Raw genomic sequence first — 288,358 nt, 5'->3', positions numbered from 1 at the left:
CTCTTTTGATTTCTTCTATGACCCATTGTTCATTCAGGAGCATGTTGTTCAATCTCCATGTGTTTGCGTATGCTCTAGGGATTCCTGAATTGCTAATTTCCAACTTCATTCCTTTATGGTCTGAGAAGCTGCATGGTATTATTCTAATTCTTTTGAATTTGCTGAGACTTGCTTTATGGCCTAGTATGTGGTCAATCCTAGAGAAGGTTCCATGTACTGCTGAGAAGAATGTAAAATCTTTAGCTGTAGGATGGAAAGTTCTGTATATATCTGTTAGATCCATTTGGGCTATAGTGTCGTTTAAATCTACTGTATCCTTGTTGATCTTCTGTCCTATTGATCTGTCTATTTCTGAGAGTGGAGTATTGAAGTCCCCCAGTACTATTGTACTGGGGTCTAAGTCTCCCTTTAAGTCCGTTAACAAATCTTTTAGATAAACCGGTGCCCTGTAGTTAGGTGCATATACATTGATAATTGTTATATCTTCCTGTTGAATTGATCCCTTAATCATTATGTAGTGTCCCTCTTTGTCTCTCTTAACGGTTTTTGTGGTAAAGTTTATGTTGTCTGAAATTAAGATGGCTACGCCCGCTCTTTTTTCATTTCTGTTGGCATGGTATATCTTTTTCCAGCCTTTCACTTTCAGTCTGTATGGATCTTTGTTGGAAAGATGTGTTTCTTGTAAGCAGCAAATAGATGGGTTTTGTTCCTTAACCCAATCAGCCAATCGGTGTCTTTTAACTGGACAGTTCAGGCCATTCACGTTCAATGTGACTAATGATAAGTGGTAACTTTGCCCTGCCATTTGCCAAAGATAAGTTCTAATATATGCTTTGAATTCCCTGTGATCTTTTGCTGTGAGCTTTCCTTCCTTGGTTTCCTTCCTTTACCTTCTTTCATATTGATGACCGTGTTTCTTTGTTTCTGTGTGTAACACATCTTTAAGCATCTTTTGCAGGGCTGGACGAGTGGCAACAAATTCTTTCAATTTCTGTTTGCTATGAAAAGTCTTTATTTCACCTTCATTCACAAATGATAGCTTTGCAGGATATAATATTCTGGGCTGGCAGTTTTTCTCTCTTAGTACCTGGGCTATATCTCGCCATTCCCTCCTGGCTTGTAGAGTTTCTGATGAGAAGTCAGCTGTGAGTCTGATTGGAGATCCTCTGAGAGTAATCTGACGTTTCTCTCTTGCACATTTTAGGATCTTTTCTTTATGTTTCACTGTGGAGAGTTTAATTACAACGTGTCGTGGTGAGGGTCTCTTTTGGTCGTGTTTATTAGGGGTTCTGTGAGCTTCCTGTACTAGGATTTCTCTGTCCTTCTCCAAACCTGGGAAATTTTCTGCTAATATCTCACTAAAAAGGCCTTCTAATCCTTTCTCCCTCTCCATGCCTTCAGGAACTCCTAGAACCCAAATGTTGGGTTTTTTAATAGTATCCTGAAGATTCCCGACAATATGTTTTAGATTCCTAATTTCCTCTTCTTTTCTTTGGTCTGACTGTATCCTTTCCTGTTCTCTGTCTTCTAAGTCCGATATTCTCTCTTCTGCTTCACCCATTCTGTTTGTAAGGCTCTCTATTGTGTCTTTCATTTGATCTATTGAATTCTTCACTTCAGTCACTATCCCAGTTTCCTGTTGTACTAGTTGTTTCGTTTCATTTTGATTCCTCCTTAATATTTCATTTTCACGAGAGATTTTCTATCTTGTCCATTAAGGATTTCTGTAGTTCAAGAATTTGTTTTTGAGAACTTCTTAATGTTCTTATCAATTTTTTGAGATCTGCTTCTTGCATTTCTTCTATATCATCATCCTCATAATCTTGAATTGGGGTGTCTTTTTCATTTGAGGGCTTCATGGTGACTTCCTTGTTTTTATTACCTTGGTTTTTGCGTTTGTTATTTGGCATATTGGAGATATTTGGTTTCTTCACTGTGGTGCTTTTTCTTGTTATACTATGACTCTAGATTAAGTGGACTATCTGTTTTTGATGGAGCCTTAGGGCTTGAGATGGGTGTGGCCTGAGAGCTCTGTTTGGTGTGCCAAAGGTGGCACTCCCAGGTTAGGCGTCGTAAACCTCTCTCTCTCTCTCTCTCTTTCTTTTTTTTTTTTTTTTTGATTCAAAAGGGAAGTTATTCTGCACAGCTGAACGAAGTTGGAGGTAGTTAGCAGGCAAATGATATACCCACAGGAGCCAGAGATCAGAAGCTCTTTCCCAAGGACCACACAGGGAATCTGTTCGGCCCTCAGAGTGGGCTCAAATTCTCCTTCAGTCTCCCACTGGGTTGCCAAAGTTACGGAATTGTGGCGTCTCTGGAGAGTGCTCACGTGAATTCCGTGAGTTCTCTCCCCCACCGTCTCTTTTTTCACAGTCTCAGTTCAGTAGCACCACAAATTTACTAGGTCCTAATCTCCTGTTAATTTGCCCCGCCCAGAGTCAGGTTTTTGTGCTAGGCTCAGGGCCGGTGCAGACCTGAGGTCGCTCTGCTTATGACGTATGTCCAAGATGGCGCCTGCTCTTTGTCTTGCTCGCCCTTGAGAGGTGAGCGGAGAGAGAGAAACCCGTGTTCGTACCAGTCACCTTTTTTTTTTTTTCCTCTCTCTCCCTTCCAGTTAGCCTGGTGAAGTTCCCCCCGCCCAGGGGTCATTCCCTCTAGTCTCCTCTCTCCGCTTGCCTGCCGGTGTCTCGGGCTATTGAGGTTCGGCTCACCTCGCGTTCCAGCGCTGGTGTGTTGAGTCTGCCGCTGGTGTCCCGAACTGTGGGCTCCCATGCTCTCCACGCAGGTCCCCTCCCCTTCCAGCGCTGATGTGTGGACTCGGAGCCCTGGACGTCCCAAGTATCCCCACTGTTGTCTGTGTGGCACGCACTCCCCTCCGAGCACTGGCGCACACCCTGCCGATCTTGAACATTTTTTCATGTGTCTGTTGGCCATTTGGATTTCCTCTTTTGAAAAATGTCTATTGAGGTCCTTGGCCCATCTCTTAAGTGGGTTGTTGGTTTTGATGTTGTGGAGTTTCTTGATCTCTTTGTAGATTCTGGTTATCAACCCTTTATCAGTTGCATAGTTTGCAAATATTTTTTCCCATTCTGTCGGTTGCCTCTTCATTTTCTTGTTTCTTTTGAAGTACAGGAACTTCTCAATTTGATGCAATCCCAATAGTTGATTTTGGCTTTGACTGCCTGTGCCTCCCGGGTCTTTTCCAGAAACTCTTTGCCTGTGCCAATATCTTGAAGGGTTTCTCCAATGTTCTCTAGTAACTTGATGGTGTCAGGTCGTAGATTTAGGTCTTTAATCCATGTTGAGTGGATTTTTGTGTAAGGTGAAAGGTAGGGGTCTTGCTTCATGATTCTGCACGTGGAAATCCAGATTTCCCGGCACCATTTATTGAATAGACTGTCCTTACTCCAGGAATTGGTTTTAGATTCTTGATCAAATATAAGTTGGCTGTAGATGTTTGGGTTGATTTCTGGTGTTTCAATTCTGTTCCATTGGTCTATCCATCTATTTCTGTACCAGTACCATGCTATTTTGATTACAACTGGCCTGTAGTATGTCCTGAAATCTGGTATTGTGATGCCTCCGGCTTTGTTTTTGTTGTACAAGATTGCTTTAGCTATTTGAGGTCTCCTGTGTCTCCATATGAATTTCAGCATCATTTTTTCCAGATCTGAGAAGAAGGTCTTCAGTATCTTGATTGGGATTGCATTGAATCTGTAAATTGCTTTTGGGAGAATGGACATTTTGATGATATTGATTCTTCCAAACCATGAGCATGGAAGATTTTTCCATTTGTTGGTATCCTCTTCTATTTCTTTCTTTAAGGTTTTGTAATTTTCATCATAGAGATCTTTAACGTCCTTGGTTAAATTTATTCCAAGGTATTTGATTGTTTTTGAATGGGATTGATCTTAGAAGTTCTTCCTCAGCCGTGGCATTGGCTGTGTATACAAAGGCTGTTGATTTTTTGTGCACTGATTTTATACCCTGCTACTTTGCCAAAATCTTCTATGATTTCCAATAATCTCTTAGTAGAGTTCTTTGGGTCCCCTAAATAAAGAATCATATCATCTGCAAAGAGGGATAGTTTGACTTCTTCCTTCCCAATTTGTATCCCTTTAATTTCTTTTTCTTGCCTAATAGCTCTGGCTAGAACTTCCAGAACTATATTGAATAGCAGTGGTGAGAGTGGGCATCCCTGTCTGGTACCAGATCTCAGTGGAAATGCTTCCAACTTTTCCCCATTCAATAGGATGTTGGCTGTGGGTTTTTCATAGATTGCTTTGATTGTATTGAGTATTGTTCCTTCCATACCCAGTTTTCTTAGAGTTTTCATCATGAAAGGATGTTGTATTTTATCAGATGCTTTCTCTGCGTCTATTGAGATAATCATATGGTTTTTCTTCTGCAGTCTGTTAATGTGGTATAGCACATTGATTGTTTTGCGCACATTAAACCATCCCTGCATACCAGGGATAAATTCCACTTGGTCTGGATGGATGATCTTTCTGATGTGTTGTTGCATTCTACTGGCCAGAATTTTATTGAGGATTTTTGCGTCTATGTTCATCAGGGATATTGGTCTGTAATTCTCTTTCAATGCTGCATCTTTTTCCGGCTTAGGAATTAAGGTGATGCTAGCTTCATAGAAAGAATTTGGGAGGATTCCCTCTTTTTCGATTGTTCTGAATAGTTTGAGAAGACTTGGAGTCAGTTCTTCTTTAAATGTCTGGTAGAATTCAGCAGTGAATCCATCTGGTCCTGGGCTTTTCTTTGTTGGGAGGGCCTTTATTACGGTTTCAATTTCTGTCTCAGTTATGGGTCTGTTTAGGTTTTCTATGTCTTCCTGGTTCAATTTAGGTAGGTTGCATGTGTCCAGGAATCGATCCATTTCTGATAGGTTTCCTTGTTTGCTGGCATACAAGTCCTTGTAGTAATTTCTGAGGATTCTTTTTATTTCTGTTGTTTCTGCTGTTACATTTCCTTTTTCATCTCTGATTTTATTGATTTGGGTCTTTTCTCTTCTTTTTTTAGTTAGTTGGGCCAATGGGATGTCAGTTTTGTTTATTTTTTCAAAAAACCAGCTCCTCGTTTGGCTGATTTTTGTAATGTTTTTTTGGATTCAATCCTGTTGATTTCTTCTCTGATTTTAATTATTTCTCTTCTCCTACTAGATTTGGGTCTGGTTTGCCGTAGATTTTCTAGATCCTTGAGGTGAATTGAAAGCTCATCTATTTGGTGCCTTTCCAATTTCTTGATGTAGGCACCTATTGATATAAACCTTCCTCTTAACACTGCTTTTGCTGCATCCCATAAGTTTTGGTATGTTGTGCTGTTATCCTCATTTACTTCCAGAAAGTTTTTGATTTCTCTTTTGATTTCTTCTATGACCCATTGTTCATTCAGGAGCATGTTGTTCAATCTCCATGTGTTTGCGTATGCTCTAGGGATTCCTGAATTGCTAATTTCCAACTTCATTCCTTTATGGTCTGAGAAGCTGCATGGTATGATTCTGATTCTTTTGAATTTGCTGAGACTTGCTTTATGGCCTAGTATGTGGTCAATCCTAGAGAAGGTTCCATATACTGCTGAGAAGAATGTAAATGCTTTCTGTGTAGGATGAAAAGTTCTGTAGATATCTGTTAGATCCATTTGGGCTATAGTGTCATTTAAATCTACTGTCTCCTTGTTGATCTTCTGTCCTGTTGATCTGTCTATTTCTGAGTGTGGAGTATTGAAGTCCCCCTGTACTATTGTATTGGGGTCTAAGTCTCCCTTTAAGCCCCTAACAAATCTTTTAAATAAACCGGTGCCCTAAATTTCAAATAAATAAATATTTTTTAAAAATGGGTTACAATTGTGAACTGAAATTGATCACCTGGACTAGTGAGATGGCATTGGTACATGCCACCTTAATGGGATTGAATTGGAATCCCCAGGCACATTCCTAACTCTACCTCTTGGGGCAAGTCAGCTTAAGCTTATCCCAAATTGTACATCTTCTCCCTCTCTTATTCCCACTCTTATATTTAACAAAGATCACTTTTCAGTTAAATTTAAACACCTAAAAATAACTGTGTGTTAATTACAGAGTTCAACAAATAGTATTAAGTAGAACAATATAATACTAAAAAGGATAAAATATTAAGTTGTACATCAACAGTCAGGAAAAGGGCTGATCAAGTCATTGTTTCTCATAGTGTGTCCATTTCACTTCAACAGGTTTCCTCATAATGAGAGATCTAAGAGTCAAAGGGATCACATAAACAAGACTAGTGTCTGCTAATATTAACTGATAGAATTAAAAAGGGAGAGAACGATCCAACATGGGAAGCGGGATACACAGCAGGCTCATAGAATGGCAGATGTCCTAAACAGCACTCTGGCCTCAGAATCAGCCCTTAAGGCATTCGGATCTGGCTGAAGAGCCCATGAGAGTATTTCAGGCATGGAAAGCCAAGACACTCTGGGGAAAAAAAAAAAAAAAAACACCTAGATGAAAGATCTCTGCGAGTGAGATACCAGTGGAAAGAATGGGCCATCAAAGAAGGAGGTACCATTCTCTGAAGGGAGGAGAGAACTTCCACTTTGACTATGACCTTGTCTAAAGAAGATCAGAGTTGGCGAACTCAAGAGGCTTCCATAGCCTTGGCAACTCATAAAAAGAGCCTAGGGTGATTACTGATGCCATAAACAAGAGTGTCAATTTGTTAAGTCAACAACAGGAGTCACTGTGCACTTACTCCTCATGTAGGATATCTGTCCTTAATGTGTTTTTCAATGTGAATTAATGCTATAACTATTACTGAAACAGTATTTTTCACTTTTTGTTTCTGTGTGGGTGTAAACTGTTGAAATCTCTACTTAATATATACTAAATTGATCTCCTGTATATAAAGAGGATTGAAAATGAATCTTGATGTGAATGGAAGGGGAGAGGGAGTGGGAGATGGGAGGGCTGCGGGTGTGAGGGAAGTTATGGGGGGGGGGGGGAGCCATTGTAATTCATAAGCTGTACTTTGGAAATTTATATTTATTAAATAAAAGTGAAATATAAATAAATAAAAAATGGGTTACAGATGGGTGACTGGGTGACTCAGTGGTTGGAATATCTTTCAACCAAGGATGTGGAACAATCCAAATAAACACTTCCATCCAAATCATCACAAGATGATATAAATGAACCCAAATATAACATTAATCACAATCAATGTAAATGGATTTGATTATTTCCTTGAAGACAAATATCAGATTGGTTTAAAAATAAAATACAATTTTAAGTTATTTGCAAGGAACACATCTAAAACTTAACACATGAAAATTTAATGTGAAATGTAGGAAAATTTGCATCAAGAAAATATTAATAAAAAACTGGTAAAATTTTATGAGTATCAGACAAATTAGACCTAAAAGAAAAAGGATCATTAGACATAAAGAGGAGCATATAGTTCACCAAGAAGTTATAACAATTTCACATGTGTATGCACTTAACACAGATTCACAGAGAAATGGACAAAACTACGTTAATAATGGGAGATTCTAACATATACCATCCATAAGATTCATCAAGCAACAATAACAAAAAATTATTAAAAATTTCAGGATTGGGATTGTAGCACACGGGCTAAGCCTCGTCTTGGGATGCCCATATCCCATACTGGAGTGCAGGTTCAAGCTCTGATTACTCCAATTCTGATGCAGTTCCCTGCTAACATGCTGGGGATGGATGCAGCAGATGATGGTTCCAGTTCTTGGGTTCCTGCCATTCAGAGTGGAGACCCAGATGGAGTTCCTGGATCCTGACTTCAGCCTGGCCCAATCCTGGCTATTGTGGCCATTTTTGGGAGTGAACCAGCAATCTGAATCCCTCCGTCTCTCCCTTTCAAACAAATGAGTTTTTAAAATAAATTTGAACAAAATCTAAAATGTATCTATGAAACAATGAACCTAACAACTTTAGAATAAGCATTCTTTCCAAACATACTTTATGAAAATTCACTATATCAGGTCATGAAATAGATCTCAGCAAATTTCAGAGAATCCATATCTCAAGTTCTACATTGTCTGACCAAAAAATGGTTAAATCAATCATCAGCATCTAAAATAACTATCAAAGAAAATTATATACTTGAAAACTCAAAAACACACTTCTAAGTTACTCCCAAACAATGGCATAAAAATTAGGCCAAACACAGAAATGAAAGCTAACAAAAATACCAACAAATCAAGCAGCTGGAGATGGATTTACAGCTCTTACAACTTAAATATGTACAATCCTAAAAATCTAAAGGAAGGGCCGGCGCCGCGGCTCACTAGGCTAATCCTCCGCCTAGCGGCGCCGGCATACCGGGTTCTAGTCCCGGTCGGGGCGCCGGATTCTGTCCCGGTTGCCCCTCTTCCAGGCCAGCCCTCTGCTGTGGCCCGGGAGTGCAGTGGAGGATGGCCCAGGTGCTTGGGCCCTGCACCCCATGGGAGACCAGGAAAAGCACCTGGCTCCTGGCTCCTGCCATCGGATCAGCGCGGTGCGCCGGTCGCATCGCGCTGGCCGCGGCGGCCATTGGAGGGTGAACCAACGGCAAAGAAAGACCTTTCTCTCTGTCTCTCTCTCTCTCTCACTGTCCACTCTGCCTGTCAAAAAAAAAAAAAAATCTAAAGGAAAAAATATTTACAGCCTTAAATACCATTAACAAGAAATAAGAAAAGTTGAAAATTAATGTGTTAAGCATCTATTTTAAGAAATTGGAAAAAGAACCAGAATAAACATAAAGATTGAGAAGGAAAATAAAGATAAATAAAACAGAAAGCAAAGTTACAATAGAAAGAAACAACAAAACTAAGCGTTGGTTCTTTGCAAAAACTAATAAAATTGATATACCTCTGGCAAAAGTGAATGAGAAAAATAGAAACAGGGCACAAGTAATATTAGGAATAAAAAAGGGATACAACTATAGATGTAGCAAATATTACAAAGTTAATAAGAGAAAGTTATGAAATCCTTTTGATTAAATGAACATATTTCTAGAAAAGTATAAAGTACCAAAAACAGACTCAAAGATTTAGAAAATCTCTAATGCCTATCAATTATTAAAGAAACTATAACATTCTACAATAACTAAGTAATAGCCACAATTGCTGCTACTAATCCAGATATAATACTTTGCTACAGCAGATTAACACACCTGGGATATGGTATGCAGCCATTTAATTGGCAAATGCATTATTCTCTATCCTTAATTAGGAAAATCAGAAGTACCCATTTACATAGGTTAGGTAACAGTACACATTTGCTATCTATGAGTGGAGCTCAAAACAGCAGCAGGTCCAGGCTGTGGAAAAAAGCCTCAACTGGTAGAACCTTTGTTATTGAGGGTTTTTTTTTTTTTTAAGTTTTATTTTTATATTTAGAAGGCAGAGACAGAGAGGCAGAGGCAGAGAGAGAAAGGTCTTCTATCTACTGGTTCACTCCCCAAATGGCCACAACAGCAGGAGCAGGGCTCAATCCAAAGCCAGGATCCAGGAGCTTCTTCCGGGTCTCCCACACAGGTACAGGGGCCCAAGCACATAGGCCATCTTCCACTGCTTTCCCAGGCCAAGGCAGAGAGCTGGATCAGAAGCAGAGCAGCCAAGTCTTGAACTGGTGCCCACATGGGATGCCAGCACTGAAGGCAGTGGTTTTACCTGCTATGCCACAGCACCGGCCCCATGTTGTTGAGGGTTTATGATATGAAAAGACACTATGGGGCCGGCACTGTGGCATAGCAGGTAAGGCCACCACATGCAGTGCCGGCATCCCATATGGGCGCCAATTTGAGTCCTGGCTGCTCCACTTCCTATCCAGCTCTCTGCTGTGGCCTGAGAAAGCAGTGAAAGATGACCTTGGGTCCCTGCACCTTCGTGGGAGACCTGGAAGAAGCTCCTGGATCCTGGCTTCAGATCAGCGCAGATCAGGCCATTGCAGCCTATTGGAGAGAGAACCAGTGGATGGAAGACTCTCTCTCTCTCTCTCTGCCTCTCCTTCTCTCTCTGTAACTCTGACTTTCTAGTAAAATAAATAAATCTTTAAAAAAAAAAAAGATACTATACGGATTTTACAGAAAGAAGCAATAGGAGAATAAAATATAATTTAGTGCCATTTGTTTCTAAAATAAGGCCATATCATCTTCAGCAAAGAACTACACACCACTCAAAAAGCATCTCATGGATACTATTGAGCCCTGGTAGAGACTGACTACACAGGACATCAAGTTACCCTATGGGAAGAGATGGCCATCATGATCAGAGTTCTATACAATCCACAAAATCATACGGCTAGACTGGGCAGTTTCTCGTCATAAGATCCAGGATTGGAAAAAGCAGGGAAAGTGCACATGAGCAAACTGTATGACCCTGAAGCCCATATCAACCACTTCTCTCCAAATACCTGACCACATGGAGGATCTCTAATGAACAGCTGGAAGAAAACCAGTTCATAAATGAGTCAGTTCAGTATAACACTGTCCCCCTAGAATGGACTGCTGCCCTACAACAATCCTGCTCAGAGATGGCCTCAAAGGGCAACAAAAAGGAGAAATCCTCCCAGTGCACAAAGCTCCAGGCAATGTGTGTAGTTATGTGGAAAAGAAGTGGCCTGCATTGGAAGATAATAAGGATTAATACTGTGAAGAACAGCTTGGCTGATTGGTCAATGGTCTGTAAGAAAGAAGACTGAATTTTAGGCATGGAAGCCAAATCAATCTAGAAAAAAAAAAAGAAGACGACCTAAATGAAAGATCTCTGTGAGTGAGATCCCAGTGGAAAGAACGGGCCATCAAAGAAGGAGGTACCTTTCTCTGAAGGGAGGAGAGAACTTCCACTTTGACTATGACTCTGTTGGAATAAGATCGAAGTCCGCGAACTCAAAAGGCTTCCATAGCCTTGGCAACTCATGACTAGAGCCTAGGGAGATTACTGACGCCATAAACAAGAGTGTCAATTTGTTAAGTCAACAACAGGAGTCACTGTGTACTTACGCCTCATGTGGGATCTGTCCTTAATGTGTTGTCCAATGTGAAGTAATGATATAACTAGTACTGAAACAGTATTTTACACTTTGTATTTCTGTGTGGGTGCAAACTGATGAAATCTTTACTTAATATATACTAAATCAATCTTCTGTATATAAAGATATTTGAAAATGAATCTTGATGTGAATGGAATGGGAGAGGGAGCAGGAGATGGGAAGGGTGCAAGTGGGAGGGAAATTATGGGGGGGGGGGAGCCATTGTAATCCATAAACTATACTTTGGAAATTTATATTTACTAAATTAAAAAAAAAAAAGAAAAAGAAAAATAGTTCATCCACCATTAAAAAAAAAAAAAAAGGAGAAGAAGGAAGACTGAAATACCAGGCACAAGAAAGTCTGGAATAAAGCCCTGCCTATATATGGACCCATGGAACTGGCCACAAAATATGAATATTTTTACATCACATGTTAAGATTCACAAAAAAGTACCTCACAGTGAAAACACTCAAGAACAAGGAAGGCCAGCGCCGCGGCTCACTAGGCTTATCCTCTGCCTGCCGCACCAGCACACTGGGTTCTAGTCCCGGTTGGGGTGCCGGATTCTGTCCCGGTTGCCCCTATTCCAGGACAGCTCTCTGCTGTGGCCCGGGTGTGCAGTGGAGGATGGCCCAAGTGCTTGGGCCCTGCACCCGCATGGGAAACCAGGAGAAGCACCTGGCTCCTGCCTTCGAATCAGCGCAATGCACCGGCCGCAGCGGCCATTGGAGAATGAACCAATGGCAAAGGAAGACCTTTCTCTCTGTTTCTCTCTCTCACTGTCCACTCTGCCTGTCAAAAAAGAACCAAGGAGACAGAGCAACACAGTCAGTTGACAGGACCCAGGCTCTTTGGACACACCAGTACTAGCAAAGTATACGTTCAAGTAACTATTGTGGCAGGGATAGGGACAATCAAAGGATCCAACTACATGAGTTCTCAACAAAGTTGATCTAGATATGATTATTGCTGAGTGTCCAATCTTGCAAGCAGGAGAAATCAACCCTGAGTAATCCTAGAAACCTTTTGCCAGGCATTGAGATGCTGATCACAAAGTCATCAATTAGCCTTTCAAAGTAAGCCTATCTTCCCCAGTCTCTCCTACTAGCTTATGTCTGTAGCTCATAGGTATATGCATGTTCAAATGTTACCAATTAATTACAAATTGGTTTTGCCAATTGTGTAGGAATTCCTGTTTTGTGTCCTCTCCCATACTTATTATACTTTTTTGTTTCTTAATAAAGAGATACAATCTAAAATCTTTTTTTTGTTTCTTAAGAAGAGATACACTCTAAAATCTTCTCAATGAAACAGATGTTTCTAACACCTTGAAAAGCCTTTTAAAGCTATCAAACAACCTGAGCAAGTGGCTCTATGGATTCAGCTGGAATTTACTGAAGTCTTACTCTATACCAGGTGCTAGACTGGTACAACAGATTTAAAGGGCAAAAACAAGGGACTTTCTCACGAAGTTTACAGTAGTGGAGATAGGTAAGATATTAAAAGTACACAATAATCATATAGATAAAATTATGATAACCGTTGTGAAGGAAACACAGTGGAACTATAAGAACACATAGGATGAGATCCAAGCATCAAGGAAACTATAGAAGGTGCTCCTGAGAGAGTCACATTTAACTAGGATGATAAAAAGAAGACAGGAGCACTGCAGGTAAAAGTAGGAGTGTGTGTGAAAATCCTCCCAGGAAGAGAGAAGCATGGCAACACAAGGAAGGAAAGAGCAATAGATTGACAGGAGTCAGAACACAAAGTTCTTATAGGCCACATAGGATTTTGGAAAGCCTGGGGGCCAGTCCTGAGAAGCAGTAGGTTAATCCTCTGCCTGCAGTGCCGGCATCCCATATGGGTGCCAGTTCTAGTTCCTGCCACTCCTCTTCTGACCCAGCTCTCTGCTGTGGCCTGGGAAAGCAATAGAGGATGGCCCAGGTGCTAGGTTCCCTGCACCCGTGTGGGAGACCCAGGAGAAACTACAGGCTCCTGGCTTCGGATCAGTGCAGCTCCAGCCATTGTGGCTCTTTGGGGGAGTGAACCAGCGGATGGAAGACCTTTTTCTCTGTCTCTCCCTCTCACTGTCTGTAACTCTACCTCTCAAATAGTCTTTAAAAAAAAAAAAAAAAAGCCTGGGAAGCTGTTAGATGATTTTAAATAACAGAGTGGCATGCTCAGCTTCCCTTTAACAACACAGGCTGCAGCAGAAGATGGCCCAAGTACTTAGGCCCCTACCATCTATGTGGGAGACTGTATGTAGCTCCTGGCTCCTGGCTCCTGGCTTTGACCTAGCTCAGCCCTAGCCATTGCAGCTATCTGGGGAGTGAACTAGTGGATGAAGATGTGCTTCTCTCTCATTCTCTCTATAACTCGTTCAAATAAAACAAATAAATCTTTAAAAAAAACACATTTGAGCTGTTGGATTAAAAAGGAATATGTTTAAAAATATATTTAATCTATTTCTATTTTTAATGTGGCTACTAGAAAATTTAAATTATATAGGGGCTCATATTTCTATTGGGCAGGGCTATTCGGAGAAATAGCTAAACCATGGTTACCATTGGTAACTTTATCTTCATTAAATAATGATGGATTGAAAATGTTCATTGCTAAAATGGAGAGAGGGAAATAAAGATGTTACTCAGGCTGAAAAGTCATATAAATGAAGTAATTTATTAATTGAATGCAATGGGAAGAACTGAAATCTCTAGTCTACTAATTTTACCTCTTTTCCAATACCAAGAAGTTACTAGTTAGGCAGGAGATGGTAGGAATGGAAGGGACTTTTGAGTGTCCTGGCAATGAGGAGATAAGAAAAAGAGAAATCAGTGATATTAAGGTGAAACTTAGATAGTTATAGTCTTTAGATTAGAAATGAGTAATGATTTGCATGAGATTTAAGGCAGGTCTATGTAAAAGATTATACACCATTCTGCCCCAGGCACCAAATCTATACCTGAAATCCTTAAAATGACTTTGTGTTTATATGAGCTTGGATTTACATGAAAACCCTTTTGAAATGTACAAACTTAGGGCTGGCATTGTGGCAAAGTGGGAAAAACTCCACCTGCAATACTGTGATCCCATATGGGAGCTGGTTCATGCCCCTGCTGCTCTACTTCTGATCCAGCTCCCTGCTAAATGGCTTGGGAGCTCAGAAGATGGTCCAAGTTCTTGGGCCTCCACTACCCACACGGAAGACTAGAAGATGCTCATGGTTCCTGGGTTCAGCCTGGCTCAGACCCAGTTGTGTGGCCATCTGGGGAGTGAACCCGCAGATGAAAGATACCTCCCTCTCTCTCTCCCCCGCCTCCCTTTCAAATAAATAAATAAATAATTCTTTTAAAATGTACAAACTCATATCAGGGAGAAAAAAAATCAAGTCCTACTATTGATAAGTCTCTCAAATATGTCTTTACTTCCCCTACATGCATCGATTTATTTCCTCAGCTCACCTACACTGAAGCCTAAAAAATATACAGAAATTTGGAAATTTTCATCAGACTGGGAAATAAAATACGACATAGAGTTACAGGTGGTACTCTCAGTGGCATCAGGCAAGCAAACTCTGAGGAACACAGAGCCACATGGGACCTCCACTCAACTCCTGGTTATGCATGGAGGCATACCAAAAAAGAAAGCAGACAGACAGTATTCCTATATCATCAATTCTATCAGTCTCAATTGTAAACTGAAAACTTTATTGTCACAAATAAGCATTTTTAACTTTTTACTTATGGGGAGTTTTTTGGTTTTTTTCCACATATGTCTATTAAGAATGTAAATTAAAATGCAGTAGCAATAAAATCCAGTCATATTTTAGATAATAAAATGTAAATAAGATAATCCCCTTCCAAATTCTCAAATCCTAAGGATTACCCCCACTGAGCCCATCAAACAATCCTAACTGGTCCAAACACCTACTCCTGGGTGCTATACCTCCGTTTATGCAGATACCAGAAAACAAAATGCTTCTTTGGAAATTTCTTCACCATGAATGTTGAAGAAACTAAAAAGCGTTTTTCATTCTGTAGGGGTTGAGAGTGTGCAAAGAATATGATATGAAAATTAATTCCAAGTTTGTGAAAGATAAATAGGAAATACCAACTATGGCCATTTTTAATATGAATCACTAGTTCAACACCAGACACAGAACAGTTGTACCTCTAACAGATTTTAGACCACTTATGATTTGTGCATTCTACTTCATATTCCTCAATTACAGATCCTCTACCTGTGTCATTTCCTAAGCCTCTGACTTCTCTGCTGTTATCTCCCTGAACATTGGTAGTCACTTCACTATTTACTCATGTCTGAGTGGGAAAAGGAGAATGAAAAAAAGATTTATATCAATCAATTTCACTTCTTACCAACACTGATAAAATATCAGAAAGGGGAAAAGCAAGGTGTCTGTATTATCTGGGCCTTTTGCTTAAACATATTGGAACATCAAAATGGGAAAATGTATGCTCATGTTTCACCAAGTCTGCTTAAAATTCCACTGTTCTTAAATATCAAAAATTCCTCCCTTAGTCATGAATCTGCCCCTGAAACTCTTTCCACCTCAAACTCTCAGCCCCTCCAAAACCACATTACAGACCTTTGTACCACTTTCATTGAGTCATTTTCCTGACAACAGACTTTGGTTTGATGCCCTCTCTATTGATTGTCCCAGTTGACATGGGTTACACAGCATTTTTTGAAAGCCTTTATTTAATAAATATAAATTTCATAGGAACAAATTTTTGGAATATAGCAGTTCTTCCCCCTATACCCTCCCTCACACCCTTAAACCATCCCACCTCCTACTCCCTCTCCCATTTCATTCTTCATTAAGATTTATTTTTAATTTTTATATACAGAAGATAAACTCTATACTAAGAAAAGATTTCAGGCTGGTGCCACAGCTCAATAGGCTAATCCTCCGCCTGCGGCAGCGGCACACCAGGTTCTAGTCCTGGTCGGGGCACCGGATTCTGTCCTGGTTGCTCCTCTTCCAGTCCAGCTCTCTACTGTGGCCCAGGAAGGCAGTGGAGGATGGCCCAAGTGCTTGGGCCCTGCACCCACATGGGAGACCAGGAGAAGCACCTGGCTCCTGGCTTCAGAGCAGCCTTAGCGGCCACTTGGGGGGTGAACCAACAGAAAAAGGAAGACCTTTCTCTCTGTCTCTCTCTCTCACTGTCTAACTCTGCCTGTCAAAAAAAAAGATTTCAACAATTTGCACCCAGACACACAAAGTATAAAGTACTGTTTGAAGAAATGTTTTACCATTAAATCTCACAGTAAAATTCATTAAGGGACAGAGGTCCTACATGTGGAACAAGTGCACAGTGACTCTTGTTGTGATTAAACAATTGACACTCTTATGTATGACATTGTAGAGCATTTCTTGAGTCATTTCATGGAAGCTCCTGGCTTTTCCCTTATCAATCATTAGTGAACAAACTCCCAACCCAATCTTCTCCCATGATGTTGGGAATCAATCTGGAGTTTTTAGAACCAAAATGGATGAAAGCAAATAATCTTCACCCCATAAGATAAGTACAAGTGTAATGAAAGCTTCCCCAATTAAACCAAACCATTAGTTCTATAGTAGAACCAATGTGACAGCTTACAGCAGCCTCAAGGAAAGCCTGACTCCAAAGAAACTAATCTCTGTCAAGTACACTAATCTATCCTACTTTAGTCACCATTACAACTTGTGAGATAGGTATTCTCTCCAATTAAGATATAAGTGAACTGAGGCTGAGATTTTAGGTGACAGAGCAAAGGTTCTAATCAAGGTCTAGAAAGCCAAAACCCAATAAACCATAGACCAGTCATTTTTCAAATGGTGCCCCTCTTAAAAGCCACTTCTATAAAGATGCCGCTATAGAGAGAATGAAAGGTTCTGGAAGGAATGGGAAATGGGGGTGGTAAATGAGGCCCACCAAGCAAGGTTGTAGGACCACCTTAATTAAAGCACCTTCATTTTTATCTTTTTTAGGCATTGTGCTTCCATAGGTTTAATTGGGAGGAGGTGGGGCAGGGGAGGGGAGTTTGAATGTATCTTTAAATATATCTATAGCCATATATGCACATACATACATATATATAATTGATATAGTCAGTGGCTCTCAAACTTACATGATCACAAGATCATCCAGGTGTCTTTAAAAAGAAAATAAAAAGACTGGAAGCCAGCACCGTGGCACAGCAGGTTAAGCCGCTACCACCTGCAATGCATCCCATATGGGCACTGGTTCAAATCCTGGCTGTTCCAATTCCTATCCATATCTCTGATAATGTGCCTGGAAAAGCAGTAGAAGGTGATCCAAGTGCTTTGGCGCCTGCTACCTACCTATGTGGTAGATCCGAATCAGGGCCCTGGCTCCTAGTTTCAGCCTGGCTCAGTCATGGCTGTTGTGGCCATTTTTGGGAATAAACCAGAAGACAGAAGATATTTCTTCCTCTCTCTGTCACTCTTTAAAATAAACAAATAAGTCTTTAAAAAAAAAAAAAGATAGATTGAATATGTATGTGTGTGAGAGAGAGAGAGAGAGATCTTCCATTCATTAGTTCACTCCTGGTTACAACAGCTAGGTTTGTGCTAGGCCAAAGCCAGGGCTCCAGAACTATATCAGGATATCCCTTGTGGCTGGCAGGTTCCCAAGTATTCGGGTCATAATTTGCTGCCTCTGGTGCATTAGCAGAGAGCTGGATCTGAAGTGGAGCAGCAAGGACTCAAATAGGCACTCCTATATATAGCATGCAGGTGTCCTGAGCTGTGGTTTAACCCACTGCACCACAGCACCCATCCCTGGGAGTCTTTTTTAAAATACTTACATATTTACTTGATATGCAGGGAGAGAGAATCCCCATCTGCCTATTCACTCTCCCAAATGTCAGCAGCAGCAGGCACTAAGCCAAACAGAAGCCAGGAGCCAGGAATTCAGTCCAGGTCTCCTACATGGGTGGCAGAATCACAATTACTTGAACCACCACTGCCTCCCAAGGTCTGCATTAAGCAGAAATTTGGAGTCAAAAGCAAGAGCTGGATATCAAATCTGTGTACTCTTCTAAGATACTCTCACTAGGCCAAATGCCTGCCCTTGGGAAGTCTTTTAAACAGCCTGTTGCCTAGCCACACCTGAGACTAATTACATCAGCATTTCTGAGGACCCAGGTCCAAGACCCAGCTATCAGTGATTTTTAAAGCTCCCAGATGATGTCAATGTGTACTGAACTTTCAGAACCTGTGCTCCAGATTAAGCATGCTAAAGACTGAGTCTTCCAAAACACCTTTAATTTCATAAACGATTTGGCTGGCGCCACAGCTCACTTGGCTAATCCTCCTCCTGCGGCGCCAGCACCCCGGGTTCTAGTCCCTGTTGCTCCTCTTCCAGTCCAGCTCTCTGCTATTGCCTGGGAAGGCAGTGGAGGATGGCTCAAGTGCTTGGGCCCTGCACCTGCATAGGAGACCAGGAGGAAGCACCTGGCTTCTGGCTTCGAATTGGCACAGTGCACCAGCTGTAGTGGCCATTTGGGGGGTAAACCATCAGAAGGAAGACCTTTCTCTCTCTCTCTCTCTCTCTCTCTCTCTCTCTCTCTCTCACCGTCTAACTCTGCCTGTCAAAAAAAGAAGAGATAATCTGGCCGCTCTCACTGTTTCCTCCCTGTACTAAGTTTCCTTCTATGCTTGTCTTCTTCCTGAATTTATCTAGTGCCTGTCATCAGCTTCTCTCAAGACACTTGGTTCTCTCCAGCTGTTGATTTCAAATCTGTTGTCTCTGTATGCCTCAGAGAGTGGAATGGATTTTAGGATAGGAGAACAAATGTAAGATGTCAGGTCACTGGGAATGTTCTATAACCTTCCTATAGTCTTAGTTTCCTTTAATTTTCCTTTTGTGTTTACCTTGTTTTATTCAAGATGCATTATTCAACGGAATAATCATATCCTTAAGCTGTGTTACGGCTTAGCAAAGAGAAAAAGTGACCTGGTTCTTTTGGAAAGGACAATGGCCTTTGTGTTCACAAGACTTCATGTCTGTCAGCCCTGGTGGGAAGCAAGACATAGGAGCACAGAACACTCCTTTTGTATTTGTGTTTACTTTTTTATTTTTGGAAGTTTATTTTTGGAAGCCCTCTTTGTATGGGGCCACTTGATCATTCCCAATTTCCAGACCCAAATTCATTTTCAACACCAGTTGAATGCATCAAACCTCACCCTACCAAACCAGATGAGATATATTACAGAACAACTGGATTGTCTATTCAAGAAGTCCACATCACATGTTCACACACACACACACACAGAGCAGAGGTGAGGAAAAATCAGTATAAGATAAAAGTGACTTAAGAGACAAAGCCACCAATAAAATGCATTGTCCTTGATAGGATTCTGAATAATCTTGGAACAACTGGAAAATTTGAATTTATACTAAATATTAGGCAACATTAAGGAATTATAATGAGTGATAATAGTATTGTGTCTATGTAGGAAATTTTTTAAGAGAAATACATATGGGTGATATAACACTAGCAAGTATTAATAATAATAATAATCAAGCAGGAGTAAGCATTTGGCACAGTGGTTAAAGCTGCTGCTTGGAACATCCATGTCACATTTGAGTGCCTGGAATTGAGTCCAGGCTCCACTCTCAACTCCAATTTCCTACTAAAGTGCACCCTGGTGGTGGGGTAGGGAGGCCCCACAGGTGATGGCTCAAGTACTTAGGAGACCTAGACTGGGTTTCCACTTCATGGTTTTGACCTGGCACAGCCTTAGCTGTTGAAAACAGCTGGGGAGTGAACCAGTAAATGGGAGACATTCTCTCTCTCTTTTTAAAAAAAAGGGATTTTTAATTAATAGTGCCAAATGTTGACAAATGTTAAACCCAGATAATATGCAGATTGATGTTCATTATTCTATCCTCATTACTTTGGAATTGTTCATGGTAAAAAATAATTTTAATATCTCAAAATAGGTTAAAAATAGGTATAGTTAGAAAGTACTACTCATCCCATAATGAAGATTTCCATGGCAAAGTATTGAGGAAATGTGAAACCAGAGTGTGCTTACAAGGTACATAAGACAGCCAAAGGAAAAGTGTCCACAACCTTAGGCTCACACACAGTCCTCTCAGCCTGTGTGAGGAGATAAAATTGTCCTAGGGTACAAGGGTGTGGCTTCACACCAAATAAGGAATCATGACACCACCCTAGCTCTGTTAGCTATAAGACTTCTTTCTTTCTGTATTTTTTGGAAACCACCACAGTTCACATTTGTTATTTAACCTCATATAATATATGTTTGGAGATTTCCTGGTATACAAATGTTCTTTGTACATGTAGGTAATACAGGTGTTAATTCCAACCACAGATGATGTTATTTACAATTTCCTACACACATGTGCTTTGTGTTTTGTCTTTCCCTGACGATAAAGGATTTGCTGACTCTCATCTAATCATCTTTGCGCCTGAGACTATACATTTTCCAAACAGGATAAGCCAGGAGTTCCTTCTTGAGCTAACAGACATGTGTGAAGATCAAGTCCATAATCCTTTTCTCTCTAAGCACTCTACTAGCTCAGTCTCAGAGAACTAACCCAAACTCCCACACCTGGCAGACCAGCAGGCCTGACTCACAAAATATCTGTGTCTGATACTGACTTAAGAACAGAGAAAACTGTGATTTGTAAAGCACCTTTTGGTTTCCCAACTTGTTATTGTCAAATAACCCCAAGGAAAGCAAAGGTTATCAATTTAAGAAAGGACATGATCAAAGTGCTAAAAAGCTTAAAATCCATAAATAAGAAAGTAGTGAACATTTTTAAGACAGTGGAAGGTCAAAATCAAAACACTGAGTACTGTTTCAGCCTACAAGTCTATTAGAATGGATGGGAGAGTGGTGAGGGGGTTTGGGGGGGGGGGGGGGATCCAGCATCTAATGGAGTCAGGACCACTTGATTAATATTAGCCAGAACAAGACTTAATGAAATGGGTTTGAGAGTCACTAAATAATAAAATGTTGGACTCCTGTTATATTTACTTTTTCAACAGGAAAAAAACCCTTCCATATGAAATTTTTCTTCTATTAAAATTATCCAAACAAGGCAGGCCTCTGAAGTGCCAATGCTTGACAGAAGCATTTAACGCAAGTCATGAGGGCAAGCCTAAGTAATCAGGCATTGCCATGCCTGCACTCAGTGAGATCACTTAAAAGTCAAGGCTAACCTGTCAGGCAGTACAGTGAAGTGTTCCCCTAAAGAGTTGGTGACACCTGGTAAGAACAGCCAAATGAAGCAATTTCCAAAGTAAAAAACAAACAAGCCAAGCTGAGGCAAAGTTCACAAACAAGTGATCTGTGGGCTGCTTCAGGTCGGATATATTTTGTTTGGCCTACACAGTGTTTTTCCAAACAGCAAGTAAATTGCTGGCACTAAAAGGTCAAGATATATATATAAAAAAAAAAACCACCTAGATTTCTATGTGTTTTTTTTGTTTGGAAAAATCAGAAGATCTGGGAACAGCCCAAAGAGAAGAAGCTACCCTGCCATCAGGCCACTGTAGTTCCTCTCCAATAGTGTTATACTAATCCTAGGATCCTGAGTTGCTCATTAATGTTCCCATAATGACCTACATAAGCATTTGTAGCTGCCAAAGAAGAGAAAAGACCATTGCTTCTCTGCCCTTTGGCTGACATCAAATGAAGAAAACAAAAGACCAGGGGCATAGAAATCAGAGAGCCCAAAGAGTTATCTTTCTTCAACATTTAGCTGCAAGCTTTGGGTCTTAAAGCCAGAAAGCTAGATAAGATGTACAGGACCTGTCAGAACTCAAGCATATGGGAAAAATCAAGATGGCAGCACCACAGAACACAAGGCTGAGATGAGACTAAACCTGAAGTAGCCCTGACAGTGATGTTATACCTTATGTCAGCAGCAGTAACTGCTAACCAGGCAAATGATAACTTAAGGTGAAGCAGGTGATGGATCACACCTGGGACCTAAGAAGCACTTTAATGCAGGTCCTAGCAGAGGAAATGGAATGGGGATTTTAGGGACAGACCTAAATAAAAAAGAATTTGATATTACTTCCAAAATTGGAAAACACCTATTCTATGACCCAATAATAGAGCTCTTAGAGTATATACTCCAAAGAAACTCTTACCCATGTACAAAAAGAGACATGGTCAAGAATAAAAGTAGCTATCACTATACTCAACAGAAAGAACCCAGAAAAATCTTGATTTACCATCAACAGGATAGTGGATGAATAAACTCTAATATTAACACAATGGATTATTACATAAAAGTCAAATGATTGAATGCTGTGAGACAAAACAGATGATTTTGAGAAAGATACTGAATTTTAGAAAACACAGAAAAGATTGTAAGAAGTACTATGCCCTATTTTTTAGTTAAAATAACATAGAAACAGAAAGTATCCATTCAGAAATAATAAAAACATATACAAATAAAATCAAGGGAATGAGAAAAAAGACTCAGAATGATGATTAGTTCAGATGGGGTAGGCAGGGAGAAAAGTTAGTAAGTGGGCCGGCGCCACGGCTCATTTGGCTAATCCTCTGCCTGCGGCGCCGGCACTCCAGGTTCTAGTCCCGGTTTGGGTACCAGATTCTGTCCTGGTTGCCCCTCTTCCAGTCCAGCTCTCTGCTGTGGCCCAGGAAGGCAGTGGAGGATGGCCCAAATGCTTGGGCCCTACACCTGTGTGGGAAACCAGGAGAAAGCACCCATTTGGGGGGTGAACCAACTGAAGTAAGACCTTTCTCTCTGTTTTTCTCTCTCTTACTGTCTAACTCTGCCTATCAAAAAAAAAAAAAAAAAAAAAAAACCTTGATAAGCATAAAGGTATATTACTGTCCAAATCCCAGCTTTAGTTTTGTGTGTTATGGTTTGGGGTGCTTATTATTTTATTAAAATTTTAAATTAAAAAGTAAAAATGCTGAAAATGCTCTTTGGAATGTACTTAGCTATGAATTGTGGGGTCTTAATCTAATGTAAGAGATATCGGGAATAATAGCATGTTGAGTGCCTTAGAATTATTTTTGTTTGAGATTATCCTTCTTTTTCAAAGACCTGGCACACAGGTTGATTGTTGTCCAGTACTTCCATATTGTTCTGTACCGTTATCCAACACCTACGAAATAATAGCTAGATTACAGCAGGTATTCCCTATATTCCCTTTGAGTCCTAGACACCTGTGCTTCTATAATTCAAAATTCCACGCTACAGACATCTTAAAACAGTGATTTTTCACTCCTCAAGGATACTACAAAGGTGCTCATTTAGGAAGGGAGAAATGGGGGTAATAAGAGAGAATGGGTCCAAATCTAGTCCTCTTCAACCAGAGAAGCTCCCTTCTGTTTTTTATAAACTGAGATTTCTCTTAAGATTTCATTGATCGAAAGGGTTCCATTGCTTAAGGTAAACAACAGCAAGAAAAGAGCACTTAAAAGCTACTTTTCTATAATAATTTCCCATTAGTAGGACAAGTGTTCAGTCTACATGGAAGGGTTTATGAAAAGGATTCCCTTGTGTCAGGGAGATCCTTCAAGCCATTCAAAATATGGCTATATTTCATTTACTTTTGATGACTGATATATTCTCAAACAATTATGTCAATGGAATACCTTAAAATGAAATAAAATCTTTAAAAAGCAGGGGCCTAAAATAAAGTGGTTCTGAATTTTTTTAATAAAAAGCCCTTCTTACTTTTAATGAATTTCAATATTTTGAATATAGTTCCTATAAAACAAAACACAGTTTTAATGTGGGGCCCAGGAAGAGTACATCTTCAAAATAACTGAAGCTAAAAATGTTAAGTTGAAAAAATTTCACACAAAGTATTTTTAAATTGTTTTAATGCAGTGTTTCTTGTGACAGAGACACTCACTATTCAGCAAACACCTATGTACTCTTCCTCGTTTTCCAGCCTCCTTCCACTGGGGGTGGATGGTGTTTATGACTACTTCTGGCCAGCGGGCTATGAGATGAAGTGATACTATCACTTCCAGGACAAGAATTACAGGCCCTCTAGCTTCCTCTGCCTGCCAGGGCAGTCAGGAAGGTGGGTGCTTTGATGGAAACAAGAAGGAAGCTGCCTGCATCTCTGGGTCGCGGTATGAAGAGTGGTATCCTGGAAAATTGTCCAAGCAGCACAGGAATTTGCATGAAAGAAAAATAAATCTTTATTGTGCTAAACCACTGAGATTTCAAGGTTAATTTCCTACCTCAAATTAGCCTAGTAAATCATCTACAAGATCTCCTCTAGCATGGGTTCCCTTGCTTCCCCATGTAAATAAATTGAGGATGCTGTATACTAGTGCTCAGCAAAAAAAACTTCTGTAAAAGATCACAAAGCAAATACTTCAGGACTCAGAGGTCCTTTGTCTCTGACATAACCACTCAACTTTGCCGACATAGCACAAAAGCAGACATAGACAGACAATGTGAAAAGAAATGAGCATGACAATCATTATTTTATTTATTTTTTTACAAAAGTAGATAGCAAACCAGATCTAGCCCAAAAACCATATTTTTTCCAAGCCCTACTACAGATATTTAATTCTTTCTTTTATGATCTCTGGATACATAGCCTAGAGTAGTACAGACTAAGGAGCCAATAACAGTTATATATTTGCAGAGTGGTCTTATGTAAAAGGGAGCAAACCTGATTTCTGCTTCCTCATTCAGTTAATAAATAGTAATAGAAATACTAAGCATTGTACTATGGAAACAGTTCGAAACATATAAAATCCTTGCCTTTATAGAGTTTATTCCCTGAGTATAAGGGAAGAAAAAGAAAACTTTCAAATAATTATACTAGGTTAGTGTACAGAGCAAAAAGCAAGGGCTCTATCCTGGTACAGGCCTCTCAGAAAACTTAAAGTCTGTGCTGCAACCTAAAGGATGAACAAGAATTAGCCAAGTAACACAGGGAATCAGAAAGTGGGGATTCCAGGAACAGAAAAATAAATGTATAGAAACAAGGAGGCAAGTAAGATCATTGTACATTCGATAAACTGGAAAAGATCTGCATGACATACAAGGGCTCAAGACTAGAGAAGGAGATGGGACAAAGATCATAGGAGAAATTTTGAGGGCAACTCTAAAGAATTTGAACTTGGGCCCAGCATTGTGTTATAGGAGGTGAAGCCACTGCCTGTGAAGCCAGTATCCCATATGGGTGCCAGTTCAAGTCCCAGCTTCTCTACTTCCTGCCCAGCTCCCTTCTAATGGCCTGGGAAAATCAGTGAAAGATGGCCCAAGTGCTTGGGCCCCTGCCATCCATGTGGGAAACCCAGATGAAGCTCCCAGCTCCTGGCTTGGGCCTGGTGCAGCCCTGGGCATTGTGGCCATCTGGAGACTGAACAAGCAGATGGAAGATATCTATCTATATCTGTTTGTGTGCACTTGTATGTGTGTGTCTGTTTCTCCCTCTCTCTGTTATTCTTTCAAAAATATAAATAAATCTTTAAAAATAAAAGAATTTGAACTTTATCCTAAAGGCAAAAGAATGCCAAATAGGGGAATGGTAAGATGAGATGTTTCAGAAGGTTCACTATGGAGGTGCAGAGGCTGAAAGTAAGGAGACCTGTTACAAGATTGCTGTGATTCTGATAGGAGAGTTATCACCTGTGCTAAGTATGGATGGGAACTAGAATAAGAAGACTTAAGTATCCCAATAAAAGAAAGACTGGAGTTGTTGGTATAGGGCTAACCCTTTTACTGTATATGACCACAGAGCCATAAAACTAGACTAAAACAGGCAACTATGGTAAGGCATTGGCAAGGAGGCAGTGCAAGACTGCAATCTCTGAGAGAACAAAAGCTCGAAGGTGATCCAGTTGTCCAGCTCTTGGCCTCAGGACAACTTCCTAACCACAATCAAGTTGGTTGGGTCTAAGCAGAGCACAGCAGTTTCACTGAGCTGAGAAGGCAGAGCTGAAATATGCAAGGCAAGACATCAGAAAAGTGCTACACAATCTGAGGTCCCCTGAAAGTCCATTGTGTAGGATAAGGGTGTCTTCTATAGGGTTGAAAAAGGAAAGGTATTGGTGGAAGATACTGGCATTCTGGCATAGCCACGGAAGAAAAAAGCAATTCCATTACTGCCTCATTAATCCCATGGGCACCCAGGAGAGATTAGAAAGTCCTTACCTGAGGAATAAGGACCATACCCTAGAGCATGAAGGGGTGATATCATCCCCAAAGGGGTAACAATTATTTAATTATTTCTTGGTGGAGAAGGGTGGAGTAAAAAGAATCTTAGCTATTACAATGCTTTGTAGCCCTCATAGTGCATAAACAGATACACAGATGCTCTTCAACTTATGATGAGGTTACATCTCAATAAACTGATCATAAATTAAAATTAAGCTAAATCTGCATTTAATACAGGTAACCTACCAAGCATTATAGTTTTTATTATTTTTTTGTAGCAATACAACACTGTAAATTACTGGTTGTTTACTTTGAGATTGAGCGATTGCCTGGGAGCTTCATCTTGCTGCCTCTACCCTGTGCCATGACAGAGCACAATGCTATATATTACTCGCCCATGAAAAGATTAAAATTTAAACTATGAGGTGTGCATTGTAGCACAATGGTTAAGATACTACTTGAGATGCTTGCATCCCTTACTGCTATGCCAGGGTTTGAGTTACTGCTCCATTTCCAACCCAGCTTCCTGCTAATGTACACCCTGGGAGATAGCAGGTGATGGCTCCAATATACTTAAATCACTGTCGCTGATGTGGGAGGTCCAGATGGAGCTCCAGGCTCCTGGTTTCAGCCAGGCCCAGGCCAGCTGTTGCTGGAATTTGGAGAGGAGATGGGATCTCTCCCTCCTCCCCTCTCCTTCTCCCTCTCCCCCCTCCTTCGTCTTCTTCTTCTCCCCCCTCTCTCTCCTCTCTCCCCTTCCCTCCCTCTCCCTCTCCCCCCTCTCTACTCCCTCTCCCACTCTTCTTGCTCTCTTTACCCCCTCGCCCCATTCCTCTCTTTCACTAACTCCCCCACTCTTCTCTCCCTCTCCTCCCTCTTCCCCCTCCTCTCTCTCCTCTCCCTCTCCCTCTCACCCCCTTCCTTTCCTCCCTCTACTCCCTCCCTCTCCCTTTCCCTCTCCCTCTCCATCTCCATTGCCCTTTCCAAAAATAAAATAAATTTAAAGAATTTTAAGTGGAATAAAACTAGAAGAGTCAGAAAGATGTTACTATGGGAGAAAGGGACAAAGAGATACAGCACTGATGTCTTCCAAGATGAAGGAAGAGGACAATTAAATAAGGAACGTGGGAACCTGTTAAAATCTCTAAAGAGCAATGAAATGAACTCTTTGAATCCTCCAGAAAAGAGCAGCTCTACTAGTACCTTGATGTTAGCCCAATGAAACCTATGCCAGTCTTAACAAATCAACCCACAGCACTGTAAAATAAATTGTGTTTAAGCCACTAATCTTGTGATAATTTTAATAACTGCCATAGAAAATTAATATAATGATCTAGAACTGTGTCATTTAATATAGTAGCCACTTTCTGCATGTGATTATTTAGCTTAATTAAGCTGAAATAAATTCAGTTTCTTAGTTGCAATAGCCAATTAAGTTAGCTATTTCCAGGGCTCAGTAGCTACCTGTCACTAATGGCCACAATACCAGATAGGGCAAAGGAACACTTCCACCAGTGCTGAAATTTCTATTCCACAGCAGTGATCACTTCAGTCCCTCTCCTCGGTTATGCTTTAGGACCTGTTACTTTGTGCAAGGCTATTTTTATAGCTATAATCCTCCTTTCCTTTCTGAGATCAAAAGTAAAAACTGCAGGTTGCCAGGAGAAAATAAATACAATGCCACAGAGATAACTAAATCAAATGGGTTCTAGGCCTATAATAAGACAGAGATGCCATTCTGATTTTACTGAGTCAAGTTGTGCTCTTTGTGGAAGGCATTCATACTGAACTTAAAGGCTTTTTACTTCAGCTTACTCCTACCTTTGTGTCTATTCCATACGATAATAGTTTTACAAAACAGGAAATGTGAACAGCAAGATCATTACTATAAAATCTGCAAAACTGTAAAAGAATATAAATAATGACTATTGAACTAAAAATTCAGAATCATTTCCTCCTCTTTATCTTTTCTGGGTTTTATTCATAGTGCTAATACAATGAAACCTAAGGAGCTAAAGCAGCTCATGTCAACGAATAAGGTCATGTTACTCAAAATTATACTACTGCTTGTGAATCATAACTTCCCATTTGAACATTAAGCTGTCATCTTAAATGTATGGCTTCAGATGTCTTAAAAATTGGTCTTCACTCATGTAGACAGACTGTCACATTCGACCTGACTTGGAATTAATGAAATTCTTTTGTTGAAAGTCTCCCTCCAACTTAGCCCCATCTCACCTGGACTCTCCACTGTGATACCTTCTATTCACTCACCCGTGAACTTCAAGAGCTGAGCCCACTAGTCTCCAGTCACATGCAGGTCATGCTGATGCTTTTCCTTCCCAAAGCTAACAAAATGTTCAGTCAGTCACGTCAGTTGGAGACGAGAAAAATAACAGGCAGCACAAAAGATAACAGACACCAGCTAGAAAGCATAGCTACCTTAAAATAACAGACCCATTGGCTCAAAACTAGAGACTTAAGAAAAATTCCACAGGTCAAGAAAGCATAAAATTCCACAGGTCAAGAATAAACAGTAAGTCCAGAAAAAAAGAAAAGGCAGGCAGCAAAGATCATGAATCAAAGCAGAATCCAGGCAACAAGGGCTGGATCACCAACTGTCAGTAAGGCTTTAACAGCTCAGCCCTTTACCTCATCCCAGGGATAAGAACCAACCCTCAGACTCAAGGGCAATAGGCTAACCTAGCAGAGGCCCCCAGCGGAATCAGAAATGACACAGGGGAGAGGAAGGCCCAGTGACCTTCACACACTGGTCACATTAGCATTACATCTATCATGAAAGAGAATACAGAAACCTCATTAACAAAGATAAAAGTTATAAGAGATGGGAAAATGTATTTCAGAATGAGAAATGGGGAAGAAAGGTGGTAAATGTATGACAATATTATTAAGTTCTGAGTAAAATAATGGTAATAATTATGAAACATGCCCGTGGGATTCTTTAGGAAGAGGAACAGAGTGATTGGGATGAAGTTAGGGGAGGTGAGTAGTAGGCAATCAAAAAGGAGAGGAAAGACAGGGAAAGGGCCTATTGGCAGACCTGGGCAGGCTAGCTCCAAGCCAGTGAGTCAAATGTGAACTCTCAACTACCGTAGCTTCTGGAAATAAATTCTAGCATCCACTGGTCTAAGGGTAGGAACAAATCCATGAACAGATACCACTGGCTGGGGCCTGCACTGTGGCATAGCAGGTTAACGCCCTGGCCTGAAGTGCAGGCATCCCATATGGGCGCCGGTTCTAGTCCAGGCTGCTCCTCTTCTGATCCAGCTCTCTGCTATGGCCTGGGAAAGCAGTAGAAGATGGCCCAAGTCCTTGGGCCCCTGCACTCGGGTGGGACACCCAGAAACAGGTCCCGGCTCCTGGCTTCAGACTGGCACAGCTCCAGCAGTTGCAGCCATCTGGGGAGTGAATCAGCAGATGGAAGACCTCTGTCTCTACCTCTCTCTGTAACTCTTTCAAATAAATAAAGGGACAAATATCATATGTTCTCCCTGATCGGCGACTACTAACTAAACACCAAGGGGGAAACTTGTTGAAATGAAATGGACACTATGAGAAACAGTGACTTGATCAGCTCTTGTCCTGACGGTTGATGTACAATGTAATACTTTATCCATTTTAGTATTTTTTTTTGTTCTAGTACCATTGGTTGAACTCTGTAATTAACACACAATTATTCTTAGGTGTTTAAATTTTAACTGAAAAGTGATCCCTGTTAGGAATTTGGAAAACATTATGCTGAGTGTAATAAGCCAGTCCCAAAGGGACAAATACCACTTGTTCTCCTTGATAGGTGACAACTAACTGAGCACCAAAAAGGAAACCTGTTAAAGTGAAATGAACACTAGGAGAAACGGTAACTTGATCAGCCCTCACCCTGACTGTTGATGAGCAACTTGATATGTTATCCCTCTTAGTATTTTTTTTGTTTGTTCTACTTAATACCTTTGGTTGAATACTGTAATCTATACACAATTCTTCTTAAGTGCTGAAACTTAACTGAAAAGTGATCGCTGTTAAATATAAGAGTGGAATAAGAGAGGGAAGAAATATGCAATTCAGGACATGCTCAAGCTGACTTACTTCAAACGGTAGAGTTAGAAACATACCAGGGGATTCCAATTCAATCCCATCAAGGTGGCATGTACCAATGCCATCTCACTAGTCCCAGTGATCAATTATGTTCACAATTGATCATAATGGTAGGACTAAGAAACAAAGGGATCACATAAACAAAAATAGTGTCTGCAAATACTAGCTGATAGAATAACAAAGGGAGAGAATGATCCAACATGGGAAGTGAGATACACAGCAGACCCATAGAATGGCAGATGTCCTAAACAGCACTCTGGCCTCAGAATCAGCCCTTAAGGCATGCGGATCTGGCTGAAAAGCCCATGAGAGTATTTCAGGCATGGAAAGCCAAGACACTCTGGGGGAAAAAAAAAGAAACAAAAAAAACCTAAATGAAAGATCTCCGCGAGTGAGATCCCAGTGGAAAGAATGGGTCATCAAAGAAGGAGGTACCTTTCTCTGAAGGGAGGAGAGAACTTCCACTTTGACCACGGCCTTGTCTAAATATGATCAGAGTTGGTGAACTCAGGGGGCTTCCATAGCCTTGGCAGCTCATGACAAGAGCCTAGGGTGATTACTGATGCCATAAACAAGAGTGTCAATTTGTTAAGTCAACAACAGGAGTCACTGTGCACTTACTCCTCATGTAGGATCTTTGTCCTTAGTGTGCTGTACATTGAGATTTAATGCTATAACTAGTACTCAAACAGTATTTTTCACTTTATGTTTCTGTGTGGGAGCAAACTGTTGAAATCTTTACTTAATGTACACTAAACTTATCTTCTGTATATAAAGAGAAACGAAAATGAATCTTGATGTGAATGGAAGGGGAGAGGGAGTGGGAAAGGGGAGGGTTGCGGGTGGGAGGGATGTTATGGGGGGGAAGCCATTGTAATCCATAAGCTGTACTTTGGAAATTTATATTCATTAAATAAAAGTTTGAAAGCAAAAAATAAATAAATAAAATAAATAAATAATAAAAAAAAGAATTAATGCAGAATTTAGACTCCTTTGCCCTTAGAAAATTTCCCATCTTTTTGCTGATACCTCAAAGCAACCATTGCATGGACAGAGTCTTGAACCATCTTCCTTAAGAAGGATCTTTATTCCCACTCAATCACAGGCACATTCTGTGTATACTAAACAGGCAGTTGCCAGATGCTAGGGTTTCAAGCAAGATTTTTAAAAGGAAAGTCCATGCTTTCAAGGACAACAGGAAGAATAAAGAAAATAAATGATTAAAAGATGACAAATTAAATAGAATCTATTAGAAGGATATGCTTGGGCAATTGACAGAAAAGAAAAAAAAAACATTCAGAGAAGTCATAGAAATAAGCATAAACAGTATAGCTCGTCTGCTTTTCCGTATTTACCCTTCTTTATCAAGTCTTTAAAGCTTAAATTCCTCAAGGCTCAGTCTGAAAGAAGCCCTCTGCTTTTCTTACTCTATATTCTCTCCCTAGATAATTTCATCAATGTCCTTGAATTCAAACACTATTTACAATGCTGTCACTCAAATATGTATATTCATTTCAGACCTCAACTACTTGACATCTCCAATTGTATGTTTCACAGGTACTTTGAATTCAAGATTTCTTAAACTGAATGTCTAACTTCACGACTAAGAACAGCTGCACTATCCACTCAGTAGTCACCTTCCAGTGCATACAGCACTTGTTCTTTAGAGATTTACTCAATCAGTATTTCCTTAAAGAACTATTCCTGATACCCTGCACTAATTCAAAATCTCCAGGAACACACTTCATAGCATTACCCTTAATTAAATGAGAACAAGTATTTTTTTTTTCACAATTCAAAAGTGAAAGTTTAATGGGCACTAAAGTTTGATTCAATCGAAGAGACAGAAATTTCAATACAAGAAGTCTGAAATGTTTTTCTAGAAACCCATGTCATGATTTATTTATTTATTTTTTGTTGTTGTTACTGTGATCGTCTTTTTTTTTCTTTTTATTATTTAATAAATGTGAATTTACAAAGTGCAGCTTTTGTATTGTTGCGGCTTTCCCCCCTCCAACCTCCCTCCCTCCCATGGCCCTCCCCTCTCCCACTCTCTCTCCCATCCCGCCCTTCATTCAGTTTCATTTTCAATTACCTTCATATACAGAAGATCAACTTGGTATATACTAAGCAAGGATTTCAACAGGCTGCCCTCACACAATCACACAAGGTATTGAGAACAAATATTTATTAAGTAGCTATTATTGAACCAAACACTATTGTAGGTGACAAGAGATTCACCATCAGGAAGATAAACCAGATCTTTGCTCCTTTGGAACTACATTCTTGTCACGAGGAATGGCAGACAGGAAGAAAATAAGAAAAAAAAAGATCATTTCATACAAGAATAGGTAATATAAGGACAATATAGTAGGTGCTAGAAGGTGGCTGGGTAAGCAACAGGCCAAAGGGGAACGTTCAGAAGGGGAAACTGCTTCATGACTGCTTTTCCTGAACAGGGGCTTTGTCTTACTATTATATTCCAAGTAGCAAGGACATTAATGGGTGTCCCATGAATATTTACAGAAGGAAGATGCTGCTTCTAAATAGGACTAGTTTCCAGTATGCCAAAGAACCATCTCAGTACTGTCACATTTTTATATTACAAATTACATAATCTACATTTTTAAAATAACTGTTGAATAGATTAATAAATAAAAACCTACTAACATAGGTCCTCAGGAATATGAAAGACCCTCAGTGGATCAGAATCCTCTTACACAACATAAGCCTCCAGGTCTTTGATTCTTGTTTTCTTAACCACACTACAAACACGCTATAAAGTACCCACACAAGTGGCTGATAACCTCTTTGTATATCAAAGTACTCTTGGTAAATAAACAGTACATGCTTATACAAGACAGATAGATTTTAATCTTATTAGACAGGAATAAGGAAAATAAATAATCTATATACCAAAATTCCTGTTTGAAAATTCTAATAGTTAGTGTTCCATTAGAAGTCAGCTTGGAACAACTTGCTTTTCTCACAGGTTTTATGGCTTTACTCAAAGAGTAAGTAAATACTGCTTTCCAGGTACAAATATTTCTTAAAATGTAAAACACTATATTAACTATATATTTTCTCATTAATTTAATCATTTATTCGCTCACTAAGCATGTTCTGAGCACATATTATTTCCCAGGCATCATGTAAGATACTGTGTACAGGATTTTACAACCTCAAGAAACCAAACTGAAATGCAGAGTGATAGTGTTTAGCAAGTGGGCATGCTGCTTAGAAAGATGACTGTGCATCTACCAAATTCACATGACAAGAGATTTTATTATCATATTTGGCCCCTAAAATACATGATTGAGTCTCATTATTCATAGTAGTTACATTCCATGAAGTTGCCACAAACACTAAATTAGAGAATACTGAGTTATGGCTCCTAGGGTAATATACAGTTAGGTTCCTACAGACCTGTGGTCACAATATTTTTATCATCTTACCAAGACATAACCTTGTTTGATATGTGCTACTATTATAGACACCATTTTAACATCTGTTGATTCATTACCATTGCACTCACAGCCAACAGGCCTGTAACTCAAGCCTAAAATAAAGCTTATCTAAAACACATACTTTCTGGGGCTGGCCTTATGGCGTGGTGACTTTAAGCCACTGCCTAAATGCCAGCACCCCATATGAGTGCCAGTTCATGTCACAGCTGCTTCACTTTTTATAAAATTAATTTATTTATTTGAAAAGCAGAGTTACAGAGAGAGGAAAGACAGAGAAAGGTCTTCCATCTGCTGATTCACTCCCCAAATGGCCGCAATGGCCGAATCAGGGCCAATCTGAAGCCAGGAGCCTAGATCCTCTTCCAGGTCTCCCATGTGGCTGCCAGGGGCCCAAGGACTTGGGCCATCTTCTACTGCTTTTCCAGGCCACAGCAGAGAGCTGGATTGGAAGTGGAGCAGCCAGGACTCAAACAAGCGCCCATATGGGATGCCAGCACTGCAGGCGATGGCTTTACCCACTGTGCCACAGCACCAGCCTTTGCTCCACTGCTCATCCAGCTCCCTGCTAATATGCCTGGGAAAGCAGTGGACGATAGCCCAAGTACTTGGGCTCCTGCCACCTTGTGGGAGAACTTAAAGAATCTCTTGGATCCTGGCTTCGACCCGGCCCAGTCCCTGCTGCTGTGACCATTTCTCCCTCTTTCTCTCTCTCTCTATAACTCTGTGTTTTAGATAAATCTTTAAAACACATACATTCTTCACAAAGCACATCACAATCTTCTTGCACTTAGGAGCACTAGACGGCACTTCAGCACTTCACTTGGGGACCATTTCAAACAGCAAAATCATCCAAGTAAGGCACGAAAAATGCAAAAAAAAAATGTCACTAAATGGCAAAAATGATACTTGCTTATAACATGAGAGAAATGGAGAAGAGGAGATGGATGAAGAGGTGGAAAAAAAATACAATTCCTGGTTTTGAAACATGACTCTACCACTTATAAGCTATGTAGTCTTCAGAAAGTTAAATAACGGTTCCATGCTTCAGTTTACCCATCTCCAAAACCATTACCTACCTCATGACTTTGTCATGAAGATTTAAAGACTTCTTACATATAAAGTGCTTAGGACATTACCTGGGACATAATAGGTACTATTTTAAGTGTCAGCTATCAGAAAAACAAAACCAAAACAAAGGGTATTATCTTAAATTTTCTGTGAAAATACGATACATACACAATGGATACTGAATAGCTATAGTTTTCATTCACCTTTCCCCTCTTCCTTCCTTCCTTACTGCCTCTTTTCTTCCTCATCTTCACTGCTTCCTTCTGTCCCATGTCTCAGACCCCCTGGAGACTCAGACAAGGTGTTATTAGATCCCCCTCTCTCAAAGAATTTGCTCCGGAGGAAATTTGCTATCATTGTAGAATTAACATGACATTTCCCTCAAGTAAAGACTTGACAGCTTCTGGAATGAACACCCTTTCCTGCTGTAATCCTGCTGGCTGCTGCCAAAGATAAAGGGACCATATGCATACAGAAGGGGCCTTCTCAATAGCTCTATGACTCTGAGTAACTGCCTCTTGTCAAGCCACCAAGGAAATATATGGTCTCCATATTGCTAACACAACTTTAGTTTTTGATAGGTCACCAAAGAAGGGAGGCTTGAACAAAGTGACAGAAAGACCGGGGGCCAGATAAGAAACTGATAATGACAAAGCTGGAGCTTTCTCAAAGCAAACCTCCCATGAGCATATCCAAGTTGAGAAATATGAAGAGAATGTCAGGGCCAAAGCCAGTGAGTATAAGGGATGAGATACAATGGTTGTTGCACAAACAATAGCTTTTTCAGTTGGGGATAGAGAAGAAATTGGGAGCAGAGACCCTGAAGCAAGCCCAGAGTGGCAGGGCTTTGGCTGGGTGCATGAAAACCACTTCCTGCCCAAGTCTCCAAAGAACATACTCACAAGGCTGAGGGTATGTTATTCAAAGCATCTTCCCAGCAAAATGTGTGTGGCACACTTTGGGGCTGAGGGAGGCTTGCCTCAGATCTCTGTGGAGCTTCTTCATCTTTCTGATCAGGACAAGAAGTCCTCCCTCATGGCTTTCATAGTAGCAGCTTCCAGCTGAACTTCTAAATTAATCCAAAAAATGCTTAGAAAATGTACTGACTTCATTGAAAATATTTGTATTTTAAAAATGTCTAATACTTATCAGCCTTAATGCATCTAGTCACTGCAAATTACATTTGATAGTGACATTGGCCATCACCAGATTCGTCTCCAGTTGAAGTTACAATCATGCTCCCTTTAAAGGACATATACCTCAGGCATCAGTTAGACACTTCTTAGAATTTACTTCATTTTATTTTTTCCCAAATCCCTGGGAGACTTATGTCCCCCATTCTACAGTTAAGGAAACTGTGGAAAGTAATTTGTCAAAATTCCTATGGAAAGTAAGCAGCTGAGCAAAAATTCAAACCCAAATCAGTATGTCTTTAACACTTATATTCTTTCCACTACTTTGTATATAACCAAGGTATTGTATTGTCTGCATTCAATAGAATATCAACTTGAAATGGTTATGCTTTCCCCAATTCCTGCTGCAAGCTGTGTTACACTGAATCACATTTTACTGTCCTTTAATAACATCTGGGAGATTCCACAACTTTCTAATCACTTTGTTTTTAAAATACTCTCATTATAGCCAGCGCCACAGCTCACTAGGCTAATCCTCCACCTGCAGCACCGGCACCCGGTACTAGTCCCGGTAGGGGCGCCGGATTCTGTCCTGGTTGCTCCTCTTCCAGTCCAGCTCTCTGCTGTGCCCCTGGAAGGCAGTGGAGGATGGCCCAACTGCTTGGACCCTGCACCTGCATGGGAGACCAGGAGGAAGCACCTGGCTCCTAGCTTTGGTTCGGCGCAGGATGCCGGTTATAGCAGCCATTTGGGGGGGGAGGGGGAACCAATGGAAGGAAGACCTTTCTCTAAAAAAATGAAAGTATAAAAAATAAAATACTCTCATTGCAGTATTTAAGACTCTAACCTATTTATTTAGTATTAAAGAGGTAGAGAGAGAGAGAGACATTCCCCTGTTCATTCACTCTTCAAATGTTCACAACAGCCCCCAGCCAGGGCTAAAGCTGGGAGCTGGAAACTCAATTCACATCTCCCACATGGTTGGTAAGAAACCAATTACTTGAGCCATCACTACTGCCTCCGATATCTGCATTAGCAAGAAGCTGAAATCAGGAACCAGAAATGGGTATAGACCCAAGTACTCCAAAATGGGTCACAGGTGTGTTAATCAGCATCTTAACTACTAGGCTAAAACTCACCCCTTCGAATCTATTTTAAACTCAACATTAGAATATAAATACGGTTCAGAGCTCATCTTCCTTTCTCTGAGGCCAGACAAGCTTCAGGTCAGAGCTTGGAAGGAGGAATGGGAAGATCCTGCCCTTCTCTCCCGATTCTTCCATAAGAGAGAGGTGCTCTGTGTCTGATGTACCTCCTTCCTTCTCCATCTTCTGGTTCTTAAGTCTACCCGTGCACTACAGCACAGAGGTGGCAGAGGTTGGTCTATGAGACTGGCTGCCTAGGAGTGGTCGGGGCTCTTCTGGTTTCTCACTCTACTAGTTCTGGTTCTCTCTGATACATGGTGGTATTTCCTAATTTGGTGGTTTCTACCCATGTGATTTACCTGGAGAGATGTTCTGCTTCCCTCTAGCTCCAGGACTGAACTCCATTTGTTGTCTCTGCCACTGATTCATGCCCTGAACTCTCTCACCAGATGGGTCATCTGGTAGCTACATGCCATCTGATCAGTCCCCAAACCCAGGCTCTACATTCTACATTCTATTCAGTATCTGCAGCACCATGGGAACCAGGGAAATTCTTTAGGTGTCTTCATCTTAGCTTGCCCTTGAGTCCCTTCCCTGTCAGCTTTGGCAGACTCTCACAGCCAGGCAAGAAGCAAGAGCCAATCTCCAGGCTTAAATATGCCCCTACACATCAGGGACCCATGTCAATTTCTCTCCTTCCCTCAGCACATTTAGTTCCACCTCATGCTAATGACAGCACAAAGCAGAGATTCTCCTGTCTCACCTTACCTAACATCTACCCAGGAGCAAGAAACCAGTCTTTTATAGACACTCTTGTCTATAGCCTACTTTCTGAGAGCTTTCAAGTCCCCGTGAGAAAGGGAGGAAAGGAGGAAAATTCCTCCTCCTTTCTACTTTACATGTTTTATTAATAGGGAAGGGATTGGGGAGGCCTCTAGTCATAGTTTAGAGTAGAAATAACAATTTGGCAACCTTTAGTAACCTTTGGGAGAGGTATCTGACACCAGTTCTTTGCAGCTCCCTTTGGAATAAGTGCATTCCATAGTTCTTTGTTCTCATCTTGTACCCTGATCTATAATTCAAAGGCAAATAGGAAAAGTCTCACTCACTACATTTGCAACATGAATTCTGTACAATTGTCTCATAAGTCTAGTACCTCAGTGAAAACTCACAACCTATAGAAAGCTCACCCTTTGTTACAAGCTACAGTTTTATTCAGAATAGTCCTATTACACACTGACACACAAGGTACATCTTGCTTGTACTTCTACTGGAAGCTTGCCACAGACTACTCCCTTGTCTCAAGCTTATCCTAGGTAGATTCCTGTCTTTACCCATGCCATGCCCAATGATACAATGCTCTCTTTCTCAATCACATCCCATCCTGTCTTTAAGATTCAGTCAACATGCACTCCCCAGAGACAACTCCAACTATAGAGACCTTCCCATTCTTCAAAACTGTGCCATTTATTAATAGCATTGCTATCTTTTTATATATTTCATTATTTTTTACTTATTTAAGATGACATACAGTAATTGTACATACTTATGGGATGCTTCAACACATGTATACAATGTATAATAAAATCAGGATAATTGGCATACATATCACCTCAGATATACTCATGGTATATAATGTATATACCCATGGTATATAGTATATACGGTAGCTCAAAAACTTCATGGAAGAATAGAATTAAAAGATAAATTCAGGGGGAGGCACTTGGTTTAGTGGTTAAAACGTTGCTTGGGAAGCCTACATCCCATCTGGAGTGCCTGGTTGGAATTGAGGCTCCTCTGTCTATGATTCAGTTTCCTGAGAATACACACTCTTGAGAGGCAGCGAAAATGGTTCAAGTACTTGGGTCACTGCCACCCATGTACATGACCTAGACTGAGTTCTTGGTTCCTGGATTTCGTTGGCTCAATTCTGGCTATCATGCAGTTAAGGAGTGAACTAGTGGATGGTAAATGGAAAAATCTCTCTCTCTCTCTCTCTCTCTCTCTCTCTCTCTCTCTTTCTCCCCTCACTGCTTTTCAAATACAATAAAATAATTAAAAATTTTTAAAGTGTATGTATTTTGCTACAAAGAAATTTTGAAATCCACCTGCGGTTTTATAATAACATATATTTTATAGATTTTCTATTTGAGGACCTCTCATATAATTTATTTTGCTGGTAACATTCAACATCCTCTCTACTACCGATTTTTAAATATTCAATTAATTATTATTATACATAGTTATCCCACTATGCTATAAATATTACAGGTTATTTATCCTGCCCAGCTAAACTCTGTACCCAATAACTATTCTCTTTCTATCCCTCCCTCCCTCACAGCCTTCTCAGGCTCAGGTAACAACTATTCTATTCTCTACTTCTATTTTCTACTTCTTTGAGATCAACTTGTTAGCTATCAACTATAAGTGATAATATGTAACTTTTGACTTTCTGTGCCTGACATTTCATTTAAGATAATGTCTTCCAGTTCCATCTATGTTGCTGCAATTGAGAAAGTTTAAATTTTTATGGCTGAGTAACATTCTATTAAGTGTAAAAGTGTGACATTTCAATACATGTGCACAGGGACTGGCACTGTGGCATAGTGGGTAAAGCCACCACCTGCAGTGCTAGCATCCCACTTAAGAGATTAACTCAACAAGAGGAAGCAACAATTGTAAATATGTATATACCCAAATCTGGAACACACAATTATATAAAACTAATATTATTAAACATAAAAGGAGACACAAAAACATCAACTAAGAAACACTGGGGGCCAGGTCTGTGGCGTAGCAGATAAAGGCACCACTTGCAGTACCTGCATCCCATATGGGAGCTGGTTCAAGTCCCAGATACTCCACTTCTGATCCAGCTCTCTGATATGGCTAGAAAAGCAGTAGAAGATGGCCCAAGTCATTTAGCCCCTGCACCAATGTGGGAGACCCAGAAGAAACTCCAGTCTCCTGGCTTCAGGTTGGCCCAGCTCTGTTCACTCGGCTATTTGAGGAGTGAACCAGAGGATGGAAGACACCTCTCTCTCTCTCTCTCTTTCTCTCTCTCTGACTCTGCCTTTCTGTAACTCTGCCTTTCAAATAAATAAATAAATAAATATTTTTTAAAAATACATGTATACAATGTGTACTGATAAGATCATGGCAATTGACACAAACATCACCTCAAATTTATAAAAGAGTACTTCAAAAATTTCATGGAAAAATAGAATTAAAAGTGGTAGGCACATTTTGTGTGTGTGTGTGTGTATAATCACATCTGTATTCATTCATATATCAAAGGACACTGATGTTGATTCCATATCTTGGCTATAGTAAATAGTGCTGCCATATGCACATGCAAATGTAAACTGATTTCTGTTTCTTTGAATATATACCCAGTAGTGGAATTGCTGGATCATACAGTTCTATTTCAAGGTTTTCTGAGGAACCTCCATACTATTTTTCACAAGTGTTTTATTAATTTACATTTCTACCAACACTGTATGAGAGTTCCTCTTCATCCACATCCTCATCAGCATTTCTTATTTTTTGACTTTTTAGCTTTATTTATTTTTGTATGTATTTATTTGAAAGGCAGACTGACAGAGAGGGAGGGCCAGAGAGAAAGAGATTTCTTCTACCTAATGGTTCACTTCTCAAGTTGCTACAACAGCCAGGGCTGAGCATACAAATTTTCAATTTTTGCTTTTGTTGCCTGTGCTTTGGGGGGTCATATTTGCCCAGATCAATCAATGTTCATCAAGGCTCTCCCTGTATTTTCTTATAGTCGTTGCTTAGCTTCATATCTTATATTTAAGCCTTTGATGGTCCATTTTGAGTAAAAATTTTTATATAGTGAGAGAAAAGAATCTATGTTCTCCTGCATGTGGATACACAGTTTTCCCAGCACCATTTATTAAAGTGATTTTCCTGGATTGTATTAAGATGGTGGAGTAAGGCAGGCGCTTGCTGCTCAAGTCTAAGAGAAGATAGTTTTAAAAAAGTGGAAAGAGTGATGTCTCAGGGTGAAGTTAGGGAGAAAACAGCAGAGGAAACTCTACATAAATGGAGGAACACAGTGGACTTACGTGGAGGGTGAACTTACAATCCTAGCAGCTGAGAGCCTCCACAACAGCATTGGAGAGTGAGGTGAGACCAGACTGAAGCAGCCCAAGCCACTAGCAAAAAAGCTACAGGAAGAGCCTAGAGGGAATCAGGATTGGAACCCCATGGGGGATAGTGCACCTGCCAAACTAGAGGAGAAAAAACAAAGCGAGGTACATTTCCTCTCTCTCAGATCACCCTGCAAAGGTATCCTGTAACAAGCTGACAGAGAGCAGGTGCCATTTTGGACATATGTAACAGCTGTGCCAGCTCATGTCCACACCCAGCAATTAGCCAAGCAGAGACTCCTGAGTCTGGTGGGGAGAACAGGCAGGGGGCTGGATGCTTGGAACTGTGGGAGGCTTGTGTGCCAGAACTGTGAAGACACTGAGGCTGCGTAGGAAGACTCGGGGTGTGGCTGGGACATTGGGCAGTCACTGCGGCAGGCTCCACATGATCAGGGCTTCCTGGTTACCTGGTGAGGGACATTGCTGGGGAATCTGAGCTTACAATGAGAACACAAATACCACAGATTCTCTAAGTAACTCAGAAAGGTTAAAAATGAAATGAAGGGCCAAGGCTCTAACAGGAAATAGCAAGCAAAAAGAAAACAAAGTTCATATACTAATATGAGATGAGTTTGAATGCAAAGTAAAATACATATACATTAAATGAAAAAGATAGATAATGTGGACAGAGATTCCAAGATGGCAGATTAGGGAACAACATACTGTGCTAGGCTAGAGATAAACAGTTAAAAAAAAAAAAAAGTGTAGGAAGTGAACTCTCAGCAGAGAATTGGAGAGAAAACCACATTGGAAATCCTACAAGAAGAAGAGGAATGCCGTGGGCCTGTGTGGAGGGTGCAGATGCGCAGCACAAACATAAACATGATGCACAACTGCAGTAGCCGAGAGTTGGAGTGGGCGGCAACTTGGAGACAGTGGTGAGACTCGACTGGAGCAAACCATGGTGATATAGCCAGAGGGAGAATGTGGTGTGAGTCTGGACTGGAGCCCTGGGGCTAGTGTTTGCTTGCAGTTGCCCACAGACCCAGTGGAAGTAGAGGAGGCATGTTTATCTCACACCAACTTCTCCACAACAGTGCCTGCTGCCTGGCTGAGAAAGGGCGGGAGCCATTTTGGGTTTGTAGGGGAGCTGCAGAAGACTTTGTGCACATACACAATAACTGGCTGAGACAGGACACCATCTTCTTAGCAGTACTGGCAGCTGTGGTGGGGAGAGAGAAACATTTGGCCAGTGGCTCTTGTGTACTTGTGTAATCCAGAGATTCTAGCAAAGGGAACAATCCACAGTACCCACTAACTGAGTCTAGCTGAGAAGTGGCTGGACAAGTATGCAGGACGGTGAGGCACCTGCAGCCTCCAAGGATCAAGATACCTAGGTGGAGCTGTCTTGGGGAACATTTGCCTCTCTGTTGACTGGATAGGCTGACAGGGCAGAGAGAAACTTCTGCAACCAGTGACTGTGGGAGCCTTGTGTGCTGAAACTGTGGTGCTGAAACTTGTGTGCTGAATTTGGTAGTTACATGAGAAAGTGCTGGGTGTAGCTGGGATGCTGGGCAATTACTGGGTGGTGCAGTTCCACATACCCCGAGCTCCTTGGTTGCCTACAGCAGGTCACTACAGTGGGAACTGTGCTCACAATGAAGACTGTGCAGATCATTTGTGTGGTTCATACACTGGGGGCTAACACTCAGACATTGAAAACTAAAATACCCACCTTGGGTGTTACCCTGGATACTTGCCCCACCCTTGAGCACTGACCAGAGCTCCCTGGCCACATCCACCACACATCTCCTGGTATTCCCCAAAAGTGCAGACATTCCACTAAGCTACAGAAGAATAGGTCAAAGATAAAAGCCATCAGAGGAAAAAAAACAAAAATCAACTCCACAAATGCCTGAAGACAAATGAAATTAAAGGACCAAGAATAAGGAAGACATCATGACCCTCCACAAAGGAACACAACAACATTTCAATATTAGAATGTGAAGAAAAGAGATTGAGGAAATGCCAGAAATGGAATTCAAATAAAAGATCATAGGATTACTCAAAAGCAATTAGAAGCCAATCCACAAACTAAAGAAAACTATACATGACATGAATAAAAATTTTTCCCATGAAACTGAGATTTTATAGAGAAATCAAAATGAAATACTAGAAATGAAGAATTCAATAGATCAAATAAAAATGCAGTGGAAAGCTTTAACAGCAGACTTGGCAAGGCAGAGGAAAGAATATCTAAACTAGAAGACAAATCTTTGGAAATCTTACATTAAAAAAAAAAAAGAAGGAAATAGAAAACTTAAGATGGTGTTGGAGATTTATGGGATACTATCAAGCAACCCAACATACATGTCTTAGGAATTCCTAAAGGTGTGGAAAGAGAGAACAGACTAGGAGGCCTATTTAGTCAAATAATTAGAAAAAGCTTCCCCAATTTGGAGAAAACAATATATTTAAGAAATGGACAAAGGACTTGAACAGGCATTTTTCAAGAGAAGAAATTCAAATGGCCAACAGACACTTGAGAAAATTCTCAGGATCACTAGATGTTAGGGAAATGCAAATCAAAACCATGGTGCAGGGCCAGTGCTGTGGCTTACTTGGTTAATCCTCTGCCTGTGGCACCGGCGGCATCCCATATGGGTGCCAGGTTCTAGTCCAGGATGCTCCTTTTCCAGTCCAGCTCTCTGCTGTGGCCCGGAAGAGCAGTGGAGGATGGCCCAGGTGCTTGGGCCCCTGCACCGCATGGGAGACCAGGAAGAAGCACCTGGCTCCTGGCTCTGGATCGGCGCAGCGCTGGCTGTAGCAGCCATTTGGGCAGTGAACCAACGGAAGGAAGACCTTTCTCTCTGCTTCTCTCTCTCACTGTCTATAACTCTGTCAAATAAAAATAAATAAATAAATAATAAAAACCATGGTGCAGTTTCACCTCACTCCATTTAGAATGGCTCTCATACAAAAATCAATAAACAAATGCTGGCAAGGAAGTAGGGAGAAAGGTACCCTGGTCCACTGTTGATGGGAATGTAAACTGGTGCAGCCACTGTATAAGACAGTATGGAGATATCTCAGAAATCTGAATATAGACCTACCATATGATCCAACCAGCCCACTCCTGGGAATTTATCCAAAACAAAAGAAATCAGCATCTGAAAGTTACCTGTACCCCCATGTTCACTGCAGCACAATTCACAATAGCAAAGATATGGAATCAACCCAAATGCTCACCAACTGTTGACTGGATAAAGAAATTATGGTATATATACACTATGAAGTACTACTCAGCTGTTAAAAAAAATACATAATCCTGGGGCCAACGCTGTGGCATAGCGGGTAAAACTGCCACCTGCAGTGTGGCATCCCATAAGGGTGCCAGTTCAAGTCCCAGCTGCTCCACTTCTGATCCAGCTCTCTGCTATGGCCTGGGAAAGCAGAAGATGGCCCAAGTCCTTGGGCCCCTGTACCCGCATGGGAAGACCCAGAGGAAGCTCCTGGCTCCTGGCTTCAGATCGGCACAGCTCCAGCCATTGCAGCCAACTGGGGAGTGAACCAGCAGATGGAAGACCTCTCTCTCTCTCTCTCTCTCTCTCTCTCTCTCTGCCTCTCCTTCTCTGTGTGTAACTCTGACTTTCAAATAAATAAATAAATCTTTTAAAAAAGAGAGAGACACAGAGAGAGAAAATTCCCATCTTCTGTAACAAGATGGAAAATAACAACTGGAAATTATTATACTCAGTGAAATAAGCCAGTCCCAAAAAGACATATATCATATATTTTCCCTGATCTGAGGTAACTAATAGAATGCCTAAAATGTAATGTATAGGAATTAAATAGACACTTTGAGATTCAATGATTGTTTACAGTCCTTGTCTCTTCCATTGAGGTACAGGTTTGTTGTTGTTTTTTGTCTCCATACTATTTGTTAAACTCTTGTACTTAGTTTAGGGTTAACTATATGATCATTAAATAAACTGTAAATAGACTTCTATAAAAATTAAGAATGGGAATTGACAGGGAAGAGGAGGAAGAGTTGGAGCATGGGCAGAAGAGAGGGTAGGAGGGGAAGTGTCACTATGTTCCTAAACATGAAATACATGAAACTTGTATAACTTAAATAAAATTTTCAAAAATAAAATAAGTAAAAAAAATGTTTTGTAATGTTAAAAGACACAATCCAAAATGCAAATTGTAATGAATATGTAAGTACCAAATATTACAGCATCAATAACAATACAGAAAAATGTGCAAGAAACACAACTCTTAAACCAGGTAATAAATTCTCCACAACAGAAAACTAATCCTTTCCTCTCCATACCTGACAGAACAAGCAAATACAATATATGTTTGAATATAGAAAACCTAAGTAAAATAATGTATTTCCAAGCAATATACACTGAAAATAGAAAGTACACCTTCTTTCCAAACACCCATGGAACATTACAAAGCTATTTAGGAACAAAGGAAACTACAGCAAATTCCAAAAAGAAGAATCAATATAGGCATATATGCTCATAATGCAATAAAACTCAAAATAAAAAACTAGAAAATAAAAAAAATCTACCCTGAGGATATTTTTAAATTCTATGAACTTTCGCATCAAAGAGAAAATCAAAACTGAAACTGCAGGATCTGAAAATAATGATCAAGAAAAAAATGAGACATGTATATCATTATCTCAGGGATACAGCTAAAATATTAATGAGAAAAGAATGAAAGAGATGATTTAAACACCCAATAAAATAGAAGAAAAGAAAGGGAAGACCAAAGAAATAAGTTAACAAAACTAAAAATTATAATGAATTAATTAGACAAACAGAATATGGGAGAATTAATAAGCAAACCGGAGGGATGTCTCATGGGTTAAGATGAAGGGAGGAAAAGAAAAGACTTACCCCACCAATACTTTTTATTTAAGAAGAAAGAAAACACAAACAAGACACAATGATGAAGAAAATCACAGAAACAGAAGAAATTAAAAGAATCCTAAAATACCAATTTCCTCAATGCAATTTGAGTAAATTTATGAACAAAGATGAAATGAGTTATTTTCTATGAAATCTCACCTTGGATGAAATAACAACTGTAACATACCAATGTCCATGGAAAAAATAGGACACATTATCAAATATTTGCTCCTAACAATATAGTTCAACACACATTTGGTTTCACAAGAGGAACCCTGACAAATCTTTAAGAAACAGATAACCCTAATGGCATTCAAAGTGTGTAAGGCATAGAAAAAAAGAAAAATTATATTGAAGACATAAATCCTTCAGAAAAATAACACAGAAGGCTGTATTCCAAATTCACTTATGAACATTGATGAAAAAATCCTGAATAGGGGCCGGCGCTGTGGTGCAGTGGGTTAACGCCCTGGCCTGAAGCGCTGGCATTCCATATGAGTGCCGGTTCGATACCTGGCTGCTCCACTTCCCATGCAGCTCTCTGCTATGGCCTGGGAAAGCAGTAGAAAATGGCCCAAGTCCTTGGGTCCCTGTACCCGCATGGGAGACCAGGAAGAAGCTCCTGGCTCCTGGCTTCGGATCAGCACAGCTCTGGCCATTGAGGCCATCCGGGGAGTGAACCAGTGGATGGAAGACCTCTCTCTCTCTGCCTCTTCTCTCTCTGTGTAACTCTGACTTTCAAATAAATAAATAAATCTTTAAAAAAATTTTAAGAAAAGAAAAAATCCTGAATAAAAATTTGCAAACAGAATCCAAGATCACATTAAAGAATAATATGCAGCCGGCGCCGCAGCTCAATAGGCTAATCCTCCGCCTAGTGGCGCCGGCACACAGGGTTCTAGTCCCGGTCGGGGCGCCGGATTCTGTCCTGGTTGCCCCTCTTCCAGACCAGCTCTCTGCTGTGGCCAGGGAGTACAGTGGAGGATGGCCCAAGTGCTTGGGCCCTGCACCCGTATAGGAGACCAGGAGAAGCACCTGGCTCCTGGCTTCGGATCAGCGCGGTGCACCAGCCGCAGCGTGCTGGCTGCGGCAGCCATTGGAGGGTGAACCAACAGCAAAGGAAGACCTTTCTTTCTGTCTCTCTCTCTCTCACTGTCCACTCTGCCTGTAAAAAAAAAAAAAAAAAAAAAAAAAGTGTTTTTAATTTAAAAAAAAGAATAATATGCCATTATCAAGTTGTATCTATTCCCAAAATAAGAGATTCTATAACAGCCTATTAATATAATTTTCCACATTAATTATAAAAGGAAAATTAACATCTCCATAGATTTTGAAAAGGTTTTGAACAAAAGAGAAAGACAAGAAAGTAATAAAATTGCTTTTTTTAATTTATTTATTTATTTATTTATTTATTTGACAGATAGAGTTAGACAGTGAGAGAGACAGAGAGAAAGGTCTTCCTTCCGTTGGTTCACCCCCCAAATGGCCGCCACGGCTTTTTGAGGTTACTCAGCCAAAAATTTCTCCAAGGTACAAAGCAAGTTTGTCAAGTTACAGAGCAATCTCTAATGACAGGGATCTCTTTCTAACTACACAAAAGGTAAAGTCCCTTTAACTCCAGTGTCCAGTCACAACTGAACCAAATTAGCAGAAGAACTATCATCCCGCACCATTATACAAAGATTGCTACCAAATGCCAAAGACATCTCCAAATTCCAAACCAAATTCAGACCTAGTTTCTTCTAACTGTAAAAACATCTTAGGCCAGTGATGCATGGCCAACAGTTAGAAACTGTCCCTAAGGCTAACAGGCACTCAGGCAGCTGCAGGAAGGCTCAGCAGGGCGCCTGCTAACTGGGGCCCTGTGTGCCACAAGCAAGACATCCACTTGGGACTAGAACCCCTTCATGGCTGCCTAGAAATTCCCAAAACTGATTGAAGGCATTTCTACAGACCACCAAAATGATCTGTTTACCTGACGTGCAAGAAGCCAATTAATGACAACCAAGACGTAGAAGACAGTAGGAGTTTATTCACCATACAAAGAACGAGGAGTCAGGCAGCTACCACTCAGCTTCCAGACTTCTCATTGCATAAAGATAAATGGATTGTTCCATTTCATGACAAAATAATTCTACTTCATCTCAAAAGCCAGCATATCATGTTTCATGGAAAAACTATTAACATGCCTATTAAAGCCACGTCAAAGAAATATACATCTACTATGACCATCGTTACTTGTCTTGAAGGTCTTAGATAACATAACTAGGCAATAAAAATAGGTATAAAACTTAAAGAATATGATAAAATTATCATTATTTGCAGACAATATGATTGTTTAACAGTAACACACAAGAGAATCAACTGAAACACTAGAAATAAGAAAAATATTCAGTAAAGCAGATGAACACAAAAATAGTACAAAATACAAAAAATTAAGACTTTTTGAGTCTTCATATACACAAACAACATTCATATGAGATATTAAGAGAAAGGAGCTTGCATTTACCACAACAACCAAAATATTAAGAGAGCTAAAAATGTATAACAAAAAATATATATAAGCTATATGAAGCAAACTTAAGCACTATTGGCGGACACACAGGAATTGAAGTTTTCCAGGTGAAGCATGTCTTGGGTAAGAAAATCCATCATGTTTAAAATGCCCTTTCTCCCTAAGTAATTCTATAAATTTAACATAATCATACACAATTAACATAGTTTGAAGCTAGACACATTAATTTCATTCTGAAATTCACAGGAAAAATAAAAATAGCCAGGAATATCCTATAAACAAAGACAAAAGCACAGAGAATAGCAGTGCAAGATATTTTAATAATCTACTTCTGAATATACTGAAGGAAAAAACAAATTAAACTCAGTATCCCCTAATATAACCCATTTACAACACAGATCACTATGATACCAGATGTGTGGGGTGTGACCCCAGGCGCAAAGCAAGCAATCAATTCTGTAGTATGGACACCAGCTAGATGTCTTTGAATCTAATTAAGTTCTAACATTAAGTACTAGGAGATAGTGTCAGATCTCACAGGTTGAGGGCTCAGTCCCCAAAGCTGCTCCCTTCCACTTTAGTTGCTAGTCACAAGCCCAGGTTGTTTTACCTATGTTCTGACCTACCCACTAAAAATCAGTGTTCCCACAAGCCCCTCCTTGAGCTCAACTAACTTGCTTGAGCAGCTCACAGGGATCAAGGAAACAAATATTACTTACATTTTCTGGTTTTTCTTAAAGGGTATCATAAAAAAACAGATGAAGAGATGCTTAGGGTGAGCTATGATGGCAGGGGCACAGTGCCTCTGTGTCCTCTGGGCACACCACTCTTCAAGCACCTGCCAGTGTTCAGCTGCCCAGAAGCTCTCTGAACCGTGTCCTTTGGGTTTTTATGAAGACTTCAATGCATAGTTATTGAAGCATGGACAACCATGTAGAAATGTTACTGGACAAAAGCGTATTATCTAATGTTGACAGACTACATGGGGAACCCAGTAAGGCCTGTCTGTTCAGATTCTTCAGCATTCCTTCTCAAGGGCACGGGGAAGGATTGCTTCTCTTATGGGAGTTTTACGATCTATTTTCAGACAAGGATGGTCAGAGAATTTCTTCATGGCCAGCTCAGAGAGAAGGAAGAAGGGTTTTTATGATCTGCCTTCAAGAAGGTTGTAAGCTGGGAACCATGGATGAAACTAACAGAATATCATACTATGTAAAGCTATAATATTTTAAATGGTAAGCTACTGGTTCATAAATAGACAAACAGTTCAATGAAACAGAATAGAAGGTCCAGAAATACACCCAAATACAATTATAAATTCCAACTGTGACAAATGAATTTGAATCTCACAAAGTAAACTGTTTAGTGATATAAAAGCAAAAAAAAAAAAAAAAGTACCTGATAGCACAAAAGAAAAAAAAATAAGTTGGATTTTGTCTCACACCCCACACTAAAATAAATCCCAGACAAGGCAAACATGTAAACATAAAAGCCAATAAAGATAACTAAGAAAATATTTACACCAGCTAACTTATGAATTAAGAATTCTCACAAATCAATAAGAAAAAAGACCAATAATGCATTTAGACAGAGACAAAGATATAAACAGTTCAAAGAAAATATAAATGACTCTGTAATTAACACACAATTTTTTTTTATTCTTAGGTGTTTAAATTTAACTGAAAAATGATCCCTGTTAGGAATTTGGAAAACATTATGCTGAGTGAAATAAGCCAATCACAAAGGTACAAATACCACATGTTCTCCCTGATAGGTGACAACTAACTGAGCACCAAAAAGGAAAACTGTTAAAGTGAAATGAACACTATGAGAAATGGTGACTATATCAGCCCTTGCCCTGATTGTTGATCAATTTAATATGTTATCCCTCTTAGTATTTTTTTGTTTGTTCTACTTAATACTTTTGATTGAATACTGTAATCAATACACAATTCTTCTTAAGTGCTGAAACTTAACTGAAAAGTGATCATTGTTAAATATAAGAGTGGGAATTAGAGAGGGAAGAGATGTGCAACTCAGGACATGCTCAAGCTGACTTACCTCAAATGGTAGAGTTAGAAACATACCAGGGGATTCCAATTCAATCCCATCAAGGTGGCATGTACCAATGCCATCTCACTAGTCCCAGTGATCAATTTCTGTTCACAGTTGATCATAATGATAGGACTAAGAAACAAAGGGAGCACATAAACAAGAATAGTGTCTGCAAATACTAGCTGATAGAATAAAAAAGGGAGAGAATGATCCAACATGGGAAGTGAGCTACACAGCAGACCCATAGAATGGCAGATGTCCTAAACAGCACTCTGGCCTCAGAATCAGCCCTTAAGGCATGCGGATCTGGCTGAAAAGCCCATGAGAGTATTTCAGGCATGGAAAGCCAAGACACTCTGGGGAAAAAAAAAAAGAAACAAAAAAAACCTAAATGAAAGATCTCCGCGAGTGAGATCCCAGTGGAAAGAATGGGTCATCAAAGAAGGAGGTACCTTTCTCTGAAGGGAGGAGAGAACTTCCACTTTGACCATGGCCTTGTCTAAATATGATCAGAGTCGGTGAACTCAGGGGGCTTCCATAGCCTTGGCAGCTCATGACAAGAGCCTAGGGTGATTACTGAGGCCATAAACAAGAGTGTCAATTTGTTAAGTCAACAACAGGAGTCACTGTGCACTTACTCTTCATGTAGGATCTTTGTCCTTAGTGTGCTGTACATTGAGATTTAATGCTATAACTAGTACTCAAACAGTATTTTTCACTTTATGTTTCTGTGTGGGAGCAAACTGTTGAAATCTTTACTTAATGTATGCTCAACTGATCTTCTGTATATAAAGAGAAACGAAAATGAATCTTGATGTGAATGGAAGGGGAGAGGGAGTGGGAAAGGAGAGGGTTGCGGGTGGGAGGGATGTTATGGGGGGGAAGCCATTGTAATCCATAAGCTGTACTTTGTAAATTTATATTCATTAAATAAAAGTTTAAAAAAAATAAATTAAATGACACATGGCAAAAAAAAAGAAAATATAAATGACTCAAACTTAGGAAATGTTGTTCAACTTCATGTATGATAAAAATGTAAACTAAGACATTTCCTTCTAAGAGATTGTTAGACATTAAGTTTTGATATACATTGTGGTGGCCAGGGATACAGGGAAATAGACACATTTACAAATCACTGCTGAAAGTGTACAATTTCTATGGGAAAGCACTCCACAAACATGCATGTATTCTTTTTTTAAGATTTATTTATTTATTTGAAAGGCAGAGTTACAGAGAGCAGAGGCAGACAGAGAGAGAAGTCTTCCATCCACTGGTTCACTCCCCAATTGGGCAAGCAGCCAGAGCTGCACTGCTCCAAAGCCAGGAGGCAGAAGCTTCTTCCCAGTCTCCCACACAGGTGCAGGGACCCAAGGACTTGGGTCATCTTCTACTGCTTTCTCGGGCCATAGCAGAGAGCTGGATTGGAGGTGAAGCAGCCAGGACTCGAATCAGCACCCACACGGGATTCCACTACTTCAGGCGGCAGCTTTACTCACTATACCACAGTGCTGGCCCTGCCTGTATTTTTTTTTAATTTTCTTCTAGAAGTTACCTCACAAATATATTCACACAAAATTATCTACGTACAAGGATTTCATTGTTATATTGTTTGTAACAGCAAAATTTTGGAAAAGCCGAAATGTCTATGGATAATAGACTGATTAAGTAAATCATGGTACATCCTTAAGTTAGAGCATAAGACTCACAAAAACTAAATAAATAAATAATGAAGTGGCTTTCTACATACAAATATCAAACAACTTCCAAGATATAATGTTAGGAAAACAAAATGCAGAACAAAATGTATAATAGTAAGCTACTGTTTTAACTAAAAAGAAAAAAGAATAGTTTATCTCTTGAAGAATACACAGAATATTATTAGCAGTGGTTTTCTCTATGGAGGGTAACCAGTGGCTTAGAACAAAGAAGGAAGAAAGGGAAACCGACATTTAACTACATGTGCCTCCCCCACCATCACCTTTCTGAGTTGTATTCTACTTGCACAGATTACCCCAAAACTATTAAAAACTTTTTAAAGCCTTTTATATGATATCTTTTATCTGTCTCATATATTCTCAGATTCTCAACAAATATTCACTTAGTGTTGATAAGGGTACTTCAGAGAGTTCACAAAATTAAAATATAAGTTATTTTGGTGCAAAAACATTCTAAATACATCAATGTTTGTTCAGGATATGTATTTTATGTGAATTTTTTGAAGGAAGGCCTGTCATATTCTAAAGAGAGTATCACATCTGTGGGTATTCTGGCTTTATAGTAAGGACAAGCAAGGTAAGTTGAGCCTTTAAGGATATCAGTGTTTCCATTTGCAATGATTATGATCATTAGGAAAAAAAACAGACAACTCTTTTTTGTTTAAAGTCTTTTTTTTTTTATTGCTAATGACTAGATTTATTTATTTATTTTTTACCACTGTGTAGTATTCCATGGTTTACATGTCCCATAATTTATTTTTTTTAAACTTTTATTTAATGAATATAAATTTACAAAGTACAGCTTATGGATTACAATGGCTTCCCCCCCATAACATCCCTCCCACCCGCAACCCTCTCCTTTCCCACTCCCTCTCCCCTTCCATTCACATCAAGATTCATTTTTGATTCTCTTTATATACAGAAGATAAGTTTAGTGTACATTAAGTAAAGATTTCAACAGTTTGCTCCCACACAGAAACATAAAGTGAAAAATACTGTTTGAGTACTAGTTATAGCATTAAATCTCAATGTACAGCACACTAAGGACAAAGATCCTACATGAAGAGTAAGTGCACAGTGACTCCTGTTGTTGACTTAACAAATTGACACTCTTGTTTATGGCCTCAGTAATCACCCTAGGCTCTTGTCATGAGCTGCCAAGGCTATGGAAGCCCCCTGAGTTCACCGACTCTGATCATATTTAGACAAGGCCATGGTCAAAGTGGAAGTTCTCTCCTCCCTTCAGAGAAAGGTACCTCCTTCTTTGATGACCCATTCTTTCCACTGGGATCTCACTCGCGGAGATCTGTCATTTAGGTTTTTTTTTTTTTTTTTCCCCAGAGTGTCTTGGCTTTCCATGCCTGAAATGTGATTGGAATTAAGTCATAGAACAAATGACAGCCTCTTTTTATCCTTTTCAACGTTGGATCATCACCATATTTAACCCACATTTATCTACCTTATTGGCAATCCAACCCAAGCTATGGTCTTGTACAACTAGCACACCAAGGAGAACATTTTTGATGAGAGAGAACACAGACACCCAAGCAGCATATTCAATCACCAACAAATGCACATGTCTAGTCAGACAGTTAACACATTTGAAATAAAAGTAGATACTCGTGAATAAGAATAGAGCCAGTTAAATACCAAAGTCACAGTAACCAAGAATCCACAAATTAATTTAATACCAAATCTTTTGACTTTGTATTCTTAACACTGAATACTAAGGTGCCAGCATTGTGGTGTAGTGGGTAAATGCTCTGCCTGTGACACCAACATCCCACATAGGCACCTCATGTCCAGCTGCCCCACTTTCAATGCAGCTCCCTGTTCATGGACTAGGAAAAGCAGCAAAATTTGGGTCAATTGGTTGGGCCCCTGTTACCTACACAGAAGACCTAACTGAAGCTTTTGGCTCCTGATTTCTCTCTGGCCCAACCCTAGCCATTGTGACCATCTGTGAAGTGAACGAGTGAGTGGAAGATATTCTCTCTCTTTCTCTCTCTCCATCAATTAAATAAATATTTTTTAAAAACCTGAATATTGAATATAGGCTTATTTGGGAACATCCAACATAGGAGCATTTTTTGCTTCTTGTACATTTTTCATACATGTTAGCATAGTTGCTTTTATTTTAAGTCACTAAGCTTTAATCAAATAAATTGAAAGACATATGTTTCTTGAAAATTCCTATTTTCCTTTTAGCTCTCATCAACAATTTTTTGGTTTGCTACATCTACATACTCCATTGCTTCTGAGGAGATGGTTACTTCCGTTCTGCAATACTCTCATGGGCATTTCAGCCGGATCCGCATGCCTTAAGGGCTGATTCTGAGGCCAGAGTGCTGTTTAGGACATCTGCCATTCTATGGGTCTGCTGTGTAGCTCACTTCCCATGTTGGATCATTCTCTCCCTTTTTTATTCTGTCAGCTAGTATTTGCAGACACTATTCTTGTTTATGTGATCCCTTTGGTTCTTAGTCCTATCATTATGATCAACTGTGAACAGAAATTGATCACTGGGACTAGTGAGATGGCATTGGTACATGCCACCTTGATGGGATTGAATTGGAATCCCCTGGTATGTTTCTAACTCTACCATTTGAGGTAAGTCAGCTTGAGCATGTCCCAAATTGCACATCTCTTTTAAATCATCTTTTCTTAAGCAAATCTGTTACCAAACATCAAAAGGTTTTTATACCCTTTATACCCAAAGATAAACTGTTTTTCAAAGGCACTTCTTATTATACTGAAAACAAAACTAACATAAGATTCCCGAAATTTTATAAGATGCAGCTGAATCAAAGTATGAAGGGAATTTCTCCTTCAAACATAAGGAAGAAAAATTTTGTTCATATTTTGTTTAAACCTCTTTCCCCTTTAGAGCCACTATGCCAAGTTTCAACCTGCAAATATGTGCCTGTAATGGAGGTGCTGACAGACCTTTATCTGAAGAGGTGGGAATGTCATACAATCATTGCTAGCCAGGTGTGTTACATACTTTTCATGATTTTTAGGTATCCAAAGCATTTCTTAAGGAAATGTATACTCTTACAGACACTAATTCATGATAATTTACTCATGAAGTCTTCCGGATTAGAGACCATCAAAGTATTCTATTCAGCCATGTAGATCTCACATTAATGAGATATAAATGGCTGTATTTATTAAATAAACCCACAAAAGTGTGTTAAGCACAATAACATTAAGGAAAGGGCAAAACATTCAGGAAATACATGCATTTCAAGTCCTTTGTTTCTCAGAGTCCCTCCCTCTTCAACCTTCTCTGTTTCCAACTGGTTCTTCCAATGGGAGGAATCTCTAATATCAGATTTGTGTATTTTTTTTTCAGTGTTGAAAAATTCAAGATACCTTGACAATGGTTGATATATTGTGTTACTCACAAAAACACGTCCTCTGTGATCAATTTTATTGTGCCCAGACAAAACAAGCACCTTTTAGAAATAAGACTGAGCTTTTATACAATATTCTCCCCTGTTCCACCTCCACCCTTTCTAAAGGATAGAAAGTCTTATCAGAGGGTTTTGTTGGTAAGTTGTTTGGTCAATTGTTTGTTCCTAACCACTTTTTTCCCTCAGCTGCAGTTTTTTATTGGGATTGTACATCAATTTAATATTTAAGCCACTTCCTAACTAATCAGGCAATGTAGTACTCATATTACGGTTATCTGATCAGATCATTATTCCCCATCTACATCCCTCAAAATGTGTTCCATCTTGCTCTAAAAACAAGTCAAGTCCTCTGGACAAAGACAGCCCACAGGCCCCTGCTACATGCACACCTCATCTCCACCACTCCTTCCTTTGGCTTCAGCCCCTCTGGCCTCCTTGCTGAAGTGCAGCATTCTCACTTCAGTATCTTGCACTAGACTTTCTGTTCAGATCTCCTACCTTAAGAGAATACAGCACCTTCCAGTCTTTGTTCAAAATTCACTTCTTCTTTTTCTTCCTCCTTTGCTTTATCTGCATTGAACATGTCACCTCCAAACATACTACAGGTTGAGCATCCCTACTGTGCAAATCTGACACTCAAAATGCTTCAAAACAAAAACCTTTTGACTTCCAACAAGTAGGAAGTTCTACACAAGGAAACTTTGTCTCAAGCACAAAATTATTGAATACCTTATCTAAAATTACCTTTAAGGGGACTGGCGCAGCGGGTTAACTCCCTGGCCTGAAGCGCAGGCATCCTATATGGGTGCCGGTTCGAGACCCGGCTGCTCCACTTCCTGTCCAGCTCTCTGCTATGGCCTGGAAAAGCAGTAGAAGATGGCCCAAGTCCTTGGGCCCCTGCACCCGTGTGGGAGACCCCGAAGAGGCTCCTGGCTCCTGGCTTTGGATCGGTGCAGTTCTGGCCTTTGTGGCCAATTGGGGAATGAACCATCAGACAGAAGATCTCTCTCTCTCTCGCTCTCGCTCTCGCTCTCGCTCTGCCTCTCCTCTCTGTGTAACTCTGACTTTCAAGTAAAATAAATAAATCTTTTTTAAAAAATTACCTTTAAGGTCAGTGTATTAGGTATATATGAAGCACAAATGATTTCATGTTTTGACTTGAGCCGCATCTCCAAAATGCCTCACTGTGTTTATGCAAATATTGCAAAATCTGGAGAATAAAAAAAACCCTCAAACTTCAAAACACTTTCGGTCCCAAGAATTTGAAATAATGGATAGTCAACCTGTGTGAAATTACCTACCTTACCTGTGTAGCTCACCATCTCTATTTGCAGTCTAGAATGGAAACTCCATGAAGGCAAGCTGGGAATTTTTTCCATGTGTTTTGTTCACTGCTGCATTTCCCAGTACCTGGTATTGTGTCAGACACTTAGTAGGTGCCAGAGCTGTTGCAAAGAGTCCAGCTAACGGTACACTACCCAAACCCAGAGGATAACATTCACATGGTATTGGAGAGGTTTGATGATGCAGCCCCATCAAGGTGCAAGTATTTGTTAATGACCTACTTTGCAATCTGTAATATAGCAACTTTCACAAATGGCCTAAAAAGCTTGAGCTGCTTTATTTTTAATTCCTTTTCACTTCCATGGTTTCATTTTTACTACATTGTAAGCTGGTATCAGACAGTGCATAGAGCTTAATTATCTGATTCAATTAAAGCAGAAACCCTCATCTATTTCAGCTAACTCTGTAAGAATCCTCTAATCTATAAGATCAGATGGGATCTATTTTCCTGCCAGTCTCCCAAATTCTATTAATGAACTATCACTTAAGCTAAACACTTTTCTTAGATGTCACAAATATTAAGTATTTTCCTCAAATTCACATAAATGTGAAAATAGTTCTTCAAAGAGATTCTATAGGCAGATTGTTGGATAATTAATAATTAACTGGAAAGAATCTAAAATACCAAGCTTTCATATGCTGCATGAATACAAACCAAGGGAAAATCAGAAAGATTTTTTTTCTTTCTTGTCCAATCTCTTGGAAACGAGTTGCAAGCTCTTTGTATTATTCAGTCATTTCAAACACTAAAATTACTTGAAGACTATCCTTTTAAATTCAATGCACTACAACAAACCTCAAATTGATAGGTTCCTTGTTGCAGCTGCCAAATCTTAGCAAGGCCATTTGTTTTTCTTTTGTTTTGTATAATTCACATGGATTTGACAATACAATGGTTGGTAGTGTAGTAAAGCTACATATCCTGAGAGAGGATATGCTTCTTGGCAAGTTAACAGTTGAATAGGATTACAAATGTCAGTTTACACTACAGTTCTTACAATTTACAGTGGAACATTAGAAATATTGAAAGAGGAGAGTTATGGCCTCTTCCTTAGACATGCTTACACATGCATTTCATTCATATACACACAGTTTTTTTGGAATGCATTCTAAACCTTGTGTTTTTCTATATTCCTAATGATTCCAGTCAACACACAGTGAAACGCAGGAATTCAGAATAGTATTTGTAGACCATGGTATCACGGTTGACAAAAAGATTTAAGATGTCAACCACATGGCAAAAAGCAGCACTAAAATAAGCTAAGTTTTTTTTATCACTGTTTTTATTTTGAGAACTCTGTAGGTTCACATGGAGTTATAAGAATACAGAGAGAAGCCAGGTATTCTCTCCCCAGTCTCTCCCAATGTAACATATTACACAGCCACAGTATCAGAACCAGGATAGCACCATCGAACATTTCCACCACCACAAGGATCTCTCTTGCTGTTCTTTTACAGTTACGTGACCACTCCTCCCATCTTTCACCGACCCATTCCTTAAATCTTGGCAACCACTAATCTATCCCCCATTTCTACAATTTCAAGAATTTTAAAGAAATGGAATCATACAATATATGATCTTTTAGGACTGGCTTTTTTATTTATTTTTTTTATTTATTTATTTTTGACAGGCAGAGTTAGACAGTGAGAGAGACAGAGAGAAAAGTCTTCCTTTTTCCGTTGGTTCACCCCCCAGTGGCCGCTGCGGCCGGCGCACCGCACTGATCGGAAGCCAGGAGCCAGGTGCTTCTCCTGGTCTCCCGTGCGGGTGCAGGGCCCAAGGACTTGGGCCATCCTCCACTGCACTCCCGGGCCACAGCAGAGAGCTAGACAGAAAGAGGAGCGAACGGGACAGAATCCAGCGCCCCAACTGGGACTGGAACCCGGAGTGCCAGCGCCGCAGGCGGAGGATTAGCCTATTGAGCCCGCGGTGCCAGCCCTTAGGTCTGGCTTTTTAAGCCTCATCAGAATTCCCCAGAGATGCATCCAGGTCATCACCTCTGTCAATAATAATTGACTATTGCTCCTTTATAATAATGCTTTAAAATAATGCTCCTTTATAATGCCAAGTAGTATTCTATAGGATGAATATTCCATGGTTTATTTAGCTACTCACCATTGAAGAATGTCTGTGTTGTTTTTAGTTTTTGACTATTACAAATAAAGCTTCTATGAACACCAGTGTATGAGTGTAAGTCTTTATGTACTGGAGAAATCCACAAGAATATAGTTGCTGGGTTTCATGGTAGTTGCATGCTTAGTTGTGTGTATGTGTGTGTGTGTGTGTGTGTTTAACAAACTGCCAAATTCTTTTTCTAGAGTAGCTCTACCATTTTACATTTCCACCAATAGTGGATGAGTGATCTGGAGCCTCCACATCCTTCCCAGCATTTAGTGTTGTCACAATTTTTATATTAGTCATGGTCACAGGTGTGCTGATTTCCCAACTGTGTTATTTTCTTCAGTAAAATGTCTCTTCTCAACTTTTGCCGAAGTTGTAACTGGATTATTTGCTTCCTAATTGTTTAAGAATGTATGTATTCTAGATACTAGTTGCTTTGTTAAATATTTTATCTCAATCTGTATCTCATCTTTCCATCTTCTTAACAGTCTCCCAATGAAAAAAGTTCTGAATTTTTATTTAGTCCAATTTATCACTTTTTTCTTTCATGGATCATGCCCTGTTGTCATGTCTAAGAACTCTTTGCCCAGCTTTGGATGCTGAAGATTATCTCCTTTGTTCCTTTGGGGTTTTTTCTAAAAGTTTTCCATTTTACATTTATGATTCATTGTAAGTTACTTCTCATATAAAGTATGAGACTTAAGCCAAGGCTCATAATTTTGCTGACTGTATCCAATGTTCCAGCACTAGTTTTTGGAAAAAGTCATCTGGTGGGACAGCCTCATTACTACTGGAGAATGATGACAGTCCTGACTCTCCTTTAGGTCTTCTCTAACAATATATCAGCAGGGAGGGGGAGAAGTGCATTGTTTCCCAATAAACTACAAATTTAAACTCCTTAAATTGTCTCTACTGATACCCCAGAAGGGATGTGGTAGAGCTGAGAGAAGGTTCATGACTGGCTCATAGGTGTGAAAATCCTGGCAGGAATATTGGGAAACTCATCACAGCCTCATTAGGGTAGAAGTCTAGGGCACCTGCTCAGTCTTGGTTAGCTTAGGCACTTTTTCTCTGGTGCTTGGAGGAGAGTGGTTACTTCTAAAAGTTTTCTGTACAGGATGATATTGTGGTATAGCAAATTGAGCCATAGCCTGCAATGCCAGCATCTCAAGTGGGCATTGCTTTGAGTCCCAGCTGCCCCACTTCCAATCTGGCTCCCTGCTGATGTGCCTAAGGAAGCAACAGAAGATGGCCCCGTTGCTTGGGCCCCTGCTAACCACATGAGATACCTGGATGAAGCTCCTGGCTTTGGCCAGGATCAGCCCTGGTTGTTACAGCCACCTGGAGTTGGAGCAGATGGAAGAGCTCTCTCTATGTCTCTCCTCTCTATATAACTCTGACTTTTAAAATAAATGGAAAAAGCAAGAAAGCAAGAGAGAAAGAGAAAGGAAGGAAGGGAGGAAGGGAGGGAAGGAGGGAGAGAGAGAGGGAGGGAGGGAGGGAGGGAGGAAGGAAGGAAGGAAGGAATCTCTTGGCCTTAATAGAAACTGATGCGTAACCATAGACCATCAAAAAAATTTAATTAAGTAAAAAATAATAATAAAATTTTCTGTCTTTCTATAATATTCATTTTCCTGTTCCTTTGGCCAGAATGACCAAGCTTTTCATGGGGCTTCTTCTTGTATTTATTTTTGTCTGCACTCATTGGCCTTTCCAAGTTGCCAGCTTCTTCAGTCCCAAGTATGAGACACACAAGACAAAAAGAAAACCCAGGGAACTCACTAACATGTCATTCCTCATGTACCAAGATCCCCAGCTGGTCTGCCTCCTTCTTTCCCATCTTCCAGGTATTTGTTTTGTATGTATAATGTCAAGGGGTTTTAGTTGTACTTAGTGAGATGAATAATGGAAATTGTACATACTCTGCCTAGAAATGGAAACACTGTGGCATGCTAATTTTTAACAACACCCTACATAAATTTTCACAAAGAAAACATGAACATCAATACTTCCTTCCTGACTGCTTCAGTTTCTATGAACCCTTTTATGAACTAGCTGAATCACAGTGAGTTACTCTTTCTTCATACATGCAGAAGCACACCCCTCACCTTTCTGTAATGTTTTATATTCATCCAATTGTATCATAATTGATCCTGTAAGTAAAGCCAATTAAAGATGAGGACAACGTCAGATTCATGTTTAGATTTTCAACATTTAAATCTCTACTAGTAGTAATACCCTGCATGGAGAAAATAGTGGGCATTCAATAAGTATTTATTGACTGAATAAGTGAGCAAATGAATACTTATTTAGCACTTATGCATATGCTCTGGATTTTGATAAGAATTTGTTTAATCGAACAAAATTGTTTCAGCATCTGTCAGTCTAATCAGTCCAAAACTATTTTTACCATGGGGAAAACAGAAGCTAATAAAATACACCTAAAATGAAATTCTTGCAAAATAATATTTTCCCAATTAATCAACTGGCAACTGTTTATTTAAAATTATATGCCCAGAACTGTCCATGGTACAAAATAACTTCTGTTCTCAGAAGTCTAAAACATCGAGATTAAATGGTATGTAATACTTAGAAAATAAATAACTGGTACTGAAACAGAAATGTAAGGAGAACATGAGTGATCCGAATAAATCAGAAGACTTCATCAAAGAGGCTGGACTTCAGTTACACTTTGAAAGTCAGTTAAAATTTAGTTGGCAGGGCCAGCTCTGAGGCGTAGTAGGTAAAGCCACCCCCTGCTGTGCCAGCATCCCATATAGGCACTGGTTCAAGTCCCAGCTGCTCCACTTCCGACCATATGGGATTCCGACACTTCAGGACAGCGCGTTTAACCTGCTGTGCCACAGCGCTGGCCCCATGAACTTCATGACACTTTATAAATAGTTGTCAAGCATGCATTTTTCTCATATAACCCATTTAATATCACTAATAAAACACAGAGGAGGAATACGAAGTGACTTGAAACTAGGTCTGCCAACATTCACCCTGTGCAATGTACATACCAATCTCCCTGTGCAGTGTTCAAGTGACTGGGCTATTCGGGGGGAGAAGGGGGGAACCTGACAATGTTAAGAAAGATGGATTTAAAAGGAGAGAATAGAAAGGTAACAGCTAATATGGTAATGGAAGGAGAAAATCTGAAAAATAATTCAGGGAAAAAATACAGATGATAGAGGGAGAAGCAAGAGAGCCTAAGAAAAAGCTAAGGTTTTTCTTACAGACATTGAGGAAAACACTGACACCTCTCAGGGGAACTGGAAAACTTAAGTGATACCGAAAGCTACAGTTTGCTTTTGAACACTTAAATTTCAGGAACTGTAGGTTTGTAGAAATGCAGAACAAAAGACAGACAAAAAGTCAAAGAGCAGAGAATGTTGTGCAATGAAGCTGCTATGCAATGAGCCCTAACTTCTCTGACGTCTAAACATCAAGAACTGCATTTGGAGTCCCACCTGCGCATCCCAACCCAAATGTCTCCAGGAGCCCTGCAGTAGACTGCAAGATACTTTCCGACTTGCCAGCATACTCCCCATTTTCTGGTTTTGGTTTTTGGTTTTTGTTTTCAGCCTCCATGATTCCCACAATGGGGTCTAGACTGACGGTCAATCACAGTACCATTCCTCACCCCACACTCCACACCAGTCTATAGAGATGTAATGACCCACAGAAGGCCAAACAGAATCTTAACTGTTACTGATATAAGGTATACTAACCATACTTTTGATTTTCTATATTCCCAATGAATTGGTATCTGGGGCCTAATTGGCCAGGAGAGACTCTCCCTCCCAGTGTTAGCTAATACCTATAACAGGACGTGTGCCTTTCATATACAAACAAGCCAATCCAAAGCCCTTGCAGCCCTAGTCACTTCCCATATCAAACCCCCACATGCCAAACCCACATTGTTTTCCTGCCATAACCACGGAGGAACAGATACCAGAAAAATTCGAACAGCCTCCACATACCCATAGGCCACTAAAATTATTTAAACTAACTAATCCTAAACCTGCTTGCCCTGCCTCATCCTTTCCTTTTCTGCAAAAAATAAAATAAAATAAAAAATATATAAGGCATTGCCTGGGACCTCCTCTTCACTTGCTCTTAACCCCGACTGACCATTGTGCTTCCTATATACGGCATGCTGCCCCTCTTCTTGGAAACTGTAACAATTTTTTCGATGGCAATTATCTCCTGATCTGTTGGGCTCACCATATATGAATAGTAACAAAACTATATCTTAAAATATGGATGTTGCAAAGAAAAGTTGTTTCCACTGGAATTGCTCAAATGTGAACCTGGAACATGCCGACAGCCTGTCTTCCAAACGAAATCAAGCAAGACAAGCTGAACCAAAAGACACAGAAATAACAGGGAAAGAGGCCCATATTCAGTCATTTGAAATCAGGATCAAACCATGCCTATATAACCTGTCCTTTTATGAATGTTAAAATTTTTTGGTTTTTTTAATTTGTATTTATTTATTTTCAATTTATTTGAAAGGCAGAGAGAAACAGAGAGATACATATAGAAGTAGAGAGACATTTCCATCCACTGGTTTACTCCCCAAATGCTCACAACAGTAGAGGCTGACGCAAGCTGCATCCAGAACCTGAAACTAAGTCCAGGCAGGGCCATGTGGGTGGCAGGGCCCCAAACACTTGGGCCATCAACACTGCCTCCCAAGGTGCACATTAGCAGGAAGTTGGACTTTGAAGCAGAACCAAGACTCAAACCCACACTCTCTCATGGAATGAGGTGTCCCAGGTGGTATCTTAACCATTCCTCAAATGTTCACACTTCTCTTTGGGTTTAATCTCATGTTAGTTAACTTTTATTTGTAACCAATGTTCTGATTCAACATCACCAAATTCATCATCCTCCCCAAAATCTTCTCTAACTTAGGATTCCTCTCTTCCATTAGTGAAACCATAACATCCCTATCATTCAGGCTCAAAGATATAAAAATCACCTATTCACTTCTCCACATGTACAATCAGTCACGGAATCTCATCATTCTCTTCTCCTGATGTCTCTTTTCTTCTGTTCCTATGAATAACAATGTTACAACTTCAATTCAAGTCTTCTCTCTCTCTCCCTTAGCAATAGTATCATATGCAATCTATCTTGATTGTCACCTTGTCTAGAAAATCCTTTATCAGCTATGGCCAAACCAATCCCTTAATCTGCTTTTTCATTCCTCTGTTCCTTGCCTTGTCATCTCCCTTCTGGCTTTCCTCATCCTCATCCCATTGTCTGGCAATCATGTCCATTCAATTCAAGTAAGATCTTTCCCAGGATGCTTTTCCCATCTGGCTCTCTACTCCCCCAGGTTGTGTTAAATGTCCTCGTCCGTGGTTTCCTAGCACCTTCTGCTTCTCTCTTTCAAAATACTCCACAATCTGAATCTAAATTACTCAGAGGGGCCGTGACACAGTAGGTTAATCTTTCACCTGTGGTGCCGGCATCCCATTTTGGGTTCTAGTCCCTGCCACTCTTCTGATCCAGCTCTCTACTGTGGCCTGGGAAGGCAGTGGAAGATGGCCCAAGTCCTTGGGCCCCTGCACCAGCATGGGAGACCAGGAGGAAGCATATGGTTCCTGGCTTCAGATCAGTGCAGCTCCAACCATTGCGGTCATTTGGGGAGTGAACCAAGGGAGGGAAGACCTTTCTTTCTGTCTCTCCCTCTGTAGCTCTACCTCTCAAATAAATAAATAAAATCTTTAAAAATAAATAAAATAAATTCTTCAGAGTATGTCACTAAATTTAAAGGGAAAGATCACTGTCAAACGGATGATCTACCCAGTATATACTAGGAACTCAATAAATGATTATGAGCTTCTAATGTGAAATGTTTCCTTCATTCTTGTAATCCCATCATTCAGCATTTGTGTGGTACACAGTAGAATCTAAATTGATACTGGCTCAGTGAAGAGCTCCTCGTGTCCAGTCTGCCTGCACTTCTACACACCAAATCACCATTTCAGATTAATCTGGGCTCACAATCTATTTATGGCTAATGCTTCCAATAATATTTTCATTTGCACTGTTGAATGTCTTCGCCTTTCCTCCTCATCTTCTTTCCTATTCCTCAAAATTTTTCTGCACTTCTTCCAGAGTGTAAAATCCCACTGTCCAACATTCACATAATTATGACTAACATCTCACTAAAACTAAGGTTACCTGATTTCATATGTATCCTCTACATTACTGGGCAACCCTTAAATTCACCTTCGGTTTACTCCTATCAAATTCCCCACAGCAGCTGCTACACAATTCTTCCACTCTCCTTAAGCCCCAAATTCCACCCCTACTCCTGCTCATACTCCACAAAAGCCCTCCTCTTCTACTTAACCAAGGAGATAATTGGATGCCCATGGGATGCTCTGTAGTTCATCATCATTTTAAAACTTTTCTATCCCTTTTCTATACAGTCCTTCTCAGCACCTCTCCCAGTGAAAGAGCTGCCAATCCTCCTTTCTAAGGCCAAATTCTCTATCAATACTATTCCAATTTTTTTTTGTTTTTTCTCTCTCTCCTTTGTACCATAAGAATTATTGAATTTCCTGAGTCCAGTAAGTTATGAACATTTCATTCTTATCTAATATTTGTTAGATATCTTCAGTCGAGCAAGTGCAATTGTTAGCAGCTTATATAGATCATTATATTTAATCCTGATAGTAACTTTTGTTCTTGATATTTTATTTCCTAATTTATAGATTAGAAAATTGAGGCCTAATATAACTTGGAAATTGCTCAAGGGCACAGAGTTTTTCCTTCTTTATACCCTACAACTTAATCAAAGAATAACCAAATTCTTTTAATTCTTCTCCCCTATCTCCTTCCTCTTTTCCTCTGTTTCAACAGCTTTAGTAGCCTAATGTATCCCCAGGGCCCACAGCTTGGCACAGTCTCCATGGCTTTCAAGAGGAATTTTGTCTTAACAAGGACAAGATCAGACCCAGAAAGCAAGAGCATACAACAGTATCAGCTGAAACTACTTCCCCATTAGAAAGACCAAGGCTGACACCAGGTCAGCTGAGGAAGCAAACATTTCTTCCATTGACAAGTGTTTAATTGGACATTTTGAGAATCTAATGTCATGTATGCAGATGCAAATGCTTGAAGAGCTGTTTACAGAGTAGTTTGTGCCAAATAAGATCCAATGCCAAGGCGGCACACAGCGTTCTATTCTTCTGCTGGATTCAGCTTCTAAAGACATTTCAGACTTCTTTGAGCTCTGTAAATTTCCACATCCAAAGACTCATCTGTGCTTTCAAAGCAGAGCCCTTCTTCCCTCCAAAGTAGATAACAATCCTTCTCCTGCCAATATTTACTACTGCCTCTCCTGATTCAGAACAGGCTTTGTAGAAATGACGCTTGGAGAGGTAATTACTCCCACCTCTAGAAAGTTGGGGTTGAAATTTTAGTAGTTTTTGGAAAACCAACAAAACGTAAACACCAGATTCCAATTCCAGGAATTGGTTGTTAGGAGAGTTAATTATTTTAAGAATGGTTTCTAATAGATCCATCTTAACAGGCCAGCTGTACAGAAGCAGTTTTTGATTGGAAGTGTTAGGTAGGAAGTCATATATGAGCTTATGTGTGTGTAACAGGCCTAAAGAGAAGATGTCTATGTCCGGCATATGCATCTGCATCTCAAAGTCATCCTGTATCCCAGTATCTGCATCCTGCCCTGTCCCCTTCTACCCGATAACATGCCAGGTGGGGGGTCCCCACCCCTTCTGCCTGACAGTCTTCCACAATCTCCCAGATGCAGCCCAGTATCTGCATTTCAAATACCCTGCTCCAGATCCGGATTCTCCAGGGGGTCTTACTCACCCTTCCTCTAAACTCAGGACTGTGGGGAGCAACTCGGACTAGACTAAGTTACTGGAATTAAGACTTATTCTATGCATCTGCTCTCCCACAATATGGCGCTGGGAGAGGAGCAAACAGCTTCTACGCAGCTGCCTCCAGTTCAACCAATAAGCAGCAGGACCTGCTCCTGATTACAGGAGAGCAGCGTACTCAGCGTGTGGGTAGCAGAGTTGGGATTGGTGGAAAAGGACTATAAAGGAGGAGAGAGACAACATGCACCAGGAACATCTATCTGAAGGAACACCTGTGCAGCCCCCGAGAGAGCCAGCCGGGGTGTGCCGCTCCCCCACGGAAGTGGGGAAAGTGGCAGGGGGAACTGCCCTTCCACAGAGGTGGAAGGGACGGTAGCCAACCCGGGAAGAACCAGCAGCAAACCCGGGAAGGGCCGAGCAGACAAAAGAACAGCGCAGGGTCCTGTGTCGTTCCTCCACGAAGAGGGGGAGCGACACAGGACGGCTCCAGCTAGGCTTCCTCCTGTCTGATACCTTCAGGGGAAAACTCAGATAGGAGCTTCTTAATATCTACATCCACAAAATCCTTTGTTTCAGGAGGAGATGTGTGAAGACAAAGACCCATCTCCTCAAAAACCCCCGGCCTCAACCAGACTATGCGCTCAGCCCTCTACCTCTATACTGAGCCACCCGCCTGCCTGCCTGCCCAGGTGTAATCTCTCCACTCAACCATGTAACCTCGCTCCTCCCCCAGTCCCAGCGACTGCGCACTCTCTCTCAGGTCCTGTCTGGAGAGGTGCCCATCCATTCTTATGGATGTCCCTTCCCTAATAAACTTTGCTATTTTACTTTTCCACTACTCTCTGTCTCACGCCTGAATTCTTTCTTGTGCAAAGACAAGAACACCACCATTCTCCGGTAACAGGAGGATAAAAAGGATATACTACATACGGACATTGAGGAGTCCATGTATCTTTAAGAATTAGATCACTAATACTGTGCCTTGAAAAACACAACACAGGAAAAGATGCAATTATCACAAATTGTTACAATACTTTTATTCTGTCCTCCTATTGTCATACAGCTTCTTTTAAAATTTTTTTACTTATTTTTATTTATTTGAAAGGCAGAAAGTGAGGAATCTTTCACCTACTCTTTTACTCTCCAAATGCCCACAACAGTCAAGGCTGGGCCATATTATACAAATAACTCTTAAAATTCAACAATAAGAAAACAAATAGTCTTACCTTATTAAAAAGATGTATCAAACATCAGCAGATACCTCACCAAAGAATACATATAGATAACAAGTGAGAAAGATGCTCCATATCATATGTCACCAGGGAAATGCAAAAGAAAACAACAGTGAAACACCACCACATACCTATTAGGATGAGCAAAATCCAGAACACTGCTAACATTAAATACTGGCAAGGATATGGAGCAACAGAAACTCTCAAGCACAGCTCAGCGGAATGCAAAATGGTACAGCCTACTCGGAATACAATGTAGCAGGTTCTTTAAAAACATACTCTTAACATACAATCCAGCAACCAGATGCCTTGGTATTTTCCCAAAGGAATTGAAAACTTATGCCCACACAGAAATCTGCACATAGGTGCTCAGCAGAATAACTTCAAAATCTGGAAGGAATCAAGACAATCTTCAAAAGTGAATGGATAAATAAATTGTGGTATTTTCAGACAATGGAATATTACTTAGCATTGAAAAGAAATGAGCTACTAAGCCAAGAAAAGACATGGAGGAAACTGAAATACATATAACTAAGTGAAAGGAGTTCATCTAAAAAGCAAACATACTATATATGATTCCAGTATTAAGACATTCTGGAAGGGAAAAAATTATGGGAAGAGTTAAAAAAAAAATGAGGTTCACAGGGAGGTATGAATAGGCAGCGAATGGAGGATTTTTAAGGGAGTCCAAACACATAGAGTACAATATTAAGTGAAATCTAATGTACACTATGGACTATAGGTGATTATGATGGGTCATTGTAGGTTCACCAACTACAAGAAATGTACTACTTAGTGGAAGGTGATGAATATAAAGGAAGATTTGCAAGTAAATTGCAGGAAATATCCTGTACCTTCCTCTCAATTTTGCTGTAAACCTAAAACTGCTCTTAAAGTCTTTAAAAAAAATCTTCTACTTGTTTTACATTCAATAATCTTAATTTTTAATCCACTATCTCCACTGTATTAAGATCATAAGAAAAATATCAGCATTTATTAATGCATTCATTCATTTATTCATATTTCAAGCATTTGATTGATTGCCTATTATGTTCAGAGTAATTGCCATGGTTTCAGATATAAAGAAATAAAGAAGATGTCATAGTTGGCCTTAGGAAGCTAGCAAATGAGGAAGACAAATGACTATCATACAAAAGGAAATTAATTCTTAAGTTCTGATAATAAAGTTATGATAAAGTACTATAGGTTTATCTTTAAAGAGAATAAGGAACAATTAAGACAGATTTTGGCTTTGAAGCTTCTAAGATAAACCTATTTTCATAGTTATATAGCAGGAGGGCTATTTTCAGTTACAGGACAATCATGAATAAAGGTATGAACATCTAGGACATGTATCAGAAATAATAAGGAGTCTGCTGGTATATTATAAAAGACTGGAGACGCACACAAACACACATACACGCACATACGTAAACCCAGACCCATTTCAGACCTACTGATTCAGACCCTATAGGGAGCTGGGCGGAACCTAGGAATCAGTACTGTATAAATCTTCCTATGTGAGAATGTCAGATGTCCTGAACGGCAATCTGGCCTCAGAATCAGCCCTTAAGGCATGCGGATCTGGCTGAAAAGCCCATGAGAGTATTTCAGGCATGGAAAGCCAAAACACTCTGGCAAAAAAAAAAAAACCTACATGAAAGATCTCCGCGAGTGAGATCCCAGTGAAAAGAACGGGTCATCAAAAAAGGAGGTACCTTTCTCTGAAGGGAGGAGAGAACTTCCACTTTGACTACGACCTTCTCTAAATATGATCAGAATTGGTGAACAAGACTTTCATAGCCTTGGTGACTCATGACAAGAGCCTAGGGTGATTACTGATGCCATAAACAAGAGTGTCAATTTGTTAAGTCAACAACAGGAGTCACTGTGCACTTACTCCTCATGTAGGATCTCTGTCCTTAATGTGCTGTACATTGTGATTTAATGCTATAACTAGTACTCAAACAGTATTTTTCACTGTGTGTTTCTATGTGGGTGCAAACTGTTGAAATCTTTACTTAATGTATGCTAAACTGATCTTCTGTATATAAAGAGAATTGAAAATGAATCTTGATGTGAATGGAAGGGGGGAGGGAGAGGGAAAGGGGAGGGTTGCCGGTGGGAGGGAAGTTATGGAGGGGGGAAGCCATTGTAATCCATAAGCTGTACTTTGGAAATTTATATTCATCAAATAAAAGTTAAAAAATATCTTCCTATGTGATCTGTTATGCATTCATGAGTTTAGAATGCATGGATTGATACATTAGGTGTCAGGGGATGAATTGTGTTCCCCAAAATTCATATATTGAGGCCCTATCCCCAAATATCTTAGGATGTGACTTTTGGAACAGGGATTTTAAAGAGATAATAAGGGCAAAATAAGGCCATTAGAATGAGCCATGATATAATCTGACAGATGTCAACACAGGAAAAGGAAATTTAGACACACAAAGAGAAACCAGGAATGAGTGTGTACAGAGAAAATACAACAATACAAGGTCACAGCAAGAAGTTGATAAACTGCAGACCAAAGAGACAGGCCTCAGGAGAAACCAAACCTCCTGACACCTGGATCTTGTGTTTCTAGCCTCCAGAACTGAGGAGATAAATTTCTGTTGTTTATCCCATTCTACTGTATTTTGTTATGGTAGCTAGCCAACTAATGTAGCAAATGCATACACCAAGAATGCCCCTAGAAATACACTATAACATCAGCTCTCTCAGAACCTTTCATATTAGGAGTTTAGACTATTTTCCACAGATAATTCTTAAAATTTAGGTCTTTTGAAAAGATAAGTAACATAGCTCAGCTTAACATGATCCAACTCTTGAGTCAGTGTAGAGGATGAACTGGTTTAAGAGATTCTGCCTGGCCGGCGCCGCGGCTCAATAGGCTAATCCTCCGCCTGCAGCGCTGGCACACCGGGTTCTAGTCCTGGTCAGGGCGCCGGTTTCTGTCCCGGTTGCCCCTCTTCCAAGCCAGCTCTCTGCTGTGGCCAGGGAATGCAGTGGAGGATGGACCGAGTCCTTGGGCCCTGAACCCCATGGGAGACCAGAAGAAGCACCTGGCTCCTGCCATCGGATCAGCATGGTGCGCGGGCCGCAGCACACCGGCCGCAGCGGCCATTGGAGGGTGAACCAATGGCAAAGGAAGACCTTTCTTTCTGTCTCTCTCTCTCTCTCTCACTGCCCACTCTGCCTGTCAAAAAAAAAAAAAGATAGAGAGAGAGAGATTCTGCCTGACTACAGCAAATGAAAACAAGAGGTAGGTCTAGGGCAATGACAGAAAGGAAGGAGGGAAAATAACAGGCAGATACAACAAACAGGATGTGGTGGGATCAATTGTAGAGGATAAGGAAAAGTGCAGAGTTAAGGATAATCTCCCAGAGTCGGAGCCAGTTCTGTAACCCCACATTTAAAACACATCACATTACCTACTATCTCATAGACTGAGATGTCATTAGCCAAAACAGAAAACACAGAAGTATTTGGGAATGAAACTAGTAGAGTGAAAACTAGAGAACAGAAATCATAAGGAAATGAAATGTAGAGGGATTATCTTACAAGTACAGATCATATACTGAAAGCTATGGAGAAAAGAAAGTATTGCCTGTACTTCCAATGCCAGCCCCAACATACAAAGAGCTTGCAAGTCATCACTCCTATCCTCACAACAAGTAAAATGGAACAAACCGAAAATCAAAAACTTCCCTTTGACTCATCAAAGAACTGAGGTCACAAAGCAAACCACTACCCTAAAATCTAGAGAGAGGCGAATCCAGAGTCACAGCACAGCTGCTCATCTAGAACCGCAAGGACAATGGCAATTTTGACAAAACAATGGAGACTGAGTATAAACTACTGTAAGAGTGAGAAATTCCTGGAACCACAGTTTCAGTTGGGCCTGTTTTTATAATTTTGGGTACTTACAAGACAACTACAAAAAGAGGGGCAAGTACAAAGAGAAACTAAAGTATTAATGAATAATAATTGTGATTAATATTGACCCAGCACTCACCATGTGGCAGACTTGTCCTAAATCTTTATATGTTTACCCTTTACAGCAAAACTATAAGGCAGTGTATTTGTTTTCTATTGCAACTGTAAGAAATTACCACAAACTCTGTGTGTTAAACAGTACCAGTTTATTATCTTACAATTCCATAGGTCAGAAGTTCGACATTGGATCCAGGTCAAAGCAAGGTTCAGCAGAGCTACATCCCTTCCTCAAGACTATGGGAGAAGATCTGTTTCCTTGCCTTTCCCAGTGTCTAGTGGCCACTAACATTCCTTGGCTCACGGCCCACTTCCTCCACCTTCAAAACCAGCACCTCTGTGACTATTCTTCCATAGTCACATTTCCCTGCTTTTCCTCCCCTTCTGCATCTCCCACTTTTTAAGAACCTTTGTTCTGAACCCATCAAGACAACCTAGCATATCCTCCCTATTTTAAAGTCAAAAGAAAACAATATAACTCCATCTTCAAACTTAATTCCACAATGCCAGGTAACCTAACATATCAGTTTCCAGGAATTAAGCCATGGGCACCACTGGGGTTGGAGAACAGGTATTACTAGGCCTATCACAGTTATAATTATTATCCAAACTTCATAGATCAAGGAACTGAGGCATAGAGATGATATGCAATTTCCTGAAGTCACACAGGTGGTGGTGGCAGAACTCAGATTGAACACAGAACACTGGCTCTCAAGTTCATGCTATAAGTACTATACTAGAGAAAACATGTGTCGCTCCCCCTCTTCATGGAGGAACGACACTGAACCCTGCCTAGGCTTCCTATCCAAGTCACGGCCCCATTATGTCGCTCCCCCTCTTCGTGGAGGAACGACACAGGACCCTGCGCTGTTCTTTTGTCTGCTCGGCCCTCCCCGGGTTTGCTGCTGGTTCTTCCCGGGTTGGCTACTGTCCCTTCCACCTCCGTGGAAGGGCGGTTCCCCCTGGCCACTTTCCCCACTTCCGCGGGGGAGCGGCACACCGCCGGCCGGCTCTCTCGGGGGCTGCACAGGTGTTCCTTCAGATAGATGTTCCCTTAGATGTTCCTGGTGCATGTTGTCTCTCTCCTCCTTTATAGTCCTCTTCCGCCAATCCCAACTCTGCTACCCACACGCCGAGTACGCTGCTCTCCTCCAATCAGGAGCAGGTCCTGCTGCTTATTGGTTGAACTGGAGGCAGCTGCGTAGAAGCTGTTTGCTCCTCTCCCAGCGCCATATTGTGGGAGAGCAGATGCATAGAATAAGTCTTAATTCCAGTAACTTAGTCTAGTCCGAGTTGCTCCCCACAGATCCCCCTTTCTTTTTATTTTTGGCGTTGATACGCGCCTGTCTTCGGTGCCCCGTGGCACACACTCTGCTCTGCTTGCTAGAGTTGCCCACAGGTGCTTATAAGCCCTACCAATCAGGCAAACCGAATCCAGGTCCTCTCTTCACCATGTTGTGAGGAGGTTTTTAGGCGCTGATGCGTGCCTGTGTTCGGTGCCCTGCAGCGCATGCTCTGCTCTGCTAGAACTGCCTGCAGGTGCTTACAAGCCCTAGCAATCAGGCAAACCAAATCCAAGCCTTCTCATTGCCGTATTGTGGGGAGACTTATTGGTGTTGATTCATGCCTATCTTCGGTGATCTGCAGCTCATACTCTGGTTGAGCTGCCTGCTGGTGCTTATCGCCTTACTAATCAGGCAGACCGAATCCAAGCCTTCTCATTGCGGTATTGTGGGGAGGCCTTATTGATGTTAATTCGTGCCTGTCTTCAGTGACCTGCGGTGCATAAGCTGCTAGCCGCCCGCAGGTGCTCACCACCTCCTTAATCAGGCAGACCGAATCCAAGCTCTCTCATTGCCATGTTGAGGGGAGGCCTTATTTTTCTCTATTTCTCTATCTCCGGGCATTCCTATCTCTCCCATTTTACTTCTACCTGCCAGCATTCCTATTTCTCTCATTTTACTTCTAAATTTCTGTTTCTCTTATCCCTGCGGCTTCCCGGCGCCCGCCCCGAGGCTGCTTCTCGGCGGCTTCCCGGCTCTGAGCCGCTTCAGCCCGCGCTTCTCTCATCTGCGCGGCTTCCCGGCGCCCGCCCTGCTGCGGGCTCCCGGCTCTGCGCGGCTCGGCTTCGCACGCACACTCCGCGGTCTCCACGCCCTTCGCGCCCGCACCACGGCCTCGCGCCAGCCCCGCGTTCCCTATCTATTCACGCCCCGTGCTCTCTCTGCACGCAGCGGCTTCCGCGAATCACACAGCGTAGCTCACGTTTCCGCCGCCGGCATTCAGTCCAAGTTCCCCGGACTAACCTGGCGAATTCCAACCTGGCGGCCCACGTCTCTGCCTCTGGTTCCAGATTTTCGCCTTTTGCTCCCTGGGCTGACTTGAAGAATTCCAAGCTGGCTTACGTCTCCGCCTCGGCCTGCACTCGCGGCTTCATCCTCCCTAACATTTTTCTCTACCCGGTATGTTTCCCTAAGTTTTCTTCCAACAATATTCCTCCCTCATTTCTCCTGGCCTCTCCCCACAGTCCGTATCCAAGTCTAAGTTTCTTATAGGTTTCACTTTCACTTTCAACCTGCAGTCCGTATCTGAGTCTAAGTTTCTTCTTGCTTTCACTTTAAATCCTAACTTCTTTCCCACAGTCCATATCTGAGTCTATGCCTAGGCTTTCGATAGCTTCTTCCGGCACCTTTTCTGTCCGGCTTTTCCCTAGGCTCTTTGCTAGTCTCTCTCTCCAGTATTTTCCACTTCTTCCCGTTTCTTCCCTCCTAAGTTTCCTATCCCTCCTAGGTTTCCGATCCGAGTCACGGCACCATTATGTCGCTCCCCCTCTTTGTGGAGGAACGACACTGAACCCTGCCTAGGCTTCCTATCCAAGTCACGGCCCCATTATGTCGCTCCCCCTCTTCGTGGAGGAACGACACAGGACCCTGCGCTGTTCTTTTGTCTGCTCGGCCCTCCCCGGGTTTGCTGCTGGTTCTTCCCGGGTTGGCTACTGTCCCTTCCACCTCCGTGGAAGGGCGGTTCCCCCTGGCCACTTTCCCCACTTCCGCGGGGGAGCGGCACACCGCCGGCCGGCTCTCTCGGGGGCTGCACAGGTGTTCCTTCAGATAGATGTTCCCTTAGATGTTCCTGGTGCATGTTGTCTCTCTCCTCCTTTATAGTCCTCTTCCGCCAATCCCAACTCTGCTACCCACACGCCGAGTACGCTGCTCTCCTCCAATCAGGAGCAGGTCCTGCTGCTTATTGGTTGAACTGGAGGCAGCTGCGTAGAAGCTGTTTGCTCCTCTCCCAGCGCCATATTGTGGGAGAGCAGATGCATAGAATAAGTCTTAATTCCAGTAACTTAGTCTAGTCCGAGTTGCTCCCAGTTGCTCCCCACAACATGGTCTGCAAGTGGGTGATTAGTTTAAGCAATAAACTCTAAAATTGGGACTGAGTAGGCACTAAAATGGAGTACAGATAGTGCTGAATCTGCTTCTCAAAGAACTTAACTGCCTCCATTCCTTTTCTAGCCTTCCTATGGTCCTCTAGTGTTCTTTAAACTTTAGCTCAGGAAAGCAAATGAAAAGAAAATTCCTGTGAAAAAGCAGCCAGATGTTTTACATAGTAAATTTTGTAATACAATACATAGCATTAATGATTTAAAATACTCAAAGAAATATAGTAAATACAGCTTCAGATTAGCTGTGGAAAACACAGATCCAATATATTTTGATAACAAAAAAATAATCTCAAAATGATCCTCTGGGCACAAAAGGGACAAATTTATATGTATATGCACATGAAAGGTTAATAATACAAGCAGACTGAGAGCATCTTGAAATAAGGAGATATGATTGCTTTATGTTCCATCCAACCTACTACAAAGCTAGCTGAAAACACGGGCTAAAAAAGAGGACTAAGGCACAGGGCCAGTAAGAACAGCAGCAAAAAACTGCAATTCACAGAAGTCTTCATTTAACTTTTTTTTTTTTTTTACAGTCTCATAAATATCACAATGAGAATAAATTTTCTACTAATATACAGAAGTGAAAACAGCAAGATGGCAGAACAGGAGGAAATCCTAGGCTTCAATCCCCACCACATGAAGTCCAACTAGCAACTACCCTCAGATCAGAATACCTTCGTGAAAACCCCTCAGTTTGGGAATGAGACCAAGACACTCTTCAAGGACCACAGACTGGATAAAAAATGCATTAGAAAAGTTAAGAGGACATCATTTTGACTATAACGCCCCACCTCAGATCAGCACAGCAAAACCACAGGGGATTTCCCGAAGTCCATAGTTTCTATAGTGAGATAAGAGAATCAGAGGTGAATGTTCAATTTTTAGAACATTCCAAGACACTTCCCCATTAAGTTCACTCCTGTTTTGTTTCATAGGTAACATTAGTGGTAACAGTGAGGCTAGACCTCTTGTTTCAAGTAGAAACAAAGAATGAAAAGAAAGCTGACAGCAACCAATGTGCAAATCTTGGCAGTAACTTTTTCTGTCAAGGGCAGCATCTAATCAGATGTACCAGCCAATGATATAGCTCACCCACAAAGCTGGTCACTCCCAGAAGTCAACAGTGGGAAATCAGTCTGGCTTGAGTCCCTTGAGATCATCCATGATCAGCTTCTGTGGTCACCCCAAGGCCCTTCCTAATCTGGGAGACCTCCATCTCAGTAGCATGTATGGACTAAACGTGTCTGACCTAGGAATCTAAATAGTGGTCCAGCTCCAGCTTAGTGCATACTCCAACATCCCACCCAGGAATCAGGGCATTTCTATGAAGCACAGGGATTGGAAACGCCCAACCCAGGAGTCCAAACAATAGCTCATCCCAGAGGCAGAGTCTACTCCAAGGCCTAGCCCAGGAAGAAATGCAAGCCTCCATTATGTAATTCTATGTGGCATAGCTTCTGGACACACGTTTCCAAAGCAGTGAGTCCACTTAACCTGAGTCCATCTTGTGGTCTCCCCTTCCCCACCACCAAATGCAGAATCCAAACAATTGTACCAACCAGCCAGGGAATATACCCTGAAACCCTGCCCAATCAGAGTTTATCTCAGTGCACAAACAAAAGATCAAATTTCAGAACCAAGCCAGGAGATTTGCCTGGCAGAGGAGCCTACAGAGTGGCCTGCTCAGCCAATTAGAGAACCCAATAGCAAGTCCTGCCTGCCTGGACTGTTATCAGTCAGCCTGACCAGAAATCAAGGCAAAACTAAGTAGTACAAAATATCTCAAATACACAACCTAAAGTTCCCCCGCAAGGAACTAGAAGGAAGGAACTGGAAGGAAGGAAACAATAAGCAGAAATAAATAAAATAGGGGCCAGCACTGTGGCACAGCTGGTTAAAGCCCTGGCCTGAAGCACAGGCATCCCACATGGGCACCAGTTCTATTCCTGGCTGCTCCTCTTCTGATCCAGCTCTCTGCTATGGTCTAGGATAGCAGTGGAGGACGGCCCAAGTCCTTGGGCCCTTGCACCCGCTTAGGAGACCCAGAAGAAGCTCCTGGCTCCTGGCAGTTGCAGCCATCTGGGGAGTGAACCAGCTGATGGAAGACTTCTTTCTGTTTCTGCCTCTCTCTGTAACTCTGTCTTTCAAATAAATAAAATAAATCTTAAAAAAAAAGAAATAAAATAATAAATAATAAAATAATAGAGACTAGAAAATGAATAGAAAAAAATCAACAAAGATAAAAGTTTTTTTTGAAAGAATAAACAAAACAGACAAATTCCTAGTTAGATTAAGGGAACAAAAGGGGAAAAGAGTTTGAAGGAGGAGACATTACAATTGGTACCATAGAAATGTAAAGGATAGGAGATAACCATGTTAGATTATACATCAACAAATTGGATAACCCAGAAAAAATGTATAAATTGCTAGAAACACATGATTACCAAAACTAAATCATGAAATAAAAGATTTGAGCAGTGCAACAACAAGCAAGGAGATTTATTCGAAATAAAAAATATCCCAACAAAGAAAAGTCCAGGACAAGATGGCTTTGTGGGTAAATGTTATCAAACATTTAAAGAAAAACTAACACTATTCCTTCTCAAATTCATCCAAAAACCAGGATAGTATCCAAAATCATTTTACAAGACCAGAATTACACTGAAAGCAAAGCCAGACAAAGGCATTACAAGAAAAGTAAATTCAGGCCAACATTCCTGATGTACACAGGAACAAAAATATCAACAAAGCACTACCAACCTGAACTCACCAGCACATGAAAGGGATCATTCAATATGATCCAGTGTGATTTCCCTCCAGAATGCAAGGATTGTTCAACATGCACAACCAATAAATCTGATGCATCACAGAAAGGACAAAAACCATGATCATAACAGGCATTTAGTCTAGCAATTAAAAACCACATAAGGAGTACCTGGTTCAATTCTTGATTCTGGCTCTTGACTATAGTTTCTTGCCAATGCAAAACATGAGAGGCAGCAGTGATGGCTCAAATAACTGAGTTCTTCTCACTCACAGAGGAGATCTGGATTACATTCCCGTATCCTGATTTCTACCCCGGCTCACTCCCAGCCCCAGCCATGGCAGGCATTTGGGGAGTGAACTAGTGGATATAAGTGCCTCTCTCTGTTCCCATCTCTCTCTCTTCTTCTACCTCTTTTTTCTGTCTCCAATAAATAATTTTTAAAAATCCATGTGGTTATCTTATTAAATGCTGAAAAAGCATTTGACAAAACTCAATATTCTTTTGTGATTGAAATTCTCAACAGATTAAGTACAAAAGAATGCACCTTAACACAATAAAGGCCATGGATAGTAAGCCCACAACTAACATTTCACTAAACAGTGAAAAGTTAAAAAACTTTTCTTCTACATCAGAATGAAACAAGGATACTCTCTCTTGCCACTTATAATCACACAGCAGTGGAAGTCCTTGACTGAACAATTTGACAAGAGAAAGGGGAAAAAAAGCATCTGAATAGGAAAGAAAGAGCAACTGTCTTTATTTACTAATGACATGACATTATATGGGGGTATTTCAAAAAGTATGTAGAAAAATATAATTAAAAGTTGTTTATTTTGGCACAAAAAGTTTAAATCCATGTATTTTTTTTTCATAATACACATTGTCCATGAATTTTTTTTTACATCTCACATATAAATACATATGACCACTAAAAATCCCACCAAAAAAACCTACTAAACTAATAAATTAATACAGTAAAGTGTAGGACACAAAACCAACACACAAAAAGCAACAGTTTTTCTATATATTTAAAACAAGCTATCTGAAAGAAAAATCAAGAAAAAAATCCAATTTTCAATAGCCAAAAACTAATCCAAAGAGGTAACATGTCTATATAGAGAAAAGTACAAACTTTTCACCAAAGAAACTGAATACACAAATAAATGAAAAGACATGTTGCACTCATGAGTTGAAAGAATTAATATTGTTAAAATGTTTATACTGCCCATAGCAATCACATAATCAATGCAATTCCTAGCAAAATTATAATGCAGGGGGGAGAGCTTTGGGTACAGTGGTTAAGATACCACTTGGGATACTTATATCACATATTGGAGTTCATCAGTCAAGTACCAATTCTGCTTCTTTTTTTTTTTTAGAGTATTTTTTTTTAATATGACAGAGTTAGACAGTGAGAGAGAGAGAGACAGACAGAGAGAAAGGTCTTCCTTCCATTGGTTCACCCCCTAAATGGCCACCACAGCCGGCACTGTGCCGATCAGAAGCCAGGAGCCAGGTGCTTCTTCCTGGTCTCCCATGCGGGTACAGGGGCCCAAGCACTTGGGCCATCCTCCACTGCCCCCACCCCAGGCCACAGCAGGGAGACGGACTGGAAGAGGAGCAACCAGGACTAGAACCCAGCGCCCATATGGGATGCCAGCACTGCAGGTGGAGGATTAACCAAGAGAGCCACGGCACCAGCCCCCCAGTTCTGCTTCTAATACAGCTTCTTGCCAATGCATACCCTGGGAAGGGAGCAGATAGTGCCTCAAGTAATTGGGTCCCTGCCACCCATGTTAGAGACTCATTGAGTTCCTGGCTCCTGGCTTCTGTGTAGTTTAACTCAGGCTTTTGTAGGCATTTGGGGAGTGAACCAGCAGACAGAAGATAGATCTCTCTCTCTCTCTCTCTCTCTCCCTCCCTCCCTCTCTCTCCTTCTCTCTTTCTCAAACAAAAAAAATGGAAATAAATAATTTTAATTATAATTTTTATAGAAGTAGAAAAAACAAAAATCATGTGGAACAAAAAACTCAAATACATAAGACAATCTTGAACAACAACAATAAAAACAAAGCTGTAGGCAAAATACTACCTATTTTCAAACTCTAAATTTTTTTTTTGACAGGCAGAGTGGACAGTGAGAGAGAGACAGAGAGAAAGGTCTTCCTTTTGCCGTTGGTTCACCCTCCAATGGCCGCCGTGGTCGGCAGGCTGTGGCCAGAGCACCGCGCTGATCAGATGGCAGGAGCCAGGTACTTATCCTGGTCTCCCATGGGGTGCAGGGCCCAAGTACTTGCTAACTATTGAATTTAGTTACTAAGGACAGTAATTAAAACAGCATAGGACTGGCATTAAAAATAATCACATCAACCAATGGAACAAAATAGAGAGTCTAGAAATGAATGTCTGCATTTTAGGTCAGTTGATCTTTTTAAACAAGCCTTATTTATGTTTTTAGGAATTCTGTATGTATGTATGTATGTATTTGTAAGGCAGAGTGATAGAAAGGGTGAGAGAGAGAGATCTTCCATTTGCTGGTTTACTCCCCAAATGGCCACAACACCAGGTCTGGGCCAGGCTGAAACCAGACGCCAGGAACTTCATCCTGGTCTCCTAGTTGGTCAGCAGGGTACCAATTACTTGGGCCATCTTCCACTGCCTCCAGTGTACACTAGCAGGATGCCAGATAGGAAGCAGAGCAGCTAGGACTCCAAGTGGCACTCTGATATGGGATGACAGCATTGCAAGTGGTGGATTAACCTGCTGTGCTACACCATCAGCCCTAGGTCAGCTGATTTTTTAAAAAGGCATAAGAATACTTAATAGAATCTCTTCCAGAAAGAAGTTGAGGAAACTGGATATCCACATGCAGAAGAATGAAATTGGATCTTTCTTTCACACCATGTATTAAAATCAATTCAAAATGCATTACAGTCTTAAACATAAGATACTTGAAGGAAACACAGAGGGAAAGCTAAATGAGATAGATCTAAGCAAAGAATTTTTGGATTTACCCCAAAAGCCCAGGCAAAACAAAAACAAAAACAAAACAGAAATAGACAAGTGGATTATACCAAACTAAAATCTTCTACACAAAAAAAGAAACAAGAGAATGAAGAGACGATCTATAGATTGGGGGAAAATATCTGCAAGCCATACATCTGAAAAGGGGTTAATATCCAAAATATATAAGGAATACAAACAACTCAATAGCAAGAGGATAAATAACTCAATTTAAAAATAGACAAAGAGCCGGCACCGCGGCTCACTAGGCTAATCCTCCACCTTGAGGCACCAGCACACCGGGTTCTAGTCCCGGTCGGGGCGCCGGATTCTGTCCCGGTTGCCCCTCTTCCAGGCCAGCTCTCTGCTGTGGCCCGGGAGTGCAGTGGAGGATGGCCCAAGTGCATGGGCCCTGCACCCCATGGGAGACCAGGAGAAGCACCTGGCTCCTGCCATCGGATCAGCGTGGTGCGCCGGCCACAGTGGCCATTGGAGGGTGAACCAATGACAAAGGAAGACCTTTCTTTCTGTCTCTCTCTCTCACTGTCCACTCTGCCTGTCCAAAAAAAAAAAAAAAAAAAAAGACAAAGAACCTGAATAAACATTTCTCAAAAAAAGATACACAAATAGACCACAGATACCTAAATAAAAAATCAGTATCTCTAATCAGTAAGGAAATGTAAATTAAAGCTATAATGATTTATCACTTCACATTTGCCAGAAAAATATTATCAAACAAGAAGAAAAAGGGGTGGGCAATCGGCCTATTGGTGAAGCTGCCACTTGAGATACCCACATCCTATATCAGAATTTCTGGGTTCAAGTCCCAGCTCTGCTTCCAAGTTATATCCCATATTCCTGGTAATGTGCAACCTGGGAAGCAGCAAGTAACAGCTCAGGTAGTTGGGTACTTGCAGCTCATGTGGGAGACCTGGATTGAGTTCCCAGCTCCCAGTTTTAACTTGGCCCAGCCACAGCCATCTCTTTCTACCCCATCCCATCTTTTCCCCTTTCTGCCTTTCAAATGAATAATTAAAGAAAAAAAAAAAAAAGATGAGGGGCTGGTGCTGCGGCATAGCAGGTAAAGCCACCGCCTGTGGTGCCAGCATCCCATATGGGCGCTGGTTTGAGACCTGGCTGCTCCACTTCCAATCCAGCTCTCTGCTATGGCCTGGGAAAGCAGTAGAAAATGGCCAAAGTCCTTGGGCCCTTGCACCAATGCAGGAGACCCGGAAGAAGCTCCTGGCTCCTGGATTCAGATCCGCACAGCTCTGGCCATTGCAGCCATTTGGGGAGTGAACCAGCAGATGGAAGACCTCGAAGACCTCTCTCTCTCTCTGCCTCTCCTTCCCTCTCTGTGTAACTGTGACTTTCAAGTAAAATAAATAAATCTTTTTAAAAAAAAGATGAAAAATAAGTGTTGGTGAGAATGTGAAGAAAAGGATATCCTTATACACTACTGGTAAGGATGTAAATTAGTACAGCCATTATGGAAAACTGTATGGAGGTTCCTAAGAAAACTAAAAATAAAATTGCCATATATCCACAAATCCCACTTTCAGATACATATCCAAATGATTTTAAATCAGTATGTCAAAGAGATACCAGTTCCAGATTTATTCACAATAGCAAAGTGGTAGAAACAACCTAAGTACCCACTGTGGGGAGCAAACCGGACTAGACTGAGTTACTGGAATTAAGACTTATTCTATGCATCTGCTCTCCCACTGTGGGGAGCAAACCGGACTAGACTGAGTTACTGGAATTAAGACTTATTCTATGCATCTGCTCTCCCACTGTGGGGAGCAAACCGGACTAGACTGAGTTACTGGAATTAAGACTTATTCTATGCATCTGCTCTCCCACAATATGGCGCTGGGAGAGAAGTAAACAGCTTCCGCACAGCTGCCTCTCACCAACTTGACAAGCTGCAGGACTTGCTACTGATTGGAGGAGAGCAGCGTACTCGGCGTGTGGGCAGCCGAGTTGGGATTGGCGGAGGACTATAAAGGAGGAGAGAGACGGCATGCACCAGGAACATCTATGGGGAACATCTAGCTGAAGGAACACCTGTGCAGCCCCCGAGAAGAGCCGGCCGGCGATGTGCCGCTCCCCTGCGGAAGTGGGGAATGTGGCCAGGGGGAACTGCCCTTCCACGGAGGTGGAAGGGATAGTAGCCAACCCGGGAAGAACCAGCAGCGAACCCGGGGAGGGCCGAGCAGACGAAAGAACAGCGCAGGGTCTTGTGTCGTTCCCCCACGAAGACGGGGAGCGACATAATGGTGCCGTGACTCGGATATGAAGCCTAGGCAGGACTTAGTGTCGTTCCTCCATGAAGAGGGGGAGCGACATAGTGGTGCCGTGACTCGGATAGGAAACCTAGGACGGATATGAAACTTAGGAGGGAAGAAACGAGAAGAAATGGGAAAATACCGGAGAGAGAGACTAGCAAAGAGCCTAGGTGCCGGAAGAAGCTATTGAAAGCCTAGGCATAGACTTGGATATGGACTGTGGGAAAGAAGTTAGGATTGAAAGTGAAAGTGAAAGCTTTCATAGACTCGGATGCGGACTATGGCGGGGAAGCTAGGAGATTGAAAGCGAAAGTGAAACCTGGAGGAGGCTTGGACTCGGATACGGACTGTGGGGAGAAGCCAGGAGAAATGAGAGGAATATTGTTGGAAGAAAACTTAAGGAAACATACCGGGTAGAGAGAAATGTTAGGGAGGATGAAGCCGCGAGTGCAGGCCGAGGCGGAGATATAAGCCACCTTGGAATTCTTCAAGTCAGCCCGGGGAGCAAGAGGCGAAGATCTGGAACCAGAGGCAGAGACGTGGGCCGCCAGGATTCGCCAGGTTAGTCCGGGGAACTTGGACTGAATGCCGGTGGTGGCGGAAACATTCGCGGAAGCTGCCGCGTGCAGAGAGAGCACGGGGCGTGAATAGATGGGGAACGCCGGGGCTGGCGCGAGGCCGTGGTGCGGGCGCGAAGTGCGTGGAGACCGCGGAGCGTGCGCGCAGAGCCGGGAACCCGCCGGCGGGGCGAGGCGCCGGGAAGCTGCGCAGAGCCGTGAAGCCGCCGCGGGGCGAGGCGCCGGGAAGCCGCGCAAAGCCGGGAAGCTGCGCAGATGAGAGAGGCGCGGGCTGAAGCGGCTCAGCCGGGAAGCCGCCGAGAAGCAGCCTCGGGGTGGGCGCAGCCGGGAAGCCGCGGGGATAAGAATGAGAGCGGGAAGCCGCAGGGATAAGAGAAACAGAAGTTTAGAAGTAAAGTGAGAAAAATAGGAATGCTGGAAGATAGAAGTAAAATGGGAGAAATAGGAATGCCCGGAGATAGAGAAATAGAGAAATAAAAAGGCCTCCCTACAACACTGCAATGTGAGAGCTTGGATTCGGTCTGGCTAATCAAGTGAGGCGATGAGCACCTGCGGGCAGCTAGCAGCTTATGCGCCGCAGGTCACCGAAGACAGGCACGAATTAACATCAGTAAGGCTTCCCCACAATGTAACAATTAGGAGGCTTGGATTCGGTCTGCCTGATTTAAGGCGGTAAGCGCCAGCAAGCAGCTCGACCAGAGTATGAGCTGCAGGTCACCAAAGATAGGCACGAACCAACACTAATAAGTCTCCCCTACAATAAGGCAATGAGAAGGCTTGGATTCGGTTTGCCTGATAGAGCTTGTAAGCCCCTGCGGGCAGAGCAGAGCATGCGCTGCAGGGCACCGAACACAGGCACGCATCAGCGCCTAAAAACCTCCTCACAACATGGCGAAGAGAGGACCCGGATTCGGTTTGCCTGATTGATAGGACTTGTAAGAACCTGTGGCAACTCTAGCAAGCAGAGCACAGTGTGTGCCGCGGGACACCGAAGACAGGCGCGTATCAACGCCAAAAATAAAAAGAAAGGGGGATCTGTGGGGAGCAAACCGGACTAGACTGAGTTACTGGAATTAAGACTTATTCTATGCATCTGCTCTCCCACTGTGGGGAGCAAACCGGACTAGACTGAGTTACTGGAATTAAGACTTATTCTATGCATCTGCTCTCCCACTGTGGGGAGCAAACCGGACTAGACTGAGTTACTGGAATTAAGACTTATTCTATGCATCTGCTCTCCCACAATATGGCGCTGGGAGAGAAGTAAACAGCTTCCGCACAGCTGCCTCTCACCAACTTGACAAGCTGCAGGACTTGCTACTGATTGGAGGAGAGCAGCGTACTCGGCGTGTGGGCAGCCGAGTTGGGATTGGCGGAGGACTATAAAGGAGGAGAGAGACGGCATGCACCAGGAACATCTATGGGGAACATCTAGCTGAAGGAACACCTGTGCAGCCCCCGAGAAGAGCCGGCCGGCGATGTGCCGCTCCCCTGCGGAAGTGGGGAATGTGGCCAGGGGGAACTGCCCTTCCACGGAGGTGGAAGGGATAGTAGCCAACCCGGGAAGAACCAGCAGCGAACCCGGGGAGGGCCGAGCAGACGAAAGAACAGCGCAGGGTCTTGTGTCGTTCCCCCACGAAGACGGGGAGCGACAACCCACAAACAGATGACTAGAAAAAAGAATGTGCTATATATACACAAAGGAATAATATTCAACCTTTAAAGAATAGGAAATTCTGTCATTTGTAACAACATGGGTGAACCTAAAGAATATTATGTTAAGTGAAATAAGCCAGGCATAGGCACAGAAAAGCTAACAATGACATGATCTTTGAAATCTAAAATAGAAGAACTCAGAAGCAAAGAGTAGGACTGTGGTTATTAGAGGCGAGTAAGCAGGGGCAATGGTGAAGGTCAAAGAGCATAAAGTTTCAGCTATACAGGAAGAGTAAGTTTTTTGACATGTCTTATACAACATGGTGACTATATTTACTAATGCTTTTACATTTCAAAGAGAAAATAAATTGCCAATATTCTCACCACAAAAATAAGTAATTTAGATACTGGGTATTCCCTAGCTTAATTTAATAATTCCACAGTTTACACACATAATATCACTGTGTACATCATGACTATAATTATAATTTGTTAATTTACAGTAAAAAGAAAACACACCATATACAAGGAGATTTAAAATTTTATGGAAATGTAATTAAAAGATAAACATAAAAATATAAACTTTCTCAACATAAGCTCCAACAAGTTCAGGACAATTTTTGTACATGATGGCACCGGCAATTTAGTCCTTTTCTTAAAAATGGAGTGTCCTGGAATTTTAACTAGTCAATGCAATTCTTCTTATACTATTAACTGAATTAAAATGGGTGCCTTTAAAGACTCTTTAAGAATAGGAAACAAAAAGAAGTCAGCAGGAGCCAAATCAGGACCATAAAGTGGAAGCTTAGTGATTTCTCTTCGAAACTGCCAAAATTGCCCTTATTTGATGAGGAAGGAACAAGAACATTGTCATGGTAGTAAAACACTGTGTGCTGAAGCTTCCCTAGGGGTTTTTCTGCTAAAGCTTTAATGAATTTTGTCACAACACTCTCATAACAAGCAGATGTTATTATTCTTTGGTCCTCCAGAAAATCAACAAGCAAACTGCCTTGAGCATCCCAAAAAATGTTGGCCATAACCTTTGCTCTTGACCAGTCCACTTTTGCCTTCTTCTACCTCTTGATAGTCACTGCTTTAATTGTGCTTTGCATTCCAGGATGTACAGGTAAAGCCATGTTTCATCTTCTGTTGCAGTTCTTCAAAAAAATGCTTCAAGATTTTCATCCCACTTGTTTAAAATTCCCATTGAAAGCACGGATATTGTCTACAGCTGATCTGGATGCAATAGTTTTGATACTCATTAATCAGAAACTTTGCTCCACCCTAATTTTTCAGTTAGAATTAAGTAAAATACACCAATTTAGATGTCTATGGTGCTGCCTATTGTTTCTGCTGCTAATCATCGGTCTTTCTCAATTATAGTACACACACATTGATTAATAATTCTTTCCACTCAAATTGATATGGATGATCTGTTATGGGCCTTATCCTGAACACCATGTCTTCCCTTTAAACAAGCTATCCATTCATAAACTAATGATTTCTTTGGAAAATTCTCTCCAGAAATTTCATAAAGCATCAATGATTTCACCATTCTTCCACCCATCTTTCACCATAAATTTGATGTTTGAACTTGCTTCAATTTTAGCAGAACTCATGTTGCTCTGATAGGGGCTCTTTGATGTCTTATTTTTCTTATTGCCTCAAACTAATTCCTGTTCAGACAAGTTACAACAAGTTAGTATAAGTTTATTTTGGTGCAGAAAGATTTTGATCCATGAAGATTTTTATCATAATATGCATTTCCACAAACTTTTTGAAGACCCCTCAGATATATCATACAATATATATTCATATATAATATCTGAAATAGCATTTTGTATTAATGTTAAAATGGCATACCACTGAAATGTTTCATATTCCTATTCACTCTTATACATTACATTCTTCAACCTCATTAGTTATATTACTCTAATCTTTTGTATGACCATTTGGCTTTATCTACTTGATCTGTCCTATAAAACAATAGATATAAGTTCTCCTACAAATTGATTTGCTTATATTTTCATATTTCTAATCACTCACTTATATATTTTGAAAACAGGCATTTTTAAAGTTTGACCCACAAAAAGTCACAACTATACCTTCTTCCGTATAGATTTTATATTTCATCAACACAAAATAACCTTGGATCTAGTATAATGACTTCTGATTTGAAATATACTTGGTTTCATGTCAATCCTTATGGGGAACTCAATTCTGGGGTCCAGCTTCAGATCTCCCTCTTAATATTCAATACCAATGTTAGAAAAAAATCACATAAAATAAAATGTATATACAGCTTACTATGGTATGGATGTGTCTAATTTTAGGAAAACCTCATATTTGAAATTTTAGATTTACTGAGGAAATATATCAAATGACTGTTCACTTTAAAAAGGAGTTATTTGCCTCATAGATTTATTCATAAGATTGTTTAGATTGCGAACTCCTTAGTTTCACTGAACTAATTTCCACAGATACTCTCTAAATACAACCCTTCATGAAGATCCCTACTGCGTGTAGCAGAGCTCTTGCTAAGAATCCTTCCTATCTCTGCTTCTCTCCTCAGAGACCTGGGCTCTGTTGGCCTTCAAATATCATCTGCCTTACTTTTATTTTTCCTTTCATGTGACATGATATGGTGGGAATGGAGGAGACACTACAAAGGGCCAAGGACGCAAGGCAAAGCAAAGCTCTGATACAATGGACAGAGTAGAAGACTAAGAGTCAGAAGGCTAGAAGTTCTTGCCAGCCTGGGATGTGACGCAAACTATAGCTACCTTACTATCAGACTTTTAGTTGATAAAAGAAAGGTAATAGTGCCAGACTGCACCTATTTCTGAGGGTTCATGTAATAATCAATTATAAGATGGTTTTTAAGACTTCAAGTTCTGTGCTAATATCTCCATACCAAGGCAACACTGCATCAATCCACGTTTTCTCTGTTTATCAACTATTTGTCTTAGAATTTGTTAAATATTTTGCAAAAAAAAGTTTCTCCTAATCATTACCCTTTTCATGTTTATCTTACTCTCCCTGTTATTTTTCATTTATTCCAAAGTGTGGGGAGCAACTCGGACTAGACTAAGTTACTGGAATTAAGACTTATTCTATGCATCTGCTCTCCCACAATATGGCGCTGGGAGAGGAGGAAACAGCTTCTACGCAGCTGCCTCTTGCCAACTTGAGTGATGACCTCCAGGAGCTGATCCTGCTCCTGATTGGAGGAGAGCAGCGTACTCGGCGTGTGGGCAGCCGAGTTGGGATTGGTGGAAGAGGACTATAAAGGAGGAGCGAGACAACATGCACCAGGAACATCTAAGGGGAACATCTATCTGAAGGAACACCTGTGCAGCCCCCGAGAGAGCCGGCCGGCAGTGTGCCGCTCCCCCGCGGAAGTGGGGAAAGTGGCAGGGGGAACCGCCCTTCCACGGAGGTGGAAGGGACGGTAGCCAACCCGGGAAGAACCAGCAGCAAACCCGGGAAGGGCCGAGCAGACCAAAGAACAGCGCAGGGTCCTGTGTCGTTCCTCCACGAAGAGGGGGAACGACATAATGGTGCCGTGACTCGGATATGAAGCCTAGGCAGGGTTCAGTGTTGCTCCTCCACGAAGACAGGGAGCGACATAATGGTGCCGTGACTCGGATATGAAGCCTAGGCAGGGTTTAGTGTCGTTCCTCCATGAAGAGGGGGAACGACATAATGGTGCCGTGACTCGGATAGGAAACTTAGGAGGGAAGAAACGGGAAGAAGTGGGAAAATACCGGAGAGAGAGACTAGAAGAGCCTAGGGAAAGTCGGACGGAAAATGTGCCAGAAGAAGCTATCGAAAGCCTAGGCATAGACTCGGATATGGACTGTGGGAAAGAAGTTAGGATTGAAAGTGAAAGTGAAAGCTTTCATAGACTCGGATGTGGACTATGGCGGGGAAGCTAGGAGATTGAAAGCGAAAGTGAAACCTGGAGGAGGCTTGGACTCGGATGCGGACTGTGGGGAGTAGCCAGGAGAAATGAGGGAGGAATATTGTTGGAAGAAAACTTAGGGAAACATACCGGGTAGAGAAAAATGTTAGGGAAATTGAAGCCGCGGGGGCAGGCCGAGGCGGAAACGTAAGCCAGCTTGGAATTCTTTAAGTCAGCCCGGGGAGCAAAAGGCGAAAATCTGGAACCAGAGGCAGAGACGTGGGCCACCAGGTTGGAATCCGTCAGATTAGCCCGGGGAGCAAAACACGGGAAGCCAAACCATAAGGCGGAGACGCATAAGCTAGGTTGAATTCGCCAGGTTAGCCCGGGGAACTTAGATTTAATACCGGTGGTGGCGGAAACGTAAGCTACGCTGTGTGACTCGCGGAAGCCGCCACGTGCAGAGAGAGCACGGGGCGTGAATAGATAGGGAACGTGGGGCTAGTGCGAGGCTGTGGTGTGGGCGCGAAGGGGCGCGGAGACCGCAGAGTGCGCGTGCGAAGCCGGGAAGCCGCGCAGATGAGAGAAGCGCGGGCTGAAGCAGCTCAGAGCTGGGAAGCCGCCGAGAAGCAGCCTCGGGGCGGGCGCCAGGAAGCCGCAGGGATAAGAGAAACAGATATTTAGAAGTAAAATGAGAGAAATAGGAATGCTGGCAGATAGAAGTAAAATGGGAGAGATAGGAATGCCCGGAGATAGAGAAATAGAGAAAAATAAGGCCTCCCCTCAACATGGCAATGAGAGAGCTTGGATTCAGTCTGCCTGATTAAGGAGGTGGTGAGCACCTGCGGGCGGCTAGCAGCTTATGCACCGCAGGTCACTGAAGACAGGCACGAATTAACATCAATAAGGCCTCCCCACAATACCGCAATGAGAAGGCTTGGATTCGGTCTGCCTGATTAGCAAGGCGATAAGCACCAGCAGGCAGCTCAACCAGAGTATGAGCTGCAGGTCACCGAAAATAGGCACGAATCAACACCAATAAGTCTCCCCACAATACGGCAATGAGAGGGCTTGGATTCGGTTTGCCTGATAGGGCTTGTAAGCACCTGCAGGCAGTTCTAGCAGAGCAGAGCATGCGCTGCAGGGCACCGAACTCAGGCACGCATCAGCGCCTAAAAACCTCCTCACAACATGGCGAAGAGAGGACCCAGATTCGGTTTGCCTGATTGGTAGGGCTTGTAAGCACCTGTGGGCAACTCTAGCAAGCAGAGCAGAGTGTGTGCCGCGGGGCACCGAAGACAGGCGCGTATCAACGCCAAAAATAAAAAGAAAGGGGGATCTGTGGGGAGCAACTCGGACTAGACTAAGTTACTGGAATTAAGACTTATTCTATGCATCTGCTCTCCCACAATATGGCGCTGGGAGAGGAGGAAACAGCTTCTACGCAGCTGCCTCTTGCCAACTTGAGTGATGACCTCCAGGAGCTGATCCTGCTCCTGATTGGAGGAGAGCAGCGTACTTGGCGTGTGGGCAGCCGAGTTGGGATTGGTGGGAGAGGACTATAAAGGAGGAGCGAGACAACATGCACCAGGAACATCTAAGGGGAACATCTATCTGAAGGAACACCTGTGCAGCCCCCGAGAGAGCCGGCCGGCGGTGTGCCGCTCCCCCGCGGAAGTGGGGAAAGTGGCAGGGGGAACCGCCCTTCCACGGAGGTGGAAGGGACGGTAGCCAACCCGGGAAGAACCAGCAGCAAACCCGGGAAGGGCCGAGCAGACCAAAGAACAGCGCAGGGTCCTGTGTCGTTCCTCCACGAAGAGGGGGAGCGACACAAAGTTTCCCAACACTTTGCAAAACAAAATAAAGCCCTCTGCCCAGCACCCATACCTCTAAACAATCTCCTGTTTGTTTTTTCGTAACAAAATGAGTATGATGAACATTCAAAGCTTGTGATATCCATACCATTAAAGAACTAGTTATTTGGAAGTCAGCTCAAATTTCTTCTTTGTATTCCAAATCAGCCTATACCCGTGTCCTTAGCAATCCTTTGTGTTGCACTCCTATCATTTCCCTATCATTGTTTCTTCGAACTACTCCTGTCTGTTTCTCAACTTCAGTTTCTCTTGGTGCCATATAATAACCCCTCACTGTTTGAGTCTCCAACCTTTTTATATTCACTAAAACTTACATAAGGATCAGAGTTCTAAGAACTCACCTGAAAAACTGATGTATCAGTCATTATCCAAGTTAAGTGAGGGTTTTCAATTCTAATTGACTTATTAAATTGATGTGTCTTTTTAGACTGAGGACCTGTCATAATGTTTGGCAGAGTCTCAACAATGAGACATCTTAGCACAGCTAACATCAAGGCAAGATCCCGGGGATCCCCAGCTGCTATTTCAGCTACCTCTACTTACTGTCTTCTCCCCAAACCTCTTCCACATCATATTCTCATCATCCTCATTAGTGGCATCTTCATTCGGCCAGTTAAGTAATTCCAGAACCTCAAAAGTATTTTCAACCTATTTCTCATAGCCAACTTGTCATTAAATCCTGCCGTATTTTCTAAAACCTCTCAAATGCATCCTGGTTGAGAGCCCTGTCCTGTCTCATCTGGACTACAGCAACAGCATCCTCATTTTCTGCTGCCCTTCTGGCTCTACCCTCTCCAACTCCTCCAAAACATTATTGCTTGAGCTGTTTTCTAAGGGAAATCCAATCATACGGCTGCTCTGCTTAAAATTCAGCTTCCAAACACTAAACATGATTCTCTCTGCTGTGATAAAGCTGAAATAACATGGCACTCAAGGACCTTCACCGTCTGGCTCCTGCCTCACCAGATATCTCACCACGGCCTCAGTGAACCTGTTCCTCCTCCCTGGGAATGCCAGAGTCATACTCACCTGCTTTCCCTCACCCTTGCAGTTATCTCTGTTTGGAATTCTCTTCTCTTTCCTCTTAGCCTTTAGGTATCAAAACACAACTCAGAATTCACCTGTTCTTCCTCAACTCTCACTGGGAGAGCGAGAGGCCACTACTTCTATATCACCTGCGGCACAGTTCTTTGTGGTGGGGACTCTCCTACTTAACTGCTGTCTCTCATTCATCTTTATCTGGCACATGGTACATGCCACTCAATAAGTGGTCATTGAAATTAATGTTTTCTGAATAAAACAATAATTTTAAAAAAATTCCAGAGACCTAGAAGTCCTCCTATTTCAGTGCATTAAAGACATGGGCCCAGGAACACAGAAAGGACTAATAATCTAACTGCAGCAAACCAATGAATGGGTGGTTTGTTTTTAAAAGCTAAGTGGTTTAGGGAGGGTAGAGGGGAGAAGAAAGTACATTTTAAAGCTCTAGCTCCAGGGCAAGTAATAAAAATTGTTGCTTTAATGTTTTTTTCATAATATTCCAGCAATGGGAAGGTCTATTCCATCAAACCAGCCTTCAGGGCAGAAAGTTTCAGCCTCTTGAGCTAAATCAAACTGGCATCAGCTCTCAGTTTTTCAGGCAACCACAATTGGTCTCTGCATTCTGTGAGGCTAAACCTGCCTGACAATTATTTTTTGGGCCCCTCTTTTCCTCTTTTGCTCCTGTCAATTAACTGCAAGAGTCCTCAAACCCATCTTGCATTCTTGCCCCTGGATTACAGAGATGCAGGCATTGTACTTTGCACAGGGAGCTGCCCTCCTTATAAAGAAGGAGGCTGGACGATAGTGTCTTACTTACACAAAGCCAGTTCAAGAAACTGCATTTCTTAGTACTTGTGGTTCAGAATCCTTAAGAAACACTCAGTTACGACAGCTCTCATTGCCACCCATTTTGTACTCCCTAAATTGTTAAATCTTAATATTTTAAAATTAGGGAGCAAGAGCATCTAGGTCAAAATAGGCCGGCCCCGCGGCTCAATAGGCTAATCCTCCACCTAGCGGCACCGGCACACCGGGTTCTAGTCCCAGTCGGAGCGCCAGATTCTGTCCCGATTGCCCCTCTTCCAGGCCAGCTCTCTGCTGTGGCCCAGGAAGGCAGTGGAGGATGGCCCAAGTGCTTGGGCCCTGCACCCCATGGGAGAACAGGAGAAGCACCTGGCTCCTGCCATCGGATCAGCACGGTGCGCCGGCCGCAGCGCTCCAGCCGTGGCGGCCATTGGAGGGTGAACCAACAGCAAAAGGAAGACCTTTCTCTCTGTCTCTCTCTCTCACTATCCACTCTGCCTGTCAAAAAAAATATATATATATATATATATCAGCACCTACTAGAATTCCAACTCCTCTTCTAAACTCACTTACCCACAGTGCCCTAGAATTTACATATATATATATATATATCCTGGAACACACACATGGGTCACAGCCTTTAACGTCACACAGACTCCTAGCAAGGATCCTCTGTGTCTCTAGGAGAAACCCTGCCTCTCTGCTTGTGTTTTGAATCCTTATTTTCCCATTTTCCAAGCACTGTTTCTATTTAGGAAGGCCAAATAGGAATTCCGATTGTATCTATCCCTTACGTTTTTAGTGATAATTAAATGAGAGCAATATAAGTTAAAAAAGATTAAATATAATACTGCATGGTGATGGTCAGTGCCCTATAAATATCTACTCTATTACATCTCATGCCTTAATGACACATGGCCCCATAATCAGCTCCTCATGAAAAGAGTCTAAGAAAGTCAGCCTGTTTCACCAAGTAATGCATTTGATCCACACTTCCCAACAGACCTGAAATAACTGAAGTTGGTAATGTTCATTCTGTTTTATTCAACACATTTGGGGTTTTGTGTTTGTTAAATATTTTTTTCTAAGAACATTAGCATGCAAGAAATATTTTCAATACATATGTAAATGACTTTTTAAGTACTATTAAAAAATCTCCCAGGTACTCCCAGTTCCATATCATGATCTATGGTAACTAATTAAAGAGGCATGTCAATCACCAGTGGCTCACTTCCCTGGATGTACTGAAAATACATGGCATTGTCTGAATGAGTTGCACTGTTAACAAGTTAGACCCAGAACTGGAAGCCTATGACAAGGTAGAAGAAACTCTTGCCCCTTCTTCTCCCCACCAGCCTAAGGTCTTCTCTTCTTATCTTGAGCTCCCAGGTCCCATTGCTGCAGAAGTGAATAGGAAGGTAAAAGAGCTAGAATTGGCAGAGAACAAGGAAGAGACTAAACTCCACATAGTCCCAAGCTGAGCCTGAGCAGTGAAGTAAGCAGAACTCTATGAAATCATCTGCTGTTTCCCCTCCTTTAACTCTGATAAGAAAGAATCCCAGAAGTTTAACTCATGAAGCTCAAATTAAAACCCAAAAATATCAAGTGACAAGTCCAAGGTCATCCAGCTTTTCTGGAATCTGGGTCCAAAAAGCCTAAAGCTTCTGCAGTGACCAAGTATGTTACATCAGTCTTAATCTATATGTCCACACAGATAAATGTCTCTTTTCCTCTCTGGGCCACATTCTGGCTTCTTCTACCCCAAAATCAGCCAGCACCGTCTCAGGAAAACAAGATTTTTCACGATCTGTAATTCAAGAGAAATGCCTGATTCTACAAACAAGTCAAGAGTCATACCTAATATATTACGGTGGCAATGATTCTCTAAAAGTGCAAAGTAGAAAAGCACAAAACATGAGCAAGAAAAAACCTACGCATATTTTAAGCAAACGCAGATATCAAAATCCACTTAAAGTGGGAATACCAAGGGTTGTTTCTGGTGATTGATTTTAACAACTTCTTTTAAGAAATCATAGTCAGGATAACTCTTTTAAAAGGTGGGATTTTTTTTGTTAATGCAACTTTTTGGTAAACTATCAGAAAGCAAGAGTTGAAAGCCTGTGTGTCCGCTGCCTCCACCGCAGGAGTATCGCTATCCATTCACAGATGGGTTCATTCAGCTCTTCGTATTTCTTACACACTCAATCCTTTACTCACTGGTTAATGCATTCAGTTTTATTCCACAGGTTCTCACTCATTCAATTACTTATTGAATACACAAGTCTGACCCGGCTGGGCTCCAATGCGACTTAAAAGTCTAGTAGTGGGGCCTCGCCGCACACCAAAAAGGAAGTACCAGGCAAAATGAGAAAGAGGCCTCAAAAAAATGCCCCCATAAAACACCCTAGACGCTCGGGCGAGCCACGAATATTCCACAGGCGGGACAGAGAAGCTCCCTGGGACTCGGCGCTGGGCCTTGGGGCTGGGGGCACTATAGGCCGCCCCCTACCCCCCTCCTCCAGCACCACCCCTGCCCCGGGTCCCATTTCTAGGCCCGGAGCCTCAGTGTCACAGAAGGGGCAGGGCCGCGGCCCGGGCTCCCCAGACCCGCCCTTCAGTCGCTCCTACGAATGAGCGCCGTTGGACAGCCGCCCCTCCCCCGGGGCGGCCCCGGCCTCAGCCCGCCAGCCTAACCGCCGGCCGGGAGGAGCACGGCCTCGGCCTAACGCACTCGGGCCGGGCCAGGCGAGCGGCGAACGCACCTTGTCCGGAGGCTCCAGCGGCGGAGGCGGCGGCGGCGCTCGGGGCCAGGCTCGAGGCCGGCCTTAAAGTGCCGGCGGCGACCACACCCCGGGCGAGGCGCCGTCTCGTGACTGCGGCCCTGCCCCCCGGCACTGTGGGTCGAGAGGCGGGACGGGAAAGGCCCGGCCTCGGGGCCGGGGGACGCGGGCGCAGAGGCCTGGGTCCCACCTGCAGAGCCCCTGCGGGTCTCGCCTGGACTCTGGCAACCTCAAGGCCACAGACTGGGCCGGATGGGCTCCTCAGCTTCTCTGAGTTGTGATAGAAATTGAGGGTTACACCAGGGGCATGGGCACTTGGGGCCGCGGCGGGGATAGGCTCGCGGGCGTGGCGCCCAGTCCACCGTCGCCTTCCGGGCCTGGGCGGAGGGCTGTTCTGAAGCTGTGGGCTCAGGGCAGGCCCGCGCGGGGGCACAGGGCCGCGCCGGACTCGGGCCTAGGTGTCCTGTGGTTCAGAGGGTGGCTGCGCAGGTCGGGGCTGACGCGCCAACTTGAAAGGTTTGTGTCTGTTTCCAAACTGGCTAACTATGGCTACTCCACCCTTGGGAGCTGCGGCTCGCCTCTCACCAGGAGGCCCCGATTAAACCCTTAGGATCCTGACCTGCCCATTGCAGGCAGTGCTGGATGCGGTATTGTTGGAAGGCAAACCAGGAGATGAGAACTTCTTCGCGTTCTTTTATGAGTTGGTTGGGTGCCCAAGAAGGCAGAAACTCACAGCTTTTGTCCACAAGTCACTCTCTGGTCTGCAGTATGTGCTCACGTATTTTCCATGTGTGACGTTTGCCCAAGTTTAATGGCTTTTTTTTTAACAGCGTTTAACAGATGTTGTGTTTGTGAAACATGGAGCAATTCTTAACCAAACATATACTAAACACTTTTCATTAAAAAAAAAAAAAAAGAAAGAAAAAGAAAAATCACATGCTCACTAAAAAAAAAAAAAATGACGGAAAACAGGCAAAGTCCACTCACCTGTGTCCGCCGAACATAGGTAACAACCACTGTAAATTTTTGCTTGCCTAGTTGCCTACCGAATACTGTCCATTCCATAAAGCAATCAAGGGTCCCCACCATGGCCCCGGCCTATCTTTCCAGGCTCCTCTCCAACATGCCCTATCCAGCCCCATTTAGGGATTTTTTTGGAGTAAAGGGCCGTATTTTATTATTTCTAATCTGACATAGATGGTTATTTACAATTAAAAGCATGCCAACTTAAATGAAAAAAGACAAACTATAAACCCCAGTTTTTCTTAAGTATACAAATGTGCAACAAATATAAAATTCTCTTCTGATTTGTTTTTTAAATTTCTAAAAACTTACTCTCAATTTCTGTACTTAGCACAGCATGGGCCAATAAAAGGAAGGTTCCTAGGTTAGCACTGATGAGCAGACTTCAGGTTAAACTGACTTACTATTTTTTATGTATGTTCAAAGGCCTTTTGATCTCTGGGCCTTGTTTTTGTGAAATTCCTAATGTGATAATAATAGTGGAACATTATGTTTGTTTATGTTTATTTTCATCAGAATGTGTATATATGAAAAAGAGAGAGAAAGAAGCAGAGACTATATCTTCCGGTTCACTCCTCAACTGCCTATAGCAGCCAGGATGGGGCCAGGCTGAAGCCAGGGGCTAGAACTCAATCTGGGTGATAGGGACGCAATTACTTCATCCATCATCTACTGCCTCCCAGAGTACATATTAGGAAGCTGGATCAGAAGCAGAAGTGGGACTTGAACCCAGGCATCCAGTGTGGTGTGCAACATACCAAATGGCGGCTTGACTTGCTATGCCACAATTCCTGTCGCCTAAGAGTTTAATATTTATTGAGTCCTCTTTGCTGAGACTTTAGATAGATTAACTGGATTTTTATCAATCGTATACACTAAATGTTATAATTATTTCCACTTTACAGATGAGGCAGTTGAGGATTATGAGGATTAGCAAAATCAAGTCCCACAACTAGTGAGGTGCAAAGGCAGGGTTCTAAACTGAGTGGCCTTGATTCTGGAACCTATGCAGTCATTGGCCATCATGCTGGGCCCTTCTCACTGAAACTTCCTCTAGTATAACAGAAAACCCTTTGGTTTACACTCATGTCTAATCCATTCAAGCTGTTTCCAAAGCTGTAAGCTTCTGCTACTGTGACATTTCTGTATTTCCATGGCTCTTGGCACTGTCATCTCCCAACTGGAACATCCTTTATGTCCATGACTCCACCCACACAGGAAGCTGAGTTCACTATCATCCTTGGGTTATCAATATCCTTTGCACTTACTAATGCTATCATTATTTTACATCTGCATACCCTATCAGACCCTAGGTCACTCACTACACCCAGAGTTATCTAACCAAAGGTTTTTTTTTTTTAATTTATTTAATTGAACAAACACTTCTATAGCATTTATGATGTGCCTGATGTTCTAAAAGCATTATAACCTCACAAAGAGGAAAAGGGGGCACAGAAAGCTTCCTAGTGAGTTGCTAGCAACTTACTATTACTAGCAGAGCCAGAATTTCAAGCCAGGAAACCTAGATCTAGTGTCTGTTTCTGAACCACCTTTCTGTGCTGATTTTTTCTACGTTGTGTGTTCTTCCTGCCTAAACATTTAACAGCTTCCCACTATTCCTAGGATAAAGGCCAGTCTCCTTAGTAGAACCTGCAAAATGCTGTGCAAAACCCCTAGCTCTCTCGCTGTCTTCTAGCCACACTTGTTTTCGTTCCTTGCTTGAGGGAATCCCATTCCCTCTGTCCACAGCATATGTTGTTCTTTTGGCTTGGACTGCTGTTTCCTTACCTTGTCCTTCCTGAACTCAAGATAATCCTTTGGATTTTAGTTCAGGAAAACTTTCCTAGACTAGGTCAAATATCCCATTATACATTTTTAGTCCTTAATGATAACTATTAGTTTATATTGCATTGGTGTGACTATTTGACTAAGGTTTGTCTCCCCTTCTTTATTATAAGCCCTGTAATAGCAAGAACTCTCTTATTTGCCCTCATTTATATGCCCAGCACCTAGTACAGATGTAGCAATCAATCAGTAAATACATTCAATGAACAAATAAAGAAATAAATTATATTCAGTGTGTTATAAAATTATCGGGGCAGATTGGTGTTCTGGTGTAAATGTTTACTAACCAACTAAAAATAACCCTCTCTTTACCACTTGCTGATTTCTGTGGTATAAATATTTAAGCATGGCCAATTTCAAGATGCCAATGTGACATCACACAACGTGGTACCATGCTGGAGTTGAGAAGTACTGAGAGCCCGTACCAGCCGGCTCCAGCACACTGCGGGAAGGGCATGGAGATTGGTGGGGCAGAGAGGGACCCACAAAGCCAGGTACTTCCCAGTGATCTCAACTGAGCGAATACAAGTTTGGGAGATGGCAATGTGTATGGGGCAACAATGGGTAAGGACAGAGGAGGTGGAGGTTGGACAAGGAAGAGAGAGAAAGTTTAGTAGGGCTAAAGTGTGCATTTGAAAAGAAGGGCTTTGTTTTTCAAGAATAATGTATTTATTTTGAAAGAGTTACAGAGAGGGACAGAGAGAAGGATATCTTCCATCAGCTGGTTTTACTCCCTAGATGGGTGCAGGGTTGGGCCAGGCCAAAGCCAGGAGCCAGGAACTTCATCCAGGTCTCTGACATGGGTGGCAGGTTTCCAAGCACTGGGGCCATCTGCTGCTGCTTTCCCAAGCCCTTATCAGAGAGCTGGATCAGAAGTGGAGCAGCTGGAACACAAACCCCTGCCCATATGGGATGCTGGCATCATGGGTGGTGGCTCTACCCACTATGCCACAACGCTGGCCCCGGAAGGGTTTGGTAAACCTTGTTAAGAGGTTAGAACTTTATCCTCCTGGGAAGCACTGGACTGGCTTAAGCAAGTGGGTGGCACAGTGAGGTTGGCAATTTAGAGAGTTTGCTCGAACTGCCTTTGCTGAGTGGATTGGTCACCCAGGTAAGAGATGCTAGTGAGTGGAAACAGGAGAGAGATGAAGAAAAAGTACAGACAACTGTGGAGGGAGCCCGGTAGGCAAAGGGGAAGTCTGGCAAGGAGTGAGCCTAGAAACGAGGCCTGGTTTCAGGAGGTAGGGGTGCATACCTCAGGGAAGGGAAGCAACGCAAGGCACTGCTCACCCAGAGATGAAACCTTTATTTCAAGGATGGGCTCAGAAACAAGGCCAGGGCTTGGGCTTTAGTTCATTATCTTACTTGTCATTTCTAGCCAAATTAAATTCTCTAGCCTTTCAATTTTCTTATCTCTTAAAAAAGTAAGGAGGAGGTACAATGAAAACATCTCACATGAGGGCAGGCATGTGGCACAATTATTAAAATACACACATTCATATCACAGTACATAGGTTTGTATTCCAGTTTCCATTCCTGATTCCAGCTTTCTACTAATACACACCCTGGAAGGCAGCAGGTGATGGCTCAAGTAATTAAATACCTACCACTCACATGGGAGACCTGGATTGAGTTCTCACTCCTGACTTCAGCCTGCCCAGCCCCAGATGTTGTAGGCATTTAGAGAATGAACCAGCAGATGAAAGATATCTCTCTGTCTCTGTCTCTTTTTCTCTCTGAAATAAATAAAATAAATAAATTTTAAGTACCCACATGGTATTCTGATGACAATTGAGATAATATATGTCACAATGCCTAATATAATGTGTGGCCCATAATAGGTAATCCTATAAAGATTTACAATTTTTAAGCAGAGAAAAAGAAACAGGACATAATTCAGGCACCCCTTGGTTTATAAAAATGGTCTTTAAATCTTAACATATGTTCCTCTGGGGAACTGGAAGAGAAACTTAGTGGGGTAACCTATAATTTATCATCCAATCTGACCTACCCAGAGACAGGAGGTAGCAGTGACCAAGTGGAGTGTGAGACCATCTTAATGCTCATGCACTTTCCAGAGGACAAGCAGGCCAGGAGAATTTTCAGGCACCAGTGTTCCTCTTGCACATCTCAGGAACCTGAAGTTTTGTCAGGATTTAGGAGTAATTCTTTGTTTACATATGTCACTCTTCTCTCTGATGGGGCCCCTTATAATTATCTCTTTCTGTTGCTAAATTTCCAACTCTTTTCATGTCACTACACAAAAAGAATATGGTATCTGTAAGGGTCAGTGGGATGAAGTTTGTGGCATCTCATTGCAGGAGGTCATCAGTACAGTGATTTCAGTACTAGCCAAGGTGGACTACTGCGATGGTCAAGTAGAATCCGTGCCTTCACAGTCATGTAATTCATTACCAGGGCCCAGCCTGCCAAGGCTCACAGGTTAGGGAGTTCTATACCTTCTGTTTCCTTTTATATGGACCAACAGAACTACCTGATGATCTCTTATTTTTCCAGTTATTCTGCTTAGCTTAGAATTACAGGAAAGTACTTTCTTGTCAAAGTTGATATGACCAGAATATTATAATTAAGAAAAGTATTGTAGTCAAAGCCTATCTCTAAGCTAACATAAGTCAATGGCACCTTAATCCACCTAAAATATAATAGGAAGTAGGGGCTGGTGCTGTGGCTTAGCAGGTAAAGCCACTGCCTGCAATGCAAGCACCTCATATGGGTGATGATTCATGTCCCAGTTGCTCCACCCCCTCCCTCCTAATGGCCTGGGAAAAAGCAGCGGAAGATCGTTGGGCCCCTGCCACCCATGAGGAAGACCCAGATGAAGCTCCTGGTTCCTAGCATCAGCCTGGCTCAGTGCTGGCTGCTGCAGCCACCTGGAGAAAGATGATGATCTCTGGGGATGGAAGAGTCTCTCTCTCTCTCTCTCTCTCTTTCTCTCTTTCTTTTTCTTTCTCTCTCTCTCTCTATATATATATATGCATTGCTTTTACTCTTTCATTGCTCATCTCTAACTACTGTCCCAGTTATGTGAGAAAAGAAGTTTACCAGAATGTGAATGGCTAAACTTTCACTGAGATATTTATTTTCTACTAATTGTGATCCAGTGGGAAAAGACACATACACACACATACCCATAATATGAAATGGGCTTTGATCATATTTCTCTGTTGATATGTAACAGGTTTTAACTAAGATTGTGTTAGGTACCACAAAGATTCTGGTAGTACTTACAGTGCTAAATGTTTGTAAATAACTCAATGGATTTTCACAAAGTAAACACACACATATAATTAGCAGGTATATCAAGAAACATAATATTACCAATATCTCTCAAAGGCCTCTTCATATTGCCTATCCCTAGCCCCCTAGCCCAACTTTTAATACCATAGGTCAAATTTCATTTTTTTGAACTTTATATAAATAGAATCATATAGTGTTACTTTGTGCCTGAATTCTTTAGGTCAAAAATAACTTTAATAGCATAAAGGTAGACCAACAGAATAAACTGAAGCGCCCAGGAGAACAAAGAGCCCAGAAATAAACCCTTGTATATATAGTCAAGTGATTGTTTTTCTTTTTAAAGATTTATTTATTTATTTGAAAGAGTTACATAGAGAGAGGAGAGGCGAGGGTGGGGGGGTGGGGGAGGGTGTTCCATCTGCTGGTTCACTCTCCAATTGGCCACAACGGCCAGAGCTACACCAATCTGCAGCCAGGAGCCAGGAGCTTCTTCTGGGTTTCCCACATAGGTGCAGGGGCCCAAGGACTTGGGTCATCCTCCACTCCTTTCCCAGGACATAGCAGAGAACTGGATCAGAAGTGGAGCAGCCAGGACTTGAACCGGTGCAAATATGGGATGCCAGCACTACAAGCAGCGGCTTTACCTGCTATGCCACAGCGCAGATCCTCCAAGTGATCTTTAAGAAAGGTACCAAGACTATTCAATGGAAGAAGGACAGTCCTTCCAAAAATCATCTTGGGGAAACTCTATTTACACATGCGAAAGAATGAAGTTGGCCTCTCACCTTTCACTATATCCAAAATTACCTCAAAATTTATTAAGGAACTAAACAGAAGATGTAAAATTAAGAAACTCCTTGAAGAAAACAAAAGGGGAAATCTTCATGACACTGGGCTTTGTGCTTTCTTGGACAGGACACTAAAAGCACAGGCAACAAATGCATAAATAGCAAAAGGATGGATCCATCAAACTTAGAAACTTCTAGGCATTAAACTACATAATTAGCAGTATAAAAATTTCTCCCTATAGAATAGGAGAAAATACCTATTAAGCATACATCTGAAAAGATATTAAAAACCAGACTATAAAGGAGCTTCAGAAAGTTCATGGCAAAATGGAATTATGAGATAATGTGCATTATATAAGGAACTCCATAACTCAACAACAACAAAAAGGTTTTTTTAATTAGGCAAAGACTTAATTGAAATTTCCCCATAGATGATATGCAATTGTCCAAGAATATGAAGATGTTCAACATCACTAATCACTAGAGAAATAAAAATCAAAACCACAATCAGATTCTACCTCATAATCATTAAAATGACTATCAAAAGAAAAAGGAAAGAAAAAATATAGGGGAAGGCATTGTGGCACAGAAAATTGCCCTGCTGCTTAGGATGTTCACATGCCATATTGGGGAGCCTAGTTCAAGTCCTGGCTACTCCATGGTTCTGGTCCAGCTTCCTGCTGAATGCCTGGGAAGCAGTGGATAATGGTTCAAGTACTTGGGTTCCTGCCACCCATGTTGGAACTCCAGATGGAATTCCTGGCTCCTGGTTTTGATCTGGCTTATCCCTGCCTATTTCAGGCATTTGGGAAACCTGGATGGAATAGATCTCTGTCTCTCCTGCTCTCTTTGTCACTCTTTCAAATCAATAAATCTTAAAAAAAAAAAAAAAACAAATGTAAAGATGTGGAGAAATCAAGATTTTTGTCTGCTGATGGTGGGATTGTTAAATGGTACAGCTACTATGGAAACACAGTATGGTTGTTTCTCCAAACAATATAAATAGTATTACCATATGGTCCAGTAGTCACATGCCCAAAAGAATTGAAAGTATGTCTTAATGAGATATTTGCACATTCATGTTCACAGCAACCTATTTGTAGTAACTAAGAGATGGAAGGAACCCAAAGACCCATCTACAGATGGATGAATGAAAAACAAAATATGTTATATACATACTATGGCATATTATCCAGCCCTGAAAAGAAAAGAAATTCTGTCACATGCTACATGGATGGACCTTGATCTTACATAAGTATAATAAACCAGTTATAAAAAGATGAATGCTGTATGATCCCACTTATATAAGGTATGTAAAGTAACCAAACTTTGTAATAATAAAAAATAGATTGGTGGTTGCTGGGGCTGAGGTAAAGGGGAAATGCAAAGTTGTTGAATGAGCAGGGAGTTTCAGTTTTGCAACATGAAAAGAGCTGGAAGTCTGTTGCACAATGAGGTGAAAATACTTCACATTACTAACTTTTACAATTAAAAGATGATTAAGATGGTAAATTGTATGTCATAGGGTTTTTTTTAACCACAATTCAATTTTTAAATGGGAAGTATTTTTGAGAGATTCACTCATGTTATCATAGATAGTTATGTAAGACTCATTCTTATTACTTTGTTGTATTCCATTATGCATGCTTCATTTTTTATCCTTGTACAAAAGTATAAATTTTACCCTAAAAGGAATTTATTGCTTATACGATAAAAAATAACTTCCCTCAAACACATCAATAAGTTCAATTAGTCCTTGGAGGACTGGTGATGAATCCTGGAAAAGGAAGGTCAAGCTTCCGCATGTACTCTGCCTCTCGGGAGACAGAAGATGAAGAAATAGTCAATAGTCAATGGCACCATTCTTGGCTCCCTGCAGGGCTGGCTGGTACAGGAACCCATGAAGATTAGGTGTCAGGGAGTAGAGAGCACCAAAGAAGCATCATTGAATGACATTGAAAAAAATCTCCAAAATGCTGGAATAAGGCCTGAGCTCTGAGCATCCTACCAGATTCCCCTTTTGCACTTCTCTTTCTTGTGATAAGGGGCAGAAATATTGGAAGCAGAAAGGAGGACCAGGCTTTTCCTTATAGCAAGGAGGAAAGCCTTTTTAGCCACACAAAGGTAGCTTGTTAGAGTAGAATAGTAATTGGATTAACAATCAGAAGACAAGAGTGTTGACTCTAGTGCTAACCACTACTTGTATGGATCCAGCTCTAGTTTCAATTCTGAATTGCTCATAGTCCTCCAGCATCACACAGTGCTTCATGCCCCTGTGTCTTTCTTTCCCTAGCTTCTGGGAGTACTGCCAGCAAGACAATCAGCACTCAGTTGGTAGACCTCTTCCAGAATTTCCTTTGTTATAGGGTTGCTTCATTCATTGAAAACTTCTTTACTTTTCAACACAGGAAGAGGGTGTGATCCATTAGAAAAATACAGAGACAGTCAAACTTATAAAGACATTGGAATTCAGTGGCAGTACTGAGGCAATCAACAGTAGATGAGAGTGATTTATGTACAGTTAAAAAGCTAAGCATGAATGCTACAGAACTTCTTCAGTGGTGCATAAAGAGGCTTTCATCTCCTGCACAGAAAAGCAGAGGAAGCTAACAACTGTTCTTAATCATTAAAACAGAGTTTCAAAGAAGGCACAGTGCTCAGTCTAGCTAGTCTAATATACAAAGGCCAAGAACCTGGTTGGGGCTCTGCTATGTCTGATAAGGAAGATTATAATCCAAAGTTTCTACAGGATCTAGCTAACTGTGCATCAGCAGGAGTTCAGAAAACATTGTGAGCCTGTCCCTGAAGGTGGAAGATCAAGGGTGGTGGAACATATGGTTTGATAGGAGAATTTGCATGATATCAACTGGCAAGGACCTCAGGAGATGACACTAACATGTTCCTAAATGGACTCATTGGGAAACCTGGAGAAAGTGATGTCCACTAGGTAAAGGTAGTACAAATGCCAGAACTTCCAAGGCCAGATGACTAGGAAATGATCAAATGCTTCAGGGATGTGGGCATACAAAATAGATCATCTATGGCTATAAAGCCTGCCAACCAACCATGAGAGGGTCCTATAGACACCTGAACCCTCCATTTATCAAAGCAGTAAGGAAGCATTTGTGTCAGAGAGTGATAAAAGGACTCTCTTATGTGAAACTCAGAAGTTACTCTCTGTGGGCAAGATCTGATGGTTGGAAATGCTGTTACAGAACTGAGCTCCCTAAGACGAATCCCAAGCTGGTAATAGAGACCAGGCAATAGTGATTACATGTCTGAAGAAGGAAGTACAATTATCACAATGTGTAAAGCATAGGGTCAGAATGATACTTTATGATTTATAAGAAGCAAGGATGATGGTCCCTATTCCCCATTTCATTTATCAGTCATGTCCCCTAAAAACTTGAATGCAGGGGCTGGCATTGACCACAACAGGTTAAGCTGTTGCCTGCAACACCAGTATCTCATGTGAGCACCAGTTTGAGTCCCAACTACTCCACTTCTGATCCAGCTCTATGATAACACACCTGGGAGAGCAGCAGAGGATGGCCTATGTACTTGAGGTCCTGTATTCATGTGGGAGAACTGGGTGGAGTTCCAGGTTCCTGGCTTTGATCTGGCCCAGCCCTGCCTACTGAAGCCATTTGGGGAGTGAACCAGTGGATGGAATCTCTCTCTCTCTCTCTCTCTCTCTCTCTCTCTGTGTGTGTGTGTGTGTGAGAGAGAGAGAGAGAGACTCTGCCTTTCAAATAATTAAATTGTAAAAACAAAAAACCCTTAAATGCAGTTAGAGGATGAGTGTGTACTCATAAATTCTACCTAATAGCAGTCCCCATTGAAGACACTGTTCCATATGGTACCTAACTAGAGAAGACTAACATGGCCCCACACATGGTACACTGCTATTAATGTGATAAATATATTTTCTTTCATCCACATTATAAAAGAGGATCTGAAATAAATCACATTCACATAAATAGTCTTTTTTAAAAGATTTGTTTATTTACTTATTTAAAAGGCAGTGTTACAGAGAGGTAGAGGCAGAGAAAGGTCTTCCATCTACTGGTTCACTCCCCATAATGGCCACAATGGCAGAAGCTGGGCTTGATCCAAAACCAGGAGCCAGGAGCTTCTTCTGGGTCTCCCACATGGGTACAGGGGCCCAAGCACTTGTACCATCTTCCACTGCTTTCCCAGGCCTAGCAGAGAGATGGATCAGAAGAGGAGCTTCTGGGACTAGAACCAGCACCCATATGGGATGCTAGCACTGCAGGCAGAGGATTAACCTACTGTGCCACAGCACCAGCCACAGAATAGATGGTCTTGCCCAGGACTATTTAACTTCTGCTATTCCCTGTCATAATGAAACTTGAGCCAGCTGGACATCCAAAGGAACATTACATTGGTCCACTACACTGACCACATGTTGCTGACTGGAATAGATGAGTGAACAGTGCCTCACAGAGATAAGATACAGGAGCTCCAGACAATGAGAAATAATCCCTACTAAGATAGATAAAGGCACCCACTACATCAGTGAAGTGCTTAGGTATCTGCTGGAACATCCTTCCCAAGTAAAAGACAAACTACCGTATCTTGTACCTCCCATCACAAAGAATAAAGCACAATGCTTGCTGGTCCTCTTTGGTTCCTTGAAGCCAAATATTTCTATACATGGAGATTCTATAATTCATATACTAGAAGACAAAACATGCCGCCAGGTTGGGGTGGGATGCAGAGCAAGAAGAGATTCCTTGGTAGATCTGGCCTTCAGTAAATTAAGACCTGCCATTGGACCACAAAACCCAGCAGGCCTAGTGGAACACATCACTGATTAGCAGTATCAGTAGGGGCCAGCACTGCCCCCATGCAGCAGGTTAAGCCTCCACCTATAATGCTGGCATACTATACGGGCACCAGTTCTAGTCCCAGCTGCTCCACTTCCAATCCAGCTCCCTGCTAATGTGCCTGGAAAGGCAGAGAATTATGACCGAAGTGTTCAGGCCTCTTCTAGCCACATGGAGCTGTTGGCTCCTGGCTTTGGCTGGCTCAAAAGTGAGGAATACTATAGTAGTCCATTTTCTGTTACTATAATGAAATGTCTGAGGCTGGGTAAGTTATAATAAAAGAGATTTATTTAGCTCAGTTTTTGGAGGTTCAAGGGCATTGCGCTGGCTCTGGTGAGGATTTCATGGCAGATGATATCATAATGGCAGAGTGCATATCAGAGGGAAAGATCACATAGTGAGACAGGAAAGAGCTAGTCTTACTGTGGCCAAGAAAAAAGTCCTACATGAAGGATCTGCATGAATGCAACCCCAGTGGAAACAAGGAGCCATCAAAGAAGGAGGCACTTTTCTCTGAAGGGAGGAGAGAACTGCCACTTTGCCTTTGGCCCTGCCTAAAAATTGAGACGGTGGTCTCAAAAGGCTTCCATAGGCCAGGCAACTCATGGCAAGAGCCTTGGGTGATCACTGACATCATACATAAGAGTGTTAATTGTTAAATTAACAGCAGGAGTCACTATGCACTTACTCCCCATGCAGGACCTCTGTCCTATATGAGTTGTACTATGAGATTTAACTGTAAAACTTGTTCTCAACAGTTTTTTATATTTTGTGTGTGTGTATGTGTGTGTGCGTGCAAATAGTTGATATCTTTACTTGGTAAAGATTTGGTCTTCTGTGTATAAAGTTAATATAAAGTTAATTGAAAATGAATCTTAATGGAGAACGGGACTGGGAATGGGAGAGGGAGAAGGAAGTAGGGAAGGAGTAGGGGTAGGCGGGTGGGTATGGTGGGAAGAATCACTGTATTCCTAAAGATGTACCCATGAAATTTATACTCATTAAATAGAAGGTTGCTTAAAAAAAAAAAAAAAAAAGAGCCAGTCTTGCAACTTCCTGCTAGGCCTCACCTCTTAAATGTTGCTCTAGCTATTGACATTGTCGCACTGAGGACCAAGCTTAATATGTGACCTTTGGTGGGGGACACATTCAAACCATAGCAGCCTTTCCAGCTTCAGAATTCCCCTTCCAGTTACCTTTTCTAATCCTCCAACTCCTCTGCCTTTTTTTACATAGGTATTTATCCCTTTAGCGTAGTATGACCTTTGTGCATGCTAATATCTTAGTGTTTGCTTCCCAGGAAGCCCGAGCTGAGAAAGGTCTTGTAGGTTTGTTTTACACATATTATATGATTTCATTATAACCTTGGCAAATGATTACAATTAGGACCTGGTTGAACAAACAAATGCATTTTGATTATTCTGCTTCCTTTCAGAATTCTCTATGGACAAAATGCCATTAAGTCCAAATATAGTGGCAACTACCTCACACCCATGAGAATGGCTACTCTAAGAGAGAAGAAGAAAGGATAGAAGGAAGGAAGGGAGGAAGGAAGGAATTAAATAACAAGTGTTTGTGAGAATGTGAGGAAATTGGAATTGTTTTACACTGTTGGTGACAATGTAAAATAATGCAGTCACTATGGTAAAAATGTATAGTGGTTCTTCACAAAATTAAAACCAGAATGACCATATGACCCAGCAATCCCCTTTTGGTTGTATATCCAAAAGAATTGACATCAAGGATTCCAAGCGATAACTGTATATCTATGTTCATGCAACATTACTAGCAACAGTCTAAATGTGGAAACAATGGAAGTGTCCATCAACAGAAGAATGTATAAACCAAAAGTAGTGCATACATACAATGGAATAGTAAGCCTTTAGAAGGTGAGAAATTATGGTGTGTGCTACACAGATGAACCTTGAGGGCAATAATCAAATTGCAAGCCAATCACAAAAGGACAAATATTATCTGATTCCACTTATATGAGATATCTACAGTAGTCAAACCCATAGGAATATACAATAGAATGGTGGCTTCTAAGTGGCAGTGGGGAAGGAAAATAGGGAGTTATTATTTAGTGTGTTTCAAAGATGAAAAACACTCTATGGCTAGATGGTGAAGATGGCAGCACAACCATATTTAATACTGTTGAGTTGTACACATAATTTTTAAAGTTTTATGTGTTGGGACTAGTGCTGTAGCACACTGGGTTAAAGCCCTGGACTGAAGCGCTGGCATACCATATGGGCACAGATTCGAGACCTGGCTGCTCCACTTCCCATCCAGCTCTCTGCTATGGTCTGGAAAGCAATAGAGGATGGCCCTACACCTGCGTGGGAGACCTGGAAGAAGCTCCAGGCTCTTGGCTTCAGATCAGCGCAGCTCCAGTCGGCGCAGCTCCGGCCGTTGCAGCCAATCGGAGAGTGAACCATCAGATGGAAGACCCCCCTCTCTCTCTCTCTCTGCCTCTCCTCTCTCTGTGTTAATTCTTTCAAATAAATAAATAAATCTTTTTTAAAAAGTTTTATGTGTATTTTACCACAATTAAATAATAAAAAAAAAACATAATGACAGCCCTTACCCTTAACATAGTTGGTAGACAAAGATCTCTCTAGGGAACCATATATATAGTCAAAAAATCTTTCCTACTGAGAGAAAAGAGCCTTTTCTTGGAGAAATGGCAAGGTGTAGATGGATTTCTTAGTGTGGGAAGGTTTAAAATAATTGCTTGATTCTTCATGCTTTCATTTAATGTCCGTTTCCTATGGAGTGTGTCCTGTGCTAGATTCTAAGAATCAAAGATAAGTGAATCACTGTCTCTAATCTCAAGAAGTTTAGAGGTGGGTGGGAGAGACAGACATGCAAATGGATGGTTTTAACATGGAATGGTAAGAGCCAGACTACAAGTACACATATCTAATGGAATATCTAATCAGACTGGAGGGCAGAGAAAACTTCCTGGAAGAGGTAATGTTTTAATTTCATTTTGGAGAATGATTAGAATTAATGTGACAGAAGATGACAAGGCATTCTAAGAAGAGGGAACAAAGACATGGAGATACAAAACAGCATGACCTGTGTAGGGATCCAAAGTAATGGCTATGTGGCTATGCAGAGGAGATGAAGTAGACAATATTTATGGTCCACACATTGGCCAGAACTGGTCTAGGCTTGGTAAGGGTAGGCTGCTCTATTTCAATCTGGAGCTCAGTCTGGCCCTAGTTGCTTGCTGTATGTTGAGCTCAGATCTGCTCCACATATGCTCAGCCTGGGGCTTAGGCTAAAAAGGAAGCAGTTCCCTAAGGAGCATTCATCTCATCCTCCTTGGGCAAGTGACTATCCATAGCATATTTATTCTCGTGGAAATGGTAAAAGCCCAGAGGGCAAGTAGAAATCATGATACCTATTAAGGAACAGGTTCAGAATAGGCATACAGTGAATTTCCCTCACATCCTGTTGAGTCAAAGCAAGTCATGTAGCTGAATCCAAAGTCAACAGCAAGGAAATACATGGTGCCTGCAGGGCACAACTGAAAACTCACTTGTAAGAGCATGGATAATATGGAACAGTGAAAAATTAGGACCAACAATTCAATCTATCATAGAGGCCATTGTTACTCAGTACTTCAAAGACCACACACTGTGGATTCAGACTATTACTTAATAAGTATGCCCTTCAAGTGTGACTTCTAATTTTCCAGATATAAGTTTTCTCATCAATAAAACCTATGTTGATACCCCACAACCACCATCTAAGTGATGGTAAGAATTACATATTACTTTGTGCTTTGGGTACCAGTCCTAGGTAGGGCTCCGCTGACTGCTAGTTCATCAAATATACCATGACTCTATTAGTAAAAGCTATAGGAGGAAAATCAAAGGTAAGATTTTGGTTCTGTAATGTCACCATATTGGAGAAAAAAAAAAAAAAAAAAAAAAAAAAAAAAACAAAAAAAAACAATGTGGGGCCGGCGCTGTGGCGCAGCCGGTTAAAGCCCTGGCCTGAAGCGCTAGCATCCTATATGGGCACCGGTTCCAGGTCCCAGCTGCTCCTCTTCCGATCCAGCTCTTGGCTATGGCCTGAGATAGCAGTAGAAGATGGTCCAAGTCTTTGGGCCCATTTACCCATCTGGGAGACATGGAAGAAGTTCCTGGTTCCTGGCTTCAGACTAGCTCAGCTCTGGCCACTGCAGCCATTTGTGGAGTGAACCATCGGATGGAAGACCTCTCTCTCTGTAACTCTGTCTTTCAAATAAATAAAATAAATCTTAAAAAAAAAATAAAAAAGCCACAATGTACTAGGACTAAGTATACAGCATTCCCTGTTAAAAGAAAACTGATGCCAGTCAAAATGAACAAAGTTTACTTTGGCAAGAAAAAAATTCTAGAATCAGTCAGCACTCCAGAGCAAAGAAGGTTCAAAAGACCTCATGCATTATATGTGCAGGTTATATTTACAACCAGAAAAAAGGAAATGATATGCAAAAACAATCTGATTGGCTGCAGTCATCATTTGTCTTATATGGACGTTGTGCAATCAGTTGGCAGTCTGTGTTTGGCTGAAATCTGATGGCTGTGATTGGTTGAGACTGAGTTACTTGGTTACAATGTATACTCTTACGGATAAATTACGTTTTGTTTATACATAAAGCTAGGGTACAGTTCACTATTAGGAAGGCTGCCCTGGGCGTAAGGAAACAGTCTTAGGCCAAAATTATTTAAATTTAATACCCCTTCCTTTGGAAACTACAGCTATTTGTCCTTAGGGAAATATGTGTCTCCCAGAAGACAGACCAGACTGTTGCTAGTATGCATTTGGCCTAACAATTATTTTCCATCAATTCTTTGCTCACTGGCAATTTGAATTTTTGGTTGATGGATAGGAGAGGTATTTTTCCCAAAAGGGCCAGGGACAAAACTGGGGAGGAGGCATGTGGAAAAAGTGCCCCTTGGCAAATCTTTAGAGTTTGTTCCTGATTGAAGTTGTTGCTCTGCCCATGTGGCTTCCCTTAGTTCAAGGATTGTGCCAAAGACAATACCCAAAGTATTCACATTTATCTTCTCAGATTGAAACCAACTTGCCCAACATCACTGCAGCTCTTTGAACTTCAAGCCTTTTGAGTGCCACATTGCTGTGGAATTTTAGTTTTCTTTTATCTTCTTGCTTCAATATCCTTAAGCCATCCTTCCCGGTGCAATTTTCTGGAAAGATTTAAGACTTAATGTTTTAAGGTATTCATTGTGGTAATTAATTAGCTTTCTTCCCACGTACCTAGAATAGTATAGCTTTGTCTGTCTTTGAAATGATGGAGACAAGAATTAAATCATTTTCTGCGAGGCTTCTCTTACAGGAACCCCAGATGAAAATATTAATCCCTACAGTTTGGTTTTTACCCCATGTTGGAAATTCTGGTGGACTCCAACACTCTATGCTTATATTCCAATCTATGGTATGTGGGACAGAAGTGGGGGCAGGGAGACTTTTTTAAATAATACGAACTTGAAAGTGCATATATTACTTCTGTTCACATCTGATTAGACAAAACATAATTTCATGGTCAAATGTAGTCAAAAAGTATACTGGGAAACATAATTTCTATCCTGGTAGCCAATTGCATAGTTAAAATTTTTAGGTATTCTATTAACGTTTACAGGAAGTTTAGAGTAAATAGGAGCATGGTTATCAATCTGTCCGATTTGACTACTATTAACAAGATAGTTTATGATAGTAGGAACTATGTCTCACTAAACACAAGCGAGTTGAATATATTTTGTAGCACATTATTTTCCAACATAAAAGACCCTTTATAATTTCAATTGAATTAAATTCATGTATATTACTTTAAGGTAATCCATACAAGTGTCTTGAATGACAATTTTCAGAAGACACAAGGACTAAACCCTTCAGAGAATACCTAAGTAACATTTTTCCTTCCTCCCTCCCCCTCCTCCCTGGGTAACCTTTATTAATTCTGAGCTAAGTTTCTCTTTGTTAGTCTTAATTGTTGATTACTTTGATTTTCAAATTTTCAGGACCAGTTTGTGGAATTTTATAAACATGCAGAATAAAATTTCTCTATTTAATGAGGACACTTAGGATATAAAGATTATGTAGCATAAAGAAATTGGTGTTTGAAAGAAAAAGGCATTTAGAATGGTTCCTGCATATAGTGAGGGCTATATAAGTGATATACATATGTTAAAGGATGATACATCATGGGGCCGGCGCTGTGGTGCAGCGGGTTAATGCCCATATGGGAAGCGCCGGCATCCCAAATGGGCGCCGGTTCTAGTCCTGGCTGCTCCTCTTCCGATCCAGCTCTCTGCTATGGCCTTGGCCCAAGTCCTTGCACCCCTGAACCCATGTGGGAGACCCAGAAGAAGCTCCTGGCTCCTGGCTTCCGATTGGCGCAGCTCTGGCCATTGTAGCCAATTGGGACTGAACCATCAGATGGAAGACCTCTCTCTCTCTCTCTCTCTGTCTTTCAAATAAGTAAATTATAAAGGAAGAAAATAAAGAGGTCAATGCTATAGCAAGAACTCCAGGATGTATGATGGAGCCCTCAGGTCTCCAGTGTTTTAGGGTCATTCTCTTACATGTTAAGGCTAAGCTGGCATATTGAATAGTGCAGGACAGGAATTATCCTGGGCATAGAGAATGGATTCCCTGGTCTGGGCAGAAGTGTCTGGAAAGATGATGGCTTTTCCCACCATGAATTCACAGTCTCTGTTTCTGGTAACAGCACTTTGCTTCTTTCCTAGGGATATTCTGTTCTCCCTTTCCACGTGATTCTGCTGCAGCTGCTCTCCATCCACTGACTCATAATGACCAATCAGAGCATGGTATCTCATTGACCATGTGGTTGGGTCAGAAATGGTTATATTACCCAATCTGAGCCAGAGCCTTCCTTAAGAATTATCAGAGACTCTGGTAGGGAGAGGGGGTTCCTCAGGATAGGAGAAGTAAAGGGAAACTGTTTTGTTTTCAAACATCCTTCTAAACACCAGGAAAGTCACGTGTAGTGAAGGATGCAGCCAAACTGAGGAGAAGGGTAGAGCTGGGCAGATTGCAGATGGAAAGTGCTGATACCCTCTGAACCCCAGGATCCAGCTGAGCTTGGAGCTAGACTTGCTCCCTTCCCGCTACATGCACCAAAAGATTTCCTTCTCTATTTAGCTTGTCTGAATTAGTATTTGAGTCTTGATTTATAGAATGCCTGAGGTGGTTTGGTTATCCTAACACGTCCCTCATCACCCATAGCTAAAGCCCTGGAGGCCCTATAACTGCTAGTTATATCCCAGTGGCCCAGAAAATTGCTCCAGGTTTCACTTGGTACTCTCCTTACTAAACTGGTTCCTTATCTCTACTTCTGTGCAACAGCCTGGTAACACAACCTCTGGATAGACACTTCATGATACATTGAGACTCCTTGTTCAGTCTCACCTTTCATGCAGTCCCTGTAAAAACCTTGAGATTCATGCTTTTTATCCCATTAGGCAGTGTCTCTGACCTTTGCTCCTAGCCTGGGCCCCCTGGACTGGAAGATGAGCAACTGGCACTAGAACCCGGTGCAACCGGCACTAGAACCCGGTGCCCATATGGGATGCCGGCACCACAGGTGGAGGATTAACCAAGTGAGCCATGGCGCCGGCCCCTAGATACCTTTCTATAATCAAGTACCCTAAGTCATAGTGTCTGCCATGTGGGCCCTATAGTGAACCTTGTAGGTCCCCTTAACAGACTCTTCTTTTCTTTTGCTGTCCTGTCCCTTGATTTTAATTTACATGGCTCAGAAAATTCAATGGTCAAAACTTGCTCTATAATTCACCAAACTATTCAGTATTTTGCTGAGGTTTGGTAAGAGAAATTTTTGCTTGGGAAAGATAAGAAAGAATAAGATTTTCTAAGGTTACTCATTCAAATAAGGAAGTCCTAAAAACTTAAATTGCATAAGGCACTCTCATCACACAAGGAAGAATGCAAGGCTTTTTGCCCTCTGGGAATACTTTCTTGTTATGGACTGAATTATGTCTCTCCAAAAGCATTCATATGCTGAAGTCTTAACCTCAGTACCTCAGAATGTGGCTGTATTTGGAGATAGTTTTTAGAGAAGTAATTAAGTTAAGATGAAGTCATACTGGTGGGCCCTCCTCCAATATACGTGGTGTTTTTAGGAGTATAGAAGGAAGGAGACACAGAGGGAGAAAACAGCCCTCTGCAAGCCAAGCGGAGACGCCTCCGAGGAAACCAGCCTCACCAACATTAATCTCAGACCTCAGCCTCCAGAACACTGAGAAAATGAACTTCCGTTTTTCTGTATTTTTTAAGACGTATTTTATTTACTTGAAAAGCAGAGTGACAGAGAGAGGGGGAGAGACAGAGAAAAAGAAAGAGATCTTCCATCCACTGGTTCACTTCCCAAATGGCTGTACTGGCTGGGGGTGGGCCAGACTGAAGCTGGGAGCCCAGAACTCCATCCAGGTCTCCCACATGGGTCCCACCAGGCTATCTTCTGCCACCGTCCCAGGAGCGTTTGTAGGAAGCAGTACCGAAGTGCAGCAGCCAAGGTGCAAACTGGCACTCTGATATGGGATGCCGTTGTTGAAAGTAGTGTCCACTCATTGTGCCACAAATGCCAGTCTCCTGAACTTCTGTTTTAAAGCCCCCCCCAAGCTGCAGCCCTAGCAAACTCATAGTGCCTCCCACTAATTATTATCCAACTGAAATCACACCTTTGGGAAAGATCAATAGGAATCCCTTCCTGACTCCCTTGCCACCCACCCTCCTCCATAAAAGAGAAGAGTTTACAGAAAACAATCACAGTACTTGGGGAATTATCACTGCACACTTTCATATCCAGCCAATAATTAAGGAGTGGACCTGAGGGGCTAATGGTAAAGTGCCAGGGTGTTCTTCCTCAAGGGCCTACAATGATTCCTTTTTTTCTTTTTCTTTCCTTCCCTCTTTCCTTCCTGAACAGTTTGTGCAAAAGTCCTCAGATGGAGTTGAGCAAGCAAAATTTGTGTGTGTGTGTGTGTGTGTGTGTGTGTGGTGGGGAGCAGGGTGGGGGCAAGACATGCTGGCACTTAAGTGGAATGCAGAGGGCATCCACAACAAGGGTGGCTTGGCCTGAAGCCACCTGTCCCTAAGAGTGAAGTCATCTACGCTCATGGGCTGCCTTGTGTGAGGTGTTGAAGGCTAAGTGGGTTGAGACAAGTCTGCATGTGGGAGGGTGGTCCTATGCAGGTGTCAAAGGCAGACTGGGGCCGGTGCCACAGCTCAATAGGCTAATCCTCTGCCTGCGGCGCTGGCACACCAGGTTCTAGTCCCGGTCGGGGTGCCAGATTCTGTCCCAGTTGCCCCTCTTCCAGGCCAGCTCTCTGCTGTGGCCAGGGAGTGCAGTGGAGGATGGCCCAAGTCCTTGGGCCCTGCACCCCATGGGAGACCAGGAGAGCACCTGGCTCCTGCCTTCGGATCAGCACGATGTGCTGGCTGCAGCATGCCAGCCGTGGCGGCCATTGGAGGGTGAACCAACAGCAAAAGGAAAACCTTTCTCTCTGTCTCTCTCTCACTGTCCACTCTGCCTATCCAAAAAAAAAAGAGGGGGGGGGGGGCAGACTGGAATGACAAGAGTGCAGCCTAGGATGTCCAAGCAGAAGGAAAACATCCACATGGCAGGGTGGCTCAGCAAGGTGTCAGAGGTCAGCGGAAGTGAGAAAGGCATCCACTTGGGATAGGGGAGCTAGCATGGTGTGTTGGAACCCAGACTGGGTGATGAGTATTCTGTGTAGATACAGTTACCTGGTGTGACATGGCAGCTCTTGAGCAGGGTGAATAAGGCATCTACATGATAGATTGACCCAGTGTTGTATACTGGGGCCCAAGTAATATAAAGAGGGCAGATAGGAGGTTGGTTACATACAGGAGGATTAAGTGAATATATTAAAGAGAATGAGTGCAGCAGTTAAGATACTGCTTGGGACACCCACATCCCACATCAGAGTACCTGGCTTCATATCCAATTCCAGTTTCTGCTAATTCACATCCTGGAGGCAGCATGTTATGGCTCAAGTAGCTGAATCCCTGTCACCCATGTGACAGACCTGGATTGAGTTCCAGGATCCTGGCTTCAGCCTGGCTCAGCCCTGGCTGTTGAAGGCATTTGAGGAGTTAACCAGCAGATAGAAGATTTCTCTGTATCTGTCTCTGTTTCTCTGCCTTTCAGATAAAATGAAAAGGAATAAATTAAATTTTAGAACATTAAAGACAATGAGAGCTACATATCTCATTGATGGAAAGTGAGTTAGAAATACGAAAAACGGAAAATTAGAATGAACCTTGTAGACTTGGAGATAATTATGTAAGTGTATAATTTTCAAAATGTAGCTATAGCTAGATTATAGATAGAAAGACAGGTGATATATAGATAGCTAAAAATAAATATAAAGGAATCCACACAGAGATCCTTAAATATTCCCTAGCTCTATGTACTATGAAAACCTGGGAGTAATGACACTCCCAAAGTATTGAGTATACTAAGTGCCTGGATTTTGGTTTCTAAATGCCATTCTCCACTAAAAGATACCAGGAATCATTGAATAAATGACTGATGCCAGAGTTAAGCTATGGAAAGTACAAGAGAAGCCTATAACCTTATCATTTTATAGGAAATAATAGCAAAGTGCTTAGTGAATTTAGAGATATGTCACATCAAATGATGCAGAACCAACATTAAGGGACTTCCAGGGCCAAATAGAGGACACTACAAGCATGAAAATCAATGGTGACAGTAATGAATTGTGATCCCTTAAATAAAATAGGAATTCATGAACCCCTGCTAGTAAAAATAAACAAAACAATTGAAAGCATGATAAGAAACAGATTATTGACATAGTCTCAGAGTACTTCCCCACAAGATACTTACTAGCTATAAAGGGCAAGACGCCTAGAAAATGCCACCTTAATCAAAGATCAATGTCAACATAATCAGTAATGAGACAAATCTAAATCCTATGCTCCCTAATGGGATGCAATGAGGATGTATTACAGCACCAGTTCTGTGGTATTTCTGCCAGAGATGCTTAGCTTGAGTTTGTCAGGGAACTCTAAGTTGAGAGACATTGTATAAAATAGCTAGCCTTTGATCTCCACAAGTGCCAAGGTCATGAACGTTAAGGAGAGACTGAAGAAGAATGTTCCAAATTGAAGGAGACTAAAGAACCAGGACAACAAAAACTCAGCGCATTATTCTACAATGGCTCCTCCTGCTGAAGAACTCGACTGGGACAACCAGAAAAGCTGGAAGAAGTCTAAGGGATAGAGGGCAGTGATGATCAGCTTTAGTTCTCTGATTGGATGTCGATGCTGTGCTGATGTAGGCAAGTGCCCTTCATGCGGGAAATGCACACTTAAAAGCAACTTAATCTCTCTCACATACTCCAGAAAAGAAAAACAACAACTTGTACGGAAACTTCTCTAGAAATTTAGGACTGTTTCCAAAATGAAAAAGAAAATGGTCAAAGGTGCAGGAGCAGTAGCCCTTCAATAAGTCTGTGTCAGGACAGGTTTTTGGCACAGCCATCAGGATGCTGCTTAGCCCACACCACATATCTGAGTGCCTGGCTTCCAGTCCCAGTTCCACTCTCATTGCAAATTTCTGCTAATGTGCACCCTGGGAGAAATCAGTTGATGGCTCAAATACTTGTGCCCCTGCCACCCACATGGAAGACCCAGTTTGAAATCTGGGATCCTGACTTTGGCCTGCCCTAACCCTGGCTGCTGCAGTCAGTTGGGGGATAAAGCAACAGATAAAGCGCTCTCTTGACTGTCACTGTTTCTCTCTCTCTCTTTTTCACTCTTGCTCTCTCACTCTGTTTGCATTTCAAATAAAATGAAAAATAAATAAAACTTTAAAAAATAAGTCTGTGTTATGAAAAAATGGATAGGTTTAAAGAGGCTTATGTGACATAAAAATAACTGCAAATGTGGTCTTGCAGAGGATTTAGGTTTGCATAAACCACTTTGGAGATAATTGGGAAATATATATATGATTTGTGATTAGATAAGATAAGATGTGTTGAAATGGAAAGGCGATCACTGAGTAAGATAAAAAGCTAATGGAACAGTAGTAGGCATCATGTAATCTCACTTTGTGGAAAAGAGAACTATAAATAACATTCTGGAAGGATAAATACTAATCCTCACACTGGTACTCACTGAGTGCTGGGAGTACTTTTTTATTCTCTTGTTTTTGCTTAACTTTATTTTCTAATATATAACAATGTACATTCCCTGTTTCTGTATGGTAAAAGGTACATTTTAAGGTAAAATGCAAAAAACATAATTAGAGAAAAGGAATCAGTGAGGTCAGCACTCACAACCTTATTAACTCACACTTGCGCCAGCCAGGACAGGTCCATGTTACCGAAGACTTCTGGTGCAGTCCCTGAAGCATCCCCCTGCCTGTGACCTAGGGTCACTGACTTTGCTACATGTTCCTGAGAGGTTTTTCAGGAGTTTGTATGGCTGCACCTGTGTCCTTTAACACCCCGTAGAAATGCCTCAGTCACTTCACCTGTAAGATAGCAACTAGTACCCTGACTCAGAAGCCTATTGGGAGTACATGAGCTCACACATCTGCAAAGGATTACAAGTGATTAACAGATGCAAATAGCATATCACTTACAGAATAGAAAACTTGTGATTGTCTTTTTTTTTTTTTTTTCATGAAAGGGACTAAGGAAACACATAAAGCCTCCCAGTTCAGATTAGAACATGGAATTTCTCTGTTCCATAAATTCTTATCTTGTATCTGCTGTATGCCAGGTGCTGTTCTAAATGCTTTATAAACAATACATTTTAAAGCACCATAATAATCATATTACCTTCTCATTTTATAGATGAAAGAGGGAGCTACAGAGAGGTGAATTAACTTGCTGAAAGTCACACAGTCCGTCAGAGGCCGGGCCAGGGTTAGAACAAGGCATCCTGTGCTCACAACCTGAACTCATGCTGTTGTTCCTACTCACATGGCCAAGTACAGAAAAAGCCCAGTGTATGTGCCAATTGCTCCCTTAAGTTCCAAATGTGTTTCCCTCCCAAAGCAGTATTGCAGCTTAGATTTGGTTCTTTATGACAAACTATTTAAATAGACACATCCTATTTAGCTCACAACACGGCTGATCCAGGAAAACTATGGCTTCAAGGCTGGTGTCTCTCCAGGCAGAGAATGGTGAAGAGGTTTCACCTCAACCTGATTCTAACAGATTGTACAGGAGAGCACACTAGGATCAACTGATGATGTCTGCCATGGATGGAGATAAGGAAGAGAGGACCAGGAACCAAGTCATTACCATCTCTGCTCCAGATCCTTTAAAACCCTGATGTTAAACTAGAAGGCAAGGCTCACAACCTTGTCTCTGAGTACCCCTCAATCTTTTGCCCAGAGGAGCACAGGGCGTGAGGGAAGAGGACAGAGCAGGGATTGCAAGAGTAGAAAAGAGGCTTCAGTGACAGTGTGGGAGGGCCTGATGAAGCTGCTGGCAGGAGCAGCTCTGATGGGGTGATAACAACTGCTCAGGACTGCAGGGGATTTAGAGGTCTGGTGTTCCCACGACACGGATGCCTGCCAAGCCAGTCCTCACACACCATGCACACCACCCCGATGGTGTTCTCAGTAGTGAGGTCTTAGTCTTTGTTGCTGTAACCGAATGCCCCAATTGGGTCATTTATAAAGAATAGAGGCTTATGGAGCCCACAGTTCTGGAGGCTGAGAAGTCCGAGAGCCTGGGGCTGTTGTCTGGGGAGAGCCTTCTTGCTGCTTGGTGCTGTGATGGAGGGTGGTCTTAGAGCAAGACAGAACAAGCCCACCAGTGCAGATCTCTCTTCTTATAAAGCCACCCATACCACTGTGGGAGGCCCGCTCACATGATCTCATCCAATTACCTTGTGAAGGCCCCCACCTCCGAATACCGTTAACCTATGAATCTGGGGCTCAAACATGAAATTTGGGGAAAAATCAAATCACAGCAAGAAAGCATAAGGAAGGCATCAGCATCATCTATGCTGTTGCATTTCGAGAAGTTGGACTCTGAATGGTTAAAAGACTCTTTCTAGGTCACACAGTGAGGCCCAGAACGTCTGTCATGAGTTATATATAAAAGCAATGTCATAGTAGAATGAAAATAAGCACATACAACCCAGCAAGGCAGTCCCACAAACCACCAGCTTACGTGCAGGACTGTTAAAGGAAGGTTTGGGATGGGTGGATCCTTGTTCATACCGCTGAGGTTTTCAGAGGGGATGTGAGGATGCCAAATGGACTTTGCATGTGGTTTGCTGAAGACTTGTTTTTCAACATAAATGAGAAAAAAAAATCATTTGAAGCTAAAAGGGAGTCCCAAGCTAGGTTGCAATTGAGAAAATACTGGAGCCCAGCAGGCCCCCTGAATGTCATGTCAGCTTTTGAAGGCCTTTCACAGTTGCTGCAACAGCACCCGTGGAACAAAGCCAAACAGCTTTAGAAGAAGCCCCGGCCCTTAGACATAGATGATGCTGCCAAGAGCAAAATAAAAAAGGGCCATTGCCTAGCTTGGCATCTGGGTCCTGCAGCTGCCAGATCATATCCACTACCCATGCCAAAGTAATCTGTGGAGAAATTCCCAGTGGGAGGCCCAGCTAGGAAATGGCCTATGATCTAGGCACGCAATGGTTTCTAGTTCACCAGTGTCTGTTGAGATTGCCAGGTAACTTCAAGCACATCAGCAGAAAGATTTCGGCTCTTGTCTCTTATTTGTAAAGTGTGCACTTTGTGTGTGTGTGTGTATGTGTGTGTGTGTGTAGGGAGAGAGAGAGAGAGAGAGAGAGAGAGAAGAAGCTGTGAGAAAAAAAGTCACTCCCTCATCCCTTCTCCTAGTATGACAGAACTGCAGAGTTGAAATGAAGGAAAGTCATGCCTACCCTGTTAGGGAGAGAGAGAGAAAAACAGTAAAATCTCACAAACCTTGGCCAAGCCAGACAGCCTCTCTTCTTCCACCTGCACATCTGCCTTGGGTCTTTCTTCTTTTCAGATTGTTGCTAGAAAACAGATGGCTGCAGAAGCCCGAATTTTAAATTTATGAATGGAAATTTAAACAGATGTTAGCAATCAAGATGGCATAGAAGAAGTTTTTTCATACCACGTTTACAGCCCAGCCTCCTTCACATAAATGAGAGTTTTTGATCTCAGGGACAGCCTGGATCCAGCAGGGTGATTATATGGCACAATAATGGAAATACTGAAAGAACAAGGGAAGAAAACACTAATCAGCTCCCTGTATAAATGCTAAATATTTATCTGCAAAATGCTAAAAAAATCTATAAGAAAACCTTCAACCCATCAGAGCACTGTCTATATTTTAAGGACATGAGATGGAAGCCCAAGTTTATAAGAAATAACTGTGGCCATCTACTGACTTGAATTTTGTTTAGACGTAAGACAAGACATAGGTTGTTTGCTTTGTTTCACTTGGATAGAGGTCTCCATATAGGGTTTTACCAAGTTTCACAGATGAATTAAGAGGCTAGTAAGAGCCATCTGGTGATGCATGCAAGACTAGGGAGGGACTGGGCTAGTTCTAAAGGCAGGCATGGGAGTGCACCATGGTGGGTGGTGGCAGAACGGATGAAACCTGAGCTTGGTTCTCATTGCACTTAGAACTGAAGGTGAAAGCAGGTAACTATTTAGGTATCTAGAACAGGAGTTCTTCTTATCTATGGTGTTGGTTTCAGTTACTCCTGGTCAATGGTAGTCCAAAAACATTCCTTGGAAAATTCTAGAAATAAACAATCCATAAGCTTTAAATTGTCATTCCGAGTAGCATCATAAAACCCTGCACTGTCTGGCCCATTCATCCCTTTGCCCTGTGTATCCACACTGTATATGATACCTGCCCAAGAGTCACTTAGCAGCTGTCTCAGTTATCAGGTTGATGGTCATAGAATTGTAGTACTTGTTTTCAAGTAACACTAATTTTACTAATAATGGCCACAAAGTATAAGAGTAATGATTCTGGTAATTTGGATATGCCAAAGAGAAGCCATAGAGTGCACAGTGTTTCTTTCAAGTAAAAAGATAAAACTTCTTGACCTAATAAGAAAAGATAAAATCACATGTTCAGGTCGCTAAGATCTACAGTATAAGGTATTTTGAGATAGAGACCACATTCACATAACATTGCATTGTAATTATTGTTCTATTTTATTATTAATTATTGTTAAGCTCTTACTGTGCCTAATTTACAAGTTAAATTTTATCATACATATGTATGCTTAGGGAAAAAAACAGTGTATATATAGGGTTTGGTACTACCCATGATTTCTAACATCCTCTGGCAGCCCTGGACTTCTCCCCTTGGCCCCTGCAGATGAGAGGTGCTACTGTAGATGTTGAAGGTTATAAGAGTGAAGACAAAGGAGTGAAGTTGATTGGGGGACCGGACAATTTGTGATATCTTGAGAAGAAGGGAGAGTTCTGGAGCTTGTGGCTGTCTGGAAGAAGAATCACTTAGGATTATAGTGCTGTTGATATACTTTCAAAAACTGATCATAAAATCTAGAAAAATGGATCTGCTATTTTTAACACATTGAATAAAAGATTTTATTTATTTTTTTGAAAGGCAAAATGATATGGAGGAACAGAGAGAGAGTGGGGGCAGGGTGGAGAATTTTTCTGTCTGCTGGTTCCCTCCCCAAATGGCTGCAATAGCCAGAGCTGGGCCAGGCTGAAGCCAGGAGCCAGCAACTCCTTCTGGGTCTCCCATGTGAGTGGCAGGGACCCAACCACTAGGGGCATTATCTGCTGCCTTCCAGGTGCATTAGTAGGGAGCTGGAAGAGAAGTGGAATAGCCAGTACTCAAACTGGCACTCTGATAGAAGTGCCAGCGTTGCAAGAGGCAGCTTGGCCTGCTGTGCCACAAGGCAGGTCCCACATTATCAGCTGTTGTAATGTAGTGTTAACAAACCATTTACCATGTTTTCACCTTGCTTTCCAGACCTGGAGGCTAGAGAGCTCTGTAGAATCTGACCAACTCCATCCACCATGCCTGTCTTTCTTGAATACTACAGTAGCGTCACTAGTTTCCTTGCTTTATTTGTGCCCACATGCACCACCCGTTAGAAATCATCACAAAAATCCCCGTTGAGGGGCCAGCACTGTGGCGCAGCAGGTTAACAAGCTGGCCTGAAGCACCGGCATCCCATATGGGCGCCAGTTTGAGACCAAGCCACTTCACTTCCGATCCAGCTCTCTGCTATGGCCTGGAAAAGCAACAGAAGATGGCCCAAGTCCTTGGGCCCCTGTACCTACGTGGGAGACCTGGAAGAAGCTCCTGGCTCCTGGCTTCGGATTGGTGCAGCTCTGGTCATTGCAGCCAATTGAGGAGTGAACCAGTGGATGGAAGACCTCTCTCTCTGCCTCTCCTCTCTCTGTGTAACACTGACTTTCAAATAAATAAATCTTTAAAAAAAAAATCCCCCTTGAAACAATGATTCCTGAAGAGGAGTTTTCTGGACTAGCAGCTGCAGCCGTATCTGAGAAACTTATTGGATATGAAAGTTCTCAAATTGTACCCACTTACCAAATCAGAAACTCCAGGAGTGAATCCCAGAAATCTGTGTTTTTGCAAGTCCTCCTGGTGACTCTGTGCCTGCTGAAATTGAAGAACAAATTTTAAGCATGCATCAGATTGCGTTACTCCTTCACTCAAAATCCTGCTATGGCTCTCCAAGGTCATTGCAATGGCTATGAGGAGATGAATATACTATTACTCTTGGCCTGTGGGTGCTTCACTGACTGTCTACCACTCTACTCAGCTCACTGCTCCCCCCACCCCACCCAATGCCTTGCATCTTGCTGTTCCTTCTGCCAGGAATGCTTCTTAGATCCCCAAATCCCCAGCCTCCCCTCCTCCACCCACCATGGTTCAATCCCTCACCAACTCTGCTCAAATGTCACCTTCTCTCTGTTATTTTACATACTTTCTTATTTTGTGTCTCTTCCCAGTACCTACAACTGTGCCTGACAAACAGTAAGTGTCCAGGAAGCATTATAGGGATGAGTGAATGAGCTCTCTTGTGTAGAGGATCTCTACTGCTAAGTGCATCGCCCCATTGCTTCCTTGAAGTCCCACAAGTCAATGTGATAGGTGGTACTATCCTTCCCACATGTGAAGTAAAGAGTCACATAGAAAACAGGATCATGCTGTGGAGGTATCAGCAAAGGAAACCTCTCATGATCCCTACACAGAACCAAATCATCTATCTTTACTGCATTTCCCTCCAACTGCTCTTGACAGAGGAAATATAAGCTTACTCTGGTATTTACCTAAGCAGAATGTCATTAAGGAGACAAAAATCCTGCTTTCAATGACCTTAGGACAAGGCTACAAGTGGAAGAATTACTTATTGCTTTGCTTGCTGACACATTCCCATTGTAAACACAGATATTTCCTGGCTATGCACAGAGCTCTTAGTCTTCTGCCCAATTACTTCGTTCTGTTTTAAAAACAGTTCATATTTTATGTTATTAATGACCAGAAAGAAGTGGCTACTTTAATATGTTTATAATTTTTTTTCAAAGATGTGATCTGTGTGGTGCAGGCTTTGTTAAAGGCAGTCCCAGGACCATCCTCTTTCTCTGTCTCCTTAGTCTACAAATAATCTCATCCATTGTCATCGCTGTCTACATGCTGTTCATTTCTATGCTGTTAGACTGGGTCCAGGAAGGAAAACAGGACTTATGTTGTGTAATGCAATGGAGAGAATTAAATACCGGAGTCAGTTGCACAGGTGTTGGAAAAACTGTGATGAAAAACTGGAGAGACTCAAATGTCCCAGAAAACAGCAACACCAGGAATTTGCTACTGTCCCTATGGCTAGAGAGACAGCAAAAGTGGGGTGATGAGGGTTTAGAAACAGGGGGCTCTGGGACCATGGAGAAGGGGCTGAGTAGCAGGAAATCTCCACAGAGGAGATGCACTGATGCTGTCCACAGCAGAGGAAGGGGAAAGTGCCCTCTGGCTTTTCTCACTTTCTTGCCTGAAGTCTTCTGCCAGTGCCTCTCATTGGCCAAATTTTCCATAAGTCTGTTGACAAGGACTTGTATTGGTCGATCTTGTGAACCCCATGTTCCCTTCATTCCAACCCTCCTTCCCTCAACCCACACAAAGCAGAGCAGGGAGGAGTAGGGAATGAATCAATGCCAAGAGGCAACTGATGGACACTACTCCTAAATTACTATCAGACCTCATCCTTGAGTTCCAATTTCTTACATTCAATTGTTTACCTGTCATCTCCACTTGGGTATCCAATAGTTCTTCCTAATGTAACATGGGCCAAAATGAACTCTTGATTCAAGAGCCAATTTCCTTTGGTATTCCCCTTCTCAAAACATGAGTCACCACCCACTCAACCAAAAATGTGGGTGTCATCTTTGATTTTTTTTTCCTACTCCTTATAACCCTTTCACAAAACCCTACCCCCCTCAACAGTTCCTCTCCATCTTTACTGTGATCATCTTAGGCCAAACCACCATCCTTTCTGCCCTAAGTTACTATAATGACCAAAGTGGCCATGATGCCCTCTCTTAGTCCCCTTATCATACATTATCTGGAGGACAGTTACTGTAGACCAAGGATAAAGAAGCAGGGACTTTCTTCTAAGTGCTGGGGGAACCATTGATGAAAGAAACATAAACTGATTTATATAAGATCAGTCTAGATTCTTTATTGAAAAAAATATTTGTTAATCTGAAAGGCAGAGAGACACAGACACACAGAGAGAGAGAGAGAGAGAGAGAGAGAGAGAGAATGAATCTGGTTCACTTCCCAAATGCAATAGCCAGGCATGGGCCAGCCTGAAACCAAGAGCCAGATCTCCCATGTGAATGGCAGGAACTCAAGCACTTGAGCCATCACCCACTGCTTTCCAGGTGCATTATCAGGAAGTTGGGCCAGATATGGAGCAGCTGGGGTTCAAACCGGTTCTCCAACACAGGATGTTGGCTTCCCAAGCAGCAACTTAACCTGCCAAGACACAGTGCCTGCCCCAAATCCAGCTTCTTTGTGGGAATAAAAGGTAAAAGAACAAAAGTGGAAGAATGAAGACCAGTTAGGGAATGATTCGACTTTTTAATCCCTGTTTCCCCATTCACCAGCCACAGTCTTCTCCCTGCTCTTCAACATGCCAAGCTTGTTCCGCCCCTTAGGACCTTCCCATAGTGGTCATTGTAGCTTTCACAAATATCCTCTCTCTCTCTGCTAGGGCACAAAAGTAGGTTTGTACTACTTGGCCCCCTGGAACTTAGGTGTGGCCCCATGACTAGCTTTGGCCAATCAGTTGTGGGTGGGTGTGACATATATCAGATCTGCTGATGGGAGGAAAGTTTAAGAGCCACTGTGTATTTCAGAGCTTCTCCTTCTACCTCCGTGACTCACATGTTCCTGGAAATAGTTATCCCATTGGCCGGTGGCCCTATGGACATATAGTGAGAGTAAGAAAGCAAGCTTTGCAGCTCTAACTTACTGAGACTTTGAGATTGTTAGCACAGCACACCTAGTTCACCTGGGCTGTTACAAGCCTTCAGACCCTTACATCAGCCCATATTACGTCTATCCACAGCAATCACCACCAACTGGACATTTCCACTTGTTAGTTTCATTTATTTATTTCCCTAAATCCATGAAAGCAGAATGAAGACAGGGTGTTTGTTTATATATTCACCACTAAACCCCTTTCTTGAAGTGACCAGGGCATAATCAGTAGGCAAATATTTGTTGAACTTGTGATGTGCACATACAAACATTTGTGGCTTGAATGCTGTTTTGCCAACAGATGTCAGATGAATGTATCTTGTGCTTGGGGTATTTGAAGCACCAAAATCTAAAGCTTCATTTTGCTACTTGTGAGTCAGATGGACAGCTTGGGTTACCACTCCCAGTTACTCACAGGAAACCAAGTAGCTCCCACAGCCACTGCAATTCCTTGGTCAAAGCCCTGCTGAAGAACAGAAACAGCAGATAGACAAACAAAAAGCAATGCAATCTTAGCACCCTAAATCCTAAGGGCGACACCATCCAGAGTTAGGAGACAGACAGGGACAGGATTCATGTTGACACTGTTTTTACCACTGAAAGGCAGACAGAGATTCTACCCATTTTAAAGTTTCCTATGCTGGCTGAACCTAACTCCCCAGAAACAGCCAAATCCCAAATGTCATTACTGACAGAAACTATTAGCACTGAAAAGAACTTCAGTGGTCACTCAGTTTAGACCACTCTGTTGACCTTTTGGCTTAATTAATTAGATCTCACTCTTGTGTGCTAGAGGCTCAGAACTTGGACGTTCACGCCAGGGACTGTGTGCCTTACAGTCATTACCCATTGCCGCCTTTAACCCAATGCTTAAAAATATTTTTTCTTACCACTCCATTATATAATAAGGGTTTTGAAGAAGCTGCTGGTTATAAAATTAAGCTTACAATTCTTTTAGCTTTTATATTTTTGTTCCTCACTTGAAAAGTTTCCTCAACATTTCAAAATGTCTAAGAAGCGAGTGCCTAAAAACTACAAAGTTATTATTGTGTCTTTTCTGGTAGGAACCAACCCCTGTGTAGGCATATTAATTTCTTTACCGCCATCTGAGTAAGGTAATTATGTTCTTATTTAGCTTATCTTCCTAGATTCTCTATCAAACAGACTACAGGGGTACTTCAAAAAGTTCATGGGAAATGAAATGAATAGATGTTTATTTTGGTGCAAAATTGTTAGAAACCCATGAAGTTTTTTAAGACAACCTCATATGCAGAGTTCAAAAAATTTTTTGCATCAAAAATAACTTATGCCTTAATTTCATTAACTTTATTGATGTGCCCTTGTATACCCTCAATAAGCAAGGGCATTTCATCTAATTTGCCAAGAAAAGAGTGCACTACCAAAAATCTTAATTCCCTAAACATCTGATGTGAAATAACCAACTTTTAACATTAAAAGGTTGGCAAGTTCTAAAATCATGTTCATCCTAAATTCACTTTCATTCACCAAGTTCTAACCCAAAGTTCAACTACTATGCATCTGCACACACAAAAAAAACCTTTTAAAAAATATAAAAGCTCATCTTATTTCCCCCATAATGGGTGGATTTTGAAAATCTCTCAAGCACAAAGCCATATGCACACAAGGGAAAGCATTTACATGTGGATAAGGAAACAGGACATTTTCACATTGAGTTTAATATTTATATTTTACCAAAATTTTCCTGGACTCAGTAATCATAACTAACACTTTTTATAGTATTTACTGAACCTAAGAAATCAAAATAAACTGAGCAAAAAACGTACAGTTGAAGAAAACTGGATGTCAGTCTATACAATGATTTACTTTCGGCATGACAGACTTTATTTTGGCACTTTAACAAATATTTTGCTTTACAGCAGTGACAAAATATTTGCCAGAAATTTTCTTTTCCTGGCATGGATACTCCAAGCAGTTGTTATTCTGTGAATTGAATTTCACTCTGCCTTTGCACAGTAAGAGGTATACCCACTACATTCTTCTCAGCCTCTGCAATTGAGGGACATTGTGTGGCTTTTAAAATCACTCTAAATAAAATGAATTGATTCTGTAAGTGATGGGGTGGGACTCTGAGATTTAAGGCCATTCAAGATTTAAGTAAACGCTGTTCCAAGTGTTGCAAAAAAAAAAAAAAAAAAAAGGCATTTTAAAAATGAGTTCTGGGGCAATTCTAGAGAATGTTCTCTAAATGAAGTAGTCAAATTTTATTAAAGGCAAGTTGGAAAAGTTGCTGCTTTTGCTGTCTTCTTCCTATTACAGTGGCTCATAGTTGAAAACAAAATTAAAGGTAAAACAGCAAAAGGAAATATTCGGTACAGGTAAGTGCCCAGCCAAGGTGCCCTCACACTTCCACCTCCTCCTCAGGCATCACTCTTCCCAGTCACTTCCCTCCTACACAGCAAGGCCCTCATTTAAGCCACAGAGCTCCTCTGCCATCTCTCCTTCCCCATAATGTGAGCTATGGTATGCCATCTATTCGTTCTTCAGTTAAGCTTCAGGAGAGATTTGGAGCACAGGCTCAAAGGTAAATCAGTCTGTGAGACTGTCAGAGATTGGCTTCCAGAAAGTCTCCTGCAATTCTTTGGAATTTATGGTCTTCAGCGTGGTTTGCAAAAGCAGGCATCTGTCTCAACATTGCCATCAGCTATCCTATAAAGGTTGTAAACTTCAAAATTCCCTGGTAGCCTTCCCATAACTGTACCCAAACACACAGAGGATGATACACTCAGATTTCCTCCGGCCAGTCCAGAAGTGAATCTGGTAATAAGCAGCCTCACTGATGGGCTCTTTGGTTTTGATTTACAGACACCATGGAACACTTAGAAATCAAACCCACATCATCCTCGAGGGCAGACATTCATTAGCAACGGGGAGTTGTACATTTGATCGAAAATGTACAAAATGTATAACAGTGACATTTTCAATATGAGGCCACATGATTTATTCAGTAGTTTTTATGTTCCCAAATTACAATTTTTGTCTATTCATAAGACTACAAAAGTTACCATTAGAATTGTCTGTGCTTATAAAATACCAACTTTTTTTTTAAACTGTTATATATACTCATTTAACACCAGTCTGCGACGAGTTACATAGAATCATAGGCACTTCAAAGGCTTAAAAAGATGTTTACAACTTAAATGCATTTTTTAGAACAAAAACTGGTTTTTTCTTTAAACCCCTACTCGTACCTTCAAATTGCAAGAAATTAACAAATACAGTGGCCAAAGAAATCTGCAGCAACTTCTCAAAATACTGTTAGCATCTTTGGATTTGCTGAGTAACTCCCATCCAATCCTCCCAAGAGAAGATCTGATTGGACAGATGTGACTAAACAGTTTTGTAGTAATAATCCAATTTTACACATTAACTTGCTCTTGCAAATCTGCCTGAAGCTACAGGTAATGAAAAATAAAGCAAGTGTAAAATGGACAGTCTGACACTGAAAAATTTACACAAAGTGGAAGTTAAAGTTTACATATTTGAAAATCACATATACACTAAATTACCATTATCTGAATTCTCCAAAGACAAATTGCACCATGACAGCTACAAAAGGCATAGGATTTGGTTTTGGTTTTAAGGGGACAGAGGGCAGGGCAGAGGAAAAGAGGGGGACAACAGATAAATTAACAAAATAAGACCCACTTGGTAAGGTCAATCCCAGACATGCTGACACAAACAAAAACAGCTCTCATCTTCAATCCATAGTATAAAAACAATCTTTTCATATTTGCACATAAAAGTTTAAACCAATTTCATGGACATCGAAGGTTTTCATAACATAATATTTTGCCACTGCTATTCACAGAACACTGCAGATGTTAAATTTTAATTTTATGTTGTTCTAAAGAAATACATGAAAAGTTTTAAATACAATGGGATTTTATCATTAAAGTGCCAGAATGGCTCTTTAATGAAAATAAAAACAAAAACAAAAAAACAAAGATCTTCATTATTCTATGCAAAAGCTTTATTTTGAAAAGTTCAGTGATCTCACAAATAGAGACACTAAGTGGAAGTTTTATGCATAAAACTCCTTAGTAGGTGCCTTCTGATAAGCAGCACTGGATGGTTTGCGTTCTCCAAGGTCATAGCTGCCTTCATCCTTCTTTCTCATGCGATACACCAACAGCAGGATAAGGAAGATTGCAAAGAGAAAGCCGATGACTCCCCCGGCAATGACAGCTGAAACATGCCAGAAGAAAGATTGCTTTTAGAAGAGATTCAAGGCTGCAGAACTTTACTTTGTCAAGCCCAATCTATTTACACTTTTATAAAAGGCTTAATTTGAAAATCTAAACTTTTTTAAAAACTGGATTCAGTAAAGTAACCAGGTAATTATGCAAATCTGACACTCCTCAGGAAGGTACAATACTTTCTTTGATTAGTATTAGTATTACCCAAAAGCTTCAATAAGAAAAATCTGCCTGTGACCTCAACTAATCCCGCACTTAAAATGCCGTCATCTTCTCAGTATTCACATTTCATATTTCCATCACCCCACTGCTTTTTCAGTGAAACACAACACAGGATATCATTGACTCAAAAGTTTTAAGTGTAAAGATGAAAAAAGCATGGAAATTCTTTCTAGTCTGGCTTCTGAGTCTATCCTTCCAAGGATTAGGTATTGCTTTATCTTGCAAATATTCCCCTTTGAAACCTAGTGTTAGTACTTATGCAGGCTACATATAGAGTCAACATTCTTAACACTTTGGGTTGTATTTCTGTCAACCACCTCCCACTTGTGCCCTCCACTCCCGAAGACCTTTATCTTTCTCTTTATTTTGAAATCAGGATGACCTGAAGCAAGACTGACTGGTCTTCATATCCTGCCAACCTGCCATGCCCTGCTGTTCTGCACCATTCAGTTCTTAACTTTCCTCTTTGTGACTTCCCACTCTCCACTCCTACCCAATGGGTGATGCTGCTGGTAGAAGACAAACAGGATGCTTGCCAAATCTTTCACCATGCAATAAAGGGCTCTCAAGACTGCATTCAGCAGGAAGGTGCCACTCAGCAAGCTTGGCCGCCCCTCTGAACATCACTTACTCAGCCTGTCCCCAGATGGCCACCAGCCACTCACCTGCAAGGACTTCTGTTCGTTTAAACAGATTGTCTGAGTGTTTCTCGGTGAACACGTTTGTGCCCTCTTCAGCTGGGTCCATTTTCCTTTCTGAGTCAGAGAGGTGAACTTTTTCCTTATCAATTTCTTCCGGTGACTGGGATGGGAGAAAGAGAAACATTATATCAATTTTTAAGCATATGCTGGAAAGAAAGGGCTACCAGAAGACTAGATTCTGGAGATCCCTTTCTTCCAGTCATGCACTTAGGAAGTCACTGGAATAATCACTTCATTGATGTTTACTCCAACGTGTGAGTTCCAAGGTGGATTCAAGGAGCCATGGATTTGCACGACACCCATCACATGAACAGGCAAGATGGACGGCCAGTGATTTTTATCATAATTCCAATGACATTGTTTGGTTGACATCTCCTATGATCTCTAGTTTCTTGCCACTCCTCTGACTTCAGGCTAGCGTCTCCCTTTGGCTGCTTTAATCCAATTGCATGGTGCTAATTTTCCTTACTCCTTCATGTCTTTGCTCCCCACAGCAGTGTGATGATAGTTCCTGTAGAGGCCCCCTCAGTCTTATTCTGTAAAGGTTTACACTACTTAGTCCTGTACCTTCAGTGAAGCCTGGACAAGAACTTCAGGGGGACCTGGGCTCTCCATGTAGCTCTTGTGGGACTCTGACCAAACCATTCTACTTTTCTGCACCAGTTTCCTCATCTGAATAATTAAGGACATTCTCAGGCTTTTGGAAGTTCCACAATACAAAACTATAAATCTATGTAACTCTCACAGCCTCATCTCCAGTCAGCCTTTACTCCTACCTGGCCAGCAGCCCACAAGACATTTACCCTCAGCTGTATCACTTTTCACCCTACATGTCAAATCTAAAAAGTAATTTCTCAATCAGATCAGCTCTCTTTTCTAGTTCCATTAATGGGACCATATTTGAGGGGGTGGGGGAACTAATTATTCTCTAGCACATTTCATATTTTATGTTTTCCCATATCAATTTAAGAGAGTCTCTATTCTCTTAAATTTCTCCCTTGGAGTCTATTTCTTTTTCTGTTCTTTTTTTTTTTTAAGAATTATTTTTTCCAAAGTGAGTTTTAAGAAAGAGAGAGAGAGAGAGATCTTCCATTGGCTGGTTCACTCCCCAAACGGTTGCAATGGCCAGGGCAGGGCCAGGCTGAAGCCAGGAGCTTCATCCGGGTCTCCCACATGGGTGAAGAGGCCGAAGGACTTTGGGCCATCTTCTGCTGCTTTCCCAGGTGCATGAGCAGCACTCCCCACAAATTCCCTCCCACCCATGCTCCAACTCTTCCTCCACCTTCCTCTCGAATTCCTACTCCTAATTTTTACAATGATCTTTTTTTTATAGTATACTTAATAGTCATATGGTTAATGCTACCCTAAGTAAAAGAGTTCAACAAATAATATGAAGAGAAAACAAAACAAAATATTGTTCCTCAACAAAAGAGACAAGAGCTAAAAACCATCATTGATTCTCAAAAAGTCTGTTTTGCTTCAATACATTATATTTTACCTCTAATCAGAAAAACATGTGATAGCTGTCTGACCATCTTTTGCAAAAGGCATGATTCCTTCCTTCCTTGCTTCCTTCCTTCCTTCCTTCCTTCCTTCCTTCCTTTCATAGATGAGCAGTACTCCACAGTGTATGTGTGTATATATACCATGATTTCTTTATCCAGTCATCAGTTGATGGACATCAAGGTTGATTCCATATCTTAGCTATTGGATGACACTGATTTTTATTAGCTATTTAAAGTTTTCCAAAACATTCTATGGGTTTGAGAATGACTGGGTGATGGAAGTCCAGTTCAAATGTGGTGTCTGTTCTCTACCATACTAAAGTTCTTATCGGCCAACACTATGGATGAAAACACTGTCAACTCTACTGGGCGGTAAAGACAATAATCCTTTTTAGCTCTACTATTCTTCCTAAGAGCATCCAATCATCTCCACTAGGACTTAACATGCCACAGCCCAGTCATGTGATTGATTTCTTGCTGAAGGCTGGAGTTCATCAAAAATGGTAGCCTGCTTCTTAAGTCTAGAGGGTTTAAGAACATAAGAAGACCTCACCTTCTTTTTTAAAGATTTATTTATTTGAAAGTGAGAATTACACAGAGAGAAGGGGAGGTAGAGAGAGGTTTTCCATCCACTGGTTCACTCCACAGTTGGTTGCAACGGCTGGAGCTGTGTTGATCTAAAGCCAGGAGCTTCTTCCAGGTCTCCCACATGGGTGCAGGGGCCCGAGGACTTGAGCCATCTTCTGCTGCTTTCTCAGGCCACAGCAGAGAACTGGATCGGAAGTGGAGCAGCCGGGAGTTGAACCGGCCAGATGGATGCAGGAGGTGGCTTTATCCACTACACCACAGTGCTGGCCCTGAAGACCTCACCTTCTTAGGTTGCTTTACAGTCAGCCTCATTTCTAGGAAGGATCACATTCTATACAAAGTATATTCATTTGAACTCTATGTATGCAAGAGCAGCAGGTCCCTGCCTCAGTGGATGAGAACCCAGGTTTCCACTGAAGATGGTGTATGATAAAGAATGCCTTTTTTCCCAAGCACAAGAAAACTTACACTGCCTAAACTTCAACCTGTCATGATTACAAAAAGCAGAACCCACAGAGGAATTGTCAATCACTGTTGCACAACATGAACCCAAAGTTTTACTGTTCTCTCTGTTACTATGATAGAATAAAATAGGAAAGGTAGTCTCAGGCCTTCATGTACTAAGGTAAATCAGAGGCCTGAGTTTTCTCCATTCTTTTCATGGAATGCCCATCACTAATTGGCTGTCCGGTAGGAGAGACGAGGCACCAGAGAATAGATTACCTGCATTCTAACCCAGGGAACTTTTCTCTGCTCATTAACAGTGCTTTGTAGGGCTGGTGCTGTGGCGTACTAGGCTAAGCATCCACCTGCAGTGCTGGCAACCCATATGGGTCTCAGTTTGTGTCCAGGCTGTTCCTCTTCCAGTCCAGCTCTCTGCTGTGGCCTGGGAAAGCAGTAGAAGATGGCCCAAGTGCTTGGGCCCCTCTACCTGTGTGAGAGACCCAGAAGAAGCTCCTGGCTTTGGATCGGCTCAGCTCTGGCCGTTGTGGCCATTTGAGAAGGGAACCAGCAGATGGAAGACATCTCTCTCTCTCTCTCTCTCCCTTTCTCTGTCTATAACTCTACTTCTCAAATAAATAAATAAATCTTTTTTTTAAAAAAAGCTTTGCTAGTAGAGATTAGGAAAAGGAAGAGAGAAATCAAGTGGTAGATGAGGTTTGTGAACAGGAAAGGGGGTATGCAAGTTCTGATGGGAAATGAGATGGACATAAATAACCTCTGTAACACGAGAGGTTTCAAAAAGTGCTTGGAAAATGTGTATCACAAAAAATCTAGGCTAGGTGAAGACACCACTAGGGATACTTGCATACCGCATTGGAGTGCCCAGGTTTGGAGTCTGGGCTCCACTCCCAATTCCAGCTTTCTGCTATTATGAATCCTGGAAGGCAGCAGGTGGCAGCTCATGTAGTTGGGTTCCTGCCACCCACCTGAGATACTCAAAATTAGTTCTCAGCTCCTGGCCTTAGCCTGGCCCAGCTTTGGATTTTTGAAGGCATTTTGGGGGGCGTGAAACAACAGATGGGAGATTTGCGTATCTATTTGTCTTTTTACCTTTCAAATAATTAAAAATAAGCTTTAAAAAAAATCTGCATTTGGATTTCAAAAAGTAATTTTGCAACAAAATTAATTTTTATCTTCCTTGAACTTTTTGAAGTTGTATTTTTGTTATAAAAAAATTTAACTTTTTGAACTTTTATATTTGAGATTGGGCTTAATTTACCTGTATCATCTTTGTCCATTATTATGAAAAATCACATGGTATCATCTCAGATTTTTTTGAGTCCCTAAAGTCATTTAAGACCCATGTGATTCAGCTTTTGATTGAGTAGGAGGCTCAAAGAAGCATGCATCCTGGGGATCCAGGGCATGGATGGAAGGCTCCCCAGGGATGGGGTCACTCCGCACTCGGAGGAATAGTCCACAGTGCACAAGCCTCAGGGTGCCTCATGGAACAATCATTTATTTTTTATTGAAAAGTTTTATTATATGGAAGCAGAGGCTTGACTAAGAAGAAATCATTCTACTGTAGAGATCTAATCTGAAATACCTTACATTTGTATACATGAACAAAATGAAATTTTACAGAGGCAGCACCAAACACTAAATGAAACTGATTAAAGATCTGTCATGTCCATGTCTGATTGTTTGGATGCCATGGACATGAGTTAGAAGTCAAAGATGACAAGTGATGATCTGCTTGAACCAATAATTGTCTCTGTTTAATTTTTAGTCACATAAATTTACTGCAGACTAGAGTATCTAGAATGGTGACATTAGTGTCACTGTGAGACCCATTCAACAGCAACATTTACACTAATGGTATCCTAGAGGCAATGTTTAATTCAGTTGTATCATGTAACTGTAAAATGGAAAATTGAATCCCTATCTTCATTTTTATTCATTATCAATATCATCCTAATCAGGGCCTAGAACAAGAGTTTGACACATAATGAAGAGCACTCAACAAATCTACCATGAATGGATGAATTTTTATTACTATACTGAACACAATTTGGTAGTAGGAATATAAATATATTAAGATGTTTTGGAATCTTCAATTTCTAAACTCATCTGCCAAATATCTTTTATTCTCCATCTTGATCTTATGCAATTACTATCTTAAAGCCAATTTTTAGAAAATTTAAATCAATTTCCAATTCACTGTCATAAACAAATCCACAAAACTCCATGTCAAATTAGGTTTTGCTTAGAATTCAGCTATATCACTAAAAGCCAAAATTCTCCCAGCAGAGTTCCTTGCCTCAAGCTAGGGAGTCCTAATGGTCACTGACTTCAAGAGATTTCATCATAAACGTGGTCAAACAAACGTCGTATATTTAAAAAAATGCATCTTTCAACAGCCATACTGCATAACTATACATATACACTCTGGCAGGCAGCCATCCTACTACGAGTTGCACTTGATGTTTCTCATTTCTCTACTTCTCCCCTCTTACACTGATTCAGTTTAGACACTGATGGAGGAGCTTCCATGCAGGGAGCCATCATCATATGCTAGGGATATCCGCCATGGTCCTCAAAGAGTGTTTCTTTCCCTATCTCCCAGCTTGTGAAATCAGTTTGCCACTAACACTGACTAACCCTTCTGAATCCTACAGAGAGCACACCAGTCTGGATAGGGCTGTTGCCCTGGCAGCTCCACATCAGCATAAACCCATCTGGCTGTGTCATTCATCAGGCTGGTCGCAGGCACTGGGGACACTGAAGATGAGGAGGGAGAAAAAAGGTTTGGGTAAGGGTATGAAAAGCCCACTTACGTTTCTGCCTGCAGAGAGGCACTCCCTGCTCCAGAGAAGGCCCCTCACTACCTGTATAAAACAGCCTTCCACAGACTTCCTGTCTAATCAGAAATATGGGAGCATTCCAAAAGAGGACACTTGGGTTTGTATGTTTTCAAAAGCAGTATGCTACCCCCGAACTGTCTGCAAACTCCACCACTGCACTTATCACACATGCTCATTTGGTGAACTGGCTTGGTCTCTTCTGCTCTACCAAACGCAATCAGTGCTTACAGAATGCTTACTAGGTCTCAAGTGCCAATGCTACAAGCACTCCCATTTAATCTTAATGACCCATAAGGAATGGCACAGAAGCTAAGAAATTTGACTGGACCCATGATGTAAAACTTAGGCTTTCTCCAGACTTTTAAAATGCATTTTCCAACTTAAATAGTCTACCTATTAAAAAATGGTCAGCTAACGGCAATATAATAAGGCCAAAATCTAATAAACTAAAAAGGCCAAAATCATGAACTCAGTTTTCATTTGCTTTATATTTGGTCTGTTCTAAGGCCAAAGACCTCATTCTTAATAAGTCAGGTCTCAAAGTACATTTATACAGATGTGCCCAGGTTCGTCATTATTGTAAGAGATCAAAGTTTCCAAACTGCTGATGGGGTCTCAAGGAAACTTTGAGAAATGACTTACTGAGGTAAGCACAATTTCAAGATGTAACTTGGAGTTTCATTCCACTGCCCACTTCAACATATGTAAAGTTCACAGTGGTTTAAATCAGAGCACTCTCTAGGAAATGGAGAAATGTTTTTTTCTTGGCTTAAGCCAAATCAACAAGGTTTTGCTTCTTAACTGGACTTAAGAAGGAGTGCCATGTGAAAAATATTCATATATGTTAGGCATGGGTGATAAAAGTAGTTAATTGGCTAAATGCCAAAATAATCATAAAGAATAAGAAAGAGTCATTTACACTTACATGAGGGTATTTCAAAAAGTTCATGTAAAATGGAATTAAAGACATTTATTTTTGGGCAAAAAAATTTTGAAATCCATGTATATAGGGAGTCTTCCAAAAGTTCATGAAAAGGGCTAGTGTGGTAGTACAGCAGGTTGAGCTGCCACCACCTGTGATGTCAGCAGTCCACATGAGTGCCAGTTTGAGTCCTGACCTCTGTTTCTGATCCTACTCCCTGCTAATGTGCTGGGAAAGCAGCAGTGGAGATGCCCTGAGTACTTGGGCCCCTGCAACCCATGTGGGTAATCTGGATGGAGTTCCTGGATCCTGGCTTTGGCCTAGCCCAGCCCTGGTCATTATGGTCATATGGGGAGTGAACCAGCAGATGGAAGATCTTTCTCTCTCTCTCCCCCTTCCTCCCTCTCCCTGTCTATCTCTACCTTTCAAAAAAAAAGTTCATGAAAAATGTGTATTATGAAAAAATACTACATGTATGTCAAAATTATTTTGCATAAAAACTACCTTTTACTTCCATTTTTCATGAAGACTTTCAAAGACAGGTTGGGCCAGCATGTGGCACAGCAAGTTAAACCATTGCCTGCAATGCCAGATCTAATATTGGAGCACCAGTTTGAGTTCTGGCTGCTCCCTTTCAGATCCAGCTGTCAGCTAATGTGCCTGGGAAGGCAGCAGGTGATGGTTCAAATACTTGGGTCCCTGCCACCCACATAGGAGACCCAGATGGAGTTCTAGACTCCTGGCTTTGGCCTAGCTCAGCCCTGGCCATTGCAGTCCTTTGGGTAGTGAACCAGCAGATGGAAGATCTCTTTGCCTCTGTCTCTCCTCCCTCTCTCTCTGTTGTTCAGCCTTTCAAAGAAATAAAGTAAATCTTACAAAAAAAAAAAAAATCATTTGCCCCTAACTTTAAACAGCACCTTTTAAAAGGACTGTTCTATGCAATTAAAAAAAAAAAAAAAGAAAGGAAAAAAAAAAAAAGAGAAAAGAGGAGCATTTACAATGACCTGATGACCTGATGACACAAGGCAAGGAAAAACGCACCTTTGTCTGGGCAGGCATCTTGTTTTGTATCTTTAGTGTTGTGGTTTCCACTTTGGGAGCAGCACTAGTGAATGGTATCTTTAGAAATGGTCGAGATGTTGTCAGCTCTGGACTCTCTATGTCCTCGTCAGCTCCTGGAAAAATAAGGGAAGTCAAGCTGATTTCTACATGATCGAAGGTTGTTACTGACAAAGCCATGTTCTTTGACTCCTTAAGAAACTAGCACAAGCCTTTCTCTGGTCTTTACTGCCCTGAATAGACTGACTTCAAAGGCAGCTAGAGGTGCCCTGGAGTTTTTTTTCTAGAATGCTGTTATTCTGAACATCTCAAGTAGCTCTCTTTTCACTTGCCATGTTCAATTTCTCCTGTTCAATGAGACATCTTCTTGTCTATAATGACATATGCTCCCTTTCCCATTCTAAAAACACAACAAAACAAACATAGGAAAGGAAAACTTTCTCACAACTGACTCCTTGTCTCATGGTGAGCTCCTGCCCTCTCTCTTTTCCAATGAACATGTGGACACCGGTTTGCTCCTGTCCCCATCAACTGCTCCACTCTGCTTTTCTCCTTCCAGTTGGCGTTTCCCTATCACCACACTGGTCATCCTGTTTGCCTAAAGTCACCAAATGTCCACTACATTGCCATATGCAATAGTATTTTCAGAGTGCTCCCCAACTAATAGAACTTCCTGGACCACTGGACACTGCCAACTGCCATCTCCTTGACACTCCGTATTCCTCTGGGCTCCTGTGACTTCCTGGCTTTCCCCTACCTCTCTGGCTATTCTAAGTCTCCTTTGCAGGTTTATTCCCCCTCTACCTGGACATCAGTTATCAGAGTTCCTGAAGGTTCAGCCATAGGCCTCTTATTTTATACTTTCTCCCTCACCTACGTTCACGGCTTCAATAAACCATCTAAAAACAGATTAACACCTAAATGTTTTTAATTGTTTCATCTAAAATTCAGATTCATATATCCAAAAGCCTACTTGACACTTTCACTTGAATGACTCAAAATATTACACACCTCTAACTTGTCCAAAACAGAATTTAGGCTCTCTCCTCCTCAACCCACACAAACCAGTCTTCTCCCCCTGGCAGAGGCTGGAACTCTGTTCTTACATATTCAGACTCTAACTTCCCCTTCACCCAGTCCTACTGGCTGTACCTTCTTAATATCTCTGCACTGTAACACCTTTCTACAGTTCTGGGACATGAATCTCCATATCTGTCTTCCACCTAACAGGCCCTTATAGTCCAGTTCACTGCTCACAAACTGACTGTGTGGCCCCATCACCCCCATTTAAAACTCTTACATTGGCACCCAACGGTTCTTAGGATACACAGAAAATGCTGCAGCCCAGCTTTGTGTAGTCTGGCCCCAGCTTCTTTATTCTGCTTCCTTGAGCACCACTGTCCTTGGTGTCATCTAAGTTCCCTGATCGGCTGAAGCCCTCATTTAATTCATTCCTAATTCACACCAGATGTCGGGGAAGACCTGCCTTCTGTATTAGGTCAGAGTTCTTTATCATATCATTTTTAGCATTATCTTCCTTACCTTAATTGCATTTAACACAAATTTGTAATTACTCACTTATTTGTTTACTGATTAAGCAGTTAGACAAATAACTCTCCTACCAGACTGGAAACTCCATCAGGCCAAAGGATGGTTACCTGTTTTGCAGCTAGAGCACCAAGCACAATTTCTGAGACATAATGGACTCTGATCTGGTTTTTGTTCAACAAGTGATTAATTAATGACTTTTCACCCAGGCACTTTTTGATTTTTTACCAGAACAGCATTTAAGAATTCTAACATTCAAATAAATACAGCTTTTAAATTAATCATTTATCAGAAATGTAACAACTCAAAATAAACTCAAACTAACCTGCTTCCTCACACAAGAATAAATAATGAATACCTCTAAATTATTGAAAAGAATGAGTATTTTTCACAGAATCGTCTCAACACAATAAACAGTTTGGAAGCAAGAGATAACATGCTGGGAACAGTGCAATGGCCATGGTTCATTTCTTAATTTGTTGACTGTCTTCTTCACATTCAGAATATAGTATTTTTTATTATGTAGAAGAAATGGCAGGGCATATTGGAATAAATATAGGGTTTGTTATTAGAAAAAACAAATACAGTAATGGTTCTGGCATTTATTAGCTCTATAATCTTGGGCAAGTATTAATTATTTGAGTCTTAGTTTCTTCACCTGTAAAGTAGTATAACAACAACTCAGAGTTGCATGTTACCAAACAGACATGATATATATTTGGAAGTACTCTGTGCATATATAATGTAAAAACAAGTCATTAACGATAGTTCCAGAAATACACTGTTCTTTTTATATTAGCCTGATTATCCATTCACATTTTGGACATATATAACATACTTGACTTGTTCCTACAGTGAATGTTTTTCTACAAAGAGTGAAATTTCAATGAAAAATAAAATTTTCCAATTAAGGGCTCTTAAGAGCACATTTTATTTATTTAAGAGTGAAAGCAAGGGGCGGGACAGAGTGATCTCATCCACTGTTTCACTCTCCTAATGCTTCACTCCCAGGCCAAGGCTGGGAATTCAATCTAGGTCTCCCATGTGGGTGGCAGGGATCCAACTACTTAAGCCATCACTGTTGCCTCCCAGAGTCTACATTAGCATGAAGCCGGAGCTGGGCACTGAATGCAGGTGCTCCGATATGGGATGCAGGCATCTTAACTGCTAGCTGAACACCTGCTCCAAGGACTCCTTGCTGCCCAAGAGTTCCAAATGTGAGTCAGAAAACTAGGACTGGGGATGATCTATGTGCGAGAAGAGACCTGTAAAGCCAAAAATTCTTCAAGTTAGCCTTGTTAAGTTTGAGCCAGTGGAGCAATCTGCATCAAGGAGCTAGGCTACTGTTTTTACTAATGTTAAGAAGAAAAGTAACCCTCTTGCCCAAACCAGAAACCTGGGAGCCCCCCTAGATCACTTCTCCCTTCTCCCTACCTTCTAGCTCTTCTGTCTGAAATATTCACCACAAAGCCTGTCTTCCCCTTTGAAGTCCCTGCTCATCCCATCAAGGCAGCTCTCTCTGAAGCTTTCTGCCATCTTTCCAGCATAGAACTGCTCATTCTATTTCATCTCATTATGGTTTAAAAACATTTATTTATTTATTTGAAAGGCAGAGAGACAGAGGATCAGATGGAGATCTGGTTCAAACCCCAACTGCTCCAACAGCTGAGGCTGAAACTGAGATCCAGGAACTCCACCCAAGTCTCCCACAGGGGTTGCAGGGATCCAAGTACCTGGGACATCATCTGCTGCCTCCCAGGCACATGAGCAGAAGCTATGTTGGAAGTAGAGTAGATAAAACTCAAGCTAGGAAATCCCAATATGGCATATGCTGTACCACAATGCTTACCTCCTTTTTATTGTTTTTAAATAACATTTTCTTCTGCTTATGCTATGGTCTGAAAATGTTGGTGTCTGCCCAAAATCCACATGTTGAAACCTAATCCCCTTTGTAGTAGTATTAGGACCTAGCGCTTAAGACGTCTTCATCCCACATTGGAGTGCCTGGATTCAATTCCCAGATCTGGTTAATGACTCCAGCTTCCTGTTAATGCGGATAGTGGGAGATGGTGGTCAAGGTTCAAGTAATATGAAAGAGTTCTTGGCTTCAGTCTCTGTGCAGTCCCAACTGTTGTGGGCATTTGGGGACTGAACCAGCAGATGGGAATGCTTCTATCTCTCTCAAATAAATATTTTCTTAAATATTTCTGGAATCTTGGATAATGGAAACAATAATACCGGTTGGAGATCCCTCTTGCGAAAACCTCAAATGCTCCAAAATTTGATACTTTTTGAGCACCAGCATGATGTCACAATGGAAAACTGCATGCCTATCTTCATGTGACAAGTCATGGTCAAAACACAAGTGCACTAAAAGCATTGACAAAATACCTTCAGGCTTTGTGCATAATGTGTATATGAAACATAAATGAATTCTTGTTTAGACTGGGGTCCCAGCCCCAAGATATCTCATTGTGTATAAGCAAGTATTTCCCCCGCCCCAAAAAAAAGACAACCAAATCTGACATACTTCTGGTTGCAAACATTTTGAATAAGAGATACTCAACCTGTAGAACCTACCCTTACAGGGATGCTTATAAGGATTAGAGCAGTGCCTGGCACACAACATCTCATGTATTATAGTCATAGCTTTGTAAGTAGTAAGCTGAAAAGCAATATCTGGCATACAGCACAGGTGCTTTCCAATGTCAAGGATGTTCACTTTTTCACAATCACCATCTGCCCTAGGCTAGAGCTGTAACAGAAGCAACCTTGGCCCACATGTAAGCCACAGGTTGATCTGACTACAAATCCTGGATTTCAAATGATCCACTCCAACTGCCTTTCACCTGCATGAGGGGGAAGGGCAGGAGAGTTTTCTTTAAATTAAACTTCAGAACATCAATAAAGTCATTAAAGTGACTTAGACAACCTTTACAGATCCCTAATAACTCTCAGAACCTAAGATTTAAGAAGTACCTGTATTTATTATTTCCTAAGATATTTTGAAAATGACAGTTACACAGCACTTTTGAGGTGATAAAATTAAAGAGGTGCCATGAGTGAAAGATATTAATAGGCTTGTGGGCAATAGAAAACAACTCTTCTCACACTCACACTCACTGCGTGTGTGATATATATCACTCTCCCAGGAATAACTGGGGCTATTTTTACATTAGGATTGCATTGTAAACTCATCGTTACTAGGTCAGCCACCACCACGCTTGTCTTTCTCAGACTTGCCATTTTCCAGCTTAAAACATTCATTTGTTATATGGTTAGATCTCTATCAAAGACACAGTTGTTTTAATTTGTTCTGGGTCATTCTGAGCCTAGGTCAATCTGGTTGCCAGACATCTAAGCTCAGACTAGCCTTTAGCATCTGTCAAATCTGTAATAAAAACCCCAAGTATGGAAGGTCTGGATAGGGGCCAGTTTGCGGCTCAGGTTAAGCCACCACCTAAAACACCAGCATCCCATATAAGTGCTGGCTGGAGTTCTATCTGCTCTACTTTTGATTCAGCTCCCTGTTAAGGTGTCTGGGAAAGCAGCAGATGGTCCAAGTGCCTGGGATCCTGCCGCCTACACTGAAGACCTAGGTGGAGTTCCTGGCTCTTGGTTTCTGCTTGGTCCAGCCCTGGATGTTGTGGCCATTGGGCAGTAACCAGCAGATGGAAGATATCCCTCACTCTCGCTCTGTCTCTCCTTCTCTGTAACTCTGCCTTTCAAATAAATAAACTTAAAAAAAGAGGAAAGTCTGGATAAACTTCCCTGGAATGCTGCTGACCACAAATTCCCAGCCTGACCACTAATTAAACAAGTGTACAAGCTCTCCCTTTTTCTCAGCTTCTTGGGGGCTGTTTCTGGCACAGGTAAAATATTTACCAAGTATGGTAGATGGCAAAATGACCAGAAGTCTTTATCCCTCCTGTACCCACTGATTCTACATGTGACTTTGTAGTGTCCTCCACTGAAATGTGGACCTTCCAACTTGCTGTGACCTATGAAACACAGCAGAAATGACACCGTGCCAAGTTATAAGCCCAGGCTACAAGAAGCTTTGCACACTTCCACTTGCTACCTTGAGGTACCCGCCTCTCTCCCTATGAACAAATGGCTGGCCACCTGGAGGATGAGACACTATGTCGACCAGTGCCAAGTCTGCTCAGCAGTCCTAGGGATATGAGAGAGTCCGGCCAAGAACAGCAAGGCTGCATATCCGACCTGCAGCTGACAACCAGCATGTGAAGAAGCCCTGTGAGCCCAGCCTACATCACCAGCATGAAGAATAATGAATTAGATGAATGAATCTTGCTCTACGCCATGAAGTTCTGGGTGGCTTGTTCTGTAGCACTGCAAAGGTAACAGATACCTAATGTGATGGATACTTTAAAAAGTTCATAAAAATGTTTATTTTGGGAAAAAAAATTTTTGAAATCCATTTATTGTTTTTCCATAACATGCATTTTCCACAAACTTTTAAAAGATCATGGATTTCAGGGCTACTGTTGTGGGGCAGTAAGTAAAGCCAATACCTGCAACACATCCCAATTCATGTCCTGAGTGCTCTACTTCCCATCCAGCTTCCTGCTAATGGCTGGGGGAAAGCAGCGGAAGATGGCCCAAGTGTTTGGGTCTTTGTACCACATGGGAGACCTAAAGGAAGCTTTTGGCTCCTGGTTTCAGCCTGGCATAGCCCAAGTCATTGCAGCCATCTGAGGAGTAAACCAGCAGATAGAAGATCTCTCTCTCTCTCTCTCTCTGTAACTCTTTCAAACAAATAAATAAATCATTTTAAAAAAAAATAACACAGATGGCCAGTAACCCGCTGGTGCAGCGGGCTAAAGCCCTGGCCTGGGGCACCGGTATCCCATATGGGCGCCGGTTTGAGACCCGAGACCCGGCTGCTCCACTTCCAACTAGCTCTCTGCTATGGCCCGGGAAAGCAGCACAAGATGGCCCAAGTCCTAGGGCCCCTGGGCCCTTGTTGGAGACCTGGAAGAAGCTCCTGGCTCCTGGCTTTGGATCGGTGCAGCTCTGGCTGTTGTAGCCAATTGGGGAGTAAACCATCAGATGGAAGACATCTCTCTCTCTCTCTCTTTCTCTTTCTCTCTCTCTCTCTTTCTCTGCCTCTCCTCTCTCTGTAACTCTGACTTTCAAATAAATAAAATCTTTAAAAAATAAAAAATAAAAAAGATGACAGATTTCAAAACATAATTGCACCAAAATAAACTTGTATTTTAATTCCATTTTCCAGAGTTTTTGAAGTACCCTGGTACACCAAGCAAGTTGAGAATATCATTGTATTAACATTTTACTTGGCTGCTACATTTTCCCTCCTACTTTAGAGCATTGTACTATGTGTGTGTGTATATATATATATATATATATATATATGCAATATGCAATGCATAATGTATAGGTCTCATCTATAATCTTTAACATAGGGTAAGTAAGTGGTTTTATGAAACTAGTGTTTGAGCCATTGCTTGAAGGGTTTCCATGACATCCTTCTGAAGTTCTCAATAATAAAATTAAAAGCTGGCACATGGTCTTTGCAGCCTAGTAGTTAAGATGCTTGCACCCTATGTTGGAGTACCTGGGTTCAAGCCCCTGCTCTGGCTCCTGATTCTGGCTCCCTCCTGAGGCAGGAAGTGATAGTTCCTCAGGGAGTTGGCTCCCTGTCACTCATATGGCAGATCTGGATTGAGTTCATACATAGCTCTTGACTTCAGCCTGGTCCTGCTCCAGCTATTGTGGGCATCTGGGGTATGAAACATGGGACCGGAACTGTGTCTGTCTGTCTGTCTGAAGTTTCTCTCTCTGTTTTTCTCTGTTTTTCAAACCAAAAAAAAAAAAAAAAAAAAAAACATAAAAAGCTAGAGCTAACATTGGTAGAAAACAGTGTACCAAGCACCCAAATTCTAATTCAATTCCTTTTATCATCGTAACAGCTCTATGTGACAAGGATGCTTATTACTTTCCATTTTATAAGTGAGAAGTTGGAGGATCAGTGAAATCCAGCCCAGAGAGGTGGAGAGCGAAAGTTCACTGCTGGCACTTTGGCAGTGCTTCCTGCCCGTCTCCCTGAGGGAGGGACAGTGAAATGTGTGTGCGTATAGACAGAATGGCGCCCAGCAGTTCGAAGGAGCCAGCCTTACCCGAGCCAGACGCAGAAGCATAGTCATCGTCATCAATAGGATACACTCCCGACGCTTCTTCAATGGAGCTGTTGTCAAGGTACATGTCTTTATCAGATGTCAGCTCTGCTCGCTGAGAAAGGAAAGATGAGGGATTCAGGATGGTGAAAGATTAAGGGACCTGCTTGTTTATCTCCCTGCTCAGGTGGAAACTGTAGTGATTTCTCTCCATTCCTCTGAATCCACATCTCCGATCACTGCCTTCCCCAGGACACCCTGACAACTGGCATTAAATCTAGGACTAATGCCCATGAGGCCTAACCCAGTGGAATGGAGACAGTGCGGAGACCGGAGCACCCACCAGGAGCCCACTCTGTTCCACTCCACTCCTCTCGTCTAAGTTTCTATCATCCCCATGCTGGTTATAAGCCAGCTCAGGCATTCTTTCTGTTGCAGATGGGGTTCCTTATCTGGAAACACTATAAGAACACTGAGATCGCTTAAGACTTTCTTGGGCATGGATATAAAGGCTAAATAATTACCTAGGGATCCAACAAGGGATACCAAAAGCTCCCAGGCCTGGCTATGCAGAGGGCTTTATCACTACAGATGAGTGCTCCCTTGTTGCTCGGCAGTCAGGAGCTTTCTGCCACAGCCCAGATCCATGCCGACACCAGGCGTGACATGGTGTGCAGTGCCTGCAAGGCTCATCTGACAAGGGCAAGAGCCCTGGTAAGCCCGCATTAAGGGCTCATGAGCTTAGCGGAGCCTTAATGACAAAAACAGATAAACCCAGAGAGCACATTCTTCTTGCATTACTGGCACTTGGTCACTGCATATGAAGAGGGATCAGCTGCTAAGTAGAGCAGCTCCATAGTTTCTTTACTCTTCAGCAAGAGTTTATCGAAATTCAACCCAATCCTGCCAAAGGAGTCACTTCACTGAATTGCAGACAGAGGTATAATTTTTAAAGTCATTTTAGTAAGTACACTTTCATCATCAGAACCTCACAAGAGCCCAGAAACAAACAAAGCAAACTGGCAGCATTTAAATGACATTTGTGTTTAGAAACAGGCAACATTCATTATTGTCCTATTTTTAAAGACCATATTGAATGTGTATTCCTAATAGAAATTATTTTTAAAGTGTTTTCCTGACTACATTGGCATCGAGTAGATTTCTTCTTAAAATAAGACCTTCTGTTCCAGCAACGGCTGTGATTGGACCTTCCTGGGAGGACAGAGGCCCGGCACTCCCACCACAGCACTGCTTTATTCTCTCACTCTTGGGCAGCTGGCAAGACAGGCTGACATATCTTTAAGCCTGAGCCCACTAGGCTAATGACAGAAAAGCATGGGAGGCTATTTCATTGGTGCTGTCACACCAACAGGTTCTTAGGGACTGCTGTTCTAGTGGCTTGGTTTGCAGCCACTGAGTGACCACCCTGAGCCAAGAATGTGCTGGAACAGGTGGAGCTCAACTCTGCAATCGGTGGCTGCCCTATGTGCCATTTCCAAGGATAGCACCATTCCAGACTATAATTCCCAAAGCTTGTAAATGGAGACACCTGTGTTCCAAGATTGGCGACCAACTTAACTCACCCCTGTTACACTGTCAGCGACTTGGAGGCTGAGGACTGTACCTCATTCATCTTTAAAGCATGGTGCCTGCTATGCAGTGGCTGCTCAGCAAACACTACTCAGATTGAACCACTGTTTGTGCTCCCATCTAAAAGCCAATCTCAGTGCTGCTTGCTTTGAACTGTGTCCTGTTGGGGCCAGCGTCGCGGCACAGTGGGTAAAACCACTGCCTGTGACACCGGCATCCCATATTGGAGTGCCAGTTCCAGTCCTGGTTGCTCTGATTCTGTTCCAGTTCCCTGTTAATGTGCCTAGGAAGGCAGCAAAAGATGGGCCGAGTACTTGAATCCTTGCACCCATGTGGGAGACCCAGTTCCAGGTTCCTGGCTTTCAGATTCCTGGTTCATTCGGGGGGTGAAATCAGCCAATGAAAAATCTCTTCCTCTGTCTTTCCTCTATCTTTCTCTCATTCTTTCTCTGTCATTCATTAAAAATAATAAACTATGTCCTGTTACCTTCACCTGGAGGATCTTCTTGTTTTCTCCCTCAAATCTTGTCTTTCTCTCAAAACAGACTTCTGTAGCCCTGACATGTCCTGCAGTTACAAACTGTGCTAGTTCAGATTTTGTGCGTATGAACAGTTTAAGACATAATCTTTCACTATTATTTGGAATTGTTTCATGTGTCTTTGTCTTGCCTCTTCGCAAAGATAACTCATGGACGGCAGGTCTTTATAACCTGTGTGTGTTCTCTGTTCCTCTCAAAGTGCATGGCACGCAATAAATACGTGCCAGCTGCGATTACTTAAACCAAACTGGCCTTTGGCTTTGGCTTCTGAGTTGGCACATGTCCCAAGACTGCTAGAATTCCTACAGGTAAAAATCTCCCAATTTTTAAGTCAGAAATCATCTGTTCTGAACTTTCAGACGTTGTAACATATCTAATAAAGTAACCTAATCCAAATTAACAAGGGATTCTCTTTACATATTAGAAATCATTTTCCCCTGTCTTAACACTGAGTGACTTTATTTTCCCCTTGCCTCTGTCAAAGAAGCTGTGGCAAGGGTAACAATGAATAGTTAATCCCTATGTGTAGACTGAATTTCTACTCATCAGATGATCCAGTTGTCTGAACTAACACATTTGTTATAGCAACAGACAAATGGGCCAAAATGGCCTCCCAGAGAATTCTAGTCACCTCACACTTCAACCACACTGGGCATCCTGACAAGCCAACCAACTTCCCCAGGACAAGCGGCTCCTCAGGGGGTAACTGCCAAGCCTAGGGAAGCCAGCTGGCTGCTAGCCACTTAGGGTCTGAGGAGTTCCAGGGTGGTCCCGGGGCTGACTCTTACGTTTCATGTGTTTGAGGAAAGCTCCGTATTTGTTTCTCTGAATCCAATGCAGTGCAAATAATTTTGCCATCAAACTAAAAAAGTTCTCTCCCACTGTCATTTCAGGAGCACCAAGAACATGGCATCACCAAAATCATCCCCCAGGAAATCCAATTTAATAGTAAGCAGGGGCCTTTGCACTCTGAGCATACAGTGCTCAAAGAATAGCTCTGTTATCTTTCCCCTAACAACAACAACACTTTTCCAATCATGACAAATTCATTTTATGAAGACTGTGCACTCTGGACTGAAAGGATTTCTGTAGTTAACATGCTTGGAGAAGAAAATCATGCATCAACATTCCCTTGGGATAACAGGATGTGCCTTCCTGAAGGCCATAGACAGAGATGGCTCACAACTATTGATTTACACTTGGCCACACTTGTGGTTGGCCCCACCGAGCAGAAAACCCTGGGACACGGACTGCACTTTCTCACTTGTTCAACAGAGCATGGCTGCTGGACCAAAACAAGTGGGAGGAAACACTCAGAGGCACAAAGCCACAGCCCACCTGTAGGATTTCATAAGGAGGTTGTTTAATTTGGGACTGACTGTGACCATGAGGCAGTGCCAATACTGTTGGCTAACAGGGTTCAGAGTACAAGTTGGAAAAAAAACAAAGCTGATCTTTCAGACCTCCCCCAACCTTGGCTGATGCAAGACAGGAGTACAGGAGAGCAAAGGGAAGCTGTGGACAGCAGCAAGGCAGGGCAGAGAAGACAACCCAGTGCCGACAGAGAGAGGGAGCCCTGCTTTATGCCATGTTCAGCCCTTCCGTGCCCCTAAGACTACATTCCTCAGTCTTCTATCCCCACAACATCCAGAAAGATGGCGAGATACATATTTATCTCCTAATCCCACCCCTCCTCTGGACCCCACAGCATCAGCAATCTCATCATATTGGGCTGGACCATTGCTCAAGCCTTCATACTTAACTTCTGTCCAGGTTGCTGTCTTTGAATCCACTCTTAAATTCCAACACAGTCACATCAGCTCTTGTGACAAACCCTGTACTGGCTCCATGTCGCCTACAGGATGACATAACCTCCTTAGCTGGGAAGGAAGTTCTCTGACCACAAGGTAAGTTCTCTTACCTGCATTTTCAGTGTTGCCACTCCCTCTACCCAAGCCCTAATCTCCAAGTCACAAAACACTGAGAGATTTGGTGACACCAATATCCTTCACAACCTCCCCCCGCCAAGAGGAAATAAATTCCTTCAAGTATGGGAAATTAAGGAAAGCAAGGTGAACTAGGTCTTCCATGCTGCAGGATAAAACTAGGTTTTGATAAGCAGATTTTGACCAAACTTACAGGGTGTCTGTAATAAAAACAAAAAGAGAAAAAGTTGTTTCAATGCATAAAAGATCAAGTGTGCCTATTTCGGTTTTAGTGATGAGAAATATCACAATCCTGTCCATTTTCTCAGCAAAGACAATTTGTGGGAAAGCAACTGTACAAATCTAGTTTGATTTTTCTCATGTAGGTACAGCCTACTTAGAACAAATGTCATGTTTCCAACTGCCAGTGTGGAATTCTGTGTTTTAGAAATCTGAGGTCTTCCGTGAGAGGCATACAGCCTCTCCCACTCAGTAGATGCCCTCCAAATGCCTTCAAGACAGTTAAAGCTCAAAGCAGTAGCTGTTAAATTTACTTGATGGCTTAAACTTGGATTCAAAACAAAACCAGAACTAGAAAATCTAATATCGGAGACTGTAGACCCCAAGATCCAACATTCAGAAAATCTGCCTTTGAACCTAAAAATTAAATAACCATGTGGCCTAATAAAAAAAATTCTGCATCAGAGCAGAGAAGATGAGCCACCTAGATGATGCCTTTAGTTTTAAGACAGAGACAGGCCCAGCCTTGATTTAGACTCAGCTATGAAAACTTCATGGTGATTAGAGTTCCAGGCAAGCTGTAACTTCACTTATCTTTCTATAAGTGACTTAGTAAACCATTTTACTAATAGCTAACATACATTATAAGGCAATAATGATCAGCTAAAATTTTCTCTTGCCCATATAGTCACCCAGAGAAAATATACCCACCCTTAAGCTGGACTTGCCTATACAGGCATTAAGTATAGCCCAAAGGAACATATAATCTTGAACTTGACTAGACAATGTGGGCATCAGGATTATCTCTCATTCAAAATGAACAAATGGAGCTGCATGGGGGCAAAGAGGTTGAAAATAATCTGGTCCAGGTCATGGCCAAAGTTAAAGCTTGGGCTCCTTCCGCTGCACTGCAATGGCCCACAACATGGGTGCTATGGGACTATTCAACCTCAGGTTCACAAGGATTAGCTGCAGCTAACTGTCAAGTGTTTATTATGTGCCAGGCACTTTATGTTAAGTGTTTTACAAGAATTGGCTCATTTAATCATCTCAGCAATGTCCACTGCAGACCAAGAGGGGAGTCTTGCCTGAAGTCACATAGCTCAAGAGTGAGGAGTCTGGACCTTGGAGTGTGTGCCACTGAGAATGTTCAATGCCCTGGACTCTACCTCCTTCCTGTGTGTTTTTGTGATTCACACATAGTCTTAATAAAGGCCCTGGAAGAACTGCAAGGAAGAGCCATGTTGAACTTTGCTTAATCCAGCATTTTCAAACTCTGACCACGGACGGAAATTCTCTCCCTGGACTATCCATTTAGCATCTTTCAGAATTAGCATTCTTGGCATCACAGATGGAGAAAAAAACCCTGAGTTATCTGTAGAGTTCTGGCTTAACAGTTTCTTCTCTGCCTCACATCTTGCACATTCCCCACATGGAGGAGGCCTGAAGCCAGCTACACCAATTGCCATTCATTAATTTTAGAAACGCCTTCATCTCCAACAAGCAGGTGCCCCATCCAAGCTGAAAAGGTAACCAAAGGAAAGAACCCTGTGTTTATTGTTCCTGACTATGGAGATAAGGCTGAGTTACCAGAACAGAAAGCTGTACCTACAGGCACTTATTTTAAGAGTTCATTTACAGAGAATTATCTGGTACCTAACAATTTCCTTGGCTTACCCTACCGTCCTGGACGTGCTTGGACTACATTCAAATCATCCATGGAAAAAAGCCAAGGTCAAAGATGAGGTCACACATGAAAGAAAAATTCTTAAATCCCCTACTTAAGGAATTCTTAAGAGAGGTCTTAAGTTCAGAACTCTTTCAAATGACTGTAATAGTCCTTAATTAACTACCTAGAAACTGAATAAAGCCTCCTTAAGAAACACTTTATATACCTTCCAAGAAGTGGAGAATGACGTTCCTATTTACTCATACGCATCAGGAAAATAAATCCAATTCTGGGGTGTGAGGAGGGAACCAAATAACCACAGGTTATATGAAGGCAGAATCCTATCTGGGTGTAAAATGTGAGGCACAAGGATGCCTGGACTAGCCATAAAAACATCAATTCATAGGCAATTTTGGAGAAATCTCATGACTTCCATGAAACTTTTGAAACAAACCATGGTCTGGAAGATGGCATAATTCCTACTGCATTTACAGAAATGCACTACGTTAATATTTCGCTCAATGGCAGACACACACATACAACAGTGGTTTCATCAGATTGTAACAGAGCTGAAATGCTCCCAGTGACACTACAGCTAACATCATAATACCAAAATGCAATGTACTACACGTGTTTGTGGTGATTCTGGTGTAAACAAACGTATTTCACGGCCATAAGTGATGCTGTACACTTGATAATGACAATAAATGACTGTGCTACTGGCTTATGTATTTAATACACAGGCACTTTTTAAAATCATTATTTTGAAAAAAAAAAAAAAACCTGTAATTATTTAAAAAAACAAAACAGTATGCTGTGTTTTGCAGGCTGCAGCCCTGTACATCTTGTTCATGCATCTCTTGATTGTATTATGGAGCAACATGGAGTGATGGGCTCTATACCATCTAGACTGTCCTAAGAATACTTTGATATCTGTATAATGCATGAGATCACCTGAGGATGCCTTTCTCAGAATGTATTCCTGTCACCGAGAGACACATGAGTGTATTTATAGGCCTTAAAGTCTCAACTAGTCATTTGGAACTCAGCCCCGACATTGCATTTTCCTGTTGGATGCCTCACGCTCAGTAGGTGTCTTATCTCTCCTCTCACAGTGAGGGCTCCTCACAGAGGCTCCAGACGCAGGGGCAGGTCTGATGCCATGGGCCCTGTCCCTCCATTCTCTAGGAACCAGCATACAGCACAGAGTCAACAAAGAGCAGAAGTCCTAGCTCTCTGAAGGCTGAATCCAGGCTTAGGGAAACGAAAAAACCATGCCCTTTAAAGAAGTTACCTGGTTATCCCCCATCTGGTAAGAAGACATCAACATTCTCTCACTTAGTCTCTCTGAAAACTGCAAGCTGGAATTCAGCCTTACCCTGTAAGGAAGACTGCCAGGAAATTTAAGTGTGACCTTGGAACAAACTTCTGACTGCTTAAGAATGTCACCAGAGATGGCATGTGGCCTGGCTGTTAAGATGTCTGTGTACTATATTGGACTGCCTGGATTTGATACCTGGCTCCAACTCCTGACTCCAACTTCCTGCCAGTGCAGACCCTGAGAGGCAGCAGGTGATGGCTCAAGTAGTTGAATCTGCCACCCATGTGGGAGAATTGGATTGAATTCGCACATCCTAGCTTCTGCCTGGCCCAGCCCTGACTATCACAAGTATCTGGGAAACGAACTATCACACAGGGGCTCTCTTTGGCTCTCTGCCTTTCAAATAGATAAGTAAAAATTAAAAAGAAAAAAATAAAGTCCCCAGTGGGCTAGGCATGGCACTAGTCTTGAAGAAATTTAAGTGGCTCGTGTTTTAAAAAGCTAACACTGAGTTAGTGTACTTAACTGTAGAAAATTTCCTCTTTGTTTAAAAAAGATCTGAATTGGACCAAAGTGATCATATATCCTAAGCCAATAAAACTCAGAAAAAAAATCTTCCTTAAATAAAATGTTCAATGTAACAGATAGCACAGTAACCCCCCTCACCATAGAAAATCATGCCAGAGAATGTGGCTCATAAACTGGTATGGATGACTCAATATAATCAACTTCAGAAAAGGTGCCTCCCTGTATTTCTACTGGTGTATCTGCTACTACAAAACTATTTTCTTCAAAGCGTCTACATATTCTACAGAAAAATTTCCTGCTTAGTCAGTGGTTTGTAGGGTAATTTTAGAATGGTGTGTCAGATATGATGATCAAGACAGATTTTATACAGTTATGTAACAGAAGGAGGCATCCTTCTCCCATTCCCAAGTATTAAAACACACAAAGCGAGATGTGAATCACCCAGTCTCATTTCTCTGTAACCTAGAACTTGGTAACAATGAGCAGCCCTAATCACATACACTCACTGAGTATACAAGGGTACTTCAAAAAGTTCTTGGAAAAATGGAATCAAAACATAAATTTAGTGGTTAATACATCTTCATCTCACATCACACATGGATTCTACTCCCAGCACCACTCCTGACTCCAGCTTCCTGCCAGTGTAGAACTTAAACTTAGCAGGCAACAGGTTACAGCTTAAGTAACTGGGTTCGTGCAACCCATGTGGGAGACTTGGATTGAGTTTGGCTTTGGGACGCTGTCCCACTCAGGCCCACCTGTTGTGGGCATTTAGGCAGTGAACTAGTGGGGATGGAGCCTCTGTCTCTGACTCTCAAATAAATGAAGCTTTAAAAAAAAGTTTATTTCAGGGCAAAAAAAAAAGTTTGAAATCCATGCCTAGTTTTTTCATAATATGCATTTCCATGAGCTTTTAAAAACCCTCTCATAAGCATGAATTTCAGATTTTTGCACCAAAATAAATTTTTAATTCAATTTTTCAGGAAATTTTTGAAGTATTTTCCTATGCTTATCTACTAGTAGTCACATCACTGGCCTAAATTCCTTATGATTCAGTTTCCTCATTTTTTACAAACCACCATCTCATGGTGAAGAGCTCTTAACTGAATAAACCAAACAGAAAGAAATCAAAACCTTTGCACCCAAATTCTTGACACATGTCATGCTTTGTAGCCTAGACTAATTACAGAGATAACTAATTAAAAGCAAAACATGCCAGCTGAAGAGAATTTTCACCTTCTGCTCTTTTGTAACTTTCAAATGTCAAAACATGTGCATTACAAAATTCATCAATATGTATTTATGAACAAATACCCTTCCAGAAATTGCTCCCCTTCAGCAATAAGGAAAAAGGCAACCACAGAAAATCCCCAAAACAAAAGTTGAACAGACTGACAATCCTGACTTCTGTGTGCAGTGTTGGACTCAGACTCCTGATCCAGAGAGAGGGGAGCAAGCTTTGTCCTGAATTAGGTTTGTTGGCAACAGAATCAGGACTCTCTGAAGCCACGTCTATTAAAACAAGCCCGGGGACTATGAGTGGATTCTGTGGAATATGCATGACACACAAAAAGAAAATGTTCATCACTTACAGATGTGTTCCACGTTGTGCCTTCTTCCTTTTTTGGAATATCAAACAGAGGGAAGCAAGAGGTTTTCAGCCATGTTATTACAAGCACTGCTGCCTCTCCCCCTTCCAAACTAGAATAGTCCAGCATTTATTTTGCTATCCATACGACCACAGTTTAGACTAGAGTAAAAATAGAAGCTGTATGAGCCTAACCTGAAAAGTTCCCAGTGCTGGAGAGGGTCAGTATTAATAAATTCTACCTCAAGTAATGAGATTCTGTTTCCTGGTGGAGTTTGGCAGGAGATGGGGGATGGGGGTGTGAGATATTTGGAATTTATTTCTTATTCAGTAGTGTTTTGTAAAAACTATCATAAAGGAACAGACTTCAAGTCAAAAGCATAGGAAGCCAATGGGCTCTGGCTTAGATTTAATAATTCACTCTAAGGGTTTTTCAGCTGCTACAATTCTAGGCTTCACAAATATTTGCCACATTAGGGTGGGGGAATGGGGCTGGCAGACTGCCACAGGAAACTTATGGGACAGGGAGCTGGAAAGGACCTTGGGTGCAGAGAGCAGACTGTGGCTTCACAGCTGGACAAAAAACCTGGGATTGAGGCTTGCCTTAGTCCTTAGTCAGATGGATGGAATCTCCAACTGGGCCTGAACGGCACAGGCTGAAAGTATAGGGACAGGGGACCCTCTACAGCTGGCCTGTAAAGACAAGCCTGATGATTTAAAAGATCTCAAATAATAGAAATTGGTACAGCCCCTTTGGAGATCACATTGGTAGTGCATTTTAAGAAGCTGTAAAAGATCAGCACTGTGGGCAGCAGGTTAAGCCTACAATGCTGGCATCCTATATGGGCACTGGGTGAAGACTTGATTGCTCCACTTCCGATTCAGCTCTCTGCTAATGCACCTGGGAAAACAGTGGAATTCGGTCCAAGTACTTGGACCCCTGCCACCCATGTGGGAGACTACAGTGGAGTTCCAGGCTCCTGGCTTTGGCCTGGCTGAGCACCATCCTTCCCAGGAACGCGGGGAGTGAACCAGTGGGTTGAAGACCTGACTCTCTGTAACTCTGCCTTTCAAATAAATAAATACACCTTAAACAAACAAACCAAAAAACAAAAACAAGCAGCAGCAGCAGCTATAAAATCTTTTATATCATTAGGCAAGCATTCTTCTCTCAGGTAGTATCCTACGGAAATACTCTAAAAAGAAGTGGGGTGGGCATTTGGCCCAGCAGTTAAGACATTGCTTGGGGTGTCCACATCCCGGACAGGCGAGCCTTGGTTCATGTCCTGGCTCCGCTCCAGATTCCAGTATCCTGCTAATGTGAACACTGGGAAGCAGCAGGTGATGGCTCCAAATAGTTGGGTCCCTGCCACCACATGGGAACCCAGAATGAGTTCTAGGCTCCTTGCTTTGACAGGCCTAGCTGTTGCTGGCACTTGGGGAGTAAACCAACAGATAAGAGATCTCTGTATCTTTGTGCCTCTGTCTGTTAAATCAATAAAAACATTTTAAGTATTTAATTCCAGTTAAATAAATATTTTTTAAAGAAAGAAGCAAAGTTTAGGTGTTTACTACCACATTAAATTATTCAGACATCCTAAATATAGGGGGTAGCTATAGGTGATGATTAGGCCTAATACATTAATTTTCTCAACATGGTCATTAAAAATCATATACCACAGAGCACTAAGGAAAACCTTTATACTAACACATTAAATTTTAAATCATAAAAATATTTTCTAATATTTAGATTTCTTAAAAATTTGGCCAAGCATTAATCAGTGGATAGAAAATCTCACTGTGTCTCTCTCTCCCTAACTCTGCCTTTCAGATACATAAATCCTTTTAAAAGATGAAAAAGAAGAAAGGTAACTGGTTAGCGCAATAGGTTGTGGGTGACTTCTTTCATAACTGGTATAAATGTTATACTTTTGCAACATATAAGGGTACTTCAAAAAGCTGTTGGAAAATGGAATTAAAAGATGAGTTTATTTTGGTATAAAACCTTTTGGAAACAGGTGTGTAGTTTTTCATGGTGTACATTCTTCATATGACTCTTTCGAAGGCCTCTCACGTGTGTGTCTATACATACCTGTTGAAAGACTCAGAGGACCTTTTTTTTGGCTAAGGGCCATCTGGGTGTTTATAATATCATCTGCAGGCCATACAAAATTATCAACTTAAAAATGAGCCTGCTACAGATTTATTGAACTTCAAGTCCCGCCTGCGGTCGTCTTGGCAGGGCCAGACCAAATGATTTTGTGGGCTTTTTACGGCCCACGGCCCGGACACTCCCCACCCCTGAAAGAAACCATCATGGAAGTACATGGGTTATGGGAAGTACTTAACATAACTTCAGACTTCAGGAAAGTGCCAGTGAATCACAGAATAGTCCTCAGGCACAGCTGATCCATGTCCCCTGGGGTCACAAAGGCAAAAGGTCTAATAAAATGCACATTTAATCATAGGATTCCAGGTGCTACATTTTCCTGAGACTGATTACCCATCTTCACTGGCTACCCTCCTTGCTCCTGGATTATGCCAAGTGGAGGCAGCCACTCCAGTTCAAGGTGGGGTTGCTTGACTTCCCAGTGAACAAGCACTCTTCCGGCTTAACACCAGCCAGGAGAGGCCAATGGCTGCCCTTGAGCCCTGTGCCCAGACACACCTGCAGGTGTCACACACTGTTCCAGACGGTCCACTCCACTGACCTTGTCTGCCGGGAATGGGAGCCTCTCCTGCTGACCACAGGAAAGCCCGTAAGTTGACACAGTGACTATGTGAGCCAAGAGGGCTTTTAAAACAAAGAAGATAACATTTTCTAGTTGTTTCCTAATCCTCGAAGATTGAAAATGTGTCAGCACTTTCAACAAATCTTAAAGAAAAAAAAAAAAAAAAACAACTCTCGAAAACCCTAAACAAAAGCAACAAAGCTAGAACAGAGAGGATCAATCCAAAGGTGATGAGACCCTGATTTCCTGATTTCAAAGCTGGAGTTTAGAAAAACTGTGAATGGTGGGCCATCAATACCTGGTGCCAAGTCACCCAAAGATGTGCCCAAAGGATTACTCACATTCCTGAGATCTACTGGAAAGACACCCGGACTCTGCCCAGGACTCACAGCCCTAGGCCCTGCCTTGCCTCTTACTGAATAAAAGAATTGCCCTTGGGACCGTACTGTAGAGCAGTGGGTTAACGCCCTGGCCTGAAGCACCAGCATCCTATATGGGCAACAGTTCAAGTCCCGGCTGCTCCACTTCTGATCCAGCTCTCTGCTATGGCCTGGGAAAGCAGTAGAAGATGGCCCAAGTCTTTGGGCCCTTGAACCCACGTGGGACACCCGGAAGAAGCTCCAGCCATTGTGGCCAATTGGGGAGTGAATCATTGGATGGAAGACTTCTCTCTCTCTGCCTCTCCTCTCTCTGTGTAACTCTGACGTTCAAACGAATAAAATGAACCTTTAAAAAAAAAAAAAAAGAATTGCTCTTGATCAAACTTTTAAACCAAGTAAATGAAGAAGGGCAAACAGCTTTTAAAGAAATGGCTTCCTTGATGGAGGAAGCAGAAAACTACGGACAGGGATTAGTCTGTTACGAAATCTATCAGAAATCCTGCATGAAATTCCCTGGGAAAGGGAACCTCCCTCAAGCTGCACTGCTGGGCTTGGGGGCAGGGCATAAACTCTTAGGCACATGGATGCTCTTCCCACGGAGGAGTTTATTGATAATCACACAGGATACATTACAAATGCCTCACGTCAAGTGCTGCTGTTGGTATGCTAACATAGAGAAATACTTTATCTGAAGATCACAGTTATGGGCTAGCCAAAAGAGAAGGAAAGGACAGTGGTGCACAACAGTATTTTTTTCCACCAACAATAAAGACTGGATCAGCTGTGCAAACTGGCATGTAGCCAAAGACTTCAAAAGTCTAAGGGGAACCCAATCCGTGCCAGCTCTGCTTTCTTTCTGATCCATCTGCATCAGAATGTACACACGAAGACATTTTGAAATCGTGGTGACAGAATTGTATACAGGTTGAATATGCCTTATCCAAAAACGTTGTCGCGACCAGAAGTTTTTCAGGTTTTGAAATATTTGCATAGACTTTACCAGGGGAGTATTCCTATTCTGAAGATCCAGAATCTGAAACGTCCCCAAATCTGAAACCTTTTGAGTATCCTATCAGTGGATTTCAGAGCATTTCAAACTATTTTGTAGCTCATATTTTGCTATTAGGGCAGTTCAACTTGCAATACTACTATCCTTAAGGGCTGTGGAGAATGATGGGGAAAGCGGAACTTGAACACAGAAAATCACAAGCTCAATTCAAAATTAATAATCAAGATGTATTTTTGACAACTGGTAACACAAAGAGCATGTAATATATCATTATTACTTTTCCCCAAATATAGCTGATTTATGGTAATTTACTAGTGATAGAAGTGTCCACTGAAACCCACATTCCTATGCACCATTTCATAAAAGACACATTTGTGTTCTAAATCCACGGAAGATAAAGAAAAGCAAACTGTTGTGAGTCCAAAACACATTCAGATCATCTCAAGGATTTTTTTCTTCATGGAAATCCAACAATAAAATACGATTATTCACTGATTCCATCCGTTTTGTAGTAAGCCATTAAGGCCTTTGTGGTAAACTGAATACCGTTTTCTACAAACGTCCACTGTCTAGGATCTTCATCCTTCCTAAATTAATGGACCATCCCACTCTTGTCTGTTCTGTAAAGCAACTAGTGGCAAGGTTTGCATGAGAAAACCCCTCTTTGGGGGGAATGCAAGCCACCTGGTCTACCTGCTATGTCTTAATTTCCTAGTGAGTGCACGGACTTACTGAGAATTCACCTGTGGCAGTCCGGTCCACACTAATGATCTCTCACTTGGGTCCCATCACAGGGCTTGTGCTGATCAGACCAACTTCTAACAGACTTAAGTGCCCCGGGCACATTCACCTCTCGACAGTGCCTCTGCCCACAGAAAGGGGTTTACTATTTAATTGTCACAGATCAAGATGCAGCCTTAGAAGAACACGGAGCGGCCCTCATGTGCGTGATGCCAAATGAAGACACGTCCCATCCTCACGGGCTGCCAGGCAGCAGACCAGGGAGCTATCTGTGACTCTTAGCCCTGGTCATACCTGGCTTCGGCCGCTGCCCTGGAACAAAGACAGCCTTCCGACGCTCCCTTCCTGCTGCTTAACCTTACACACCACTTGCAGAAAAATGACTTGTTCTCGACCCTCCCGCTCTGAAGGCTGAAGAATGCGGCGGAATGACTGCAGCTGCCAAGGTAACCCCCTTGGCATGCGTGCCAGCAAGCCCTCACCTAAGAGCCTTCCCTGCCTCCCTGCCCTGGCCCACCGGTGAGGACCACAATCCCCTCAAGTGGTCACATTGCAGGGCAGCCCCCATGGAAACCCATTTGGAACTGCTCAAGCTCATACCAAAGAATGATGTTTTTAATACAGATTGTTCTTTTTAAATCCTTGACAAAAGCAGCTGTAATCAATCGTGCGGGGGGGGGGGGGGGGGTGTGCTCAGAAAAAAGCTGCCATTCAGAAAGCCCTAATATTGATTCTTTTCCTCTCCACAGCTTTGAAGAAAACAATCCCCCAAAAAGAAATCATCAATTTTTTTTCTAAATTTTGCTCACACGAAACGTTATCTAAATTAAAATATATATTTTAAAATGACATGAAACAATGGCAGAAAAAAAGAAACCTATCTTTTACTGCCCTTAATTCAAGAGATAGCATATTTCTTTTTTTAAAGTCAATTGAACCAATTTAATAAGTAAATACTGATTAAACCTCAGCAGTTCTTGTAAGAGTTGTTTAGAAGGTGACACCAGTTTAAAGATCCAAGGGAAAAATCTGTCTTCATTTGAGGTCTGGCATTTCCAGTTCTTAATTTGCAAGATAATATACTATTTTCTCCACGCCTATTCTTAGAGAAAACTATCAATTCTAAACCTGTGTTTATAGAAAGTCACAATTCCAAGTGGTCACATCCTGACTGAACTTCCAAATTCCTGAACGTTTTTTTGGCCTTTTCACAGGAATTATGGTAGATATATTATGCTGTCAAGTTTGCCTTTTCACACTAGACCTCTTGGAAATTCAAGCCTTTCAAAAAAAGCAAAAAGTCAATACTTAAAGCTACAAGGAACACACAGGACAACTGGGCATTTTCACTTAAAGCATTACATTAAAACCCCTCACCCGCACAAGCAGCCAATTTCCAGATTAGACATTAAGGAAAAGCATGAAATAACATAAAGGTTGTTATCAGTACCTCTATTTAGAAGTGGGGGGTAAGACTTTATTAAAATGCCAAATGCAAACTACATAACTGCAGTCCACGTAGACTGGCAACCCATAATATGCTGTGTCCACATGGCATGTACCACGTGAATGAAATCAGATCCCACCAAATCCAAAGAGCTCTCAGAAAGCCAGAAGGCTTCACTGCAGCCATGGCTTCCCTCTCACATCAGGGTGATTTCAAGGGAGCGAGCTGCAGTGTCTGTGGCAAATATCTGATATGCATTCAGCTTTCACATTCCTGGGACGCGAGGACTGTGGGAGTTCACTGAAGGGATGGGTGGACAACTTGCAAATTTACTGGTGAAAAGTTTAACTCCCTCTCCACACCTCCTCCATCCCCTCAAATTAGGGAAGGCCCCTGCATTTTCACCAGACTAAATAAGCAAGAGCTGAGAGCTCTGTAAAACCCCTGAACACCAGCTGATCAAGGGCCTAAACCCTTGTCAACCCTACCTCCTGTGGCGGTCCTACAGGAGGCATTTCACTGCTCCACTGGCCTGGACAGCCTTTTGATCCCCAGCAGGTCATTTTAAGCAAATTTTTTTCCCCCAGCAAACAAATCCCTGGGCTTGGTCTCTCCCATTGTAAAATGGTCGTGGCACAAAAGAGCTCAGCACTAAAGAGAAACTGGAATCAGCCTGGTCGACTAATTTCAATCCCATCCTGCTTTTATCTGAATCAGGGCTGTCCAGGAACATTTTCTGCGATGACAGAAATGTTCTGCGTTGTCCAAATCGGTAGCCTCCAGCCACAGATGGCTATCAAACAGCTCAACTGTGGCTAGTGCAACTGAGGCACTGAATTATTGAATGTTACTTATTTTTTTAAAAAAAACTTACTTATTTGAAAGGCAGAGTTAGAGAGAGGCAGGGGGTGGGGGTGGGGGTGGGGGTGGGGGGTGGGGAGGTCTGCCATCCTCTAGTTCACGCCACAACAGCTAGAGCAGATCTGAAGCCAGAAGCCAGGAGCCTCTTCTGGGTCACCCGTGCAGTTGCGGGGCCCAAGAACTTGGGCCAACGTCCACTGCCCTCCAAGTCCACAGCAGACAGCTGGATCGGAAGTGCAGCAGCTGGGACTTGAACCAGTGGCCATATGGGATGCCGGCACTACAAGTGGCGGCTTTACCGTCTACACCAAAGCACCAGCCCCTTTATTATTTAATTTTAATCAATTTAAATTCACAGAGCCACCTGTGTCACTAGACAGTGTAGCTCTTTTTAAAAAATATTTATATCATTTGAAAGGCAGAGTGACAGAGAGAAAGGGAAAGAGAGAGAGAGAGAGTGAGATCCTTGATCTGCTGGTTCACTCTCTAAGTGTCCTCAATTGCTGGGGCTGTGTCAGACTGAAGCCAGGAACCAGGAGCTCCATCCAGGTCCCTCATGTGACTGACAGGAGGCCAAGCACTTGACCACTTTCTGCTGCTCTCCAAGGCACATCAGCAGGGAGCTGGATCCAAAACAGAGCAGCAGAGACTTGAACCAGAGCTCCAATTTGGATGCCAGCACTGCAGGCCCAAACAGTGCAGTTCTAAGAATTCTTAAACTGCTGCTGGAAGCCTGGACACATCAGGGCCACCTCCCTCTGCTGGACTAAGCTCCTTCTAGGCCAAACATTCTCTCCTTGAACAATACCTCATTTGCAAAATCAGCACCTAACAGCATAACTGCCTTTTCCATTTCAAGTCTCCCTTGGCTCTCGACATCCAGCAGAAAACTTAAGGCTTCTATCTAACTAGGTCACTGACTGACTATCAAACAACTGCTATACAGTTTGAAATGTTTGGTCCTTTGTTTTAAAATGAAACAGCAAACCCCGCAACTAAACAAACGCTGGTCCAGCCATACAAAGGAATATTATTCAGCCACAGAAAATGAGCCATCAAGTCACTGAAAGACATGGAGAAAACTTAAATGCATGTTGTTAAGTGAAAAAAAAAATCACTATGAGAGGCTACATTCTGTATGATCCCAAGGATCTAACACTTTGGAAAATGGAAAAATACAGGAAGTAAAAAGATTAGGAGTTGCCAGAGGTTCAGGGGAAAAGAGGACAGCACAGGGGATTTTAGGGCCCAGAAACCCTTCAGCATGATGTTGATAGGGTGGCCATGTGATATTATGCTTTGTCAGAACCCCAGAATTGTACAACACACAGCGTGAACTTCGTGTAAACCATGAAGCCCGGCTAATAAAAATATTACCACCAATAGCAGTTCCTTGACTGCAACAAATGCACCACACCAATGCCAGATGCATTTGTGTATAAAAACAGAGGAAAAAGAAGAAGGTTGAGGCAGGTACATGGAACCTGATGTACTACCTGCACAATTGTTCTATAAATCTAAAACCATATCCTAAAAGAGTCTATTGATAATCACGAAGTCCAAATCCCCGGTGCACTCCTGGCGTTTGCCCATATTCTCCTCACTGAATAAGGGTCCCTTCTGCAGGGACAACGAGGTTTTTGGCATCAGAGTCCATTAGTTTAGGCAAAGAAGTGATACAGTCTCGTACTTCTGGATGTTACAGGCAGCCCATTTACAGTCGAGAAGGGTGTTCCGCATCCATTTCCATTCATGCATTCTTGCCTCACTGCTGCACCACGCAAGAAACGAAACTGCCAACAGAGACAGGAAAGTGCCGTCTTCTCCAGGAAAAGAGTGCAACTGTCATGTCTTAACTAACAATCGTATCACTGTGCCATCCACTCTGTCAACACAAGCCCTGGGACAGTCTGATGCAATAGTACACTGCAGATGGCAACAACTCCAGCAGAGCCTGTTTCAGGAAGACAACTAGAGAAGACATTCTCGGGACATCTAGGAAATCTGTATATGAGCTGACTATTACAGAATATTATAGAATTATCACTCTCTTAGGTGATATTGTGTTTTGTCCTTACTCATCGGAGACAAAGTCTGACTTTTTCAGGGGTGCAGCATTCTGATGACCACAACTGACTATAAATTAAACAAACAAACAATCACCTATTCCATAGATAGAACAAAGCAAATGCAGTGCTGCTTGAGAGGCCCATATCCCACATTGGAGGGCCTGCTTCCAGTCCCAGCTTCTCTGCTTCCAATCCAGCTTCCTGCTAATGCACACCCTAGAAGGCAGCAGATGATGCCTCAAGTATTTGGATCCACCCATGTGGGAGACCCAGATAGAGTTCTGGGCTCCTGGCTTCAGCCTGGCCCAACCCTGACTGTTGCAAGCATTTTGGGGAGTGAATCAGCATGTGGAAAATCTCTCTCTCTCTCTCTCTCTCTCTGTGTGTGTGTACACTTTTTACAATTATATACATTTATAAGACACAAAGCAGGTGGATCTTGTGTTCCTTTTCCTGGCACCCCTAGATACCTAAGCACCAAAGTTGGAACGGATTTCAACACTCAGGAAACATATTTAGAAGAGTCTACATTTTATAGGAGCCAAGTAAATTCTCACAAGTTTTCATGAAGGAGAAAGATTTGGATTTCCAGTTGTTTAGAATATACATGAACTGCAGTAAAACTGACAGAGTTCTTGTGTTTTCCAAGCAAGTAAAGCACAAAATAATGGTGGAAGGTGTTAGATGTCTTCCTCACAGAACAAGAGCAAGGCTAGATGACAGCCTCAAGCCCTTCAATAGCTGTCAGATGACTGCGGACAGGTGTGAGTCCCATCACAACGTGGCAAGGTCCTGCCAGCTGTACAGACGACAGCCTGGCTTTGGCACTTCTCAGCTAATGGAGATTTTGCACTTGCAAATTACACATAACCACTGTTACCTCAATGCTGCTGCAGGGGAAAGACAGTTGTTTGCAGGGAATATTCAGAGGCAGTAACGTTTTAAATTCTGAATAGCCAAATGGCAGCTCTCAATACATTCCTGAAGGGACAGCTGCTGCTGCACACAACTGAATTCTTAAAAAGCACAGTTCGGCTTTCTTGCTGCTGATAAAGCCGATGGGTGGTGGTAATGAGGATCTCATTTCTCTTCGCCACATTTTCCCAGGGGCAGACTCCAGATTTGGATCTCCTGGTGGCTCTGCAAGCAGCCCAGGTCTTCCCCTGAAGATCTAGCCCGTGTCCAGCCTCACCAGTCCCCTTAGGGGCTGGAGTCTTGAGGGACTCTGGGGGCTAACGATGCTGGCCACACCTCACCCACTTGAGCCAAGAGGTAATGCGGTGTCGTCACTGAGCACCTCTGAAGAGCAGTTGACAAGTGAGAAAATAGAACGTGCCAGCAGGGTTACTAGCCTCAGAATCAGAAATGACAGCTGTCAGGAATGTTTTCCCACTCATGTTGGCTTCTTGTAGTCTTTTTGGCCATGTGCAACATGGTAGTTGGAAGGCGTGGAGAAGAGAATCCAACCTGAAGTCAATACACCTGGACTTACTCTGGGGTTGAGGCCGTCTATACGCAAAATGAGAAAGGAGGCCAATCTCTTGGGTTTCATGTAAAGATTTAAGAGAGGAAATGTGCGAAGCAGTTGATACAAACTGCAAAAAGAAAAGTTTTCCAACAAAAAACCCAATATTTATATTTGAACAGATGCTTTTGCTCTTAGGTAAGGTATCATGTCCAAAAAATTACAGTTTTTAGAACTCAACCCGCCTCCAAGGAGGCCAGTGTCATGAGTAAACCCATGGTCACAATGATCTGGCTAATCCTAATGTGAAGAAAGTGAATGAGGGGAGCCAACACTGCGGTGCAACAGGTAACAGTTGCCGCCTGAGACACCAGCATCCCATATGGGCACCAGTTCACATCCCTGCTGCTGCGCTTCTGACCAGCTCTCTGCTAATGGCCTGATAAAATCAGAAGATGGCCAAAGTACTTACTTGGATCCTTGCCACCAACGTGGGAGACCCAGATGAAGCTCTTTGCTTTGGCCTGGCTCAGTCCCAGCCATTGTGATTATCTAGGAAGTTACAGTGGATGGATGATCTCTCTCCCCCAACCCCAATCCCTAACTCTGACCTTCATATAAATACATAAATCTTAAAAAAAAAAAAAAAAGAAAAGAAAAGAAAAAGAAAGCACATGAGGCTGATCAGGACAGAAAAGTAATGACAATATCCATAGCTAAGCCCAAACCTATCCCCACCTCCAAATAAACCTATGGAAATAAGCAGCTCCTTGAGATGAGAAAGTGTCTTGTTAATCTAGCTAACGACTGGCAGGACTGGATATGAAACACAGACAACATAACAGGTATCCTGTAGCATATCACAATACAGGCAGAACTGAGAAAGCTTCTAGAACTTGTAGACGGTTCCTGGGCATCCATTTCTGGCTTGTGGCTCAGATATCAATAATTACATAACAGGGGGTAGAACAAGCCTTTGTTGGTTTTAGCAAGTTAGCTTATACAGCACCAAGGTTATGAGGAAACAGCCCATCATGCCAGGGGAGCACAAAGGATCCAGGCAACGTTCAAACTCAACACAGCCTGGGAGGCTGCAGTCACATCTCCACTTCCTGCCACCTGAGGGGCCACCGGAACCATTTGCCTAGGGACAGAGCATCTCCACAAAAGACCAGAGCACAGGCACTGAGCCTTCTCGCTGGTTGCCTTCACTGGTCCCCAGCAGGCAGCCAGAAACGTTTCAAAGCCCAGAAAAGGTTTGTGTAAAATTAAAGATTTGAGGCACTCACTGTTTTCCCCTTTAATAGGATCAAACATTTTCTACCAGCAGCTCTGGAGTCAGAAATTATGAACCAGATTCGTTCTGCAGCACCGCCTATGGGGCTGCATCCCTTTGTCCCAGGCCCAGCGGTAATAACACACAACGAGGCCGCCTAGGTGGACTCAGAAAACAGAAACGGGTGGCAGCTGCCACCACAAGACTGCTTGAACCACACAAATGGCCTTTGACAGGATAAACAAACCCCAATTTACCTTCCTAACAAGCCTTCCCTGTTGAGAAAGTCAACCCTTCAATTTACTTCAGCCAAGACCTTCTCAGTATGAAAAAAATCTACCTGTGCAATCATAGTAAGCGGTCCCAGGGACTTGACAGGGCCTAGATCCAAAGGTGCTAACGACACTAGTGTCTCTCCTTCTGGGTTCCAAAAGCTACCAACCAAAGACGGAGCTCTGTGAAATAAGCCATGTTCCAAATACTGCCTTCGAGCTTTATTATCGCTGATGGTTGTAGTTTGTGAAAAGCTATGTTTCTATCCATTTCAACTCAGATTTGTGGTCGGGCATTGTGCCAGGCAAACCAGCAGGATGCCCACCTGATAGCAGCAATTAGAAAACAAAAAATACACTCTTAATTAGTAGATAGGGCAGATCACGGGGGAAATGACTATTCGAATCCCCAAACTACAAACACAATTATTTGATTGAATCATATGAAATTGCCATTTTGTAGGTCAGAAATACTAGCAATTTCATATGATTTAGAATATAGGGGAATTTGAACTTTTTATTGCTAGTCTCAAGTTTAATGAAGAGCAGTAGTATCTAAACTCTTCACCATGGTCCACAAGACCTGTATGATCTGGACTCTGCCTCTTTCTACCGTTAAGTCATCCCATCTCCCTAAACATCCAAACTTTTCCCACTCCAGGATCTCTGCACTAGCTGAAACTCTTCCCTCAAACAAGCTCTTGTGTGGTCAGTTCCTTCTCATTGCATAGGGCACAAATCTGACCCCCTCCAAAAAGCCTTCTCTTGGTCACGTGTACTTTTACCTTCTATCCCAGCACAACCCAAAAGAAACAGAATTTTAGTCACATATGTGATTTTAAACATTTTAGCATTCACATTTAAAAAAAGAAAGTGAAATGATTTTAGTTTTTTAAAATTCTGATAAAATATACATAACATAAAATGTATTACTTTAACCAGTTTTAAGTGTCCAGTTCAGTGACATTAAGTATATTCACACTGCTGTGCAGCCATCACCACCATCTCCATAATGTTTTCTTTATCCCAAACTCAAAGTCTGCATCCATTTAATAAACCCTGCCTCCCTTCTTTCCTCCAGACTCTGGTAACTACAATTCTACAAGCCTAACTCTTTCAGGAACTTCACACAATATTTGCCCTTTGGATCTTGCTTTTTTCATTTAGTACTCATTTTACTAGATTCTACTTAACCCAGTATATTTTAATTATATATAATATATTATATAACAGGTTATATTATATAAATATTATATATTTATTATATATAAAAACCCATTCTAAAATGTAATCAATGTAACAAATTATTGATGAGGTCTCTTTATTTTTACACTCAGTCTCCAAATTCTAGTGTGTATTTTACTCCGACAGCCTTCTTCAATCTGGACTGGCCATATTTCACTCATGTATCATTGGACACATGTAGCTAGTAGTTTTCATAGTGGACATGGGTCTGTTACAGTACTTTGTTTTAGCTTTTTAATTTGTCTTTCTCCTCTATACAAAATTATTTTTTTAAAGATTTATTTTATTTCTTTGAAAGACAGAATTATAGAGAGAGGTAGAGACAGATAGAGAGGTCTTCCATCCACTGGTTCACTCCCCAAATGGCCGCAACAGCCGGAGCTGCGCCAATCCGAAGCCAGGAGCCAGGAGCTTCTTCTGGTCTCCCACGTGGATTCAGGGGCCCAAGGACTTGGACCATCTTCTACTGATCTCTCAGGCCATAGCAGAGAGCTGGATCAGAAGAGGAGCAGCCAGGACTCGAACTGGTGCCCATATGGGATGCCAGCACTGAAGGCCAGAGCTTTAACCTGCTGTGCCACAGTGCCGACCCCATAAAGATTCGTTTATTTATTTGAAAGTCAGAGTTACAGAGAGAAAGGGAGAGAGACAGAGATTTTCTACCTTCCTGTTCACTCCTCAGATGGCTTCAATAGCTGGAGCTGGGCCAGGCCGAAGTCAGGGTCCAGGTCTCCTACATGGGTGGCAGGGACCCAGGCACTTGGGCCATCTTCTGCCGTTTTCCCAGGCCATGAGCAGAGAGCTGAATTGGAAGTAGAGCAGGAAGGACTTGAACTGGTGGCCATATGCAATGCTGGCGTTGCAGGCAGCAGATTTACCTGCTGTGCCACAATGCTGGCCCAAACAATTTTTTAAAACTGATGTTTTTGGAAGTGGAAAGATCTTTCTCCCAATACCACTGTGATTCTGTCTTATCTGGAACGGGAAACACCACTAGAGCCTAGTAGTAATCTAAGCAGCAAGGTGGAATACTAGTTAAAAACCTGGCATCAGACCAGCCTGACTTGGGCACCTGCCAGCTGTCGGACCTTTCTGAGCCTCAGTTTTCTCATCTAGAAAATGGGGATGAGAGCTACTAGTGCCTACCTCTTAAGACTGCAAAGAGCATTGAAGCCATTAATATTGTAAAGTGCTTTGAACAGGGTCTGAATTTTGTAAGTGTCCCATGTGTTTGCTGGATCAATCAATCACAGTAACATGTTTTATTGTTGCCATTTCAGGGATGACTTTGTATTGATTGAGGTCACTCTCCCCTTCCTACAACCCATCAACACAGCTGAGTCACAAATCCCATCCCAAGGAACACATACAGGGTCCCTGTCAGCACTACTGACAACCCCCACTGCTCCAGAAGCCACCTCTGAACTCCCCAGCAGGGTGCGCTAGAGGCAGGGAGCAAAGTAGATAAACTCTAAGAACACACTCAACTTCCGTAAGGTGGAGTAATTACAGTACTTGCTTTATGGGCTGTTGAAAAATTAAATGCGTTAATATGAGCAAAACACTTTTTATACTGCCAAACACTTAGTAAGTTCTCAACACATATCATTTTGTATTATTATGAGGCCCCTCTACAACTGGACTCCAACTTTACAGCTTCATTTTAATTCACTTAGCAAATATTTAAGTATTGCTGATGTCCTAGGTAAACTGTGTCTACATGGCTTTTCCTCTCACAGGAGTTTACAGGCAGGTGGGAGAGACAGGTAAGAGCCAGTTAGGATGCCTGAGGTAGATGCTCTATTAAGAGTGGTACACCACATTCAAGGATCCCACAGCAAGGGAGCCTATTCCAGCCCTGGGATGGGGGCTAGGGAAGGCAAGGCAAGGAGCAACAGGTATTCAGGCTGAGAGTATAAGGAGAAGAGAGGGGATGGAGCAAGAAAGACCAGTGTACCATTGGTGTCCAGGAACCAGCCAAAGAAACTCAACACTTGCCTGACTCCCAATGACTTTTCGTTACCCTTCATGCCTCTTGTATCACACTCTGACTATGGCTGTCAGCCTACTTCAGATAGACGGGCCCCCATTTACCTATTTCCTCTACCATGGGATAATAAATGTTTTTTGAATGAATTCCCTTTCTCCATAGTTTCCTTTAGCAGTAAAGACCCATATTCCCAAATGGTGGCCTGAGCTATGGTCCTAGACCAGGGCTGCAGTAATCAGCTCTTGGCTTCAGCAAACTCACATTCAATTTATGGCACAATGTGATCAGTTCACATTCTACAACTTGCAGATACAAGAAAGGATGGCTCAATGTCTGTCTCGGTGGTATTTATTTCTGACTACGAACCAAGAACTCCAAGCCAGATTTCCACCTCCAGGTTTTGCCGTCAGCAAGTTATTGCACCTCTTTCTCCCCCATGCATCACCTCCCTAACCACCTTGCCTGTCTGACTAACATGGACAGAGCTACGGGATTTCATCACCAGGCCCTATTAGGGCCATTTAAGCAACTAGACAGTTGTTTAGCATCTCTGTTTAGGTTCTGCTTCAAAGGCACATTATGAAAACCAAATTCATTCAAGTTGCTTCCCCTTTTTGTTTAACCCAACTTACAGGGCTGGCCAACAATTTCATTCATTATGGTTCACATTTCATTTGCCACCCCCAAGACATATTCTTTCACCACCAGACATGCCAAGGGTAATTAACAACTTCTGAGGAAGAGAAGAAAGCCCCGTAGGCTTTGCTGGAGACACAAGTTTTACCTGGCTCAGAACTCCTATAACTCTGTAACACAAAACAAAGAAAATTGAGGCAATTCTTCACGTTTATTGATGCTAAAACACAAGAACAAGCCTAACTGCCATTCACTAGGTAAACAGCTGGTAATTATGCCCCATGTGGAAACAGTCCAGAAAAATATGGACCTTATGCGTACAGCAGACCTGAGTTCAAATGACAGCAACATTTTATAGACGTTTTCTCTTCTAAAAAGTGAGAATACTACTGCTACCTTGTATGGCGGTTATAAACGCCGCCCACACGTGAAGTGTCTAAGTATGCCTGGCACTTAACAGGTTGTCTTAGTCAATTTTCTGTTGTGATAACAAAATACTTGAGAACAGATAATATATAAAATATAAAGCTTATTTGGCTGTGAGTTTGGGAGGCCAAGAATTCCAAGAGCATGGCGCCAGCATCTGCTTGGCATCTGGGGGCGGGGGGGGGGGGGGCTTGCTCTATTGTCACACGGCAGAGGGCCCTGTATGATGACAAAGCAACCATGCTAGTGAAGAGCTCTCTTCTCCTTAGAAAGTCCCTCATGCCCTCATCAATTCCTGATTGCCTTCCAAAGGCCTCCCTTCAAATAGCATCAGTGATAAGAATTTGTGGCTTACGTTTCCAACACATGAACTTTGGGGGGACACATTCAGACCACAACACAAGATGTTATTTCCATTCTACTTCTCAGAATATTTGTGGGTAATGAGGCCTTTATGTTAAAAATAAATGTAGGGAAATACAGCTATGAAAACGAAATTACTGTTGTGAATTCTTATTCAGATTAAAGACAGCAGAATATGCCTATATTTATGACTTTTACAGTAAAATGCCATTTTCTTTTCAACTGAAATTAAGAAATGAAAATTCTTCCTTATCCTTCGGCTATAGAATTTTTGAACTAGGTTTTGATTGCTTTTAATAGAAACTGTTATAACCATGGGAGCTTACTAAAGCAGCATCACAGGTAAACTCCAGGAAACAAACATATGCTTGAACATACATACACAAACATAAACATACCCCTTCCTCACTATCAATGCTTAAAATGGGATTAAAGTATGAAAATAGGGTCCATGTTTCTTAAATACCAAGGTGAGGACTATTTTTAAAAAGAAGGGGGGAAAAAGACCACCCATCTCAGAAAGAAACTAAGAAAAATCAGCAAAAAAATTTTTTTTGGTATGGGGTACATGCTTACTAATTTTATTTAATATAAAACTACTAAGAGCTTCTTTAGGGGCTGGGGTGTGATGCAACAAGTAAGCTGCCACTTGCGATGCTGCCCTCATATTGCAGCAGCAGTTTGAGTCCTAGCTGTTCCACTTCAGAGCTAGCTTCCTGCAAGTGTGCCTGGGAAAGCAGCAGACAATGGCCCATGTGTTTGGCCCCTGCAACCCATATGCAGTTCTGGGATGGAGTTCTGGGCTCCTGGCTTTGGCCTGGCCCAGCTCCAGGCATTGCAGCCATTTGGGGAATGAATCAGCACATGAAAGATCTACTTGTCTCTGTCTCTAAGTGCCCCCATCTCATCATTCTGCCAATAATCAACACGCTCAATTAAAATCTGTTATGGTTCATATTTAATTTTTCCCAGATATGCAGGGAATAGAATGTTTGAAAACCCTTGCAGAATATTCTTTATCTCTAATGAGTTAGCTGCAGTGCTTGCCTCCAGAGTTATAATACCATTAATGGTTTTATAACTCCATAACATTAGGATGAATTAAATGTTCTTAAGTAATCAAGAAATATTTAAAGGCCATGAGAGAGTTCAAGTGTTCAAACTCATGAATTTACCAAAGCCAATTCCAATATCCTTACATGAAATACATTTTTAAATTAAAACTCCACATTTCTTTAAGAAAAGCATTAAAGTAAGTCAACATCTGTAAGAATCATGATAAATCACCAGACACGGCAGTTTCCTGCTCCCCATGTCTGGCGTGCCTTCACAGCATTCCAGCTAACACTGCCTGTGCTCGGGCAGCCGGCATTAGTGATCATACTTTACAGATGGGAAGAGCATGGCAGGTCTCAGCCCTGTTCCAAATCAGGCAGCTAACAAATGACACAGGGGCAGGCAAACACGAAGAGGCAAGCCCAGGTCCACCGGGTGGCATGGCCACTGTATCTGTCACTCACAGCTTAAATTTCCGAGGGCCTAATGGGCCAAGCGATGTCAACCGGCTGCAGAACTCTAATTCCGCAACTCCCTGGCCATGGATCACTCCACCGCCCGTCCCAGCACTGTGCCCCTTCCACCACAGCGGGAAACACCATTCTACCTGAATTGTACCCAGTTTCTTCGCTGCAGTAATCTGTGTGGCCTCTCCAATCAGACACTTCTGGGGCATGTGTAGGGAATGCAGTCTCTCTCAATCCAGATGCAGCCACAAAGGCCACATGCTCAACACTATGGCTACTGAACTTACAGCTACTGGGGTCCCCTCACGTCGTACTTCTCATCTTGTCCCTATTCTGGTACAGACCCCATATACATACAGTGTTAGGCTTTCTATGGTAAACAGTATTTATCCAAAGCCCCACCGAACTAGGACCTAAATTCATTTCTCCAGTGCCGATAAACAGTGCAGATTCTCTTCAGCACAAAGCTCTCAGACCCTTGAAAATCTCCTGAGGCCAGTGTGATTCAGCAGGACCTCACTTCATTCACCTATAAAATCAGAGTCTAGACTGGAAGATCTGCAATAAAACTTGCAACTCAGCAAATCGCTCTTAATCGAATTAATACTAAACAGACATCTTATTTCTAACTTCAGAATAAGAGCTTATACTACTCATGCTTATTCTTGTTTGAGGATAAGTATGGAACTAAACTACTCAACATGGTTCTGCTTTAAATGTACACTTTCAACATTGCAATTTTTCCTAACACTTACTTTTCTCCCCTCAATGTAAATTTTAGGGTTTTTTTAAAACTCATTTATATTCATTTGAAAGGCAGAGAGGGAGAGAGAGAATGAAAGAGAGAGATTTTCCCATCCAGTGGTTCTCTGCCCAGATGCCTGTAATAGCCAGGGCTGCGCCAGGCTGAAGCCAGGAGCCCAGAAGTTCATCCAGCTCTCCCACATGGGTGGCAGGGATCCAAGTACCTTGAGCCATCATCTTCTCTCTCCCAGGGTGCATAAACTTATCAGACAACAGTGTCAGAAGCAAAGCTGGGACTTGCACCCAGGCACTCCAAAAAACAGTAGTTCAACTATACTGTGCCATAACACCCAGCCCTCAATTTAAAATTTTAAAAGAATAAATGCAGCAAGGCAGAAAAGGACAGCCAATTGCTAACTTACCAAAAATTATGAAGCAGAATGAAGAATGTACTAAAATGCAACAGCAGCCAATCAAGTTAATTTTCTCAATGACTACCAGGTTCAAGTCTCAGAACAGTGGGCAGGGTGGTTCCCCAAATCCCTGGCAGGACGACTTCATCATCAACCCTTCTAAGATGCAGCACAGAAACACATCTGGAATCTCAAGGCATTTCTCTGGAAAGTTTCATTCTAGGTCAGATATCAAAAATGCAGTAGAGTCTAAGGGAATCATCCCAGGTCCATTTACCAATCAGAAAGCACTTCGTACTTTCACTTTAGAACCCTTCATAAGAGATGTTCCATTAAATTAGAGTTCCTACCTCTGCAGGGCTACAACCCTGTGCCAGCGACACACACAGCTCCGTGCTCAAGGGGCTTTGTACAGAATGCAACCACAATGAGAAGTGAAAAATCTAGTAGGTGCTGATTACCTTCTAAAAGAGTTCCAAATGCCCTACTCAAATCACATGCCCCCTTAGAAATCCCAGATCTTGCAAAACTAAAAGTACCAAAGTGCCTCTAACAGGCTATGGCCCTAGGCAGAATTCATGTGCTGGTGGCCCCAGCAACTTCCTACCCCTCTCCCTCCTTCCTACCACCGATGGTAGAAGTGGCTGGCACATTTTGAACAAGGCAAGGAAATAACCCCTACATTGAAGGCAAGGAAATAACCCCTACATTGAATAATAAGACTAAAATATAAAACCTCCTCACCAACACAGCTGGGAACATCTGCATCATTAGAAGGGTTCAATTACCAAGTCACCAAGCTACAAGACTACGCCTGGGCCTGGTAACAGGCAGAACAACTGAGATGCTGGCAGAGCTTGGCTAAACCACCTTGACAACACAGGCCTGTAGCTTGGTAATTAGCAGTTGAGTGGCCACAGGGCCTATTGGTCTGTAATGACAGAGTGTAGCTACCAGTAGCTCACAGCTAAATATAGCAAGTGTCCTCATCTAACTTAGACAGGAAGTAGAAGTAGAACCCTCAATTCAATTGTGCTTTTATGGACATGGGCCTGTCAGCTGGAACAGAAGAGGAGCTCAAAATGTATTTAAATCCAAACCACAATTTTAGCCCTGCTGTACAAAAAACCCAAGGCACAGATCTGAATAACTTAAGGCCTCCTTATGAATTACATGTGTCTCTTAACCAAAAATGGCTTAAATATGGGCTTAACGCTGCCACACCAGCTTTCAAAATTGCTTAGGAGAGGTTCTCAAGGTGGGGTCCCTGGACGAGTGCATCAGCACCACTTGGACACCTGTTAGGACTGTAAATTCTCAGGCCCCATCCAGACCTCCTGAATCCAAAGCTCTGGGGCCTGGGCCCAGAGATCTATATTGTAACAAGCCCTGTAGGTGAGTCTGGGGAATACTTAAGTTTGAGGACCAGTGGCTTAGAAGTCTGAGAACAAAGACATGAAAGTGAAAAATTGCAAAATATTTATAGGAAATGGTGAGATGAGAAGAGCACTCAGCTTAGGTAACAAAGAACCTGAGAGAAGATACTAAAAACAAGAATGAAAGTTAGGTAAAGGCCTGGAAAATTAAGATACTGAGTGCAGGCTAGGCAAGCTCTGATTCTAATAGGAAACTGGGAGCTCTTGAAAACTCTGGGCGAGATCATTAGAATGATGGGTTAGGAAAAGCTAGGAAGACTGGGTGGAGAGTTGACCCAGTGTATGTGATAGATACGGCAAGGGAGAGACTGCATAAAGTTGCTGAATGGGAACCGTCAACAAGAGACATCAATCTTGGCAACAGAGACATCTTGCTGACACCATTTATAGAAATATCAGAGGCAAAGCTAAATATAAGAGAAACCCAGGAGAGCCTTCTGTTGGTGTCTGGGTAATAACAGGGTTACATCCATCCGGTGGGGGGAACAAGAGAACAAAAAATGGGGAGAAAAAGAATATACAGTCAGATAAACAGATTAGAGGTGATGTGTGTGTGTGTGTGTGTGTGTGTGTTTGTGAAAATGATAGTCTGACATCACCAAATAAATCAAGTGATATTGCCAAGGAAGAGGTCTAAAGAGGAAGAAAAAAAGAGTAGAACTCTACTGTGAACACGTCCCCTCTGCCACACAGGAGAGCCAGCCAAGTCCCCAAATGGGAAAGCAGAGATTTAGGGCAGCCTGGAGACAGGAGAGAGAAATGCAATCATTTTTGCACAAAAGCTCTGCTTGAAAACAATCCTAATTTTATTTTAGGTTTCACTGCAATGAGGAACTGAAAGTGAGGATTAGCAATTATAATTGTTTCAATGGGGTTCCTGGCTCTGGTAGTTACACCACGTTTTGCTCTAATTATCTTATCCATTAGAATGAGAGTGTTGGGAATGAGGAGCCTGCAGAGGAGGAGAAAATGAGAAAAGGACTCACTGCTATTCCTCTAATTCAGAGCTCATCACGTTCACTCTGCTGATAGTGCGTCTCTTCCTCATAAACTCCCGTACCTTCCCAGATGAGTGTCCAGGTGAGTGCCCTGCACACCTGCTCCCTGCAATCCTGACTCCCCGACTGACCACAGCCTTCAGACACCCTGCCAAAGGCAGGCGAGGGAGGCCGCTCCAGTGAAAGATGCCATCCCTTTTCATCTTTAAGTCACTAAAAGGTTGTGCACCAGAAATAGACCTGCATAAATATAGTCAATTGGTCTTTGACAAAGAAGCAAAGTCAATAAAATGGAGAAAGGATGGACATCAACAAACAGCACTGGAACACATGGACATACACGCAAAAAGACAAAAAAAAAAAAAAAAGAATCTAGACCACGTTTTATATCCTTCAAAAAAAATTAACTCGAAATGGATCATAGACCTCCACATAAAAGGTAAAGCCATAAAACTTAGAAAATTAACATGCAGGAAAATCTAAATGACCTTGGGTATGGCAATGAATGATTTTTAAGATATGAGTGCAACAACAAATGCATGAAAGAAATAACTGATAAGCTAGACTTCATTAAAATGAAAAACTTCTACTCTGCAAAATACACTGTCAAGAAAATGAGAAGACAAGCCACAAACAGGGAGGAAATATTTGCAAAAGATGGATATCTGATAAAAGACTGTTACCCAGCCAGTCACTCTGTACAACAGTATTATTGAGCTCTCAACTCATTTTTTTCTCCCTTTCCCAATCTCAGCTGATTCCTTGGACCACTGGGACTCAAATAATAATTAAGAGCTATAACTGGGAAAGCAGATTTGGTAAGGAGGGATGTGACTGTCTGAGCATGGTTTGTCCTTCACCAAAACTGGGGTTGCAGCTTAATCCCTCAATGCAGGCAGTGCTGGGTGGTGGGGCCTTTAAGAAGCATTTAGGTCACAGGGCCCCCAGGAACAGATTCATGCTTTTCTCCAGGACATGGGTTGGCTGTCATGGGAGCCCAGCCCCCTTTCCTCTCTTCTGCACCAGGCTCACCCTCCTGTTTTCCTAGCAAGCACAGAGCAGCATGAAGTCCCCTCATCAGGAGCTGAGCAAATGCAGCCACCTGGTCTTTGGACTTGCAGGCTGAAAAACAGGAAACTAAATAAATGTCTTCTCTTTATAAATCACCCGATCTCTAGGTCAGTCACAGAAAAGGGACTAATATTGCTCTTCAGACACGGTTAAGAACATGTTTGCTAACTGTATTGAGGGATGCCACCATTTAACAACTATGAAATAAACAACAGTGGTGTCAAGTGGCCTGTGAGTTAACAGCTGCCTGGAGACTAAGCTCCCACAAGGCTGCTCCACACACCCCGAACAGTAAGGCTGCCGTGAAGTCCCACATCCCCTAGGACCTTTGGGAGTCCAATGCTGTTAACAGGAGGGGTCTAACATGTGCAGATCCAAGTTGCCCCAGTTGACAGCTCTGTCTTTCAGGGGTGCCAGTCCTCCAGTCTGCTCCAGGTAAGACGTGTATGCGACTTCATATCCAGAAGCAAATCTCCCTTGCGTGGGCAAGCACACACTGGACACACTCTCGCATGGACAACGGAACATTTGAAAATGGGAAGGTAAACAGACCTGCCTGAGGCTCACCGGCTGTGCTTTGCTGGCAACAGGTGGGGCTGTTTGGCCCAGCTTGGAGGAGCTGTTTTCTCTCTCTGTCTAGATGCAGCTGGGAGGACTGTATGGATAGATTTACAGGGCCCATGAACCTCCTGATTTTTTTTCTTTTGTAAAATCAAGTTATGTCCACAGTTTTCCTCAGATTCTAAAGGGATTCATGATCCCAGAATAGCTTATGTACTACTACACTAAGTCCTACAGGGAAATCCAGAATAACTCTTTCATCTTAAGTCAAGCCATAAAAATCACATAAATAATAAAACTATGGCCTTAAAAACATAAATTGTTCTTTCCTAACCAGACATTTATTATGCATTTTATGTTTCACCAACTGTTTGGAAGGATTAATATGGGACCATTTAATAAAATGATTCCGTTGCATACTTCCTGTAGAATAATTAACTCACACAGTATTTAACAAAACACTGCCACATAACTATCCTTTAATCTTCACAACAGGCTGTGAAGTAGATATAACAAGGGTACTTCAAACAATTTGTGGGAAAACAGATTTAAAAGATAAGTTTGTTCTGGTGTAAACAATTTTTGAAATCCATACATAGGACAGATCTTCAAAAAGTTCATGAAAATGGATATTATGAAAACAAATTACATATGGATTTCAAAATCTTTGCACCAAATTCTTTTATTTCTACTCTTATGCATGTTTTATAGAGACAAACTTTTCAAAGTTCAGAAATTTTCCCAAGATCCTAATACCCGTAAGCTGGTCTTCTGATGCCCAAATCCATGGCAACGTTCTGTAAAACACAGCTTAGAAAGATACTAACTGGACCACAGAGACAGAAATAAGACTAACGGTTGCCTGGGGCTGAGGGAGGCAGGTGCAGAGGTGAGAGGGCAGCTGAGAACTACAGGCTGGGAGGAGAGGTGACTGCTAACGGAGGTCTTCTAGGAAGGTACTGCAAAGCTCCACAATTAGATCGTGGGGATGGTTTCACGACCCTGAATATACTAAGAAGCAATGAACTGTAACACATAAATAAAGGATAGCACAGAGTATGAATTACATCACAATAAAACTATTTTAAAAATCAATTGAAAATTTAGGGAAAAATGAATTTAACATTTTCTTATCTGTAGGAACACCAGCTTAAAAATGAACACTGTCCAGCTTCCTCTTCTGAGTGTTGACAATCCATTTCACATCAGGATGTCCAGGAGTAACTGGGAGAGGACAATGGGCTGACGGCTGCTGGTAGATTTCCACTCGGTTAGAATTCTGCAGAGGAACTCCTCAGCCTCACCTGCCTCCCTTTCTGCACAACGGGGACTATAATACACATTTCCCCTCTATGATTCCCAAGGGCAGAAAACTCAAGACAAAATCTAATACTTGGAAAAGTTTAATGACTAAATCATTACTGGTCATCCCCTTTAGGCTAAATAGGTAGGCACAAAAATCCTGTTGGGGGCAACACCTGGTATACAGATACATAAACATCAAGTTCTACCAAGGGGATGTGGAGTACTCAGGAACTTGACAAAGCAAGCATTCTCCATGCCACAGTTTCCTCTCTTCTTCAGAAATCTTCACTGGCTCCCCAGGACCTGTTTTATGAAATCTCAACTCTCCTGCCTGACCCACAGCCCCACCTCATCGTCCATCTTGGACCAGCAGCAAAAGGTGGGTCCACTCCTCACCGTGCCACGCTCAGCCCCAGCTCCAAGTCAGTACAGGTCCTACAGAAGCCCTGCCCATCTCCCCATAACTGTCAAAATCCTAACTCTTTGAAGCCACACTTTAAGTTTCACCTCCTCCCTGGTTGTTCGGCCCTGAATCTCCAGGGTCCCCATCCTCCACACATCCCAGGTGGCCTCTGTGCCAAATCTGGCAACCTTGTCTCCACCATGACTCCCCGGGGATATCTCAGTAGTAAGCACTCAGCCCAGAGTTAAGCATGAAGGAGGTGACTGAGTAAATTTTCTCCCCAGTTGAAGTGAGTCCTGCAAAAACAAGCAGTTCCTGCACTAACAATCCATGAAACAATCAGAAAATTATCTAGATAAGGTCTGATTTAGGAGATTTTCATTCGGCCGCTTTACTGAACACATCACTTAGTTTACTATTCCACACTCACAATGAAAAGAACTGGTTCTTCTAAGCTGGGGTTTATTAAAATGCTTCAGAAATGGATATTGACTTACATGGGCTTATTCCATGTAAAAGTTACATTCAGTCATCAGCATGTCTGAGCATTGACTAAGGTATCAGGAACCCTACGCCAATCTCTGTAAAACACAGAAATACTCCATTGTTACACTTACCTTGAAAAGCTTTCCCCCACACAAGTCAAAGGCATAATTGAAGACAACAACCACACTCTCACCTACACAGACAACGCACTTATCAAGGAAGGCCTGTCAGGTGCATGCCACAAAACACCAGGAGCCACCTCCCTTGCTTATGCATCATTCTTGGCTACCCAAATTTGAGACAAAATCACAAATTCCCTTCTCCTCGTCCAAAAACCAGGGCAAATCTAGCTCCTTGCTCCCTCACTCCCATCTCCACCCACCAGAGAGGCAGCATGCCTGAGAGCTAGTGAGCCGCATCAAAATGACACACAGCCCTACCCCACACTTAGAATCTTCTCAACCGCCAGGAACAGAATGGATCCTCCTCTCATTCGGGTTTCATGCAATTAGAACTGCTCTAACTACTCATGTGTACCAATTATGGGCTTGGCTTGCAAAGAACACTGAATGTAGATGTGGGTTTGGCACAGCCTAACATCTATCTTCGGGATCAACTGAATGGATGTGTGCTCTTTCTGAACTTTTATATCGTCCTTAAAAAAAAAAAAAAAATAAATCCTCCAGCCAGAGTTCTAGGCCCTTCCTACCTCACAGCAGAGCTATTGTGCTCCTGGGTTTAGGACAAGTCATCAAAGAGAATAGAAATAAATAAGTAAAAATAATGAACAAAAATATTGTTCAGCAAGAAATAGCACCATGTGAGGTTGGCATTATGGTGCAGCAAGTTAAGCAGTCATCTGTGACACTGGCATGCCATGTGAGTGCTGGTTCGAGCCCTGGTTACTCCATTTCTGACCCAGCTCCCTGCTAATGTGCCTGGGAAGGCAGTGAGAGGGCCTGGACCCCTGCCACACATTTGGGAAACCTGGCTTCAGCCTGGCCTACCCCTGGCCATTGTAGTCACTTAGGGAGTGAACCAGAGGATGGAAGGTCAATCTCTCTCTCTCTCTGCCTTTCAAATAAATAAATCTTAATAAAAAAGAAATTTTAAAAAATAAATGGCACTATTCTCATTTGAAGACACCAACTGACCAGAAATGTGACAAAATATTTAACTGATAGAATCCCAAAAGTTAAGTGTGGGGTAGGGATGAAATGCCAGAGGAAGAGTAATTTCCCAAGTTTATTTCTTTGTCTTTTCAACATAATACAACCTCTCACTGAACCTATTTCAAAGCATTTGTGGAGAAATGGTATTAAAAGATTATTTTGGTACCAAAAATTCTTGAAATCCATGCATTTTCCACCAACTCTTTGAATTACCCTCATATGTAGTTAACTTCTCAAACTATCAGCCCAAAAGAAGGAGAATGTAAGTTGGGAAATATGAAATAACATTATAAAAATAATCCAAATTAATAATCATAATCATAAATTTCCAGTCAAATTTAACTTTCAAGTATGTCATCTAATGACATTGAAGTACGTGTATATGTGCAATATTGTGAGAATTCACTCTACCTATATTTTAGCAATCAAGCTTAAGAAGAAGTGAAAGGTATAACTTTCAGTAAGTTTAACAATTTATTATAGCTCAGGCTGGAAACAGCCTATTCTTAGACTAGGAGAAAATTTTCACTATCTTAAACTTCCCCTGCAGCAGGCAAAGAAGTTAAATACATGGATTTGTACATGTGCCTCAACTTGCAGGTTCAATAAAGGGAGCCTGAAAAATGAACAAAGGAGAAACACTGATGCTATGACATTTGAAGAATAAGTTTTATCTGAAGCTACCGAGAAATAGTCCCATTTCCTGAAAACTTTCAACACCATGAAGTAGCCCACATGCAGGGAACATTTTAAAATCCAGCCTGATCTATTCAATTCTGCCAGTGATCTACGGTCTGCATTTAAATGCCTGTGTAGCTCCCTCACTGAGCCATGTATCACCTGCACACTTGTACCTGGTGGCTTCCAGGGGCTACCTGCTCCTGCCTTGTATACAGGAACAAATCCTAAGACACAGAGATAAAGAAGGCAACAGAGCAAAAGCACTCCATGCCCTGCCTTGCACTCAAGGATCATTCATTGGAGTTGGGACAGAAAAAAAAAAAAAACAAAAAGATTCATAATTTGTCCAAATCTAGCCAAGTGGTGTGCTGCGGCCGGCGCACCGCGCTGATCTGAAGGCAGGAGCCAGGTGCTTCTCCTGGTCTCCCATGGGGTGCAGGGCCCAACCACCTGGGCCATCCTCCACTGCACTCCCGGGCCACAGCAGGGAACTGGCCTGGAAGAGGGGCAACCGGGACAGAATCCAGTGCCCCGACCGGGACTAGAACCCGGTGTGCTGGAGCCGCAGGTGGAGGATTAGCCTAGTGAGCCGCAGCGCCGGCCAATGGATGCTTCTTTGTAACACTCATTCCTTCATCCACCCCTCTGAATACAGGAACTCCTCTTAGGCACTGGTTTGCATGGTAGGAGCTGAGAATACAATGGGTGAAAAACTGGCCGAAGGCCCTATCCTTGCAGGGCCAGGTCTAATGCAGACAATCAAATTAAAATACAGGCAAAAAGGAACTCCCACAGAGAGGAAAGCATGTAATGGGGAGAGAGTATGTAATGGAGGGAGGGGAGGAAGCACCAAGAAGACTTTGACTTTGGCCTGCAATACCTGGGCCTGGAGTAGGGGAAGAAGGAATGAGGAGCAGGAAGAGAGAACGGTCTACTCTGAAAGAGGGGCTTAGGCAAAAGCACCTGGAGAGAGCAAGTGAGGCCCAGGGCCAAAGTGCCCAGCAGCCTGTGCTGCACAGGGCAGGTCAGGGAACAGGGGAGACAGCACAGAGAAGTAGGCGGCAGCCAGGCCTGTAGCCCGGGTGAAGGATTCCTTTTTAATAGAAAAACAAGGGAAAACAAAACCTAAGAGCTTCCCGTGGCACAGTAGAAAGGGGACTGGATCCCAGACCAGCCAACCTGAACTTGAGTCCAGGTGCCAGTCCAGCCACTGGAGGGTGCCAGGCACCCTTGTGGCGCATCTAGGCCCCAACAGTGTGTCCACTGAAGACAGCAGCACCTACCACGGAGCGCCGCCAGGTGGTCTGGGTGAGATAAAACAATGTGAGATTGCTTTGTCAGGATGAAGTTCAGCAAATTAACAGGATAAGAAGAATATGGATTCTTTGAAAGAAAATTGATTTTTGAAAAAATAAAAACTAAATGCTGGAACATAAACCATGATCTTCTTAAAGACCTACTTTTTTCCTTATAAAATAAAAAACAAATTAAGAGACATACGCCAAAAGATAATAGCTTTGAATGAATACCCTACTACTTGAGTGTCACTGAAGGGAATGGCATTCACAAAACTCAAGACTTCATTAAAATTCAGAAGTTAACTTACAGTATAAGTTTACAGATGGCAGCTGCTCAGATACTCACATATTTCAACATCCCAGAATCTTACATGCTAAGCAATCACCACTTTCATTTCCTTAGGAAAAAAATATCCCTGGCCTGAATCCAGAATTATATGCCATCAATCAATTAACTTATCACACAGACAGCCTAGAGCTAAACCAGACAGATTAAAAATCTTTGTATAAAATTAAACATAAATGAAGTACAAGTGGTTCTCATGGTTTGAGGCAATAATAAAGCAAAAGAAAAGAATAAGCCTTATGGTTGTTTAACATAGAAAAATGGCTACTGGTATGTGCACTTCTTGCTGCCAAAAACAAAACAAGAGCAAGGTAGTCTAAAACTAATGTTGGTATAAAATCAGCCTATTTTGTTAACTTCTCAATAAACTCATCTCTTCCTACAAAGAAGACACTAAAGCAATAAAATTAGCAAGAGTGATGACTCAGTAGGTTAAAAAAATTATAAAAATATTTAATTTTCTAAAACAAAGTATAACTTACTGGTCATGTATAATTACAATATGCTGTAGCTATTTTCAAAAGTTACCTTAAAATCAAATAAAATACTGAAATTCTATAAAAATGCATTCTCAAATATAACCTGTACAGATAAAATATACAGATCAACTATCAGAATGGATCGCCTTAAATGAGTATCTTCTGAAATCGCCACCAACACCACATACACTGGTTCTTAGGGGTTGAGTCTTCCTTTTAAAGTGATGCCCCATAAACAAGTCCAGCCAAATGTGTATTAGCAAAACTTTTGTTTTTTGCCTTTAAGTAATTTCTCTTTCCAAGTCAAAGGACATTTGGTAAAGTAAGGGTATTAGCTTCTTGCATAATTTTTAAAGTCTGACACTCACATTACATATAAAACACCAAACCTAAAACCACTTTCTTTTCATGGGCCTGGTTATAAAACAGCTATTCAGGAATTCCTGAAATACCTACAATTCTTTTTCATTCAATAACAGAAAACTCTTAGAAGCTTAATGAATTGGAGAAACATTACTCTCTAACAAGATGCTTCAAGACACCACAGGAATTTCAACATTCAGAATTTCCTTATGGGGTTCAGGGGAATACCAGTCTATGAAATATTAAGTAAAAATACTGGAAAGATTGTAAAGCATCCTTTCTAAACAACAGCTTAACCAAGAAACAAAAATGAGTCTTCAAAACAATATGAAATATAAAACTACATGAATTATGTGCCATTGACCAGCGCCAACAACCTAAAATCTCCTTTGTTCTCCTCAGTCTTGAATGCAAGGAAGGCAGCCTGTACAAGGGACTATTAAACAGTGTTGCTAAATGTAAAATGGAGGACTTCCCACTGCTGCCGAGTCAAATAAAGTCTACACAGGACACACACCAAATGTATATAACTGATCAATGGCTTAAAAAGGCAAAGTGTTAGGACAGGGATTGTGGCACTGCGGGTTAAGCGACTGCCTGTAATGCTGACAGCCCATTTGAGCACCAGTTTGAATCCCAGCTGCTCTGCTTCCAATTCGGCTCCCTACTAATGTGCCTAGGAAAGCAGTGGAGAATGGCTTAAGTACTTGGGCCCCTGCCACTCAGGCGGAGACCCAAATAGAGTTCCAGGCTCCTGATTTTGGCCTGGCCCAGCCCTGGCTGTTGTGGCCATTTGGGGAGTAAAAGAATGGAAGTTTTCTCTGTCTGTCTCTCTCTCTCTTTCCTCTCCCCACCCTCAAATCTGTAACTCTGCCTTTCAAATAAGTAAAATTAGTCTTTAAAAAATAAAAAGGCAAAGCATAAACTGACTTTATATGAAAAGACTGGGGCTGGGAATAGAATCCCTTTCCTTTAGAGGCTAGAAATAATTCAGCCAACTGCACGGAAACAACATAGCGCCATTTCCTTCTCTCTCAATTCGGAAACCCACATTTGCCAAGATCAATAACGTGGGATATAATTCAACAACTTTAATATATCAAACAGCAGAGGCAAAGAAGTTTCTCAGTGCCTCCGGACAGAATATAGTCCCAGGATGCAGCCCAGATAAAAACAGGTTATGGTTTTATATTAGATACCACAATCCATATTTCGTTCATAATTTTACCTGGAGACCGAGAATGTTAACTCAACATTTGGGTAAATCAGGGGTTTGGGCCCAGCCTAGTGAGAGAGGAACAACAACAAATCAGACACGAGTCATACACAAGCCAGTGGGACCCAGCTTCTACTGCGGGGCAATGCGTCTTGTGCTTCTACTCAAAGCTCCAGACGCTCAAGCCATCCAGGGAGCCTGAACCAGCCCCACTCCCCCACCCTCCCACCAAAAGTAAAGAGACTGATTGTGTTTCAGAAAAAGGAAAGAGGAATGGAAGAAAAGCTTAGAAGGAAGAGGGAGGTGTCTGAGAAAAATCTATCCAAGAAAAAGGAAATAGGAACAAGAGGCCTTGGCACTTAAGTTCCCAGGAGCAGAGTTCAGACGGCAAGTGGAGAAGTCCACAATGCCGAGGCCTGCCAATGGGCTGAGCTAGTGAGGTCTCTCTTGGTACAAGAGAGTGCTTCAAAAATTTCATGGAAAATGGAATTAAAAGATAATTTTTTTGATGCAAAAAGTTTTGAAATCTCTGCAGTTTTTCACAATATGCAATTTTCTTGAATTTTTTGAAGACTACTCATATACCTAGCTTTCAAAATGTTTTATACCAAAATAAATTATCTTTTAGTTCCACCTTCCACAAATTTTCAAAGTCCCCTTGTATCTCCTCCACAGATTCAGAAAACAATCTACCTGCTCTCATAAATGACCGAATGCAATCAACCTGAAAAAGCTATTGGAATCCAACATTAACCACCCTGAAATGACATAGCTCTTAGTGATAAGAGATAGGGGCAGAGCCTCGGAACTAGGAGGGTTATTCCTGGGTAAGTCAGACCTGAGCAAGTTACCAAACTGCTCTGTGTCTCTGGCTTCCTAGCCTGCAAGTGAGAGTCAGGAACAGTACAACTGCTTATGAGATTGTCCAGAAGACTCCCTGACAAAACACACAGAATGCTGACAGTAAGTGCTTGGCACATAGCAAGTCAGCGGTACATACCTGTGAGTTATTAGTCACTATTTACTGTGGAAGTGGACTGTTTTACACTGTGCTGTTAAAAAACAGTGAGTTTTGACTAGGAAAAGTGTCGACCATGGGCAAACTGAATCCCATAGTGTGGATGAGAAGTGGCTTTCTTGAGGCTTGCAAGAGAAATAGAATACAACTCACGGCAAGGAGGTGACAGGTATTTGGGCACCTACACCACCTGCCTAGGGGGGACGTGGACCAAAGAAATCCTCCCCCACAAATAACGGAGCTCGAACCAGGTGAAGCGCCCCAAGAAGAGCCACCTACCATTCTGGCAAACCCAACTGGAAGCAGGGACTTGTATGAACACGCTAACCACTGGAAGCGCAGGAGACAAGCCCCAAAGTCCCCTCCACAGTAGCTTGGGAGCTGTGGACACCTGCTGACCTTCTCAAGGCAGATGATCACAGAGACTGTGGGAAGGAATGAAGAGTTAATGATACTAAGCCTAGGAAAAAAAAAAAAAAGATAAGAACACCCATCAGCAGGAAGCAATTTGACTTGTGCTGATGGACCTACACACAAGAGGCTCCTGGGACTTTCTCTATTAATGAAGAGCAACCACAGAAGGGCACTGGGCTAGTGACAAACTATGTCCATTTACCTAAAAATCGCTGTAATATACATGGGCTATCTTACTCAAGTATTTCCCCAGGGTCCTAGGGGTCTGTGTGTTGAATCAGCTCAAGCCACCAGACATGGGATACATATATGCTGATGAACAAAAAGCTTGTTGGATAAGCACCTTTGAAACACTTGCTGCCTCCACAATGATAACAATACTGTTGACCGTTGGACTTTTGGGTGGAATTTGGCTACCTCTGGGAATGACCACTAGCACCTCATCAAGTGCTTAGATCATAATTCTTAATGCAAAATCCTCGAGAGAGATGGGACAACATCTGGTTTTCATTCTGATTTTATTTCTATATTTCACATTATAATTACGCACTTATCAGTATGAGATCTTTGGGCCGGCACTGTGGTGTAGCAGGTAAAGCTGCTGCCAGCAGTGCCGGCATTCCATATGGGCACTGGTTTGAGTCCCAGCTGCTCCACTTCTGATCCAGCTCTCTGCTCCCATAGTTGAGCTGAGTTTAAGGTTCAACACTCAAAGCCAATGACTTAGAAAGGGTATTCTAACTATTCTTCCAGGTAGAGGAAGAGTACGTACTTGTGTATCATTACATTACAACAGCTTCTAGGTTCGAATAAGAGACAGTTTTTATTTAAAATATGTTCATTAAATTTTTGAAAATCAACTTCAACAGAAAATATTGAGTTCCTAAACAAAGGCACTTGGAGGTATGCAAAAGTAGGAGAAGAGAAATTGATATGAAGACTTTCAAAACTCTATTTTCCCTGATAGGAGGGACCACGGGAACATAGCCTGCACAAGGTAAGCTGAACACATAAAAACAAAAGCCCAATTAATAAACATCCCCCAGATTCCTGGCTCCAGTTAGCCTACTAGGTGGAAGAACAACTGCTTCTATGTACCAGCTGGATTCTGCTCCTGTGGTACTTTTGTTGAGATCCAACTTTCCCCTTCTCCAACAGCTCAGAAGCCACTTACTTATTTTACAAAATGCTCAGTTCACAGCAGTCTGGACAGTTCTCAAAGACAAAGCCGGCAGCCCCACTTTCAGGGTTATCTGCTACATAGATAAGGTTTCTGTTACTCACCCTCCCAGGCTAGTAGGAGAGCCTCTAAGCCACCAGGCTGCTCAGGAGGCTGTAATTCAAGAGCAGAAAACGGGGGAGGAAATGTGAAGAACAAAAAAGAGGGGAAAAGTTTGGAAATATGCACAATTTTTAAAAAAGATTTATTTATTTGAAAGAGAGAGAGAGAGAGATCTCCATCCTTTGGTTCACTCACAATGGGAGGGGCTAGGCCAGCACACAGTCAGGAGCCTGGAGCTCCATCCAGGTCTCCCACCTGGGTGGCAGAGGTCCATGTACTTGGGTCATCCTCTGCTACCTTCCAGGCACATCAGCAAGGAGCTGGATCAGAAGCACAGCCGCCAGGAACTGAACCAGCGCTCCTATGGGATGCCAGCATCGCAGGCAGTGGCTTAAACTAGTGTGGCACATTGCCAGCCCCCCACCCACCCAATTTTTTAAATAGCACAATTATCTAACTTTTCCTGAGGTACTAGGTATCTCAATTTTAGTACAAAAATGTTCGATTAAACACTCGGTTTTTAGACTATATACTCAGACCACCCAATAAAACTGCTGCTGACAGACATTTGCTGTGGAAGAGATAAAAGGTACAGGGGCACATTTGAGCTCAATTTCCTGGAATACAGCAGTAAGAGGAAATTTTACACAGCATTATGCTGCCAAACCCCATTAAAGATGGCGTGTGCTACATGTGTACAAGATGTGCTAGGACACTCTCGCACACAGAATTAGGGTCAGTTATTATCTGTTTAATGCCATGGTCTTACTTACCACCAAAACTGACGTCAAGTCAGTGAAGTGCCCAGCCCTCAAGGCTGCCCATTCTTTATTTCACGTTTATTGCAAAGCAGCAACTCAGTATTAAAACTGGGATTTTAAGGCCGGCGCCACGGCTCACTAGGCTAATCCTCTACCTTGCGGCGCCGGCACACTGAGTTCTAGTCCCGGTCAGGGCGCCGGATTCTGTCCCGGTTGCCCCTCTTCCAGGCCAGCTCTCTGCTGTGGCCCGGGAGTGCAGTGGAGGATGGCCCAGGTGCTTGGGCCCTGCACCCCATGGGAGACCAGGAGAAGCACCTGGCTCCTGCCATCGGATCAGCGCGGTGCGCCGGCCGCAGCGCGCCGGCCGCGGTGGCCATTGGAGGGTGAACCAACGGCAAAGGAAGACCTTTCTCTGTCTCTCTCTCTCTCTCTGTCCACTCTGCCTGTCAAAAAACAAACAAACAAACAAACAAACAAACAAAAAACTGGGACTTTAAACACAAGGCTCAGCCTAGGAATTTCATTGGTCCATTGGTGGTCATAGCCTCTTCCAGTAGCTCCTCGCTTGTCCCTAAGATTTGTGCCCCTCAGGGAAAAAGAAGGCACTGCAGTGATGGGGTAAAATACGGGTTAAAAATGAGCTGAAAGGGTGGTGCCTTGCTCACTCTGGTCTGAAGATGGAAGAATCCCTCCCAGGATGAACCAGAGCAAGTTTCTGTAGCAAAAACACTTGCAATTCTTAGGACATTCTTTCTCCTTTAGTCTTCATGTTTGAGGACACACCTAGCAAACGGGAGATTTCTAAAAGTCCCTTATTGTTTGTCATTATTATTATTATTATTTTTGGAAGTAATAAACATCTACAAAAGCTCAAGAGGCTAAAAGTATTAAGCCAGGAACCATACCAAGTCAGCTCAGATGTTAAGACAAAGAAAGCATTCTTAATTTTTTTAAAGATTTATTTTTCTATTTGGAAGGCAGAGTTACAGAGAGGCAGAGACAGAGACAGAGAGAGGTCTTCCATCTGCTGGTTCACTTCCCAAATGGTGGCAATGGCCGGAGCTGGGCCCATCCAAAGCCAGGAGTCAGGAGCTTCTTCCGGGTATCCCACGTGGGTGCAGGGGCCCAAGAACTTGGGCCATCTTCTACGGCTTCCCCTCTAACCGGCGTCGATATGGGATGCAGACACTGCAGGCAGAGGCTTTACCTGCTACAACACAGGACTGGACCCAAGAAGACATTCTTTAAACCTAGACCTTGCATTTTTGTACAAGAGCCACCCGTGTACCCTCTGCAGATAGGTAAAAACTCACAGCACTCAAGTACAATCAGACATGGTTTATCACCATCTGTAACTCTTACGAAGAGTCCAGATCAGCTTTAAGATTTGAATATGTGATGAGGCAAATGAATACATGCCATGTAGGCCAGGCATACAGAGCCACCTACCAATTCCTGATGACTTCTTCTGTAAACAGCCCTGTGGTGAGCATTGGTGGGGAGGTGGTCCCCAAGTTTACGGGTGAACTTGAGTCATAATTAAGCCTTCTGGATCCATATTTACTGACTGTGATTCACATCGTAAGTGGAACTACGGAAGTCATTTATAGTGTAAGGTAATGAGCCAGATTTTTACATGTATCACCAAGGCCTGAGATGCAAGGAGACTTTTCAACAAGAGGCAAGCATCCCCACTGAAACACTGTCAACTCAAAACTTTTAAGACACAATCATAAATGAAAAATAACCTGCATCTTTTCCCTCCACTCAGATATGAGACCATTCAACTTGACACAAAAAGGTTTTGCAAATCAATAGGCCATTTGGAAATAGCCTGTTTTCATTCTAGCACCGTGGCTTTTTAAAAATTGTCACACCCAATATAGCAGCCTACAGGCTGCATGGAAAGTGCCAGTTCAGGACAGCTCTGCTCATTGTGATGGCTACCATCAGCACACAGAAATCACAGCAGGCTGCTCTGCTGTGTTCATTAATCAATATATGAAAATGCAAACAAAAGGCTTATTTAGCCCTTCTTCCCCAAAGCATTTTTAATTCCACAAAGGAATCAGAAGCCAGAGACTGCAACACGGTTAGAGGGAGCAGCACTCTGAGAAATCTTTAATGAAACACTTGAGAAAGCATTCACACATGGTTCTGTTTCACACACCAGCTTGTCCTTCAACTCCAAACCCAATAGTAATCCACCTCCTTGTGGTTAAGAGAGAACCATTCTTCCTATGTCAGCCGACACCACTGAAATTGCTCCACAAGGAACAGAAAAATCTATCACACTCTCTACAAGAAGCTTTCCCATCCTTTTCCCCACTTTATTACCAACAAGGGCACGGCCACTCACACAGGTACACACGAGTCTATAGGAGAGTCTGGGGCTCTTCTATGGCTCCATCCAACAGACTGAAGCCTTCTGTGTGTGTGTGTGTGTGTGTGTGTGTGTGTGTTGTCGTTTTCCACTCGTACAATTTCAGAGAAGGCCAGCCCACAAACAAGCCAGCTGAACCCTAAATCCCATTAGGGCTCCTTTGGGAATATAATCAACACTATAGACCCTCTCCCCCCTGAAAGCTCATGTCTACCCAAAATTGTACAGTTTCAGAAAGAAAGATCCATGGGCCCTCACGTCCATTCACAGGTCCCATGCCACACCCTCACCCTCCAAACCTGACTCTCTCTAGACCAATCTCTGATGGTAGGTAGCCCGGGTGTCTGAGTGGGAACTTTTAGAAAGGTTACTTTTCTAAAGAGTTGCAGAGGATTACAAGTGGGAGATATCTCAGCAGTTCACAGAAGGCTAAACTCTTTTCAAAACTGTCTAATACCTTCTTTGAGATAAAAAATTTGGGGGCCAGCACTGTGGTCCAATGTGTTAACCCACCAATTGAGATGCCAGCATCCCGTATCTGAGAGTTAGTTCCAGTCCCAGCAACTCCATTTCCAATCCAGCCTTCTGTTAATGCACCATGGAAGTGCATTAATGAAATAATGCAGTGGAGGATGGCCCAAGTACTTGAGCTCCTGCCACCCTATGGGAGACCAAAACAGGGTTTCCAGCTTGGCTGCAGCCTGACCAAGGCCTGGGCTGTTGTGGGCATTTGGGGAGTGAACTAGTGGATGAATGATCTCTCTCTTTCTCTCTCTCTCTCTCCCCCCACCTCTATCTACCTTTCAAATAAATAAATTAAACAAAAAACTAAAAATAAACAATTTTATTTGAAAGGCTGAGCGACAGAGAGACAGAAACAGATTTTCCATCTGCTGGTTCCCTCCCTAAAGGTTCTCAACAGCCAGGGCCCAGTCTTCCACATGAGTGACAGGCACCTAAGTATTTAATCACCTGCTGCCTTCCAGGCCCATCAGCAGAAAACTGGAGGGAAGCAGAGCCAGGGCTCAAAGCAGGCACTCAGATACGGAATGCAGGCATCCCAAGTGATGGTTTACCCACTGTGCCAAACACCAGCCTCTACACCTTCTTGTAGGGAAAAGTCCCACCCTTTCACTCCTTCCCAAGACTGTCCCTCACTGCTCAGATCGCCTCACCGGGATTACTCAGCAGCCCTGCGACTAATCTTCCTGCTAGAGCTCTAGTCTCCCCAGCTGCTAAGGATTGAGCAGGGCTTGGCTCCCCAAACTCACACAGACACTTCAACCTGAAAGTCTTACATTAACTGTCGATGGATTAGGGTGGAGATTTGATCTAATTATGGCAGCTGGGAGGTGGGCCTGGCGGGAGGTCTTCAGGTCACTGTGGGCTTGTCCTCAGATGGCAGAAGCCGAGTTCAGCCTAGATTCTCTCTGCTTTCTGCCTCACCATGTAGTCAGCCCCCAGCACCTGCTCGTTGCCAGCCTCCAGTAATGGGGCCACCTGACTGTGAACTGTGAACCTTCCATCCGCGAGCTGAAATCAACCTTTTCCTTCCCAAGAAGCTGCTCTCAGGTATTTCAGCTAAAGTAATACAGCAGCTTAAGCCAGACTTCATCCCAGACTGTCAGCACTGCCAGAAGGCACACCTGCTAGCTGATCAGCAGAGCCTCCTCCCTTCCACCAAGCAGGGGCTCCGTCTTTCCAGTATTCAAGGCCAGCCGGCTGTTGGAAATGCAGATTCCCAGGCCACAACCCAAGGCTACAGAGCCTCCAAACTCACAGGCTCTCAGGCTGGGGGAGAAACACGGGGATGCAGCTGTTCAACAGGCTCACTAGACACTCCCAATGCACCCACAGTTTGAGAATATTTGCTCTGTAGTCACCTTCCAGTGAAACCTGGTTGGAATCCTTATTGCTGGGCCTCCCTCTAACCTAACAGGCTCCTTCTCATCTTACACTATGTTCTGTTTCTTATCTCTAGAAGGAAAAAAGTCTACCTGAATCTTGTGCATTTAAAACAGCCTATCTAAAAGTCCTTCTGGCCCCACCTCTGATCCAGTCTGGTACCTCTCTCTTGTGGCCAATTTTTCTCTGAACCCTGACATCAAAATTACTTTGTTGGAGGAAGGAAGGGTGAAGAGGTTAATAGAAACGTCAGTTCCTAGGCCAGCTCAAGATGTACAGAATTGAAAGAACAGGGAAATGTAAACACTTAGAAACCCAAATTTACATAAAATAGCACTCTGAAAACCACCCAAGTCTTGTCTACTTCTCAGAAATCCTCCAAGGTATTTCTGAAACTCAGGCAGGCAGAGAAGAGTTAAACTCTTAAAACCTGTTCTCCACACTAATGCAATGCGAGAGCTATAGGAGCAAAGCTAGTCAGGTGGGGACAGCTGTGCCCCGGCTTAGTCTAACTGGATATACTGACAGCACAAGGAGCCAGCTCATTGAGCTCCTGCAAAAGACCTCAGTTCTGTGCTTCTTCACTGTAGCATTCTCAAAAGCACCTGTGCACTTTCATTAACTGGCAGGACCATTAAAAAAATAGTATAGATACAGACGGGACATGATAACCTATTGCATAAAAATATACAATTATGTTTTTTAATTAGGCACAAACCAGGTGACGATTACACCAATATAAGGTTCCCTGTAATATCCACGTGCTTTAAAAATCTATAATCACCTTACATCTAATGAGTAGGCATAACCATCTCTCAACCCACTCATTTATTTTACAAATGAACTGCACATTTTCCTAAGGATATGGCACAGCGCTACGTGCTTCAGGGACTCCGAGATGAATGAGGAATGGCCACTACCCTTGAAGAGTAGGGAGGAAGACAATAAAGACAAACAGCTATGGTGTGAAGCAGTGTGGGAAAAGGGTTGCAAGGGAAATTCAGTAAGCAGGAGAGAGAGCGTGCAATTACTGGAATAAATAGAGAAACCATCACTGAGGCAGTCGTCCTTCAGCTGGCTCCTGAGAGGTGACGAAGCCTGGAGTAAAGCAGTCAGGAAGCAGGCAGGAAGGGCAAGGGCTGTGGAACACAGATGGGGGCAGGCATTTGGTGCAGGGTTAGGATGACACCTGGGACACCCACATCCCGTATCAGAGTGCCTGGCTTTGAGTCTTGGCTCAGGTAGTTGGGTCTCTGTCACCCACATGGGAGACCGATATTGAGTTCCAAGCTCCTGGCTTCAGCCGAACCTGGCTAGCGCAGTCATCTGGGAAGTCAATCAGTGCACAAGATCTCTGTCTCTCCCCCCACCCCATCTCTTCTATTTCAAGTAACTAAATGAAAATTTAAAGAACCAGATGGAGAAATGCCAGTGCTAGCATGTAACAGAATAATGAATGAGGCAGAGATGGCTAAAAGAGGCGTGTCCTGAGACTCACTGGCTTCTCTCGGGTCCACCTGTGGGTGATAATTTTGAATCAAGAGTACACTTTGCAGATGTGTATACACATCCAGTCAGCCCAAAGGCACCCAGGTTCTTTCTAACAAAGAATAGTATGGCATAACCTCAGACTTCAATGGAAAGGAAATTGGGGAAAAAAAATTTCTGGAATACACTGGACAAGAAGAAGTAAAAATCAGCATGGCTAGAGCAATGGACATAGAGCCACAGACCTGGGTTGTCCAAGTCCGTCCTGCCATCTGCAACATATTGGATAAGTTGCTCACACTTCAGTTTTCTCATAAACAAACTACCAATAACTTCTACTCTGCAAGACACTGGTCCAACAAGCTGGATGTGAACATCCTCTGTAACCGTGTAAGGTTCTTTCAAAATCAAAAGCAATATTATCAGACGACTTTAGAAAATACACGAGTAATGAACATCTAATAATACACACACCCACACTGTCATGAAGGAAAAAAAAAAAACTCAGACAATCCATGGCACAAGGTTCGGGCTTACCACAGCAGAGAAATGGAGAGAAACAGTGTAAGGACTGTTGAGTGGCTGATCAACCAACCTTAAGAGTTTTCATGTATTTAAACCACCACATCTCCTTCCAACAAAACCAGCTCAAACCGGTTACAAGTGAAATTTGCCACATAAAAGAATTGCTTAATGATATCTGATTTTAAAAAGTACTTGTTTTGTTCAGATTAAATGATGTTCTCTTAACAAATATGAAGAAATTAATATGGACCTACCCAATTTCCTCATGACTAGCCTGGTTTTACTTAATAAAGCTCATCAATATTGAATATCCACCATACAATTTTCTAAACCAAATACATATGAAAAGAATTTTATCAAACTAGAGTTCATTTCATCATTAAAGGAACGAATGGGAGACATATACACATATTATAGAGAACTCTTCTATCATTAGTCATAAAAATGTTTGAAGCTCTAACACATTAACCTGTACTAAAAGATCCTATACAATGACTAATTGAAATAAATCTTCTGGGGCTGGTGCTGTGGCGCAGCAGGTTAACGCCCTGGCCTGAAGCGCCAGCATCCCATCTGGGCGCCAGTTCAAGACCAGGCTGCTCCGCTTCTGATCTAGCTCTCTGCTATGGCCTGGGAAAACAGTAGAAGAAGGCCCAAGTCCTTGGGCCCCTGCACCCATGTGGGAGACCTGGAAGAAGTTCCTGGCTCCTGGCCTTGGATTGGCGCATCTCTAGCCGTTGCGGCCATCTGGGGAGTGAACCATCGAATGGAAGACCTCTCTCTCTCTGTTTCTCTCTTTTTCTCTCTTTCTCTCCCTCTGTGTGTGTGTAACTCTGACTTTCAAATAAATAAATCTTTAAAATCTTTAAAAAAAAAAAAAGAAAGAAATCTTCCTTTGATCTCTCAACACTTCCAAATGTATACCATACTATGCTAGCAGGTCTATAATTGAAAACAATTTTTCCCACCCAAAGAACATCTACCATGCCAGACTACACAGCTACTTCCCAAATTCCTCACCTCCGGAATCTCTGGCAGTCCAGGATTCCTTTCCTCTTTGTCACCAGATTCCCTGATTCTTCATGTTCTCTCTGATAACTAGAGTAGCAATAAAATTTATCAACTAAACCAGGGCACTTGTGAGAGTAAAAGGGCTGCTATGTAATTAAGCCAGGCAAACACGTATTAAAAACAGAAACATATGGTCATCTTACTTAACAAGCATTATTTTAGGCAGACGAAAAAAATCTGTTCACTGAGAAGAGAAGGAAGATCTCATACATAAAAAGTACAAAAATATTGTGATCTAACCCCGTCCTGAATTCCCATCTTAGAACCATGCACATGGAAGGGAGGAATCTTGCCTTCTCAGTAGGATCAGCCCCAACTGCTTCTCTCATTCTTTCTGAGATGCTAAGTCCAGGTCAGTTTGTACAGTAATAGGGCAGTACCCGACTCAAAGTTTCTGGGACCACTGGCAAAACCTTAAGGGTTTGCCTGTTCTGTGATGTAAACAAAAGATGATCCTTCACTGCTAAAGAGGCATTAATAACCTTCAATTAAATAGGCATTAGCCATGTCAGCTTCCAACATCAGAGCCTCGTCTTCGCTCAAAACACTCATTAAGTATGGTTTACTGCGCCGGGTGCTGCAAAGGTCAAAATGCACAGCCCACATCCTCCCTGAATTTATAGTCCAGGTTGGAAAATGACATGCGCTGCCATGGGAGATACACACACACACACACACACACACACATCCCAAATGAGGGATTTAAAAGTGCAGGCCAAGTAATAGAACAGAAAGCAAACCAGTTAAAGGAGAAGCTGGTAAAAATGACCCACAAGCATTGGTTTGGGATGCGCTAATGAGGCAGTACTACATGTTGTGAGGGCCAAGCTGGGCAGAAGCAAGACTTACAAAAAGGATCATTTCTGATCTGAGGACCAAATCATCCATCCATAACCATGACATCACCTTGCGTTCCCCTTTCCAGCCGCATCACACTCTCCCTACACACTCATCGACCTAGCAGCTCTGTCAAATCTGGGTGTTTTTGTGTCAGTCACTGGAGTACAACTAGAACCAAAAAAGAGATGCTTAATCCACATTTGTTAATAAAAGGCAAGGGCATTTGGTACAGTGGTTAAGTCATCTGGGAGTGCTGGCATCCCCTATTAGAGTGCCTGGTTGCAGTCCCAGCTCCTCTGCTTCCTTTTTTTTTTTTTTTTTTTCTGACAGGCAGAGTGGGCAGTGAGAGAGAGAGAGACAGAGAGAAAGGTCTTCCTTTGCCGTTGGTTCACCCTCCAATGGCCGCCGCAGCCTGCGTGCTGCGGCCAGCGCACCGTGCTGATCCGATGGCAGGAGCCAGGTGCTTTTCCTGGTCTCCCATGGGGTGCAGGGCCCAAGCACCTGGGCCATCCTCCACTGCACTCCCGGGCCGCAGCAGAGAGCTGGCCTGGAAGAGGGGCAACCGGGACAGAATCCAGCGCCCTGACCGGGACTAGAACCTTGTGTATCGGCGCTGCTAGGCGGAGGATTGGCCTATTGAGCCGTGGCGCCGGCCTCCTCTGCTTCCAATCCTGCTTCCTGCCAGTGCATACCCTGGGAGGCAGCAGGTGATAGCTCAAGTACTTGCATCCCTGCCACCCACATGGGAGACCCACAGAGCTCTGGGCTCCTGGCTTTGGCCTGGCCTAGCCCTGGCTTTTGAAGCATCTGGGCAGTGAGTCAGCAGATCTCTCTGTGTATATCTCTATCTTTCCCTCTCTGCCTTTCAAATAAAATGAAAATTTTAAAAAAGTGATATATTTATCACATATGTATCATATTTATGATATAAAATTTACTATCCTATCCATTCTAAAGCAAGCAGTTCAATGGCATTAGATATATATTCACATGGTTGTACAACTATCACCATATTTACATCCAGACCCTTTTCATCTTGTAAGATGGAAACTCTGCACCCATTAAACATTGATTCCCTACTCTTGTCTCCCCCACTCCCTGGCAGCCACTGTTTTATTTCTTGTCTTTATGGATTTTTAAGTTTTTATTTATTTGCAAGGCAGAGAGAGACATGTCCTATTTGCTAGTTGACTCTCCAAATGGCTACAACAGCCAGAACTGGGCTAAGCCACAGTCAGGAGCCTGGAAGTCCATCCAGGTCTCCCATGTAGATGGCAGGAACCCACGTATTTCAGCCATCACCTGCTGTCTCCCAGGATGTGCATTAGAAGTGACCTGGAATCAGAAGCAGAGCCAGGACTCAAACCCAGGCACTCTGATAGGGATATGGGTATCCCATGTGGCATCTTAACCCCTGCACCAAATGCCTGCCCCTATCTCTATGAATTTGAATATTCCAGTACTTCATAGAAGTGGAATCATATAGCATTTGTCTATTTATTTGGTTTCTTTCACTTAGCATGATGTCCTCAAGGTTCACCCATGTTGTAGCCCATGTCAAAATTTACTTCTTGTTTGAGGCTGAGTACTATTCTACTGTATGTATATACCACATTTAGTCTGTCTGCATTAAGTACCTTCTGAATCAATGAAACAAATATACTTCATAGACTAGTATACAATCTCCTTAAATGTAAAAGAATTTCAAGTCTCTTTCTTGGATTAGAACGTTTGAAATTTCTTACAGAGATGAACTGGCAATTAAAAAAAAAATCAGGTAAGAAAACCCTTCCCTGGGGCTCTCTTCTAATTCCTAACATTCAGCGAGACACAATTCAATAACCCACTTGTTCCGTGCAAACTGAGACTTTCCCAGTAAACTGCCTTGCTTTTATCAGCCTATATTTTAACGTTTTCGTTTCAATGCCCGAGTAAAATCTATTTCGTGAAGGCAAGAGACTAGCCTCTTCACCTGGAAAGAGAAAGCCACTACAGAACGAATAAACACTGCTAATCTTTTCAAATCCCGACTTCCACAAACCACAGCAGTCTGAAAAAGAAGTGCATACCGCAGATGCGGGAGCCCAGGACAGCTGCTGACTCCACCCAAGGTCGGGAGTATTCAAGGCTGTGCCCATAGCAGCTTCCTTTTCCCTTCGTTCCCCCTTCCTCCCTGAGAGAATGAGCAAGCATCAGAAAGGCACAATCACAATGATCTTCACAAGGAACAATGCCCTTTGTCTTCCTATTCCCTAGACGTTCTCGGAGGCTTCACTGGATTATTTCAATAAAGCCAGAGTTGTTTTAAAGGCGTTTCTTCTGTCAGGATGGCCCCGTTTTCTCAACTGAGCTAACTGATCAGAACTGCTTCAGTTAATTTCCATCATATGATGGCCTCAGGGTAGGACAGGGCTAACTTATACCTTGCTCCAGAAATGACACCTTGGAAAATGGGAACCCTGAGTAGGGGAATGACCAACAAAGACTACAAGAAAATAGAACGAATTGGGGGAAAATCTGAGCAGACTGCAAATGAAAACCTAATTCACTCATGGCATGTTGCTTTTCACCTCTAATAAATGGTCAGGATATCAGGGGAGGCAACTTAATGCAGGAAGCATTTCTTACATTTCCCTTTGATCCTTGTGATATAGCACAAGGCACTAGAGCAAGGAATACATGTTGACTTGCCTACTGGCAATATTGACTGATGTTAACTTGACTATTGACAATAATGCAAGATTGTTGCTTCTCCTCCTTTCTTAACCTAATAATTTTTAAAAAAATTCAAATTCAACCAGAAAACAAGTGTCAACATATCATGAATCCACAAATACTTAAGTACATTACCATGTATGCAACCCTACAAAGCATCAAATCTAGTCAAGAAGATCAGTAAGAAAAAAATAAGTAATGAAAAATGAAGAAAATGCTTTTGAATCATCTCATCCACACTCAGATGTAGTTCATCTTTGAAAACGTGAGAGAGAAAAGGTCTTCCTTTGATGTCCTTTCTTTGGGAACTCCAAAGGTTCATGTAGCCATAGACAAAAATTCTATGCTCAGCAGTCCTGGTTATTGTGCAATGATGCCAGGCCCTGCTTTGTCCTGAAATAAAAAGTCTTCCTTTAATGTCTTTCCTTCGGGAACTCTGGTAGCTCACCTAGGCACAGAGACAAATTCTTCGTTCAGTCCTGGTTATTGTGTGATAATGACAGGCCTTGCTTTATGCCCTTATTTAAAAAGAAAACCAGAAAATGGTTACAGTATAAATTGGATCTTTTAGCCAAAATCTGTATTTTTACTTACTTTCATGAGACACATGTAAGTCATATTCCAACACCTACAGGTTTGAGGAACACATCCTAACGGTGTTCAGGCATCAAAGGCAACCAAAGACACTCAACCTGTGACTGTCTCTCTTGAAGTCATCCCAGAGATAAGCAAAACTGGACAGCTCCTAGTCCTAAGAATCATGTCCCAAGTTACTGGCTCAGTGAATAGATGGCAAGGATGACTTGGCTGGGGACAGGACAGGCTGCTCTAACTGCACTTCAGGCAAATGAATTTCTCTAGCAATTGCTCTTCACATTCTGGAGATCTGATCGAATTCTTAATATTGCATTCACAGCTCAGTAAAGAGGGATCCTTCTGAAGTATCAGTGCGCCTGTGGCTGAAGAGGTTACCATGGAAACTGCCCCTCCTTCAACTTCTAGCAATTAGGAAACTTAGCAGCTTCTCTACACTTTGCTAGGCCACAGAATTTGAGGCAGATAACTTCTTTTTTAAACACAATTTGAAGGTTCTTGAAATAATGGAAAAACGCTTTTATCTGCTTTAGGGAGATTTAACATTGGACTCTTAGAAGCTTCAGTCAATTCAGCCTAAGCAGAAAAGAATTCCCCCAAAGTAGTATTTACAGCAAAACTCATAATCTTTAGTATATTTGGTTTGAAATATTTAATAAATATTTGTTTTGAACAACTTCATTTGTATTTTTGTTTCATTTTCATTTGTTTTTATATTACAATAAAAACCTCCCAGGAATGGAAGCCCAATATACAACATATGCTTTACATATAACACAGCCTATAGAACATAAGAGTTTGTGTTACGGCTGTTCAAGACTAAATGTTCAGGAATCAATTAGGCCTGACATCAAGGGTCACTTGTATATAAAAGATGTTAAAGACAAAGCTGACAGATACGTTAAAGTGCATTTGCTCTTAAAGAATGGAAGAATGAATTTTTTTTTCCTCTAAATTATCCTTAAAGTTCATGGTCCTACCACAAAATACTGGGCTCATTAAAATAGCATTTGAAACCAATTACAAAATAATCAAAATATTCTAAAGCTAAAGTCTTTCATAAGAAGAGTTATGTCTTTCAACTTCTCTGAACACTAGTCACTGATTTCTATACTGTCTTTTTGACATGATAACACCTCATTATCGCCTGGTTTGCTATTTCCCCAACAGAGAACTTTGTGACCCCCAAAGAATAGTATCCTGCATGAACTGCTCCTTGAGTATATTGTTTCTTGAATTTTATGAGAACTCTGTGATGGCTCTCAGACACCTAGACACTGTAAGATCCTGTAAACCATAGACTGGAGATCCCAAGCAATGCACAGAGCTTACAGAAACCAAGCAGGAGTTTACATTCCAAGGGGCTTCAAAATCAGGATGTTGGGTCTTATCTTTAAAAGAAAATGGAACTGCTCAAACCACTAGCCTTCATGCTCTTTCTGAACCATTAAGAAATTCTTTTAATAGGAGTGAAAACCTTTACTGCCACAAGATGATCTTTTTAGTCTCCTAAAGTTGATCAAAATGTCAATAGGATTAATCAAGTTCTACTATTTTTCACAACAGTAGACCCCCACACCAAGGTACTGACAATGCACCAATATTAGGAGGCCTTCTGTTGGACAAGAAATGGAATGTGAATTCATTATAAGATGGGAATGTATACTGATTGAATAACTATTTCACTAAAGCTTGCCATTGTCAGCTTGGATTGGCTACTCAAGATTCTGATTTGCAAACTCCTCAGTCAGGAACCTGAAGAATACTATTCTAATGAGTTTTGCAAACAATGCAGTTACTGCCAGGAATCCAATCTCTGGCTAACAGTGGACTCTGCCTCGAATCACTGCAAAGGGAAAGAGTAGAAGTAGCTCCTAGAGGCCAAGGTTCCCTCCTACCTGTTATTTCTCTGTGTTTCTCAAAGCACCCACCAGGATACAGCAGGAGTTCCATACAGCAAGAACTGTGTCCTTCTCATTCACTGCACACACGAGCACATACAGGCACTCAGGTAGGAAGATGATCTACAGCCAGAAGGTACTCAGGAAACACCACTGAATGGCTCATGCATCCTCCACCTGGGAGTGCCCTGGTCATTACCAACCATCATTTGATTACTGCTATCCGCAGCTGCAGCTAGCCTAGTTTCTGTCTTGGGAAGGGGGTTGGGGATTAAAAGAAGAAGCAAAGAGAAGAAAAAAAAAATTTGGAGTATTTTCAAATTACTCACCCATAAATTAAATTCCCCTGGGAACAAGTCCATGTCATCTGATTACTTCAGCATTCCCATGTTCACAAGTGCACAAACACAAATCATTCTTCTTTGCTTTCCCCCCTTCAGCATCATGCCCCTGGGCTGCACGAAAAAGCCATTTCTTCATTTCATAAAGCTGCCTAACTTAAGACTTAACTGGTACGGCCATCTTGTTACATTACCTCTCAAGTCTCTACCCCAAAGACTCACACCCACCATCCTCCAAAGCAGATTTCCTGCTCTGTTCAGTTAATGCCTGTTCACTGGGGTTGTTAATAATATATGGAAGACAAGATTTTTCTGTTTTGTATTGAGGGGGAGTGGCAAGTAGATATAAAACGTCACTTTCACCTACATACAAGGTTGACATTCAGCCTAAAATACGGACACCCTACGTGTACCAAGTGACTTCCTGAGTCAAAGCCAATGCACGTCTACGCCTTGAAATCACAGAATCAGTCTAGGTTTCCAGAATCTCCTATGAACCTGCAGGCATTTTCGTTTTGAAAATTCAGCAAAATAGGACCTTGGGGAGTACCTGGGAAACCACTCTTCTTCCTTGTGGCATTTTTAAGGCCAAGTTATGCTGCTGTGGGAGTAAAAGTTGTAACAGCATAACAGGGACCTATAACTGTACCAATGCCAGACTTGCAAATAAAAACACAGGATGTTCAGTTAAGTGTGAATTTCAGATAATGACAAATAATTTTTAGCATGTCACAAAATGTACATGGGACATACTTGGGCTAAATAGTTTTTGGTACTTATCTGAAATTCCATTTTAACTATGAACTTTATTTGTGGTGGTTGGGGGAAAGCAAACCCACCCATGAGAGGGCAAGGAGCATGGTGAGGCTTAAGAATGTGATAGGGGCAGAAGTGACAGAAAAGTCTCAGATGACAAAAATGAAAGGATCTGAGCTAATGCAAAATGGAGCTGACATGTTCAGAGGGGAAGAGCTTGGGAACCATTAATCAAAAGTGAAAAGGCTTCTGGCATGAAACAGTCTCACATGGGCCACCATAGGAACCTGCCCAAAGAATGCACTTAAAAAATTCACTGTGGCAAAGAATTCAGAAAAGGCGGGCACCTGGACAGCACACGGCCTAGGCGCCCGGCCCCAGGCCAGCCTCTTACACAGTGCCCCTGGCAGCTTCCGGCATCTCTGGAGGACGGTGCCAATGGGAAGGACCAGCAAGGAAGGTGGAGGCCCAGCCAAGGATGCCCTCGGCCAGGAAGTGCAGGGTAGGAGCCAAACGCAACTTGTGGGGATTCACAGCTCCTGCTTTTCCCTTCACACTTCAGTGTTTTTTGTGGAGGGGGAGCACATGACTGAAAAACACCGTGTCGTCTGTGGTATTCATTGCACGCAGTCTCAGGAAAGCCAAAAACTGAAATCTTCACCTTGCCTTTCTGTCCCACAACAGTTCTGCAGAAGAATCACTGGAATGTAATGTTAGCTAAGAGAAAAAATAATACTTCACCCAGTCCTAGGAGATGGGCTTTCTCCCCTCCTCCACAAGGAGAAAACTCATGAGAAAGTCCTATCAATAGACAGAGACTCCAAAAAATGTGGCAACAGTTATACTCCCTGGCACCCCAAGAACCCAGTTAGGTACATGTCTGAGACTGGCAAAGTAGGGTAGATCTTGGTAATCCCTAGAGGCCACCTAACTGCCCCCTACTCAATGGCAATGCATGGTGGCTGTTAATAATCAACATGATAAAAATTTGCACATTTTGATTGTATTTATTTCTATCTATATGCCTTATTCTTAAGACTGCATTAATTTCCTTAATCTATGCTCCACTCCCAACTGATAGGTACTATGAGTATTATGCCCCACTATACAGCTGAGAAAATGGAGGCAAAGAAAAAGATTAAGGAACTTCTCCAAGGACACACAGCTGTTAATGCTAGGTCATATTCACTGTGGTTAAAAAAAAAAAGAGAGAGAGAAAGAAAGGAAGAAAGGAAGAAAGGAAGAAAGGAAGAAGGAAGGAAGGAAGGAAGGAAGGAAGGAAGGAACGAACCTAAATGAAAGATCTCTGTGAGTGAGATCCCAGAGGAAAGAATGGGCCAAAGGAGGTACCTTTCTCTGAAGGGAAGAAAGCACTTCCACTTTGACTATGACCTTGTCTAAATAAGATCGGAGTTGGCGAACTCAAAAGGCTTCCATAGCCTTGGCAGTTCATGACAAGAGCCTCGGGTGATTACTGACGCCATAAACAAGAGTGTCCATTTGTTAAGTCAACAATAGGAGTCACTGTGCACTTACTCCCCTGTAGGATCTCTGTCCTTAATGTCTTGTACTATGTGAATCAATGGTGTAACTAGTAATCAAACAGTACTTTACACTTAAAGTTTCTTTGTGAGTGCACTGTTGAAATCTTTACTTAATATATACTAAATTGATCTTCTGTATATAAAGAGAATTGAAAATGAATCTCGATGTGAATGGAATGGGAGAGGGAGTGGGAGATGGGAGGGTTGTGGGTGGGAAGGAAGTGATGAGGGGGAAAAAGCCAGTGTAATCCAAAAGCTGTACTTTGGAAATTTATATTTATTAAATAAAAGTTAAAAAAAAATTGGTAGGTCATGTTAGTCTAGAACTACCCCTAGAGGTAATGGCACAATAAGTCAATCCAATGTTACAACCCTAGCACACTCTACACTGTCCTGGATTGGCACATGGAGTTTGTGATTCAAACAAGGCACTGAACACACATGCACGAACAAATATAAGGCTGACAATACATCAGAATCAATGAGTCATAGCATGACATTGAAGGAGAACTTAAAGGTGAACATAACTGAAGTATGAAACCACACCAGGTAACCGTGGCCTCCCACTCTTAGTGGACTTAGTTGATGTCTAATTAATCTAAGGATGGTGTTACTAGTGGTTCATTATGATAAGGAAAAGTTTAATCTTCTTTTTCATCATATTTTCATCTCCTAAATTCGTAAAAGTAAGGTAACAGCCAGCATATCAGTTTTATATATTGTGAGTACATTCTTGTTTTAAGTAAATAAAAATATTTTAAAATGGTTCAGTTCTTTGTGCAAATACTAGACCATGTTTCGTGTGACAACCTAAACTTTTACTCAAATTTTGCTTTTTAGTCTTTGGGTTGTCCAAAAGATTTCTAAAATTTACTGCTTTTAAGCATAAACTTCCCATATAAAATAAAGAAACCAGATGAACCTTTTGGAGAAATACGGTTTTGTAAGGATTGTATGGTCTTTAATGTCCTAGGAGAAGCGCACTGTGAGGTATGCTATGTAAAACCGAGGTCCTATTAGCCGCCAGCTTGTGAAATGTTCAGATTCTATTTCCCATACCACCCCTAGCTCAGTGCATCTTTAGCAAGCTATTTCACCTGTCTGGGTCTCATGGGTAAATACAGATGTGACTGTCAAATGGGAAGGTTGCATTAGACCAGTTTCCCAGCAGGAATACTGTGACACCGCTGTGGCAAGCTTCTGACAGTTTGCAGCCCATAATGGAGGCCCCAGATCCATCACTCTTGCTTCCCCGACAGAGCTCTGTGCAACCCTGTACAGAGCGTGCCACAATGTGAACATGATTGGGAAACTCTGGACCAGGTGACCTTGTGACACAAACTGGCTCTGAGACTGTGTCACCCTGTCAAGTCTTCCTGCCTTACTGCCTACAGAAAACTACAAGGTGGACCTATCATCCGCAACTTAAGTTAGTAAACACTTGAAACCTTGCTACAACCGCTCAAATTGCAAAAGCGTCACGAAAAGAAGTCAAAAACACTCTCAACACTGAACAGAACTACAGTGCTGTTCACTGGTTCTCTATCGACTGGAAATTTCTATTTTTTCTTATCTTCACCTATTATCTGTGCTCAGGATAAGGCACAGTGTAAGATCCTAAAGTGTTATATAAATCAAAGTAATCTATATTTAGTACAGTTTTAATACAAACAATATTAGGGAAGGTTCTGAGGCTTATCAGTAATGACTATACAACACGGTACTCCAATTATTCATCATTCTAAAACTTTGCCAAAGAATTGTTACAGCACTTTAATTCTTCAGATGCCCTTCAGCGCCAGCACCAGGTCAAAACAATCACACTTCAGAGAATTAAAATGTTAGGAGTAAATGAAAAATAACTGTTTAAGCAGTCAGAGAAAACAGGGTATTATAACACCTTTGACGTGTATAGTGTTTACATCAAAGTAAAACAAGACCCACAAAGGGCAGAAAAAGCCCCCCATTCTTTCTCCCCAGATCTGGTTAAAACTAAGAGGTTGAAAAATTCTAGGCATCTCATCACCAGAAAGATGTAAATAGGCAGGAGCGGGGAGCTGGGGGTAGGGGGGCAACTACACTGAGTAAGGAGTAGATGGGCGGGCAGAGGAGGGACCAGTTGAAAACACCATCTCCATCACCTAGCTGAAGTGGGCACAAGGGTCATCTAATACAGGCTCGGGGGACTGGGAAGAAGAATCACTGGGCAATTCCTGGGAGCGCAAGGAAGGGAGAGCGAGGGGAGAAGGCTTCTCACTCACTCTGGAGACAGGCCTGCAGTTCAAAGGTTGTCACACCTGAACCCAGCCTTGAAAAGAAGCAGTGACTGAGAAACCCTGCGATGGAACGCCCCAGGTTGGTTATCTAAGGAGAACAGGGCCCATGTGTGGTGCCTGATTCTTGACAGATTCTTACCCCTGACAAGCCAGAGTGGTCACTCATACTCAGGGAGTGTTTTGGTTTGTTTTGTTTAACTCATGGAATTTTGGAATACAATGATGTGGACACGTGGGGATTTGCTTGCTTTTACTAACTTCTCTTATTTTAAACTTAGTAAGTCCTTAACCCAGGAATTTTAAAGATACAAAATATTATAAAATAAGAAAATAAGAGTTACCCATCAACCAGTCTCTAGAGATAAAAAGTAACATCTTGAAGTATTTTCTCCATTCACATTTTACCATGGCTACTGACTGAGTGGGAAGGATGGTGGCTCTTTGTATTTCAAATGATCTCCTCTCTGACCTAGCTGTTACCTCTTAAACATAAAACAAGTTGCTGTGAGATATATGTTTTGTACATTGTGATTTATGGTAGTATTTTCACAGCTCAGTGGGAAAACAGCTCTTGCTGGAAGTGACCGACCTGGGGCCTTCAACCCATCTCTGTCCAGCTGTGTCCCAGGTGGAAAGCCTCAGAATCTTGGCATAGCCGTGCCAAGTCATCCCAGGTGGAAACTGCCAGATCAGGGTGCAGGCACCACCAGACACAGGGAAAACAGTCAGGGGCCTCTTGTAGTATCTGGGCTGGAAGAGCAGTGACAAGGACAGTGGCAATGAAGAACAACGAATAATCTGAGCGGTATTTATGATATTGCAGTATTGCCCCTACCAGTACCAAGGATGCATTCAGACTCCAGAGGTGGAAATGGCAAAGCTCATGAACCTGTCCCTGAGCAGGGTCTCTCTCCCCACCAGGTAGGCTGTGCTGCCCTTTCCCCCTGCAGAGTGCATTCGCTCAACTGGTATTAACCGAGCATCTGTGATGGACCAGCCACCATGCTACCCGCTCAAATCAATCCTGGACAAGTCAAATTCCAGCACGAGGCATGGAGAATGAAAAACACAACCCTGACACCAAAAGCCAGAGCCAAGTAGCAGGAACCAGCGCCACCCAGACACTAGGAAAAGACGTTTTGTATGGAGCTACCTCCCCCCAGGGCTCTTACCTCTCCCCACCCCCCAGGCCAGTGGACAGGGCTCCCAACTCCCCAGCAGATGCAAGCCCCTCCTACATCACACAGCTGGATCATCTAAAGCAGCAAAAGCAGAAGCCTGGCCACAGCTACACACTTGGTCAGTAACGGAACCTGATTCCTGACTTCCTGCCTTGACCCTCCGTGCCTAATTTTTACTCCCCGGCCCCTCGGTGGGAGTTTCTACAGCTCTCTGGCCCAGTCCAGGCTGGCACCCCTGAAACCCAGAAAGACTTTCCTCTGTCTCCTGCATCTCACTCCAAATAACCTAGAGACATCTCACCCACCTTTTTAAATGTCAAAGATGGGAGAGAAGAAATTTCTGTAATTATAAAATATTTAGTTATGCCACTTACTGGGAACACGCTGCATAAGAAGCAAACGATGTCATATAATAACTGAATGGTTTTTGCAGTGCCTTTAGGATCAGCCCTGTAAAACATGCATTTAAACTGCTGTTTTTCTTTTGCCTATGTATATAGCCAGCCCTCTGCATCTGCGGTTTACACAGCCACAAATTCAACCAACCATGGATCAAAAAATGTTCCAAGAAAAGAAAAATTGCACCTGTACTGAATATATACAGGCTGGTTTTTCTGGCCATCATTTTCTCAACACTATGGTGTAACTATTTACACAGCATTTTTATTGCACTAGGTATTGTAAGTAATTTTAAAGATGATCTGAAGTATATGGGAGGACGTGCTAGGTTCCATGTGAACACTTGCCCTTTTGAATAAAAGAATCCGGCATCCATGGGCAGTCCTGGAGCCACCCTCCCCCAACACAATAATCAATGACTGTAATGATTTTTAAGGCTTCCATTTTCTACAAAGCTTAAAAGTTAGCACTACCATTAAAGATGCCTATGTTTAAATCCGGAATCACCAATAATTAGCATACATTCACAGAATTCTAACCTCCCTAGACTCAAACAAAAGGGGGCAACAGGGGAGGCCCCCAAAATTGAACCATCAAGAAAGAATTAGAAGGTGAAGACCTTGTGGACTGCCAGACAGTCTGGCAGTCATGTCGGGAAGCCCTGACTGTATCATTTGATGCTTAACACACATCAGACCAGGGCTCCGTTTTGATAAGCCCCCCTTCAACCTCTCTGGGACTGACTTGCCTTAGCCCTGACAACCTGGGGCAGCGCTCCATAAGCTCAGCCTAGGCCCTTTCCTCTGGAAGCTCTCAATATCTTCATTTTCCCCGAGGCCATCCCCTTCGATCACCTTACCACCGAATGAGTCGTCTTCTCATTTTATACATGGAGAAGACACTTAACAGCCCAGCAATGCTTTTTCCAGGGCCGGGGAACACAGGCAACAAATCAAGGCAAAACCCTTAGAAATCAATAACAACTGGGGAATCCAGTTCACCAGTAAGGCAGGAGGTCAGACAAGTCTCCTAACCCTTCCAAGCCCCAGTTTTCTTATCTGAGCTCTGCCACCCTGCTTGGAGGGTAGCCCAGGTGAAGAAGGTATTGTAACCAGACAGCCTAATAGAAGACAAAGACTGGAGAAATTGGACCTTCTAGTCCCCAGGGCAAGAACATTCTCCCTGCTCCCAAAGCAGTTTACAAACCATAGTCCAAGGAGATGGAGAAAAACAAGAAGGAGTGCAGCTCACTCTAAGGGGAAAGGGTGACCTTGGCACACCACTGCAGTCTTGGAAAGCAAGGCCTGCTGGTATAACCCAACAGAGGTGGGAGGCTGCGGATGGAGTGCAAAGGAGGCCGCAGCAACACCCAGGTTTTCAAGGTGAGGAACAGGATTAGGACAGTGTGGCCAGGATCAAGACACTGTCCTTGGTGACATCATACGCTGCCCAGAAGCCTCATCACTTCTTGCCTAGGGACTGCCAAGAAACAGACGGAGAATACCATCAATTCCCTAAACATAGGGAAGGAAACGAGCAGCCACAAACCCTCAGGAACACTTGCTCAGAGCCTGAAATCAGGACTGGGATTTGAATGCAGACACGAGGAAGAGCAAGGGTTCCAGTTACTTCTCTGGAGTTAGCCGAAGTGCAGACTACAATTCTGTCATTGGGATCTGAGTCAAAGCTCATGTCTATTAAATAACAGCGGCCAGTCTCATCCCACTCAACTTCTAGTTCCACACGTAACTTGTCATGATGGAGCAGAAAACCACACAAATGTAAGAACGACCCACCAGCGTGTACAAATGGCACTACATCAGGTGCCATGAAACAGCCCAGTGATGCCTGCAGTATCCAACAGGTGTAACCAAAGTCATGTCCCGACTTCCACTGGAAAGGGGAAAGAGGCAGGAGGAGTGATTTTTGAATATTAGTTGGGCACACTGACAACAAGCTCTGCAGCCCTGGTTCCTCTTCCCAGCCACGCTGCAATCATTAACATTAAGACAAAGAAACCTAGTGCCCTACACAAGGAGACTTCCTGATGCTGCCTTCCAGAAGAACTATAGGAAGCCATAACTTCTACATCGGAAACCAGAAGAGTTGTAAACTGGAATATCTAACTGAAATTAGTTCTGACTGGTTTTCATTAAATCTTTCCAGCCAGTTGTCAGTGTGCTTCAGAGGGAAACACACACACACACACACACACACACACACACATCACATGCGCAACAGATGTGGGTGGGAATCAAAGCAGAGCCAAGCAGTGCTGCACAGACAGTGAGCGGCAGCTCCCCCCAACAAAAGGTCAGCCGCTTATAACGACATCCCCAGAGTGATCTATGTGCACATTAGAAAGTTAAATCTCATGAAAAGAATGTCCAATAAAGTCATCAATTTTATTTGGGGTTCATCTGGCTGCAATTTCTGCCTGCAGTCATTTCACTGTGGAAAAACTCCACACCGTGCAGGCACCTGGCTTCACTTCGGGGGTCTCTGGTCTGTGAACTCTGACATTCCACACATAGTTTCCCAAAGCCAGCACTGAAATGCCTGCTCCCGGCTTCCTAGCTCACTGTCTGTACACCATTCCCTGCCTTTGATGTGAAAGAAAAATACTCCATTCTAGAGCATTGCTGGGGCCTGGGCTGAGACAAGCTAAAACACCACCACCATTGTGGCCACCCTGAGTGTTCAGGGAAACAGCTTTAGAGAGAGGACTGACTACCTAACAGTCACAAACACGGTGATGGAGTTTCCTTTACCAAAATTCTGCTCCCCCCTGTAGTATTTTGAGAGACAAAGAACCAGGAGCAGAATTTCCCACAATTATCCCTAAAGAAAAAAAGCCACTTCTTTGGGGGGGGGGGGGGATGGATTCTTATACCAAACAGTTAAACTTCTTTGTCCTTAGAATGCCCGAGTAATTCATTCCTAAATTCAGTTCAAACCAATGTTTGATAATAGCAGCTACTGTTGAGTCTCCTCCCCTTCCTACCAGGCATTTGGGGCTATAATAGCTGTCGCACAGTCACCTCCTACTGAATAATTTTAACAGCGGGCCAATTAAACTAATCACCTTTCCACATATTTTTATCCGGCTTACAGATGTAAATCTCCCCCAGAATGTGGGGAATGAAGGACTCCTCTCCAAAAGCACCTAGGACTGACTCCAGGAGTCCTCCTGGAAAAGCCCAATCCACAGAGGCGGGCTTAACTTCCAGCCAAATTAACACCACTGTCAAATATGTGATGTCCATGTATGCTGGGAAAGAGAATTAAAAGATAAGTCTGGATGCAAACATTTTGAAATGCATGCATTGGTGGGCGGGGGTGGGGGAGGGAAGGGGGCTTCAGAATGTTCATGGAAAATGTGCTTTCTGAAAAAAAAACGAAGCATGGGTTCCAAAATGTTTCTGCACCCAAATCAACATCTTATAATTCTATTTGTCCACTAGCTTCCTGTATTGCCCTCCCATTGTCACTATACATCCATCTTTCTTCTTCAAGGAAATCTAAAGCCCTCCCCCATTATAATTCCTGAGCTATTTTTCCACTTCCAAAGTCTCACTATCACATTAGCATGGTGTAGCTTAAGCAGCAAAATAGCAAATCCCATCAAAAGCGAGGACAAAGAATGACAGGGATATGTCATGTGGGATTTTAGCTGCTCAGCAACCCATCACACCCATTTCTTTTAAGGGAGGAAAGATTTTGAAAAGATTTCAGATTCAGAGGTTTATCACTGTAGTGTGAGTCATTTACTAGGGAACAACTGAATTAGCAACTCCTCGGAGAAAATGTTTTGATGAATCACACAGAACCCTCTGGCTCTGAAGAGGAGGACACATTTCTATCCAAACGCCAAGTGACAAGCAGTGAAAAGGAAAAATTCCAACCTCAGGCAAAAGCAGCAGGTGGGAAACACATTTCATCTGGGTACAGCCAACCCACCAACAGACAGCCCCTTCCTGGGGAAAGCATCCACTTGAGGCACATCGCTCTCAAACAGGTGGCAGTGTGGAGGCAGCTCATGGACCAGACCCAGACCTACACCTTGCATCTGGAAATTGCTCCTTTTGCTCTCTCTCTAAAAAGCCAATTAGACAGCTTAATGACTAGTTCAAATACAGATTGCTGATCCTTAAGCTGTTTCCCTTACCCGAGCCGTTCACACAATCATCTTCCCCCCAAATTTTTAAAGTCTCACATAACTAATTGCCCACCGAGAAAATCACTTTAGTTGCCTCTAATGCCCTCACAGCATAATAAGAAAGCCCTTCTCAGCTGTGTGAAGACCGTGCTATCAATTACAGAAACAAAGGAGGAAGGGGTTAATGACCTTCTAAGACCTTCTCTTCCCAAAGAGAAGACACGGAAAACTGGGTCTTCAGTGACCGTCGTCAAAATGGCACATGGCTTTCCCTTCTGTCCTAACTGCTCAGGTAAGCGCTTGAAAAATTCACTTCCAAGCAAAAGGTCCTTCAAAAGCTCATCAATCAAGAACGGACTCGGCAGGTCCTGATGAGGCTACTAAATAAAATACAGCTCCCACGGCACAGCTCCAAGTGAAGATGCTCTGTTCAATTGGAATTTCTCATCCTACCTCACTCTCCAAGTCTGCCTTTCCCCTTTGTTTACAGCTAAAGATCCCACAAGAATCTCAGAAAAAGAACAAATACAAAGACAGACACTGCACTGTATCTCAATAGGGCAGCCCAAACAAAGCATTTTCTTCTAAGCTTTATGGAAAAGATGGTGAAACTACAGAAAAAGATACACACTCAGGTCACATGCAAGTTTTAAAACTGAGTAAAGCCATTAAAAACCCTATTACTAAAAAATGTAAGAATAGATTCCCAAACCACTTGGAATTTTAGCGCCCAAGACCATCCTGATTTTCATCTCTGGCCAAAACCCTTGTAAGTCAATGATGTTCAATACGTTCCTCTGTATCAAGAAAAACCCTACCAGCTCAATCCTTTAATTGGGCCAAAAAGAGAGCACATGTGTTTTGATGATATCTTTGGATTTAATGTGTTATTTCCTACAAGAAATTAGCCTCCCAACCTTTCAAAGGAAAAAAGCTGAGGATCTTGTTACAACCACAAAGCAGGGAAAATTTTCAATACCCAACACAGATGTGAAATAAACAGCAACATATTACTCAAAGAACTCAGCCATCTTTTTGCACAAAGCCTTTTGTTACCTGGACAGCCTTAGGCTCAAAGACCCCACACATGTTCTCAACACAGATAATGGGAGCCCACCTACCTTCTCCAGCCTGGAGGCCATAAATCCTGCAGGGTTGCAGTCCTGCTCCAGATATCGCCATGGGTGAACAAAAGTGTTCGTTCCATTAAACATCCTTCCTGCTTTCCAGGCCTGCTTCCCGCCCCCCATCCCCCCAGTCTGCCAATTCTGCCTTTAGGAATCAAACCCAGAATTTAAGGGAATGTTCTAGTTACTGGCCATTTATTAAGATGTCCACTCTGATAAATGCAACTTGAAAGGTGAATCTGAATAGGCTTGGACAGGCCATAAAAAGCGATGAATACGTAATTCCAAGGCGCTTTTTTAAAATTTGTTCTCTCTTCCCCCAACCTCACAACACATTATCTATACAACCAGGAGAATCACGTTCCCAGGGTTATGCCCCCCCCCCCAATAGCTCAGTATCCTGGGAATGAAGAGACCCTGATAGCAGTGCTGACGGCTTCTCTTTGGGCAAATCACTTAACTGCTCCGGGCCCCTGCTTCCTCACCTGTGTAATTAAAGGGGGCTTAACAAGCACTTGCACTTCCAAAATCCTACATCAGTTTTCTTCCTAGCTGGTTCTCTCACAGCCAGTGTTCAAGGACTCTTTCTTTTAACCTCCATATTGTTCTGGCTTTTGCCCTTGGGTGTCCAGGAGAAGAGTCTTTTGTTTAAAAGACAGCCCAGGGGCTCCCCAGGGGCCAGCGGGTTAATGCAGGTCTCCTGAAGCAGGATGTGCAAAATCAAACTCAGACAGCAGCTGCTGCGTTGCAGCTAATCCTTAGAGGACGGCCCCAGACCTCCCTTCTCTCTCCAAGTGAAACTGCCTGGCACCACGCCTGCTCCGGCTGTTTGGACCTTATGTTTTCAGCACACTGCAAACAACATCTTCTGTAGATTCAACTCTCAAAATGCCAATGGGTTTTTCTGTTTTGCTTTTCCAGGCTAGCTCTCCAGAAGAAAGCCCTTCAAATAGAAGCAAGCACAGTGTTCACACACTGAACGCCGTCTACAAACAGCCTGAGCTGGGCCGAGAGTCCCCTCAGAGGGCAGAGAGGTACTTCTCCCCGTTAGTGGAGTCGCAGCTGCCCCTCTAGTCCCTCGGAAGGGCCATGTGTCAGAAACAGTCCAAGAGAGTGAGATGGCAAACATCGCCAGTTTAGAAGCCACTCCACTGATGGATCTCACACCAGTCTCTCCAACGGATCTGGGGCTTCTATGAAGTCGTAACCTCTCTCTGTTTCAATCCCATGGTCTACTTCAGTAAAACAACTACACCTTGTTTTCTGGGAAATATAATGTGACTAACAACTTAGCTGTGGTAAAACAGGTTCCATTTATAGATTCGAGAGCATGTTTGACAATGTGCACGCTTTTAAAAGTAAAAAAGGCTGTCATTACAAAGTTTTCCAGGCAGCTTTCTTTTCCTAACCACAGCTTGTTCCAGAAAGTCCACAGAGGAAAGCAAAGAAGACATAGGATGAGAAATTCTTAGTTCCAGGTAATAACTATTTACTAAATTAGTGGCCGGCATAAACCATGAGAGGCTATCAACTTATTTCAAATTTGTATTTATTTTACAGCAGACCTCCCATCTGCTGTTTCACTCCCAAAAGCCGGCAACAATTGGGGCTGGGCCAAGTGAAAGCCAGGAGCCAGGAACTCAGCCTGGGTCTCCTACAAGGGTGGCAAGGACCCAACTACTAGAGTTATCACAGCTGCTCCTAGGGTGTGCATTAATAGAAAGCTGACATTGGGAGAGGAGCCAGGACTTGAACCCAGGGACTCTGATATGAGATGCAGGTGTCCCAAGAGGCATCTTAACCTCTATCAACTTGTTTACGTAATCAATTGTATACTACTACTTCCAAATAAATAATATAAAGTTCATTGGAATCAAAATTTTTTTCACCTCAAGCATCAAATTAAGATTTTCTTCTTCCCATGTTACGCAAAATAAAAAAGCATCATTCAATAATGTGATATAATCACATGATATCATAAGACATCTATTTTGTTAAGTTTCCTAGAAAATAAGCTCCATTCATATCACTCTTGAAGAACACATGGTTTGTTCTTTGTGTTTATTCTCTAACAAATATTGATCACTTTGAAAAATTTATCTATGAGGGAACATTAAGAAACCAAGGAAACTCCACCAACAAACTGATTAATGCCTGGGAATTTGAGGACTTTACGAAAAATGAAATTAGCCCTCCTTGCTAACTAGGCTCCTCCCCCTGCAGAGGCCCAGCCTGGAGACGGCATGCTCCCCAGGCACCACCAACACAAGCTTCCCATACTTGTTGCTTCTGCCCAAGGGCTCTGCAGGGAGGATGTCTGGGTGGATTTGGTTGAGTGTGGGCTGGCTTTTGTGTGTTTGTTTTAGGTGAAAGGCATTAAAATGAAACCATCAAAATCAATAACAAATTAGCAGGACAAGACAGACTCACACTTCCTGAGAGAAAACCAGGATGGATCTCTTCCAAAGGGTTCCACTTGAAGACTCTGCCAGACTTCAGATCAGAAACATGTAGTGGATTAAAATGAACAGCTTATGAGGCAAGCCATATTACTTCTAATTATTATTACTGCTCTATTCCTGCACCAGCTGTGAACAATTAGCAGCCTATACTGTATTTCTCAAACCTGCGGACCCAAGCATAAATCTGAGACATGTCTGCAAGAAGTTTCACCTATGGATCCATGGTCAGTCTCTCCATATCCATCTCTCCATATCGATAGTCACAGTCTCTCCAACTGTGTCCACAAACCAGAAGCACACGGTAACACAGCAAAGTCTACGGTTTTTCTTTTTTCTGTCTTAGGCATTTTATCCCCACAAATTAAATTCACCAAGGAACATGAGGAAGACCACATGGCTAGGACTTTTATATCACAAAACCAAATAACTTAAGAGATGGGCCACTTGAGGATGGAAGGCACTCACAACTCACTGAGTAACTTAGCCAAGTCTTTACTGCAGGGCTAAGCTGAGGACTAGAGAGAGCTACAATGTGCTCCGCTCCCAAAGATTCTGTGAGGCCTTCCAGTTCAGGGAGGATGAGGAGAAAAAGAACTCACAACAAACCAACCACTCTGCCACTTTACTCTTTGTATTTCTGTTGGAGGCAGGAGGTACCCCATGGCCAAGTCTCCTCATGTACTTGATGTCTTAAATTTGTATTATTTTTTAAAAGATTTATTTATTTGAAAGGCAGTTTAGAGAGAGAGAGAGAGAGAGAGAGAGAGAGAGAGGAGATCCTACAACTGCTGGTTCACTCCCCAGTGGCTGCAACAGCCAGAGCTGGACTGGTCTGAAGCCAGGAGCCAGGAGCTTCCTCCAGGTACCCCACATCCTCCAAGCACTTGGGCCATCCTCCACTGCTCTCCCAGGCACATAAGCAAGGAGCTGGATAAGAAGCGGAACAGCCGGGACTCTAACTGGTGCCCATGTGGGAGGCTGACATCGTAGGCAGAAGCTTTACCCACTATGCCATAACACCAGCCCCAAATTCCTATTTTTTAAAAAAGTTGTATTTATTTATTTATTTATTATTTGAAAGGCAGCAAAACAGAGATCTTCCATCCACTGGCTCACTCCCCAAATTCCCCTAACAATCATGGCTGGGCCAAGCCAAAGCCAGAGCCTGGAACTCAATCCAGGTCTCTCACATGAGTGGCAGGAACCCAGCTATTTGGGCCATCACCCGCTGCCTCCCAGGGTGCATATTATCAGGAAGTAGGAATCATAAGCAGAGCCAGTACTGGAACCCATGAATTCTGATATGACATGCAGGCAGTCCAAGCAGAGGTTTAACTGCTGCACAGCAGTACATGCTCCTTAAATTCCTACCTTTTATCTTGTCCCATCTCTCCAGTCACCTAAATTATGGCCAAAAGAAAACATCCATCACAGCCAAGTTTGGTTTTAAGAGTCATACATACACACAGATACATATACAGTAGTGTATATAATGCCACAGAAAAATGGGACAGAATTGAGAGTCCTTATATTTATGGTCAACTGATTTTCAAAAGGGGTGACAAAACAATCCAATGGGGAGAGACTATTCTTTTTTAGCAAAAGTTGTTGAACAACTGGACACCCCATGCAAAATCAGAAAAAAATGAAAATGCTCCCCTCTACCACAACATAGGCAAAAACTAATTTAAAGTAGATTACAGACCTGATTGTAAGAAATAAGACCATAAAATCCTTAGAAAGAACCCTAACAATAAACCTTTGCAACATTCAGTTAGGTAGTTACTTACATGATACCAAAAGCACAAGCAACAAAAGGAAAAAAAACCAAACAGGTAAACTGGACTTAGAAATTAACAATCTTTGTGCACCAAAGGACACTATGAAGAGGATGAAAAGTCAGCCAACAGAATGAGAGAAAATACCCACAAACTGTGGATCCAATAAAGAACCTGTATTCAGAATAAAGAACTCTAAAAATCAGTAATAAGACAAATAATCCAATTTAAAATTAGGTAAAGGATTTGAATAGATTTTTTTTCAAAGAGGAAATACAAATAGCTAGTAAGAACACAGAAGACATTTGATCAACACCATCAGTCAGTAGGTAAATAAACTCCAAAACCACAGAGATGCCCCTTCACACTCGTTAGAATGACTCAATCAAAAGGATAATAACATGTGCTGATAAGGATGTGAAAAACTAGAACTCTTGTGCATTGTGGATGAGAATGTACAATAGTACAGCCACTTTGGCAAACAGTGTGGCAGGTCCTCAAAATCAAACAGTTCTCCCATGATCTAGATATTTCACTCCCAAATAGATACCCAAGAGAAATGAGAACAGCTGGACACAAAGGCTGTTAGGGCAACATTACTCCTAACAGCCAAGAAGTTGGAACAACCCAAATGTCCATGAACTAATGAGTGAACAGAAGGTGGTATATCTGTACAATGCAACATTATTTATCAATAAAGTATAAGGAAGTACTGACATATTCCACAACACTGATGCACCCTGCCAACATCCTAAGTGAAAGAAGATGAACACGAATGACCATAAAGTTTATGATTCTACTTACACGAAAGGTACAGAACAAGCAAATCTGGAGAAACAGAGGTAAATAAATGATTCCTAGGACTTGGAACAGAATGAGGTTTTTGTTTGTTTGTTTGTTTAGGAGGCAATAGAACTGTCCTAAAATTCCATTGTGATGACTTTTACACAACTTTGTGAATACACTAAAATCCCTTGAACTGTGTGCTTCACATGGCTGGAATTTTGTGGTAGGAGAATTGTACCTCAACAAAGCTGTTAAATATTATATACACACACATCAACTGCAGGCGTAAAATATTTTTTGACAGTTAACCAACTGCAGGGCTAAATAAGTTATTTTAAAAGGAATAAATAATTTCTGGATAATGTTAAGTATATTTTGATCCTTAGCTTGGTGCTAAATTTTCCATTTTGTAAGAGGACCTTAGATCTAGAACTAAGAACACCATTAATGTTAGCACAAAGGCAGAGTCTACAGAAAGTCCATCCAAGGTTCCTGGTTTCTCAGCCGATAACAGGGACTGTATATTTTCAGTATGTTTAGGTCACATTCAAATGCAGGGGACACCAAGAATGTGCCATTTTGTAAACAACTGCGCCTGGATTCTTGAGTTGCTCCTGGGACAATGGAGTCTGCTGATTGTGTCATGATCACTGTTAGGCAGCATTTTCCACCTGTCTCTAACAATTCTTGCCATCCATAGGCTTTGGAAATTCTTTTCAAATTTAAGGATTTCTGGATAGATCCTGCTGAATAAAAGATCAGCCTCCAAAAAGTTTCGATTCATCAAATGCTTGAGACCACCCCCTCCCCAGAATGCAACGCTCCCAGCCTCTTGATTCCTTTGGAGTGCACTCACTTGCTGCAGTTTGATGAGAACTCTTACATTCCAGGACAGCAAGACCATACATCCAGCGTGTAATATTCAGGATGTAAAATGCCAGAACAATCTGCTGGGAATTTTCATCCATAAAACATAGACAGCTGGCCTTCACACCTCAGTCGTTTCCTACCTCTGCCAGATGGACAACATTTTCCCTCACAGTGAGAACTTTACCTCCCACTCCAACGTCTATGTCCCGTATCAAAAGCAACCTCTGTCCTCCTGTCTGGGAGGAAGAAATCCCAGCCACAGCAGCTAGATGAGGTGGCATCTCTGAGAAAGGAAATGGATGCTTATGAAAGATGCCTGTATCCTAAGTAACAACTTCCCTAACCTACTTAGTTGGCAAAGGAGAAGGAGAATAGAGGATAATATTAAACTCTGGCCTGTAATTTTAAAACCTTTATTCCAAAGCAATAGGTATAAGGTAGAGGGAAAAAAAAAAAAAAAAACAACAAAGCATGACTTCCTTAAGAATAGCATTGCTGTTGTAGAATTAGTCAATGTTTGACTGCAGAGAACTTCTGGTTTTTACAAATAGGAAAACTGAAGCCAAAGTGCTTGAGTAATTTGACAGAGGTCACCGCTGGCTACTGGCACAGAGGGGACAGCCTATCAGAACCTGTCTTCTGGCTTACCTGCTCAGCATCCTCTTGCATTACCCAGGATAAGGAAGGAAACACTCAGGGAGTCTACTGGGGAAAAAAGGAAAGTGGAGAGAAAACCGGTTTATAACCAAGAGTCCTCCTGCCCTTCATTTGCTTCAGTGACACACACTGAAGCCTCATAAGGAATGCTTTGCTCTATGACCCATGGGTCATAGGTGATCATGGCACACAGGTCGAAGAAGGTTACCTGCTCCATGTGCAAAGTGAGGAGGAGTAAACGCTTAGGAAACCGAGAACTGCCCGTGCCCCTTTCCCTTCATGCTCTTCCAGCTGGCTGGGAGACCTCCACCTTCCCTGCTCCAAGTCTCTCCTCTTTTTGCCTCCCAGCTGTCTTCCCGCACTGTGTCTTGACATGGCAGCCTCTCTGGCTCACCCAGGCAGCACTGTTGAGTTGGCCATTCTACCCGACTGAAGTTTGAGGCAATGCCAAATCCCAATGGTTACACAGTGCCCTAAATTTGGCAGCTACAAAGTTGGTCCCTGACTGTCATACTCCTTGAACTGAGGACAGCAAAAGAGTTCCAGTCTGGGTCAGACCAAGTTATCAGGAAAGAAAACAAAATAAATGTTACGTAGCTCTACACTCAACTTCAAAATATTTTAAGATCAACAGAACCTTTGGAGGTTAGAAGGAAGCTGCGAAGGTTGGCCAATCTCCCCAGCCGGCTGACAGTTTGAGTCTCGCCTAAAGATCCCGCATGAGTGGGTCATCCACACAGGTTCCCTCCAGACATGGGCCTGCACCACTAATCTGGTGAAGGGGCCTCTTCCATCTCTGATGGCCTTTTACCAAATTCTTCCTTTTATTCAATCAAAATCGGTCCCTCTGGAAGACATTCATTATTGTCCAAAAGAATGCAAGACTTTGGATGACGAGGGGTCGGGTGGAAATCATTAAAATTTTATCTTCCTGGGGCTTTCGAGAAGGCGATACTTCCAGGCGATGTTTTTATTATTGTTTTTTTAAATTTCCAGTAAAGTAAAAATGGAACCTTTTGCACATAAAGAATACTAAAATAGCTTCACATTAAGCAAACTAAATGTCCTATTGAATGATTATTGAACACATCTGTAAACAGTTTATGGGATGGGACTTTCCTGAAACTTCCTGGTTTTCTGTCTCTATTTACACCTCAAGGCACAAAACAACAAAAGCAGGCTGGGGAAGACTCAGAGGAGACTCACAGCAAATGCCAGGAGGCAGATCACAAATGCTCTCTTCATATTTATTAAACCAACAATAGTGTTTTGGGTAAATCTTATTAACAGAATACACAACATTCCGGGTAAATGAAATTTTAATTCATTTATATCACATGTGCCTCACTCCACATTTTTATTGAAAGGACAATAAGTGTTCGGTTAAGAGGCTTGGAAATAGCATGCTATTTTGAATATTATGCATTAAATTTCTATCATTTAAGACTGTCAAAACCTTTTGTTAAAAATAAGACTGACAAAACTTTTTGTTAAAAGCATTACCCGGTATGCTTTTAGAGTGCTCTGGTTGCATACGTGTATAATTCAACCACTGATGTCATTTCTTTTAAGTTTGTGGACAAGGACTTCAGTTGTGGACATAACCACAAATACTTCGGGCGATAAGTTAGGTAGGAAAATGATATTAAAGGAAACCAAACCTTGCAAAGGATTTGGTAAACACAGGTCCAAGTTATCATTTATATACCAGTCATCATTGTTTGATGCACTACAGGCCTCTGTTTATATTTGGCTTAGCACTTAAATATTCAAATCATGGAATGTAGGACATTTTAAAGAAGAATTTACCCATCAACAACAATTCTCCCTTTATTCATGTGTATGACCCATTAAAATAAGAGATCAGAAGATCAAAAGTACATTACTGGGGCCGGTGCTGTGGCACAGTGGGCTGCCTGTGGTGTCAGCATCCCATAGGGATGCCAGTTTGAGTCCTGGCTGCTCCTCTTTAGATCCAACTCTACGCTATGGTTTGGGAAACAGTGGAAGATGGCCCAAGTGCTTGGGCCCCTGCATCTGCGTGGGAGATCCAGAAGAAGCTCCTGGCTTCAGATCGGCTCAGCTCCGGCCATTGCAGCCATTTGGGGAGTGAACCAGAGGATGGAAGGCCTTTCTCTCTGTCTCCCCTCCTGTCTGTAACTCTACCTCTCAAATAAATAAAAAAATAAAAAAAATACATTACTAATCCCCTGTTTATAAAACTCAACAAATGAATTTTTCTCTAAATGCCTTTTATCTCATAAGATAATAATTTTCAAATATTCCATACTACACTAAGTTGACACCTCCACACTTTAGCCCCCCACATTCTCCACTTTCCTCTCTTGTCTCGGGTGCAGCTCACTCCCTATACACCTGCTACTTAATGTGTCAGCAAACAAATGGACACAAAAAGGGCAATGCCTGAACCCAAATCCAAGATGGGTCCTCAGGAGCCCAAGGTAAAAGGGCTTTGGCTATGAGTGCCAAACACTGTATCCTGGCAAAATCAGGTAAAGTTAAAATGTGTTGACAAGGAAAAGTTATAATGAGGCAGCCAGAGCCCAAATGATGGGAGGAGATGGGACATGGTATCCAGCCTCCACTGAGTCCAATCTCCTCCCTCAGCTGATAGTCCATTTCTCTTTAGGGAACCAGTCCTTCCCTATTCCAGTCCATGGGATCAGGTGATGCTTCCTCCATGTGCAGCGAGAGAGTGCATTGAACCCAGGACTCGTCAACCACCAGTCAATGAGAAGCTACTCTGGGATTCCTACTGGAACAGCAAGAAGAGAGAAACTCTTCCTGTGGCAAGTGCTGAGAGGAACACTGTTAGCCAGAGTTGCCAGACTCCACCTTGCCGTCAGCAGGGAGAGGTTGCCTCTGACTGTTGCCATTATCTAATATCCTCCTTTGTGCAGTCAGGTAACCTCTTCAGATTCCAGCTGGATACATGGCTGCCCATGTACAGACTACATTTCCTAGCCTGCATTGCACTTTAACTGGCCATATGACTCTGTTCTGACCAATGGGGCACAAGGCTTTGACCTTAAAGGGAATGGGTATATCCCCATGGATTCCTTCGCCTGGATGGGAGGTAGTAAGGGTGCAGCAGCTACCTGGATTCACAGGTAAAAGCTGCCTGCGGGCCAGCGCCACGGCTCACTAGGCTGATCCTCTGCCTAGCGGCGCCGGCACACCGGGTTCTAGTCCCGGTCGGGGCGCCGGATTCTGTCCCGGTTGCCCCTCTTCCAGGCCAGCTCTCTGCTGTGGCCAGGGAGTGCAGTGGAGGATGGCCCGGGTGCTTGGGCCCTGCACCCCATGGGAGACCAGAAGAAGCACCTGGCTCCTGGCTCCTGCCATCGGATCAGCGCGGTGCGCCGGCCGCAACGCGCTGGGCGCGGCGGCCATTGGAGGGTGAACCAACGGCAAGGGAAGACCTTTCTCTCTGTCTCTCTCTCACTGTCCACTCTGCCTGTCAAAAAATAAAAAAAAAATTAAAAATAAAAAAAAAAGCTGCCTGTGAATGAGCATGGCAGAGCTATCCAACCAGCCCTATCTTTGGACTCTTATGTCAAACAGAAATAAATCTATTTTAAGCCACTATATTTGAGGATCTCTTTTTAACAGCTTTCTGTTATCTTAATTCTATAAGGCCTGGGAGTGAATGGAACAAAGGGAAGTTGAGCTAAGAAAGATATAAAACCTGAGGTCTGATAAGATCACATAAGACTCTTGATGTAGCCAGACCTAAAGACAGCATTTCTCCAGGGACTTTCCATTATCTGAGCCAAAAATTCCTTTTTATTGCTTAGCCAATCTGACTTGTAATTTTGCTACTTGTACCTGAAAGTATCATCACTGATTTTCTTAATAATTTCTATTTATTTTGTTTATTTGAAAGCCATATAGAGGTGGGAGAGACATAGAAAGAGCAACCACTTGCTTGCTACCCAAATGCCTGCAACAGCCAGGACTGAGTGTGGCTGAAGCCAGGGACCACAAACTCAATTAGAGTCTCTCATACAGGTGACAAGCACCCAAGTACTTGAGTCATCACCTGTCTGCCTCCCAGGGTGTGCACTAGCAGAAAGCGGGAATTGGAAGTGGAGCCAGGACTGGAACCTGGTATGGGAAGCAGGCGTCCCAAGTGGCAGATTAACCTCTGCATCAAACACTTATCCTATCACTTATTCGATGATGGTTCATGGCCATTGTTACACACTTAATGGTCCTAGAGCCTTCCAAGCAGTGGCTATTGGAGCTATCCCTTTTCCCCCCAATCACTGCTTCCCTGAGTCACCACCAAGCAGAAGCCAAAGCAGCTACTTTGCCCCTTCACAAAAGTTTCCAATTAAGGGTATTCTAGGGATCGACTTCTACAAAGGAAACACACTATTTCTATAAAGCACTGTTTCACCAACTCATAATGTGCTTATGAGTCACTGGGAGTCTTGTCATAATGCAAACTATGATTCAGTAAATCTCAGGAGGGGCTTGAGATTCTAGGTTTCTAACAAGCTCCCAGGTGATGCCCACGCTTGCCGATGTGGGCTGCATTTTAAGCAGCAGGTTCCTACAACAGTGCAGCTGTGCATTAGAATCACCAAAGTGGCTCCAAAAATAGACACAACTGATATCTGGGCCCCTTGGCCAGACACTCTCGGGGACGAGAACCACTACCTGGCAACTTTCAAACTCTAGAGAGCAACAGAATCTCCTGGAAGACTTTTGAAAAGTCAGATTGCTGGGCACCCTCCCCACTCCTCTCTCCAGGCTTCTGCCCACCATTAAGACACAGTGGATCAGGAGTGAGGCCCACAATCTGAATTTCTAACAAGTACCTGGGGGACACCTGTCTCATCCATCTCCCTTTGAGAACCATGAGCCTCTTTGTAAGAGATCTCCATTTGCACTGAGAAAAAAGCCCTTCTATCTACCAACCGTGCCATTATCAATGTTCTGGAACCTCTATCTATCAGGGATGTGCTCCTGACTGGAGGCAGCAGGGAGAGAATTCACATTTCCAGTCCCTTAATTTCTAAGATTAGACTCCGTGTGCATACTGCAGGCTTTGTAAAACAGACTTAACCCCATCATCACCAAAGTAATAAGCAGTAATATTGGATTTTCTTCTAGATATAAGAGATTTATTGGGTTGAAAAGCTTATGTATCACAGTAAATGGCTTGTTTTAACAGCTTTCTCAGAATAATCCGTCTTCCAATTCTACTGCAGGACAGATACATGTTGAGTGGCAGTTTCTAAATGGTCAGCATTTTAATGCTATCCAGTAGAGCAAATTTTAAAAGCTTTGAGAATTCTTAAACAAGGTCTCCCCACCCCCAGAGTCAATTAAAGATATTCCCTTTTAATCCCCTCCAATTCATTGAATGGAAAATTGTGTTTTTTAGAGTGGAGTGAGGGCAAGCCTGCTCCCAAATTAGATATCTGAACAAAGTAAACCATGACTAGATTAGATAAAGGGCTGCTGCTTTTTTGCTCAAGCAAGAACTAAAGAGGACTCAAATGTCTTGTTCTCAAGACAGCCTAAAGCACTCTCTCTTCCTACTTTAAGCGGAAACAACACAGCCTACGGATTTAATGTCATTTGAACCAGGTCCAAGTTGCTAAACTCACGTGTGGTTATGTTAAGAGGACCACCATGAAGACACACATGCAGGAGAGCAGTAAATCCACACAAGTCCTAGAATACATTTCCAATCAGTCAAACACACAGTTTCTTGGTTCAAAGCATAAACGCTGGCAAATCTAATAAGCTGACCAAACACGCTTTTCTACAACCAGACCAAGAGGACAAGTGCCCTTTGTTCCACTAAGGCAAGTTTTCCTTCAGAAAGGAAATGGCTCCATTTTTTTTTTTTAAAGACATTTCAGATTAAATTAATTTCTAGAAATCTAGTCTTTTGTCTGAAGAGCTCTCAAATATATCATAATCTACCAAAGCAATCAAAACAAACCAAAAATAAAAAAAAAAATGAGCCAGAAAAAGGTGCTGGAGAAAGGTTTAAAAGGGAGAAGACGGGGCTGGAGCTGTGGTTAAACTGGTTTCAGTCCCAGCTGCTCTACTTCTGATCCCGCTCTCTGCTAATGAGCCTGGGAAAGCAGTGGAAGATGGCTGAAGGCTTGGGCCCCTGCACCCACATGCAAGACCTGAAAGAAGCGCCTGGCTTCAGCCTGGCCCTGTCCTGGCTGTTGTAGCCATTTGAGGAGTGAACCAGTGGATGGAAATCTCTCTCTCTGTAATTCTGATTTTCAGATAAATAAATAAATCCATAAATCTATTTTTAAAAAAAAAAAAGGGTGGGGAGAGAAGCTGGAGGGGAGCACGCATTTCCAGGTTCTAAACAGTCTGGATTGTGAGGGGCAGTGGATGAGTCCTACAGAGCCCCTGCAGTCCACAGGGCTTGGTCACCAGCAGTAGAGAGCACCTGCCAGTAAGAACTCTATTGGGCAGAAACTGCTTGGAACACCCGCATCCCATATCAGAATGCCTGGGCCGAGTCCTGGCTCTGTTCCCAATGTGTACCCTGAGAGGCAGCAGGTGATGGTTCAAGTAACTGGGTCCCTGCCGCCCATGGGAGAGACCCAGATTGAAATGTGGGCTCCTGGTTTCCACCTGATCCAGCCTTGTCTGTTGCAGGCATTTGGGGAGTGAATCAGCAGGTAGAAGATATCTCTCTCTCTCTCTCTCTCTCTTTCTGCCTTTCGAATAAAATAAAAACAAAAAGTAATAAATAAAAATATTTTTAAAAATCTGAAAATCTGTGAGCAGGAGTATTGGACCAACCAGTGCAGAAGAAGGCCTGACACTTTGTCACTGAGAGTCCTACCTAGGAGATTATATTTAAACAAGTTGAAACTTTTAAACACTTTCACTTTTTTCTTGAAAGATCACAGTATAGCAAGACTATTTAAAGCTGAAAAATCTGGCATCTAACATGTGTTGGGCCACATAAAATACAGCCTTGACAAATAATGCCACCTAGCAGTTTTGGGTCAATTATAGATAAAGAATGGAAAGTACCTATCATAAGTCCACTATAACTTGGATCAGAGTAGCAATTTTAATATTTTTTTTAGGTTCCAAGAAGGAAGAATAGGGAGGGAGCTTACTGCTCTAGTATAGGGGAAGGTAGTTTAAAAAAAAAATGGAGAGAGTACAATCTCAGAGAATAGTTAGGGAGAAAACTGAGAGGAAACTCCATGTGAATTAGAGGGACACTGTGGATCTACATGGAGGTTGTGAACACGCACAACTCAAGACCCCAGCAGCCAAGAGACTCAGCACCAGCTTTGGAGGAAGGTGAGACCAGACTGCAGCAGCCCCAGCCACTGGCAATAAAGCTGTGGGAAGAGCTTGGCGGGGGTCTGGCTTGGAGCCCTATGGGGGAAAGTGTACCTACCAACCTAAAGGGAAAAAAGGGGGCACGTTTCTCTCGCTGACCACCCAGCACCAGCATCCCGTAACTTGCTGAGAGAAGGTGGGTGCCATTTTGGACATACATAACAGCTGTGCCACCTTTTGTCAGCATGCCCAGCAACCAGCCGAGAGGAGACATCTGAGTCTGAGTTGGAGAACTGACAGGGGGCTGGGTGCTCATGGCTGTGGGAGCCTTGTGTGCTGGGACTGTGAAAACACTGTGGCTGCGTGAGAGGGCTCAGGGTGTGGCTGGGTCTTTGGGCAGTCACTGTGGGTGGCTACACACGCATACACGGGGTTCCCTGATTCCCGGGCGAGGGTCATTGCTGTGGGATCCATGCTCACACCAGGACTGCATATATCCTTTGTGTGGTTATTGTGGCAGCACGGATAAGAATTGTACCCACTGGGGCTAGCACCCAGGCATTAGTCTCCTTGGAGGAGAGGAGGTGAGCATGAGACTATACCAACAGAGCTGATAAAACCTCCCCTCTGACAAAAAAAAAAAAAAAAAAAAAAAGAGGAGATTTAACAAGCCCATATTGGGCTGGAACACTGTACAGGATTCCCTGGCCAACCCAGTCCACACCTCTGGGTATGCAGGGAGGGTTGAATATTTGCTAATCAATCAATGTGATACACCATATTAACAAATTGAAGAACAAAAGCCATATGATTCCCTCAAGAGCTGCAGAGAAAGCACTTTTTGAAATACAACACCCCTTCATAATGAAAACTTTAAGCAAATTGGGTACAGAAAGAACATTCCTCAACACAATCCAGGCAATTTATGACAAACCCATGGCCAGCGTCATATTGAATGGGGAAAAGCTGGAAACATTCCCACAGAGATCTGGTACCAGACAAGGATGCCCTCTCTCACCATTGCTATTCAATACAGTCCTAGAAGTTTTAGCCAGAGCCATTAGGCAGGAAAAATAAATCAAAAGGCTACAAATTGGAAAGGAGGAAGTCAAACTATCCCTATTTGCAGGTGACATGATTCTATATATAGGAGATTCAATAGACTCCACTAAGAGACCATTGGAACTCATAAGAGTTTGGTAAAGTGGCAGGATATAAAATCAATACACAAACATCAATAGCCTTTGTATACATAGACAATATCATGGCAGAGAAAGAATTTCTAAGATTAATCCCATTCACAATAGCTACCAAAATAAAATCAAATACCTTGGAATAAATTTAACCAAGGTCATCAAAGATCTCTATGATGAGAATTACAAGATGTTAAAGAAACAGGAGACACAAAAAAATGGAAAAAATCTTCAATGTTCATGAATTCAGTGAATCAATATCATCAAAATGTCCACACTATCAAAAACAATTTAAGATTCAATGTCATCCCAATCAAAATACCAAGGACATTCTTCTCAGATATAAAAAAATGATGCTGAAATTCATATGGAAAAACAGGAGATCCTCAAATAGCTAAAGCAATGTTATACAACAAAAACAAAGCCAGGGGCATCATTATACTGATTTCAAAACATACTACAGGGCAGTTATAATCAAAACAGCCTAGTACTGGTACAAAAACAGATGGCTAGAATAGTGGAACAGAATAGAAACTCCAGAAATCAATCCATGAATCTACAACCAACTTATCTTTGATAAAGGAACTAAAACCAACCCCTAGAGCAAGGAAAGTTTCTTTAACAAATAGTACTGGGAAAACTGCATTTCCACATGCAGAAGTATGAAGCAAGACCCCCACCTTACACCTCACATAAAAATCCACTCAAAATGGATTAAAGACCTAAATCTATGATCCAATACCATCAAATTTTTAGAGAACATTAGGGAAACCCTGCAAGACATTGGCGTAAGCAAAGAGTTCTTGAAAAGATCCCAGAGGCACAAGCAATCAAAGCTAAAACTGACCAATGGGATGACATCAAATTGAGACGCTTCTGCACTGCAAAAGAAACACTCAGCAAAGTGAAGAGGCAACCAACAGAATGGGATAAATTATTGGTAAACTATGCAACTGATAAAGGATTAAAAATCAGAATATATAAAGAACTTGAGAAACTCAACAACAAGAAAGCAAACTACCCAGTTATTAAATGGGCAAAGGACTTAAACAGGTATTTTTCAAAAGAGGAAATCCAAATAGCCAAAAGACACATGAAAAAATGCTCAGGATCACTAGCCATCAGGGAAACTGAAATCAAAACCACACTGAGATTTCACCACACCCCAGTTAGCATGGCTCTCATACAGAAATCAACAAACAATAAATGCTAGCAAGCTTGTAGGAAAAAAGGTACCCTAATCCACTGTTGGTGGGAATGTACTGGTACAGCCACTATGAAGACAGTTTGGAGATACCCCAGAAATCTGAATATAGACCTACCATATGACCCAGCCATCCCACTCCTGGGAATTTACCCAAGGGAAATAAAATCAGCATCGGAAAGAGTAACCTATACCCCCGTGTTTATTGCAGCTCAATTCACAATAGCTAAAATATGGAATCAACCCAAATTCCTGTAAACTGAAGACTGGATAAAGAAATTATGGGATATGTACACCATGGAATACTACAGAGGAATAAAAACAAAATGAAATCCTGTCACTTGCAACAAAATGGATGAAATTGGAAAACATCATACTTAGTGAAATAAGCCAGTCCCAAAAGGACATACACCATATCTTCTCCCTCATCTTTAGTAACTAGTACAGCACCTAAAAGGTAATCTATAGAAGTGAAATTGACACTTTGAGATGTGATAACCTTGAATTCACCTTGTCTCGACTGTTGAGAAACAAGTTTTTTTTTCATACTATTTATTGAACTCTTTACTTAGTAAAGAGCTAATCTTATGTGTATAAAGTTAATTGAAAATAGATCTTAGTAAAAAAATAAAAATGGGAATAGGAGAGGGAGGAGGAACAAGGTACAGTGGGAAGAATCACCATGTTCCTAAAGTTGTATTTATGAAATGCATGAAGTTTGTATACCTTAAATAAAAAGTTTCTGGGAAAAATATTTATTTATTTGAAAGGCAGAGGTACAGGCCAGCGCTGCGGCTCACTAGGCTAATCCTCCACCTTGCGGTGCCGGCACACAGGGTTCTAGTCCCGTTTGGGGTGCCGGATTCTGTCCCGGTTGCCCCTCTTCCAGGCCAGCTCTCTGCTGTGGCCCGGGAGTGCAGTGGAGGATGGCCCAAGTGCTTAGGCCCTGTACCTCATGGGAGACCAGGAGAAGCACCTGGCTCCTGCCTTCGGATCAGCGCAGTGCGCCGGCCACCGCGGCCATTGGAGGGTGAACCAAATGCAAAAGGAAGACCTTTCTCTCTGTCTCTCTCTCTCACTGTCTACTCTGCCTGTAAAAAAAAAAAAAAGAAAAGAAAAGAAAGAAAGAAAGGCGGAGGTACAGAGAGAGAGCGGGAGATAAAGATAATGAGGGAGGGAGGGAGTGAGGAAGAGAGAGAGAGAGAGAGAGAGAGAGAGAGAATCTTCCATATGCTGGTTCACTCCCCAGAGATGGCTATAAGGGCCACAACTGGGCCAGGACAAAGCCAGGAGCCTGGAAAATCATCTGAGCTTCTCATATGGGTTTAGGGGCCCAGATGCTTGAGCCATCTTCTACTGCCTTCCCAGGTGTATTAGCAGGGAGTTGGAATGGAAGTGGGACACCAGGACTTAAATCAGCACTCATATAGGATACTGGCATCACAGCTGGTGACATAATGCTGGCCCCGATGCGATTGCCTTTTAATAAAATCTTTTTCTTAAGAATATCATTTTCTGAAAAAACTTGAGTTGACTCAAAGATATTTGTTATGATAAAATTTATAAAAGTGGTACTCAAGAGGAAATTCTTGGGGCCGGTGCAGTGGCGTAATAGGTTAATCCTCTGCCTGCAGCGTAGGCATCCCATACGGGCGCCGGTTCTGGTTCTGGCTGCCCCTCTTCCAATCCAGCTCTCTGCTATGGCCTGGGAAAGCAGCTGAAGATGGCTCAAGTCCTTGGACCCCTGCACCTGTGTGGGAGACTGGCTCCTGGCTTCGGATCAGCACAGCGCCAGCCGTAGCAGCCATTTGGGAAGTGAACCAACAGAAGGAAGACCATTCTCTCGTCTCTCCCTCTCACTGTCTGTAACTCTACCTCTCAAATAAAGAAAAAAAAGAGGAAATTCTTGGGAGAAAAGATGAATCTAGGCCCAATTGTGGCAAAAGGAATTGGGTAAAAAGCTCTTCCACTTTTAATCCAGCTCCCTGCTAATGGCCTGAGAAAAGCAGCAGCAGACGGCCCAAGTGCTTGGGCCCCTGCCACCCACGTGGGAGACCCAGATGAAGCTCCTGGCTCCTGGCTTCTGCCTGGTGCAGCACTGGCCTTTGCAGCCATGTAGGGAATGAACCAGCTATGGAAGATTCTCTCCCTCTCTACACCCCCCGACCTCCATCCCTTCAACCACCCCGCATAACTCTGACTTTCAAAATAAAGAAATCTTAAAAAAAAAAAAAAAAAGAATAAAAATCCAAGGAATGCTCTTTATCCCTCAACCTACAATAGCAGCCTTTTGGCTGCCAGAACACACAGTATCAATTCATGAAGATTTTGCTTCTAGTCCTGATTCTTATCTCAAGGAAGCTTTTATCTCCTTTTCTGCCCACAAGTCTCCACAATCTTCCTAAGATGTACAAATCAACTTTATTTCAGTCTCTCATCTCTCCGGGTCCTCCAAATCTGGTGCACTGGACTCTCCCCATAATTAGCCAGAAGATTCAAATAAAGAAATTAGTGGGCACACAGTTTTTGTTGGAAATTGAGAAACTACCTCAACATCACCTTAAATTATTCATTTTGCACAAAACACATAAACCACATGGATGCTGAGCATATAAGCTAAATGCATGCTCCACTTAGAACTTCATTTATTCATCACAAACATGCCAGAAGTAAGTATATTATGTGCTAATCAATAATGTGAGGAGTACAGGAGAAGCAGGAGCCAGAAAACAATAAATCAGATGGCTTAGGTGCAAGTTCTATCTGCAGCTAACTAGTTATGTGAAGTGTTTCCCTTTAAAAATCAAACCCAGCTTTAAAATCCATTGTTAGAAGGATTGAAAAAGAATCCCTAAGAACTCAGTGAGAATCAGCCCTAGACTTTTACACCTGTATCATTACTCGGCTAGGGTTAATCTTCTCTGAACACAGAACTTAAGTTCCGGCTCTCAACCTTTGGGATCCCAAGGCTCACAGTGTGTGGGGAATCAGAGTAGATGAAATGTGAGGTTTCCTCTCCCCTGATACAAACACCCACAGATTGTTCAGGTTCTAAACAATTCTTGCTCTTTGTACTTTTGGACATTTTATTATTTAGAAATTTTACCTTGGAGAGCAGATGGGGAAAAAGAGAAAAATATGAAAACCAAGTCACTTCAAAACGAGATTTTGGTTTTGTTTTTCTAGAAAGCAGTTGCTTCTCTCCCCAACAAGGGCTCTTCCTATATTTCTTGATTATAGTTTTCATCAGTTTAGAATGCCAGATATATCCAACTAAATTCAGACAAAAAAAGGAGTCATATTTTACATATTATTCATATGTGACATATGGGCCAAACTCCTCTTCAAGCACCCTAAATAATTAAAGGGTAAGTAACAGTTGCTTGAAAGTAGGCAACACGTAGCCTGTTTAGCTTGCAAGACCAGCCAAGGGATTTGCCCTTGCTAGTGTACAATGCTGTGAATCAACTGTTAAGTTGGTTCAATAACTAATCAGGAAAATTATAAAGTTTAATCAAATCTAACAAAATCCAATCAAAAACATTACTCTCACCTAAATGTGTTTAGAAGGGGGACGTAATTTAAGATTTTAATTCATTATTAAACTTAAGATTAATCAGTGTTTAAAATTTAAGGCTCCAGCATGGACTTTCTTCAAACATTTTGCAATAATTATCCCAAGTACTACCATAGATTTTCAAGTCTTCACTAAATGTCCAAGTTGTACAAAAAAAGTCCATTGTACACTTCACCTAAGCCTAATTCAGGAAGCCTAGGAGGTAGAGGGAAGGATATATTTCAGCATCACCCTGTCTGGTAAAAAAAAAAAAAATCAACTGATTTTAAATTTGTGAAATGCTATTTCCTTTCAAGTCATCAATCAGAATGCAACTGAGAAATATGAAATGTATGCACACACACACATTAACATTTTAACATATTCCGGATCACAAAACCTGAAGCTGGAAAGAAAGAAAAATGTGTGAAACACTTACTATGGATCAGGTTTTATGTCAGAGGTTTTTTAGTCATTATTGAGGCTAATCATCAAAATAACCAAAATATTATAAACTCCAGTTTCACAATAAGGAAACTTGCTTGTAGATGATAAGAAACTTTACTAAGGTTGCAGAGGTTTTAAATGGTAACGCCACAAACTGAACCCTAATTTAGCTAATCCCAAAACCTTCAAACCATCCCCTGCATTATGTTAAGCCAGGGGAATATACAACTCAATCTTGACAACACTAGAACTTCAACACCATATAAATTAAACTCTATATATGTTGTGACCCAGACTTCACTAGGCTGTCACACACCTGTCACCCATGCAACCAGAGACTGTTGCCTAACAACTCAGTAAACAGTCGCCTTTTCGTTCCTAAACATGTCGAGAGAAATGAGTCTTCAGCACAGGTGCACTAGCCTTAATATAGTAAACTTTACTGAACAAGACTTAAAGACCTTTATATTAATATTTTATAGGCTTTTATCAGATGCTTTTCTGCATCTGTTGAGATGATCATATTATCCCTTTTAAACTGTTAATAACTGCACTGCTTTTCGAGGTTGAAGCAAATCCTACTTGGGTTCATCATTACTCTTTCTATAAGCTGTTCTATTCAATTTCATAATACTCTTTAAATTTTTGGTATCTATGATAAATGAAAATAACCTGTGATTTGCTTTTTGTGCTCTTCTTGTCTGATTTTGACATGGAGTAGCTAACTTCATAAAAGAACGGCCTTGCGGCAGGTATGTGGCACGGTGAGTTGCTGCTTGAGACACCCACATCCCACCATCACAGTGGCTGTTGGAGTCCCAGCTCTTCCACTTCCAGTCCACTCCCTGTTAATGCTTCTAGGAAGGCAGCAGACAATGGCCCAAGTACTTCAAGTACTTGGGTCTCTGCCACTCATGTGGGAGACTTGATTGGAGCTCCTGCCACCAGGCTTTGGGTTGGTCCAGTTCTGGCTGCTGCAGCCATCTGGGCAGTGAATCAGTAGATAGAAGATATATCTCTCCTGCTCACTCATGCTCTCTTTCTCTTTGCCTTTCAAATAAATAAATAAATAAATATATCTTTTTAAAAAACAGCTTTCTATCAATCATTTCCTAAGCTCTGGAACAACAATGATCTGTTCCTTGAAGGATCTCAGTAACTTATAAAATCATCTTGGACTGATGCCATTTTTTTTTAATTGAAACTGTTGTGGAGATAATAGTAGATTACATGCAATTGTAAGGAATAACTGAGAGATCTCTGACCGTTTACCTAGTTTCTCCTGACTAGGTACTCGTGTGCAGGTATGTATGTGTGTATTTAGTTCTACAAAATTCTATCACATGTGGAGGTTTGTTTATATATTATCTTTATATATATGTATATATATAAAGATATATATGTATGTATATATATATTAAGAGTCTTCTTGCTCATGATCTCCATATATATATGTATATATATATTTCATATAACCAAAGTTTTGCAATGCATAGTTCTATATCCCACTTTTACTCTATTATGTTTCCCAGTTAAAAACATCCTTCAAATATATTTGAATGGCTGTATGATATTTCATTTTTAAACTTATATGTCCTTCAACTATATTTGAATGGCTGTGTGATACTGAATGTGTGAATTAGAATCTTTTCTTTAACCACTGCTCTATTATTTTACATTCAGCTTATTTCCATTTTCTAAACTGTTGCAAGGTTTCAATAAACACTTTGTAAACACTGTTTATCCAGCAGTGACTGCTTCCTTTGGATAGATTTGTTGAGGTAAAATTGCCAGACAAGATGGGCTTTTCACACCCTAACACTTACAGCTTCGTCCAGTCCCCGTAAGGAAGCTTTCATCAGGCAGAAATAATGAATGGCATATTTCCTCACATCACCCTCTTCTAGAGAAGAGCTGAATACAAACACATGCCCAGTATCTTCACAGTGCCAGTCCACCCCAAGATGGCGAAGAAAGTGGCAGCTATGAAAAAGCCGGCTCTAGCACACATACCCTGAGCCACTTCCTGGGCTGGATGAGACCATGTAGTGTGTTTGTGCACCTACTTTTTAGGGAGGCAGAAAACCAGAAATTACAACCAACACATGACATAGAGCATGGATACACCATGGTGCTCAAAGCTTTACCTATTTTCTCTCACATAATCCTCAGAATCCATTTTAGGATATTGCATCTTACAGATGAGAAAATTGTGCAGAGAGATGTGAAAGACTTATTCAGGGTCACACAGTATGTGCATTGAAATCCAGGCAGGTCTTAACTCCACAGGCCAGGTTCTGGGCCACCCTACACAGTACCTACTCACTTAAGAGTCTTCTTGCTCATGATCTCCATAATATTCAGACCAACTCAAGAGCTCTCAAGAGGAACCAACAGGAAGGCACCAGGTAAAAGGCCCCATTCTGGAAAGGGAGATCCAGCAGGAGCCCAAGATGATTTATGGGACTTAAGCTTTAAGGAGCCCTCCAATTAGAACAGTAAATCATGTTGTCTTCTCTGTAGAATCAAAGTCTTTCTGCTACATCAGCTGGCCTTGATGCTAAGCTGGTTGGTATCAGAAAAAATATGGGAAAACACTAGACTGCATCACAAGTATCAGAGCTCTCCATCTGACCCTAGTACATGACAAATACCCAGCTGAAGTTAGCATCAGTTACTAGAAACAACTTACCATTCTGTGGTGGGAATGAATCTCTGGATTCATGATAAAATCAGAACTTTTTTATTTTAGGACAATAGGTTATACCTGATAAAGATATAAAATTTTTGTTTATAATCAAAACTAAATGCAAGTAAATCTTTAAGAAATATTTGGCAGGGGCTTAACAATTACTTATGGATTTGGTTAATCATTACACTCCCCCAATCACAGCCTGAAGCACAGAAAAAAAAAAAAAAAAAAACAAATATTAAACGCAAAACTTTCTACTCCATCATTTTATATATGCAAGAACTGAGGTCCTACAGAGGGTAAGGTAGTTCACTACATGTGTGCAAACCTGACTTCTGCTTGACTAAAAAATGTTATGTCTCTACTTTCTGTATATTTAATAAGTTACACTCCTTTTGGGAAGAACTTAAAAATGTCTAATGAGAGGGAGGAGATGTACAATTTGGGACATGCTCAATCGGACTTGCCCCAAATGGTGGAGTTAGAATCGTGCCGGGAATTCCAATACAATCCCATCAAGGTGGCATGTACCAATGCCATCTCACTAGTGCAAGTGATCAATTTCAGTTCACAGTTGATCACACTGATAGGTCTAAGAGTCAAAGGGATCACACAAACAAGACTAGTGTCTGCTAATACTAACTGATAGAATCAAAAAGGGAGAGAACGATCCAACATGGAAAGCGGGATACACAGCAGACTCATAGAATGGCAGATGTCCTAAATAGCACTCTGGCCTCAGAATCAGCACTTAAGGCATTTGGATATGGCTGAAGAGCCCATGAGAGTATTTTAGGCATGGAAAGCCAAGACACTGGGGAAAAAAAAAGAAGAAGAAGAAGACCTAAATGAAAGATCTCTGCGAGTGAGATCCCAGTGGAAAGAACGGGCCATCAAAGAAGGAGGTACCTTTCTCTGAAGGGAGGAGAGAACTTCCACTTTGACAATGACCCTGTCGGAAAATTTATATTTACTAAATAAAATTAAAAAATAAATAAAAGTTAAAAAAGAAAAATTTCCAAAGTACAGTTTATGGATTACAATGGCTCCCCCCCCATAATTTCCCTCCTACTCGCACCCCTCCCATCTCCCACTCCCTCTCCCATTCCGTTCACATCAAGATTCATTTTCAATTATCTTTATATACAGAAGATCGATTCAGTATATATTAAGTAAAGATTTCATCAGTTTGCACCCACACAGAAACACAAAGTGTAAAATACTGTTTGAGTACTAGTTATAGCATTACTTCACATTGGACAACACATTAAGGACAGATCCCATATGAGAAGTAAGTACACAGTGACTCCTGTTGTTGACTTAACAATTTGACACTCTTGTTTATGGTGTCAGTAATCTCCCTAGGCTCTAGTCATGAGTTGCCAAAGCTATGGAAGCCTTTTGGGTTTGCCGACTTCTATCTTATTCTGACAGGGTCATTGTTAAAGTGGAAGTTCTCTCCTCCCTTCAGAGAAAGGTACCTCCTTCTTTGATGGCCCGTTCTTTCCACTGGGATCTCACTCGCAGAGATCTTTCATTTAGGTCTTCTTCTTCTTCTTTTTTTTTCCCCAGTGTCTTGGCTTTCCATGCCTAAAATACTCTCATGGGCTCTTCAGCCATATCCAAATGCCTTAAGTGCTGATTCTGAGGCCAGAGTGCTATTTAGGACATCTGCCATTCTATGAGTCTGCTGTGTATCCCGCTTTCCATGTTGGATCGTTCTCTCCCTTTTTGATTCTATCAGTTAGTATTAGCAGACACTAGTCTTGTTTGTGTGATCCCTTTGACTCTTAGACCTATCAGTGTGATCAACTGTGAACTGAAATTGATCACTTGCACTAGTGAGATGGCATTGGTACATGCCACCTTGATGGGATTGTATTGGAATTCCCGGCACGATTCTAACTCCACCATTTGGGGCAAGTCCGATTGAGCATGTCCCAAATTTGTACTTTGGAAATTTATATTTACTAAATAAATAAATAAAAAAAGTAAAGACAAAAGCAAAACAAAAAATAAAATAAAATAAAAATGTCTAATGAACTTAAAAGTGTCTAACTTAAAATGACTTTTGCTTGACTAAAAATGTTATGCATCTACTTTCTGTATATTTAATAAGTTGCACTCTTTTTTGGGAAGACCTTAAAAAACGTCGAATGATTGGATACCTTATTCCAAGTGTCATTCTTACCATGAGACTAAATTCTACTAATTGTACATACTCCTTTGATATTAATACTATTTGTGTTGAATATATATAATCACAAAGAAAAAATAAACATGAAAATGCCTTAATTTTTACACATTTTTCACATTTACTGTATTTTTATAACATTTTTTCCTGCAACAGAGTCAATGATAGAAAAAGGAATGTGAAAACATACATCTCATCTGTATTTTTTTATAGCTTGGAGTACCAGATTACAAACTGGCCAAGCTGTCGCCAAAGACATACTAGCTGGCTGCACTGTGCTGCTGTGAAATTCAAGTGAAAAATCTCCAAAAATGTCAAGGCTTCTCTCCTCCACCCATCCTACCACTTTTTTCGGACACTTGAGAAAAACATTCACAATTCTGTTTCAACAATGTCCTTTCCTGTTCAGAAGCCATCACCCTCTCTAGCCTTGTTGCTAAAGCTAATGCCGCCCTAGAAACAGACTTGTCAAAATGTGATCAGGGTTTTCAATAGGAGGACTAGAAACTGAAATGGCTTATTTTCAGGCATTTGTACCCTGACAAAATAAAAATACTCCTTTTCTCTGTCCTCAGCCTGCCAATATTCACTCTCAACCCCCCCCCCCCCCAGCCCCATTCTAGCGGTCCAGCAGGCTGGGACACAGAGCTAACCCTCTCCTGCCAATGTCCTGGCATCTCAATCCAGCCCAAGGAAGCAGGAGGAAGTCAGGTGTGCCCAGCTGATGTGCTGTGACTTTCCATCAACGTCATTCCCTGCAATGCTGATGAGGCTGAGTTTGAGAGGAGTCAAAACTAACAAATTTTCCCAATTCCATGAAGGGCTACTCGGATCCTAGAGCACACTGCCACCAGTGGCTGCCCCCAACAGAACTTCTAGTGGGAGTACCCTCTGACCCAGCAAGCCTAAGCCCATAAGTACCTGCACTTAGGACTGCGGCATCAACAGGTGTTAACCCAGCTCCTTGCATGCACTCAGCAATGCTCAGGGGTCACAGATCTGGAACCATGGTTCCTCCCCTCAGACAGTGCCAGCCTTGATCAGTGAAAAAATTCACCTCTTAGAATGTCAAGGAGGTAAAGAGGCCTTAAAGGACATCTTTTATAGCCAAGGAAATAGAGGCCTAGAGAGGAAAGGGAAACACACACACACACACACAGTACCCGGTGTACTCAGGCACCATTCATCAGCTCTCTCATTTTATCCTTGCAACAGTCAGGCTGCAAAGGCATCCTCAGGTCCAATTTACACACACACACACACACACACAAAGTACACACAAGTGTGTGTGTGTACTTTTTCAAGCAACTTGGAGCTTTAAGTATCTTATCCAAATTCTGACACACTAAGTGCAAAATACCACCATTGAAACCCAAACTTTTCCACCTTCCAAGCCTTGGCTTATGTGCTCTAACCCCAGATACTGCTCAGACCTTTAGTAACAATACAGAATAGCATGTAATTAAGGGGTTACGAGTGTTCTAGAACAGTGACTTCCAAATGAGGCTGACTTGTACAATCATCTGAGATGCTTTATAAAATTACAGATTGTTCCCTCATCCTCCATTGTCATTCAGGCTTCTGATTATGTAGCTCTATGATGAGGCCCTGAAATCTACATATAACATATATATACTTCCAGTTATACTGATCATCCATCTGTCTGACTATTTGAAGAGGAAAAAAAAAAAACAGGTTGGATCAGTCATGAAGAGTCACAGGGAGCTCAGATTAATGGACACAATTTAAAAGGGAAAACACAGAGCTGACTACCTCCAGGGAGTGTTGATGACAGTGACCAGACCGTAAAGGCCAGGAGACATGACGGAGAGAGAACAAGTGGGATGACCAAGAGGGAACCCTCTTAGGGAACAGCTTGGAAATTCAGCACAGGCACACTCCACACATGGATAACAAGCACACTACGAAGCTTCTGGGCCATTAACAAAGTGGGAGGGGACAAACCAAATAGGCAAATGTCTGGGCCAAAAATGGCCACTAAAAGGCTGATGACATACAGACACAAGCTGTAAGTTCCCAGGAAAGACAAAACAGAAGGAGGCAGCTCTCTGGGTCACTAGAATCTAAGTTCCAAGAAGGCAGGAGGGATCTGTCTGGTCTGCCGACTGCTGTATCCTGAGTAGGTGGATTTGGAGGCAAACGAATGTGGAAGTCAATGAGGGGAGTAAGTCAAGGTTTTCTTCAAGACTCAAGTCCAAAGGACTAGAATAAAATGACGGTGCTGGCACAGTTCACCCAAAAAGTAAAACAAGAGAAGCATGTTTTCAGCAAAAGCTCTTCTTCATGACTTCTTTTTTATCTCTAAGATTCTAAGTTGGCTTCTGGAGGAAGCATTTGGTGATTTGGAGACACTGGAATGTGCTGCTGATGGTGGCATGAGTGACGGACACGGGTGGGTAAGATCTTTGGGTTATGTTTGGCAATGGAGGAAGGCCCATCTAGTAAGAATCCCAAGCAGAATGGCAACCCTCATAGGACCTACTAGATCATGACAAGGAGATGTGCCAATAGCACAGTGGCTTGACCGGACTCCCTATAAATCTTAATGACAGAGCTAGTCCGGCTCTGTACGGCTGGGTCAGGAGCCTTGCCAACCCAAAGAGGCCCCGAGCCATCTGCAGCCGGCCAATATCTCCGAGGGCTTCTGGAACCCTGTGAACAAGTTCCACCAGGGAAAAATGAGCTGACCTTTGGAAATCCTTTTCAAAGTAATGATTCTCCAAGATGCCCTTTGAATCATCACATGACATGAGCCCTCGAGGCTGCCTTCTGAATGGAGGGCACCATTAAAACTAGACAAACCGAATCCCAGGAGCAGGAGGTGACGGGCATACTCAAATTCCTTCCTGGACACACATCTTCCCTGCCAGCCCAATCTACTAAGATCTTTCTTTCGTAAATGACATCTCCCTCCTGCTCATATCCAGCTGACAGAGAAAGGGCCCTTGTCTCTACACAATTCCCTAACAAAAGTAATTTGTTTCATAACCACCACAGCCAAAATATATTTTTTCAAATAACTGCAAAAGGTTATATGACTTCCATCTGATGTTCCCCTCTCATGTAAACTTTCCGGAGCCTGCCTTTTATAACACACTGAGAGGTAACGCATGGTTCCAAATGACTTGACAGTTTCTTTTAATTTACACACATCTAAGCATGTTTATAGAATTCCACTGGTTCAAAATGCTTCCTTTTCTTAAACATATTTCCAGATCAAATTAAGTGTTTATAGCAGTCTGCAATATATTATTTCTAAAGATAAACAGTCATGTTAAAAAAAAAAAAAAGAAAGAAAAAGATCGAAAACCAGCAGCATATCGCTACTGCCACACTCAGTCTGTCTTTGCCTCTGCCCAGAGTTCCCGCAGAGTCCAGACCTGCCAGCAGAGAGCATGAATGGATCACTGTGAACAGGCTTTCCTGCTATCCCCAGCATGCATAACGGAAGGGCCACACGTTCTTTCTCACAGCCCTGAGCCTGAGTCCCTGAGAACCTTTGTGCCCCTGAGCTAAGTATAATATTCAAGAATTCACAAACTGCAGACATTTCTCCTTTCTTCCAAAAAGAAGCTTTAGGATCAGACGATGTCCACCTCTAAATCCCCAGAAACTGTTGCTGTTTTTAAATTATGATGCAAAGGATTGGAAAGAACATTCTATAACAGCTAAATGTTTAGGAACCAAGTCTTGCAACTTCATGTACATTTATGCAATTATCCAGGAAATGCACAGACACTGAAAAGTAACTCAAATGGACTATTGGCCACGCTGGGCCTTGAAACAGCCTCTACTGAAAGACCAACTTACTGCTTCCCTGTCGATCTCCAAGTCAATGTGCTTTAAAGATCAAAATCACCTTTTGGGGCATTATTCAAATACTGAAAACCTGTGTCTTCCACAACGACGCACCTGACTTGGAAACCATCCGATCTGAGTTCAAATTAGGAAACATGAGAACCTCAGAGAAACATATTCGAAGGAAAGCTATCACGGGGAGACAGGTACAGTTCAGCCAGAAAACTTAGGGAGTACTGTCAAATTCATGCAAATATCCCAGAGGGGCAGGCGGCAGTGGGAAACACATTTTCTCTACAATTCCAAGCCAGTGATACTTCCTAGCAAATCTCCGGACAAGTCCGGAGAAACACACAAACCCTTCCTAACCCTTTGAAGGCAGGCAGCCTTTGAAAAGCGCACTAGATGAAATTCTCCCTTTGCCCTGTTTTGCAACAAGAGGAGCAATATTTTTTTTCCTGAAATAAACACGAGAATCCACTCCCCTTTGTGTACAATGAGTCAAAGTTCAGAACTGGTTGGGAGAATACTAACCCCATGAGATTCAGCCATCCTTTGCCAAGCAGAAGTGCTGAGAAGCAGAGGGTTCTACCTCCCAGCCGCCGCACTCCCTATTGCGATAGTTTCCTATCCTACTTGCTCTCCAACTCCAAGTCCTTACCGGGACCTGCCAGCATACACAGGGGCTCCCGCACTGATTACCAATGTCCTTCCGTGGCTCGACGCCAAAGGTTTCCCAATCCTAAACTGCCTGGCTCAAAAGTCAGTGAATAGATAAATAAGGAAGGGAAAAACAACTCACAAAACTAAAAATGACACACAGTAATCTGTCTTGGAAAAGACAGTTCATTAGAAATAGACAAGCTATTAGGTGGCAAAGAGAGAGGACATGGGGCACTAAAAAGGGAGTGACAGCCTTCCTGCCTGACCGAATGAGGGGTGCACTGGCTGCCGCCTGGCCTTCCAAAGCTCCCCGAGCCCAGGTAGAGGCAGCGGCAGCGGCGCACAGGGGAGGCCCGGGAGGCAGCTCCCATTAGAGGGCGCTCCTTAGGCTTCGTAAGGAAACAAGCTCCAGCCCCTGAAACGCGACCCAGAGGAGAAATCAAGTTCTCACTGCCAGGGCGGGGGAGGGAAGCCGGGTGCCCCGCAGGCGGCCCCGCCCGGCTGGAGACGCCTCCCGGCCCAGAGCGCAAAGGCGGGGCCGCAGAGAGCGAGTGCGGAGTGAGGGAAGCCCCTGAGCCCGCGAGGCCAGGCGACCCGAGGCCGAGCGCAGTGTCACACGCACCCCGCCTCGCCCTGGCGGCCGCGAGCCAGTGCAACCCGACTAAAATGTCCTCCTGCCCCCTAGGCCTCGCGGGCTGCCCTCCGCCCCTGCACGAGGGCCGGGGCGCTGCGAACCGGGATTCCAGCGGCCGGCGCCTAGGCATTTTGGAGGACGCACCCCCGCATCCTCCAGCGAGGCCGCGGACTGCACTTCCATCTGGTGTCGGTTACCTCGCCCCTGCCACAGGCAGCGTCAAACAAAAGAACTTTTGCAAACTTTCCTCTCCGGATACTCACAGGTTTCTTAAATCTGGGCCCCATCTCCCCAGAACTTGCATTCCACGTCGCGGGCGTGGGGGGATGGTATGCGGAGGAAGGGACCCCAAAGTTTCCAGGTCATCCCTGGGTCTCGGGGGACGCGCAGAGCGGATCCGATGCCTGGCGTGCCCTGCCCGGGCTCCTGTCCCGGGCCACCCTTTCCTCTCCGTCCCTCCACCACGCAGCAAGACGCCCTGAGCCGAAGAAGTTGGGAGTGACTTCAGGGGCCCTCGCGGTTAGGTAAAAACTGCGAATTCTCACGGCTCCATCACTGGGGACCGCAGGGCAACTCCCCGCAAGCTGTGCTTTTCTGCGGGAAGGGCAGGAAGCTGCCCGCGGAAAGGGGTGGCGGGGCGAGCTCATTCGCCCCAGCAGCTCCCCAGGGACCGAGAGCAGTATCAGGACTGGGGGGCGGGGAGGGAAGGGTCCCCCAGGTGGCGCTCCCCATTCCCCGCGGGCGCCTCAGACTTCTCGCCTGGCCCCGAGCCCCCGAAACGGTGAGCGTGACTCCCGCCTGGCCCACTCACCGACTCTGCCGACACGCAGGCCACCAAGCCCAAGGTGAGCAGGATCCACGCACGCCGCATATTCCCCGGGGAACGGCTGCTCCCAGCCTCTGTTTTCAACCAAGGCGAAAAAAGCCTGCTGCCCAGCGCTCCGCGCAGCCCGCGCAGAGGGATCCGGAGCGAAGCACCGCAGCGACCGCGGCTCCTCGAGCTCGGGGGCTCGCGCTCGGGGGCACTCGGGGGGCTCGGGGGCGCTCGCTTCTTCCTCCGGCGCCTGCTCCCGCCGCCCGCGCTGCGCCCCGGGAGCGCGGCGCCCTCTCACTTGTTGGTTCCCGACGCGGAGTTGGTGCTCCCGGGGAGGCTGCTCTCTGGAGCTCTCCGGGCTCGGCTATGGTTTGGACTCCCCCGCGGACTCCTTCCTGGTGGGGCGGTGCAGTTTCTGGATTTAAGGATGAAATGCGACGGCTCGAAATGCAGCTGCAGCTGAAGTTTGGGGTGGGAGGCAGAGCGGAGGGGGCGCGCGACTCGCGCGGCTGCAGCTCCCGGAGTATCTGGAGAGGAGCGCGTCCGAGCCGGGCTAGTGCCTCCGCCGCTGCGCCCCTCCTCCTCCTCCTCCTCCCGCGCCGCCGCCTCCCTCCCCGAGCCCTCCTCCTCCTCCTCCTCCTCCTTTCCTCCCACTCCCCCCTCCCTCCCTCCCTCCCTCCCGAGCCTGCTTCTCCGGGCTCCTCCGGGTGACTGGGGGAGAGGAGGCGGCAGTGTGACTCCCAGATAAACCCGGGAGAAATTCCTACAGGATTACACCCCGATTGGCAGCTCCGAGCGCCAGTGGGCGCCAGGGGCCCCCGCGCTGGGTCTGCTCCGGGTCCGCGCGCCCCTACACCAGTGCTCCTTCGTTTTCTCGCTCCGCCTTGAACCTTCTCTGCCTTCTTTTCCCGCTGTCCTCCTCCAAGCTCTTTTCTACTCTTTCTTGTTTTCTTTTTCTGTTTCTTCACTTTCACTTTTCTGAAGACAGATCGGAAAAGAAACGACCAGCGGACGAATATTTCGCTTTTGTGCGCTTTTTAGAAGAGACAGCTGTGGAGGGTCAAGGGGGAAAAAGTTTCCTTGCGGTGATATGTTGATACCGCACCAGTTCGCCAAGACTGCATTGTATAAGAGAAGACAATAAATGTAGCAACCGCTTCTGGAGAGGATTTCCCACCGCTGAATCGCTCCCTCGCCCCCCGCACAAGGGAAGGGGAGGAGGGCTCCTATAAGCCCAGATGCAACAGTTTTCAAAGCTCCTCGTTTCATTAAGAGCTTAAATCCAGTCTGCCTCATACAGTTGTACGCCCCTAAAGCATTTTATAGGCTCCATTTCCGCACGGAGGTATTAACGTTTGGAAGCTACAAATAGGGCAATTTGATGAGAAATGGGATAGACTCGGAATAATAATAGATTTGAGAGAATTTCAAAGAAGAGAGGGATAAAGTAATTTCTAGTTTGAAGAAAATAGTGAACGTGTATTTCCTGAATGGAAGAAACAGATCTGAAATATTTTGTCATGAAGTTCTTTTTTCTTTTAATCAGTGTCTATGTTCGCTGCAGGACATGGCAAATGCATATTTCTTTCCAATTTCTACCATCATTTTTTTTCTCTGACTCATGGAGTAAGTGAATTCTAAAGACATTCTACCCCTTCAATGCTCACTCCAAGAGGCTAAGCCCTCTGTCTTTTTTCACCAATTTGTTCTCACACAATAATTTATTTTTGAACAAATGCTTGTTCTAAAGCCCAGTGTGTGCTGCCGAAGTATTGTGAGCCTGTAGTATACACAGATCTAAAGACAGGTATAGTGCCATTGCAATTTCTGAACTCAGTGCTAGAACAACACACGGGCCTACCCCAAGTGAGAATTAAAATGTCTTAGTGACATCATTGTAAGAAGTGTCAAAGAAGGAAAGTTAGAGAATTACAGTGCAAAGTTGGAGATATCCAGCTTTGCAGTTTTGTCTGCCAACTATCAAATACAAGGGCCCGTGGGCGCATCTAAGTCATTAGCAACCATAAAGGTAATGTGGAGAAACAAGAAAGTGGGCAAAGGGAGAGAAGGAAGGTGAAAAGAGCAGGAGGCTGCTCTTTTTTTTTTTTTTCAATTGTAACATTGGCTTCTTCCAATTCCACAGCCATTGAGCTGGCACCTGTGCCAGTGTGGGTCTCACTTTGTTTTTGAATGAATGAACCATGGCCATGTTCCTAAGACGGACTCTTTGTGGATTGAAAAATTGCATGGTATGGGGAGAATTCTGAAAGAAGGTTCGAAACAAAAATGAGCAGCGTGGGAGAAATATTAAGAGCCACGCACACATCATCTCCAGCCCTAAAGGAAGCTCTGTTTCCAAAAGGGACCTGGTCCACTCTCCAGCCTTCTCCACATGCCTTTTTCCCCAAGAGTTAAAAATCCATCAAATGAATCAGAATTCCAAGAAAGTGGGGTAATGCACTCCCTCCCTGGCTCTCATGGTTATTGCTGTTTATTGGGGCATCTGCCTAACAAGAGGCCTGGTGTCTGTCTTCTGATTCAGCCTGAGTAGGCAGAGATGAAAAAGAATAAGCAGATGTGTCTGTTGAAGGGATGTATCTGTCCCGCCCCTGAAGATGTACCCAAGGCTCTAGGTCTTTATGAAACTCTCAGTGACTTGTTTCTTTAAGGATGATAATGCAGCATTGAGAATATACATAATCAGAGAATTGGTGCCATTTGGAGAGTCACACAATATCAAATATATAAAAGCAAATACATATGCAAGGTCTTGTGTTCCAGTGCATTGACAGGAGAGGCAACAAAGGTGCTGTCAGAGGATGAAGAGCACTTCCTCTCGGGTTGGCTACAAATCGATTGCCTGTGCTGAAAGGGGAAGGGAGCAGTGGATAGTAGGTGTCCACTGGTCTTAGTGGTGTGGCTAAATTTGTAACCAATTAAGTCTTGTTTGTGATTTGCTAATTTGACTTATTCAAAAACTGAGGGAAACTCAATTTTGGTAGAACTTTGTGGACCGTGTCTAATACACTAAGTATAACCTGTGACTGAACCAAAGCGTCTTTTCAAATACATTTTCGGGTACTCCAGTGTGATGGCTGTGCTTTGAGGGACACAGTAAGTAAAACAACTTCCCCATTATCTCCAAAGATTTCTAAAAGAACGAACACCCTACTTCAAGAATCTCAGAAGAAAATATATAAATGAGCAGAATATGGAGGCTACATTGGGGAAATGCAAAAAAAAAAAAAAAAAGGAGTAAAAAACAGACAAATGAAAAAGTTGAAGTGAAAGCCACTGAAGACAGTTTTCAACCTAAGCTGACACGTTGGACTCTGTCAGGATGGGATCTAATGATATCCATTACAACCATGCACTAGCAGGTGCAGTCTCCCAAGGTGAGCCATCAGAATAGGGAAACCACTAAAGGAAACAGATGCCACTCTGTTGTTCTCGGTTGTTCTTCCACTGGCTACTACCTGGAATGTTACCAGGGTCCGGGCTGGAAATCAATTAGGTGGGATGTGCCTTGACTACATTCACTTGAAAGGTAATAGGACCTGAGGGTAAGAGGACAGCCAGCCAGCCAGCTATTAATTACCCACTGCTAATCAAGGCGAGTGAGCTGAGGCCATGACGAAAATCTACAGGCAATCCAGAAAGTATCTAATTTTAGCCTCAAACTTTCCACTTCATTCACCTCTAGCAACCTTTTGCCAGGGAAATTGGCTGATTTGAGTTTTGTAAATTGATGTGGTGCTAATGTTGAACAAAATTGCCACATTTTGGACAGCAGGGCACAGGAAAGTCAAAGAGCTATAGAACACATCAATGATCCCGTAATAAGACAGGACAAAGCATTTACATCAGTTTTCCTAATAGCATGGTATGGTGTTCAAAAGACTGGCAAAACTTGACATTCTTCCAGTCAACAAACAGGTATGGTGTCGCTCCCCGTCTTCGTGGAGGAACGACACAAAACCCTGCCTAGGCTTCATATCCGAGTCACGGCACCATTATGTCGCTCCCCGTCTTCGTGGAGGAACGACACAGGACCCTGCGCTGTTCTTTTGTCTGCTCGGCCCTCCCCGGGTTTGCTGCTGGTTCTTCCCGGGTTGGCTACCGACCCTTCCACCTCCGTGGAAGGGCGGTTCCCCCTGCCACTTTCCCCACTTCCGCGGGGGAGCGGCACACCGCCGGCCGGCTCTCTCGGGGGCTGCACAGGTGTTCCTTCAGATAGATGTTCCCCTTAGATGTTCCTGGTGCATGTTGTCTCTCTCCTCCTTTATAGTCCTCTTCCACCAATCCCAACTCTGCTACCCACACGCCGAGTACGCTGCTCTCCTCCAATCAGGAGCAGGTCCTACAGTTTATTGGTTGAACTGGAGGCAGCTGTGTAGAAGCTGTCTCCTTCTCTCCCAGCGCCATATTGTGGGAGAGCAGATGCATAGAATGTCTTAATTCCAGTAACTTAGTCTAGTCCGAGTTGCTCCCCACAGTATGGGTCACCTGCCACATGGCTGATACTCACTGGGTAGGTATGTGATTTTTCTTGAAACGTGTTGGACTTAATACATTTTGTAAAAGATTTTTTTTTTAATTTGTTTGAAGGGGTGACAGAGTGTGAGACGAGAGAGAAAGAGAGAGAGACAGAGAGAGAGAGAGCGCATTAATCTGCTGGTATACTCCCCCGATGGCTGCAACTGCCCCATGTGTGCTGCGCCAGGTGCATTAGCAGATAGCTGGTTTGGAAGCGGAACAGTGCTTTAATATGGGACACCACCATCGCAGGTGGCAGCTTAATCCACTGTGCCACAACTCTGGCATTGCTAGTTAATACATTTTTAAACTAAGAGTTGTTCTAAAATCATAAGTCTGTGACTAAGATACATGACAAATTTTATCCTAAAATCAGATATGATATTCTAAAGAAAAGCATTGTTTGTAGAAGACATTGTTCTGGGCAGAAAACTCTTTCCTAGGAGTCATATATGGATATATAAATTTAGGGAGATGCCGTAGATGTATCGTCAAGTTATTTGGGTTGCATTTGTGAATATCCAGTTGGACAAGGGAAGCTAAGATGTAGGATGGTGCTTTTCTAAAAATTGACAAATGCATGTATATATTTATGGTGCACAGCATGTTATTTTGAAATATGCATATATTGGAGGATGGCTAACTCAACCTAATTAACGTGTGTGTTACATCAGAAACTCATTATTTTTTTGATAAGAACGCTGAAAATATATTAGCAAATTTCAAGGATACAGTATGTAAGTATTATTATCACTTAAAGTCACCATGATGCACAATACATCTTTGGAACTTATTCTTGTCTAAAAAAATTTGGTATCCTCAACTGCCTCCTCACCCTCAGTATCTTATTAACCCCATCTAACTCTCTGCTTCTTTGTTTCCATGAGTTCAACTTTTTAGATTCCACATATAAGTGAAATCACGTTGCTTATTTCACTTAACATAATTTCCTCCAGGTTCATCCATGTCCTCACAAATGACAAGATTGCCTCCATTTTCATTCCCTTTTTAATGGAATTGTATTCCATTGTGTACGTATGCCACATTGTCTTCATAATCCATTGAGTGGTGCCATTTTTCTTGTTACTACTTCCTGTACACCCTAATAGCAGCCAGCCTTAACCCCATTCCCTGTTCTCAGAGATCCATGCAGGACCCTGGAAGGGATTCCTGGGTGTACTACATGCTAAATGACACCTGCCAGCCTCCTCCCCGTTCTCAGTGGTATAGGTCAGGGCCAGAGGTGGAGGGAAGCGACTTCTTAGCAGGCCAATAGCCAATCAGATTCACCCTTCAGATGACTTTTGAACCATGGAACTGAGTCTAACTTGATGGCACATTGACCAGGGAGTCATTGAAAACTGGTACGTGACCTTGTGTGCCAAATGGAAAAGGTTGATCTGCAGTGGAAAGAAGAAAGCAAGTGCATAGAAAGAGATAGCGAACGTGTGGGTCTAGAATAATAGGGTTTCTGATTTTTTTCTTTCCAATTCTTTTTCTAGCCTCTTTGGAGACCTAGATCAACTTTCTCCCTTCGGGATCTACAAGATACTCTGGTGTCCCGAGGGCCAATTTCTCATTTTTTCTTCAGTTAGTTTGAGGACTTCTGTTTCTGGTAAATAAGTGATTCCAGACAAAGGCAGAGATGAAGACCTCCTTCCTCCAACTAGACTGGAATTCCAGCTCCTGCTTTATGAGGCAGGGACAGGTGAGGGACAGTCTTAGGGAAGATGAACTACTATGAAAATTATGTAGACTTTCAGAAAAAGACACAAGTTTTAAAGAAAAAGATGTGTTAGTTATTGAATTACCTTGGGAGAAGTGTTTTCCATTTTAAAGACTCTAAAAGCATAATAGAATACAGAGGTACTTCTCTGAATACAAATGTGGTAAGGCAGATTTAGGGTTTGGTGTGGACACATGGGGAGAACTTGATATCCATGACTGGGGAGGGGCTGCCGCCTGAAAATACTGGCATTGCTCAGGTACCACTTGCTGGAGTTGCCAGAGGCCCCGGGATGGTGGGGCAGCAGGCAGAGGAGGACCATCTGGTATACCAATTCTCCAGGCTCCTACTGCATTGGCGGCCTCTGTCCAAGGAGTTTGGGGCATACCAGCAGGTAATGACTCCACAGGGAAGGGTACTGTTGCAGCTGCTCATGCTGCTGTGACTGCCAGCATGGCCACGGCCTCAAAACAGTACCTATCAGGACAGGAGACTCCGTCCCCACCTGAAAGAAGAAAAATCCTACTCCCAGGCGTGGTGGCTCTTCTGCCTCCTGTGATACACCTACAGGCCCACCAATTAGACACCAATAGGCACACCTCCTGCAATGAGACTCCCTCCCCCAGGAATGCACTCACCAAGACCCTAGGACACTGTTGACCCATCTCTGTCACTTTTTCTCCTGCAATATGTCTTGTAAATCTGTGTAGAATGAGCTCTTTGTCCCCTTTTGCCGAATTAATAATACCTACTATCAAATGCATAGGGCAATTAAACTGTGAAAAATGTATTAATACTGGGAGCATCTACAGGTTACTGCCGGGGATTGTTTCTTGAACACATTTCTAAAACAGCTAGAAGGCAAATTGCATGTCCAGGTGTGAAATCATTATTTAATTCTCTCAGCTAGTGGAATGAGAAACAGGTAGCATAGTCACCCCTGGGTGAGCTGTGAAGTAACCCAATATGTTAAGGAGACATAACGCAGGCTGGTGCACCTGCTGTTAAGGACGGTTGTACCCTGCAATGGTTAAAACCTCAGGCTTTGTCCACAGGCAGTCTGGGCTTTGAATCTTAGTTTTACCTCTTGCTGCACTCTAAAAGGCCTTGCCACCTAAGGGGTTGCTAAACAGAAGCCTCCCTTTCATCATCTGTAGATCGGACATATCAGAGTTAATGTGTAGACTCTATGAGTTAGTAATGCGTGGAAAGTATTTAGCAAGTTACTTTTTCACATACTGAGCTTTTTGTAAATGCCAACTCTTGTAAACACCGGTTGTGGTTATTGGTATTTTCCCTCAATAAATGCCAGTTGTTACAGATGCCAATAGACTTGCATTTTCTCTTCCTGGAATAACCTATCTGATCTCTCTACTCTCTGAGCCTGCCTAATTTCTACATGCCCTGTAACAGTCAGCTTAGGAGTGGCCTTCATTAGCGAATATCTGACTGCCTGCTGTGTGTCACACACACCTCCTTCAGGAAGCCTTCCCTGATCCCCATAGATTGGATAAATCTTTGTGACAATTCTCATCTATTCACTGCCACCCAGGAGAGAAGATTTGCATTGTTGTAAAATTTGCTCTTAGAAACACTTTCTATTATAGGCAAAAGTGGAAACAAATCACTGGAAAGCATAAAGAAAGGCACAGGAAACAAGAGTATATACCACTTTTTTTTTTTTAAAGTACCATAACAAGTTTAAGTCTAAAGGAGAAAAACTCAGAGAAAGAGTATAAAATCCTAAAATTGCAAATTGTGAAATAGAAGAAAAAAGAATTGAATTGTTTAAAAAAAATCACCCTTTTGAGTTTAGGTAGAAACAGAGGTACTTCTGGGAAGGAGGGAGGCAGTCTCTCACAGAGATTGTCACAACTCAAAATATCTGGGCCAGCACTGCGGCTCACTAAGCTAATCCTCTGCTTTCGGCGCCGGCACCCTGGGTTCTAGTCCCGGTCGGGGCGCCGGATTCTGTCCCTGTTGCTCCTCTTCCAGTCCAGCTCTCTGCTGTGGCCCGGGAAGGCAATGGAGGATGGCCCAGGTGCTTGGGACCTGCACCTGCATGGGAGACCAAGAGAAGCACCTGGCTCCTGGCTTCAGATCAGCCAGCCGTAGCAGTCATTTGGGAGGTGAACCAACAGAAGGAAGACCTTTCTCTCTGTCTCTCTCTCATTTCTAACTCTGCCTGTCAAAAAAAAAAAATATATATATATATATATATATATATATATCTGCTCTCCGCTCTTTTTCTTGCAGTTATTAGTAAAGCAAATGACAAAGAACTGGAGCAAGGTCTCTGTGGACTTCATTCCAGTGTTGTGTCCTAAAAGCAGGTCTTCCCTCCACATCCCACCCCCACTCCTAAGCACCACAGCCCCACCCTCACCCCGGGATGTAAACAGCCCAGCATGAATCATCTTTTTCCCCTCTACTCCCATGACCCTATATGGAGACACAAACATACATGACATTGTTTTGCTTGTTTGCTTTTATTTGTTTCACAAAAAGGGATCCCATGAAATACCTTTCTGGAATGGGCGTTTGGTGCAGTGATTTAAGTCATTTGGAATGCCTCTATCCTATATCAGGATGCCAGTTAAAGTTCCATTTCCTCTGCTTCCAATCCAGCTTCTTGCTAATGTGTACCCTGGGAGCCAGCAGATGATGGTCCCTGCCACCCACATGGAGATCAGGCTGGAGTTCTTGGTTCAGTTCCAGCTGTTGAAAGCATTTCAAGAATTAGCCAGCAGATGGAAGATCTCACTCTCCTCTCTCTCTCTCTCTCTCTGCCTTTCAAATGACACAAAAACAAACAAACAAAAAAATCTTTAAATCATACTTTCTTTTATCTTGTAGAAATCCGTCCACATTAGCTGACAGAACTTGCATTCACGTTCCTAATGCCTGCCTCTCACCGCTGCGGTGGTACTTCATTCTTGATCTAAGCATTTCCTTCTAATGAGCACCCCTTCTGTTTCCAGTTGGGTTTCTTCCCCCACTCCAAAAATATCACAGGGAATACCTTTTGTGCATTTCCTTAATCACTAGCGATTTCCTTTCTGTGGCTAGATTCTCAAGACTGGGACTATTGGGTTGGACAGCACAAATATTTTTCATATGATGAGATGTTGCTAGACAGTTTTACAGTCAAAGTGCTCACACTCCTACCAGTGACACTGGCCGCATCCATTTCCTTTCTCCACACCCTTGCCAGCAGCAGGTGTTAGCTTTCTCCCTAGCCCGTGTGGAAGCCTGAAGGGACAGCTCATTGCTCAAGTTATGTGTGGTTCCCTCACCACTCGGCCTGAGAGCACCAGTTTGTGTGTTTGTTTTATTTGGAGTGGGTCTTCTGTGAATTGTCAGTTCATTTCCTTTCCCCAGATTTCTTCTACATGCTTATAGTATTTGTCTTGGAACAGCTCTCGTACTATTGCTATTAATATTACTCTGCTATTAATCCATTTTACATACAAGGGGACTTCAAAAAGTTGAATGGAAAAACATGAAATTCAAAGGTGAGTTTGACACAGAAAATGTCAGAAATTCATACATAATTCTTTATATATGTATGCATTTTCTGTCATCTTTTTGAAGACCCTTATATATTCTACATCCTGTAACCATTTCCAGTGTCCTGTGCTATCCACTGATTTATTTGCTTGTTCCCATGTCACAGTGTGATATATCTGATTGTCAAGACCGCCGAGTCCCCTGTGTTTTCCAAAGTCAATCTCCCTACTCTCTCTAACCACACTCTACTTGGTGTTGTTTTTTTCCACGCCTTTCTTGGATATTTTTGGGCATTTTTTCCATACATATAAATTCTGAAAATATTTTAGACAATTAAAAGTAAACCATTTTAGGATACTACTTGGAATTGAACTAAATTTGTGTATTGGTTTGGGAACAATTAACTTTTTTTATGGTAGGACTTCTCATATCAGAAATGTTATTTTCAAATCTGTTCAGATATTTTACACACATCTATGCACAAGACTTTGCAGTTTTCCCATAGATATTGTGAATGTTTTATTAAATATTTTCTCCTATTTATATAGACTGTGTTGCTATTATAAATAGAATTTCTCCCACTTTCATTTAGGAGCGTACTGTTAGAGCAGAGAAACATTGTCTTTTAACCTTTACTTTATATACCACTGTCTTACCAAATTATGTAATGAATTTTGTGAGTGCAGTTTTTGCTAGGGCCTCATGGATTTCCACGTATATAATTATATCCTCTGCAACAAATGTACTAACATCCTTTCTAACGTGCATACCAGATATTTAATAACTTGTTCCTGGCTTTAATGGAAATGGTGTGGTGATTGTGTTTTCTAATTTGGATGGCATTTGTGCTTTGTTTGCAGATAGTCTTTAGTAAGTTAAAACATTTCATTGTTTATTCTGAATTTTTATTAGAAACAGTTGTTGAAATTTATCAGACTCCTTTCAGAATCCATTTGTCTAACTGTGGATTTGGCCCTTTGTTGAGTTAATGTAATAGGCTCTGTTGACATTCTCTGAGGGAGATTTTCTCATAGCAAATCACCCCCACATTGCTTGGAGGAACCTTGTTGGGGGACAGGTGTTCAGACACAGCAGGTGCCGTATCAGAGTGCCCGTTCAAGTCCCAAGTCCCAGCTCCTTTGCCTTTTTATTTTAATTTAGTTTATTTATTTGAAAGACAGAGTTACAGAGAGAGGTAGAGACAGAGAGAGAAGTTGTCCATCCGCTGGTTCACTCCCCAGATGGCCACAATGGCCGGAGCTGTGCCAATCTGAAGCCAGGAGCTTCTTCTGGTCTCCCACGCGGGTGCAGGGGCCCAAGGACTTGGGCCATCTTCTACTGCTTTCCCAGGCCACAGCAGAGAGCTGGATCAGAAGAGGAGCAGTGGCGCCCATGTGGGATGCTGGTGCTTCAGGCCAGGGCTTTAACTCACTGCATCACAGCACCAGCCCCAGCTCCTCTGCTTCAATCCAGTTTCCTGTCGACGCACTGTGGTAGGCAGTGGTTGATGGCCTGAGTGCTTGGGTCCCTGATGCCCTGTAGGAGGCCCAGATGAAGTTCTGGGCTCTTGGCTCCAGCCTGGACCAGTTCCAGCTGTTGAGGGCATTTGGAGAGTGAATCAGTGGATGGGAGATCTCTGTCTGGTCTCCTGCCTCTGTCACTCTACCTTTCAAATAAATACTTAATTTCGTAACTCTTAAAACAAATGATACAAAGCACCTAAAAAAAACTTTCTTGGTTGTGGAGCATCATTTGGGGAGAATGTGCTGATGTCTACTTGCTAATATTTTGTTGAGAATTTTTCATTTTATTTGAAACTGATACATAGATTTACTTTTATAGAAATAAACTTTCGGGGCAGCGCTGTGGTGCAGCGGGTTAATGCCCTGGCCTGCAGTGCCGGCATCCCATATGGGCGCCGGTTCTAGTCCCGGCTACTCCTCTTCCGATCTAGCTCTCTGCTATGGCCTGGGAAAGCAGGAAGATGGCCCAAGTCCTTGGGCCCCTGCACCTGTGTGGGAGACCTGGAAGAGGCTCCTGGCTTCGGATCGGCACAGCTTCGGCCAATTTGGGAGTGAACCATTGGATGGAAGACCTCTCTCTCTCTCTCTCTGCCTCTCTTCTCTCTGTGTAACTCTTAAATAAATCTTAAAAAAAAGAAAAAAGAAAAAAAAAACTTTCTTGTATGACTTAAACATTTCTCCCAAACGCTTTCCTCATTCCCTATCTTATCTCTTTGGCCCCTTTTCTCAGCAGGCTATGAAGTATTTATTCTTTTCTAATATTAACCTTTTTGAAAGATTTTACATGTGCTTATCCTTACTCGTTTTGTGTTTGTTTGCTCCTTTTTCTTTGTTAATTCTTATTCTTCTGTTTTTAAGTTGACCTCTTCATAATTCATAATTTCTTAAATGAAATAATAGGTTCTTTTATGTTTGTCTTTCTTAATAATTGCGTTTGAGGCTGTGTTTCTCTCGGACGTTGTTTGCTCTTTGTGCTTAGGTGCCTGAGGTGCCCGTGACTTCTCTTCCATGGGTCTTTCAGCTTCCACTCAGGGCTCTGGCTCTCTCGCCCAGTGCAAGCTTTCTTGTTTGTTTAGGGTTTTTTTTTTTTTATTGTTTTCTCAACAATGTATATTTTCTTTCCTGGAGCTCTTAGATATTTTTAATGGTTACTAATTGGAATTCCTTATCTTTTCTGTCATGATTTCCAACTTCTCCTATTTTTGCTCGATTATGTTGAACTTCCAGATCACTCATTCAGATCCTGACCATAATGACCATTCTCTCCTTTAACTCACTTTCTGAATTTTCAATTGAGAAATTATATGCTTTTATTGTTCACTAGTGATTTTTTCTCCCTGTATATGAACTTGGGCTCTTTAAGTGCTTCTATTTTGGTTTTGTTTTTTTTAGACTTATGTTTCCACCTGTCTAATAATTTTATTTCCTTGGATGTGTGTCCTAATTTTCTCTGTTCTCCCTCTCTCTGTCTTTGGGCTGTCAACAGAGGGGGTGTTATTTTATTTTAGTTTAGTTTTGGTTGGCTGGATGACACACCATTCCATTGTCCAGCTGCACTTGGTTTATCCATTCACCTACTGAAGACACCTTGGCTGCTTCCCAGTTTTGGAATTAGGAATAAAGCTGTTGTAAACATCCACAAACAGGTTTTTATATGAACATAAGTTTTCAACTCTACTGGATAAATACCAAGGAGTGTGCTTCTTGGATCATATGTTAAAAATATATTTAATTTTTTAAGAAACTGTCAAGCTGTTTTCCAGTGGCTGTACTATCTGTGTTCTTCCTGCTGAGTTTTAAGAATTCTTTTTGGCTGGAGCCACGGCTCAATAGGCTAATCCTCCACCTAGCAGCGCCGATACACAAGGTTCTAATCCCGGTCGGGGCGCCGGATTCTGTCCCAGTTGCCCCTCTTCCAGGCCAGCTCTCTGCTGTGGCCCAGGAGTGCAGTGGAGGATGGCCCAAGTGCTTGGGCCCTGCACCCCATGGGAGACCAGGAGAAGCACCTGGCTCCTGCCTTTGGATCAGCGCGGTGCGCCGGCCGCAGCGCACCGGCCGTAGCGGCCATTGGAGGGTGAACCAACGGCAAAACGAAGACCTTTGTCTCTCTCTCTCACTATCCACTCTGCCTGTCAAAAAAAAAAAAAAAAAAAAAAGAGTTTAAGTTTTTTGTCAATATTTTGTCACAGTCTTTGGTTTATCTTTTCATTGTCTTGACAACGTCATTTATAGAGCAAAAAATTTAATGAAGTTCTTTGACTTTTTATCAGAGTTTTATAACTTTACTCATATAGATTTTCTGCATGTTTTTCCAGGTTTATACATAAGTATTTAATTTTGGTGGTGATATGAATGTTATTGTATTTTTAATTTCAAATTTTACTAGTCCCTTGCTGGTATGGAGGAGAGTAATTGACTTTCATATCTCAACCTTTTATCCTGACCCTTATTCTAATTACTTACCAGTTCAGGAGTTTGTCAGTTTATCATTTTTTTTTTCTTTCTTGAATTGTATCTTTGGTGTTGCATCTGAAAAATCATTGCCACGGCCAGCTCTGTGGCAAAGTACGTTAATCCTCCGCCTGGGGTGCCGGCATCCCATTTGGGTGCCAGTTCTAGTCCCAGCTGCCCCTCTTCCAGTCCAGCTCTCTGCTATAGCCTGGGAAAGCAGTAGAAGATGGCCCAAGTCCCTGGGGCCCTGCACCCGCATGGGAGACTGGGAAGAAGCACCAGGTTCCTGGCTTCGGATTGGCACAGCTCCGGCCATTGTGGCCATCTGGGGAGTGAACCAATGGAAGGAAGACCTTTCTCTCTGTCTCTCCCTCTCACTGTCCGTAACTCTACCTCTCAAATAAATAAATAAAATTTTAAAAAATTTTAAAAAATCATTGCCAAACCTTAGATTATCTAGATTTTCTCCTATGCTATCTTCAAGCAGCTTCATAGTTTTGCATTTTACATGTAGGTCTACAGTACATTTTTTAGTTAATTTTTGTGAAGAATATAAGGGTTGTGTCTAGATTTATTTCTTTTCACATGTGGATGTCCAGTTGTTCCAACACTATTTGTTGAAAAGACTATTTTTTCTTCATTTTATTGTGCTTGCTCCTTTGCCTAAGATAAATTGGTTATATTTATGTGTAGCTATTTCTGAACTCCATTATGTTGTACCAATCTATTGTGTCTTCTTTCATCAACACCACACTGTTTTGATTACTGTAGCCTTACAGTAAGTCTTGAAGTTGAGTGTTGCCAATCCTCCAATTTTGTTCTTCCCATTCAATATTGTGTTGGCTGTTTTAGGCGTTTTCTTTCCCTGAATAAATTTTAGAATCAATTTGTCAATATCCACAAAACAAGTTGCTAAACTTTTTAAATTGGAATGTCATTGAATCCCTTTAAATCAAGTTGGGAAGAACTGATATCTTCATAGTATTGACTCTTTCTATCCATGAACATGGAATAGCTCTCCATTTATTTGGTTCTTTTTTGATTACCCTCATCAGAGTTTCATAGCTTTCTTCATATAGATTTACTACATGTTTTTTCCATATTTGTACATAAGTATTTAATTTTAAGGGTGCTAATGTGAGTTTTATTGTATTTTTTAAATTTCAAATTATACTTGTTCCAGGGCCAGTGCTGTAGCACAGCAGGTTAATGCCCTAGTCTGAAGTGCTGGCATCCCATTTGGGTACCGGTTCGAGACCTGGCTGCTCCACTTCTGAGCCAGCTCTCTGCTATAGCCTGGAAAGCAGTAGAAGATGGCCCAAGCCCTTGGGTCCCTGCACCTGCGTGGGAGACCCAGAGGAAGCTCCTGGCTCCTGGCTTCAGATCAGCACAGTTCCAGTCATTACAGCCAATTGGGGAGTGAACCAGCAGATGGAAGACCTCTCTCTTTCTCTCTCTCTCTGCCTCTCCTCTCTCTGTGTAACTCTGACTTCCAAATAAATAAATAAATCTTTAAAAAATTATATTTGTTCCTTGCTGATATAGAGAAAGACTGACTTTTCTGTATCAACCTTTTATCTTGCAACCTTATTATAATTGCTTATTAGTTCAGGCACTTTTGTTAGCCCTTCCAGATTTCCTACATAGATGATTATGTCATCTAAAAACTATTTTATTGTTTCCTGTTCAATATGCCTATCATGCTTATCAGTATACCTTTTATTTCCTGATGTAACTGCATTAGCTAGGAATTACAGTACAATGTTTGCTGCTTCACTCCCTAAATGACCACAACGGCTGCAACTGGGCCAGACTGTCAGGATCTAGGAGCTTCTTCTGAGTCTCCTACAAGGATGCAGGGGCCCAAGCACTTGGGCCATTTTCCACTGCTTTCCAAGGTACATTAGTGGGAGCTGGATTGGAAGTTGGAGCAGCCAGGAGTTGAACTGACACCCATATAGGATGCTGGTGCTTTAAGGAGTTTTAATCCGCTATGGCACAGTGTCAGCCCCTTGAATTGATTTTTGTATAAGGCTTAAGGTAGGGATCTTGTTTCATACTTCTGCAGACGCAGATCCAATTTTCCCAGCATCATTTGTTGAAGAGACTGTTCTTTCTCCAAGGATTGATTTTAGCTCACGTGTCAAAGATTAGTTGATTGTAGATGAGTGGATTAATTTCTGGGGTCTCTATTCTGTTCCTTGGCCTACATGTCTTTTTTTATTATTATTATAACTGCCCAGTAATATGTCTTGAAGTCTGGTGTTGTGATGCCTCCAGCTTTGTTTTTGTTGTCTAAGATTGCTTTAGCTATTCAGAATTTCTTGTGTTTCCATATGAATTTTGGCATCATTTTTTCTAGTTGTGAGAAGAATGTCCTTGGTATGTTGATTGATATCACACTGAATCTGTAAATTATTTTTGATAGTATGGACACTTTGGTGATATTAATTCCTCCAATGTATGAACATGGAAGATTTTTCTTTTTATGTGTGTCTTCTACTTTTTTCTTTAATGTTTTGCAATTTTCATTGTGGAGGTCTTTCACCTTCTTGGTTAAATTTATTCCAATACCTTTAATTTTTTATAGCTATCAAGAAACATAATTTTAAATAACCAATGTATTCAGAAGAAATCACATGGTATATTAACATTTTTAATTGACTTAAAATGAAAATATTATATTGAAGCCTGTAAAATATAACTACAGCAGTGTTTAGAGAAAAATGTATAGCTTTCAATGCTTACATTACAAATAAAATTTCAATTCTACTCCCTAGATTTCCATCTTAAAAAGATATAAAAGACAAAAAAATAAACTCAAATAGATAAAAAGAAAGAAACAATAAAGTCAAGATTAATAATACAGAAAATAGACAGTAGAGAAAACAAACAATGAAAAAAGTCAGTTCTTGGAAATGATTGGTGGAAGTTAACACTTCTACCAATAAGTAGATAAGAAAAAAAAAGAGATAAAACAGAAATAACAAGAAAAAAATAGACATCAAGTAGATTCTATAAAGGAGAACAAGAAAATATGAACAGTTTTATGTCATAAGATTTATTAATTTTAAAAATGACCCAATTTCTTTTAAAAGTTACTATGACTCACAAAGAAATAGAAGTGTTAATAGACCTATATCTATTACAATATTAAAAAAAAAGCTGACTTTCCCACAAAGAAAATTCTGGCCTAGATGGTTTCACTAGTGTATTTTATCAAACATTTCAGGATGTCATATAAATGTTACACAAACTCAGAAATTAGAAGAGAAGGGCCATTTCTCAATGCATTTTATGATGACAGCATATTATTCTTGATAACAAAACCTGGCAAAGACATTACAAAGAAAGAAGACTATAGACCAATATCTCTCATAAGCATCAACACAAAAATCCTTTAAAAATTTAGGAAATCAAATCCAGCAATATATTAAAATAAGAAAAAGGAATGCAAGGATAGCTTTATATTGAAAAAGCAATCTATACATGTTACTGAAAATAGATACTTAAATAATAGATTGTTTATTTTGTGTATATATATATATCGAATTTGTTTTTTTCCCTCGATATCATGCTGTTAAAATCCATCCATGATATTTTGGGTGCCTTTGCTCACTCATTCTATTGAGTGAATATGCATATAGTTTTTTCTAGTCCCAACAACAGGAATAATCAGATAGTGTACAAGAATATGCCTAGAAGTAGAATTGCTAGGTCCTAAGAAGTGAGAATGTTCCGTTTTACAAGATAATACCAGATTGTTTTCCCCAAAACAGAATAACAATTTGTACTCCTACCAGCAATAAACACATTTTCTGTTGACTCACATCTCTCCAGTATTTGTTTTTGTCAGATGTCTTCATTTTTGCCACTTGAAAGGTACAAAATGATTCCTCACTGTGAGCCTGGCTTGTGTATCCCCTCTTACTGATAAGACTGACCATATTTTCAATTGTTTTTTGCTTGTGTTACCTCTTCTGTAAAATGCCTGTTCATTCATTTTATTTAGTTTTATATTAGATTATCTTTTTCTTATTAATTTAAAGAAGTTCTTTGAATTTTCTAAAAATAGTATTTTCTGTTGTATGTGTTACAAATGTCTTTTCTCCACAGGAGACCTTGAATAGCTAAAGCAATCTTGTACAACAAAAACAAAGCCGGAGGCATCACAATACCAGATTTCAGGACATACTACAGGGCAGTTGTAATCAAAACAGCATGGTACTGGTACAGGAACAGATGGGTAGACCAATGGAACAGAATTGAAACACCAGAAACCAACCCAAACATCTACAGCCAACTTATATTTGATCAAGGATCTAAAACCAATTCCTGGAGCAAGGACAGCCTATTCAATAAATGGTGCTGGGAAAACTGGATTTCCATGTGCAAAAACATGAAGCAAGACCCCTACCTGACACCTTACACAAAAATCCACTCAACATGGATTAAAGACCTAAATCTATGACCCGACACCCTCAAATTATTAGAGAACATTGGAGAAACCCTGCAAGATATTGGCACAGGCAAAGAGTTTCTGGAAAAGACCCGGGAGGCACAGGCAGTCAAAGCCAGAATTAACTATTAGGATTGTATCAAATTGAGAAGTATCTGTACGGCAAAAGAAACAGTCAGGAGAGTGAAGAGGCAACTGACATAATGGGAAAAAATATTTGCAAACTATGCAACAGATAAAGGGTTAATAACCAGAACCTACAAAGAGATCAAGAAACTCCACAACATCAAAACAAAGAACCCACTTAAGAGATGGGCCAAGGACCTCAATAGACATTTTTCAAAAGAGGAAATCCAAATGGCCAACAGGCACATGAAAAAATGTTCAAGATCACTAGCAATCAGGGAAATGCAAATCAAAACCACAATGAGGTTTCACCTCACCCCGGTTAGAATGCCTCACATTCAGAAATCTACCAACAACAGATGCTGGTGAGGATGTGGGGAAAAAGGGACACTAACCCACTGTTGGTGGGAATGCAAACTGGTTAAGCCACTATGGAAGTCAGTCTGGAGATTCCTCAGAAACCTGAAGATAACCCTACCGTTCGACCCAGCCATCCCACTCCTTGGAATTAACCCAAAGGAAATTAAATTGGCAAACAAAAAAGCTGTCTGCACCTTAATGTTTATTGCAGCTCAATTCACAATAGCTAAGACCTGGAATCAACCCAAATGCCCATCAACAGTAGACTGGATAAAGAAATTATAGGACATGTACTCTACAGAATACTATACAGCAGTAAAAAACAATGAAATCCGGTCTTTGCAACACAATGGAAAACATCATGCTGAGTGAAATAAGCCAGTCCCAAAGGGACAAATATCATATGTTCTCCCTGATCGGTGACAACTAACTGAGCACCAAAAAGGAAACCTGTTGAAGTGAAATGGACACTATGAGAAACGGTGACTTGATCAGCCCTTACCCTGACTGTTGATTAACAACTTAATACTTTATCCCTTTTAGTATTTTTTTGTTCTACTTAATACTTTTGGTTGAACTCTGTAATTAATATACAATTATTCTTTTTTTTATTTATTTTATTTTATTTTTTATTTTTTTTTTTTGACAGGCAGAGTGGACAGTGAGAAAGAGAGACAGAGAGAAAGGTCTTCCTTTGCCGTTGGTTCACCCTCCAATGGCCGCCGCGGCCGGCACGCTGCGGCCGGCGCACTGCGCTGATCCAAAGGCAGGAGCCAGGAGCCAGGTGCTTTTCCTGGTCTCCCATGGGGTGCAGGGCCCAAGCACCTGGGCCATCCTCCACTGCACTCCCTGGCCACAGCAGAGAGCTGGCCTGGAAGAGGGGCAACCGGGACAGAATCCGGCGCCCCAACCGGGACTAGAACCTGGTGTGCCGGCGCCGCTAGGCGGAGGATTAGCCTATTGAGCCGCGGCGCTGGCCAATATACAATTATTCTTAAGTGTTGAAACTTAACTGAAAAGTGATCCCTGTTAAATATAAGAGTGGGAATAAGAGAGGGAAGAGATGTACAATTTGGGACATGCTCAAGCTGACTTGCCCCAAATGGTAGAGTTAGAAACATGCCAGGGGATTCCAATTCAATCCCATCAAGATTGCATGTACCAATGCCATCTCACTAGTCCAAGTGATCAGTTTTAGTTCACAATTGATCATAGTGATAAGACTAAGAGTCAAAAAGATCACATAAACAAGACTAGTGTCTGCTAATACTAACTGATAGAATAAAAAAGGGAGAGAACGATCCAACATGGGAAGTGGGATACACAGCAGACTCATAGAATGGCAGATGTCCTAAACAGCACTCTGGACTCAGAATCAGCCCTTAAGGCATTTGGATCTGGCTGAAGAGCCCATGAGAGTATTTTAGGCATGGAAAGCCAAGACACTCTGGAAAACAAAACAAAACAAAACAAAACAAAACAAAACAAAACAAAACACCCTATATGAAAGATCTCTGCGAGTGAGCACAGGTCATCAAAGAAGGAGGTACCTTTCTCTGAAGGGAGGAGAGAACTTCCATTTTGACTATGACCTTGTCTAAATATGATCAGAGTCGGCAAACTCAAAAGGCTTCCATAGCCTTGGCAACTCACGACAAGAGCCTAGGGTGATTACTGACGCTATAAACAAGAGTGTCAATTTGTTAAGTCAACAATAGGAGTCACTGTGCACTTACTCCTCATGTAGGATCTCTGTCCTAAATGTGTTGTACATTGTGATTTAATGCTATCACTAGTACTCAAACAGTATTTTACACTTTGTGTTTCTGTGTGGGTGCAAACTGTTGAAAGCTTTACTTAATATATGCTAAATTGATCTCCTGTATATAAAGAGAATTGAAAATGAATCTTGATGAGAATAGAAGAGGAGAGGGAGCGGGAGATGGGAGGGTTGCGGGTGGGAGGGAAGTCATGGGGAGGAAAAGCCATTGTATTCCATAAGCTGTACTTTGGAAATTTATATTCATTAAATAAAAGTTAAAAAAAAAATGTCTTTTCTCCATGTGTGGCTTATCTTTTTCACTTTTGAGAGGCCTTCTTCATGAGCCAAAGTTCTTTACTTTAATGTAACTGAATTTATCAAACTTTTATTTTATGGCCAGCACATATGATATATTATATAAGAGATTCATGGTCAGAAAAATATTCACCTCTACAGCTCTGAAAGTTTTTAAAGTTTTGCATTTGACTTAGAAATTCTTAATTCATTTAGAATTGCTTTTGTATTTGGTATGAGGTAGGGATCCAATCTCAATTTTTTTCTTTATAAGTAATTGTGCCTTATCATTGCTTTCAGGTAGGAAAAGTGACAAGGAGAGACTAAGAGAAAAACCTCTTGGGGTTTGGCTTTGTGGTATAGCAGGTAAAGCTGCCACCTACAACACCAGTATCCCATATAGGTGCTGATTTGTGTCCTGGCTGCTCTACTTATGATCCAGGTGCCTGCTAATAGCCTGGGAAAGCAGCAGATGATGGCCCAAGTACCTGAGCCTCTGCCACCCATGTGGGAGAACTAGATAAAGCCTGTGGCTCCTGGCTTCAGCCTTACCAAGCACTGGCTGTTGTGGCCATCTGGGAAGTGAAGCAGTGGATACAAGATCTCTCTCTCTCTCTCTCTCTCTCTCCCTCGCCCTCTCTCCTTCCTCCCTCTCTTTCTCCCCTCCCTCCTTCCTCCCTCCCTCCCTCTCTCTCTTTCTCTGTAATTCTGACTTTCAAAATAAATAAATAAATAAATAAATCTTTAAAGAAACAAACAAAGCCTCTTGACCTCTGTTTTTCTCCTTAGATTCCCAGGGGAGAAGGCCAAGTCACCTGCTTGTGAGGCCACAGGCCAATGTACTGCCCAAAGAGTTATCATCTAATTGTAAAATGGGAAGAGACTTCTGACTTACTGAATCCATCACAGAGAAGCTTCAGCTGAATCACCCAGGACAAACAAGCCCGGGGCTCATTTTCAGGTATCTCTGCGGAAAGGTTTTTTATTCCACCCCTTGACTGCTTTTCTTAGAATGTTGTCTTGCTATGGAATCATGCTTTCTTCTTTCACATTATAATAGCTTGTTACAGGGCCGGTGTTGTGGCGTCGCAGGTAAAGCCACTGCTTGCAATGCTGGCATCCCTTATGGGTGCCGGCTCAAGTCCCGGCTGCTCCACTTCTGATCTAGCTCTCTGCTATGGCCAGGGAAAGTAGCAGAGATGGGTCAAGTCCTTGGGCCCCTGCACCCGCGTGGGAAACCTGGAAGAAGCTCCCGGCTCCTGGCTTCAGATCGGCATAGCTCCAGCCATTGTGGCCAATTGGGAAGTGAACCAGCGGATGGAAGATTCTCTCTCTCTCTGCCTCTCCTTCTCTCTCTGTGTAACTCTGACTTTCAAATAAATAAATAAATCTTTTAAAAAATAGCTTGTTACAGTTATAACTTGCATGTGAATCCCAAACCTTTCCGAAGATTAAAAGCCAAAATACATTTGAATTAGTGTTGCAAATAAGGATTTTGAAGCTAGCTTTTACCAGCCTATAAAACATGAACCACTTTTTTTGGACCACATTGCAACATTGCTCTGCTCATGGTCAGGGTCCTTAAGCATAGAAAATATTGATAGCTTTTTTTTTTTCTCAGTTTGAAAAATATAGAGTTCAGTTTCATGTTTTAAAGCTTACCCTAATCTAACTTTTACTTCTAATGAACATAGGGAAGAGAATAACTACACTGATGGCATTCTGAATAGGAATTTCTCTAAATAATAATAATAGCGATGGCAACCAAAAAACAAAATACCAACTGTGAATTAAAATCTAATTCTCAGGAATTTGAACTTCTTTAAGAAACAGGGAAGCAATGGGCAAAAATACTTAACTAGGCTATGGTTCAATTTTAGCAATTACATGCTAAAAATAGAACAACAGGAAGGCCCTACCAGCAGCAAAATCTCCAAAGGCAACATAGGGACAAGGAGAGAGAAACCTCACTACCTTGATTTTATCAGAACGCCCTGTCTACATTTATTCCAATATCATAAATATATCTACATTAAAATAAGAATAAAGAAACAAGGATGCCCTTTTATAATTCAAATACAAGATCATACTCTTGGATAGCTATTTTATCTGGTAATAAATGTGATAAGTGTCTTCTTATTTGTAAAGTATTAAGATGAAAATAGGAAATTTACCCAAACCTAATCTTCTTTAAGAAAAGTCATAAATGCTTTAATTTCTTCCTACTAGATTTGGATGCTCTTCTTCCCAGGTAAAATTTTCTTCTAGGTACCCATCAATTTGCTTGCCTTTAATATTCTCACCACAGACCCTTTGTTGTAAGCTGAAGGATATTGTTTTTCTAGGTAGAATTTGAGTTATAGTACTTCTTTTCCTCTTTAGTGGTCTCAAGGTGGATATCCAAGAGATGAATCAAAAAGACACACAGCAGTGTAGGTGGAAGTTGATGATGATGGCTTCACTGCTTTTATGTACAATAAGAAACAGTGATGCACATGTAGGGGTGCGGATGGGAAAAAGATATGTAAGATTTAATTTCTTGTTACAAAATCTCTGGCATAGTAATGTCGCTAATAGAAATCTAGATGAAATCTTAATTGAAGCTAGGGTTAAAGCCACTGAAATGGTGAAACAGACTTTTAAACTAAAATTGGATGCTGCCTTCTTTAAGAATTAATCAATAGACTGGAAGTTATATTTCTGTTTTTGTTTTATGTTCAAAGATGTGTACTCACAATTCCTTTAAACTGGACGCTATAGAAGCTCTTTGGGGCTCAGATCAAAAAGTTCTCGGTTTTTGCCGGCGCCGCAGCTCACTAGGCTAATCCTCCGCCTAGCGGCGCCGGCACACCGGGTTCTAGTCCCGGTCGGGGCGCCGGATTCTGTCCCGGTTGCCCCTCTTCCAGGCCAGCCCTCTGCTGTGGCCAGGGAGTGCAGTGGAGGATGGCCCAGGTGCTTGGGCCCTGCACCCCATGGGAGACCAGGAAAAGCACCTGGCTCCTGGCTCCTGCCATCGGATCAGCGTGGTGAGCCGGCCGCAGCGCGCCGGCCGCGGCGGCCATTGGAGGGTGAACCAACGGCAAAAGGAAGACCTTTCTCTCTGTCTCTCTCTCTCACTGTCCACTCTGCCTGTCAAAAAAAAAAAAAAAAAAAAAAAAGTTCTCGGTTTCTTGCTTTGCCTATGCCACAAATGTCATGAATTTTGAACTCACTCTATTTTTTCTCTTTTTAAAAACATTTATTTATTTATTTGAAAGACAGAGTTAGAGAGAGAGAGAGGCAGAGGCAGAGGCAGAGAGAGAGAGAGAGAGAGAGAGAGGTCTTCACTCCCCAAATGGATTCAATGACAAGGTGGCAAGGCCTGAGCCAGATGGAAATCAGGAGCCAGGAACTTCATCTGGGTCTCCCACGTGGGTGCAGGGGCTCAAGCACTTGGGCCAACTTTTGCTGTTTTCCCAGAAGCATTTCCAAGGAACTGGATCAGAAGTGGAGCAGTGGGGACTTGAACCAGTGCTCATGTGGGATGCTGGCACTGCAGGCGGCAGCTTAATCTGCTACACACAGTGCCAGCTCCATTATCTGTTGTTTTTTTTTTTTTTTTTATGTAGTAAATGGAGATTACCGACATATTTTTCAAGACTTTGTTAAAAATAAAAATAGTTCAATGTGATGAAATGTTCCGTGCTGTGTTTACTAGCCGAGTCCTTCACTTCCTCTGGATGTAATGCACAAGACATCTGGGTTCTGCTCTATGACCATGCTCACCACAGACCTACAAAGCAGAAGGCAAGTGTTTACAGAAAACATTCTGCCACTGAAAGTCCCAAAGCATAAAAGATGAGAAGTTAGAAGAAATCAAAATATCTTTTCTGTCCTTTCCTTCCAACTTTCAACTTTATGCCCCCAAAAGGCAAAAATCAAAGAATTACTCTAGAGACCGCCCATGTGGGAGTGTTTATAATATGTATATGCTGCTGTGACGCTAAGTGGGAAGCCGGCAGAGGGTTGTGCCTTCCCTCCTTGTTCCACCTGGGGGGAAATGGCAGCTTGGCAGCAGGCCGTGGCCATGGCAGCATCTCCAGGCAGGGCCTGGGGAGCCCTGTTTCCTCAGTCGGCTCAGGAAAGTTCCCACAATTCAGCTTGGTTCGTGTCTGGTTCCTGGCAACTGTTCAGAAAGCTCAGAAAGGCAATGGGTAAAAAGGAAGGGGATAAAGAAGCAAATGGGTGGTGGAGAGTCCCTAATGGCCATTTTTCTTGTCCTCTTCAGGGGCGAATGATTGGTCATTGTTGGTTGCTCCTTTCATTGCACACTTTTATGTCCCTGGAGGATGCTGTCCTTTAGATTTATTGTCTGGACCTCCAACAGAACATAGAGTCAGTGTGTTTTTCAGTGAATCTGTCCAATTTTTCAGTGAATCCAAGAAGTGGTGTTCTTACAGCTCCCAGGGTAGTTTGCCAATGGCCATCGTTCTTTTGTTCTTTTAAAAGGAGGTATACGGGGGCGGGGCGGGTGGCATTTGTATGGATGGTGTGACAGAGGAGAGTTTAAAGGAGGTAGGAGTTGTCTGCAAAGTCGGGGAAATCAGGAAGGAACATAAACACGAGAACTACAGAGATGCAGTGAAGTAAAATCATAAAGCACCCAGACACAGTGGCAATAAATGCTTACATATTAAGCAATATATCACCTAAAGGGAGAAGAAGATATGGATTACTGAGCTGTCTCAGATTTAATGGTTTATTTGGTCTTTTACTTTTTTTTATCTTTTCAGTAAAAACTACAAGCATAATTTTACTTAGAAACTTTTCATTCAGTTTCTAGTGCACCGGAAATTTGAGCTTTTAAGTTTTACTTTTAAGATCCAAGACATAAGGAGGCCTTGAGGGGTAGAAGTCTTTTTTCTTTTTTCTTTCTTTCTTTCTTTCTTTATTTTTTGGGGGAAAAAAAGGCGGACTTTGTGACAACTAAGGTTGGGTTGAAAATAGCATTACATATTCTGTGTGTGCAGGATGCAATGACATCTGAAGGTGGCTGATGGAACAAAGTCAATGTAAGTGAATGCTTTTTCCTTCAGGTGCATACATGGTAAGTGCTGGCTCAGCCAGTTTCATGAGGTCTTCCCTCATTCACTCCTAATCACACCTGTGGTGACTTCAGACTCACCTGGATTATCTATGCTAATCCCCTACCTCCAGATCTGTAACTTAATTACATATGCAAAGTCCGCATTTTGCCATCTATGATAACATATTCAAAGTTCTGGGAATTAGTACATAGGCACCTTTGGGGAGCTGTTATTCTGCCTACCATGGGGCAGCAAGGACTTGTCTTGGATTTAATTCTGACTCCGTGAACCAGCAGAAAAAAGTTCAAATACACACACACACACACACACACACACATGTTTAACTATGTAAGGTATATGAACGTTCTTTTATATCTCAGTTGTTGAGCCAAGATTCATATCTGTTATTATGGTTTGTGTGAGTCAACTTATCTTATAAGCCATATACATTTATTCACTCATTTAAAAAACATTCGTTTATCACATCCAATGTACAGTGACACAAGAGAGAAATTATCCTCCATTGTGTTTTAGATATTCAAAATTTTTTTAGATTTATTTATTTGAAAGGTAGAATTACATACAGAGAGGGAGACACACACACACACACACACACAGACAGAGACAGACAGAGAGAGAGAAATCTTCCATCCTCTGATTCAGTCTCCAAATGGCCACAATAGCTGTGGCTGGACCAAGCCAAAGCCAGGAGCCTGGAACTCCATCCAGGATCTCCCCTATGAGTGGCAGGGGCCCAAGCATTTGGGCTGCTTCTGCTGCTTTCCCAGGTGAATTAGCAGGGAGTTAGATCATCCCAGACTTGAACCGGTGCTCATATGGGATGCTGGCATCACAGCTGGCTTAATCTGTTGTGCCAAAATGCTGGCCCCAGTCATTTGAAATTTTAAGGTCAACTTGCTAATGGGCTCTAACTTAACTACTACAAACAAGTTTGAGAATATGCTTTTAAATGTGAACAGATGGAGGTTACTCAAAGTCAAGTCTTCTTCTGTATGGCAGATTGGCTCACGGGAATTTTAAAAATTATAGTAAGAGACACATAACATGAAAGTTACCATTCTAGCCATTTTTAAGTGTGCAATTCAGTGGTGTTAATTCACACTTTTGTGCAACAAATCTCTAGAACTTTTCACTTCACACAACTGAAATTCTGTATCCAATAAAAAATGATATCCTACTGTCTCCTCTCCCCAGACCCTGGAAATCACTCTTGTTCTGAGTCTTTATCAAATTTACTACTTAGGGACCCCACACTAATGGAATTGTACAGTACTTACCTTTCTTGTGACTTTCTTATTTCACTTAGCATAATGTACTCAAGGGCCATCCACACTGTAGCATGTGTTAGAATTTCCTTCCTTCTTAATGCTAAACAGTGTTCTGAAGTATGTATATTTTGTTTATTCATTCATCTGTGGATGGGCATTTGGCATGCTCATCTGTAATTCTTTGTTTTTAAAGATTTATTTATTTATTTGAAAAGCAGTTACAGAAGGAGGGAGGGAGGGAAGGAGGGTGGGAGAGAGAGAGAGAGAGAGAGAGAGAGAGAGAGAGAGAAATCTTCCATCTGCTGGTTCATTCCTCAAATAGCTACAAAGGTAAGGACTGGGCCAGGCTGAAAACAGGAGCCAGGAGCTTCATCCAAGTCTCCCACAAGGGTGCAGGAGCCCAAGCACTTGGGCTATCTTCTACTGCTTTTCCAGATGCATTAGCAGGGAGCTAGATTGAAAGTGAAGCAGCTGGGACTCGAACCAGCACCCATATGGGATGCGAACATCACAGTCCGTGGCTTTACCTGCTATGCCCCAATGCTGGCCCCATCATCTGTAATTCTTTGAGTCTAGGATCCTTCTGTACAAAAGGAGGGCCCCATCAGCCTTGTATTTCACCACCTCCAACTGATCTTCCCCTCCCATTTTGGAGAATAGTTGAATCGAAAGTACAAAAAGGTGTAAAGCAAGATAAACACAGCACACACTTGAGGATTCTCTAGTACATTTCTCCCATGTTTTGCTGTACCGTGTAGAAAAAACAGCTGTAAAAATAAATTGAAAATGAGAATAATGAAGGATACTACTACAAGATGTAAAGCCTGATGCTGACACCAAAACACTGAAAATTATATTCATTAGTATGAAATTTTTTATTTGCCTTATGTTGAGGAACAGAATAGAATTTTATAGCTATGCTATGATTACACATAGTTCTTAGTCTACCGCCTATCTTTAAAAAGCTGTTTTTCAGCTTTATATTGAATCAGAAAAAGGAATGTTTCAAAAGCAGTTCAGGTCAGAAGTTAGAGTTGTTTCATCAACTCAAAAATTAACAAATCTTGGACTTTGATTCTCTAGAAAAGAATTGTTACACTTTACTTGTGGTGTCTGTCTTACAGGAACACTGGCAAATGCACACAAAGTTGCATTAACAAAGATGATCAATGGATTATTGTTTGTATAAAGAAAACAGAATGTCTTAAACATCCAATCATATGAGAATACTTCAAAAGGTTCATGAAAAATGCAATTAAATGATAAATGGCCAGCATTGTGATATAATGGAGCCAATTAAGCTGCTGCTTGCACGCCAGCAACCTGGCTACTCTGCTTCTGACCTAGCTCACTGCTCATGTACCAGGGAAGGAACGAATGATGGCTCAAATGCTTAACTTCCTGCCACCTGTGTTGGAAACCTGGCTGGAGTTCCTGGCTCCTAACTTCAACCCAGCCCTGATTGTTAGGGCAATTTGGGGAATGAGGCACCGGATGGTGGATCAAATGCACTCTCTCCCTCCCTACCCTTTTGTCTTCCATTTCCCCCTTTCTGTCATTCTAACTTTCAAGTAAAGATTTTTTTTAGGAAAAAAAAAGAAGATAAATTGAAGGATGGGTGTTTGGTGGAGCAGTTAATCACCATTTGGGACACCCATATCCCATATTGGAGTGCCTGGTTAAATCCCAGCCCCTCCACTTCTGATCCACCTTTCTGCTAATGTGCAGCCTGGAAAACAGCAGAAGACGACTCAAGTACTTGGCTCTCTGCACTCACATGGCGACCCAGATACAGTTCTGGGTTCCTGGCTTTGGTCTGGCTCATCCCTGGCTACTGCAGGCATTTGGGGAGTGAGCCACTATATGGAAGATCTTTCTCCCTGTATCTCTCTGTCTTTCCTTCTCTATTTCTCTGCCTTTCAAATAAGAAAGCAAAATAAAAGTTGAAAGAGAAGGTTATTTTGGTTAAAAAAAACCTTGAAATTTATGCATAGTTTTTTTCTTAAGCATTTTCCATGAACTTTTTGAACTCCCCCTTATAGGAAAATAGCCATATAAACCCTTATACATCAGTTCTACAAAGTAATATGTAACCATTGAAAAGAACGTATCTGGGAATGGTGTTGTGGTGTAGTGGGTAAAGCTGCTGCCTGCAATGCTGGCATCCCATATGGGCACTGGTTCATGTCCCGGTTGATTCACTTCCAATCCAGCCTGCTAATGGCCTGGGAAAAGCAGTGGAATATGGCCCAAGAGTTTGGGCCCCTGCCACCCATGTTGGAGACTTGGATGAAGCTTTCAGTTCCTGGCTTCAGCCTGGCCCAGTGCTGGCTGTTGCAGCCATTAGGGAAGTGAACCAGAGGATGGAAGATTCTGTGTGTGTGTGTGTGTGTGTGTGTGTGTCCCCCTCTCTTTCTCTCTGGTTTTCAAAATAAATAAGTCTTTGAAAAAAGAATGTAGCACATTACTATATAGTCACCTGAAAATATCGATATGTTAAATAAAAGGCAAGTCACAGATTAACAGATATGGTACTCATGGATAAAACCCATCTTTGTGGAAAGTCAACTACCTCGTAGCTACTTATGAGTATTCAACAAGGTATAATTCATGTAAAGCCTACTTAGAATACAGCTAAGCACATACATTAAGTGCTCCAAAGTGTTAGCTGTTTTACCAGATAATATTCTGCTTATAAAGTGAGAACAGTAAAATAAGCAGAATAATCTCCAAGAGTAAGCCTGTAAGATGTAGCTCTTCCATTTGCTTAAGCAGGGGCAGCTTCTGTGAGGTTATGGACTTGGTTTTATGCACTGCCTTACCCACTTTGCACACCTGCTTCTCTCCAGACTCCCAGAGTCCACAGACTGTCACACCCCTATCCCTTCATGTTCCATCACTCCACCCATGCAGGATGCCCTGTGTGGCCCTTATACAACCACAATATCTTTGTTCCAATTTTAGTATATGTGCTGCTGAAGTGAGCACAAGCCACAATATCTTTGGACAGACGATAAAAATATTTGTCTGTCCCGCATCCCATCCCCACATGATGCTGACTGAATTACTGGCTAACCTGAAAAGCCAGTCTGTATCAGATCTAGAAGTCCTGGCCAAGGATCCTCATTTTCCATGGAAGTCTCCACTGAGCAGTGTGCTTTGGAGATTCTCTCCTCCCATGGCACTTGTGCTAGATGCCTTCCACACCTTGTGGTTCATCAGAGTGCAGGGACGACTGGCACGTGGTCTGGGTTCTGCAGTCGTGTAGCTTGGTGCAGAAACCCAAATCCACCACTTATTCTTAGCTCTGTGATCTGAGGCAAATTATTCACTTTCCCAAATTTCAGTTTTTCCAATTATAAGTTAAGAATAATCCAGTCTTTTAAAGATCATTGGAAGGATTACTGAGATAATTGATGTAAAACACTTAGGCTAGTGTGGGGCTCCTAGAGTGCACACACCAACTAGAGGAGAAACGGCTGTCTCACTAAGTCAGTGGATATCTAGACAGTCAGCTTCATGTCCATGCTCTCGTTAATGTACATGCTGGTTTTATCTGTTGCTAACAGCTCTAAGCTCCTTGAAGATACCACTCTGCCTTATATTTAAAATTCTCCCCACTCCCCCACAGTCAAGGTGACTTGGTTCCAAGATTTTCCCTGGAATCTTTCCTGTTCTCTTTGAAAGACCATAGTCTGGACCATGCATTGGCTTTTCTGGGTTGAACAGTATGGTCTGCAGAATAACATGAAAGTTAAGACTTCCCTCGTTGGAGTCCAAAAGACATAAATCTGTCACATAGTCACTGTGTGGTCTTAGGGAGATTGAGTAACACCATTAAGAGCCAGTTTCCCAATATGTATGACTAGTGAAACATTCCTACTTCACACAGGTTGGCGTGATAATTAAATATGAGCATTGTGCAAAAAGGAAAGCAGGTCTCCTGGCATATAATACGTGCTGATAAATGTTAACTGATGATATCATCATCTTCTTCTTCCTTTTTATCTGAATGTGAGAAAATCTAACCCTAATGCTTAGTATGTGGTTCTCATTCCTTCATTTTGGCAGTTGCTTAATGAATGCCAATTCTAACAGCACCTGGGAAAGGTACTTTAGAATTAAAGATGAGCGTCTTCCTGTAATCCTATTGCTCATCACACAATGAAGGCAACCGACACCTAGGCAACGTGGTAACGTGGTAAGTTAAATAGTAGGGGTGGAGAAGCAGATGGGAGGAGAGAAGAAATAAACACATCTTCTGGATGAATTCAGCAGGCATAAATGTACTCATTGGAAAGGCTGACCCACCACTGCCATTTCCTTCCAAATGGAGAAACTGAATTTTGTCCATGGAGAAAACAGTCTACGTTCACCCTCTGGCTGTTAGCAGACTCTGCTTGGCAGGGCATTCAGGGAAGGTGGGAGGGAACAATGACATCTTGACACAGGAAGAGAGGTTCCGGAACAGGCAGGACCCTGTGTTTACCCTTTGAGCCCTTATGCTGACCATGCTTTGCTTGGGACTGGGCAGATTCATTGATTGATTCATTCAGGGAGTGAATGAACCACCTCTGGGTCACTCTCCCATTATCCTACAAAAGCGTATGTATGCCTCACATGTCCCATGTTCACAAACACTCAGAACCTTTGGACAACTACTTCCTTTTAAAGATTTGTGTATCTTCTATGTTTACATATTATGATGCTTTATGGGCTTTCATGTGTCGAGGAGAGAGTACATGATTCAAGTCATAAAGCTTAGGCTTTCATCACAGGCCTACCTCGGATGTCCCTTTAACTTTCTGAGCCACGCTGTTCTCATCTGTAAAATGGAAGTGATAAGACTGGCCCTACCCTATTCCCAGACCCATTTGAGAATTAAAAGAAGGTAGCATATTCCAGAAAAAGAGAACTACATCTGAATTGGTTATTGTTACTATAAAACAGAATATCTTTTAAACTTGTAGCTGTTTATTTTTCTGAAAGAACAGAAAGATCAGTAAAAAAAAATCAACAGAAAATTCTTGCTGTTCCAGCTGCTTGTCAGTATGCGAGTTTGGCACACGCTGTAAACATCTTGTGCAAACCAAGATGCTCCCAGTGTTTATCAAGGATGCACTGGGAGCCCCAGAGTGCAGGGAGACATTTGCCAGTGAGTGTTGGCATTGCATGGAGACCTCATGTGTGCAATGATATGGCACTTTGTTAATGCTAAATGGAAGCACTGATTAAAGACATTCTGAACGTAGTTTTTTAATAAAGCAGACAGCTGGCCTCTGTTAACCAGACAGGGGGACATGAGTGGGTGGTGACTTTGATCTTTGAAGAAATTTATAGAGAGGGATAAAAAAGGAAGAAGGGGAAGCAGCAGCAGTATTAAGGAAAGGAACAACAACTAACAAGAAATTAAGGCAAAAAAACTGGATTTCAAGGTCTAGTTCCCTATGTCTGCCCAGAAAAACAGTTTTAAATGCAATCACAAAAGCACTATGGTGAGACATATTAATATTTTTGCCTTACCAGAGAACTGCTGTAAAAGTTGTAACTCTATCTACCTTGATTAATATATTAATTTTTGATCACAGAAAGGTTCAAATTATTTTTTATGTTTATATTACATACATATCTAATTATGAGATAAAATTTGTATTTGAGGAAATAATAGAATCTTATGATCTGGATTTTAATTCCTCTACAGTCTTCAGGTCAAGCCCACACTTTCCCCAGACCGCTCCCGAACCAATGCCTAAGCACAGAGGAGTCCCAGAGCCTGGTGCTTCCTGCCCAACAGGATCTCCTATGGAAAGTGCTTGCTCTGAGGCTCCCCCATAACCTTGGCTAAGTCTGAGTCTCTTCTTATTCAAGCTTCCTTACTTGCCCCCTACTTTCACAGGTACCAGATCAGACTCACAATCTGAAATAGTTCTCTGCTTAGCCCAGATTCCTCTCCTTTTTATCCTCTGTGATCATCCCCCTACTAAATCCATTGTGTGTCTAAATCCACCTGGACATCTGCTTCCTGATGAACACGGGTTGACACACATCCTCAAAAGTTCATTGTGAAGACTAAATGAAGCCATTCATTTAGAGTACTTGGCATGATATTGGACCCATAGCAAAAGCACATTGAAAACTAGTTGCTGGAATTTTGAGAAAGAAGGGTACAACTGGAGAAATCAACATTACTTGATTTTAAGATTTACTATTAAGTTGCAATAATCAAGACAGTGCGTGTGTTGGCAAAAGGATACAGACACATAGATCAATGGAATGGAATCAAGGGTCCAGAAAAGTACCCACACAAATAGAGTCAATTTTTGACAAAGGTGAAAAAGCCATTCGATGCAGAAAGGGTGGGCTTTTCAACAAATGCTGTAGAAACAACCAGATGTGCATAGGGAAAAAATTAGCCTTGGCCTAACTTCATATACCTCATACAAAAATTGCACATAGATATATATGTAAAATCTCGAAGTATAAAACTTTGAAAGAAAACACAGGGGCAATCATTGTAGTGCAGCAGGTTAAGCCACTGCTTGGGAGGCTCATGTCCCATATCGGTGTGCTGGTTCAGTCCCTGCTCTTCTGCTTCTGGCCCAGTTCCCTGCTGTGGCTTCAGGGATGCCACCTATGTTGCCAATCCTGATAGAGTTCCAGGCTCCTGGCTTTGGCCTGGCTCAGCCCTGGTTGTTGTAGGCATTTAGGGAGATAGATCTCTCTTTCTGTCTCTTCCTCTTTCTCTGTCCTTCTGCCTTTCAAATAAATAAATAAAGCTTTAAAAAAATAAACACAGGGGCAGGCATTGGATGCAGCAGTTAATGCACTGCTTGGGACACCTGCAGCCCATATCACAATGGTTAGGTTTCAGTCCCAACTCCACTTCCAATTCCACTTTCCTGCTAATGCACACGATGGAAGGCAGCAGGTGATGATTCAAATACCTGGGTCCCTGCCATCCATGTGGGAGATCTGGATTGAGTTTTGGGCTTTCTGACTTCAGCCTGGCCCCACCCTGGCTGTTGTAGGCATTTGAGAAGTGAACCAGCAGATGGAAGAGTTCTATCTGTCTCTTTCTCTGTCACTCTGTCTCTGTGCCCTTCAAATAAAATGAAAATAAATAAACCTTTTCAATAAAAAAACCATGGGATAAAATAATTATAGCCTCGAGTTATTTCTTATAAATGACACAAAAGCATTATTTATGAAAAAAGACAATTATAAATTAGACTCCATAAAAATTTTGCCTATGAAAGACACTAGTGAGAGAGGAGGCAAGATGGCGGAATAGGAAGGGAGCACACTGATAGTCCGGGGAGAGATAGTTTAATAAAAGTGGAGATACTGCAGGTTCAAGGAAGAGTAGGGGAGGAAACAGCAGAAGAAACTCTTCCGGAACGCGTGATTCACAGCGGACCTGCATGGAGAGCGTGGGAGCCCACAGTTCGGGACACCAGCAGCAGACTCAACACACCAGCGCTGGAACGCGAGGTGAGCCGAACCTCAATAGCTCGAGACACCGGCAGGCAAGCAGAGAGAGGAGACTGGAGGGAACGACCCCCGGAGGGGGGAAAGTTCACCAGGCTAACTGGAAGAGAGAAAAAAAAAAAAAGGTGACTGGTACGGACACGGGTTTCTCTCTCTCCGCTCACCTCTCAAGGGCGAGCAAGACAAAGAGCAGGCGCCATCTTGGACATACGTCATAAGCAGAGCGACCTCAGGTCTGCACCGGCCCTGAGCCTAGCAGAAAAACCTGACTCTGGGTGGGCCGAATTAACAGGAGATTAGGACCTAGTAAATTTGTGGTGCTACTGAACTGAGACTGTGAAAAAAGAGACGGTGGGGGAGAGAACTCACAGAATTCACGTGAGCACTCTCCAGAGACGCTACAATTCCGTAACTTTGGCAACCCAGTGGGAGACTGAAGGAGAATTTGAGCCCACTCTGAGGGCCGAACAGATTCCCTGTGTGGTCCTTGGGAAAGAGCTTCTGATCTCTGGCTCCTGTGGGTATATCATTTGCCTGCTAACTACCTCCAACTTCGTTCAGCTGTGCAGAATTACTTCCCTTTTGAATAAAAAAAAAAAAAAAAAAAAAAGAGAGAGAGAGAGGTTTACCACGCCTAACCTGGGAGTGTCACCTTTGGCACACCAAACAGAGCTCTCAGGCCACACCCATCTCAAGCCCTAAGGCTCCATCAAAAACAGATAGTCCACTTAATCTAGAGTCATAGTATAACAAGAAAAAGCACCACAGTGAAGAAACCAAATATCTCCAATATGCCAAATAACAAACGCAAAAACCGTGGTAATAAAAACAAGGAAGTCACCATGACGCCCTCAAATGAAAAAGACACCCCAATTCAAGATTATGAAGATGATGACATAGAAGAAATGCAAGAAGCAGATCTCAAAAAATTGATAAGAACATTAAGAAGTTCTCAAAAACAAATTCTTGAACTACAGAAATCCTTAATGGACAAGATAGAAAATCTCTCTCGTGAAAATGAAATATTACGGAGGAATCAAAATGAAACAAAACAACTAGTACAACAGGAAACTGTGATAGTGACTGAAGTGAAGAATTCAATAGATCAAATGAAAAACACAATAGAGAGCCTTACAAACAGAATGGGTGAAGCAGAAGAGAGAATATCGGACTTAGAAGACAGAGAACAGGAAAATATACAGTCAGACCAAAGAAAAGAAGAGGAAATTAGAAATCTAAAAAATATTGTCAGGAATCTTCAGGATGCTATTAAAAAACCCAACATTCGGGTTCTAGGAGTTCCTGAAGGCATGGAGAGGGAGAAAGGATTAGAAGGCCTTTTTAGTGAGATATTAGCAGAAAATTTCCCAGGTTTGGAGAAGGACAGAGAAATCCTAGTACAGGAAGCTCACAGAACCCCTAATAAACACGACCAAAAGAGATCCTCACCACAACATGTTGTAATTAAACTCTCCACAGTGAAACATAAAGAAAAGATCCTAAAATGTGCAAGAGAGAAACGTCAGATTATTCTCAGAGGATCTCCAATCAGACTCACAGCTGACTTCTCATCAGAAACTCTACAAGCTAGGAGGGAATGGCGAGATATAACCCAGGTACTAAGAGAGAAAAACTGCCAGCCCAGAATATTATATCCTGCAAAGCTATCATTTGTGAATGAAGGTGAAATAAAGACTTTTCATAGCAAACAGAAATTGAAAGAATTTGTTGCCATTCGTCCAGCCCTGCAAAAGATGCTTAAAGATGTGTTACACACAGAAACACAGAAACACGGTCATCAATATGAAAGAAGGTAAAGGAAGGAAACCAAGGAAGGAAACCTCACAGCAAAAGATCACAGGGAATTCAAAGCATATATTAGAACTTATCTTTGGCAAATGGCAGGGCAAAGTTACCACTTATCATTAGTCACATTGGACGTGAATGGCCTGAACTGTCCACTTGAAAGACACCGATTGGCTGATTGGGTTAAGGAACAAAACCCATCTATTTGCTGCTTACAAGAAACTCATCTTTCCAACAAAGATCCATACAGACTAAAAGTGAAAGGCTGGAAAAAGATATACCATGCCAACAGAAATGAAAAAAGAGCGGGCGTGGCCATCTTAATATCAGACACCATAAATTTTACCACAGAAACCGTTAAGAGAGACAAAGAGGGACACTACATAATGATTAAGGGATCAATTCAACAGGAAGATATAACAATTATCAATGTATATGCACCTAACTACAGGGCACCGGTTTATCTAAAAGATTTGTTAACGGACTTAAAGGGAGACTTAGACCCCAATACAATAGTACTGGGGGACTTCAATACTCCACTCTCAGAAATAGACAGATCAATAGGACAGAAGATCAACAAGGATACAGTAGATTTAAATGACACTATAGCCCAAATGGATCTAACAGATATATACAGAACTTTCAATCCTATAGCTAAAGATTTTACATTCTTCTCAGCATTACATGGAACCTTCTCTAGGATTGACCACATACTAGGCCATAAAGCAAGTCTCAGCAAATTCAAAAGAATTAGAATCATACCATGCAGCTTCTCAGACCATAAAGGAATGAAGTTGGAAATTAGCAACTCAGGAATCCCTAGAGCATATGCAAACACATGGAGATTGAACAACATGCTCCTGAATGAACAATGGGTCATAGAAGAAATCAAAAGAGAAATCAAAAACTTTCTGGAAGTAAATGAGGATAACAGCACAACATACCAAAACTTATGGGACGCAGCAAAAGCAGTGATAAGAGGAAAGTTTACATCAATAGGTGCCTACATCAAGAAATTGGAAAGGCACCAAATAGATGAGCTTTCAATTCACCTCAAGGATCTAGAAAACCTGCAGCAAACCAGACCCAAATCTAGTAGGAGAAGAGAAATAATTAAAATCAGAGAAGAAATCAACAGGATTGAATCAAGAAAAACATTCCAAAAAATCAGCCAAACGAGGAGCTGGTTTTTTGAAAAAATAAACAAAATTGACACCCCATTGGCCCAACTAACTAAAAAAAGAAGAGAAAAGACCCAAATCAATAAAATCAGAGATGAAAAAGGAAATGTAACAACAGACACCACAGAAATAAAAAGAATCATCAGAAATTACTACAAGGACTTGTATGCCAGCAAACAGGGAAACCTATCAGAAATGGATAGATTCCTGGACACGTGCAACCTACCTAAATTGAACCAGGAAGACATCGAAAACCTAAACAGACCCATAACTGAGACAGAAATTGAAACAGTAATAAAGGCCCTCCCAACAAAGAAAAGCCCAGGACCAGATGGATTCACTGCTGAATTCTACCAGACATTTAAAGAAGAACTAACTCCAATTCTTCTCAAACTATTCAGAACAATCGAAGAAGAGGGAATCCTCCCAAATTCTTTCTATGAAGCCAGCATCACCTTAATTCCTAAGCCGGAAAAAGATGCAGCACTGAAAGAGAATTACAGACCAATATCCCTGATGAACATAGATGCAAAAATCCTCAATAAAATTCTCGCCAATAGAATGCAACAACACATCAGAAAGATCATCCACCCAGACCAAGTGGGATTTATCCCTGGTATGCAGGGATGGTTTAATGTGCGCAAGACAATCAATGTGATACACCACATTAACAGACTGCAGAAGAAAAACCATATGATTATCTCAATAGATGCCGAGAAAGCATTTGATAAAATACAACACCCGTTCATGATGAAAACTCTAAGCAAACTGGGTTTGGAAGGAACATTCCTCAATACAATCAAAGCAATCTATGAAAAACCCACAGCCAACATCCTATTGAATGGGGAAAAGTTGGAAGCATTTCCACTGAGATCTGGTACCAGACAGGCATGTCCACTCTCACCACTGCTATTCAATATAGTTCTGGAGGTTCTAGCCAGAGCTATTAGGCAAGAAAAAGAAATTAAAGGGATACAAATTGGGAAGGAAGAACTCAAACTATCCCTCTTTGCAGATGACATGATTCTTTATTTAGGG

The 288,358-nt window shown here is 42.2% G+C and overlaps 1 protein-coding gene and 1 long non-coding RNA gene across 3 annotated transcripts; both read right to left on the bottom strand.

Annotated features, from left to right (window-relative positions):
- Positions 1-94,837: 94,837 nt before the first annotated feature.
- On the bottom strand, positions 94,838-97,682 carry LOC138849943 (uncharacterized). The gene is made up of 2 exons (XR_011389247.1): positions 96,576-97,682; positions 94,838-95,620 (listed from the first exon to the last, which is right to left on the bottom strand). It is a non-coding gene; the product is annotated as an uncharacterized lncRNA (long non-coding RNA).
- A 34,204-nt stretch (positions 97,683-131,886) lies between these two features.
- SDC2 (syndecan 2) lies at positions 131,887-250,334 on the bottom strand. 2 transcript variants are annotated; one of them, XM_017341450.3, is made up of 5 exons: positions 249,741-250,334; positions 149,183-149,294; positions 141,456-141,589; positions 134,056-134,191; positions 131,887-133,157 (listed from the first exon to the last, which is right to left on the bottom strand). In XM_017341450.3, the coding sequence occupies exons 1-5, from the start codon at positions 249,798-249,800 to the stop codon at positions 132,994-132,996; spliced, it is 606 nt and encodes a 201-aa protein (XP_017196939.1). In that variant the 5' UTR covers positions 249,801-250,334; the 3' UTR covers positions 131,887-132,993. The 2 variants fall into 2 exon arrangements, with proteins under 2 accessions (XP_017196939.1, XP_051699886.2); XM_051843926.2 differs by lacking the exon at positions 249,741-250,334 and adding an exon at positions 189,999-190,054.
- Positions 250,335-288,358: the final 38,024 nt, after the last annotated feature.

This window comes from Oryctolagus cuniculus, chromosome 6 (genome assembly GCF_964237555.1).
Source record: "Oryctolagus cuniculus chromosome 6, mOryCun1.1, whole genome shotgun sequence".
NCBI classification, from domain to species: Eukaryota; Metazoa; Chordata; class Mammalia; order Lagomorpha; family Leporidae; genus Oryctolagus; species Oryctolagus cuniculus.
The sequence above is the reverse complement of the archived record's forward strand: the minus strand, read 5'-3'. Positions and strand labels throughout refer to the sequence as shown.

Bases quoted from the DNA above. Each gene is read 5' to 3' on its own strand.
- SDC2 (XM_017341450.3), bottom strand. From the start codon at position 249,800: ATGCGGCGTGCGTGGATCCTGCTCACCTTGGGCTTGGTGGCCTGCGTG. The intron at 141,590-149,182 runs GTAAGGCTGGCT...TTATTTTTCCAG, and splicing joins TGCTTCTGCGTCTGGCTCGG to GAGCTGACGAGGACATAGAG. The intron at 134,192-141,455 runs GTGCGTTTTTCC...CTCCCATCCCAG, and splicing joins AGATGCCTGCCCAGACAAAG to TCACCGGAAGAAATTGATAA.